Source organism: Bacillus rossius, chromosome 1 (assembly GCF_032445375.1).
Source record: "Bacillus rossius redtenbacheri isolate Brsri chromosome 1, Brsri_v3, whole genome shotgun sequence".
Lineage (NCBI taxonomy): Eukaryota > Metazoa > Arthropoda > Insecta > Phasmatodea > Bacillidae > Bacillus > Bacillus rossius.
This window is the reverse complement of record NC_086330.1, coordinates 334,133,054-334,421,411: the sequence shown is the minus strand read 5'-3', so window position 1 is coordinate 334,421,411 and position 288,358 is coordinate 334,133,054. Positions and strand designations below refer to the sequence as shown.

At 37.0% G+C, this 288,358-nt stretch overlaps 5 protein-coding genes across 17 annotated transcripts; 1 reads left to right on the top strand and 4 right to left on the bottom strand.

Moving 5' to 3' along the window:
- Positions 1-4,816: 4,816 nt before the first annotated feature.
- LOC134528070 (uncharacterized) lies at positions 4,817-32,845 on the bottom strand. 2 transcript variants are annotated; one of them, XM_063361289.1, is made up of 3 exons: positions 32,739-32,845; positions 11,414-11,650; positions 4,817-8,608 (listed from the first exon to the last, which is right to left on the bottom strand). In XM_063361289.1, exons 1-3 carry the CDS (start codon positions 32,782-32,784, stop codon positions 8,331-8,333), a joined length of 561 nt encoding a protein of 186 aa, XP_063217359.1. In that variant the 5' UTR covers positions 32,785-32,845; the 3' UTR covers positions 4,817-8,330. The 2 variants fall into 2 exon arrangements, with proteins under 2 accessions (XP_063217359.1, XP_063217360.1); XM_063361290.1 differs by lacking the exon at positions 32,739-32,845 and adding an exon at positions 15,903-16,133.
- Positions 32,846-38,335: 5,490 nt separating this feature from the next.
- On the bottom strand, positions 38,336-55,876 carry LOC134528068 (calsequestrin-1-like). 3 transcript variants are annotated; one of them, XM_063361287.1, is made up of 6 exons: positions 55,682-55,876; positions 55,476-55,572; positions 54,005-54,091; positions 51,269-51,606; positions 45,008-45,048; positions 38,336-43,807 (listed from the first exon to the last, which is right to left on the bottom strand). In XM_063361287.1, exons 2-6 carry the CDS (start codon positions 55,476-55,478, stop codon positions 40,362-40,364), a joined length of 3,915 nt encoding a protein of 1,304 aa, XP_063217357.1. In that variant the 5' UTR covers positions 55,479-55,572; positions 55,682-55,876; the 3' UTR covers positions 38,336-40,361. The 3 variants fall into 3 exon arrangements, with proteins under 3 accessions (XP_063217357.1, XP_063217356.1, XP_063217358.1); XM_063361286.1 differs by having other exon boundaries at positions 55,476-55,536; XM_063361288.1 differs by lacking the exon at positions 38,336-43,807 and having other exon boundaries at positions 43,816-45,048; positions 55,476-55,876.
- A 23,777-nt stretch (positions 55,877-79,653) lies between these two features.
- LOC134528067 (origin recognition complex subunit 6) lies at positions 79,654-101,301 on the bottom strand. Its single transcript, XM_063361285.1, has 6 exons — positions 101,124-101,301; positions 95,872-96,004; positions 92,965-93,128; positions 91,526-91,597; positions 83,477-83,658; positions 79,654-79,958 (listed from the first exon to the last, which is right to left on the bottom strand). Exons 1-6 carry the CDS (start codon positions 101,189-101,191, stop codon positions 79,831-79,833), a joined length of 747 nt encoding a protein of 248 aa, XP_063217355.1. The 5' UTR covers positions 101,192-101,301; the 3' UTR covers positions 79,654-79,830.
- Positions 101,302-116,712: 15,411 nt separating this feature from the next.
- On the top strand, positions 116,713-287,038 carry LOC134528074 (E3 ubiquitin-protein ligase TTC3-like). 10 transcript variants are annotated; one of them, XM_063361300.1, is made up of 39 exons: positions 116,713-116,858; positions 122,007-122,157; positions 126,114-126,244; positions 130,271-130,442; positions 131,334-131,365; positions 133,334-133,471; positions 136,719-136,811; positions 142,572-142,766; positions 144,788-144,901; positions 151,247-151,434; positions 155,988-156,117; positions 159,036-159,157; positions 161,143-161,263; positions 163,372-163,532; positions 189,609-189,645; positions 190,491-190,987; positions 191,646-191,712; positions 200,216-200,328; positions 203,513-203,631; positions 204,495-204,727; positions 208,217-208,471; positions 212,393-212,438; positions 215,563-215,822; positions 216,562-216,671; positions 216,996-217,161; positions 217,776-217,937; positions 220,648-221,139; positions 223,233-223,387; positions 224,803-224,928; positions 226,761-226,920; positions 230,087-230,312; positions 240,894-240,997; positions 247,301-247,459; positions 253,031-253,162; positions 254,936-255,300; positions 256,091-256,183; positions 258,421-258,551; positions 270,491-270,660; positions 285,637-287,038. In XM_063361300.1, the coding sequence occupies exons 2-39, from the start codon at positions 122,055-122,057 to the stop codon at positions 285,724-285,726; spliced, it is 6,168 nt and encodes a 2,055-aa protein (XP_063217370.1). In that variant the 5' UTR covers positions 116,713-116,858; positions 122,007-122,054; the 3' UTR covers positions 285,727-287,038. The 10 variants fall into 10 exon arrangements, with proteins under 10 accessions (XP_063217370.1, XP_063217372.1, XP_063217369.1 ...); XM_063361302.1 differs by having other exon boundaries at positions 116,713-116,988; XM_063361299.1 differs by having other exon boundaries at positions 116,713-116,988; positions 133,331-133,471.
- Positions 273,043-276,235, bottom strand: LOC134528077 (uncharacterized). The gene is made up of 3 exons (XM_063361325.1): positions 276,063-276,235; positions 275,480-275,724; positions 273,043-274,486 (listed from the first exon to the last, which is right to left on the bottom strand). The coding sequence occupies exons 1-3, from the start codon at positions 276,099-276,101 to the stop codon at positions 273,610-273,612; spliced, it is 1,161 nt and encodes a 386-aa protein (XP_063217395.1). The 5' UTR covers positions 276,102-276,235; the 3' UTR covers positions 273,043-273,609.
- Positions 287,039-288,358: the final 1,320 nt, after the last annotated feature.

The following is a 288,358-nucleotide window of genomic DNA, read 5'->3' as shown; positions in this document are numbered from 1 at the left end:
CAAAGTCTTCTTCGACGATAAACAAGAACGCGAGTTCATTGTAAGACGTGCTTTTCCCGAAGCCCCTCCGGTTCTGCCTCTTTGAGGAGTCCGCCCAGTCAGGTGTGTATCTGTGTTGGTGAGGCGGGTTGATTAGTGCGACGCTCGCTGGTGCTTCTGGCGTGTTGTCGCCTCTTAACTGGCGCGCAGTCTTCTCGTCGTGCACAGGACAGCTATGAGTAGAGACCACGGAAAATGGTGAAGCGCGAAATTCACGAAATAACGCGAAAATTTGATACTTTAAACGAATTTTGCGACTTTCCTTTGATTTCAACATAGTCGCGAAATTCACGAACTTTCGCGATTTTTCGCACAAAATGATGTCCTTATGTCGCAAGATATATTTATTTACGCCATCATAAACATAGGCGTGAAATAAACACAGACTGAAAGACTAGCACCGTGATATATCTTCGTTTTGACACGTTACTGAAATTCACGTAGGTATTTTTATTACTCTACAAGCAGTAAATATTGCCATCGCAAATGAAATAAAAATGTAACAAATGTCAACAATCGATATGTGCACACTACCAACATAACAATATTGACTGTCCACAGTTTTCGTGTTTATAAAAACGTAATTTCTGCCGCTAGGCGCACTGGTGTCGATTTTTCTAACCTTCTACTTTAATCGCATAAAGCTAACATGGCAGTCATATTTGCGTGCACAAATCTATGAGTGTTTACATATACCGTCGCCACATTTTGTGAGTTTTGTTATACAATTGTAGTTATGGCTAAGATGCCGAAAAATTTGACAATATTTGATCGCGAAAGAGAGATGAAATTGGATGGTTTTTATATTTTTGATCAGCGGGACAAAATTATGATGTGCAAGTTCTGCAACGTGCGGGTTGATTGGACACGCAAAGACACATGCAAAAAGCATGTGGCAAATGACACACACAAAAAAAAAAACAATTATTTTGTCAGGCAAATTCTACCGTGTCTAAACAAATTTCGATAAGCGACACCGTGAAAAAAGCAAACAAGCTGAAAGTGCAGAAACAAGAATTTGTTTCTGATTTTGTAAATATGATGCTGGAATCTAACATTCCTTTGGAAAAAGCTGATCATCCAGCTATGAGGGAATGGTTGAACACCCATGTTGAAGGTTAGCCTTATTTATTTACTTATTTATCAATTTATCTCTAATAAAAGTAAATAAGCATATGTAAGCCTACAATATTATTAACTTACCTCTAGGTGTAACTTACCTTTACTTCAATTAAATATACAAGCACCTCAGATTAACAAACACATAAATAGGATGGAATGCATTGTGAAATGGTGAGCACACCACAAGATATTTGTTGACTGATTGATTGATGGTTTGACTCTGCCATCAGCAGTAATCTTGAAAAGGTTAGGTTAGGTTTGGCTAAGAATTGTTTTGAGTAAATTAGCCCATTAATATTTTCAGTGCTAACCTGATAAATGCTACCTATTTATAAGTATATTGTAATTTATGTTTACATTTTAGGCGCAGGGGATTTGCCATCAGCCAACACGCTCAGAGAAACATATGTCCCAAAAATTGGCCAGTCAAATAAGGAAGCAGTAAGGCACGCTGTAGAAGACAAACAGATTGTATTCTTGTGTGATGAAACGACAGACAAAGTGGGCCGATGTATATTTGTGGTTTTGATTAGAGTGTTACGTTGTAGTTCGGTTCCTCTTATGTATGTGGGTGGTGTGAAAGAGTTGACAGCTGCAACTGGATCTGAGTGTTCGAGAGCTATTTTGTCAATTGTGGCAGAGCTTGGAATAAAATTTGAAAATGTTGTAGGTGTGATAACTGACTCGGCCAAGTACATGACAACTTGTGTGACTTCACTGAAGTGTGTCTTCAGTGATGGTATGGTGCATGTCCAATGTTGGGCCCACAAGCTCAACATTATTGCTAGTTTGTGGAGTGCCAACCTAACTGAACTGAACATGTGTGTTGCAAATGCAAAGCATGCATTTGTCAATGCAAGAAAAAGGAAGCACAGGTACATGTCTTTCTTGAAGGACAAGTACCCTGAGGATGAAACAAAACACGTCCTGTTTCCACTTCCAATAATGACGAGGTGGACTTCATGGTATAAATCTGCCAATTATGTAGGTGAACATGTGGATGATTTGGTGGAGTTTTTGTCTGCAGAAGAAGAAGGAAGTAGTGCTATTGTGCATTTCAAAAATCTCTCTCAAGATGATGTGGCTGTAATCAAGTGCTCATCAGTTTTTCTAATCGAACATTGCATTAAAATAATTGATTCAATAGTACTGTTAGAAGGTGCAAATTATGCCTTTTCACATCAAGTGTACCCCATACTAATGGACCTTAAAAATACATTCACTCTGATTAGCAGGGGAATCCTAGGGGAAGATACTTGCACAAGCATAGCAAAATTGTCAACTCAAGTGAAGCAGCATTCACTTCGTGAAAATCTTGTTAGTGTAGGACTGAAATGTGTCACCAAGCTTTCCGATTTGATGAATCGGGATTCAGGTAAAGACTTCATTCTGCACATCAGCAAACTTTTTCACCCCAGTAATGTTTCGAACAATGTTGTTGATGAAAAACTGTACAAGTCAAGTGCAAATAAGATTCCCATTCTTTGCCAACTTTCCCAGACAAAATTTTTGGAAGGCTACTTGGCTTACCAATATCAGGTTTCACAACTTTTGGCTGAAATGCAGCCTGTTGATGTTGTCAGTGTTTTGATGAACATGCAAGTCCAACATAGTGAATTTGTTCAGCACTGTGTTACTCCACTGTGGATCCCATCTTCAAATGCAGACAGTGAAAGGGCATTTTCAGCATACTCACACATTTTAGCAGACCGTAGAACAAATTTAAAGGCTGAAAATCTAGAAATTCTTTTCACTCGATTTTTTGGTAGTAAGGCAGAGTCTGCTACTTTGTAGTGCCTGTGACTATGGTAACTGTAGTGTTACACATTTGTGTACTAACAAAACTTGCCTGCAGAGGAGAATTTCTAATATGTACAGTGAGAGAGACTATAATTGAATTTTGATATTGAAATACTGTGTATTGTAACTTAGAATTTTTAATGGAATATCTTGAATGGTTTTACTTTGTTAAGACATGTTTAGTCTTTGTAAAGCCTGTGTTATTTAGTTTACAACTTTTTTTTTTTTTGCAAAATAAGACATAACTTAGATCTGTATAAAAAATACTGACATACAAAACAGGTCTTAAAACTGTACAAAAGTTCCATGTGAGAATAAGTATTTTCTTTAGATGAGTAGTACCATGGTATATGTAAAGTATTGTAATCAAAAAGTATAACAATGTTTAATCGAATGAATCACTTGATGTTTTTACTTTTTTTCTGTTTATGTTAAGCAGATTTTCACATACAAAATTTAACAGCTATTTATAATTGTATTTTTATCTACAATATTAAATATTCGTAAACACCGCTTTCCTCATTTATATGTACCGCTATGAGGGTTTTTTTTACACCGCCAATGGCATAATATTTTCACCATTTTTTGGGGTCTCTAGCTATGAGCTTTGAGCAGTAAACATAATTAAGATAAATGTGTAATTGCAAGGCCCTTTGGATGCTTTCAAGAATTTTTACGGGGCGTTTCATGTGTAAAAACATTACTCTGAAAACACTGGTTTTGGCAAATTTTCACCAACCTAAAATACAGTTTAGAAACGAAATACGAAAACAAAACCACCCATCCGCCGTCAGCGTATTCTTAAATGCTTGTCGCAAACAGACGCCACTCGGATGTCTCGAGAAGTTTTCAAATCACGTGGTTCCTTATGAAGCTATGCGCGCGTCACGTGTGCCCGGGTGGGCGGGGCCTCTCTTGTTCTCTAAAAGAAACAGCCGCTACACGAGACTTGACTAAATGGCGTGAACTGAAAAATTTAGCTGTGTCAGTAAATTATTTTTGAGTTAAATACTCTGCCAGTCAATTAATTTTAATTCAATAACATTTTTGGGAAGATTTTTAACTTTCCCTTCCCTCGTTCTTATGCCTGTGGACTAATCAAAGAGCGGATTGCAAGCTTTACAGATGACGAAAAAAAAAAGTACATACACGCATTCCTTACTCTGGAGTGAAAATGAAATGCGCTACGGATTTCGGCTTTAGCCGCTCCATTTAAATTGTGTCTACGAACTTCCTGAAAAAATAAATTTTCTTTTCAATACTAAACGTGAATTTTTTTCTTCAAGGGGAATGCTGTTATTCTAAAAATGTAATTAATCTACTGATAGTGAAATAAGTTTCACAACTAGCCAGTTATTAATAAATCCCTGGTAAATTTTTGTGACATGCAACTAAACGTAACGAAATTTTAAGTTTTGATGTAGTTAGTGAGTGTGTAAACACATTTTTTTTCAATTCCAAACTTTGAATTTTATTTGTTTCTTAAAAAAAAATTTCCTTGAGATGGTAACACACATTGAAATACACAAGGAACACTGGGTAATGAATTGGCCATGAATTGTAGAAAGTGACAATACAGCATTTGCCTGGAAGGATCTATGTTGCATTTTTCAGTATTATGTATCTCATGATAAAAAAAGTATTACCAGCACAGTTACTTGAATTTTCATCTCTACAATAATGCTATCACAGTTGTTTTAATCTGTTTGTAATTCTTTATACACACAAGTAAACAGTTTAAAATCAATTTTAAAACAGTAAAATATAATTCTTTACAAATTTTATCATTAAGGTAATTAGCTATTTTGTATTTTGGCAAACACGTTTAAATACAATGAAAATAAATTGTCTGCAATAGTAGTAAAACGCAGTTTATTTACATTTCAATTTGTTAATAAAAATAAAATAGATTTACAAAATATACACTTACACTTAAACACTATTTTTATAATAAAATTTTAGACACAAATAAGTTCCCCCAGAAGAACAAATGGTTGTTAAAATATATTCACCCCATATAAATTCAGTCTGTATTATACGTGGTAAATATTTGTACAAATATAAAGAATTCTTATGTGTAATTACAAATGTGTTCGCGAAAGGAAAATTGTTTTACAATATTAGTCCTGATACAGTCCTGAAAATATATTTTCAAACCCTATAAGTGTGTAAACGGACAGTGCGATGTCAAAAATAATGTCATCCAGACATTTAAAAAGAGTTCTATTTCCTTTGACAAACTTCAATAAAAATGCATTAATATTAAGATTTTATAAAATCAACAACAATTTTTTTAAGGACATCTTTGTATTATTGTTAATGTCGTTTAAGAAAACAGAAACAGAGAATTTTTGGTGCAGATATTATCTTCTTTGCAATTTGTGCTTTTTTTCTAAAAAAGAAAAAAAAACCTCCGGTCAAAGTTCGTTGTAACCGGGGGAAGGTTCAACATACGTGACGTCAGAGCTCACTACAGCGAGGTTATGTGGACGAAGAGCTGGGTGAATGACCTTCGTGTAGCGTGTCGAGTGTTAGCTTTAATTAATCCCGCTCAAGTCACGCGTAGCTGGTTGGACAGCTCATGAAATCACTCGGTTATTACACGTACGCCAAGCGCCAGTTATTACCTCCCTCCCTTCCTCAACCCCTCCCATCCAGGTTCTGTGCCTGTGCGCGCAAGCATGCCAACATTAAAATGCTCGATGGTAATCTAACATCGCCGCGTGTCGCACGCGACGTGACTGACATATCTCTGGCATTTTTTTGGCCCCCGCTTTACGACAGACGTCGCGTGGAATGTTTTCGAACGACAAAGAGCGCAGACTAAGAAGCTAATATTTACAATTGCTCGAAGGAAAAAAAAAGAGCTTTTTTTTTTTTTTTCAGAACTGAGAATGTATTTTAATAAAAAAAAAGACAGATTGGTCATCACTTTTCTGCCATAGTGAGCGTATTTAACGAATACTAATTGAAATGCAGAGAATATAATTGCTTAAAAACTGTAAAAAAAGAAATATATATTATGTAATTTTCTTTTCATAGTAATGTTGTCAAAATACATTACGTCATAAAATATTTTATAGTGAAAACATTGTGAATTTTTTGCTAGTGTCTCACAACTTCCGTTGCTCGCTGAGAATAAAGACATAACGGTGTCATGACGGCAGACATCGATTAGGGTTCATGTTAGTGGATCTCAGATGGGGAGGTAAAACACACTCCTTGAGTGACTTGGCCGAGAGTTTGCAGAGGCACCATGAACTTCGATGTTTGCATTTAACTCATCAGTACATCAGCACATCAGTACACGTAGTTTATAAGCTGGGGTTAACCTACAATCAAATGTCGTGTCACAAGGGAGAATAAATATTTATAGCCAACTACAGCGGCAGTAAAGAAACCTCACAGGTTGTGGGTGCTATAATGTTTAAAACCGTGCTTTATACCCAAACAGTTTTAATATTTCCACCAGTAAAAATTACGTCAAGGTTGCAGGGAACCATTTTACTTGTTTCGTTTCCTAATGCGACCCCTTGAACGTAAGCTACACGTTCATGTAAAGCAGCGATACTGGCTGCATATCGTACAGGCGCTACCACACGCATATTAAATTAAACGTACATACATATTTAATGTCAACGGTTAACTTTGAAGTATTACACAAAGCAAACTGTACAATTAGCCTTACATTTTTCAATTATAATCACTTATTTAAAGTGATAGAACTCAAGGGTAGCTACCTGTATTCGATAATGTTCTGAGTAACCCTAATTTGTTTCTGACGCAAAAAAAAAAATCCTATTACAGTAATATTATGTGATATTACCTTACAAAATATCACTTTCTAGATGTTATTGCTCTCATCTCATTAGTTTGTATTTTTAGTTTGTTTTTATATTTATTTTTAAGGGAGCATAGAAACTTTAATAATAATTACTTCAGCCAAAAGTCGTATTACATATTCTAGTTTTAGTGACATCAAGGGATCTGTAGTCACAATATGTATCACGAACTAAACGACAAGTTCTATACAAAACAATCCTACAGTGAATACTGATAAGCGTAAGCATAGTGTTTTCTTTATTTATAACCACATTTACAATAAGTTTAGTAACTGTATGAAACTGTTTTCCTATTGTTTTGCACTTTGAAATAAACGCAATTGCAATGCCGTGTTGCATATGAAGGGACAAAGAAAGCTTTAGTTAGTGTTTAGTCGTTACACTTCTCTTGTGATAGCACATTAAATTCAATATGTTCTTTACGATTGATATAATGAACAAAGGTAGCGTTAAGTTCCGAATTAAAAGACAAGTCATGTTGTTTGTCGAATCGTCTAATGAAATAATAAATCTGCTTTCGTCTACTGTATTCCTGAAAATCTGAGCACGAGTCAAATTTTAGTCAAAAGTTTTGGAATACGAAGCTACTTGTGACAATATGCTGTCAGTTCAAACAGATGCAAGAGAGGTTATGCTAGAAATATAATTTTATTTACTTTTGTACAGGAAGGACTGCCAGATATTAACTCCGAAACGATCAGCTTGGACTTGTATGTACTTTACAAAGTTGCTGCAAAAAAAAAAAAAAGACAAGTGATATGTTATGGCTCGATTCTTGTCTTCTACGCATGGCTCCAACTCTGGTTTACAATTCAACAGACCTGCCAAACTTAAAAAAGTTGTGAACATGCCATGCAAGTTTGTTTACAAATGATACTCCATCACATACACGCTTATGTTAATATTAATGAAAATTATTAAGCGGTAATTTCCCAATTGATTCATTTAAAAGCACAACGGCATCGGAACCAAGACATTCTAAGTGATGCGAGTTAAGTAACCTCAACAAAGTGGCCGGTTCCTTACATCGTATCACACGCGTTTTTTGACCGTTATAGTGGCAAAAAAAGCCGTTCAATACTGGGCAAAAAAAAAAAATTCTTCTGTGGGGACTGCGCGTGCGGTAAACGCCATATAATTTTATTTATGAATAATTCCTGTAATCGTGGCATTAATCGTGCATAGACTGAGTATGAATGAATAATGCGCGCACAAGCTGCGCAGTGAAAAACTTTGTGGTCCCAACATTCAACGGTTGGATTATTTTCTAATAGAATTGTAAAAAAAACTAGTGTTTCTTTGTTGACTCAGCTATGGTATGGTTTCGAGGTTATGGCATTTATCATTGCTTTGTATGACTGATTTTTAATGAAGTAAACGTTTAAGTTTTAATTTTTAGTGGATTTTTAAAAGGCTTGTTCTATTTATTTTAATATTAATATTATTGACAAAAACGTGTAAGTTCTAGTGGCAAATCGTAATCCAATTCTGGCTACGTGCGCAGGAGACAAGAATCATCCACGGCCATCACTGATCCATGACTGCAAACTGTGGATGACAGGCGGCCAACAGCGGCAGCAGCAGCAGCGGCAGCAATGACGCCGCCATGTTGTGAGGACCCGCCGCCGTGTTGCAGGCGTCCGTGGAGCAACGCGTGCAGTTGACGCGCACCTTGGCCTGGTGGCCGCCCAGAGCGTGCACGCGCATGCGCTCCGTCGCCAGCTGCATCAGCTCGCGGCAGCGCTCGCCGTCCCGCGGCACGCATGCGCGGTACGTGGCGTGCGTCGCGCCGCTCGGGTGCTCCGCTGCCCATAGAGAAACACAGCTGTAGAACTCACATGCCATAGAGAAACACTACTGCAGAATACACACATCATAGAGCAACACTACTGCAGAACACACATTCCATAGAGCAACAATACCGCATAACATTATTCCATAGAGCAACAATACTGTATAACACACGGGAAGCCTACAACTCACGTAGTTTCGGTTCCCTGCAAGAATTTCCGAAGATTTCCGAAGTTTTGCATTTTGGTATAAACGCCACTTCAGCCGCTAAATCAGAAGTTTCCAATGCAAACAAGCATGTTGTGACTGACCTAACCTAACCTAACCCTTCGATTTTTTTAATTTCAATTTTTGAGAGAAATCCGAAGTTACACGAACGTGGTAGGGAACCGAAACTACGTGAGTTGTAGGCTTCCCATAACACACACACGCCAAAGAGCAACACGCACATGCCATAAAGATATACCACTACAGTGTAAACAATAAAAATTTCAATTGTCATGCAGTAACACTACTACAGAGAACGGAATCTGAATTATGCAGTCTGAATATTTTAAACAAGATCTAGTTGCATAAAAGATTATCAAATTATTCTCTGACGCTTCGGTTGACTTTGCTTGCATTTGCCATCTTCAGAAAGCCATTCCCGTGTCTTTATGTGCCCCAAGAGGTGTATTTTTTTTATACCAGAATTATCAAATTTTACAACTCACTGGGTGTTATGGATATATTACTGATTCAAAATGATTTTTATTTTACAAGCCTGATTATTTCGGATTTCTAGTACGAGACCCTTCACAGATCTCTGGGCCCTCCGGCATGCATGTTAGCAGCTACGAACTTCTGGAAATAGATGCGTATAAATGCAAGCTCTATGCACACTAAATCTGAGTTTTAACTGTAAAAGGGTTGCATGCATCACGACTGTTAGTAGGGTTGTCTGTTGCCATGGACACAACCTGGAAGAATGGTCAGATTTGAACATGGAGGTTATTAGTCTATGGGATTGTTGTCTTTTCTAAAGTTTTAGCCACCCGTTTAACGATTGGTTACCAAAACAACCGAAGCTATATTAATGTTGATGTCAGTTTAATAACTTGAAAGTTACTTACTAGGAATTAATGTAAAAATGCCACCATGAAGTAACAAACATGATAATAACACACCAACAAGTAATGATGATTAAACTTCATTATAAAAAATATATCCAGATAGTTAAAGAGAGTGGTGGGTCGTTATAATTTTGAGTTCAATTTTTAACATTGCATAGATTACACACGCGCACTCTCTGACTTCTTACATCCATGAATTGGAATTACGCAGGAAAAACCAACGGATAAGAATACAGCGTTGTGAAAACCTGTGCGATGATCGCGAGTGGGGAAACTTAATATCATTGTTGGCGCGTGGTCAGGAAACAGAGTATGTTAGTAATAAGCTGTAACGACAGCTTTGTGAAACGAGTGAAGGGTGATATGATATCAGTTGGGTTGTAACAAGAGGTGAGGATAATTTGTTACTGCGTTGCCTGAGCGAGTTTGACAGTTACTCGTCGGCGGTGGAGGGGAGGAGACTAATAGGCTTGTGGGTATCGATTACAACCTCTTTTATTGTGTCTGAAACATTTGTGATCTATGGCGTACATCTGGTAACAGGACACACCGAAAAAGGACAGCGTTAATGGCAGAAATCGTGCATTGGAAAGAGGGAGTAAATGCCCATTTAAAAGCACACTGCAATCTAAGGCCCCCCCCCCCCCCCAGCTTTCAGATCGAACTGCTCAGCCGAACTGACAGTTTGGACCGAACTCAAGCCTTCCCCACTCACGATCAGTCTTGTGGTTGCTGTTGCTGTTGCATGTATCGTTTCATCGTAGAATATGGAAGAAACTTTGGAAGTTGCAGCTGCAGTTGCACTTTTAGTTATATAAAAAAAGAAGAAAATAGCAAAGCAACCAAAGAGTATAAACAAAGATGTCTTCCGCGACACTCAGCTGATGGACTGACGGTTTGGACTGGCGAGACGCTGTTCCCGCACACACGGCAGTTCGGACCGAGGGTTCACCCCCCCCCCCCCATAACCCAATTTTAAAGGGAAGCCATCAGTTCGTCAGTCCATCAGTTCCGGCTGATCAGTCCACCGTCCGTGCTCACACACATAGGCGTGCCTACAGGGGGGGCCAGGTGGGCCATGGTCCCCCCTAATGCAATCACTCAGATCGGCATTTTCTCTAATGCGTTCGTTAATATTTGTATGTATATTCATGGCACTGTGACACTCAAACTGTTTTTCAGTGTTGCAGCGTGCTAATTAACAATATTTTTAAACATTTTATCGTTCTGGAAATACAGCCGCCTTAGTTTATTTAAAACACGAGGTCCCTTAAAATGGCCAAGCAAAAACAAATATATTAAGAGGTTTGTTAAAGTTCTGTTGTCTGAATTGCTGTGTTTGCATTCACTAAAAAGAAGTTCATTTCAAGGTACATCTGGAACAAGCTATTGGAAAATTCGAGGGGGAAAAATGTGTAAGTACCCTTTAAACATTGTCCATGGGAAAAAAAACATATTTTCAAGATTGTTAAAATTATACGGATATAAATATTAACTAGTAAACATATCTCGTTGATACTGCACAAAAATATAAACACGGCAATGAGTGAATGTATTTAGGCTATTTAACATTCTAAATTCAGCTTCTGATTTAAAAATTTAGCAGGGCCCCCCCTAATGGAAATGTCTGGGCACGCCTATGCTCACACGCGGCAGTTCCGACTGGGGCGGAGGAGGGTTGGAGGAGGGAAGGAGGCGACCACGCACCGACGCCGACGACCGTGGCGCACCACATGCGGTCGGCGGTGACGACGGGGCCCTGCGACTGCGGCTCCTCGGCGGCGGCGCTGCGGGAAGGTTGGTACTCCTGCAGGTGGCGCAGCGTCTCCAGGTAGTTGGCGTAGTGGCAGTCGGCGAGGTGGTCCAGCCCGTCGTCCAGCCGGCAGTACTGCTCCTCCGAGGGCTCGCAGCGGGACTCGCGGCAGCGCACGGCTCCTGCGGCGCCTGCTCGCCGACCAGGACAACCAACACCTCAGCTTTCACTTTCCCCACGCTCTCGGTGGCAGCGATCTACTGACTGGAACGGGAATGTGGCGGATGACGCGAACCATATTCCATAAAGACAAAGGGAATCTTTAAAAGATTGACTTTTTAATGAAGTTTAATGAGGTGGACAGTGTTTTCTTAATCAGGTACAAAGCCGGGGTTTAGTATTTTTTTCAATTCTTTATAGCTTTTATCTCAGCCGTTTCATTATCGCTCTTCAAATCGAATGATTCAATTGTGGACTTAGCTGCTCCGGCAACAGTAGCGGATCTAGGAATTTGGTTTGGGAGGGGCTTGACCCAGCTGACGCTAGGCTTTATCAAGGCAAACACTAAAACAATAGTGGATCCAGATGCTTTTGGAGGGGGCTTGAGCCCCTTAGCCCCCCCTCTGGATCCGCTACTGTCCGGCAACGAATTCTAGCGGCGGGTGCGGAAACTACGTGTGATTCGCGCCAAGAAATGCAGTTGAAAACACAATTTGCGTGTTATATTTATTACACTTCGCATTTTTTTTTAAAAGTATTTTATTTTAAAATCTCGTGTCCGAGTTATAAGTGTAGGTATTTGCGACACGAGAACACGTTAATTTTGCTCGTTACCGAAATTAGTTGTTACACATCTCTGAAAGACTCGCTTACGTGTTTTTATCTTTATTCTATTAAATTTTAACAGTAGCAGTCTAGATTTAAAATTGTGACCAGATTCTGTCATTGTGTTGGCAGACTTCTTGAATTTAAGAGGGAATTGGTTTTTTTGTTGAGTAACTCGGCCATATTCCCCTTTTGCCAAAAATTATAATGAACTAAGTTGCAGTAAAACGAATTCATTCTCTACTATTTTAATCAGTACAGTTTTTACTCTTAGATGGAAATTTTTCGAATCAAACCTGACCAAATCGGCGAAGTATAATTATTGAATTTATATCGTTTATTGTTAAATTTAAGGGCATAAACGATAGTAAAAAAACCTGCAGTAAGTTAAATACTCAACAATTTTGGTTTTAACTTTTTTCCCTAAAGGTTATAACAATAAAAACTTGGAAGGGCTTTTTTGTAAATTCAGATTTTTTTTATATTTCAACTGGCCTACAAACACACTTCAGTCAACGGTTGATGACAATAGGTTACCATAAACTGGAAATCAGGAGAGGCTCAATTGCTCGGAGGAGTTCTTCCACAAAGAAGGATGATTTTTATTTACAAAATTTATGGTTTCAAATACTGAAAGTTAGTATTTAAATACAGCTTTTGACAGAAGGAAAGTTTTTCACTTGGCTTAAAGTGTTTAAGTAAACATAAACATTACCCTTCAAAAACATTTTGTAAAAGTTCCGTATCACATATCCAAGTTTATTTCTACATCCTGATGGCATGATCCTGTTTTAAATTAGTTCGGAGAAATATCATGACCATAACAAAGACTTGTGATGTAAGAATGAACTATGATCACAACATGTATACAAAAGAAAATATTTCCACAAGATCTGACTTTTATTTTTGTATTGTGATATTCGAGTTTTAGTTATATCCAGGATCTTTCGACGTACTTAATTAAAACCGCATCATATACCCATCAATGTATACAATATCATGCAATCAAGATCAAGGGGTAAAATTGGATACGTGATACTGAATAATTACCAAGAAATTTTAATTCAGGGTCGGTAGAGTAGTTATTACCCCTACAACCCCCTTTACAAAAATTCTTTGGAGTCTTTCTTGCTGAAAATATAACAACTTGTCCACACACCAGTTTCATCCAAATGTACTCTGTAACTCGTTTTTACTTCAAATAAAAAGTTACTTAGTTGAAATTGGTAAATGTTTGTTGTTTATTTTCAATCATATAACGCTTTGCCAGCTAAACTTTGTTTTTCATACAGATGCATCACAATACTGAATTATTTTGTACACATACCTTCAACAAACTCTGAAATTATTATAAGAACAAACCACTCTGAGCAGTTCGATATTGACCTCAGACGGCTGTGTTGGCACCATACATTTTATGTTTCCTATAATATTGAATATCAGGTCGAATACGCAACCATACATTTAAACTACTTGAGTTAAAAGCCTCTTTTTTTTGTATTGTACCCAAAGTAATTCAAACGATCAATTGCTAAAGGTTTGCCATCAGGTCTTCATCGTTTAGGGCACTTCAAATTAACGAAAAACCAACCATCAACAGTAAAAAAAAAACCACAGAGTTTTCGTAAGTCCGCCTAATGGTAAAATATAGGGCGTATCTTAAAAACACGTCGAAATTCAGAGTACATGTGCAGGGCAGGTAAAGAAAACAGTAATGTCAATGAACTTGCATAGGATCGAAAATCCTTCTGTTTGTCGCCAGAGCCGTTGCCGAGTATACGAAGAGAGACGCTGGATCTCTTTTGTGTGGAATGTCATGTCGACGATCGTATGCATTGTGTGAGTACATGCGAACGTTTGCTGTTGCTCTGGACGTATATTTGACGCGCAGTGACTGCCGCATGCGCCATCGTATACCGTACTATGACGTACTAGACGACAGATGCCTATTCTGTGCAGGGCACCATTCAGGATGTGAACAGGTTCATCTTGCATTATATTGCAGAATAGTGGTTAGTTGTGTCAAATGCACTAGACTAATACCGGACAGTGGTATGGGACTTACGAGGAGCCCGCTATGTACGCACTGCGTGGGGGAAGTAGATGATGCCCATCATACTTTCTTTCGTTGCGGACGTTGGACAGTGGAAAGGAACGAGACTTGGGAAGCCATTGGGATTGCGCCAAACCCCAGCAACATCATAACGCTTATGGCAAGTTCCGAGACCAATTGGAAGGCTGTAATGCGATTTGCGAAGGACGTCCTGAAGGCCAAAACGCTGAGGAATAAACAACGGCGGGCGCATCTAGGGTCAGACTGAAGTAATGCGAAAGCGGTTTCCGGTATGGCCTCTTTCCCACGGGAAGGGCAGCAAGAGGTTAATTTTTAGTGGGTAAAAATCCCACACTACCAACATCATATCTTCGTTGGTGTCTTTTTGTAGATTTTTCAACCTCTATAAGAAAAAATACCGGACAGCTCCAATATTTTTGTACGAAAACCTGGAGTTGTTTTTACGTCAGTCCAATAGATGGCAGACGGTATGCACAGTATGAACAATGCATAAATTTAATACATATAGTACCAACATTATGACAACGAAAATAATGTTATTTTCTCTTATACATATTTTTAACAAGAAGTTAACCATGTTTGACACCAAATAATATAACATTTAATCATTTATCGATAAGATATTTTTGTAGCTATGCCTCTTGCCGCTACGTTATTTTTCACACTCTCATATGTGTTTTTAGGACAGAGCAGTGCGGTATTTGTCTGCAGTGTACTTGGTTGTATACCTTGGCTATATGGCATTCCACATAACAGGGATCCATTGTGTACGGTACCAGGTCTAGAGACAGATACAAGCATTGGCAGGTTCGAAACCCGGACCGGTCATCCCCTGAGTTCCGATTTTTATTGTTTCCACGAAATCACTCCTGACAGCTGCTGGGGAAGTTGTTCCTTGCAACATATCTAGGTCGAGTCCTCTACCGACGTGACTGTTCTATGTCGTCGGGCGTTACCGTCTGTGATGACTTAGCTGCCAATGAGATGTTAAGTGTAAATAAAAAAATATATATCTAAAGGAGAGGTTGTATTGTGGGCTACTGAGGTTTCTGTGAAAACCTCTATCTTTGGCCAATACAGTAAGAACATACGTATATATTTTAACTATGGTAACATTAATAAGTTACATTAATTATTTAGGTACACAACACAAACTCATGTAACTCAGTACACATAACTCCTCCTACCTCTATCTCCTCCCCGATCAACACCGCTGACGCCATCGTCGGTCATACTAATCAGGGGCGCAAGAACAGGGGGGGGGGCAAGGGTATTTTGCCCCCTCCCCCTCTGAAACCTTGAAGTGTTGTGTAATCAATTTTTAGATAGTAAAACTGCTTAAATAGCACCGTTTTCCACCTTGAAATACAAATTTTCCCGGGGGAGGACCCCCGGACCCCCCGCTTCAATAGGGGGGATCGATGATTCTTTATAAAAAGGTATATTGCCCCCCCCCCCCTTTGGAAATTTAGTTGTTGCGCCCCTGATACAAATCTCAGTCCCCTCGTGACGTTTACTGGCTCTGCTTTATTTCCCGTATTTACCATTGGGTCCGGTTACTTCTACCTGCGATCCGCTCATTCTGCTTCCACTTACTTCTCACTGCGACTTTTTTTTTACTTAACAACGCTACAGTTTTATTTTTATTTAATTTAATAGTACATATCTCTAACTGACCGTAACAGATCCACAGTATTATATTATACACAAAATAATAATGATTTATTTCTCCCAAACCTCGCAATAAACTACGTCCGCTCTCCAAGGCCGCTCGGCGTGCACTGACTCGTCTTGTGTTGTGTGTTTCGTCACTTCCTCGCGTCGTGGGGCGGGTGGGGGAAGTTCCGGCTGGTTCGCTTCTCGCTGTCAACGCTGTCCTAGTTGTCATCTGTCACGCAGTCTTCGAGCACATGTCCCTTCAGACCGGACAGTTTTGGTGTCGCTCGTAGTTTCGGAACGACGCACGGCATTCGTGGGCCCGCCCAGTCAGGGATGAATCCGTGTTAGTGAGGCGGGATGGTGTGGTCGAAGCTCACTGGTGATTCAGGCGCGGTAGAATATTAAAGGTCAAGGCTCCCTGCACGTTCCTTTAATAATTATAAAGATGTGTGTAGAACTTTCTATACCTAAAAATGTCCGTGAAAATCCCGTCTTTTTTTCCTTCTAATTTTTTGTAACTGAATTTGCATAATATCGGATGTAATTAAATTATTTGAACATTGTGTTATTTAAAAAAGACTCGTAACTTTACATATACGATCTAAATAAATAATAAATGTGCAGAGAACTGGAAGGAATTCACTAAATAACAGTTTTGGAGTGAAAAAAAAAACGTTTTTTGTGGAGACAGCCGAAATACTCCAATTTTCAACTAGCACTTGAGCCCGAAAGGTTCGCTGGAGAAAAACAATTAGGGTAGGTAGCATCAGATACGCCACCGCAGTGATTTCCGTGAAACATCTTATGTGCGGCTGAATGAGATGCATGGTAGAGGGGTGCACAGGTAAGAAGTGGAATGAATGAAAGCAAATTACATACACATATTAAGTATATTTATTGTAGAAATATAGTATAACTTGGTTGACACTGAACAATGTAAGCTAGACAAGTGATTCTATCGGGCGGCACTGCAGTGACTAGAGTGGTGAAGGGGCGCGTATTTTCAAACTAACGCGACCACTTTCGTCTTAATCTGCACACGTACTGACGAGTTATAAGCAAACGAAAGCCTTGTAAACGTCAATTTTTAGTCCAAACTGCGACGTGTGTCACGCGGCACTGGCGCCATCTAGCTGCATGAGTCAGAGGCCGCGAGTAACGACTACTTTGCTCTACTCAACGATATATAAATGAATAGCGCTTGGCACGTAGCCACGTAGCTACAGTCATCACCGAGGCGACATGTTTTCGTTGCATGCGATTTTACTTACCGAACTGAAAGACGTTTCACGTCAAAAAAATCCTAAAACCTAACATTTGTAGGAAATTGTAGGGTATGTACTTTCATTTTGAATAGGGAGGTTATTTATGAAAAATTGATAGTTTTCGAATTATATGCAAAAAAACGGCGGAGAAATGAAATTTTTTAAAACATTTTTTTTTATTTCTTCAATAATGCGTCACGAAATGTTGTTAGTAAGGCTCAGATTCGGGATTCAGCATAAAAAAAAAAACCACATAGAATGGTATAAATCAAAACTACCCCACAACTTTCCCGCTAGGGCCCTTTTGAGCACAACTTGACTATTCGCAATGAGACACTTTTATTGAATCAGGGGCGGACCGTGGAAAGCGCAGCTCTGCACGCAGCGCAGAAAGAACGGCGCTGGCGGCCCAGCCGGGCGTCTTGCACGCGTGGCTCGGGAAGGCGACCAGAGGAGGGGCTTCCTCCTCAGCGCGCCTCACGTGGGACTCCAGGGAATTAGCTTAATTGCCGCATTAGCCTGGCGACCGCCCGTCGCACCGACGCGAGCGAACACTCCAGCGCTCGTCTTAGACCCATACCTTACACCAGCGCCATTCTTGGTTCACGCTGGTCGTCATAGAAACAAGCAAAGCCCGTATCCTTGCATTCGTGTTACTTCGAAATCATTTTTTTTTATGTGTAAACATTTTAGCTCTCGGTATACGGCATTTTGTGCCAGCAATTTCGTGAAAATGGAACGGAAAACGATGAACGGAAATGTGTCACAAATGTGGCGTACCCACGCGTAGAAACATAAACTCCTTGTAAAACATACCAAACGTATGAAACTACCTTGGAATATATTTGGTAGACTAAAATAGTCATAATACAAAGTAATCACAAGTTTATAAATACCCAAGAAAACTGGCATTGCAATGCTCACAATGTAATACATAATTCTCCTGTCAGACTGCCAGAGTTTCTTAGTAGCACAGCGATAGAGCGCGCGCTTGGTAACCTAAAGGGGCATGGATCATATCATGTCACAGGAATCTTTTTGTTAAATTTTTAATAATATTACTATATAATAATGATGTTGAATCAGCTGCCGTAGCTCTCACATTCGCTCTGCAATGGACAATTTTGGCTTTTTGGACTCCTTTCGACGCAAGCTTTCCTCTGACTTCCATTTTCTATAATTCCGAACGCACTCACGAGTCATATGAGACGACATCTTTAATTACTTTGTAATTTTCAGTTTAATACAGATTTTCACTTAAATTCCGGAGAATATTTTCACTGTCTCATTTTCAGTCCTAGTAATACTCCGAAAACACCTCAATATGACACCCGAATCAACGTCCTAGCTAAACCCGTTTCCACGCTACACCAATTTATAACTTTACACAAAGCTAATTCGTAACAATCTCGCGCATGCGCCTACGCTGGTACGTTGACGTCACAGGCAGAACAAATACTGCACGACAAACACGTACAGACGATCTGTCCGTTGTGGGCGCAGAAATTGTTGACGCATTATTAGTCTCGTAGTTAATAACGATTCAAATCTGGCGGTATTTTGTCACACGAGAAATTTCGACCGACTATCACTGTAACGAGAAAATAGACGTTTCAGTATATTAAAAAAAAGTAAAAAAAAAACCTTGCTTGGACAACGAAGTGACGCACAGACGAACGTCGCAATGAATCTAAACGGAAAATATAGACAACACAACGACGTCTGCACATATGAACACATAGTACAGGATTTCTACGATTAAACAATTGCGACGGTTCTGGAAATGACGTCCGCTCTCGCTATCTTGCACAAATACAACGGGTTACTAAGACAACCGGTTTAAACCAGCAGTGGCGAAATTCCATGAAATTATTTTAAATCGATCTTCCCCATTGCAAAAATCATTCAAAGAACGTTATTCTGCACTCGCAGGCCCGCCCTGTCGTATCTCGGAGCCTGGTCTAGCACATAAGGCCCCCACACACGGTCAGTCCACGTAACGGTCCGAACTGACAGTTGGGACTGAACTGAAGCCCCTCCACACACAATCATTCTTGTGGTTGCTGTTGCTGTTGGATGTATCGTTTCATCGTAGAATATGGAAGAAACTTTGGATGTTGCAGTTGCAGTTGCACTTTTAGTTAGAATAAAGAAAGAAAAAATCAACAAAGCAACCAAAAGAGTATAGACAAAGATGTCTTCAACGACACTCAGCTGATTTGACTGATTGTTTGGACTGACAGTTTGGTTCATCAGTTAATCAGATGCTTCTGGTCAGTCAACTGCCCTTGCATGCACATGGCAGTTCCAACTGTTAAATTCCGACTGATAATTCCAAACCGAAAGTTCGGGCTGATCGCGTGCTAGAAGCACCAGCGAGCATCGACCTTGTCTTTACAAAGCAAAAATTTGTAAATCTCATTTTTTTGTAAAGACAAGGACAGTATATACAATATAATTCGTAATTTTAACGACAAACTTTGGCTGCAGTTTCATCACTATGGTCTGTACCTATATTAATTCCATAGGCTGGTATTTGTAACTGAACAATTTTTTTGTTGAAGATTATCGAGAAAGTATTAAAAATGTATAGGGGCATGTAGTTTTTCGCGAAATAATCTTATCACTCATTAGACTGCAATAAGGTATGTCCGCGCAAGCGATTGTTCCCTTGTAATTAGCAAGAGAAGCCATTGCCCTATTTGGCCGGACCATTCAGAACGCTTTTGCTTCCTCACTGGATGGCTATGATTGGTGTGCTAACAGTATGCATGTACCTGAAATAAACCTAGCAGCCAACCACGAAATACAGACCATGCAACAAAGTTTTATCACACAGCTGAGATGGAAATATTTTTTTGCGAAAAATACATGGCAGTGACTGAAAAAATTCGCGGTTTCAATGACCTTTAGGATAGACTACACAGTCCTCTGTATATCTGGGCAAATAACACCAGTTAATTGGCTGCTGATTTGTGAGTCGCATCAACTGGTTTTCCGGTGACTCGATACTTCTTTGGACGAGGGTTTCTCATTATCCCAGAATCGTCCATATTAACAGTGAGCCAATAGCAAAAGCAGCTTAACGGTACATGTATTTGGAATCTAGCCTATTACGAAATGAATCCGCGAATTTTTCCTGTCTCTAATACGAGGGTTTTTTTCATAACAAATGTTTTTAACGAATTTTTCATAACGATCGAGGCATTTTTCATAATGTAACACAGGCTTATTGATGCCTTCTTCGAAGAAGTTAGCCGCCAGTGTATAGAGGTACAGGACCAGCGCCTGAAACTCCTTCTCCCTCACGACGCTGCTGTAAGGCAGGTGGACTAATTGCGCGGCGCACTGGCTCCCACGTCCAGACTTATCGCACGAGATGCGAATAGTTGGGAAGGGAGAGGGAGGGGGAGGGGGAGCTCCAGGCGCTGGCCCTTTATCTCTATTCAATGGCGGCTGACTTCTTCGGGGAAGGCATCGAGAAGCTTGTGTTAGGATGTGACAAATGCCTCGAACGTTTTGGCGATTATGCAGAAAAATATGTAAGACTCTGCTGATCTTTAGGTAGTAAAATTATATTGTTATGTACATTTTCCTTTTTTTATAGCAGATCGGAGGTTCACAAAAAAAGCCCTCGTACATGGCCCTAACAATGGAACACGAAAAAACGGGCACGTTAAAAAAAGCAAAAACTTTGCAGGTTAATCAAACAGAGTAATATTAGCATCCTTTACCCTAAGTCACGACTGTGAAATCGGCCCTAAATGTATGAATTATGTTTCATTGAACAACACGAAAAATACGGACTCAAATTATTACCCTTAACTATACTGTTTTTTGAGAAATGCTAGTTTAAAATTTAAAACAAGAAACTACAACATCTGGCGGGTGCGCAAATCACAGAATAACCAGTGTGCTAGAGCTGCTACAAATCGGGGACACTGATTGTTATACCAAGTACACGCCCATTAAGTTATTTTGAAGAAAACATTTAATTAATATTGAAAGTTAGTTTTGTCGTGCAGATTAAATATCCGCCTTTAAAAAAATACCCATTTTACTTCCACTTCGCAAAACAATTACGGGGAATAAAGTTGTTTCCCTTAATTATTCCAATGCAATAATTTTACGACAGCGACAAGTTTTGCAGTGGTTATTGAACTACGTATGTATAAAAAAAATCATCCAGATGCTCAGTGTACCATTTTTAACACTTTTTACAATTTTTCCAATAAACCAGTTGTTCAATTCGGAATTCCAAGGAGTACACCACACCAGCCTTGGGAAGCACTTTAGACCATAAGGTGGCAATGTCTGCCAGGTGACGCCATTTATTTTCCAGCTCATGGTCTAAGCCATATTGGTTAGACGCCAAAAATACTGGCTGAAGTGTTTTACCTGAATTGTGGAAACAGTTTTAAACAATGGATTCAATGAAGTCACAGTGTTTAACGACGGAGATACTGATTCATACTTACTAACCATCATCACATGTGGTGAAGCACCATTTCCGCGATGTTTTGGGCGTGACAATATGGCGAAGGCGAGGTAAAAAAAAAGTGACTTCATCTACGTCACAGTATGCCGTCTCGTGATAATTTCTAACTCCATGATTTAGACTATAAGTCGTACCTAAGTTTCAACTAACTTTTTTCGTGATGAATCTACAGCCGAAATTTGTCGGTTCTATTTCATACTTGCTCTGCAGAGTCTGCGTGGTCAACATATGCCGTGCCTACAAACACGTGAAGTGCTCCCTTGACCAATCAGCATTAAGGGCGTGTGCCAAAAAAAAAAAAATTACGGGAAGCAAACACTTTTTTTTTTTCGAATGAACACAACCTTAGCAATACGACAAAACTTGTACATTAAAACTACCATAAAACTCATTTTTTATTTATATATAATCATAAAGTCATAATCTTTTTACACATGTGAATGTTTACATTATGAAAATATCGGATCACATTAACATACGTTTATCAGTACGCGCATAAAAATAAACAGGCTAACCATATAGACGGCTAATTTTTTTCCTACCTCGAATGAATTTATCGTTCCGACCTTCTTCAACTAACTCGGGTTGTTGCATCCTCATTTCACCGGTGTTTCTGCGAGAGAGAGAGATATATAGAGAAGAAAAACATTCGAAACAAGTAGTGAAGGCTAATGACGGCTACCTCGAAGAAACGCGAGCGAGAAGTAGGTACCGCGCAAGTAATCGCGGGTTATCGGGAAGCATAGCGTGCAGCACGAAGAGGAGGTCGGATGTTGGTAATTGGTGGGAAGTCGCGCAACGAGGAAAGGGTTTGCGATGCTCCGTTTAAAGGAGAAGCTCTCCGTCCCAGCTGACCTCTGAGCCACGGGCCATCTGCCGTGACGTCACCGAGAGGCCGGATGTTTGCCACGGAGAAAAAGTCTCAGGAAATTCGCCAAGGACGTCAGCATCTCGAGTTAATTTCATTTGGACAATTAAAAATGACAGATGTAAGCATTACGACAAAAAAAAAACTGTCGAGGCAGTTACAAACTTTGAGGCTTTGTGTTCTCTAGTGGCACAATAAAGATAACCTATTTAATGGAACCACGTACTTAAATTAATGATATATTAAGTATTCAATTATTATTTTTAACATTATGAATATATTTAATCTATATAATTACTTAATTAAATAAAATTAAAGTCTTATTATATACGAGCAAATACATAATATATAGGCTAATTAAAATTATTTAATGTAATAGTACATTTAATTTTTTTATTAAAATTTATATTATATAAAATATAAAACAGAATATTTGTTAAAGATTGAATTTTTTATATAAAATAAATCTTACACTCCATCTTTTCATAAATTGCTAGGGCGCCCTTGGTATCTGAGATCGCTAAACTTGTGCGGGCAATATAAAGGAAGACGTTAGTGCATAACCAATAAGCGTATTTTGGCTGTGTTCTAAATTTACAAACTGAGGGTACTTGCGGGACCATGTCAGCTCGATAATTTCATAGATGCTGTGATTCGTACATTCAGTTTGGTAGCTATTTCTTCTTTGATGATTTATGTATGTGCATTATGCCACGCTTTTGACACAATGTCTCAGCAACTGTAAGTGAAGGACACTATCAAGGCCCGTCTACAATTGCAATGTCTCAAATTTTTGTCCGATAGACATTGATTGCTGATTGGTCCACGTGACAATCTGACGTCATGGCGATGGTCCGAATCTTCCTGGTCCGAATACATTGGTCAACTTGAACCTTTTGTCCCCATTTGTGTCCTTTGGTAGCATTGAAGAAAAATAATATTCGTGATATTTGCGGTTTACATTTCCCATTTCAAAAAGGTAAACAGAAAATAGCGAACGGTGTGGTAGGAACAGGAAGCCAAGAAGATCGAGGCAAAATATTGATCAGTGCTGTCTGTTTGCGACCGGTGTTTTTCAAAGGACGAACCCATGAATTCATATTCGCAGAGTGCTTAGAGTTCATTTATTAGCATTTAATTTTGCTTTAAAGAAAAAAGAAAAATATTTAATCCCACAACTTTCGCAAGTTAAATGAATATTCAATAACTTAGCTGCGAACTCATTTACAATGCATGAAAAAATAAACTAAAACAATCTAAAAAAAACAACAACATTTAAATTGGCAATATATATTTACTGTAATTAATAAAGTATCGCAATTGTAGACAGGGCAGTTTTCGTGAGACAATGTGACGTCATTACATGAGGATAAGGACAAGGACTGCTCACAGGTTCGGACTGAGTAGACACACGCCACGTTGATTTTTTAATTTTATATTAAAGTTTATTTTAGTAAATTTTAACACGATACCTCTCATGTATTGATTGTTCTATCACACATATTTTCCAACAGATAATTTCTAAATGTAATATAATGGTTGTAAAATGTCGCGCAAAATCATTAATTATAGTTGTAAGCGTATGATTGTTTCTACCACATACAAATAATATATATTTTTTTTAATTTTAGTTTTAGGTCAGTAAAGGATACAGTAAACTTCAACGACGCACGGAAGAAAGGCGAGTTCTTTAAAGACAAAATGAAAGAGAAATAAAGACTAAAGGCGTGTAGATGTCTCGAAGTAAATAAAGATCAAGGGCCCCGCCTATCTGAACACACATACGGTGCGCAGAGCTTCAGGAAAAACAACGCGATTTGAAAACCACTCTAGATATCCGAGTGGAGCCTTTTACGAAAAGCATTTAAGAATTCGCTGAGGGCCAAAAAGTACTTTTGATTACTGATTAAGTTTTTAAGATGTATTTTTAGAATAGTTAAAATGGCTAAAATGCGTGTTTTCAGAGTAATTTTTTAAGCGGAAACAACCGGTACAGATTCTTGAAAGCACTTAAGGGACATACATTACACCTTTTAATTCATTTCTATGCTATATATAATGTTACGGTCACCGCTTAAACTCCACAGTTGTCCTATGGACGACGAAAAGACAGCGCGCCAGTCACTTTCTTGTGCTTAGAGGCGATACCGCGCTAGAAGCACCAGCGAGCGTCGCGCTTATCATCCCACCTCACTAATGCACACACGCCCCGACTATACGAGCACCTTAGGTTAATAAAAGTAAACAAGGGCATGTTCGTTCTCACAAAGTGGCAGGGTTACACCACAACGGTAAAGGCTCGAAGGGACAGCATGAGAGCGCTGCGTTTCATTTGAACACGACCTTTCAACACGTAGGCCGGGATTATAATCTACGCAAGAGACGCAACGTGGTAAAAACGCAACTTGCAATACGAAAGTAAATCACGGTCGTTTATAATCACGAAAATCGCAAAAGTCACTTCACAAATTGAAATTGTAAAACGGCAGAAAACAAACTGCTTACTCGGGCTTCTTTTGATAACTTATTTTTATAATGAAACCTTTAAATGCAATAAATTGATTTAAAAGTGTTGTTTTATTTAACTACTCAAAAGTTTAACAAGTGAAAACGAAATGTATATGATAAAAACAACAGCGATGCCTTAAATGCATATAACATCTGCGCCTTACAAGGAAACGCAAGAAGTTGAAAATCGGTTGATGTTTGCGTTCCGTTTCTGCAACTTGCGTAATTTATATTCAGGTATTTGAAAAGATCGTTGTTGAGCTTTGTGCGTCTTGCTTTTCTTGCGTTTATTACGTACTTCATACACTGTTAGAAATTACAGTTAATTTAAGGACTTTTCAACGAAAATATTAACTCAAATAAACAGAGTTCTTCGTAATTTTATATAACTGTATCTTCCTAAAAAAATACGCCGTACTTCAAATCCGAGTTGTGTGTTTAGTTCTAAAAAAAATGTAAACACACACGTGGACAAAGAAAAGTGTTATTATAGCAGAATTAACCAGCTTTTGAATGTTTTGTTAATACGCCAATAATATTCTTTTGAAATCATGTTTGAAGAAAAGAAACCCAGTGTCCGTAAATTTACGACGATAGCAGTAAATTTACGAAGATAATCGCAAATTTACGAAGATCCCTGGGTAATTTGTAACCAGCGTTCTTCGTAAATTAAAGGTGAAAATTTTTAACAATGTAACCCGGTCCTTGAACATAATCAATACAAGAAAATCACGGTCGTTTATAAAGCACGAAAGTCGCAAGACGTACCAAACCCTTAACTTAAAATTGTAAAACAGTAAAAAAATCGATATTTCATTTATAATGTAAACATAAGATATTGTCAATAATTTTAATTGAAAAGAGTTGTCTACTTTCACTGGGTGTAAGTTAAACAAGAGAAAATGTAGACGAAATAGTTCAGTGTACATGACTTGTAATTAATTTTAAAAACTGGCGTTTAGCTATAAAGTTTAAATATAATTATGAACAAGTTTTCATGTAAATAAACTGTAATCAAATATATATCATCAATCATATGAATCAACATAATTTTTTAGTCAATTGTAACATAACCTATTATTACTGCACTCGCCGACAGATGCTACTTTTTTTAATACTAAAAGAATAAATACTTGAAATTATACTAGTAATCAGTTTTTTATAATGCAAGAATAATTAACCTTTATTTCCGAAATTGTTGTTGTAATAAGCAATGAAAACCACATTAACTTTTCACTTCACTTTATAAACAGTCGACGAAACAGTTCACGTGTAGATGTAAGTTGTGTGCTGCCGATGTCTTTCTTCTCCTCGAACAAATAGGCCAATCGAGTGGAAGAGAGATATATGCGGCGCAAGCGTACAATGAGCGTAACGGGACACAGTGTAACGGAACAATTTGCGCGACGGGACACAGCGTAACGGAACAATGTGCGTAATGGGACACTTTTTCGTGCGTGCAGCCGGCGTTCATCGATTTATTAAGACGTTGTCACGTCAAAAATAAATATATTTTTTAAATAAATTAAACTACAATTCATAGTAGCCAAAAAAAAATTACTTTTAAACACAAAAAAAGTTCTAGTTTCCATATTCCATTTAATTCTCCTTATCCACAACGCACAAAAACTCTAAAAATGCAACTTTGGCAGCTAATCATGCAAAAAGTAGGATGGGATGTGTACCTACATATTTTCAGTTTGTGAGCTGTCGGCCACTCGGCAAGTGGAACAGGACATGCGCCGTCTGCCCGCGGCTGGGTTCGCGCAGGTCGCGGAGCTAATGGGGCGATAAAGGTGAGGCTGGCCGGTTGCCCGCCGCCACCTGCGGGGCTCTGGGCTTGCGGCTGTCGCGGCGGCAAGCCCCTGCTCTCAGATGTGTGACCTCTTAGCTCTCGGTACTCGGCATTTGGTGGGAGTCATTTCGAGCAGCCGACGGAAGTCGCGTGGAACGGTAATGCGTGAACACGGTGCTGCCATCCGTGGCGGAAGGCGCGAACCAAAGTTCGCAAAGCCAACGTGATTAACCGCGTTTAATGAATTTTAACAAGATGGGCAATGTTTTCATAAAAAAATCCTAGTGTATAATCAAGTCCTCTCCCGGTTGCGTATACGGCGTATCCGCATCCATGCCCATGGGGGCCCCAGGGCGGTAGGGGCTATCGGCTAAGAGCGCTGGGTTAAGAAAGAAAAAAAAAAGGGGGGGGGGGGAACCCTTGCACGGCATAATCATCATAATCATGTATAATCAAGTCTAAAGCCGGGGTTTGGTGATTTTTTCAACTTTTTTTTCTCGCTTTTATCGGAGCCGTTCCATTATATAATTTAAATTCTCGGTCTGATAATCAAATGATTAAACAGTCGGCGTAAATGCTCTGGCAATGAATTTTAGAGGCGTGTTATTCACGTCAATAAATGTAGTTGAAAACGCAATCTGCGTGTATATTTATCACTATCGTCATTATTTTAAAATATTCTACGTTTAATTTTCATGTCCGAGTTTCGAATAATAACTGTAGTTGCAACATGAGAACACATGAATTTGCTCGTTACCGAGGTTAGATGTTGCACATCTCTGGCGAGTATTTTTTTTTGTTTGGCTCTTTGATAATCGTTTCACCAACAACGAGCCGACCGACAGTTCGTTGACTTTTCACGCATTTGGCACCAATTTCGGACGATAACAATTCAGACGCATGCCTTACCCGGGACTCGAACCCAGAACTACTCGCTTCGAAAGCCCGCCTGTGCACCAACTGCGCTACTGAAGTCGGCTACTCGCCTAGTATCGAGCTGAACCGGGTTTGTTTGATGAGAAGGGGAGATATACCATGTTGACTTCCTTTTCATAGATGGTAAGCGTGGCTGTCGTTTCCCCCACCAAGGGCCTAGTCATCTCAACGTGCAAAAGGTAGGCATGTAAAAGAGTTTATATGCAGACCCCTCGAGTAGTTTTATGGATATTACGTAGGAAGTTTTTAAAATATAGCAGTAGCTTTGTTTTTTTTCGGATTTGTTGAAGAGCTGCCATTCAAATTAGTACTTACCAGGCGCGAATTGTATTTAAAAAAAAAAACATCCTGGATAGTCTTAAGCTTTATACTTTTCAGGCGAAAATAGATCGCGAGTAAATTTTTAACGTGAAAACGGTTTTTTTTAATAATACATACTAAGCCTTTGTTGATGAAACACGATGAAACGCTTGTGTTTTCACCAAAAATTTTAATATATCTAGTGACTCAAGGGTTGTATCGCCAAGTGTTGTATATATTCTGAAAATATACCACTGGTCGTTGCCTGTTAGTCCATTTACGCCATCGTGCGCCTACGTTTTAAATGTAAAGTAAATATTTATTTACTCTTGATAAATGTAAAATATCATTTTAAGATTACCCGGAAAAATATAAATAAATACATTAATAAAAAGGTGAGTTTCAATTCTTTCCCTGTTAAATTATACTTTATAGTCCACGAGAGATGTTTACAAGCAAAAATAATTACAGTAGTGTAGCGATGCTACCCCACCCCGATTTTTTAGTTCCCTGTAAAGTGGTACACACACATAACTAAAGCTTATATCTGAAATAAACATTATAACCTACCTTCCTGTATAGATGCATGACATATAGAGGAGACAGAAATGCCAATGAACATCGGTAATGCTTATGTTTATTATTGGAGCTGTTACCGCAGACAAGTACATACACTGGATCTCTGTCGTGTGGAATGCCACATCGGAAAGATACACAACCAACTTAAATATTCGAGCAAGACTGGCCTTGGCAATTAGTGAACGCTGGTGAACACAACAACCCTACTCTTCTACAGCCACATTTAGCACTACAACCTTTTTTGCAATTGCAAAAAAATTGTATTTAAGAGTTTTTCTGGAGCAGGTGGGAGTATAGTTTGAATCGGTTCCAAAGTATTATCTGTTAATTTCCAACCTGTCTTCGGGGTTCAGTTGATTGCCTAGCCATGTCTGAACTTGATAGTATACTCGATACAAGTTTTGATGAGCAGAAGCCGATGTTGGAGGAAGACAAGATAGTTGCACTTGTTTCTTGTTCCGTGTATTTTTTACAAAAGTTAAATATCAATACATGTCGATACAATTAATTTTTTTTTTGGAGCTCCATAAACAGCAAGGAGAAAGCGAATTCCTTTTGTGATTATCGTTTGAGGAGGAGAGTCAATTTCTTCAAATACTTTAGCGCAATCAATTAAATCCTTTTTCTCAAATAATTTTAATACTGATGTTTTACCCCTTCTTAACATTTCTGATGTAGTATCACAACCGGTTATCGCATGTAAAAATAAAACATGGTTTTGGCATTTTGGATAAGCAGATAAACGTTTTGAAGAATATATTTCTGTTCGCTGTTGAGCCTTTCCAGGTTTTAAAAAATAAATAATTTTATAAATCGGAGTCCGTGCAGTAAGAAGTATTAACAAATCAACAACTTCACCAACCACAACAGTTGTATTTGTTGCATTGAATTGTTCAATTGCTGTTTCAATTATGACGACATCAGCGTCATTTTGAGCTTGTTTAATTGTAACTGCAATATTTTCAGTGGTCAGCTTGTCACTCAACATGGAAATGAAACGAGATTTATTATGAATGTTACCGAGAAATTGTTATTGGTTTGGTGGAACTGTTATAAATTGATGAAAGATAATGTCGGAATATGAAGATGTTTTCGTAGTCCGACGACGTGCAGCTTTAATGTTTTTTGTCGAGTCACTATAGCCATCAAATACTACCGTCACTCTATGACCATAGTGCCTGCGTAGATACTGAACGTATTTTGCGAAATTGACGTTGAAAGTTTCTTCTCGATTCCACACAACGTGATGTAACAAATATCCTCCACCGATAATGCAAGTAGCGTTTGTAGTATCAACTTCAGCATTGACTGATAGAAAGCAATCGCAAATGGCTGACTTTAGTGTTTTGCGCATTACAAGTGCATCGAAGAATGATAACGGGTAAGGGGTTAATTTACATACTCGAAAAATTTTTCAATTTCATTCTCGAACGTCTTAGTGATACTCATGCGTTGGGCTAAGGGACAGTTTCTATTGACTGTATATTCTCATAATTGTATATTTTATACATATGAGACACAAATAGGCATTTTTACTTATATTAAGTGCCTAACTACGTATTTACGTGGCATTTGTGTGCATATCGTGTAGAATCTAACTCCTTAAACTTTTAGAATTGCGATATCTTAGGAATAGTGATTCTGAGACAAAGAGTATTGGGACAATTTTTGTAGATAATTTTGTAATCTACAATTTTTGTCTGGGCTATATGTTTGATAAAACTTGCCGTTTTTGAGACAAATCAAAAAAACTGAAAAGTTTGACCTTTGACCTTTAATAACTTTTTTAGCACACAAGGGATCTATGGGGACTTTTGGCACTTTATTTCTACTGGTGTACCCAAGGTCTCTACCGAAATTCAGCTCTGTCGGAATTTTTTTTTATTTGATCACTATTTTTATGTCTATTTTGACCGGACTATGGGTTATTTTGCTTTCTTCGATACTATTATAAAAGAGTTATTTTGGAAATTTATAACGATAGCTCCTTGCATTATAATAGGTGGGAAAAAATCAAGCGTTTATAAATATGATTTATAGCTTGACAGTTTACAGCTAGTAAATAACATTTATAAAAGATCTTGTAACGTAATTTGCGACCCAACGATATAGTATACAAGAGCTGTCGCAATAGTTTAAAGCAACGGCCCTTAAATGAGTGTCAGTAAAGACAAAAAAAAACAATCAAATAACAAACATATTTAGCATGTATTTAACCAATTATTGATATAATTAATTTATGCTTAGAAATTATTACGCTGAGACCACAGAGAATAATCAACTTATTGGCGAAATATTGTCCACTGTTATCGCGTAGTGTGCATGAACAAGTTCCAACATGTAGGCTAACCGCCGCGTCGTGAGGAAAAAGTGATAACAATACGCTGGCGATGGCGACTGCGGTTGACGTAATAGCCACACCAAGCAGGAATGTAAACTAGAGCGAGTGGCCAAACCTAGGATCTGTAGTTTGCCGAGCCAAATTAAATAATCCATCTGTAACGCAAACCGTGGGGCATTAAGAAAACCACGATGCCGGAACTTGAGATTTCTCACTAGTAACTTAGTAGGTACCGTTATACTAATTTTTTTTCTACTGTGATTTCGTGTTTTTCCAATTGATTTTTACACATATTTTTAATGAAAATATCGTTATTTGTTTATAAAAGGTTTTATCTATTAAGTAAATAATTATTTAATGTTCGTTTCAAAAGTCATTATCAAAATTACGAAACTATCGAAACAAATTATTTACGATACTACCCCCCTTAGGCTGGGTTTATACTAAAATTCGCCAAAAAAAAAAAGTAATAAAACTACTTTACTTCACACAAAAGAAACACATCTCAAGTCTTCACCAACCTTAGAACTTGAAATCATAAAAATAAATAATTTTTTTTTTTTTGGAAAACGTACGAAATTACCATAAATTTGATTCAAAAACGTTATCATATTTCACTGCGCGATACTTTAGTAAGTGAAAACGTCATGCGCATGATAAACAGAAAATCGTAGTCTTCTTCATTACGTTTGCATCTTAAAATTTTTTTTTGAACTCTTCGCTTGAAATATAGCACGGGGAATCAAGAGGCTGAACGCTCATTTCTTGCGCAGTTTGTAACCCCGGTCATGATGCCCGTTCTACGATGATGCGGAAACGTTATCACGTGAACGGAGACGCGGATCTCAAGGAACGGAGTTTCTTCAATAGCGCGCAGACGGAGACGGACCCGGCAATGCTGAGAGAGCTAGGTACACTTCGTAACCTTGAAGTGCAAACTCGTAGGTTGCCGTTCGCATTGTTGGAAGCAGCAGGCGCGATGTTCAAACGTCCCGGGAGATCCCGTATCTATAGGTGTAAAAGTAACGAAAAAAAGCGTACCCGTATGTATTCGTTACTACAACAATTAGTACTCGTTACTATCGTATCGTTACGTTACTCGTTACTTCTGCTACCGCATAACATGCTGTTTTATGTTGCAGCAACGAATCGAGTCGTATTGCATACGCGTACAGTATGACGTCGCGTAAATAATAATAAAAATAATATAAACAATTAATAATAATTGATAATTAACAGTTTTTGTTAACCAAGAAACAATTAAATCTCATTAGAACGGCTTTATTATTTTATCTCTCTTAAGATAAGAAAACGTGAAAATACGCTATAATAAAAAACAAAAACATACGTATTTCTAATTTGTAAAAAATACTTTCTTACGTTATTTATGTTCCCATCTGAAACTTTGTCTACACACACAATAACTTTAATAAACAGTAAAAAAAACTTGCATGCGTAAAACATACGAAAAATGCGAGTAACCGGATGTGGCCGTGTGTAACGTTTCGTTACTCGTTACTAGATGGTGCACCCGTTACTCAGTAACGAATACATGCGGTTTGCTAGAGCTCTACCCGCCTCCGTCTCCGCGCCACTGCGGAACGCACGGGCTGGTCGGCGCAGGCACTCACCGATGCAGGCGACGGCCGCGAGCAGCGGGAGCAGCCAGCGCGCCATGGCTCGCAGCGGGACTCTGGAGGCGGGCGACACCTACTGCCGCGCTGCTCCTCGGGACGACAGTCCCCTCTACCAGGAGGAGGAGGGGGGAAGAGGGGAGCGAGGAACACGGGGGTCAAGAGGCTGCGAGCAGTCGTGCGTCAGCCCCCCCCCCCCCTCTCCCGCTATCACTCTCTTAGTGGCGAACCCAGACCTTGTGGGGCACTGATATCTTACCAGGAGGGGCCTCACCGACGGAACTGTGGTGGGGGTGGTGCCTCTACCCTGGAAAATTTGAAAATAAAACTCTCTGAAACAAATTTTTTTTAGCCAAGCTGGGACTTAAATTTTGATATTGTTCGCTAATTTGTCTTAAAAAGAAATTCAAATGTTCTTTCCGGGTTAGTTTTAAAAAATTCTACCGATTAAACTCTGTTGAAATCAGGTCAGTAATAATTATTGAGGCAATAAAATCTGTGAGTTTTTTTTTTTTAATAAACAATCATGAAAACCCAATTGAAACTGAAAGATATTGACCAGCACTTTAAAGTACATGCTAGTTACGATGTAATAGTTCCTTTTCTCATTAATCTTCACAGAAAACTTGACAAAAAATAAAAATAAAAAGTTTAACACGAGGCTCTGTGACTGCCCCTGGGAATAGCCCCCCGTGAAAAAGGAGAGAGGGGAGTTTGGAGACCCTCCTCAAGAAATTTTGCAAAATAAACTCTTTAAAAAAAGTTTTAAAGATAACCTGGAACTTGAAATTTGACTTAAGTTTGGTTAATTAATCATAAGAAATTTTGCTATCCTTATAATTACAAAAAAATAATTAAGGTAATAAAAGGGCTCGCACGAGGCCCTGCTAGGCGCAGGGCCCTGGGAAATTGCACGGCCCTGAAACTGTCCCTCTTAGTCTGATGTGCATGTGCTCGCGTTCACAGGGATCCTGGGTTCCAACCCCGTTCCAGCCATCCTGTTATTGGGTTTTTTCACGGTTTTGCGGGATCAGTCCCGGAAAAAAGGATGGGATGGTTCCTTAACACAGGATGTCCAACACTGGGATGAAGAGGGAAAAACTGAAATTGACAGGGGAATTCCAAACATCTACGAAATGTATGTTATGTCAGGGAATTTAAATGAAATGGTTAGACAAAGGCTCATATTCTGTATTCAGATTAAATATTTGTTTAGTTGACAAGAATTTTTTGAGCAGAGTGAGACTGAATTCCATTTGTGATGGTGGCTTTGAGTGGCATGCGAAAAGCATTACTTTGTGCATAGTTTAGTTTTTGCAGTGGACCCATAAACACATTGTGACTATAGCAGTTTTAAGAAAAATGCAAAAATTCATATCGGTAATTTTCCCAAGTAAATATTGCGGGTTTCTGACTGGTGAAAAATTATCAAAGACCTAGAGAAGTCAGGGAAAAGTCACGTGATCATGTTTGTTGATTTTGCTGGAAGGCCTTGTAAACCATCCAGGCCATGGATATTCCTTCCCTAATCTTTCAGTGATTGTCATGTGTGCAAGTGTCTGACGACCTCACAGTAGACAAGACGTAAAAAAAAAATATCAACATTTTTCTTTGCCTCTGACACGAAGAAACAAGTACATCACTTTGATTGTACAGACTGGTCATAAAGTTCTTTGAATTAAGCACACTCCTACTTCAATCAATTTGCCTGAGTTTTCCATGTTTTTCCACCACGTAGGTATTTTCTCCCCAACCCATAAGTCTATCTGGCAAGATAACAGATGTAATAAAATACACATAAGTTTTCCTGTGCAAAATACAGTCTGCACTGTTATCATTACCATAAAAACAACATACAACACTGCCAGCCTGAATAAAAAAAATTGATTTGACCAACCCTTAAAATGATGGTGATAAGATGAAAGACTACAGATATTTGATTGTGCTTCAAATTAATACACAATTGTTTGTACCTTTACATTTCATTAACGTTAGTAAGAATTAGACACTGGTTATTTATTAACGTCATACAATTTTATGAACAATTAATTACTTTTGGTTTTAAGACATTATCAAGAGAGTACATAGTATGAAAAATTACTGATACTGATTTGTAACTAAGAGACTGTCAATTTTCCTGTTTTTCCCAGGTTTTAGACATTTTTTCAATTTCCTTAACACTTCCTGATTTACAGATTTTCCGTCTGCATGAACCCTGGTACAGTCCACCCAGGATCATGTGAACAGTTATTTAGTCTATTGTTTGAATAAAGCACTACCTAGAATATGTGAATAAAAGAATGTGTTCACGCTCTTGTTATCCATGCAGACAGGTTAATTGCCTTAAGACTTGGTCTCTCTCTCCATGTTGATTATTTTTTAGTTTTTATGTAATTACTTTTTTTAAGGCCTAGTTCTAAAATTTTTACTTAATACCTCTCTTGCCACAAATATTATCAACAGTGTAATAAAGTGTAATAGCCTACTATGGGTGTAAAAAAATCATGCCAGTGCTGATAATATTACAAAGACTTGCACACTTTTTAACAACCATGATAATACACTAAGTGAATATCAGTTGAAAATATTTGTGGCAGAACAAGAAATGCAAGGGAGGTATCGAATTAAAATTTTAGAAACAGCCTTTAAATAATAGTAATGATTAAAAAAAAAAAAAAAAAAAAAATCAACATGGCTAGCAGAATGTTCTGTGTCTGAAACTGGCAGCTGCTAAAGTTGGTTTACTTTCTTTTAACAACATCAAAATAAGGTTTAGGGTGATAGCAGCATCTTTGCATTTCCAACCATGCAACAGTTCAGCCAGTGGCAGCCCAGAACTTTGCCGGGCCCTGAGCCACTTACTTTTGTGAGACCCTAGTATTTTGGATTTTGGATAGTGGCTTTACCGAGGAGGGGAGGGGGGACACTTTTGGGTTAGAATAGTTCCCTATAGAAAAAAAAAAGGGGGGGGGGGGGGTACTCTGAAAAGTTAAAAAAAAAAAACTCCTATAATTCAACGTTTCCAGACCAACCAGGAACTTAAATTTGGATGATGGTTTTGCAAATTGTTTTATATCTTAAACGTACAAAAATGAATAACAATAGAGATGAATTTAAACTTATTAAAGTACAAATAAGTTATGTTTTCGTAATATAATGAGTAAAGTTCTACAATTTAAGGACGATCATTTCACTTGACAGGTGCGTCTGTGTAGTAAAATAACTGGCGCAGGGTCCTGGGATGTTGCCCGCCTTGCCCGGCTCTGGAGCCACCCCTGAGTTCAGCCTTGCTCGACGCATGCCTAGGTCACCAGGCTTGCGACAAAGATATCCAGCCATGTGGCGGAATTATATGAATATAGATCTTAAACAGCAATCCCTGAAACGTTCATGTGTGGATGAACCATCAATATCAACATTCTTGCCAAATCTGCACCATCGTAAGAAAAGATTTTACCGAGAAAATAAGGTTGGATTATTGAACAAACATATTATTTTATAAGTATTTCTTGGTTTTGGAGTGTTGGATATTTACTAGCTGGAGCACAAGCTCATATGGCCTTTAAGGGTTCCCACACATTTACTCCAGACAGTTTCTGTGTTTTCCCTGTTCAACCGAAAAATTTTCTTTCCAGTCTCATCTATCAATCTTGCAAGACAACATACAGTTTGTTCCCTCTTGTGCAATTAAAAATTAAAAAATTTTGCTTTCACCACTATCAAGAGATAGAAAACTATTTGTAATATCACAAAATTCCTCAACAAAGTAAAAAATTTTAAACAGTAAAAAAAGAAAAAAATAATTTCATTGGATGGTTCAAATCCTACAGATAAGGTGGCTCCATTGTCCACCATTATATCTGGAACACCCATCTAACACAAGCATAGTGTCTGTCTAAAATTTGTAGCCGTAACATTTAATCTGATCACTAATTACATTTACTTTGAACTTTAAACCTTTTTAGTTTAAAGATGAGATACAAAATACGAAAAAGGAATTCAAAACATTTTATATACGTAAAATCTAATCATGTGGTCTGAAATTCGCCATTGTACTGCACATGCACAAAGCACAGTTTACTGCCAAGTCACAAACAAAACAATATTAAAATACCTGCATTTATCCATTACTTTCACGCTATCAATCTTTATTAAGAATTCTTAGTCAAATTTAAGAACTTCTAAAAGCCCTTATTCAATTGAAGACAAATTAAGGACTTTTTAGGGTATCAAGGTGTATAAACCCTGTAACATAAAAACATATAAAAATACAAATACTCATCAAAACACATTTCAACCACAGCTAACATGTCAAACTGATCGTAAATTCTTTTCCCACAAAACACACAGTTTGCACTTCATCACTTCCATTAATGCTGCGAAATCAATACTGCCAGTCTGTAATAAATAACCAACATATTTGATCAAACATTGAAATATAATTATAATCAGGTGAATGACTATTAGTTCTAGTCATTAAATCATTAAAATAGTTCATTCATTGTTTCACTTACGTTTGATCAATGACAAATCAAACGGATGGATTTTTAACTATGCACAAATTTGTGACTAAAAACAGATGGGTTTTAAGACATTGAAAATTACTAGTCCAGTTTGGTAACTAACATTTTGTAAATTTCCCTGTGTTTTCTAGGTATTATATACACCTTCCTGATTACCTGATTTTTCTATGTATTTATACAACTTTCCAATTCCCTGAGTGTACTAGGCATTTAATAAAAATTTACATTTCCCCGAGTTTTCTAGGTATTTTAAAAACATTTCAGATTACCTTAGTTCTCTAGGTGTTTTATACATAGTTCAGATTACCTGAGTTTTCCCTGTTCCAGATTTATCCTGTTTGCAGGAACCCTGTCTTTGGTCAGGGCCATTTTTGCGAATGATAGACTTGACCAATGGGATTCACACACATAGCTAATCTTGGATTAGGGTTTTACATCACACTCTCATGTGCGTACTCATGATCATTGACAAACATGCCCTTCGAGATCCTACGCTGCTGAGACTTCATGTTAAGGGCTCCGCCTATCCGGGCACACATATGGTGCGCAGAGCTTCCAGAAAAACAACACGATTTCAAAACTACTCAAGATATCCGAGTGGGGTCTGCTTACGAAAAGCATTTAAGAGTTCGCTGAGGACTGGAAAGTACTTTTGATTTTGGATTAAGTTTTTAAACTGTATTTTTAGAAGAGTTAAAATGGCTAAAACACATGATTCTTGAAAGCACTTAAGGGCCTTGCATTACACCTTTATCTTCATTTCTCCGCAATATAATGTTACGGTCACCGCTCAAATTTCTCAGTTATCATGTTGTGACAAAAAGCCTTGCGCTTAGAGGCTATACTGCGCTAGAAGCACCAGCGAGCGTCATGCTTATCATCCCGCCTCACTAACACACATACACCCTTAAGGCGGGCCCCTTAAGCAACCACCCTGTTTCACACCAAGTAAGAAAATAAAAAATTAATTAAAGAAAACAATATGGTATTATTTCAGTTACAATAAAAAAATTATGAAAACGTTAAGATGGTAAAGATTTTTTTTGGAAGGGGCAAGAAAAAAACCATATAAAGTCACAGCATACTTTGATTTAATTATATTATATATAAGTGCATTTTTATGATTTCAATATCAATTTACAAAGTTTTTACTTTGTCAAAACCCATTCTTACTATACAAAAATAGTTACTCTCACATTTTTTTAAAATGAAAAATGCATTCAAACAGACATATATACATACCTAAAAGCTACGTACAATCAAGCACAAAAATATTAGTCTCAACAAGGACAATACCAAACAAAACACAGAAAATATAAATAAATAAATATTATGTACACTACAAAAGATACACATAAGAAACACTAGAAAAGTCCTAATTAAAGTCAGTAATGTTTTACAACTTGAGTGCTGAATCAAGCATATTATTGCAAACAACAGTATGTCATGAACCAGGGGCGCAACAACAGGTGGATAATGGTGCTATTTAAGCAGTTTTACTATCTAAAAATTGATTACACAGCTTTTTCTTTGCCCCCGTTTACTCCTACTTCAAGGTTTCAGAAGGGGGTCAAAATACCCTTGCCCCCCCTGTTGTTGCACCCCTGTCATGAACATACGTAGGTACTTTTATTTTACAGGCACTAACTAGTTTTAATATACATACTTGTATACAACCACTTCAATGGACAATTATCTAAGTTACCTACAGCAATTTTGAAGCTTTAAAAAACAGAACATTTTTAATTAAGACACACTATCCTTAAATTCCTCTAAAATATTAAATATTGCAAATTTTACCAATATTTAAGTTTTCAAACATTTTTAGAAACAAAATTACAGTTCAATTTTAAAATACACAAACAAGTTCATTTTTTTTCCCTCGCAGAGACTAAAACACAAATTCACAAAATTTTTCCCCTCTACAGAATACTTAGTTATTTCAAGCTACAAAACCAGGCAATAGCCATAAATAAAATAATTAGGGAAAACACTGTAATGATATCATTTTGATTCTTCAAAAATTAAAGATAATGTACAGTAAATGAATTCAATCACTTATAATGAAAATGAACATAAATCTTCATTGTACTTTGTTAACTCAACACAACCCAATGACCAAAAATATGTAGGTAAGCAATGAGCGACTCTTACAAGGCATAATTTATGCTTTTTCTCTTCATGCAGTTTAATTGTTATTAATAAATAGAATTTTTTTTTGAAAACAAAAATTAATACTTATCCATATACGAGCAAAACAATAAAGGAACATTATTTCTACATACATCCTAGTAAGCTAGTGAACTTCTTGCATACTTCACTTCTGGATCATATAAAACTATATTCAAATGTTTGTTTTTTCTATTTAAAAATACTGCCATAACAAGCATTAACCCAAACATGGAAATGTTTTGACAAAAATTTACAGTTCAGAATGTAGTCGAAAGTAAATCCTACTACATGTAGTTTACATTCAATTGCATTAAATGTTTAAGAATTTGTAATATTGCACATTTCTGGGGTTTAACCAGCACTCACAGCTGGGACAGAAAATAAAGTTATTGTTCAAATAATGTGACTGTGAAATGAAGTATGTTTGCAGTACTACAACAAAAATTTAACACGTTCTTAGGAAGCAACTTTAATAGAACAAAAACAAAATGTTTGCAGTGATAAAAAAAGGTAATAAAAAATTATCAAGACAATTATTCATGATACAGAACAGGATAATTTATTTATGTGGCAATTTATTTCACTACTGTCAACTATGGTTGTAGTCTGAGTCGAGTAACTTTTCACAAAAAATACAGTTCTCATAAATAGAACCAGAAGTACCAATTTCTTAACTCGCTTGCATATCATTATATGATATTTGTTTGAAAACACTGTTGAAAGAACAACAATGGCAGAAAGACCAATGGCACCACTTAAGTGAACTGTTACATGACAAAGAACAAAAAGTAAGGTTCATTAGGTGACAGCGTACTTATCTTCTCCCTAACAGAATTAAATACCCATCTCTAGGTACCCAGGTGCAATGATTTGCTAACCCAATGGAAGGCTTGCACAGTGTTCGTTTACAGACTCAAGAAATCACTCACAATTTACCTGACTTACAAGACAGGTTGTGAATCCTATACGCAAAACGATCTGTGAATCCAGTACCACAGAACTTACACACTTCGTTGAAAACCACTCTTTGCATCATTTTTGTCTTTAGCGTGTGGAAGATTAATTCCCGCCCTCTATCTTGCATGATGTTCTTGGGATCATGTTTATTCTTCAGCTCATTGCCATTGAGTTCCTCCACTTTGATGATGTTTTCATGTGAACTGGGCTGAAGTCTCGACTTGCCTGGCTCCTTGCAAACTTTGATGAACACCTGGCATGAGGCATTTTTTTTACTTGGCGAGTCAGCTGCAGACATCAAACGAGCGTTCCTTTTGGGCGGTAGCGTTATTCCGGAGACAGGATGCTTAATAGGCGTACTTGAACTAACATCGCTTGCCGAGAGTGTTTTCGACACTGGAATGTACTTAACATTATTTAATGGTAATGCTTGAACTGGCAAACTCTGAAATTTTGTGCTTTCTGATGACAATAAATTAATTTTTGATGGGCTATGTGAAAGTAATGTTTTATCACCGACACTAACACACACTTTTGGTTTCTGAGGACTTGCCTGAACCTGTAAGTTAATTCCTGGTACACAACAAGACGCATTACCAGTAACATTTCCTGGCATCAGTATTTTATCACCAGGACAGAGATTAGGAATGCTATTCCTAGGCAATGTTATAGAAACATTAGTGTTTTGAGTGGATTGGGGATTTGCATCATTAACTGTCTGCACTACCGAAGAATTTGGCTGAAACTTAGCACTATCTTGCAATGTTGCAGGAAATGTAGTCAGGTTTCCTGGTTTGGGCTGATTGTTAGGAGTACTACCTGACAGTGACGCAAATGACTTTGGCCGAATGCTTGGAAAATGTTTGCTTCTTAATATTACAGGGCTTACAATAGGAAGTGTCTGTATAACCGGAGATGTAGACTGAGCTTTAGTTGGTGAAATTATGTACGTAGCCTTAGCTGACTGAGCGTTTTCATAGGTGATAATGTGATATACTGGGGAACTAGGCTGAATTTTGGATGGAGAGTTCTGTAGTGCTATACTGAAGCAATTATTAGAAGTACTTGGTTGTAGCTGTACGTTTGTAGTATTAATCATCGGCATTAACTTAGAAGGCATGATAGTGACAATTGTATTACCTGGGACAATTTCCAAACGCAAATTTTCTTCTGAACGAGTGGTGCTTGCAAACAAAGTAGAACTACTCACTGTGTTTGCTACAGTCGTTTTTGGTGAATTTTTAGAATAAACAACGTTACTGGTTGATTTTGAAGCAGAATCTGTATTGAAAACTGGCTGTGGTTTGTAGACACTAGTCTGAATTTGGAAAGAAGGGTTCATCAGAGATGATGTGGATATATTATCACTTTCATCATTTTCTGTCAAGTCTATAACATCACAATTATTTAGTGTCATGTTATTTTGAGCAATATTAGGTAACTTAAGAACACTTTTTTGGTCTGTATTGAGTTGTTCACAAGTTGTGCCCTCAAAAGAAATATTACAAATCTTTTTAGCAGGGCTCATTCCATCAGAATGTATAACCATGTCACAAATTCTCTTAGGTACAAGCAATGACTTATCTGAAAATGAACTACTATTTTGCTGTGAACCAGTATCAGAGTTTGGGTAGTTCTGTAAAGAAGACCCTAATGAATTCTGACGTTGGACTGATTGTTTTACTTGTACATTAGGTCGCAGAGTGTTCAAGGAGATGCCAGAGCGTGAAGGTGTTTGAGAAATTACATTTTGTGAAACACCATCTACATTACCAACCTTACTATCATCTGTCTCCATCTTTTCTTCTATACTTCCTGGAAGCTTGTCATTATCATTTTTATCACACATTTGTGAGCTTGGAGTACATACCTCCAGGTACTGAGATGGTTTAATGGTAGCCGTTCTAAAATGTGCAATTTTCTCGAGATGCAACTTTTGTGAATGAGCACTCACAGTCCTTATAAGAGGCTTAAGAGACTGCTTGTCTGTCACTTTAATTGTTGGTAACATTTTAGTATGAGAACCAGTAACATTAACGGATAGTGGGTGATAATCATTGGTCTGAATTTGTGATGCTGAGGAAAAAATACCCTTGTTATTTTCGGTTAAGTCTACAGGGCCAGAATCAATAGGTGGAGTGTTATTTCCCGATATGTTAGACAAATTTTGAAAAACCTTCTCAGCTGTCTTGATTTCCTTACCAGTTGTGCTCTGGGAGGAGATTTCCGAAATCTCTTCGGCAGGACCTACTTCGCAGGAATCACGTTCTACTTCACCATTGTTCTTGTCGGAAACAAGCGTTGAACTACGACCCGCAGAAGGAGCATCCTGCTGCAAAGAGGTGTCAGGTAACTCCCGCGAGGAAGTCGGTGATGGACTCTGATGGACCGCGTGTTGATCAGGCTCTCCTTGTACAGTTACCACGCGTTGAGGAACATCATCCTTGCGAGGAATGATTTCATCAGATGAACCTATTTCCTCAACCACTATGTTCCCTGCTTCCTTGGCCTTCTTGCTGCTGTTAGTCAGGGCAGCAGTCTTCACAGCGTGCAGCGAGCGCAAGTGAGACATGAAGGACGACTCCACAAAGAACTGCAAGTTGCACGGGGAGCAGCTGTACACCACCTTGCCCGTGCAGTACTTGTGGGCTGCCAGGCCGGTCGCAGAGAAGAACTTCATGTTGCAGCAATCGCAGTCCAGGAAGTTTGTAGACTTACCGCTGAGGTGCACCAGCCTGTGAACCACGAGGCCGTTGGCGCACGAGAACAGCTCTGGACACATCTCGCAGTAGTAGAACCGCGACTGAGAGTCCGTGCAGTGTCTCATGTGTTCGGCCATCATGGCGTGCGAGCAGAAACTCTCTTGGCACAAGCTGCACTTGAAAATGGAACTCGTTTTGGGAGCCCCGCAAACGTACTGATGCTCGATCAAAATCTGCTGAGTCCAAAACTGTCCCCCACATGAATTACACTTGAAAAGTTCCTCGGTGTGCAGGCGCTCATGTATTTGTAGAAGAGTTTTGCTAACAAACTTTCGTTTACACACCTGACAGCTCAATTTATTATTTTCATCCACTTTTTGATTTGTATGTGTTTTCTGGTGATCTTTGTAATCTTTTTCACAGTCAAAACTAGAGCTGCACACCGTACACACAATTCCCGCGGGTTTCAGTTTATCCGTGCACAAACTGCAGGTGACGTACCGATTCTTGTGGGACTTAAGATGTTCATAAAAAGTATCTTCATTTTTGTGCAAGGTCATGCAAATTGTACATAAGTAGTTCATTTCTTCAACCAAATGAGGCAAGTATAAACTGCACTGAGAAATGAAACATTTATTACATAGCCGGCATATGAAGGAGGGTCTGATAACATAGTTTTTATCACACTCTGCAGCTTCTATAGCCAAGTCACCTAAAAAAAAATCAAATAAGTTTTATTAAAGTAATTCATGAACACATTTAAATCAAAAAATTAAGTCAGATAAACTGAAAATATTCTATACGCCACATATTATTACCATTTGTGGACAATTCAAAAAACCACTGTGGAATAAAAATGATTTTCTTCTACTTTAGTGTAAAACATAACATGAATTTCATTTGATGAACCAAACATGCCTGGAATTTAGACTTCAAAATGACAGGGTAAACGTTCAGAATATATAGCTACAAAACAATTTCGGAATAATCTGGAAAAGACATGTATGGCTCTATACACCACAATAAAAGTTATAGTTATGTTTTAATTTACTCTAGAATATTCATCAGAAGTAACTGTAAAATTCACTGATATACTACATATAGCATTTTTAAACAAAATGTGTAATAACGAGACTTTTGAAAAACCAGTTTCACATCATTATTTATGTACCACAAAAAGTAGACTTGTATCATTCATTAACTGAATGCTGCCAAAAAAATTTTAATCTTTATATTATAATAACTAGAACCAAGACTTTTGGATTAAAGCCCCATTCACATGGAGGAGTCTGGTCCTATTTGGGAAATACACTGAGCAACAACCAAAAAAAAATTGATTTTCCCCCAATAATTATAATAAATACAATTTTTTTTTTAAATTTGTAGTATATATTAGTTTCTTTAAAGGTTATTTAAACAAAGTTTATCAGAAACAAATATTTTTTTTATTACTTCCTACTGTAAATTTAATGTTTCATGATTGCCAGCACTTAAAACACAGAAATTCAAGTTCTGATTAAATTTTAACATTTAAAACATTTTTTAAGGACATAAACAATTTCTTTTGTCAAAAATGTTTCCTGAAGTGAAAAACAACACTGTAGTTACTGGCAGATACAAACATTTATTTGATAGCTTCTGTAGATGACTAATTAATTTAGTTCATATCATCTAAACAAGTTAGTGTTTGAATTTCTGAATTTCCCTTTCTCAAATATTTTTTCTTTGAATTTTTATCCTTGAACATCAAAACCTTTAAAAAGATTTTATAGTAATTGAGGATTTGATTAGCCTGTGCCAATATTACTGAGCTTTGTTTAAAAAACACAAACACACACACACACATTCACACATTCTAACAAAAAGAACTATAGTAACTTATTAAAAAAAAAAAATTAAAAATGAAACATACTTTGTAAGTGCTTGGACGAAAGTTCCTTATTCCCACAGCTTCTGCAACATTCCATCACCACAAATCAATACAAAGAGTTCCAGTCGGCCACAATTTTTTAAATAATTGCACTACATTTAAGGGGGGAGAGACAGGAACCAAAGACACCATGTTGGTTCAAACAGTTTTAATGCCATAACAAATTTTATAGTTTCATACCGAAAATCTGCCTTCGTTAATGCAGTGATCCCACATTTCAAGGTTTAAAAACACCATAACATAGAGTCTAATGGCAGCATTCTTTCAGTTGGAAGTATTTTTAAAAATTAATTCAGTACTAAAAACCAATGACATCTCATGAGAAATCATTTGTAGCAGCTACTCACTATTAAGTTCACACATTCCATTTAATTACGTACCATGTTTTAATGAAGTCAAAATTTTAAAACTAAGTAGTATGAAATAGTTATGGCCTTAAAACTGTTGCAACCAAGATGAAATATTTCAGATGCTATCCATGCCACTTTTCAAAATGTCCAACCAAAAACAATAATTTCAAAATCTCATTGTTTTCCCATTCAAAACCATTCCATTACTGCCACCCCTTCCACCTAACAAATACAGGATATCCACAAAAAAATGTCACAGTTTCAATGGTAGATTATAACAATATAATTTACACTTTTATAAAAAATAATACATTAAACTGAAGGTAAACTAACATATTTTTTCTAAAAAATGTTCAATATGTGCAGCTTTAGTTATACGGCACACATCAAACCTAAGTCCAATTCTTCCCATCACTTGGTTAACAAGTCCAGAGTAATGGAAGCAAAACAGCCTCTTCAATTCTGTGTCTCAAATCTGGCAAATCATTAGGTAGCGGCAGAATGTAGACATAATCTTTTATAAAGCCCCAAAGGAAAAAATGGCATGGCTTTATGTCAGGTGAACGTGGAGGCCAGCAAAAAAAGAGCTCTCTGTTCTTCTTGAATTGCCTATACCATCGGCGGATTTTTTTACCACATGGGGGATCACAATTAAACTTTAAAAGAAATGCACGTTGAACTGAAATTACAGATTCACTGTTAGAAAATTGCAGAACACAAAACGCTTTACGCTCAGGAATCACCATTATGCATAGGTGGTGCTGCAAGCGAGAAAACAACAAAGCAGTACTCACAAATGCGCTTATATAAAACTGTTTGAGTTACTCTTTAATTGTTACCTTCAAACAACACTCTACAATGCTTACTGTTGATAATATTAAAATTTATAACTGGGATATTCTTTTATGGACATACTGTACATCAAGCCAGCTCCCGCGAGCATCAGCTATACCCCATCCATGCTGATCCTACTTCAAGCAGGGAACCTTACAAACTCTGTTAAGATATTTTAATGCTCCTTGTACAGCAATGTCTATCGCATTCACAAAACTATCTGGTCAGGTATTCTTTGGTAAACGTTAAAAATGATAAAATCACGACTTCCTACAAAAGTTTGATTAAAAAATCATGTTTCTACAATGGGACATTTAGCTTCTTCAGAAAAACAAACAAACAAAATACAGTAAGCAATATGATAGGTTCTGTTAAAAAATTATTTCTTTAGTGAATCTGATATTGATCCTGAATAAATATGTGGTTTATTGTTTTCGACCATCCATCATTTTTCTTTAAGTTCTGAATTAAAGCCATATTACCTGCCAGCAAGTCTGCTATATGGGCGGCTACAATGTTCTAGGTGTGACTGTACTGTCTGTAATGTCTTACCTCTTCCCCCCATAAACACACTCTCACCCAGGAGGACTACCTGCCAAATTTCCAGGAAATGAGGGCATATCATAACTTGCTTGACAAGGAGGCCTTAGCCTCGCATTCACGATTCCACTGCAAATTCCAGCTGAATCACAGCACCGCGCAGACCAGTCACCTTATATGTCGGCCATCAAATAACTACTGAACGAAATTCAAATGAACAACACTAAAATACATACATTTTCTAATTCTAAACGATAATTAATTATAAAGGTTAAATAGTACTTTATACCGAACAGGATCGTGGTCACAAGAAAAAGAGATACAACAAACATATGATACTTTGAGTTTGGCAGTCCCACAAGTAAGTATACTTTATCACTTTTCACTCATGAACTCGTGGCAAATTTTCACTAAATCTCATTCAGTATGCAAGGATTGAGCAGGTGCCTCTCTCTCTCTCTATATATATATATATATATATATATATATATATATATATATATATATATATATATATATATATATATATATATATATATATATATATATATATATATATATATATATAAAATAAAAAAGCAAAGTAAATTAATACCATAAAATTATGTGACCCTTGATAATGTGTTACAGCAAATATGAACACATATAAAGAAATTTATATTTAAAAAAATACTAAGGATGTTAGTGTGCAATCTAAACTGCCTTAGATGTGCTACATTTGAAAAATAAAATATTTATCTGAAAATTTTTGTACTACTATTTTGTAAAATCATTAGGAAAAAACACTTCGTAATAAAAAGCTTGACCGCAAGAAAGAGCGATGAAGAAGAAAGAGATATAATTTTTAATTTAGTCCAAGCATATTATTTCCGGTGCAGAAAACTGATTAACTGCAACGATGAATTAGACAACAGAATGATAGAGAAACATAAGCTGCTTGTAACAGTGTATATTAACCATTTTTTCAAGAAAATTGTCACATAGATATATTTATAAAATAAATCATGTCGTCTCCAATATTTTTAAATAGTGTAAAATGTCTTTATTACTGCAACCCAAAACAATACAAAAAATTGTTAAATTGCATCCATACCAATAAATACACACACATAACACACACACACATATATATATAAATATACACACAATTTTTGCCATTGCTCTCAGCACTTGTAACAAAACCGTTCTTTGCTCTAATAATTTATAAAAAATCTCAGGTAAACAGTAGTTGCCTGTAATTATTATTACTTTTCTTTGTTAAGTCCTAGGCCTAATATAGCATAAAAATTTTGTAGCAGTGCCTTACACTCACTTATTTACCTACAAATAATTTTTAATGTTATTTTATTTGCGATTCTTTTCTTTTGCTTCTAAAATATATTTTTGGTCTCTACCAAACTTTTTTTCATGCAACTATCTATTATTTCAGGCATAACGATTATAAGTAGAACGTGTCAGCTTTGGTAGCATCGTGTTCAGCCAAAACTGTTCATATATAAAAATTCTTTCAAAAAAACTTAATTACTGCTGTACGCCAAGAAATCGCAATATTGCTTGTTTGAAATGTTAAGTTGTCCCTAAATTTGGTAATAGAAACTGCGCTGTTTTACACCTCAATGTAAAATAGATTTTAATATTGACATCGTCCCGGGCTGCGCCCTTCTGAGCCCGATGTGCCACCACCTCTCCCCTCACACGCTGCAAGCCCCCACCTTCCACCACCACCCTCTACGACACGCCTGCCGAAGTGTGTGTGTGTGTGTGTTGGCCCGCGCCCGCCAATGTGACGTCAGTGCTCTGCTCCCGAGAGTTGCCCAGCGAGGACGAACAGGCAGTGAGTCGCGAGCGCTGCGAGAGGAAGGAGCTTCATGCACCCATCGTCGTATTTCGGAGGTTTTGAGTGATACAGGGGGAAATGGGCCTCGCCACTCACGGGCAACGTCACTGCCCTGAGAACAGATTAGCCGGGTCCACATGCCCATTATACATGTGGTGGCGCCCTAAACTTCGACGAACACTGCAACCCCCATTGCGGTAGCATTATTCATGTCAATAATTACAGTCTTTAATAAATATATATAAGTATAAAAAAATTTTAGTTTATAAAACACAATATGAACTGTCTTAGTGTTGTTAAAGGCTGGCTTAGTGTTATTTTTTTTAGAACAAAGACTGTTTAATATGTGTTACTTTTCAGAACAGAATGTATTACGTTGTTAAAATGTGTGTTGCAATTTTTTTGAAAAGCGTTAAAAAAAGTACTTGGTAATATTGCTTGTCCCGAAGAATGTATTCACAGCAGGAACATATAGTATTTTTATACTTCTAAATACAGTCTCAGTTTTGTAATTAATAATTATATGCACACTAAGATTCAGCGTAAAAATTAATTTAGCATTTACTCATTTATATTTACTGCTCAAAGGCTAGACTATTAAACAAATTACTGATAAATGCTTCTCTACATCTCTCAGCAAGAAAATGAATTTTGAGATAATCGGTGCGAACAGCTTACTGAGTTCGAGGGGACATCGTCATCAGAATAACAGCTACAATTACAGATGGTGGTATAGCACTAATATCATTTGTATCAACACGTTTTCAAAACACTGTAACGATCTGCTGCTTTTTTTCCGATTGGATTGATCACTTAGATACTTATGACATATATTAGATGGTTGAAGATTAATCACATACACCCACTGTAAGCATGGGCATAGCTAACTTAGTGTTAGAAAAGCTTGCAAAACATGTTTAGGAACATGTCACACGAAAAAAAAAAACTGAAAAAGGAGGAAAAACCTATATATGTGGGGTCCGACACCCATCTGCCTAACGAATTTCGTTGATATGCCTCAGCAACATTTGTGATCTCGAGATTCAACACACATAGGTTTGCTAAATTCATTTATGTTTTAATATACTTGACTATAATTTTCCTTTCTGCCTACTACTCCCTTTATTTCAAATGTCTCAGAATTCTTTTTGTCAATACAAATGGGAAAAAGCGTCGTACACAGTAAACAGCAAATAATGAAAGAATAAATTGGAAATTTGTTGATTCTATGTTAGAATCCAAAAAAAGTCAAGAAAATTTCCCGCGATACCTACTACCATTTATAGCCATGTTGTTTAAGCAGGAGTTAAATCAAGTTTCAGCGGACAATTAAGTTATCTAGCTCTATTGGGTTTATAAGTTGCATTGCTTATGAAAACTGCTTTTACGTTAACTAAAACCCATGAGCGCAAAATATAAAATGTGGCCGGTATTCGAACCCGCACCCTCTTGCACCATAAGCTGACGTTTTACTGAGTACACAGTAATAGCCATCTCCAATATGCTGATAAAATTGCATTATTAAAAGTAAAGCTGAACGTACATAACTACAACAAATAACAAAGTAAAATACTGACTGAAAATTAGAATGTAACATTTTGTTAAATCCGTATGTGGAAATAAGCTCTCACCCCTAAGTTTGTACCAACACATTGCAATACTCAAATATAAAAAAAAGTTTAATTTTACATTTTCAAATTCAATTCACGTTCAGGAAGATATTAACTTTAACATATTTCAAATTCTTACTTCCACGCAATTCAAACACATAAAATAGGAATGTATTACTAAAACATTAAACTGTGATGTTTCACGTAAAATTGATGTTATTTTATTTTGATCATGGACGAAAAGCCCGTGGTTTGCGCTGAATTCGTTTACCCATTAATACTTTGATTTTAAAAAAATTAACTCGAAGAGAAAATTTAATACAAAAAATAAAAATTGCATTTATTTCCACAAAGTTCACTTCACCTTACTTCTTCCTAGTAATGCTCACTCTGTCCCTTGAACTTTGGCAAGTGTTTATTTTTTGTGACTAATTTTCAAGGTCAGACAGCAGCCTACTGCTGCCCGAGGGGGTGCCAGTGGGGTGCGTACAACACAGGCACAACTACTGTACATTCCAAGAGAAGAGAAGACTGTTGTAGGCAACTGACAAATAACAAAAACAGTGTTGCAAAAGTGGATATTTTTTGAGTGTTGCAAATTACTTAAAACATCAAAATTGATTTAATTTTACAGATTAAGTTTCAAACTAGCAATTAGCAAAATCTTAAATTTTTCCATTGAGAGATTAATGGTGGTTTTCATCAAAATAATAAAGTCTAATTCAAGCGACACTAATGATTACAGAAAACATTTGATTGATTTATCTCTTCCATAATAAGTTATTTTGTTGGGAATTTTGTACAGATCACAAACAAATACAATTCTTTAGGGAAAAAATGGATAGTTAATCAAAAAAATAGTACCCAAAAAGCACTGAATTATCAACTTTGAAGTGAAATATTTTGAGAAATATGATTTTTAAACAAAAAATAACTGCAATATTAAAGTGTCCATGCACAACTATTTTACATGGAAAAATAAAAAAAATTTGTGAAATATGGTCTTAATGAAAACTGGAGAGGAAAAACATACTGTACTTAAGTTCACCTTGTTGTGAACAGAGGTACTCACCCTGTATTATCACCATCACCAACATCACCATCATCATCAACACTGCCATCATCAACACTGCCATCATCAATAGTGTCATCATCATCATCATCATCATCATCATCATCATCATCATCATCATCTTCGCCATTGCAATTGTCACCATCATTTTCTTCTTCGTCCAATGTAAGGTCAATTGTATCACACTGCTGCTGAACAGTGTCACTAACAGGCGTGCGCTCTCCATTACGCTCACTTTCCTCTTCATCACTATCGTCCAGAATAATTATGGGCTGTGGAGGATTCAGATTATTTACTTCATCATTACTAGGTGGTTGATCATTAACCCTTTTATCTTTCTGCAAACAAGAACACATTATTTTCACTGTGGTTAAATACTCAATAACATGTGTATTAAAAACATTCAACCAGAAGTTGGTAAGTTACACACATCTATAAGTCTTGATTTTTTTTTATTCCTAGAATAATCTTCCATAATACAATGCAATGTTTAGCTTTCTCTTAACCCCCAAAATTTAAAAATAATTGTAAAAATTTGAATAATATGAGAGGTGTTCCAAATAAGTAGGTCTACTAAATAATAAATTAGTGAAAGCATTTCGTTTTCATTATTCACACTACTGGGTAGCTGGATGTCTCCTGCAGCCAAGGAGGTTGAATAATCTTCATAATACAATATATGTTAGGAACAAATATGTACATTACTACAGCATCAGAACCAATATTACCAATATTACTCTAGACTAACCAACATAAATATATTTTGATGTTTTAAGAATAGTTGGGATGACACCATGTAATTCATTGGGGCCTACTCAATAGAGATAGTTTTTTTCAGTTTGATACCTTTGATACTTTCAACAAAAAAAAAACATTATAGTTCATTATTAATTATTCATGATTTAATAAAAAAAATTGTATGTCTCTCAAAAAAATAATATAAACAAAATATAAAATCAAAGTGATAAAGAATTAAGTAGGTATCGCTTACTTAAACAAATATAATGAGTACATTTCCAATAACAGTTGATAAAATAAACTGATACAAAAAAAGATTATTATTAATAGTGAACAATTGGGACCACGTCCCACACCTGCATCTACAGCCATGCCAGATTATCAAGCATCAAATCAATACAGTATGAGTCCGAATTCAACCAACAAACTTCGACTGCAGGTTCATCACGACAAAGTAAGTTGACTTATGGTCTAAAGTGCTGCCCAAGGCTGATGTACGTCTTTGAAGTTGGAGCTGAACAACAATTTTACTGTACATATATATTTAACAACAAATTATTTAATATAAAACACGGCGCGTCTGAGTTATGTTTAATTAAATTAAGTTCTACAACCAGCGCAAATTTTTTCATTGAAATTATTGGGGGTACCTAAATATCGCAAAAAAAAAAAAAAAAAAATATATATATATATATATATTAGCCCCATTTATTTCAATTAAATAATTTTGAGACAGCAACAGAATTCGCAGTGGTTGTAGAACCATTCAATTAAACATAATCCAGGCACTCAGTGTTCCAAATTAAATACTTTCTCTATTATTTACAATAGAAATGTCGTTTAGCTCCAAATTCAAAGATGATACCTACAAGCCTTGGGAAGTACTTTAGAATACAAGTTGTATTAATGTTTTTAACTTATATTGTCGTGAGGAACCTGCAGCCAAAGTTTATAGGTCGAATTCAGACTCATTCTGTATAGTTTTAATGGGAATACCAGATCAGAAACTGTGGCATATAACCCACTGTAAAACAAGAAACATTGTACTGAAATGTAACCAACACTAACAAACTGTGAGCGATCTGAAAATGCTGGCAGCAAAGTAATGGAACCTGGCTGCCCAGTTCAACACCCGGAATCCACCTGAAAAAATCTGAAAGCAAACAGCACAAATAGAGCCAGATTACAGACTGTGCCGAACCATAAACACCAGAATCGAGACCTTGCGCTGTAGTGCTATGTGTTCCCAAAATTTACAAGTTTTTACTGAGTATTTGTTTAGGACCAAGTATACTTAATGTATTGCAGACAACAAATCCAGCTAGTCTACACAGCTGGTGGAGTACAGGTATCTCCTTTCTCGTGGAGTAGGCAAAAAAAAAGTGAATGCAGATTCTTCCAGTACAACCTAAGCGTTGGAGGTTTTCATGGATACTTAATGTTATCGATTTGAAGTATTATCGAATGATATTGAAGTACTGCAGGTCCCAACTCTAGTTTTAAGCAATTCTCCACGCTTCTGGGAAATTTATCTGACGCAATGTATGAAGATGAGGACGAGTAAACCTCCACCAGTGTCGTAGACAGTGAGAAGTAAACATGAAGTGTGGGCTGATAATAGCTGATACTGCCTTTAGCAGATCACTCAAATTCAAACAAAAATAAAACCTTTATAAATGCCTTGTAATTACACCCATTTATCACTAGGAGCAAATATTTTGCTACCGATACAGCTTCAAAATTTTAATGATTTGTTTTAAGTTTTGTTATGTTATATTGTCTTTCCACACACGCTCTTACTATTATTTTAATTTAGAGTGTGCCATAGTTTTGACTATGTTATGACTTGCTGTATTTTTTAAAAATTGCTTTTAATGCTCTTAATTATTTTATAAATCTTGGTCATGATCTGATGTAGGGCCTACCTATGTCAAACATATCACATGGATCTATAAATAAATCAATACATACAAATTTGTTAATTTAACTATTCCTTACCGCAACGCCTATTTCTTCTTTAAGGACTGGAAAATAAATGGGCTGCGGATCTCCGCTCCACTTAGCAGGGAGCTCATCTTCACTGTCCTTCAAAATACAACAACAAAAAATTAGTAAATAATACTTTCATCAAGTTTTGATGTAAGTACTACTTACTTAATGATTTTAGCATACAACATTATGTCATACATTTTTTTAAAGAAATGTAATAATATACTTAAAATAAATATTGGAATGATTTTGAAACCACCATTGTGTGCTAATGTAGCTCGGGATTCTATGCTGTGCAAGTGTCGTCATAGTGCATTGCACATCTTATCATGAATGCAGCCCAGGCATAATATAATTTTTTTTTGGTAAATATGAATCTCGAGTAGGTATTTGAATACCTACTAAATGCTGAACAGCATTTAGGTATGTCTCATTATAAAATCAAAGGGTTCACCAAACAGCAATATTTATTATTTTCAAATAATAGGAGCATAGCATGATTAGTCTGGTAAGGTTGGTAACATTAATTCAGTCAAATTAAGATTATTAACATATTATGGCCTACAGGGTAAAAATTCCATATACCGTACACAAGTTTATGCCTTCATTCTGATAGCATGATCCTGTATATATTAATAAGTGGTAATGATGCTTGCAGTATTCCACAAGACCTGACATAACTTATTTGTATTGTCATATTGGATGCTCAATTACTGAAATAACCCAATCAAGCAGGTAATTTTGAACAGCCACTTTTTCCATAAAAATTCTAATTTCAATTTTTTTTTTACTTCCTGTCATATTATTTCAATTATTATCTAAGAAAGCTTAGTGATTCTTCACATAATTTACCAGTAATTGATCATTTCAAAGAGTTATTAAGTTACTTTAGGTTAGATAAAATGTAAAATTGTGAGATGGATGATTAGGTAAGGTTTGCAAGATTTAAAATACTTTAGAAATGTGTAAACAGTTGGTTAGCAAACACTAAAAATTCTATAAAATAGTAAAAACAGTTAAGTTGGTTTAAAATGGTTACATTTAAAAATGGTAGTTAGTATAAACAATAGTTCAAATGATTTTACAGCATTTTTAATGTAGCTAACCTAACCTAACCTAACCAACCATTTATACTATTTTAAAGTATTTTTTAAAATATTGCTAACTTAACCTAACTAACCGTCTACACTATTATAAAGTATTTGTAATGGAGTTTATCTAAACAACCATTCTCACAATATCACAGTATTTTCACAACTTTAGGGTATTTTAAATGTAGTTACTCTACTCTAACAGCCAAATAAAATGGTAAACTAGTTTACCTATCTGATGCCATTTTACAGAATGATCAGAAAAATTGGTCAGAAATTTAAAAAAAAATTCATATTTTTATTTTTTGGATGCGCTCCTCTCTTGAAAAAATTACCAGCCGCTCTTTTTAATAAACTCTACAAAAAAAATAGTGTTATAATATACGTACCATTACGTATCAACGTAGTCCCGATAGCTGCGGCCTCAACTTTGGAATTACTTCTGGGAACCTCCAAATACGCATACCCAACACAAAAATTATGCACCTATTATGAAATTTTATAGAACATATACATAAGCCGATAAAGCAGTCCAACAATCATCCAAATTTTGTTGAATTTTACATCAAATAAGAAATTAGTAGCTACACGTTACCTAAGTTTATCAAAGTCATTGTAAGCATTAATTTTTAGTTCTTCCACAAATTAAATTAAATTGAAAAATGTAAACCTATATTATGTCCACTGTTTATTTTAATACCCCAGGACAACTAATTCAAATTTTATTATTTTTTATAGAACGCCAACAAACAGCGTTCAAAATTAATAACATACAGCGTGATCTAATAATATTTTGAATAAACACAAACATCTCTATACCATAGAATCAAGTTTAGGTAGAGTTTTTTTTTAATTTATTGGCACACATAAGGTTTGTTTGACTCGGGGTCTCTTTTTGACATGTCAACTCTCGGGGCGCCTTTTTCCGGAAGCAGTTGGCGGATGGTCGTTTTACTCGTGGGGGCAAGTTGCTCTCAGGTCACTCAAGTCATGCTCTCGATGCTCCTCCTCTCGAGGAAGAGTTGCGAGAGCAAGTCGTCTGCTGGTTGTTTTGGCGCGACTTTGACAATGGAGTCAATATGTTATCAAGCTACATTTGGTGATGACGGTAATATTTTAATAGATGACGAAATTGATGTGGAAAAACATTTCAATATAACTTATTTGGCGTCCTTTATTTAACAATCACAAGATTTACAATCGTTTCCTAGTACAGGTTAGCTTATGCATACCACAGGCGGTTTAAAGTCAAAGAGCAATATTTATATTTTTTACCTTCATCAAGCTCTCTCATAATTTGTAGTTCAATATACGGTAAATCAATAGCAGCTTCATCTTCAGATGAATCTTCGTTTACAAACAAATTTATCACGATGTCTGCTATATTTTCCGCCATCATTATTTACAACAAATAGCGTTTTCTTCGTGTATTAAAAGTTACCGACTCTTTTTGCCCTCAGGTCAACTTGCTCCCAACTCTTTCAACTCCCGAGGAGCACGAGAGACCTCGAGTCAAACAAACCTAACTTTCGTTAAAGGGAAGCAATTGAGTGTTCCCGAGGGAAGAGTCTCTTTATGATATCGTTATCAATCAAATATCTGCATTCAAATTTTACATCCATGCTTTACCCGGGACTCAAACCCAGAACCTCTCACACTTTAAGCAGGTGTGCATCCGATTACGCTATGGAGGTAGGCTCAAAAATGAAAAACTGTGCAATATATTGACGTCGACCCAAGTGTCTCCTCGGATCCTTCAGACCGTTATGTCTCGTCAACATCCTCTCTTGCAATACCAGTGCAACCTAAGTGCAGTGCTTTGAGCAGGGACGCACCCATGTGTGCCCTGGTACGTCAGCAGACATCACAGTGTATTAATAGTTATGTTTTTATGGCTTTTCTTTAAGTGACCACGAGTCTCCACGAGTGTGTAAATGTTGTGTAAATACTTATTTTGTATTAATTCTTTAACTCATCCAAGTGCTGTGTCGTGTCATGTAGATCGGCAAGCCTGGCCCGCTGCGCGAGTCGCGTCTTCCCCACCGGCCCGTTTCCCCTTCCTCCCCTCCGCAGCCCGCGCGGGCGGGCGGCGGAGCGTCAGTCAGTTGCCACCTGGGAGTCGCACGGAGCGGACCTCCTTCGCTCCGCTCCGCGAGAGGTAGTACGGGGTCCGGGTCACAGCGTGGATGAAACGTTCGTCTACCGACGTGGTCGTCCAGGCTGTGACAGGATTCCTCGCGATAAGCCTCGTTAACAAGATCGCATCTTCGTAACTCCGCAACTCATTTCGCTCGAGACGCACGCAGTGCTCGTCTGACTTTTCTACTTCCTTAATCTGTATATACCTTCATAGAGTCGTCTACGCATACGTCACGAGTCGCGTACATGCTACGAAGCACCAGTGAACTTTTCGTAACCGGTACGATTCGCTACGGGACCGCATTCGTTTTTACTCCGGTTCTCATTTTGTCTCCAAGTGTTAGTTTCCGGGAGTCCCGGTCGTGGAGGAGGAGGATGCTCGTTCCGCGATGTGCCAGCCAGGCTGCGACAGGCTCTCTGTACGGAAATAAAAGGAGCTCGTGAAAACGGACATCATCGCATTATCCTTACTACCATCTACCATTCCTTCCACATACGCATAGTTCCCTCCTGGTCCCTTACTTTCCGGTCCCGGCCACGTTGGCCTGAACTCACTTCCTCACCGACGAGAGCTACATGGGCAAAACAGGATATTTTCGCAGACAGGAAATTAGGGACCATAGGCCGGGGGACGTCAATATAAACTAAAATAAAAAAATTCTCGACAGCTACACAATTGAAAAACTTTTGTTAAAAATAATGTTTGATTAGATTTTTTACTCATGCTATAGGGGTTTCACCAAGTGGCATGCAGTATTCCCCTTACTCTCACTCACAACACCCCACTACACTTCAAAAACCGCTCCACAGGTCCCGTAGCATCTCTCACCCCCAGCATTCTTTCCTTCAATCCATTCCACTCCTTTTCTGGCCAACCAAGTAAAGTATGCCTCCCTCTTTCCATTCCCTCCGTTCCAACTGGAGCTTCCAACTGTGATTTCTCCTCTCTTTATATTCAGCTCTGTGTACCCTAGTGCCCAGCTATCCCATCCATCACTTAAATATCCTGATAATCTAAACACACTAATCTTCCCCTAAAATGCTTCCCACCCCATCTCCTTAATTATTTCAGATCGACTTGCATTTTCCGCTTTTGACCTTCCCTTCTCCGCCACATACCCTGTCGTCGTCAAGGCTGAGCCCCTGTGGCGTACTAGGTGCTCCGGCTGCTCTGGGGTAGAGGGATTCAAACCATGTGGGTGTGTCCTCCCAACTCCACCTCGCACACTCGCACAACAACTCGCTCCGCTCGCTCACGGCCGACTGCTGCGCTGCGCGCCCGTTCCTTGCCTGCTCCCCACCTCCATGGCTACACTGCCCGGAAATAAGTAACTGGCAGGAGGGATGTCGGCGCGTCAAAATGGCCTGTAGGAAGCCAGGGGAGGACTTGGGTCGACATCAAATGCCTCCCTAATGCGAGGCCGCTATGCGCACCGACGTCTCTCAGTTAGGCACAACACGCCACACGCGGGTACTCGTCAAACAGTGTGGGAGTCGGATCTGGGGAGCCTACTTCACACTGCTCCTAGGAGAGTAGCAAGTTCATAACACTGTACCTGGGTCTCGTCTTGTCGTGGCATACTGGCATGGTTAAGGTGGGACACACATAATCGCTCAGGTAGTAGGGTATCCTACGTGACCTTAAGGGACGTCCTGAAGGGTCGCGTTCACTCCCCACTGACTTTGTAGGTGCTGCCTGCGAGTTGAGGACCATAAACAGTGGCCACGCCCTAGGAGTGGGCATCACCTGCAGATACAAGTCAAACAGTATGGGGGTCGGGTCGTCAGTGATGCACTCGCTTACGGCCTGCTCCCTTTCTGGTTTCGGGCAGTACTCCTCCTCGTCCCTTAGATTCGTCTCGCCATCCGACAGGTAGCATTCGGAGATGTCGACGGTATTCTCAGAGATTGGACGCGAGAGGCACTGTCCTTCCTCGGACTACTCCCCTTCGTCCTCCGATTACGACTCCATGACAGTCACCCAGGACTCATTCGTTCCTGTCCAGGGGTTCTGAAGGCGAAGAGGCGCTTCAGATACCCGCCCCTGACAATCACTGTCCCTGGGCTCCGCCATTGATGGCTCATTATACTCCCCCCGCCCCCTGTTGCTGGTGGCCACTCCTCTCCATCCCATCTCCAGGTAGTCCAGGGTCGCTTCCAGGCCCTGCCAAAAGTCCTGGGCATGAGGCCTCTGACATGCCCCCTCCCCTCTTACCCTACTGGGCATTTCCACTCCCGCAGCCGTGGGCGTCGAATCAGTTGTTGCGTCAGGTGGTGTCAAATCCAGTGTGGTGTCAACTGGGGCCAATTCCGACAAGTCCATGTGTTCCGCAATGTCTGTGCCAGTGAGTGACGGGTCCATTTGGGAGTACTAGCCTCCCTAGGGCCTGTGGACATCTCCCCCTATGCGATTTCGGAGCCCTGGTTTCTGCAGAATGAGATGTCGTTTGTACAGTTGGTAGCTTGTCCTCCCCTCTGGACAGCCCTGTCTCCACCTCTGTGTCTGTCATGCGTCGAAGGTCGTCCCTGTGTATCTTTGCCGGTCCACCGCTTGGCGTCTTTACAAGGTAGGACGTAGGTCCAGCCAGATGCAGAACCAGTCGGGGCCACACCCATTTTGGCGCCAACTCCCCGCAGAACTTATTGGTGCCTGATGACAGGGGATGTTGGCGCACATACACCTGCTCGCCGGGCATCAGCACAGGGGGGGGGGGGGGGGGGGGGCCTGCCATCTGTGGCGTGTGCTGGTGGAGGTAGGTCTCCTGCCGCAGTCTGGACTCCTCCCGCTTCCCAGCCAGCTCCGTCCACAGCGACTCGCCCCACCCGCTCTCGTAGCAGCCACCACCACGCGGCACTCGCCCAGCAGCGCCAAGATCTGCTCTTGGACTAGTTCTGCCAGCATGTACCCCGTGACCGTACTCGTCCTACGTCTCAAGCAGTACAGGAGGGCCGGAGTATATGCGTGTCCCACTTGCTGTGGTCCTCACCCAACCGGAGACGGAGCTGCGCCTTGATCTCCTGGTTCCATCTCTTGTTGGGTTGGCCCTCGGGTGGTATGTGGGGGTAGTGTAGTGGTATACCCCCACCTTCGACATGCCTGCTTCCACCTGGATCCTGTGAACTGGAAGCTGTTGTCGCTTAAGACCACTTCTGGGTAACCAAACCAGGGGCAGACCTCCTCTTCCAACAAGGCTATCAGCATGCCTGAATGGACATTGGAGATGGGGTAGGCCTCCACCCACCTGGTGAACCGGTCTGTGACAACCACAAGAAACCTATTCCCCTTGCTGCTCCAGAGATAAGGGCCCATAATTTCTAGTGCTATGGTGTGGAAAAGGTACTGGGGTTGTCTGGGATGCTGCTGCTCCTCACCATCCGACATCCTCGCCTTGCAGTGCTGACAGTGAAGACTCCTCCCCACATACTCCCTGACAACCCGGGTCACCCACGGCCAGTTGAATTTGGTGCGCAGCAAGCTCATCAGCGAGCTGGTTTGCCTTCCCAAGCACATGCTCAACTTGGAAGGTGTCATTCTGGAGGGTCATTACCCACCTAGTAAATTTGGACTTACGCCCCTGCATGGTATTCAGCCATCTGAGGCATTGGTTGTCCGTCCTCAGGGTGAACTCCTTGCCTTCGAGGTAGTGCCTGTAGCGGCTGACCGCCCACACTACCACCAAGAATTCCTGCTCGTTTATGTCATAAATCCTCGCAGCTGGCCCGAATTTGGAGCTGGCATACTCCAACACTCTCTGCTCCCCATCGGGGCCGACCTGGTATAGCACCGCCCCCATGCCCACCTAGCTAGCATCCATCTGCAGGTACCGGGGCTCCCCTGGTGCTATATGTGAGAGAACATGACTCTCCCAGAACAGGCGCTTGACGGCAGCGAGGGCGCGGTGTGCCTCGGCAATCCACCTGTACTTCGTCTTGGGCGAGAGTAGGTCTGTGATAGGGGCAGTCACCGTCGCGAAGTCCGGGATGAAGGAGCGCAGCCAATTCAAGAGGCCCATGAGGTCTGCAATTCCTTTCTCGTGTGTGGGGCGGGTTTAGTCTCTATCAGGTCCAAGTGCTCTGGCAGCAGCTGGCAGCCCAAGGTCCCAAGTATCGGAGCTCTGCCGCCCCGATGCGGCACTTATGGGGCACACATGTTAGGCCATGCTTGCCACCCACTCGAGGACCATAGTGAGGTATCATGCATGGTCCTACCACGACTTGGACCAGATGATCACGTCGTCCAGGTAGGCCATGACGAATTCGCCCACGAACCCATCCAGGATGCGGACCATCATGAACCGAAACGTCGTGGGGGCGTACATCAGCCCAAACAGCATGGCGCAGAACTGAAATCTACGGCCATCAGGGGCGGTGAAGGCTGTTATGGGGCGGTCCTCGGGTTTCACTGGGACCTGCCAGTAGCCACACTTTAGGTCCAATGATGTGAAAATGGTGGCGTCCCCCCGCCCTGCAAGGACATCTGCAATGTTTATGAGGGGTGGGATTGCAGGGATAGTTACCGAGTTTATGGGCTTAAATTTCCCACAGAAGGGAAGAGAACCGTCTTTCTTGGTGGCCATAACCACTCGGCTATTATAGGAGGATTCACTAGGCTCTATCACCCCATCCCTGAGCATCTCTGCAATCTGCTCCTGTATAGCTTTCCGCTCGAAAGGTCCAAAACTTTGGGGCTTCACGAAGACGGGTTGATGGGGCCGGGGCGGGAAAGAGTGCTCTGCCATTGTCGTTCGTCTCAGCATGTCCGTGGCAGTGAAAACTTGGGGATGCTGTGACAGCACGTCCTCGAACAGGCTGACGTACTCAGGAGGCACATCTTTGGCGATGTCTTCTAGTTGTTCCGCCGGGCTTCCGGTGGGCTGTCACCCCCTCGGGTGCTCGTGGTCGGCCCGCGCTTGCAGGCTCGCTAGAAGTTGTGTTCCATCTGGCGTGCTTCCTGCACGCATTCTGCTACACCGCCGGTGTGGCAGCGACGCAGAAAAGGCTGCAGCTCGTCCCTCACTAAGCCTGTGATGATGGGCAGTGCCCCGGACATGGGGGTGCGCGGAGCTGCCGGCCCTGGTAAGTGCTGGAAGGCGACTGTCTACTCTCCCTGGCAACCCGGCCAGGGAGGGCTCGACTCCCGCGGAAAGTTACGGAGCGCGGGAAGATGGTGACGGCCAGTTTTGTGACGTAAAAGCATATCAATCAACATGTAATAATTATTCATGAATATTAAATACCTACCTACATAAAAAGTTTTAGTTATTTCACTTAATGATAATTGCATGTACACTATGTTCAGATTGCGCATTGCCACACCCCGCTGGGCACTCGCACAACACAACCGGCCGTGACTATAGCGTCACGTCGTTTGGTGCACTGCCCTACCCTACTCTACTTGGCACACGCGGGCGTGTTCGTTACATTTGGTCTACTTCAGGTGTTGAGGACACATTACAGCCTGTGCTCTCAGAGGGAGCACCTCGGCGGCGTCACATGTAAATATGTATACCTACATGAGGATAGAGCTGAAGCGATTTTTGTTTGCTTTTTTAGCCGACATGCAGCTTGTGGCTTTCCATAACCTCTTCATTTTTATTTATCATCTATGATGTTTGAAATCTATGTTATTAGTTGCTCAATGTATCTGGCATTCGTCAAAATTTGTTCTTTTAAAAGTACGTAGTTAAAATTTACAAAATAAGCTATATTGTTAAGTTATTTATTATTGCAACATAAATATTGGCATAAGTATAATTTATGGCTGTCATGTCTGACAAAATGGAGAGCACGTTCATGCTATCCCTATGGGTGATGTCAACCATCACCGGTAATTCTCCTAGTAGGTATTTATGTACTGCAGGTCGGACAGGCACGAAATAACATATAGGTTGTAATTAATAATTAATATTTTGACGCCGACCGCTGGTGCTCCCTCTGGTTCGCACAGGCTGTTATGTCACAACAACACTTACTCTTTAGTGTATCAAACACGCTCGAGCGTGATGTCCTCTGAATGTGTAAAAGTGCGCCGCGACGAACACCAAACTGACGACAGCGCCTGGCCGGGTGTGGCAATGCGCCTAATTAAATATGTAATTATTCTGTTAAAATCAAAAACAACCAATTTAATAACAATTTAAAATATATTTAATTCAAGGGAAATTATGTCTAATTGTTTTATAATCATATATTGTGAAACATGTCTTTTAAGCCTAAAACTAGCTGGATCTGTTTTCCCGCGCTCCACGCGTTTTGGCGCGAGGCCGCAGAGCGGTCTCGTGCTCAGTTACCGTCGGGAGCTCGCAGGGGTCGGATGCTCTGCGAATGCAGAGCCATCAACTTTCGCGCTACATCCACAGATCAGCAATAGTGTAAGTTCTAAAAATCCTTTTACCAGCTCTGCGCCGACCCCACCCAGTCGCACGATATTTCGTGTGACTAAGAACTAATTAATTTTATCCCAAAAAGGAACTTTGCATTTTCTACGTAATTTCGTGTCCAAAGATTAAGGACAGCGTAATTGAGTTACGCAGTTTTGGCTTCACAGCCACTTAATTGTTATCATCGAAGACTCTTAGCAACGTGTGTCGAGTTCTTACTCGCTAACTTTTGCCTCTTAATTTTCATCGTCTATAAATGTGTAACTTGTAATGAGTAATCTAACAGAGTAATTTCCAATTAGTAAGTGACTGTAACGTGTATGCCTCCAGCTTACCGGGTGTACGTAGTTTTCGGGACTTTAATATTTCGCCACAGGTTAGAGTGCAAATAACTTTGGAACATATGTGTCATTCTCAATGTTAACGTAAATGTCTGCATAAGTTATTGCAGCACAGTAGCTCCGCGACTATCCGCCGCATCTTTCACGTTGACAGTCGGCCACTGTATCAGTCCGTATATACCCCTTTGCAACCTATCCTGGTCGCTCGCACCGTTCATGCGTAGAGATACACGTGCCGCAGTGGTCAGAAAACAGACACGGCCAGTACATGGACCAATAAGTGTAACGGTTCTGAATAAAATGCAGTGTTGTGTCAATTCGTTTACCAGTTATTTATAAGGCGTCCTGGGTGACCTGAACAGCCCGGGTAGGTTTCAAACTGCGACGCGCTCCTGCCTGCAGCCACGAGGCCGAACCCCCGTTAAAACCCCTGAGATCTTTTCCAACCTTAATAATTCCTTAAAAAACTTAGACAAGCAGCAGGAGTGGCGTCAATTTCTATAATTAAAATGTAACTCTGAAAGGGTCACAGACCATTACCACGAACCACCTTCACTACCCAGTAAGAAGTGTTGGCATGAAAATATGTAGGGAATAGGCTAATCGTCATAGGTAACAAAAGAACATTTCAGAGGTAGCTAGATAAAGTGATATGCGAAGAGTAGTGATTCCCCCCTTCACAAACCGCTAAAAAACAATCGACACGACACCACGTGCAAAACACTGCTTCAGATCTGGACCTGGATCATTTAAGTAGGAAAAAGGCGTGCATAAATTACGAACACTGATGTAATATACGGAAATCAACAAGAGTCTAAGTGATTAGTAGAGAGGAAAACTAGTACTATATATATGCCATGGACGTTGCCGTCGCCCGGGTTCTCGTGTTCGAGACTCGGCGGTGTTCCTAGCGGGAAGGCTGTTCTGTTGAGGGGAAACGTTTCCGGGAGGGCGCCAGGCTAACGCGGTGGTTAGCCACGAGGTGGGTCGTGAGGTTCGAAAGCCCCTGCGTGGCCCGCTAGGAACGGCGGCAGTGGTGATGATGCTAAGGATCCCTAATGCCTGTTGCCCCACTGGCCCTACACAGCATAGGACGCTGATCCCTAACTGGATTGGTGAGGTTTAGGAATAATGTACACGTTTTGCACTGTCGTTCACACGTCGCGCACGGAGTGTGCGGAGTGGATTTTTAATTATGTTGGCAAATTACACGGCACTTACAATCACACGAATTCCCTAACATAAAGTACATTGTCAATTACACACGAGGTGCTGTGACGCGCCGTCACTAACGTTATGCCCTCATGCCAGTTGCAGTTGAGGGAGAGTGTTTGATTAGAGTCGGCTAATCCCGTAATTGGTAAACTGCGATGCGCGGGCCCAGTGTGGACCGCGGCTCGCTATTAAATTAAGAACACGTCTACGATTGGAGGTAGCCTGTGCCTGTGCACTTGGCAATTAATTAAAGTTCTGTGGTGGCGGGAGTCGGCCCGTGCCGTATATTGCATGGCCCCACGTAATGCGTTGTGTGGGGCGTGTTAAATTGACGCGGCTGGGTTAGGCCCTACATGGGAAAAGGACCGGGCGCACACGGGGAGTATTTAAAAAAGGTTTCGGTTGTGACTATAATTACCAGATTGAAGTTCGATGAATACAAAGAGATGATGGCTCCCCGTGGGACGTGCGTCCGTCCCCGTCCGCGAGTCGCGCTGTACTGGCATCTGGCCTTGGCGCGAGGGGAGGGGTGAGCTCCCTGTCGCGCCAGAGTTTCTAAAGTTCCGGTATTCGTAAAAATTTACATTAATAATAAAAAGCAGGTGGCTCTAAATTCATACAATAAAACTTAATGATTAACTTAAATTCTATATATGTTTTAGAAATGACATTTAATAAGTTTGTCTAAAATAAGTTTGAATATTAGAGTCATACTGGAGACTACTCCAGTGGCGAATGATAATGCTAATTTGGGGCGGTTTAGTTACGTCACATATTTCACTATTGGATTTAGGCTGAAGGCAGCAAGGGTTGCACTCACAGCTGTTTTAGTAGAAAGCTACACGTGAGTGACCCGGGCACTCCTACGTCGCACTTGTGTTGCACGGTGTTATTAATTCAAAGTGGCGGGTTCATTAAAGTTTAGTGAGTTTACTGTGTACATGCCTTGGTTTGTCTTGCCAATTAATTAAGGGCGTTGAAATACCTAAGTTCCGCGGCGCTCGCTTGACTCGGGTGGGCCATGGCTAGGGGCGCGTTCCGTTAGCGGGGTTGAATACTGGCGGTTGCAGGTCGGGCTTTAAGGTGGCCTTCGGTCGGACGACGTCAAAGTAGTTCTATTTTATTTTATACTCACGTTTTAGAAAGTGTAATTGCTGCATGCCAAAAATTACATTTTAATATTGCATAATAAAGTAAAATTGAGAAACAGTAAAAATTAGAAAGCTTAGTATATAAGCCTAATTAAATGTATTCGGACAAATGGAAATAAAACAATTTGAGGACAAATTATTTATTTAATAACAATGCATTAAAAAATTTTGTATAAAAATAATTACACATTTTGCCGTCATATGGCCTCTGTAGAAGGCCCGGGAAGTACCTGACGGGCGCTACGAGCGTCACGGTGCTGCTGTTGTCAGGGGAGACGACACATTTATATTAAATTGGCTTTTAATCCACAGACTTCTCCGGTGGTACACATGGGTATGCTGTAATCCCTACACATAAACTACGGGGTGGCAGAACCGCTACAAAAGCTAGGATAATGCGTTATGCGGCATCTGAGCCGTTGTACTATTACACTAACACATGCTGATTACAAAACAAAATACGACACTAACATAACACTGTGAATTTGTCGCGGCAGTCTCGCGGGCACGCGATTACTAGTTCGCTGGAGGCGGCTAGCGTCGAAAGTTAATTATCTTAGGAGGGCTCAATGAGCGTGATCCTAAATTCTATTCTACACTTACGTGAGGTTGTATCCGACAGGCATATGCGCGGTGATCTTAACGAAAACGAGTTGGCTGGAGTCGGACAGTGCCGTAAATTGCGTGGTCCGCGACACGGTGCGGAATTACCAAGGAAACGGTCGAGATAAGCCCAGGTCTGCGAAATACACGCTGAGTCTACGTGAGCAGCAATGATTTTAAAATGTTTGCTTATTAAATCAAGTGCAGAGTGAACGATCGGTGGAACAAAATTGAAGGCTGCTCACGGACGCACGTCTTGACCCGGCGCGGAATGGTTGGAGACTGCCGAACATGGCCGCCTCGCAAGGGAGGGAAACTCTCACCTCCTTTGTGAGTCGGCGCCAAAAACTTAGATTAACTTAATTTACTCTATTATAAGCTAAAAACCGTTCCAGGTGCCCATTTAAAAGTTAGCACCTGGTATTTGGGTGCTTAAGGCTTAACAATTGTTTTAGATTATTTAATTATTTGAATTGTGGCATCAAGTTGGCGACTAAATTTATTAACATGCTGTCTCCCTGTGAACTGCATTAGTGGTATTTCTTCTAATCTGACTTGATCATTGTCACTGGCACTTTAATTAAGGCCAGTGGCCGCGGTGACTGCAAATGAGGTTCGTTGTCTGCTCCGTGCGTGCGGTGCTCGCACGGAGTGGCTACGACGCACTTGTTTAATACCTGTGAATTAATAATTATGTCCTAGTGTCTTGTCCCTTAATTGTTTTATGGGGTCGAGCCCCCTAGGGTTTCGTGCCCTTAATTTTATTTGAGACTAGTGGGGTCATGACCGAGGTGCTCGCCTGACTCATTCCCGCTGGGCTAGGGGTCCGAAAACGGGATCCGGTACTAGCGGTGCGGAGCACGGGCTTAGAGGCCATGGTCGGGAAAACGTCAATTCATTGCAAATTAATAAAAAATATTATAATTTTTCTTAGATATAGGTACAAGTATAATTACATTATATTTTCGGCAACTGGTACACATAATTATGCTATGGGCCCTGTCAATTATACATTTTCACTTTTTAATCAAGAATACATATGGGCATAAACATATGAGGGACAGAAAATAACAAATATTAATTGATTTACACTAAAATCTACCCTGTTTACATAGTATACAAACACCAATACAATACTAATTTGAAAAACGTTTTTGGAGGTAAACATAATTTTATTAAAATGACTGAAATTGAAGTAGGCTCTAATAGCATTACAACACGAGTACTAACTATAGTTTGGTTCCTCCGAGCCCAGGCTTCAGCCTGAGGATTGAGGATGGGGTCAATGACCGATTGCTCTGACGTCACGGCGGCCATTTTTTGTATAAAAATTCGTCAAAAAGAACACATAAATCCTATTTCGAGGGAAAAATTCCCGTTTGAGGGAAAATTTCCCGTTTTAGTTCTCCAAAATGTCAATGGCTTGAAAATTCCTAAAAGCTGCTTAAATTTCTTAGCGTCAAGCCGCTGAGGTCATGACCTTGACAATTAGAATGACATCACCGCCATTGTGAAATATGTCGTAACTGTTACAATTATTAGAACGCCTACCATCGTGAAAATTCGTATTTTTTATGCTAAAAAATCTGGAAAAGCTTTAAAAATTATAAAATAAATTAATTAACAAAGTTTAAATAAAAAATATTTAAAAACACTGTTGCACATATTGTTACGGCTACCATCTTGGATTCTAGAAATGTTGCATGTTTCGTTTCGCCCACCATATTGGATGTGTATGTCATCGTTGCACTTTTTGTTACGCCCACCAACTTGAATTATAGATCATTGCAATTTTTGTTAAGGCCGCCATCTTGAAAAAACGTAATTATTGTCCAAAAAATTCATGTTTTTTTAAATTTTTTTAAAAATAATAAAAATTTAAATAATATCACTTTGCCATCTTGGATTATGAGATTACTACCACCATATTGAAAATCCATTTTTATTTTCAGATTTTAATAAGAAAAAATTTTAAATTTAAAAAAAAATTAATCAAATTTTAATAAATTATTATTTTAAAAAAACCCACTTACATAATGAAGCTCGGAGTCCTGGGTTCGAACCCGCGGGTTATGTATATGAATTATTGCAAGCAGCACTCCACCAAATATTAATTTTTTATTATAAATGTCTATGTCCTTGTGCAGTGGTCATTAAAATCACATAGGCAACTAGGTCACAAGTAGATAGGCCTACTATACAACTAGGGATGCAAAATCGCTCTTAAAAACATCGATATCACGAACATCGATGTTCAAACGAAAAAGCATCGATGTCAAAAAACATCGTTCTGAAAACCGATACATCGATGTTTTAACCGATGTTTTAAATATCAGGAAAAACATGCCAAAATGATTTAAATTATAGTATGTAGCCACAATATCCACAACCCATTTACAGTCGTGTCTCATGCAGAACAAAAACATGCATTAAAAGCAATTAAAAAAAAGAAGGAAAAAGCATGAAGTGTATGTGCAGGTTTTAAATGTAACATTAATTTTCTCGATAGAGCTAGCGAGACCGTATCGGTACCAATCAAAAGCTTGTATGTACAACAAGCTATGAAATTGTCTATAAAGTCTCGCTGCTTTTTCCCTATATTTATCAAAATTAAAAATAAAATTCTTATGTAAACCAATTTTTTTAACGGTATTTATTTTTTCCAAATGATCAGGGCCGGCGCGTCCATATAGGCGAACTAGGCAACCGCCTAGGGCGCCAAGTAGCTGGGGGCGGCGCAGCACGACACATAACAACTGATATAATATGTTTAACGATTATTGAAACTAGATGAAAATGGATTTTTGTAACAGTTTGGAATATTTATATTGATATAAGTAATTATTTAAAGTCCACGGTGACCTGCTTATGATTTGTAATAAGTAATAAAGTAAAAAAAAAAACACAAGCCTGCTTACATTTGATTGTTGACAAAATCTTAGGCTTACGTGATGTATTTTGAGGCAAGGAAAAAATTTTTTGGGGTGATTGTCTTGGGGGGGGGGGGGGAATTAAGGTTTTTCGCCTAGGGCGCTAATTTACCTTGCACCAGCCCTGCAAATGATTTTACACATCTTATAAAGTACTGTAAAAAAAATTGATACTGAAATCAACCAAATAGTTCAGTATTTACAGCATTTTTGATACCTACTTAAAAATGTAGGTTTTTATAGTAAGTATAGACAGTTAAAAAAATTGTATCTTAAAAACTAAATATCGTATCGTAATGTTTTCTATATATTCAATAAATATTCATGAAATGATAGCCAAAATATTAATAAAAACTAGGATAATTTTAATGATGAACGATGTCGATGTTTTTGGACTTTTTCATCGATGCATCGGCGATGTATCGCTCTTCAAAACATCGATGCTGACATCGATGTTTCATGAACGATACATCGATGTTTTGAAAACATCGATGTATCGTTTGCATCCCTATATACAACTGCCGTCATCCGCGGTCTCGTAATCAAGACCCGGGGCGATCCTAGTGGTTTTCAGTGGCTCTAAAGGAAATCTCCGGCGGGCGCCAGGTTAATTCGAGGATTAAAAGGGGTGGTCGTGGGTTTTTGCCCCTGCGTGTTCCACTAGAATCGGCGGCCATTGATGGTGGGCGGGAGTCCCTGTTTCTAATACGCACTGGCCCTGAACAGTATACAGGACTGTTTCCTAATTGTTCAGGAGGCGTTTACGGAATAAATAAACGGTATTTAGGTGCTGGTTTTTTAATCCCGCATCTCACATAGTGTGGATGGGACACAAGTTACACAATTACACTTGACAAAAATACGTTGGCACTACACACACTCGCACTGATAATTAATTACGTGTTACGTTGCGGCACTTGCAAACAAGATCCCTACATTGGTTTGTGTGTCGACGAAGAGTTTGGGTGGATTAACCGCCACTCCCGTGATGAACTGGAGATAGCATGGTGCCCGGGCTCACCTGTGTGTTGCGGGCCCACGAAGATAATATTAAGGGGCAAAATCTTTAAGTTTGCAGTCGACAGTCGTATGCTCGACGAATTACATTAATTTCTGTTCGCAGGAGTCGGCCCGGACCGTAAAGTGACTCCGTCGCGAACCGTTGTTCCGCGACGAGCAAAAATTAAAGCGGCCGGGTAAAGCCCTGCATCGTAAAAAGGCACGGGGGCACGGGGGCACGCGGGGAGAGGAAAAGAGGTTTTAGTGAATTATGACAGTTACCAGTATGAAGAATCAGGAGTACAAAAGTTGAAGTCTCCCCGCGGGATCACACGTCTGCCCCGGCCCGTAAGTAAAACTCTACTGCCGCTTTGTGCCGGCTTGGGAGGGGAGGAAGCGTCATGACGCGCCGAACTTTCTAATGTGCCGTTATTCCAATTTTATAATTATAATTAGTCATTATTAGTTCTAGAACCCTCGTATCTTAATGACATCTGTCTGAATTAGTTGGCGGAAGGCCTATAATAATAATACATAGTAAAATTTAGATTAATAATATTTGAAAATAAAAAGTCAAGCTGGAGACTGTCTGTCACTTGTTGACTACTCCAGTGGCTATTTGCAAGTAAACACAGGGAGGTGAATTAGGTTGATTAACACTGTGGTTAATTATTGGCGGAAGGCCGCAAGGGATGTTCCGGACGTTTATTAATTGTGGTTTCCCACGGGGAAAACGGTTGCACCCCTACAACACACTTTCACTATTAAGGGTTGTTCTGTTAATTCAAAATCACTTAATTACTCACGGCAATTAATGATGCACGAAAACTGTTTGGTGGTGTTTGCATATGGACGTAATCTGTGAAACACTCACCGGCGTCGACAGCTCGCTTGACTCACGTGACATGGGCTAAGGGTGTGTTCCGTTAGCGGGGTTTAATACTGGCGGGTGGAGGCCGTGCTTTATAACCTTCAGAGGGACGACGACACAACTTGCATGTACCGCAATTGACATGGTTGGCAAAGTAGGACATGAAAGAGTGGCAGCTCACACCAAGTGGCAGCACTTCAACAAAGAGCATGACAGTCTTGGGCTATGTCATGTTGGTCTTATGTGACTTAGGCATACCCTTATGTTACCAACGTACACTTAAGACTGACAGGCTCACTCAGAGGGTTCTCAAGGCATGGGACCTAATTACAGATATAATTCTCACATATTCTCAAGTCGTTCACTCATAGTACTTGGGAATCCACGAGTCTCTGCTCTACTAGCAAGTTTATAGACCAGATCATTGGTTTGTTTAAAATAGTTTGTACTTGGCTTGGCTCTTCTCTGGGAGGGCCTGTAAGCTGATGTACACAAAAGACAAGTTGTTTTTCACAGAGTGTTGTCCTGTTGTGGCCTGGTAGTGATACATAAGAAAATCTGGTCTGATCAGGCTGCTCGTTGAGGTTAGTTTTAAGTTGGCGTGACGCAACCGCCAAACTTCGCCAATTCAGTTTGGGTGCTGACACCACGGTTAGCTTCAACTTTTATGTGACTCTCTATAAATATACTAACCTCTCCACCCTCCAGTATGTTAACTGAATGTAATTTCACTTCTTTTGGTCAGGTGTATTTAAAACTTTTATTAACTCTTACAATACATTTGAGTTACAGTCTTTATGTCAAGGTTTTGACTACCAAGGCTAAACCACAAGAGCTGGCATGAACCTGGCAATAAAAAAAATTGATGATGATTGATGACATCAGGTCTCCAACTGCCTGTAAGTACTCTGATTAGGCAAGAGGAGAGTCAAAAATGTGTCCATATGTCGAACTGGTGTTAACAATTGTACATACTGTATGTACCCAGTGCCGTGCTTAGTGGGGGGGTTGGGGGGTGTTTTCTCCCCCCACACAAATCGACAGAGGGGGCGAAATTTTCTACAGGAGGCGAAAAATCGAGGAGGTATGTACATATGGCTATCTTTTTTATTTCTTTTCTTAATGAATTTGATAATTAATTAGTTTTGTACAACTGTTTCATTTAGTAATGTAATAATTGATAAAGTAATCATTGTAAGCACTAAAAGTCAACAACCACCTCATCTTAACAGAACAAATACTAATATTAATTACGTCTCTCTACGTCAACGTCACATACATAAGTCACCATACTGGCAACTCTCACTTCCAACACAGAGCGCAGCATCGGTACTGTTCATTGCACTTTTACATAAGTGCTCCTTTCTTTTAGTATAAAATCAATGTCATTTACTTGTTAATAGTGTGTGTTGTTGTGTAAGATGTATGAATGGGTGTATTTCTATTTCTAATGAGAGATTTATATTTCTGTTTTACTTCTATGCATCATGCCCAGTAAGTACCTCTATACAATGTCCTTTTGTATTGTGTTTTATTGCTGTTAATTGCATGACATCTTCGGTCAAACTGCATAATGGAATATTGAAACATAATTTGTTATTGTAGTTACTTCGTTACTTGTATTATAATTAACTGTTCCGAGTGCTGATTTTCATATCTTAAAAACAGATGCATTAAAATTGAACAATATTTTCTTAATGGCATCAAGATTACATGAAACATTAAAAAACGTTGGCTACTAATTCACAAAAATATATTTTTGAGATAGGTACATAACATTATGTAAATGCGAAATCAACGTACCAAAAATAAAAGCTTAGGCCATCAGAGTTGAAGTATTTGTGGCTCAATTATAAAATTCAATAATAAATAAATCACAACATAAACCTGACTCATCTCAATATCTCAATCAAACAATCATGATTATACTATTTGATATTAAAATAAAAATTGATGAGTTTATATTTTTATATTAATAAATCTATGTTGCCTAAACATTTTAGAAAGTAACTTGTTTTTATTGGCTCGGAAAGTATGTATATGTAATCTATGTGTTACACAGCGATTGCGTCAGTATAGTAAATTAGGTACCTAATTTTACAGATATGGACTCACACACTCTTGCAAAGCGGAAATATGCTAAACTTTCTGGAGCTCAGCGAAAGCGGCAAAAGCGACTGCACGACCAAGAAGATAAAATACGAGCTTCTTTGCTAAAATTTTTAAATCCAGGCACAGGCCCTGCTCTATCTACATCTACATCTGTGGAAACTTCAGGTTCAATTGTAAGTGAAAAGTTGTTACAAAGTCATGTAAGAAGTTCTGAGAATTTATCTGAAGAAATATCTCCAACTTCAATACCGAAACAAACAAGCAGATCAAATACTGGGCAATCTGGGCTCATTTCTGTGTAAGTATTGTTTCAGGATTTTTGTTTATACGAAGCATGTTCATTGTTAATTGTTCAATTTTTATCAATTTGATTTTATTTCAGGGAAACAACTTACCTTGAAAAAAATCTAGATAACTCATTAAGGAATTGTGCAGTTCAAGATGATACTCCGTTGACCTCTCTGTTGAATTTGGATTCATCTCCAAAAGTACTAATAGACTTTCTACCGAACCAAACTAATGAGATAGGCAATGACACAGAACTTGAAAATCTGCTCAGTCAAAAGTGGCCAAATGATCCAATATATTATGGTGGCAGATCTGGCAGTGAACTTAATTTTGAGACCAAGAAATATCTACTCAAAGTAGGGCCTTGTCAGCCAACAAAGGACCAATGTCAGTTTCCCAAAAATAAGTATGGAGGCCATTTTACCCCTGCTATTTACCAACAAAGGCATCCAAAAACTGGCAAAGGAATAGCTCGTAGCTGGATCCATTACTCAGTGAAACATGACAGACTTTATTGTTTCTGTTGCTGGCTGTTCTCTAAAACTAGTGATCCTAACTACGATCCAGCATTTAGCAGAGTAGGTGTTTGTAACTGACGTAAGATACATGGCAAGGTGGCAAAACATAAAAAATCATCTTTGCATAGAAATGCTCTGATTTCTTGGAAAATGGTCGGTAGCAATACCTTAATTGATCGTGATCTACAGTAACAATATGAACACGATGTTGCTAATTGGAAGATATTTTAAAACGAATCATTGATGTAATTCTGCTTCTTTCTGCACAGAATATGGCATTTCGTGGGTCAGTTGAACAAATTGGCCATAGACACAGTGGGAATTTCCTGGCTCTAGTGTACTTGCTATCTAAATATGATCCAGTTTTACATAACCACATAAACAAGAAGGAAGGAGTAAAATATCTCAGCAACAGATTTCATAATGAGTTAATTGTTCTTCTTGGCAAACAAGTTCAACAGGCCATCATTGATGCTATCAAAAATGCAAGATATTACTCTGTTATGGTAGATACAACCACTGACACTTCCCACACTGATCAGTTATCCTTCATAATTCGTTATGTCCAAATTGATGACCAAGTTAAAGTCACCGAGTCATTCATTGGATTCATCTGTATACCAGGAGATGAAGCAAGAGCCACTGATTTCGTGGTTAAAATGCTCTCTTTCTTGGAAAATCTGGGACTGGATATTGCTAACTGTAGAGGGCAAAGCTATGATGGTGCATCAGTAATGAAGGGCTATTCTTCTGGAGTACAAGCACGTATCAAAGAACAAAATCCGTTGGCTTTTTATGTTCACTGTGCACCCCACACTCTTAATCTCGTCATAGCAGATTCGGCTAAAGTTGATCCTGAGATATTAACTTTCTTTGGAGTAGTACAGAAGTTGTACACATTCTTCTCTTCAAGTAACCGTCGGTGGGAAATGCTCATAAAAGCTTCAGACCCAGCTATGGCTTCTGAAAGAATTCATGAATGTGACCCAACTGAAGATATACTGCAAAACACAAATGATGAAATACCTGAAAATCAACAAGACAATAGCCTGCCAAAAAGGTCAGTCATAGTTAATCAAGTCTGCACCACACGTTGGGAAGGCCGACTTGCTCCAATTCGCAATCTCCGAAAAGCCCTGCCAAAAATCATTGATGTTCTCAAGTGCATCAAGTCAGAAAGTAAAGATGGCAGTGAGAAATGTGACTGTGATGGTCTTTTGAGTCATGTATCAAAATTTTATTTCATTGTAATACTTGTTATATGGGAAAACATCCTAACGTTGCTGAATATAACAAGCAAATACTTGCAAAAGACAGATTGTGATATTTTGACTGCAGCTGATCTTCTCCAGTCTTCGACCAAGAATATACAGAATATGAGAGCAAATGAGTTCAGCAGTTTCATGGATGAAGCCATACAACTTGCAAGTAAATTGGGAGTTTCCGTGCAACTCACCGAAAAATGAGAAAGAAGAAAGGTATCATTTTCGGATGAGTTAACTAAAGATGAGCCAATTACAGACAGAAATAAAGCTTTCGAAGTTAATATCTACAACAGAATGTTGGACAGGATCATTGCAAGCCTTTCCGAAAGATTTGAAGGCCTTAGAGACGTAGCAACATGTTTTCATTGATGTATCCCTGCCGACTCATGAAACTAAGTAGCAATGATTTACAGAAATCCTGTGAACAGCTGATGAGACATTACGAGCGGAACTTGGACAGTGGCCTCTATTCCGAGCTTCTTTCTTTCTTTAAGAAACATCCTGGCTGACAAACTTCCACCAAAATCTAAACCCAAAGATGTAATTCAAATAATTGTAAACAATGACTTGCAGAAAGCTTTCACAGAATCCTTTACGGCATATAAATTGTTATTCACTATTCCAGTTTCAATAGCCTCATGCGAAAGAAGTTTCAGCAAGCTGAAACTCATCAAAAACTACTTGCGATCCACCATTGCCCAAGAACGGTTATCTGGACTGGCAATACTCTCAATAGAAAGTGACATTGCTCGCAACCTATCTTTTGATACAGTTATAGAGCAATTTGCCGCTATTAAGGCACGTCGCCTGCACTGAAAAAATTTCTCAGTTTATGTATACAGTTCTTCTGCAAAAAGAAATTTTTATTTATATCTTATTTTGTGGTATGATCCATAAAATATTTTCATTGTAAGATTTAAAAATAAGTACAGTGAAGATTGTTAAGTTGGATTTGTTTAAAATAAATTCATTTTTTTAAAGAATATTATTATATGCTAAATGTATACTATTTCTGCTTTTGGGACTATTAGCACTATTGAAAAAGGGTTAAACGTTGTAAAAAATATGTAAAACTTACTTTTTTCAATTGGAGAAATTGGAAAATTGTCAACACGTGTATGTTTAAAATTTACACCAAACAACATGGTCAAATTACTGAAGTATTGATATTAATAATAAAACTTTTTGTCTATTATTGATTTTATTCTTCAATCGCCTAATAATGACGTGGTTGGGGGGGGGGGGGAGGGGCCAAATTTTATAACCTCACCCCCCACTTTTTAAGGCTGTGCACGGCACTGTATGTACCGTATTTACTCGCGTAAAGGCCCCCCTTTTCCCCCCAAATTTTTGACTCCAAAAAAAAAGGAGGGGGCCTATACGCGAATTTGGAGGAAAAAATAGACTTTTCTTTTCAAGTCGTGCGTCTTTGTTCGAATGTGGTTGGCGGGGGAGGCAGCGACGCGGCAGGAGGGAGAGAGAGGCAACGACTCCGCAGGGCGAAGAGGCAGCGCTAAGACAGGGGGGGAGAGAGGCAGAGGCAGCGCTGTGACAGGAGGGGAGAGAGGCAGAGGCGTGGCTTAACCTCCCTCCTGCCAGCTAGCCAGCCAACCAGACAAAGGAGTGTTAGAATCCTTGACCCACTTCCCTTCCTCCTTCACTTCCCCTCTTCTTCTCCGACAACACTCCACATCAACACAGCGGCAGCGCACGAGTCCAGCTTTCTTTATATTTATGTCGTTTGAGATAGGACTAACTGCTTACGTCTGGCATGCCTCACGACGGTCCTACTGAGAACGGACAAACTATAATACCAGTCTCTGTATCACCAAACTATAATACCAGTCTCTGTATCACTGCCGCTTACAAAATCACCTCCCGCCGCTCACAATACATGGCTTGTTGTTTAATGCATGCCAAGCTGCCCTGCCCTCAGATAAACCCAGAAAAACACGTTTTTAAATTTATTCTCAAAAATGTTTACAAAACAAGGAGGGGGGCTTATACGCGGGCGGGGCCTTTACGCGAGTAAATACAGTATACTATTCAGAGAGCAGAAGGCAAGAGCAAATGAGGGACATCTGCGGAAGCAATCAATCATTAGAGAAAATATTATATGGTGAATTGCAATAAAACCAAAGTAACACCGAAAAGCATTTCAATGCACCTTGTAACACCAAAATTCAAGTTAATACACCATATAGCACCAAAACATATAATAGTAGTATTTAACCAAAACTTAATTCATATCACAAAAAAGTAATCTTTTAATGTTTGAAATTCAAGGAATGTCAATATTTCAGATGAAGATTGTACCAAATTTAATAAGTAGGATTCTGCATCTCTTATTAAATTACTTTCAAACTACAAATTCTTATCATTTTATTTGTAATGTTGAGAAGAAATCTATTTTAAAAAACAAATTACAAATTATTTTAGGTATTGTAAAACTGCAGCATGACAACATTACCCTATTTTGGTGGAGTATGTATAATGAAACAAAAATTAAAATATAAAAACTATAACACTAAAATTAAAAAAAAAAATTGGAATTGAAAGACAATTTAAGATTACATGATTTATTTCGTATTTCGTCCGTGAAGGCGTCGGAGTTGTAAAATTGTTGACGCAGCTCCCAGGTAGCTGTCCAACTCCCTCTCCATCCTTCCCCCACAGATACAGCCACCTGACATTTAAATTGTTCATCTCGTCCCGTGTTGCGTGTGAGCATCATTGGTGATGAGTAGTTTTGGTGCAGCGGAGTTCAGGTCAGTTCAAAGCATGTCTTCAGCCAGCTCCATGAGTTGTTGTTGTTACAGGCCTGATGTTAGGCCAGCAGTTAGTAGTCATGCAGAGATAATGTTTTGTTACTATAAGAGACTAGCAGGAGAGGAGTCCAACACGCCAAGAGTCACACCCAGATACGTGTCCGGCAGCACGTACTTGTGATCGAGGTCCTAGGTTCGAATCCCTGCTAGAATAACAGCTCCCAGTGACCTGCCTGGGTACAGGACAGAACAGAGATATAAAATAAACGGCATAACTGAAATGTCAAGTGCAAGAATCTTGAACTCACAGACCACTCCAATATCGAACCCCTCACCTACCAAATCCAAACTCCTACCCCATCCTTTCCCTTCCAGTGGAAACACTGGTGGTGTCAGAACCTGAAGTTAAGCCAATACAAATGGTACTGTTACAAATGACACCATTAAAACTAACACCATTACAATTGGTGCCAGAAGCTCAGCCATTACAAAATGAAAATAAAACCATAAATTCTTGTCTCTAGCAATAAGGGCATCCGCCTACTCCAAGAATCCTAACTATCATTGAAGAGACAGTGATGGAATATGTCAATAGGTACACCTTAAACTCACACGAAGTTCACCGCTGAGTCTATCAAAGAGGTGATGGCAGAGACTTTGAAATATACGTCGAAATGGACTGAATGAATTACATCTTGCAATAACTCTAAAGGTATTTTTCATGAAGAGGTTTTTTAAAAAAAAGTGGTTGAAAGCTAGGAATTTTCACTCACATTAAGCTTTGTTTAAGGAAACACATGAGGTGACAGGGGAAACAATTTTTTGAAATGCATTATTCTAGGCTTTCATTCTTTTGTAAATATTTACCAAGCTTGTACGAGAAAATATAGTTATGTATTTTTCAAATTCAGGTTTTCAGTACTATAGATAATGTCTAGCTACGCCCAAACATAACCACAGACCATAGTGTATTCTCAACCTCACATACTAGAATCAATCATATATTTATTTACAACAAAAGTCAAAAATATTCACACACTGAAGATATAATTGAACAAAAATCACAAACAGGTACGAATAAAGTTCAGGCTTCCCCATTGTTCAAACCAAAACTAACATTTCAAAAACAAAACTGACATCACTGTCAATAATAAAAAATCAAGATCACAATGGTTGATGGCCAGATGATGCTTGAAGAAGGATTCTCTTCTTCCAGTCATTATAATCTTCTGGTGGCTCTAGTCCGGATTCAGACTCGTCCTGTTTTTCTGCTGCCATTGTTTTCTGTGAGGCTAGGTGTGAAAAAAGAAAACAGTTTTTAAAATCAATAACTCATAAAGGAAGTTTTTAAAATAGTAAGTTTAAAGTACGAGTAAATTAATTCACAAGCTGATACCTAATGTCTAGCCGATAAATGGGTCATTGGAAACTTTCATATGAGTTCAAATAGTTTTATGACATAACTTTTAATACTGCCAATTTGCCTTCATTAAATCATAACTCACACATTTAGTTTTTTAAAAGAACCATAGCAAGATGTCTATTGAGAGGATTATATTATAACTGTTGAGATCATTCCCACAAATAAATTTAACACTAAACCCAATGACTAGACTAGTAAAATGGCGGGTACCTAAGCTCTATCAAATGAATTTAATGAGAATTTAATGAGAGTAAAACACGCTTAAGATGTTCCCGCATAATACGTTTTCCCACTTACTAAGTTCACAAAATTATTCCCTTGATCACTTCCATATATCCCTATGTTAATTTTTCCCATTCATAACATTTGTGTTAATATGTGCTTCACGCATATAACGTTCAGAATTTGTGAAAAAATAAAATAATAATGTTTATCTTTAAACTCCATTTATCGTTAATTTTTAAAAATTAACTTATTTCAGAACGATAACTAAATAATTTGAACTTTCACAATACCGTCGAAACCTTTGCCAGACACCACACACTGTTACAAGTGTATGTTTCGACCAATCATCTGCATAGACAGAGGATATTCCATGTGCATGCCATTTCCCCTATTCGAGGCAGAACATCTTGACGAATGAGAAACACGCAATACCGTCGAAACCTGTGCCACACGCAGCACACTGTTACAATTTTTATTTTCAACCAATCATCTACTTGCATTCCTATAGACTGAGAGGCTACTTTTTTCCTATTAGGTTATAACACGTGATGAACACGCAAAAAACCTATTTACCACCAGCTATTACTAGTTTTTAGATTTTCAATATTTTTAGGTGAGATTTTAAGGTTATCAAGCATAATAAATGTTTATTTTTGTGGTAAACAGTGCATAATGGCATCTATAAGTAGTGGAGGACCCATTAAATGTTTGAAGAAAAACTGAAAATATCAGAAGTTGATGCGAATCCTTTGATATCAAGAGTGAGTATGGCAAAAAAACTAGAGATGCCGCCGTCTACTTTGAACGGAATCATGATGAAGCGAGACCAACTTTTGGCTACTAATGTTTCGTCAAAGTATAAAAAAATAAAGATTTGTAAATACGAAGAAGATTAAATTTAACTCTTAGTGTGATTTAAAGAACATGTGAGCCATAAACCATCAAAGTTTTATGTACACAACACAAGTATTTAGCTCAAGATGAGACTGGCGATGGTGACAGCAATAAAGGTGATTCCAGTCCCATGCAACTTACTCCGAAGCACTTGACCACCTGGACAAGCTGAGGTTATTTGTTCATGGAACACAAAATGTTCCACATAGAGTGAGGAAGAGTTTATGATAACTGGACAACTTTGTGATGCATCATGTTGAAACAAACAACTCTGATGCAGTATTTTTCAAAACAGTGAATGTTAGTTTTTTGCTAGTGTTTTGATAATTCTTTTATTGTACTTATTAAAAAATTCATTTGAAATAATTGACTTTACTGATACAATTACATATATAGTTTTTCCAGAGTGCCGACAATAATTGGTAAATGTAATTTTGAGTTAAGCAGTATGTCATTTGAGTAAAGATGTTTTTATGAAGCAAATGTATTTCCCTTTTAAGACGTTTTTAGCATCCAGTCCCTTGGAAAACTTATTAACAGGGTTTTACTGTATTTTAGTCACCAAAAGTTATTAAACATTTCAGACGTACGTAGTGTATTTCCATTTTCAAAAGAAATTTTTGATGTTAAGTTTGATAATGTTTATGCATTACCATTCATTAAGTCGGGACATTTGTTTCTAACCGAAATGGCAGAAGAAAAGAAAACTAATACAGAGTCAATTTTCTGTTTGTTTACAGTTTTCATTTCGGTCAGGTTATACTTATTTACATGATTTTCACATGCCCATTTAATGACATTAAAAAAAAAAAACCTTGAGAAGACAGTGGTTAATGTGGACAATTATATTTTTAAAAAATGTATATTTGAGTGCAAATGCTGCTACATTATGCTGCAAATGGCTTTTTTTTTTTTTTTTTAAATCAACTGGTTTCTAAAAAAACTTAATACTCAGGGGGGGGGGGGGGGGGCTATGAAGTAAGAACATAATTCTGAAGAAAAGCCATTATAAATTGAAAAACATTATTATTTACTTTATTGCATGTTTTTGACTCCTTTATGATGGTGCTGTGATAATTTAATTAGATTATCAGTAGTTCGCCATTTTAATGAGTGGTTGGGTTAGATACATGAAAAATAGTGTGAAAAAAATGTGAAAATGTAAGAACAATCAGTTAGGTTGGGATGGCTATATTATGATTACTGTGGTATATGAATAAGGCAGCTATTATTATATCAACAAATATTAATTTATGTAATTTTAATGCATCTAACCATCCAAACAATTTTCCAATATTTTTATGTAGCTATACTGACCTAACGAACCATTCAAACAATTTTTAAAGTATTTTTTATGTAGCTAACCCAGACAACCAATCTCACCATTTGTTAACCTAACCACTCTTTAAAAACATGAATAACTGGTAAACTACCAACTTCATGTATCACACAACTATTTTAGAAAACATGTTAGGAAGTTTCAAAAAACAATTTTGAATTTTTTCTAGAAAAAGACACTCTCCTTCAGTAGGTAGGTAAATTATATGGTTAAAATCATTTCAAATAAGATAAACATTGACTAGGCTATATTCAATACTTTATTATATTTAATTCACTTTAAAACACAATTTCTCTTAACTTAAAAAGGCTAAGTTTTCCAAAATACAATGGGAATAAATTACTCAATTTTAAAAGAAATTATAAACAGGTATGATTGATGGTTATACTTTACTTATTTATTTGACACAAATGACTCACTCGACTCATTTGTATGAACTTTAATATAATGTAAATGGTAAATTAACATAAAAACCAGCGAACATAAAATGTATCTCTAAAATTTCTGCAATTACTTGATCTTAACTCGATTTTTAAAAAATCTACTTGACCAGACTAAAAAATTATCAAGTGTGGACATGACGCCACTCAAAGCAAAAATTTGCAGACTCATCCATCTCCAAGTTATTTTGGAACCTAATAGGTATTCTGTTTACATTTCTTCCCCTCTTGTTGACAATTTTAATTTTCTGCAATATCATTATGCAGTTCAAAATGTGGTGCAGGTATAAACACTTGCACTGCATTTGTAATGTTTATGATCAGTCACTGATAACATTGTTTACTCCATTAAATTTCTAATTTTTCTAATATTTTATCTCACATAGCATTAAAACAAATTTAGGTGTGAATTTCGAATTTCTAGTAAGTTATTTTGTTTCAGCAAAATGTGCATGTCCCTACCTATCAAAAGACAAAAATATACTATACCTTTTATAGAATTCTGTATGACATCAGCGAGGACATGAGTTCGCTTCTTTGCCATTCTGTTACCCGGAGGCGCTACCCGCTCCAGTATTTTGCCAAACTCCGCAAAGAGGGAGTCAAACGCCGACCTCTTCAGGCCACTCATCTCCACCAGGTTACGCTTATCAACTCTCAGCTTCAGGTGCCTGCACATTAAATTTGCGTATTAATGGTCATTGATAGGCAAAAGATTTTATGGTAAATTGTGATTATACAGAAATAACACTAAAAAGCATGTCAGTACACAATAGGCGTACCCAGGGGAGGTGTTTTGGGGGTCAAGTCAAGAAAATTGTAAATGTTTATTTGTCATTCGAGCTTATTGTCTGAAGTTTCGCACCAAGCAACGAACGAGATAACGTCACCGAGCAGCCCAATAGGTAAGCAAATGTAAACAAAGTCGAATCACAGTGGTTGCTTCGTGATTAGTCAGTCTTAATTCTCGAATCATGGTCATTGGCCTATGGACTAATCAGTACAACTCAATTTGATTATGTTTTAATTTTGCTTACCAGAATTGGGCATTAGGTAGTAGTAGAGATTGCAACACTGCGACTTAATTTTGTACAAAACTACACAAAAGTTTTAAAACACAGTCAAAACCTTTTTGGTCATTACGTATATGAAGTCAGGTGCAGTCATTTAAATATTGTATGTATAACATGAAGAAGATTGATAGATTATGGTGAATGCGTTATTTTAAATGACGGTTACAAACATTGGAAAACTGAAATTTGAGTTTACCGCCTTAGACGAAACGGAACACATTGAGAGTGATGCGGTGTGAAGTTTTGTTTGTGTCAGTAGCTCAGTGGCCTCAGCTAAATGCAAAAAGTGTTTATATTCTATATATCAGTCATCGCTAGGTCGTGAAGTGGAGTACACTCAGTTTTTAACTTCAATGAGCGACAGGTAAAATTTTTCGCCCTGACATCGTAAGTACATATATCAACACACATACCGTATTTACTCGGGTAAAGGCCCCCCTTTTTCCCCCAAATTTTCGACTCCAAAAAAAGGGGAGGGGGCCTATACGTGAATTTGGAGGAAAAAATAGATTTTTCTTTTCAAGTCGTGCGTCTTTGTTCGAAGAAGGAAGTGCGGGGGAGGCAGCGACGCGGCAGGAGGGAGAGAGAGGCAACGACTCCGCAAGGGGGAGAGGCAGCGCTATGACGGGGGGAGAGAGGCAGAGGCAGCGCTGTGACAGGAGGGGAGAGAGGCAGAGGCGTGGCTTAACCTCCCTCCTGCCAGCTAGCCAGCCAACCAGACAAAGGAGTGTTAGAATCCTTGACCCACTTCTCTTCCTCCTTCACTTCCTCTTCTTCTCCGACAACACTCCACATCCAGCTTTTTTTATATTTATGTCGTTTGAGATAGGACTAACTGCTTACGTCTGGCATGCCTCACGACGGTCCTACTGAGAACGGACAAACTATAATACCAGTCTCTGTATCACTGCCGCTTACAAAATCACCTCCCGCCAGTCACAATACATGGCTTGTTGTTTGATGCATGCCAAGCTGCCCTGCCCTCGGATAAACCCAGAAAAACATGTTTTTAAATTTTTTCTCAAAAATGTTTACAAAACAAGGAGGGGGGCTTATACGCAGGCGGGGCCTTTACGCGAGTAAATACGGTATTTAACATATGAATACATATTTATATGTATTAATATATATATAATATATATACTATATAATTATAACATATATTATGTATAATATATATTATATATATAATATTAATAATAATTTTAATATATTAATATATATGCCTATCTTTAGCTCACATCCGCTAAAAATATTTCTAAATCTCAGTGCATGAATAGAGATTAGGTTCAAAACTAAATTTTTTTTAAAATTCTGTTTTATTGAAGTTCAAATGTTAGTTGTTAAAACCCTTACAATCAAATTATACATCAATTGTATTTGCTTGCCAACACAAACTTATTAGGGATAAGTTTGTAAAGTGGCTATTAGGTCCATTAGGTTAATCAATTATTTAGTTTAACAAGAAATAGAACTGTAATTTTTTGATGTAATTTTTTAAAGGATGAAAAGATTTATCTACTAAGTTAAGTTTTATTCCAGTTTGATGTCAACCGGGCCTGCGCCCCAGAAGCCTGGTCAGCCTCCGCCACCTTTCCCCTCGCCCCTCGTCCCACCTTCCGTACTGGCAGCCGCTCTGTCTTGAGTACGTAGTCGTGTGTTTGTGTTTGAATAGCGCGCCATGAACTACCTCAAGAGGGTGCTGTAGCGGCAGTGCGACGTCCCCCTATATTTATAATAATTATATTGTATAGCTTTTTATTTTTTCCCCATTCATTGATGGGCGGGAGGGTTTTTGTTTTGTTTAGTATATAAGTTTTAGTATGTAAGTTAAAGATGTTGCCGGGCGGACCCGAGCAGACCCGAACACGAACGAAGTTGAAATGTATATATATTTTAACTAATTAATAACTCTAGGTTAAATAGTAATAGAGTCGTGGGAGAACATGTGTTAATTTTAGGAGTGTTTTTGTATTTCTTTATATAAGATTACAAGGCACTTAATCGGTAAGGCGTAACGGTAAACTGGCAAGGCGGGAAGGCGCCATGTTGCTTCGAGGGCGCCCGGCGCTCGTTCAGTTTCACGCGGCCAACGACCGAGATAAGAAGCTGCCTTCCGCACCCGGGGACTTCACTCTTTGTTCGCTGACTAATTAATTCCGTTTCTGCTTAATTCTTTCAAATCGCTTTCACGTATCCCCGGGGCCTGCCTCGGTTGGGGGAATGTTTAACATAATCATTTTTCAACTCTTGATTCTTTTCACGTCTAAGTAATCGCTTGTGCGGGCCACGTGCGTGGGCCTTATCCCTGCGATCCGATTAGGTGCCTGGGATCTTCGAGACGCACCTCGTGAGACAGTGTATGGGAGTACGTGCACGTATTAAACGTATTAATTCTAATTGTCTCCTTGTATTATTTTGCACCGACCATGTGGCGACCTATACCTCGTGAGCAGGCGTGTGGGATGCCTGGAGAGCCCACTATTACGTGTTATACCATAAGCGTGCCCGACGCTGAGAGCGGGTCAGGTCAGAGTGCACTACGGGAGTTAACCGTGGGTCCAGTCTTGCCTCACACGGGCGACGTCACACCCTGAGACGGATGATAGCCGGGTCCACGTGCCCTTTCACGTGGTGGCGCCCATTACCAAACAACACCACAGTGACCTTCTTGAAACCAGAACCCCGACAAGTTAATGTTTTTTATTCAGCTTAGTGTTTTTTCCAGCTATGTCAAACAAGGACCACTTTGCCTATATAAACTAACCTAACTAAAATATCACAAGTATTCCCCAAGTTCTTGGTTATCAGAATTTTTAATATTTAGATTCGGAATTTTTTAAAAATTTTTAAGTTATAAGTAACATTTGTTGTTATTATAGGTCACCTTGTAGAACAAAAAATGGGGGAAAAAAAGTTACCAATGAAAAGTCTACAGTCTTTTATATATTATAGTAAAAAAATCATTTTAGCCATCTATGAAATTATTCTTCAAAATCTTGACTGCCAACCATCGAAAAACAAATCCTGGGTACGCCTATGCAGTACACCACATAACATCGAAATACATACAAGTAAATCACTATATAGCACCCAAAAGCAACTAAGATTATGAATATAATCACCATTTGAACAAAGGTTAACTCAAAACACAAAAATGTAATCTTTTACTGTATTTATTTTAATTGATATACTAATTCACTTACCATGATGCTTGTATTAAAATGTATAAACCAAATGGACAAATTATTTTTTGTTTTGTTCATTAGTTTGCAGCTTTTACTAACTCACATTTACATTGCTGACAGTAGCACTTTTTTTTAAACATACTTTTGCTTTCTAAAATATTTTAATTGCTGCAAGTAAATCTGTCCTTGATTTGTTATTACAAACTTTTTATTATGAAAAATGTAATATACAACACAGGCATACATTATTATGGTGAAATAAGTATGAAGAAACATTTCAATGTTATTTATAGAAACATATATGTACATTGAAATTTATAAAGAAACAGAATTTTTAAAAATAAAAAATAAAAATCTCCTGTTTGAATTGGCCTGATAATAATACTCTAGCCATTGATTACATGCTTGGCACGAAAACACTCCAGCAACTAGAATCTGGCAAATCATTTGATTACGTTGTAGCATTGCAGATTCCCCCATTTTTTCATGACATTTTTAAAAGAGGTAATGTTTTTCTAAAGTAATAAGTATATCAGCTGGTTATGTAAGTTCAAGGTCATGATAACCTAGTTTTGTATATGCATTTTACTGACATTAATATTTTAATAATATTCTCTGATATTTAATTATTGTTACCTATATAGAATAAACTTTGAACTTTGTTTTAACTGGTTTTCACTTTGTTTGCTAGGTTATTATTTGTGTAAATGCATTCTTCAGTATTTTATTTACTTTCAATAGTAAATTTATGCCTATTATGATGTTCGAATTTACTTGGAAACAATCATTATGGTTTTAGAACATTGTGTATTGTTTTGGGAGAAGAAAGGATGAGAGACAAGTGTGCGACACAGAGAGCGCCAAGTTTCTGGACAATGGTTCAGCTACAGAGACAGTCTGGTACGTCATTTGTTATAACAAACTTCTGTATGTATTTCTTATGATGGGAAAATAAACAGGTGTTCAGTCTCTCAGGAAGCTGTAAATTGATCACGTTTTTGCACCAGTCGATCAAAGAAGACTGTTTTTTTTTTTTTGCAGAAGACTTGATGCTAGGGCAAGGAAATTTCTACACTGTTGTGTCCTTGTACAGAGTTATCTTGTGATTGGTCTGAGAGATTACGCACCTGCCTGTTCCCTGCGTGGTGGATGCAGTTGCGTGAACCCTTGTCAGTCTGTCACTGTTCGAGTGCTGCGCTGTTCAGCGGCTCATCAAAAAACAATTTGTGTGATTAGAGGCAGACAATATCATGTCTGGGTACCGGGGCCATGCTGCATTAAGTTTTAACCTTTACTTTTCTTCATCTTTCAAACTATTTTAACTAGAATATTTAGGCCCCGGCATAAGCCCGGGTGATCCATTCGTCCACCGGTATGGTAGTTCCAGTTTATTCAGTACCTAGCAGACAACAGATCATTAAGGCACAGGACTAAGTAGCAATCTGCAAAGTAAATGTTTTCTTTTCGAAAAATTGTGTGACAGAGGAGAATTATGATCAATATTCATTTCAAACTCATTTATTTAAACTCATCCAGCAACAGTTTTGAAAAAATTAATTAGTCAACAAGATGATTTGTAATTGTTCTGCAAGTAACAGTCATAGTCTTAGCCGGGCACAATTTTGACTTGTTGCAACGTTAAAGTCACACAATATGCTAGGTCTAGGAATTTAAATCACAGGAGAATATTCAAAAATATTTGAACTAAACTAAATGCAAAGTAACCGATAGGTTATAATAGTAAACAAACTGAAAACTGTGAGTGACTCAGAAATACTCGCAAGACAAGATAAACAAATACAGTAAAACCCACTTAGAAAAATAATGAATACAAAAAAAAATATGTGCTTCTTGCAGAAAAACTTATTAAAAGGGTACATAAACAATAAGTGTGATTATCATGGGCTAATTCATTATGATGTTCTGCAAATTTACAGTACCTAGTAAATTCTATAGAGAATTCAGTTTCCTTATGAATTTTTATTGGGACAGGAAATTATAGCGAGCCACAAAATTATGCAAAATCGAATCCATTCTACAAAAATTGTGAATTAATTAAATACATAACAGTTTTATATGCAAAATATTGCCAAAAAGGCCTCATATTTAAATTTTAAAAACTAATTATTCTTCTGTGTTTGTTATTAACAGTATTTTAGTTCAGCAATATAACTATATATTTACTGAATATATTATTTATTTATTTTGGAGTAACAACATCTGTTTTATCATGTATAAATCTGTCATATAGGCTGCTACTGTGCGCATGGTGGTAGATTGATCATGACTATCGATTTATACCCCGTAGCCACTACCGTGTTCACTTCTTTTAATGTAAGTGGCAAAAGTGTGCCCTTGTTATTTATTGTAGTCCATGATCATAGTTTTTTTTTTCACAGTTACAAATGCTTAATGACTATTTCCATTCCAAAAAATTGTTTCCTTTCAAGTAAAATGTCAATAAATGTCAGTATTTTAGCCATCCACGTGTTATTTTTCTGTTTCTGTTTAATAAGATGGCTTTTGATTACTTGTATGTTTATGTTTCTGAAAGCGTTAATGAGTGCTTTTAAACCATCGTTATTTGTTTTAAGTTTATAAAGTGGAGTCATTGGTTCATTTTTACTGTGTACATAATTTTCAGCTGTTCAGAGTATTGTTATGCTATTATATTTTACAGTAAGACAGTTCATCAGCTGATTATATGATTTATGGTCATAGTGATCTAATTACTATACTTGTATTTTATCATTCTTAATATTCTTGTAAGTAGCTGTGAAATTTAAATATTTTTTTTTTCAGAAGAAGCCATTAAACAATGTTTTTAGTTTTTCTCACGTTGTTCGCAAGTTATTATTGATGTAGGTGCTTTTTGTCAGTATTTTCATAAATTTTTAATATAGTTTTTAGGGAGGTTTTTAACATTTATTTTTATTTGAAAGTTATAAGTATGTATATGGAACATTGTGTATTGTGTTGGTGAAAGAAAGGACAAGAGACAGTTGTGGTAAACGGGGAGCGCCAATTTTTTTTTAAACTTTTCTTTAAGTACTTAGACATTCTGATGTGTTCTTTATGTAATTCTTATGATGGGAAAAATCTGCGGATATCCTTTCTTGAGTGAGATGCTAATTGTATCATGTTTTCACGGCAGCCAATCAGAAAATATTGTAATTTATCATGTTTTATTTCTTGCAGGAAAAGCCCCGTTTTAAGGGTTATGCTGTCATGTTTTTATACTGTGTTGTGCTGTGATTGGTTGTTGAAGTCACGTGACTGCCTTTTCTCTTCATGGTGGCAGGTGGTCACGTAGCCTCGTTGTCTTTGGATGTTGTTCAAGTACTGTGCTGAAAGGACATATTATGAGTGCTTAGAGGCAAAAAATTTCATGTCGAGGTGTTGGGACCATGCCACATAAAGGTTTAACCTGTTTTTCATTATTTGTCAGACTTTAAATTAGAATTCATAGGCTCCAGACATAGCGTAGGCCCGGGTAGTCCGTTGGTCCGCTAGGCCATCGATTCCCACGTTTTATTTGTACCTAGATGACAGTCACTGGGGACATTATTTAGTGTATGAGTATTGAGTAGTGATTGGCGGAAGTGAACGAGTGTTTTCGTGGGGAGCTATCATATAAAGGACATGTAAGTATTTTTCTCGCAAGAAAAATACAAGGCAAAATTCATTGTTACTATTTTATTTGAGAATCACCATTAATAGTTTTAATCAATTTAACAGTAATATATAGAACCAGACTACCTGCAACTTCTGATGACTTTTTTTTTTTCATGTGTTTATGTATGTGCATTTCAGGACATAGGTAGTCGGTGAGGTATGGATTAGCACAAAAAAGACCACCGAAAATTGTGTTACGTTAAAGATCATAGTTCAAGAAATTAAAGATGGTGCTGATGTGTTAGGGATTTTTGAAAAACACATGATCTCACGATGGTTAGGATGTGTCTTGGAAAGAATTAAGAAAGAACTTTTTTTTAATGAAATTGAAATATTGAGTAGTGTTTATTAAACAGAAAAATCAAATAAACCAAAACACATTCAAAGAGGGATGTTAATTTTAATGGTATGGAAAACTTTTGGTGCTAAATTATTCTGAATTTTTGGGTAGAAAACATCTTAAGCACAGTCATTTTAAACAGGTTTTACTGTAATGGGTAAAGCGGCTTCGCTTGCTTCGCCGTCACTATAAAATAATTTACGGTACATATAACTACAGTTTCATGAAAGTTACATATAACATAGGTTTTCAATGTTTGTACCTGCACGCCGCTAACACGGCAACTGTTGGATACATGGGATGGTGTGAGTCTGATGGCTTCTCTGCCAAGAAGCTGCAACAAAAAAAGTTCAAACACTGTCAAAAATGTTCTTTTGATACGACACACTAAAAGTGTTCTTGTTCACCCTTAACAGTCCCCATCCACTCCACTCTTGTTGCCTGATAAAGCTAAAATGAAACAGACATGTTAGTGTCATTCATGTAGTACTCAATGGCAAAAAAACTTCACCACAAACACCAAAATGTGTATATATTTTTAAAATTTTCTCAAATTAAGATGTAAAATTAGTGTATTTCAAAAGCTACTTTTAGATGTACACAGGTCATCATGCTACCTATATCCGATTTATATATTTTTCAATAATTATAATCCAGTAATACTTGAACATAACCTCTTAGGTATTAATGTTACTCCTGATCCTATTGATATCCCAATCTAAAATTGTCATGATTCCTTTTATATACATATCTCAAAAAACATATAAATTTCTCAAAATTCTTAAAAAACTTTATTTCAAAAAATTTCTTTAAAAATATATTTTTGATATTTAAATACAATTGTTTCACCCAACATAGGCAAGTACATAGCATATCAAATTAAACCCTGTAAGTTGCTCTTTAAAATGAGGGAACTAACAGCACTTTAAGTCATATAATAAGTCATAGTAATATACACAACTTGATATATTTGAGATTGAAAATGAATAGACAAGCCACAAAATGATGTTTTTTTCAAAACTTTGAAATTTAATAACACAAAAATGCAATGTGAGAAAAAGTTTTAAAAATATTTTCTTATTTGTATAATTATGGAGGATAATTACTGTAAGTTTCATAAAAATCTAAAATAGTAGTGACTGGTTGGTTTGATATGGAATGACCCTACTTCTTTACTACTAAATTATGCAAGCATTTAATTTTTCTTTATTAATGTTAACAGCAGCAGAGTCCCACTAATCCGAACTAGATGGAACCAGACACTGTCTGGACACTGCAAGTCCGAATTAAAAAGGCACATACTAATGCAAGTTTTAGAACCATATAACTGTGTTTCCCCCCCCCCCCACCCCCCTCATACATAAAACTTTTCCTACTGCTTGATTATAGTTTTAATACTACTGGATACATGGACCTAAGTTTTTAAATTACTAAAATTAGTAAAAGCTATTTTTTTTTTAAATCCTGTCCAAATTAACAAGGTGTCCGGACAAGCGTGAACCAGATAAACCGGACTGTACTGGCGTGTGTGAATTTATTGTCACTGCCATTTCGCTACATCACACCACACCACACTATAACACACTACACTACACTCTACACCACACTACACCACACCACACCACACCACACATGTATACTTTACTCTGGGGGGGAAAGGACACCGGACCAGGCACACCGAGTCACGTGCACACCCCTCACCTGTCCACGAGTTGCGAGGCCAGCGAGGCGGCCTCCTCGACGTCCAGCCTCACGCAGAGATCCTTGACGTGTAGCTGCTCGTTCAAGCCCAGCAGCTTCTTCACCACGTGATAGCTACACAGGTAGACCGGTTTCTTGACGCCCGACAGCTTTATGGCGCCGGCCTGCGACACGTCCAACACTTAACGTCTAGCATTGTTTATTTAAATTTTATTATTATATTTCCTATGTAAGATCATAAGTGCTTTAATGTGGTCGTGGTGCTGCGTAAACATGGTCGCAGCAACCAACGTTAAATCATACAAGTGAGTGCACGTCTTTAGATTGACAGTGCTGAAATAAAACAGAATACACCTATCCCTCACTAAGCACGACTAATGCGTTCCTAAAAATGCTCGTGTTATTCAAAATTGCGTATTCTGAATCATTAGTTTCCATAAATAGCAAGGCTAATTTATTTAATGTGTTCCAAAATTGTGTAGGAAAATATACTTTACATTACGTAATATAAATGTGTAGATTAACACTCAACGATAAATATGTCACAACATTAATCTTTTATGTACCTTCCATTGCACTTTGTATGACAAATACGACACCGCCTAACGGCAGATATATGGTTATGTACTTTATCGTCAGTTGGCTGGCTGACTTGCCCACCTGGGCGTGACCTTCAACTCACATCGCGTACCTTTCCAAACCATCCTTTACTGACAGTGAAACCGATATTACTGTCCAGATAATTACATATCAATTTTTCAAAAATTAAAATGCTTAATCACATATCACCACCTGGTTAACACCAATCCTATCAGGCCAATGGTTATTTTTTTTATTGCAACATTCATTTAACAACCTTTTCCATGTGAATCATCTGTTCATTTCTGTTCCGGTATCTAATGACAAATATATTCCCGCTATTACAACCAACAGGATCAGACATATAAACTTTTGATAGAGTCCTTATTTTGTACGATTGTGCGCACAGTTGACTTGCTTGAAACTAAAGTGTGACCAACATAAGTGTGGCCTTAATGACAATCTGCGTGCCGTAATACTTCTAGTTTTGTCTCAAATACTTGAACATGATGCATTATGAGTGCTCAAGCACATACAGTTACCGGCAGCTGAATGGGCAGACGGTGCTTTTGTTTGTGTGACTTCCCTGCCACTGGCTAGAATGATTTCACGGCCTTGTTTGTGGCCAGGCAACAACGGTACGGCACAGCGGCATACGCGTGGACGTAAAAACATTTGGTCCTATACACTACATAGCCGCAATTTAACCTACCATAGCTGATGTTTGTCCAACAGCCGATAGCGTATACAGACCTGCACGCGCATCTTTTACCCCCTTGTTTGGCTAACTGTATCCCACAGCACTTCTGTTGTTTAAAGAAGTTGAAACAGACCTTGTGGCATCATGCTCAACTCTTTTTTTTTTGCCTGCCGAGATTTCGTGCTAACTGAAATTCACAAACATACCATTCAAGACTGGGGCAGTAAAACTAACATCCCGCTCAATGAATTCGTGCAATCTGAAGATGTGCTAAGTGAGGGATAGGTCTGATAAGACTGAAAACACCTAATGCATGGCTCGTACCTTTATACAAACATAGAAATTAAGGAGTTGCATAAAGAGTATTTTAAAAACTACAGGCACAAAGAGTATCATAGAAAACACAGGTACAAAGAGTATTTGACGTGCTACACACAAAACTTTCTGAAATTTCCCAAATACGTACATTGCTTGCAGTTGAGTTATTATTTGATTGGATTATTAAAATGTTTATTAAGAAGTTCGGCATGACCCAGAGAATATTTAGGTATATTTAAGAGCCCATCAGCAATAAAAATCAGATTAATGACTTTTTAAATATATTAAGGAGGCGTACACACAATGTAATGGGCTTAGTGTCTTGTCGACAGTGAGATTAGAGAAGGTTACTCACGACACAAACTAGAATTTTTGGAACAAGAATTGCTCACTGCCTACAACAGGAAACCATTCCTGCATCAGTCTGAAGGGATATGTTCTATTAACTTATTACAATCCATGAAATATAATATTAAAATTCTTCACGAATTATCATGGAATTCTTCAGTAGTCTTGTAGAGCACGCATTTCATAGTTCACTCATCCTTCAATACCTTTTATCACAATTAATTACAATCGTCGAAATATACTTCTGATCTACAGGATGATTTCTTATAGACTGATTTAGTTCTGGAACCTTTCTTGTTGATTTCACATCAAATATAAGTTATCAAAAAATTTGTACCTTGCACAAACTGTTTTCTTTACAATAAAAGATAAATATAAACAATTTTTGCACCACTTCGTAATTAATCATAGATTTAGAAAACCACATATTTAACTATCCGAAAACAAAACTAAACACTTGAAAGTATACAAACATTTAACACAATTTTTCATACATCATATAGAACACATGAATAGATAGTAATTATTACAAATATTTAACAATATTTAACAATATGGTACAGGATGCTTGCTTTTTTAATGTAATATGTCAACAGATCCTGGCCAAACAAGAATTCTATTATCACAATACAAATAAATAATGCCAGGTATTATTGACATTTTTTTCATTTGTATTCAACTTACAATCATAAAACATTGTTATATCACAAGTTTTTGTTATGCCCAGGAACTTTTGACGTATTAAATTGAAACAGCAAGCATCACATACCACATGATCAAAGTATACAGCATCACGACATCAGAATCAAGGGATAAACTTGGATACATGACATGGAACTTTGATCAACGCACACAAAAGCCAGTTACGTGGCTCAACCACGAAAGCCATCCGATACTGTGAAACTGTCACAAGTCTACCAGGTGAGGACCGGGTAAAGCCCGCGATCAGCCCCGAGCCCAACCTTTTCGCAGCGGACTCCCAGCGAAGCCGCAGCCAAGTCGAGGCAGATGACGGCTCGGCACGCCTCGCTGATCGCCAGCGAGCAGCCCGAGGCGGTCTTCAGCTCCAGCAAACGCAGCAACTCTTCTGCTTTCCTGTGCGTGCAAACACACCTCACCGCTTAAGAACTGGCACACTTTGATTCCATTCACCAGGCCTGTGTGAATACTAGTTTTCTGATGCGAGGCAAATATCAAATTAAAAAATTTAAAATATTCACTATGTCGAATCAAATTACTACTATCGTTCTTGGCAAAGCTGTACAACACTTATTTTAAAAAATAAATAATTAAAGTAAAAAAAAAACAGTTCAAGTTTGTAATGTTTGAACTGATTAAAGGATGAACCAAAAGGCCCTATATATAACATCATTCATCAAAAATTATAAAATAACTATGCATATTATAAATATTGAACATTCATAAAAGCCAACAGTGTGCCATCCTTTTTTTTTAAGTAACCCTCTTTGTTCAAGCAACATATACAACACAAAAAAAATTTTTGTGAGCGAAACTTAATCTTCCAATGTTTTAAAATTTTGCAATAAACGAGAAGCTTCACATCAGATGCAAAGCTTTGCATCAAAACCGAAGCTTCAAATAAAATGAATAGCAAATTTCCTAGTAAATTTCAAATTGAATATTGAAAAGAGCTTTGACTGTTTACTTAGTCTAAGCTTCGCACAGGCCTACAAATCACTAATAACAAGGACCCTACAAAATATCTGACAGTTTAAGAGCCAAGCACAAAATTTAGCAGCCAGAAAAAAAAAAGCTTTATTATGCAGTTCTTATTTTATATATATTTTAACATTTAAGCACTAAACAGGAACCATATAGCAACTAGGTACAATATAAGTAATTACAGTAAGCTTATTGCAATTTAAACACCGCAACAGTTTCTTGGACCCAGCCATTTCATTACAAGATTTTGTAACAGCTACAATGACTGATGTTTTCAAAACGACTGTATAGTTATTCTTGTAGCAGGTTGGCAAAATTTAGTCGCCAGCAAGAAAAAGTTGTGCATCACAGCTAATATCATAAACATGCACATAGTAACAAGGCTTCACAAACTATCCACCTGTTGGTTCAGTGATCAGAGTTCCTAACTGCTGAGCTTAAGGTACCGAGTAAACATTCCTAGCCGGGTCAGGGACTTCAATTGCGTGAAAAATTTCCCTTCCGGCTTTTAGGGCTTGGCGTTGTGTTGTCCCTTCACCTCCATACTGCGAATGGCAACGGTAAACCACTGCAGTTACACAACTTGTTCCCCCCAGTCACTCCACGGTCACATCACAGCCTTTACTCGAGGTGAAGGTTGAGGGGTTAAAGTTCCGTATCACGTAACACGTATCCAGGATTATTCCTTGATCATGATGGCATGATCCTGAATACATTGATCTTGTGGTACACAATACTTATATTTGATTAAGCACGTTGAAAGATTCTGGACATAACAAAAACTTGTGATAATTAATTATGATCATAAGTTGAATACGCATATCATATACCTAATATATACATATTTAAGTTTTTTACGTGATAACGTCTAATAAATCGATGAACGCCGGCTGCACGCACGAAAAAGTGTCCTGCTACGGATGTGTCCTGTTTGCTCATTGTACGCATGCGTGGCATATCTCTCTTCCACTCGATTGGAACAACCATCGATTTGACGTTTCAATCATATTTTCGTCTTTTGAATTATTAATATTATGTAATTTAACGATTGTCCACCAATTTTCAGCACAATCAGTACGGTTATTTAAAAGTAATGTTGAATATTCAAATACGTTTTGAACCAACAATGGTGTTTTACAGTTACACATAATAATTCAAATTACACCTGGGATCTTTCGCACAATGTTTTAAAAAAATATTGTAACACATTATAAATAAGTCTGATGTATTTGGGATGCGTATTTGTTATAAAATCGTGTCATAAAAACGAAATAATATTATTCCCCTACCGTGAACAAAATTTTTATAAATGTGTATATAACATCTGAAACTATTATTTTTCAAGAATGGCCTTGTGGCCATGCGGTCAACATTGCTAACTTCCAAATCGAAGGTTGTTGATTCGAATCCAGGCAGCTGTGAAAATTTTTTTTTGTACTTGTAAAAATAAATACGGCGCACGCAACATTTTAAAAGTAATAAATATATTTGAATTAATGAATGCAAATAAAAATAATTTTATTAATTAAATTGTACATTTCATTTCACTCCTTTGTATACATACAAAATACTTAGTGATGATTCAATAAAAATGATTCAAATTTATTCATAAAAGTATGCAGAAGTAGATTTTATCATACAAAAGATAGAAAAATTAAAAAAAAAATTCTTTCTCAAAGAATATAATATTTTTAATGCCTAAGTGGTTTGGTTGCAAAAACCTATTACGGCTCAGGCTCAGGCCGAATATGATATTTCCTTTTCTTCTGGATCAATCATTTCATCAATGTTTTGTTATGACGTTGTCACGTTAAACTATCGTCCGTAAACCGAGGTTACAGACAACCAATTTTTTCATGTATATTTAAATTATGATAGTAAATAATTGTGTTATCATAGGTTTTTGTTACATTGATGTACTAGATTGAATTGCAAGTATGTACCATGTACCACAGGATCAATACATGCAAGATCATGCCATCAGGATCAAGGAATAAACTTTGATACTTTGTACCACCCCAGACCTCACCAGCTAGCTATGGCCTGAATTGCACTTACAATAATTACACTTGGCAACAAATGAATCTGAAGTTGCAGGTAGTGGGTGTAAAGTTCTGTCTCTGATTGTTAAATGAATCAAAACTGCTGATGGGAATTCTCAAATAAAAGAGTTGAAATGAAGTTAGCTTATTTATTCTCCTCATGTATGTCATCAAAACTTACCTGTCCTTTATAAAGTATGTCCGAAAGAAACTACTTACTCACTCACTCACATCGATCGCTACTCATAGTTCTGTGCCTTCAAGAAATACTGTCCCTAGCGACTCCATCACCTAGGTTCGATAATATACGGGAAATAAATCCCAGTAGACCAACAGGACCAACCGGGCCTAAGCCGCACGTCTGGGGCCAACTAATTCTAGTAAAAAAATCTTTAATATTTTTAAACGAAAGTTCATACTTAATCGCGTCATGGCCCCAGCACCCAGGTGTAAAACTATCCACCTTGAAGATTTTTGTAGGAACTCCCCCCCCCCAACCACCTTTCGGAACAGTACTTGAACAACGACTAATGAGGCTAAGTGCAACTGCATACCATACAACCAGGGGGAAGTAGCGAGTGTACGACCTCACCAACCAATCACTGCATAGCACTCGCAAAAACATAGCGGTATACAAATTTCTAAAACCCCTGCAACAAAGCTTCAGCGGCATAATTAAATCACAAAATATATCAGTCTGGCAACATCATTTTTAACCAGTCACATAAACACCTGAAAAAAAATATCAGCCAATCATAGCCCAGTGGCAACAGCACTTTAACTAACAGAGTCCTTTCTCACGGGTACCCAACTCTGTGTCTCTCTCTATTACGCCCTTGGCAAACCTTGGCAAACTTGCTTGTTCAAACAAAGAACCATGGAAAAAAAAATGCAAAAGAAATTAGGTAAATACAAATTTACAAATGTAGAAAAGATAATCAACTCAAAAAAAAAAAGTCACATTAAAACCTAAATACAAAAACAGGTAAAAATAATGCCTACAGGCTTATTCAAGCAAATAATCAGAATAATTTTAAAAACATGAAATAATGTAAATTAGTTATAAAACATATGGCTAACAAAGAAATACTTTTTAAAAGGAATAAAAAGATGTTCTATTTCAATATCAGAAAACCTAACCATAAGTACTTAGTTCTGAATATGATATAGGTAACATAACAAATTGATAAATAAACTGTGAAACAAGTGGGAAGGGCATTACAAATTAATACGGAACTTTAACCAAATTTAGATTTTAGTCCTATTTTTAGGAGCAAGATGAACTTAGTAAACATAAAATTTTGTTCCAAGTAAAATGCTACTTGCACACCACAATCAAAATTACACCATTTTGTTGAAAAAAGTCAGTTTTTGTCCACTCAAGATTATTGTTTCAATTGTGATGGTAACTTAGTGGTAAAATGAAACATGAAACTTGTGACCATTCCTAAGACTGGTGGTGGCAGATTCAACAGGTTCGGAGAACCTTTATCCAGTAGTCGAAACTATAATGCTTCTGAAGTCACATAGGAAATGCTAATGGATCATTAATGGAGCAAATATGTGGATGAAACGGGAGCACCCCGTAAAAATCCAGGGTGTAATACAACGTCCGCCTCTATTCCAGATAGTGAAAAATCCTTGTAGGACCCCGCCAAGAACGAACCCGGATTGCCTTCATCAATGGCGAGTGGCCGTAACCCCCAAAAGGTAAAGCTGATAGTGGTGAATCCTAGAGAAGGAAGATATATAGAGGAATTTTGCAAAGGCTGTGGAAAGAAGAATGGGAAAACACTCATTTCTAAGGTCCACTCCAATCCAAGATGGATCACGTAAACAAAGACGGATCTCCCGTAACATTTCACTATCGCAACTGCTGCTTCCACAATGCTCGGAAACGTAACAAATGGCAACCAATGAGATTGCATTTTGTTAATAGTTACAAAATATTAATTTAATTACAAAAAATATGTTTCAAAACCATTGCAGCAAGAATTTACATAAATAATAAAAATAAATTACAATAGAACATTAGATATTCTTGTATTTCACACAATTTTCAATGTATTTAGAAAACAACCAAACATGGATACCACTGCAGGCAAATACTCTACTTCTACTGTTCGCCCGGAGCGTGGTAAACAGAGCTCAGCATAGCCCAGCTAATCCGTACGGGTCCGTCTCCGTCTGCGTGATACTATAGAAACTGTGATCCGCTTATTTACCATGATCCGTTTTTGTGTCGTTATAAAACGGGCCTAATGACAGGGCGGAATAGGATATTTGAGGTTAAGAACATTTATGACGATATCCCGAAAGTTGAATAAATTTAAGGGGACATGGGAGGAATATGAAATGGAACACTCCTTGCCATCCGTCATTAGCTCATTTGCAAGATAAATATAATTTAAGAGTCAAAAATCCTGGAATATCAACTAATCTACATTTTACGTAGCCGTATAAATACATTAATCGAAGCAAGTACATACTTCAATACACCAGGCGTTAAACATAACTTTACAGCGTAGATGTTTAAAATATTTCCAGTCGAACACATAGCGCACAATTTGCGTCGAAAAACAAATTACAAAGTAAATATTACTCCATCAAAATTGTAACTACTAAAAAATTGGCGCGCTAAACCAAGTTCGAAAACCATAGAGCAATGACGAAACAGACCGATCATAACTTCTTTTCAAATATTCTTTATTAGCTAATAATTATTAGACAAGGTTATGGCTAAATAGCTTAACAAATACCGGGACCTTCATCATAAGGTTTGTTTGACTAGAGGTCTCTCGTGCTCCTCGGGGTCCCTGCCTCTCTTTTTTATGTCCTCGGGCTTGGTCCTCGGGAGTTGAAAGAGTTGGGAGCAAGTTGACCTGAGGGCAAAAAGAGTCGGTAAATTTTAATACACGAAGAAAACGCTATTTGTTGTTAAACAATGATGGCGGAAAATATAGCAGACATCGTGAGAAATTTGTTTGGAAATGAAGATTCATATGAAGATGATGCTGTTATTGATTTACCATATAGTGCACTACAAATTATGAGAGAGCTTGATGAAGGTAAAAAATATAAATATTGCTTTTAGACTTTAAACCGCCTGTGGTATGCATAAGCTAACCTGTACTAGGAAACGATTGCAAATCTTGTGATTGTTAAATAAAGGATGCCAAATAAGTTATATTGAAATGTTTTTCCTCTTCTGTGTCGTCATCTATTAAAATATTACCGTCATCACCAAATGTAGCTTGATAACATATTGACTCCATCATCAAAATCACGCCAAACAACCAGCAGACGACTTGCCCTCGCAACTCTTCCTCGAGAGGAGGACCATCGAGAGCATGACCTGAGTGACCTGAGAGCAACTTGCCCCCACGAGTAAAACGACCTTCCGCCAAATTGCTTCCAGAAAAGGGCGCCCCGAGAGTTGACAGGTCAAAAAGAGACCTCGAGTCAAACAAACCTAGTATCTTGTCCCTACTGCTGCCCAGATGCACTAGTTTGTTACTACTTCCCAGCCATTTAAGACAATGAATGGTTTGACCTAGATTGTTTATGGTTAGTGGTTTAGTTGCAGAGGACTATGGAAACCAGGTATGTTTTTGTGTAAACTCTGTCTCAAGTCTGTGTAGCTAGCACGGGGTATGTTATTTGCAGGTTGATGTCTTGGTTGTAGGCACACTGGTGCGTGGCTTGGACCTGGAGTACAATATTACGCCCCTGATTGCTTGAATTATGATTCGGGGTAGGGACAGTATTTCACACACAAGCTGGGAAGTGTTTGGTTATGTCCCTGCACCATTTGGGTAGGTATGCATAATTTCTTTAGTGGAAATTTTGTAGAAGCATTTTGAGAACAGCCCATTAGTTTTTTGGTGTCACACTGGGTGTGGTTTTAAATTATCCATGTCACAGTTTGCCATCAAATCATAGATCTGGTACTTGGTGAGTCGATGTGTACACCATCACATCATTTCTTCCACTGATTTGACAGAAACTGACTCCAGTTATTGGACACTATAAACTATAGTTAAACCAAAGAGAGCAATAATTTTCTCACGAGATTGTCTTAATAAACCTTAGTCCAAAACTTTTTACCACAGGTAGAAATCATTCCCTATGAGTATTCTGGGATAAAGAATTTGGTAGTGTCTTAGTCTATTTAGAGGAATTTGTCCCTTGATCCGATAGTCCTAATTTTATTTTTCTAGTTACATTTTTTATTACATCAAAATAATCTTTTTAACATGCATTCGAATATAAGGCCCCAACACATGTAGTGCAATGGTATGGAAAGTTATGGCAGAGTATTGTAGCTGTTGATGTTCCTCTGCATCCATAGGACCTTCCACAATTGACATATCTCACATTCGCAGAAGTACGAACTCTCATCCTGAGCTAGCCTTTGCCAGTAGTAGTGTGTAAGGTCGAATATATGTTACAATTGTTCATCAGATATGCTGCCTTCTGGACTGTTCGGTGATTGAAGTAAACTGATGGTTGTGCCTGGTGAACACTCAATGGTGGTTCATTGCCATGTGGCTGGAGAGATCAGTGGTTCGTAGTTAATGAAAGAAAGTAACTCCGAAGGAATGTTGATTTATTACAAAAGTGGTAACACTTTACATGGTGCTACTACAGTACTCAGCCCATATAGAATTGGTGCTAGAGCACATCTTTGCGTACTGTTACGATTTACTGCGGGTTCGTAAAAGATAGCCCAATTAAAGATTTTTATCACACACAGTTTTATTTATTGCCACCATTTACATCACTAGCTAATAATCTAAAAATGCCAATTAATCAATTGCACTAACAAAAATGTTTCCTCCTCCAATCACTTGCTTCTCACAATCCACATGCCTCGCTGGGCCGCGCCTCTGGCACAACTCTTGCCACAGCACCCCTCGTGGTCCTCCGTCGCAGGAATCCATCGCTGCACTCCGCCGCCGCTGTCGCACTTCCCTTTCACCGAGATCCCACTCGACGCCTCGCTCGGAACTTCGCTCGGAACTGAACTTTTCGCCCTGGAACCTTCGTCCAGGGACTTCGCCACTCTATCGCCCAGAAACTCCGCCGCTGGAAAACTCCCGACTTAACTCTGAACTCTACTGATTGCCCTGGCGTCCTCGGGCATATGTATAGGCCCCGGCGCAATTCCAGAACTCACGAGAGCGGCCGGGGCGAGTCGCGTCACACCGAGCCGTCCCGACGGCAGAAATCTCTCGAAAACACGTGTCGGCGGCTCGCAGCTGGCAGGTTTCGGATGTCAAACTAACAGTGCCGCGCGGAGGAGCGGAGGGCTGGAGGGAGATAAAGCGGCGACCCCGATGTGCACGGCACATCTCAAGTTATGGCATGCACCTGCGCGTGACGTGGCCTTGCTAACGTTCGTAACATTGCCCTCTCCTTAAACCTGTTCGTCCCGAACAGGTAATGCATCCCTTCGTGCATATTCCCTCAAGCAGTCCAAATGTACCAATTTCATACGTCCCCTCTTTTCTCTCTGGATCCTGTAAACCACATTATTTAGGTGCTTTAAGACCTCATAGGGGCCTTCCCATGATGCTTGAAATTTAGGGCACCTTCCATTTCTTCGTTGCGGGTTATACAACCACACTAAATCACCCTTCTGGAATCATGATGAATTGGCTTTCAAGTCATACCAAGTATTCATTCGATTCGTCGATAATCGAAGATTCCTGTGGGCCTCCTCGTGTACAAGTGACATTCGCTCCTCTAGATGATTTACATATTCAGTGGTGCTGGTCGGCTCCTTGCGCGGACGACCGAACTTGACATCACAGGGCAGCCTCAACTCCTGTCCAAACACAATACTCGCAGGGGTCTACACAGTGGAGTAATGGATGGAAGATCTATATGCCATTAGGAACAACTGGATGTGTTGATCCCAATCCTGTTGATGCTCGGCCACAACTTTGGCAAAGTGTTCCTCCCCAGATTTCTGTTGAACCTCTCCACCATGCTATCGGACTGAGGATGTAGGGCTGTAGTCCTGGTGTTATTTATTCCCAGTAACCGACATACCTCCTGAAATATTGTCGACTCGAAATAGCGGCCTTGGTCTGAGTTGAGCTCAATTTGTACCCCAAATCTGCAAATGAAGTTGTTGACTATTGCATCTGCAACAGTGGAGGCTTCTTGATTAGGAAGTGCATAAGCCTCTAGCCACTTGCTGAAGTAATCCATTGCTACCAGAATATATTGGTTACCCTCTTTAGTCTTGGGAAATGGTCCAGCGATGTCAAAGGCTATACTCTCAAAGGGGGCCCCTACATTTATGCCCTCATTTTCCCATGACTCCGGTGTTGTGGCACCTTTTTAGCCGAGCATGCTTCGCATTGTCTACACCAAGTCTCCACATCCTGGCGACACCTCAACCAATAGAAGCGTTGACGGGTCTTGGCTAGAGTTTTGTTCACCCCTAGATGACCACCAGAGGTACCATCATGAATTTTCTTCAACACCTCTGCCACTAGACTCTTTGGAAGGAGTAGTTGCATGGTAACTACTTTCCCATTCGGACTCTCCCATGCTCTCATTAGTAGCCCATCCACAATTCTTAAGGGTCATTTTGGACGTCCAGCACCACTCTAACCAGCTTATGATAGGTGCCTGTTCAGGATCCTGCCGCTGTGCTGCCTTCAAGCTGGCACTATCCCATTTTTCTTCCCTGTTAATTATCGTTGTTCGCCGAATATCTTCGATCCCCTCATTTTTCTCTGCCCTGTTGCAATGGTTACAGTCTACCTTGCAAGGCCTTCGGGAGAGGGCATCAGCATTGCTGTGAATTCGGCTTTTCCTGTGTTCTTTCCGACAATCATATTGCTGTATCTGTTCAATCCACCTAGCAAGTTGTCCCTCTGGATTCTTGAACTGTAGTAGCCACTTAAGTGCGGCATGGTCAGAGCGTAAAAGACATTTTCTCCCTTATAAATATTTGTGGAAATGTTGCAAAGACTTTACTACAGCCAAGAGTTCTCGTCTTGTGACACAATAGTTGCGTTCAGGCTTAGACAAAACTTTGCTGTAGTATGCTATTACTCGTTCATTTCCACCCTGAACCTGGGACAGGACAGCGCCCAAACCAACTCCGCTTGCATCTGTGTCGAGGATATACCTACTCTCCATGTAGATGGAGGTAGGCAAGTTTGGCACTAGAACACAGGGATTTCTTGAGGTCTTGAAATGCAGTCTCGCTGGCTGAGGTCCAAATAAATTGTCTCTTGTCCTCAGTCAGCTGATGCAGTGGTTTTGCGATTTTCGAGAATCCGGGCACAAACCATTTGTAGTAAGTACAAAGTCCCAGAAAACTTCTTACTTCATGCTTGTTTTTAGGTTGAGGCCACTCCATAACAGAACGGATCTTCTCAGGATCTGTTTGCACTCCATCCTGCGATACTATATGCCCAAGGAATGTTACCTCATGCTGGAACAAGACGCACTTCTTAGGACTTAACTTAAGCTGGGCATGGCGAAGCCTGTCGAATACATCCTGGAGGTTTTGCAAATGTTCCTTCACTGTATTACCTACTACAATAATGTCGTACAGATGTACTAGGCATGTTTTCCAAGTCAAGCCATGCAGGACAAGCTCCATCAATCTCTCAAAAGTTGCAGGAGCATTACATAACCCGAATGGTAACACAGTGAACTGGAACATACCACTACCTGTCGTAAAATCATTCTTCTCCTTATCCTCTGGGTGTAGCTCCATTTGCCAGTAACCACTCTTCAGGTCCAATGTAGAGAACCATTTGGTGCCAGAGAGTGTATCAAGTGTGTCATCGATACGTGAGAGGGGGTAGCTGTCCTTTTTGGTGATGTCATTCAGCTTCCTGTAGTCCACATAAAACCTCAGTTGGCCATCCTTCTTCGCCACTAAAACAACTGGGGAAACCCAAGGACTTGCTGATGGTTCTATTACACCATCTTCCATCATACCCACGATCAACTTCTCAGCCTCTTCCTGTTTTGCTAGAGGCAACCGTCGTGGTGCCTGTCGGATCGGCTCTGCATCACATGTGTTGATGCTATGATAGACCAGGCTTGTTCTCCCAAGGTCAGTATCCCCTGAGGAAAATACATCCTGGTTGTTTACCAGAAAAGCTGCTACGTCTTCTATTTCCCCATCTGTCAGATTATTTTGGCATCGCCTTAGTAGTTGCTCTAGATTCGGGTTCAGTGTTTGCGCATCATGTCTAACAGGTGAGGAAGATTCGCATTGGCCTACCCAAGAGACTGGTTCACAACTAGCTATTGGGTCCCCCCTGGTTTAAGGACCTTTGTTGGAGAGTCGAGGTTGGCCAGCCTGACTGGTACAACTTCGCTGCATCTTGCAATGCTTCGAGCGACCAGGAGTGTCTTCAATCTTAACTTCATATCTGGCTCTATCAGGTAGCTCATGTTGCCCCTAGGGTCTCCTGTAATCCTAGCTGCTATTATCTTCTCATGATTTGCTGGAATTGAAACAGTTTCGCTAACTACAACTTACATTACAAGAACTTCTTGTTGGTCGGGAGTAAAAAAAAGCCACCTTTTCATCTTTAATACGCAGTACCTGTCCTTCCATGTCAATAACGAATCCGTATCGATTCATGATGTCTACTCCTAATATTACCTCATCGGTGATATCAGCAACAAGAAAGGTCTGTGATAATGTCCAAGTTCCAATCCTTAACTCCAGATCCAACTGTCCATGCACAGGTGAGATGTCGCCGGTTGCTGTTTTGAGTCTGTATGGAATGGGTATTCTCTTTAGTTTTTCTCTATTTACAATATCTGTGCGAATAAGAGATGCCGATGCTCCTGTGTCAACAGTGAGTAAACACTGTCTGCCATTGATCCATCCATTGAGCAACAAACTGTCATGGCCTCTATGAAATACGGATACAGGAAAAATCCTAGGGGCTACCATTTCCTGTAGAGCTGGCATGTGCCCCTTCATACCAGCTTTTGCTCGTTTCCCTTTTGATCTTCTTGTTTTTCTTCCTGTTGTGTTGTTTTCATGCATGTCGGACAGTACTACTTAATGTGTCCTAGTTCATTGCAGATGAAGCACCGCGGGCGTCCTCCTGCTCTTTTGATCTGGTTACCTGGAGTATCATTCAGCAGCTTCTTCAATACCCTTAGAATATCTACTTCATTAGTGGTGTTTCTATCATTTGCTGCATTGTAGGGCTCCAGTCCATCTCTGTGGCGATCGTGGCACTCAAATGCTACAGAGCAGGCGCCGATGTGGCATAAAGGTCTGTGCGACTAAGGAGCCCCGACAGTTGGCGTCAAAGTGTTGGTATTATCTTTGAAAGATTTGTGAAATGGGAGTGCATTACTTAATGTAGGCTTTTGGACATACGCCATTGCTTAGCACATTGACACCGTTCCGGCTGCCTCCCCGTCAAAGCTATCAAGTTTTGCGGGATGGGTCTCGGGGTTTGGGTTCGGCCAAGTGGCGGGAGGCAGGTACGTGTCCATAGAGGTGATCCTTGGGCTGTTTAGGCCACCCAAGACGCCTTATACTACAAATGATGCACTCCGCTACGTGAAGTGTGGTTTTTATTACACATCAACCTCTACATGGTGCTATCCATCCCCTGGCCGCGACTGTTCGGGTTAAGAGAGCTCTGCGCGTGTACGGCTGTTCGGCGATGACCCCGCTTACTATGGAGAGGGGGGAGTTTTGAGCGAACAGTACGTGGCGGACGTTGCTGCTAAGACCTGCGCGGTGATGCGCGGTGATGCACGGCCAGTGGTGTTGTAACTCACGATCTAGATGCGGTTGCGGAATTGGCGCGAAGGTGGCCTCTCAACGTTGCGCGAAGACGACCAGCCTCTTCGAGCTCCCGGTGGGTACTGACTCACTCGTGTAGCACAGCGCTACAGCAGGCCTGCCAATTGCGCGCCAGAAGCGCAGCGCGCGGGAAACAGACGCGGCCAGGGTTTAGGACCTATTCGCACGTTGAACAATGGAATTAACAAATAAAAACATTTGATGAAATATACATTACATAGTTTATGTCTGTGAGAGAAAACATGTGCCCTTGATGCTATATTACGGCGGAAGCACATTGCTACACCCGGCGGAGTGCTTCCGCCGAGGTGGCCGGTAGTGGTGCTAGCTGTGGGTCGTTTGGTGCACTCACACTCGTTGCACCATGTTGCACGCGCGGGCGTGTTCGTGGCACACGGCTTTGAGAGGCGTCGGAGAGGCATCGCGGCCTGTGCGACTAAGAGGCGCACTATCGGCTGGTGTCCATTAGTCCATTAGTCCATTATTCCATTATTCTTTGTTTTTTCCTTGTTTGTTGACCATATTCCTGTTGTGGAATATTGTGTGGCGTTAAATCCTGACAACAGCAATTTTTGCTTAATTTGTGTTTTTTGTCATTTGTGATTTTTGTAGTTTTCTTCTGCAGACATACATGTGCTAAGCAATGGCGTATGTCCAATAGCCTACATTAAGTCAAAGTGTTGGTAGCTTATTGAGACTATTATATAATTTTTCTGGTGGGTTCGTGTTTGGTTTGTATCAAGAGTTACAAAGTTCGTCTTTCACTCTGTTGGATTAAAAGTAGCGCAAGTTACATCACTAATTTAAATCTGATTAGCTGTTATTCTGCATCAAGATATAAAAAGACTTGAATTATAAATGCAGTCTGTCAAAATGAACTGATTAAGGTAGAACGTATGATGAAAAAGGTAACTAGAGAGGATGTCGAGACACTGCAATCCATATGATTAATCTGTCTCACCTTCAAAGGTCAGCTTCTACCTGACTCTGTGATCATGTACAAATAAATTATCCCAGTAAAACCCAAAACACAATCAGTTACGCAATGTCACAACTGTTTTCGATTCGGCTACCCCGGTAAACACTGTAGATCAACAAAGCCAAGATGCTCGAATTGTGGCTCCGATCATCAACAAGCAGTCTGTACATCTACCACCCTATGCTGCCCAAATTGTGGTGGTGCACACACAGCCACAGACAAAGGTCGATGCCCTCAATGGGACTGTGAAATCAAAATTAAATCTGTTATGGCATCTCTCAATATCTCCTATAAGTCGGCCAGGCAAAAAGTTCTAGATGAAACTGACAACCATACATCTTCCAAGCGAACTGGCTACCATTCTGTGATTGCCGGGACTAAACACTACCAAATGGAATTCCCTGCACGTGTCCGAAATTCACAGCTCGGTGAAAGGCAATACTCCACATCTGCATGTGTCGCTCCCACTCCCCCACCTTGTATACCAGCATCTTGACGTGTCCAGGCAGCAGCGTCGGGTGATGGAGTGGCATGAGGTGGGGCGACAGGCCCCAATGGTAGGTTGGCAGCTGCTCCTTGACGCACAGATATTGGTCTACCTGAGAGAGAGAGAGAGAGAGAGAGAGAGCAGTAAATAAACACCAATTCAATAATACTGCTATATTTCCCCAGATTTCTCTGGGGTAAGGATCTCTGGCTAGGCACATTTCGACCTAGCTTAAATACAGCTCCTTCAGACATTGGTCACTGACAAAGCGACAATCTTTCCCCAATACATCCTGTGCCCTCCCCAGTAATTCACACACTAGGATATTATTTACTTATAACATATATAGCACTGACACACATTTTATATTATGCAGTCATTAATAAATCCATATGCACTGCTATAACCGTTCAAAAGATGCGTGCTGCCATCTATGATATGTAAACGGCACCACTCGTAGCCTATATCCCACGGCTGGTGTAGAGAAGCCTGTTGGGATACGGCTTTCTTGGCGAAGCGGCCATGTTGGTTGCAGAGAGAGGCCGAGGACAAATATAGGACACAACAATCTTTTGCTTCGGCTGCAGCTACACCTCAGAAACGTTCGCTCTCACAGCGTCAACATTCTAAATCTGGAGTCTACAAAAAGGGGAAAAAGGCCATCGATTACTCTACCCACACATTCAACGACCAGAAGTCGCGACGTATTTCCCCAACAGCTCTTTATTACTCCCAATTCCTTCCCGACGAAGACACTAGCCGCAGTGGCCTTTTATTGCAACCGCAACAACATAGTTCTACCAGTGGCCATGGTGCCCCTTTTTTATTTGTGGATGATAGTAATTGCAAGGCTACTGATACTGCCATATCTCCGCACCCGGTACTTCATCAGCTTAGTCTGATCTTGGAACAGGCAACCGTACAAACAAACCCACGGCTCAGGGAAACCATTCAATATGTGTGTTCCAACCTTCATATTTTTCCTACTACCACCACTCAGCGCTCACCTTCTCCGCATAACTGCCAGGGTGATCACCAATTCTCCGCACATTAATTCTTAAATGAGAATCAATCAGTGGAACTGTAGATCCCTCCCGCTTCAACTAGGACTGCACCAAAAATATGTACAACAAAATCCTACAGATGTTATTTTACAGCAAGAAACCCACTGGAAGTATCTTCACCACAAGCAATATTTATCTGGTTTCAAGGTTTTCTTTACTGCACCTCCGTATACACACGGTGTTGCTATCCTAGTTAACAACGACATTGCCACCACTGAACAACAGATTGATAATATTCCAGCAAATCTAGAAATTGTGGCATGCAACATCTGGCATAATGATCGTGCAATAACGTTTGTTTCCTTTTATGCCTTCCCACGACATTCCATTTCACAAGAGGAATGGACTATGGTGTTCACTTTGGCGAAGGACAATCTTTTTATTGGCGGTGACGTTAATGCGCACCATCCCTTCTGGGGGGATCCCATGCAAGACACAGCGGGGAAAAACTTAGCTGACTACATAAAAAACTCCTCGTTCGTTCTATTGAACACGGCAAACCTCACATACATGGGCAAAACTGACCGCCGGGCCTCTGCTATAGACTTAACTTTCTGCTATTAAAGTATTTCACACGATTTCTTATAGACCACTTTGCCGGAAGCTATGGGGAGCGATCACTATCCTATAGTGATTACCACACCAGCTGAAAGGTGGCAACATTCCTCTTTCTGGGACACTACTGCACCGCTTTGGTATTATTCCTTCGACTTCTACCGCACTTCATGGGATGTTTACAAAACTCAGATAGAAGAAACTCTCACTACTGGTATGGTGGCTGCGCACTCCACACAGGATCTTTATGATCTATGGCAACACTCCATCACGTCTGCTATAAGACTCAGCTCCCCACCAAAAAAACTTTCTATTAGGTCATGCAAACCATATTGTGGTTGGTGGACTCCGGAATGTGCCAGACTTAATGCAAATCGCTTACAAGCCTACAATGCCTATAAGCATGAAAGCAATCGAGATAATTTTCTATTGTATCTCTCCCATCAAGCCCGTTTCAAAAGGGAAGTGAAATCCAGTAAACGACAACATTGGAGGCTCTTCTGTCAAAAAATGTCTGCACATAACTCTAATAAAGAGATTTGGAAAGTATTACGGGTACTACAAAATAAACCACCTCAGCCTTCTACAGACACCATTGGTCCCAAGTTACTGAAGCCTTTCACCGAAATATTGCACCTGTCTATGTGCCTTCTTGGCAGGAATTGCACTATGAATATCAAGCCCCTCCATCCCTTCCACAAACTGGTGGCACAGAGGTTCTCACATCCACAATCCAGTATCAGGAATATCAAGCCGTCTTACGTCGTTCCCGAAAATCCCCAGGTATTGATGGTATCACGTACCAACACATCCAAGAAATGCCACCAATAGGACACAGCGTCCTTCTCTCCATCATGAAAAGAATTCTTCAGGAAGGGACAATACTATATCAATGGAGACAAGCCCTCGTCATTCCGCTTCTTAAAGAACGGAAAAATCCTGCTCTTGCTACTTCCTACCGCCCCATTGCATTGACCTCGTGTGTAGCCAAAACTTTTGAACATATACTGAAATTGAGACTGGATTGGTGGCTAGAACACAACCGCTTAATAATAAATGAGCAGTTTGGCTTTCGTAAATACAGTTCTACAATTGACCCACTTGTTGTCTTGGTGCAGAAAGCGAAGGAAGCTTTAGCTAAGAAGAACATTCTGACGGCTTGCTATATAGACCTTGTCTCCGCTTTTGACACGGTTCATGTTCCTACTCTTTTGAACAAGCTTACCAAACTTGGAATTCCACGGTCTATACTCAATCTTCTACATTCCCTGTTGGCAAATCGTTCTCTTCACTTAAAAATTGGCAAAACTTATAGCTCCGCCAGAGACGTGTACTGTGGCACCCCGCAAGGGGGGGTTCTCAGACCTTTACTTTTTATTTTGTATGTACAGGACTTGATTTTTCACATTGGATCCCATGTAAGGTCTCTAGCCTATGCAGATGACATTGTGCTTTATCATCTAGCACCACATCAGCTTGATGCCGAGGAGAAGATGAATGATGCTCTAAACAATGCCATCACCCGGGTTTTTGTGGTCGCAAACCGGGGAGGACCTAGTGTGTAGTGAGTTGTTTCTATGCCGAATTTACCAGGTGGGCGCCAGGCTAGCCTGTGTGTCTAGCCGTTGTTGAAGACACGGGGTGGTAGAGCAGGGTGTGGTTCGTTAGCCCCAGCGTGTTAACTAGGTCCGTAGGCTGTGAGTTGGTTTGCAACACACCATATGCGGAGGGTCGGTTGAGGTTATTACTGGTTTGAGTTAAATAATGGTCGGCAAGATCCGGTTGGTGGATTTTATTATGCTCTGTGCGTGTCACTTAATTTTGCGATGCCGCAAACACTGTTTACAAAGTACACAATTATATTCGACACATTGCACTAACACTTTACACTGACACATTAATTAAAATAAAGTATAAGGCAGAGTGCCTACTCTGCTTACGCTAATTTTCCACGTCCCCTAGCGGCAGTTATGTTGTGTCTCGGCTGGAGTCGGCCAGCCCCGTAAATTATAATTAAATTGACACTTCACTTGTTCGCTAATTACTAAAGTTTGTGGCCAGCAGGCGTTTGCGATGTTGTATTAGCAAAAGTTCTGTGGTTTGGAGTCGGCCAGGTCCGTTATGCTGTTACTCGCGTGGCGACATGAACGCGTCACGGGAGTGAAATGTAAAGCGGCCGGGTTAAGCCCTGCACCGTAAATGGTCTAGGGACTCGCGGAGGGTGACTGAAAAGGGGTTTGAAGACTTAAATAATTACCAGTATGACGATCAGTGAGACAGAGGTGATGACACTCCGCGGGACGAACACGTCCGCCCTAGACCGCGAGCCGCGAAGAACTGCCGGGGGAACATGGCGCCAGGGAGGGAGTCATTGTTCCCTCAAGCCAAAATCTCGAATTTACAGTTATACAATATAAACTGGAAAACTATCATGCTTATTACATGTCACTCTTATTTTAATTAGATTTAAGGCTACTCTCAACTGGTTCTGTGTCTATTGAATTTGTGGCCACACAATTAGCCAATAAAACATTCAAAAGTGAGGTTCAAGTTCGCGACTGTTCGCTTATTATTAAAACACTCCCCTCGCTGCACATTTTGTAATTAATTATGACTATGATGCACTCACGTGGTTTTCCGCTATAATTAAGGCCCCAGGCCGCACGGGAAAGAATTTTCGTTAGCGAATTGGGATGCTGCCCTTAGGGGGCCAACACACACACACACACTAAGACGCACCATTCCCGGCACTTAACTTTAGGTAATTATACCTAATGAGTTTAATGGGGCTTAATTTTCTAGCGTCCTTGCTAGGTGAGTATGTTTAAGTTACAGGGCGCTAGGGCTACTTGCGGGAGGGTGCTTCCTTTGACTCGTGTCGGTTAGGCGAGGGTGCGTTCCACCAGCGGGTGACAATACTGGCGGGTGGAGGCCGGGCTTTGTGGCCTTCGGCAGTACGACGTCAACAAACTGGAGGTCTGGCTAGACAACAACAGGTTTGTTATATCACTAGAAAAAACCTGTATTATGTTCTTCACCCGCAAACGCTTTGACCGCTCTACTGGCAACATAAGTATTTATCGTGAGAATCTTCTTATTGAATTATCACACTGTTATCTAGGTGTAGAACTGAATGGTCATTTAACATGGCACCGCCAGGTGCAACATATGGCCACTAAAGTGTACCAAGCTGTTAATATGATTAAGGTTTTGAGTCATGCTGTCTGGGGTGGAGACCCAGCTACGCTTCTGTTATTTTATAAAGCTTACATTCTCTCGAAACTGGAGTACGGCTGCATTCTTACGGTCCACATATGCGCTACACGCCTAACTACTGTACATAAGATACAAAATCGTTGCCTACGACTTTGTTTGGGTGCTATGAAATCAACACCTATTGCAGCACTTCATGTGGAAGCCAACATATTTCCCTTCCATCTACAACAAAAATGTCTGCAAAACCGTTATTGGATCCGTACTTCCACATACAGATTACATCCACTCTGCAATACTGTTAAAAAATTGACATTCTACATCACACCATGCCTTCAGAAATATACCAATATTTTACCACTGGATGACCGCCCAGCACATTTACTATGGACTATCAAGTGCTGTTTTATGTTAGTGAGGTGCATAACCAATTTCCTGTCAATAAACAACTGCTTGTTCCGCGCGAAGTGCAATACATGCACAAGGATGTTTTGAGAACCCATCCAGGAATCCTTCGCATATATACTGATGGATCTAAATTTGTCAATGTTACTGGCTCTGCTTACTATGTTTCTCAACTCAAGAAATCTGGTTTATTTAAACTACCCACTGAGGCAACGATCTTCTATGCAGAAGCTTATGCCATCTGTAAAGCCCTAGAATTTTGTGAAACTGGAAAACATGAAAGTATTATGATATTCTCAGATTCCTAGTGTTCTCTCTGCCTTACAGACCAATAACCTGTCGCATAAATATCCAGATAAAATAAATAATAAATATTGTCTGTATTCGATGTCACGACAGGGTATACATCTATCATTTACATGGATACCGAGCCACATGGGGATTGCACATAACGACATGGTTGATAACATGGCCAAAATGGCCGCCACAAGGGGAATTCCCATCACTACCCCTATTGTGGAAGTCATGTTTCGGGAACTTTACCAGGAAATGCGGACGCTCTTGTCACTGGAGTGGAAAAGAATCGAAATTTCAAGGTCATACAAAATATTCCAACCCTCCTTACAAACAAGCCCATGGTTCTCTAACCACCACGGACGATCGTTTTGCACGACACTTATACGCCTACGATCGAATCATGGCTGCCTTAAGAGTCACTTATATAAGTTACATATTGTCAGGGCCGGTGCAAGGTAAATTGGCGCCCTAGGCGAAAAACCATAATGCCCCACCCCATCCCCCCCGCACGACACCTAAAAATTTTTTTTCCTTGCCTCAAAATACATCACGTAAGCCTAAGATTTTGTCAACAATCAAATGTAAGAAGGCTTGTTTTTTTTTTCTTTACTTTTTTACTAATTAGAAATCATAAACAGTTCACCGTGGATTTTAAATAATTACTTATATCAATATAAACATTCCAAAATGTTAGAAAAAACCATTTTCATCTAATTTCAATAATCGTTAATCATATTATATCAGCTGTTATGTGTCATGCTGCGCCGCCCCCAGCTACTTGGAGCCCTAGGCGGTTGCCTAATTCGCCTATATGGACGCACCGACCCTGAATATTGTTGCTTCTCCAGATTGTGAATGTGGGACAGCTACTCATGAAATCAGCCACATCTTATTTCAATGTCCGCTGATGAAAAATCGCGACGAATTCTTTTAAAACCTTGTCAGATTAGGTAAATTTCCGCCGTACAATCGTGAGTATGTATTATGTCAACCCATTGTAAATGTGTATCACGCTGTATTTCAATTTCTGTTCTCAAATGGTGTCAAGGTCTAACATCAACATGGCGTCGTAAAAACGCCAGTATCGCAAACGTCACGCACAGTGGACGCAAGGTATTTGCAGACACTGAGAGAATGGCTGTGTGCCAACTTTTCCCATACGGCCTTGTTTTGTGCAATTCCTGTGTGAAGTGCATCATTTTCCCCTCAGTTTTGTTTATTTCTGGCTGAACCTGTACACCGCAAGGCCAAAACACAGAAGAGTGAAGTGAAGAGTAGTTTTCAGTTAACTGGGTGGTAGTAATGCTTTTATTTTTTCCCTCGTTTAGGTAGCTCAAAGATATTTGACGGCCACTGTTGCAGGAAAACACAAAGAAAATGTGTTACAGTTTGCAAGTGCAGTTGGTATGCATATGTGATTCCCTGTATTTTGACGTTTTGTGCGGTTGCTCGAAGAGTGTACAAATATTGGAATTTAAGTTTTGTTTAAAAATAATTATGATGTTAAATAATTGAAAGTGCCCATTCCTTGCATGTACGTATAATTTTCCAATTAGTAGTAAATCAATATTTTGTGTACGTGTTTTTATTGTGAGAATTTTAAATCTGAAACTGTTTTAGTACACTAGGTAATTGTAATATCTAAAAGTATTTTACTTGTCGTTTTTTATAAACTTATATGGTACTGGTGATGCTTCCTTTGTATATGATTTGAACGCCGTTTCTCTGAATCGTCGACACATAGGATCCAGATGCATAATTTTATATTTTGTCATTAATTACTTACCAAATAAAAAAAAAATTGAATATATAAAATTTTTTGGAAACACTTAAAAAATAAAATTTGCGATTATTGCAATTAAAGTGGTTTTGGGTGCACTGCAACAGAGGCATCTTAAGGAATAGTGGAGGTTAGTGGCTTAGAAAATGTAGGTAGGTAATTGTAGAGTTTAATACATTATTAGTGATGTTAGTGGTTCATTAATTTCAGGGCTAGCAAATATTTGTACCACTTCATTTCCTCAATTGTGAGTGCAGAAATTCATTTCTGAATGAAATAAGTTACTTAGAGAAATTTGATAATATACTGCAGGTAGATGGGTGCACCCTCTATTGTGGCTTTGCTCAAGCATATTAGATATATTTTTTGATACAATGCATCACTGATATATTTTTTTTATGTTGGGAGAAATAATGTAAGAAAATATATGACATGAAAATTGGCCTAGGAAAAGTAAGAGTTTCAAAAAAAAAATTAAACTGAGTGTTCAATTAGTACATGGAATTGTGGGAATATAAATAGTCATATGTATTAGGTTTTGTTACTTTCAGAGCAGCAACAAGCATGTTTAAGAGGTGAAGTTAAAAGCATCTGCTATTATGTTGTTTGATGATGTTAGATGCTGTGTTTAAATTATGCAATAATTTAGGAATGGCATAAATGAAAGTACGAGTTATATGTGGCATGAAAGGAAAGTTCTAGGAACCATCAATTGAAAGCAACTAATATAATTTAAGGGGCCCGCCTCGTCAGGGGTGTATCTGTGTTAGTGAGGTGCGTTGATAAGCGTGACGCCCGCTGGTGCTTCTAGCGCGGTGTAGCCTCTAAGCGCAAGGCTCTGAACTGGCGCGCAGTCTTCTTGTTGTCACAGGATAACTGTGAAATTTGAGCGGTGACCGTAACGTTATGTGGTATAAAAATGAAGATACAGGTGTAACGCAAGTCCCTTAAGTTCTTTTAAGAATCTGTACCGGATGTTTTACGCCTAAAAATTACTCTGAAAACATGCGTTTTAGCAATTTTAACTCTTCTAAAAATATAGTTTAAAAACTTAATCCGCAATCGAAAGTAGTTTTCAGTCCTCAGCGAATTCTTAAATGCTTTTCGTAAGCAGACTCCACTCGGATATCTTGATTAGTTTTCAAATCGTGTTGTTTTTCCTGAAGCTCTGCGCACCGTGTGTGTGCCCGGGTAGGCGGAGCCCTTAAGGTGACTGGTAAATTGCTAGAATTTTTTGAGGCAAGCAAAATCAGTAAATAGAAGCATTACAGTGTTTCAGTACCTAACTTGTTTTAAGGCAAATTGTTTTGTATTTTTTTTATCTGTACATCAGTAGTGGTAAATTTTTCAACATCATGGCTTTTTCGAAAAAGAAAAAAAAACAAACTAAAATTCCCAATATTTTTTGAACACTACAAATTTTTCAATATTAACTATGAAAAGAACTTTTAAAATTCATACTGGTTTCTGAGAAATTATTGTCTATATGTTACTTTAGGTAACCTGTGCAATGACGTGGCTGTCATCATGATGTGCTTTATTTTTTGTGTAGCAGAGACTGTTTTCAATGAGATATTGGCCTGATTGTGTGTGCTTTTTATAGTGATGTAAATTTATTTTGTTCTATTTTACCGTAGCCAAGACTGTTTTCCATGAGATATTGGTCTGATTGTTGTCGCCGTCCTCCTGTTTGCTTGACACTAGCTGCAAACTGATCTAGTGGTTCTATAGAGATCCTTAGGAATACAGTGTAACTGAGACTGTTTTCTAAAAGACAGGGATGTTTAATGCCAGTATGTTACGCCTAGAGGCAAGACTGTTTTTGCACCCTAATTGGTTTTCCACCTTAATTCGGCACAATGCCCCCAGAGAAAAGGCAGAAAATTTGAAAAAATAAACTCTAGTTAGCAATGTATTTAAGTCAACCAGGACCTCAAATTTTCACAATGGTTTTGCCAAATTATTTGTAAGTTTATAATATAAAAAAATAATAATGATCAGGTTAGCATTTACAAATCCTAATAAATTATGTTTATATTATTATGTAACTAATAGTATCCTACAGTGTAATGACAAACATTTTATATATTACTAGTGTGTTAGTAATAGAGGGGCTGTGTGGGGCAGTGTTAGACGTGAGGCCCTGGGTGATTGCTCGGCTTGCCCAGCCCTGGAGCTGCCCTTGGTTTTGCATCTTTCAGACAGTGAAGCCATTAGAGATGGACACGTACAATGACCACAATGCAGGGAAGGAATTGGGCATGGCCTATGGATAGGAACCGTCCCAGCCTCCCAGCATTATTTGCCTGGAGAAATTTCCAGGGTTTCTGTGGACAGGAAAAATTGGTAAAAATAAGGAAAACCCAGGAAATTGAAAAAAAAAAGTGTCTACAAAATCTGGAAAATACAGAAAATTGTCAATATCTAGAAGTACATAATAGCAGCAGTAATATTTGATTCTACCAAGTATCTTAATGTCTTAAAACCCAATGTATTTTAATCATAAATTTGTTTACTGTTATTTAGTTATCCGCATCCAATTTTCACTTACATTTCTTACGTGTATGAGATACAAACCACTTACTAGGTATTAGTTTAAAGCAGAGGCAAATATCTATAGGTATATTATTTTTTAGTTTATTCATAATCAAGAATGTTTAGTTTCAGACTGGCAGCTTTGTTGATAAAAATCATAACAGGGCAAACTGTATATTGTTCAGGAAAACATTTTTCAAATTTTTAATATGTATGTTTATTGAAATATGTTTTGATAGTAATTTTTGTGTTTTAGTACATGTATTATTTTGCCAGATAGACTGATAAGAGAGGGAAAACTCAGGGAAATTAGGTGAATGGGAGTTGGAGAGTGGGAACCTCGATTTGGAGAAACTGTGGAAAACTGAAATCAGGTTGTTGGGATCACAATTGACCGGCGTCCTGTGTTACATCACACAATCACAATCGTGTATTCGTGCATTGGCTTTCACTCCAGATGGTAATATTCTTACAGAACTGCTTTTAAATAAAGTAAAATAAAAATTTGAAATTGCCTTTTTCAAACACTAGAGACATTCCTATGTTAACCTGAAAACAGTGTTTCTATATTCCTTGTGGTTTCTGAGAAATAACCGTTAATAGGTTATATTACAATACCTGCATATTGAAGCTGCTGCCACTGCCTTTTTTTGCTTTCCCATATGATGTGGAGAAATTGAGTTAATTTGTGAAAATTGTTGATTATGTTAGGTTATAGCTACATAGCCTTCAAAACAATGTGGACAGTTGGTTGGGTTAATGTAACTACATTAAAAATACTTTGAAATCATGTGGATGGTTGTTTAGGTCAGGATCATTACATATTAAATTAGTAATTCTTAAGCAAATATTATAAATATATTTTACTGTATTTTTAATGTAGCTATTCCAACCCAACCGACCGTACACAATCTTTTGAAGTATTTTTAATGCAGCTAACCTTATGTAATTGACTATACTCACAATTTTAAATTTAAAGCTCCCATTTGAATCGTTTGTGACTACATGACTCAAAATACTTCTTTAAATGCAAATGTAAGAAAATAAAGATTCCGTAATGAAAATAGTTATGTATTTACAAATACAACAAACAGAAAATAGAAACATAATAATTTCCCTTATAAATACAATACAGTTGTCATATTAACTCCTTTAAATATCAAAACAACATCTCTGTTTACTAAATTCTCCAAAACAAGCAAACAGACCCACACGGAAAAAAGAAAATAGCAGCGGCCGCGTCAATGCACATGCATTGTAATGTAAGCTATAAACAGTGATATCTCAGAAACCAGTAGGAATTTAGAAATTCTTTTTTCAGGGTAACTACAGGTATATCCCTAGTGTTCAATAAAAGTATATTCAGAATTTTATTTTTACTTTATGCAAAAGCTCCTCTGTAAGAATATTACCATTACTCTTTACTTCACCACAGTGCTCATCTTTCACCATACTTTGCTGAATATAAAAAATTGGGCAGATTGGAAAGTAATCTCTGGAGCATTTTTAATTTGCATTTTTTTTTTAAATATAGGGTGTCTACATGTATTGAAAGTTACAAAATGTTCTGAAATAAAACAATGATAGTACCTGTAGAATACTTACATTTGGTTTTTTCTGACTCCCATAAGTTTATAATCGTAGATTGAATATAAATATTGGAAGACCACTTAAATCGTGTGAAAATTATCTCTGAAAGATTCCAGCTTTCTGATATAAAAATTAGCACGTTACTGCAAATTGATCTGTTCTGAATTAGGTTTGATTTGCTTACTATATCTGTACGCTAAATTGTTACTTTTCAGCAGAGCTGGTTTTTGATTTGTTTCAACTAAATTTATTTTCAGTTTTCTCTGCTAGTAGTAGGAAGGGCTTAATGAAACTTTAACACATATTTTTAAACTACCTTAGTGGACAAAATTAAAGTTTTCTCGATAATAAATTGTGTGTTTTTTTTTTAAATGGTGTTGTAGGCCTTTGCATATATAAGAATTGCACCTACAAATGCTCAAATACCAATACTTATAGCCAAAAAATGTACATCATGGACATTGTGCAAACTATATTTTAAAAAAATCAACATGGTTAACTTTAACCAAGGTACAGATATATATATATATATATATATATATATATATATATAAAGACTATTATAAAAAAGGGTTGAGAATTTTTCTTAAGAGAACCTGATAATGTTTTGAGTAAGAGACTTTATTATAGAATATATTGTTTTACAGCTTCTTAGACAGCAGAGACAGTTACACCCAGATGCTACTTTTTGGTGAATGAAGATGGATGGTGAAGGTGCTGTAGAGAGGGCCCGAAAGGAGGGTAATTATTTTTTCAAGCAGAAACAGTATGAAGCAGCCATCACTTCATACAAGAAAGGTAATTGCAGCTTTAAATCTTATTATTCTGTGGAGTTTTAGGTTTGTTGGAGACCATGAAATGTATTTGCAACCATACAAATATATCAGCAAGGAAATTATACAACAAGTTGCCTTAATATTTACAAGAAACATGCATCTGAGACAGACAGACAGACTCTGCTGTGAAGAACAGATAAAAAATTTTTAATAGCAAGTTATTTCTGTTCTGTCAAAGATTATTTTTCTCATTATAAAATATACACATATATTTTAAAATTGTTGTTCAGTACATTGTTTCTCCTCTTTGTTTATTTGAGGAAGTTGTTGACTGGCTACACTTACTACAGAGCCATTGGGGAGAGAGTAAAAAATATTAAATTTGAGAAAATATTTATTTCTGTAGTATGTGGTCACTACCATTGTAATTTTTAGAAAAAGATTTGAACTTTTTCATGTCTTTTTTTAAATACTAAACACTTAAATGTAGCCTTTTTGAATGGCTTAACTTTCACAAAATTAATATATATATTTTTTATTTGGAACTTTTTGACAACTTCAATGTCATGTAAAATGTACTAAGTACAATAGTGGAATAAACTTGTGGAAATATTAATAAATTATCATAGATTAAAACATTTGGACTTTCCTTTAAACCCAATATTGCCCGCCCATTATAATAAATATATATATAAAAAAAAAAAGCAATACCAGAAACCTACAAACCGTAGGTTCACAGAGTACTTGAGAAGCCCGCCTAGTCAGGTATGTACTTGTGTTGAGGCGAGATGATAAGTGTGATGCTCGCTGAAGCTCTAGTGCGTTGTTGCCTCTAAGCGCAAGGAACTGAACTGCTGAGCAGTCTTCTTGATGTGAATAGGGCAGCTATGAAATTTGAGTCGTAACCATAAAATTATGTGGTGGAGAAATGAAAATAATGGTGTAATGCACATTCCTTGAGTGCTTTAAAGAATTTGTACAGGTTGTTTCATGTCTAAAAATTATTCTGAGATCATGTGTTTTTGCCATTTTGACTTTTCTAAAAAAACGGTTAAACAAAATATGGAAACAGAACTACTAATCTGCCCTCAGCATTTTCTTAAGTGCTTTTCATAAAAAAAACCCACCCTGATATCTTGGGTGATTTTCAGATTTCCTGATTTTTTTCTGAAGCTCTACCTAAAGTATGTGTGCCCAGATAGCTGGGGCCCTTAAGTCTGTATAATTGCAAATACACACACCAATCCCTCACTTAGCATGACTAATGCATTCCTAAAAAGTTCGTGTTATTCAAGATAGCGTATTCTGAAGCATTAGTCGCCATAAATAGCTAGGCTAATTTACTTAATGTGTTCCAAAATATGTAGGGAAATGTTCTTTACGTAATATAAATGCGTAGATTAACACTCAATGATAAATATGCCACACCATTTATCTAGTAAGCCTACCATTGAATTCTTTGTATGACAAATATGACACAGCGTAACAGGAGATACATGGTTATGTACTTATCGTCGGTTGGCTGGTTGGCTCGCCTGCTCGGGCATGACATTTAACTCATGTCGTGTACCTTTTCCACGAACTTTCCAAACCATCCTTTATTGACAGTGAAACTGATATTACTATCCGAAAAATATTACATATAAAATTGTCAAAAATTAAAGTGCTTATTCAAGTATCACTGTTAGATTCGCGCAAATCCTGCCAGGCCTGTGATTTTTTTTAAATTTATGTTCCAGTATCTAATGTCAAATATATTCCTGGTAGTACAACCAACAGCATCAGGCTTAAATAAATATTTTATAAAGTCCTTATTTCGTACGAATGTGTGACTTGCTAATAACTAAAGTGTGACTGACATAAGTGTGGCCCTCGTGACATTCTGCATGTTATAATACTTCTAGTTTTGTCTCAAATACTTGAACACTATGCATTATGCTCTCACTTAGATGCCATGATTCCAATATGATTCCAACTGCAGGTGCTTGCACACGTACAGTTACAGATAGACAAATGGGCAGACATTGCTTTGTGTTTGTGCATGCAACTTCACTGCCACTGACTAGACTGAATTTCATCACGGCCTGGTCTGCGGCCGGGCGACAACGGTATGGACTGGCGGCATATACGTGGACGTAAAAACATTTGGTCCTTTACACGTCATAGCCGCAACTGAACTTTCTGTAGCTGATGTTTGTACAACAGCCGCTAGCGTAGTGAAACCTGCGCACACATCTCTTCCCCCCTAGTGTAGCTAACTGTATGCCATGGTACATCTGGTTTTTACTGAGTTGAAACAGACTTTGTGGTGTCATGCTCTGACTTTTTTTTTGCCTGTGGTAATTTCGTGTTAACTGAAATTTACAGACGTGCTGTTCAAGACAGGCAGTAAAGTTAACATCACGCTAAATGAAATCACACAATTTTAAGATGTGCTAAGTGAGGGATTGGTGTACTCTTTAAAACTTTTTACCATTTGTTTTGCTAAAGTAGATTATAGTTCCAGATCTGTTTACAGTAGAACTTCGTAAGTCCATGCTTTTAACTCTGATCTCTTGATAATTCGTTCTGATTTAGAGTTCCAAAAAAAAAAAAAATGAACATTCATGTAGCAGAAGCTTTGAAGTTCCTCTTTTAAGGAGTACTTTTTGCTGTAAAAGTATTAAGTATGTTCGTAAGTTGAGTGTTGGTTTCAGAGGCTCGTCAGATTCAGAAAGTGATGTTTCTTCCACTTTTCCCCATAAAACTTCATTTTACACAATGTTAGTTAAATTGCTCTAAAGTTGCCGTAAACCGTACATTTATTTCAAATATGTGATGTTTAATATAAAAGAATATTTTCTGTAGTTACATTTGCCTGTGTAGATTTTTTCTCACATTTGTGCTATTTTGAATCGGCTCTTTTTCCAATTGACCCGACGTGAGGCTCTACTGTAATTTGTTTTGTGTCGTGCAGTACCAGGTGTCTACTGGTCATGAAATTCCCGAAAGTTAGGAAAAAGTAGGGAAACTGAAGGACTGGCCACAGTAGTAATGGAAAAATCCCTAAATAAGCAGCAATGGTGCAGGAAGTAATGAAAATTTTTATTTTCCGGCAGCCATTTGCTAACTTAAATTTTATTTTTTTGACTACGTCATTTCAGTTTATGTTTAGCTTTTTTAACTTTAAAATCTGTATGTTCTTGCAAACTTTAGAAAATTTTGTATTGCTTATGTTAAATATGGTTATGTATGTAGATTTAGAAATCACCCTTTGATGAAAAAAAAACCCTTGTAAAAATTTTTGTTAAACATTTTTGAAAAAATATTGAAGTTGGTTCACTATTTGTTTGTAGATATCCAGTAGTATGTTTAAAGGATAATTTATTATTAGTTTTTTTTGGCGTTACAGTAAAATCTCATTTATCCGTTCTTCATTGATCCGAATCTCCGGATAATCTGGATCATATTTGATGGTCACATAAAAATTACAATTTTATTGTCTATGTAAATAAAGATGGTTATCACACAATAAAGTACTTGACAGTGCTTCATTCAAATGCCTTGCATTTTTGAAATGAAGAAAGTTGATGAATTCTTTGTTAAGTAAAGTTGCCGTAAATTCACTGCCTTTTCCACCCCTTTTGGGCATTATGAACTCAACAGAATCCCCATGGGAGTTAATTTCGGGAGTCAGGCCCTGAGCAGTGTCTTGAACCATGTGCTCAGTGATTTTTAATTTAAATTTGTTTTCAATTACATTGTAAATAATATTGAGCATATATATAATGTAATTTTGTTACAAAACATAGTTTATTATTGTTGTATTTTGTAAATCTGCTTATTTAATGATTTTGTTTGGCTTTATTTACCATATTACCAGGATTATCTGAATTTTTGACTGCCTGGATTGCCTTTAGCTCCAGTTAGTCTGGATAAACAAGGTTTAAATGTATTTATTTTGAAACATACAGTAACTTAGATTTTTGCTTTTGCCAGGTCTTGTCGTGGAAAAGGACAATGTTTTGCTGTTGTCAAACCTCGCACAAGTCTATTTGGTCATGGGGCAGTACACTGAAGCAGAAGTTATGGCTGCACGAGCGATAACTCTCGACCCCGCGTGGTATAAGGTACTAACAATAATTAATTTGGTTATGTTATTTCCTGTGTGTCTGTTGGTGTATGTGTTAACTCGCATACCATTGATCTTTCTTCATTCTAGGTCATTTGTTCTTTTGTTATAAGTACATAAGGTCAACATTTGCTCAATAATTTTTATTTTATGTGTTTGAGCTTTAGGGTCTGCTAAAAGCTGAATGCCAACTGTGGCAGCATCATGAAACATAGGGTATGTGGAAGAAATACGTCAAGGGACAGCACCGGTATTCACATTCACATTTGCTTTGAGTGGAGATGGGAAAAAACCCTTATCTTTAGAACAACTACAACATGATATAGTTCTACCTAAAAGTATGTGGTTAGATACAGCTAATTAATGTGGATTGTGATAGGTCCTCAAAAATCCGTAATATTTTTGTTACGAAGGTCCTGAATGCGAAAAATTTTAAATGTTTTCATTTCTTCAGTAAAATAATAAAAAAAAAACATGTTAAGGAGGAAATAACTGCTCGATTTGTTGGGAGATATCTTATTCAAAAGTGAGTGATAAGGAGATAAGAACTATCTTGTGGTATTATCAATATCTGGAATCAGCAGTTGTGGAGATGTGGTGACTTTGGTGTCACCTTGTGTTTGATGGCGTCATTGTAGATTTTGTTGGACAGATGCAGGAGTATAAATCAATGCTCCCAGGGCCAAAACTGAAATTAGCGCACCTAGGCTATTCACACAAACTGAAGAACTTCTTAGCTATTACTTCCTAGATGAAATGATGGCTTCAGTCGTTGCGTGCCACAACCACATATCATGACCAACTGATGAATCTCAGCTCCTATTGTCCCAAGAAAATTTTCCTTTCTCAGAGAGAGTGATTACCATTGAGAAAATGAAAATAAATACCAATAGCAATGCAGGATAACATTTTGTTTTGTGCGGAATTGCTCAGATATTAAGCTAGAAATGAAGAATCAAATATGTAGAAAATACATGTAATGGCAATATAAACATATAGATACTTGAAGATCCTAATTTCCAGCAAACGATAAGTCAAAGAAAACTTATGTTTCCCTAGGATCTTAATATAACAGAAACATGTAATTTATGAACTGCAAGATTGATAAAATAAAATATACAAATATATATATAACACAAACGTGAATACCTTGTAGTGCGGCTGTTTAAGCTAATTGAATATAATAAAATAAAGAAATAAACTCTGGTAGTACTCTAAGCCCCTGGATTAGTATATTTGAAAAGCTGCAATTAAAAAATTATTGCATTCAAAGTAATGTATTCACTATACATAAACCAAATCAAATAATTCAGTAATTTTATTCAGTATATTACATTCAAACATTGTGGTAGCATAGCACTCCTGTCAGTATTGGCTAATATTGATTACAAGTCCCTAAATTACAAGTCTGCTGTTTTTGTGTGAGAATGTACAGAATTTCTAATTTGTGAAGTGAGTACTTTTGTTAATTTAAACTATAACCTTTTTTTAATGCAAGTTACTAGAGCCCAAGTACAGGAGCAATTAAATCTTCTGACAAGAACATGAGTGTTCCTGATGGGGCCTGTTGTCACATCGCGACACTTCCACTTCTCGTTGAAGTTGGCGGTGTTTGAATTCAGATATTTTATGCCTTGCACTTATGTATAGCGAAGAGTCTTTAAACGGGCTGTCTCTGGTTCAGTATATTCTGTAGTGCAGCACCAATCAAACAGCTCCTTAGCTGCCAGGTCGCACGCCTGCGTTTCTAGTTTTTTTAGATTTTATTGTTACTGTTTGTTTTGATTTCAGTACAGTATTTCCTGTTTGCATTTTACAGGTACATTTCCGTAATTATTTACGAAGAAGAACAACACTCATCTGTATTTTTTTCCTCTGTAGAATAGCTTATTAGTACTGTCTAGTACGAAAAAGAATTATCAGTTTTAAAAAGTGTTAGTTTCTTATTTTTATCCTTTATAATAAATTTGTACAGTATTATTAATAGAAATTATTTGTTTATGGTAGACTTTGTTTAAATAACTTAGAAAGAAACTAATTTTTAAAACAAACTAAAAAAAAATTATATTTACTAGCCTGCTTTGTTTCTTTTACTGCTGAGTGTATTGATACTGGTTTCTGACGACTAGCATTTGAAAAATTATACATTTAACTTAGAAAAACATTATAATTATTAAAATCTGTTATATGTCACAAGACATTTTTAAAGCTTATAAAAATGAACTCAAGTCCTTGTGTAAGGCAAAAGCTGCCTTCAAGCAGAAAGAAAATATAACCAAGTATCTCGCAGGCACCCTCCTCTTTTTCCACTTGCACAAAAACAAAAACTTCCTTTGTTCTGTCACTTGCCTTCCCTCTAAGGGGCTACAGATATGCCATCTCTTATTCCTCCAGCGCTGGCTGGCCAAGATTTTTTATCACTCCCACCCTCTTCTTCAATAGGTTGTATGTCCCTTCATATGCCCTTCTGATGCCTGGTCATGCTAGCCTCAGAACTTTCACCCGATAGCTGCATTTTTCCGAGCCACAGATTTTCAAGCTAAACAACCCACTAACAATAATAATTCCATTATTCAGTGGGGTTGGGTTTTCCAAGACAAAGTGTTCTTTCAATATTTCAGGGTTATAAATATCTACTTACTTTTTTAAAATAAGTGTTAAAATTAGCTTCTCTGAAAATATTTTGTTGTAAATAGAATATAAATGAGATTAATTTTTTTATATAATTTATTACATTATATTTCTATAAATTAACATTTCACTTGGTTTTTTTTATGTCTTTTTTATTACATAAATTTATTTTCTACTCAAAAATTTCTCCAATTTTACCCAGGAATTTTGGTGTCTTGAAAACCAAAAATTTTAATACTTGTTACTCATGAAATTTCTGGGTCTCTACTAATACTTCTAATTGAACCAAAATATCATGTATTATTCAATATATTTTTTTAACACACCTTTGTTTAGTTGGGTGTTCCATCCTGTACCCATTATAATACTTACATAACTGTTAATTGCTTTAGCATGTGGCTATTGCAGTTTTAGTTTTTATTATTTATTTATTATAATTTACTTAATTTCTTGTGAACAAATATTTATATTTTTCCCAAGCAATTTCGAAGTGAAACTTCTTTGCTTAGAGGTCTACAATTTTCGAGCGTTACGAAAATACCGATTGCATGAGGGGAATAGTTAGGTATATGTGGTGGGGGAACTGGTAGAGGAGGAGAGTGTGTCAGCGGTGACACCACTCCAACGCATGCACTAGTGGTACAATGGGAAGAGGGCAAGGAGGGGGGAGGATAGGTATATAGTGTAGCATGCTATATGCTAGTTGTAACGACTGGAAGGGGAGGTGGCAGGGGAGAGGTAGAAATGACGCGGCAGTGATGCTACAGAATTCTCGTAATGCTGCTTGTTTGTCTACTCCTCAGTTTTTGAAACGGCTAACTATTGATGCTACCATATTTATTTTATTTTTTCCATTGGAAATCATACCTGCATACTTACTATTCTCAATTATTATCTCTTGTTCAATAAAAAAATATTAATAATTTATCTCTATCTAAACCTAATAAGAAATAAGCTTTACTTCTGTTGCGTGTGGACTCCACACACACCCTTTTTTAATTGGTGTGTATAAATTAAATACTGACCTAGCAAAAAAAAAGTGGTTTGTATGTATTTCTAGATATTGCTACACCACAGGATGTCGTCACAGTGCTGCTCTAGCATCTAGTGACACGAAAAGCTACTCTGCTTCCTAGGGGCTAGGTGACTTGTTTGTGGTATAATTAGTTATGGTAACGTTAGGTGCTGATAAGTCATGTTAAACAAACACCGTTTATTAGGGTCTACTGTATTATTGGTGTGACTTGAAATCATGTGGAGCTTAACCTAAAACTGTGAATGGAGAAACGGGAACCGATTTTTAAAATCCGGAACTGAACCGAGAAGCAGGAAAAAATTAAAAATGACACATCACTAATTTTATATGAAATTCTAATTTGTTCTTTTTTTTTAGTGCTATAACCGTGCAGCAATCTCAGCTGAGAACACTGGCCATATTGATAAAGCATGTGACTATTTGAAGAAAGGTATAGAAGTAATGGAAAGATTTGACGCATCAAAAAAACGTGAAACATCGGCAGAGTTGGACCATTTCAAGAAAGAGCTTGCAAGAATGGAGGAGAAAAGTAAGTTAAGTGTTTGTTTGGCAAACATTCGACAGTACTTAAAGATTATTATTTTTGAGTACGATAGCTGAAACATGTCTTTGCAATCAGTTTTCAGATATGTGTTAGTTCTACTTCAGTAGATGTGTGCTTAACATTTTTGCATATAATTAATGGCTTTCAATAATATTTTTAATTTTTTTAATATATTTTAATTTTAATATATATATTTTTTTTTTGGACATACCCTGTTGCTGGTTATACTGTATATCATAAGAAACCTCAATTAACAATGGCTTTGCTTGTGTGTGAGTCTGTGTTATCTACTTTATCTGTTTAGTATCAGCATTGGGTTCATCTGTTGCTGTTTTGTCCAAGGTTATTTTTGTCTTTATTTACTGTTCTTGTTGCAATAGCCTATTAGCTTTCTGTGCTGTAATATATTTCTGGCAAATTCCTTCCATCAAATTTTCTGTGCTGTCTATGTTTTTTTTAACTTTTTTTACATAGGCTGATTTTAGCTTTTGTTTGCACATTCACTTTTTCTAAATCAATTTTGCCCATTGCAAGAACCGTTAAAAGTATGTATGTATAGATCTACTTATAGAAGAAAAACTATTTCTTTCAATTGTATATGATTTCAGACTTACTATAATTAACCATAGATGTTTTTTTGCTCTACAAATGGTAATAGGTTATTAGTAGTTTTTAATAATGTAGCACAACATTAAGTGCTCATAACTTAGCTTTATGTTATGTTAAAATTTGTCATCAAGCAGATAATTCTAAAAGATTTACAGGAATATCTGGACAGGTTAAAGGAATAAGTTTTCTGCCCTGTTTTATAAATTTAGGTGCCAACTTAGATTTGGTGGTAAATGAAGTCAACAAGAAGTCTCTTTTTTGTTTCAGGGTTCCGGATTAAAGGGATGTCGTCAGCGCAGGTAATTTCAAATATTTTTTAATCTATTACCTTCATGTAAGTTTTTTTTAACACTTACACAAAGATCTTGATGCTAGTTCACTTATGCAAAATGAGATCTCAGAGTTCATTGGCAAGAAATGAATTTTTTTTTAAAATTTATCTTTATTGTTATCATGTAAACTAAACATATTCATAACAATATAATTTTCTTGTAGAACATTTCAAAATTATGTACTGTAATCCAAGCTGTAAAGAATATTTTGAAATACTGGTAGTTTAATTATTTTTAAACCATATAAATTTGAGATTGTAAACACTCAACTGGAATTATTAAGAATATTTCAATTTTTGTTAACATATTTTTGGCTTATCATCATACCTGGCAACACAATAGTGGTTTTTTTATTTTCCCACGAAAGTAACTATTCTAATAAAAGACAAGAGCTCTGTACATTGTGTCTGGAGAATCCTCACTGTGTCTGAAACTATGTACTATTCTCTTACTCTTATTTTATTAGTTTCATTAATTTGTAGTGCGGGCTAAATGACTAAAAAAATTTACTCTTTCTTGTTTCGGATACTACCTATTTGCTATTTGAACTTCTTTCAAGTACACTTTGTATTATTATAAATTAATGCAACACAGCAGAGACATACATCTTGGTATTTATATACATTTATTTAAGCAATAGGCACAGCTTTTACTAGTACTGCCAACACTGTAATTTGAGGTGTAGATTGAACAGTTGAGTGTGTTAGCTGTAAAAATTATTTTCTCAATTTGGGTAAATATTGAGTTTCATGTTGCTGAAATGGTTTAGCAGTTAAAGAAATACAAATTGTTCTTGACGACAATTTATACATTTCAGAGTAATGTAAACATTGAAAAGATTAATAATTGGACTTTTCTTAAAATAATTCACAGTGGTCTTGTGCCTATTCATGTAAAAAAAAATTTGATGAAAAAATATTGTCGTTTCACTGAGAAGACTACACACTTTTTTCATTGTAGCTAAATATTTACGTGTTTTATGGGCAAAGTGTTAAACATGTAAAAGACAAAGATTAGGGAAATATACAGATGGAGCATAAGGTCCGATTCTAGTCGAGGGGGACGAAGCCAAAAGGGGAGGGGGATTTCAGTGTACAAATATGGTGGCTGTTTGTTTATAAATGTATCAGCTGTTACTGTATTGGAGGTTAAATTGGAGATAAATGTCAACTTATTTCATTACTTTTGGATTATGAAGACACTTTTGGACATATTAACCAGTAATATTTTGATCTAATTTTCTTCTAAACAGCTTAATTACAGTCGTAAATATAAACAGGCTAGAACAGCTGTTACAAATGTAAACAAACGTCCACCATATTGATATGTGAAAATCGGAAAAAAAAAATTGTAGGAAAAAAAAGGCTTATTGTCTGAAGATATTTTCCGATACAAGAAAAAGTAAGTTTTTAGTTATATAGCCCACACTACAAATTAATGAAATTAATGAAATAAGAGTAAGAGAATAGTACATAGTTTCAGGCACAGAAAGGATTCTCCCGACAGAATGTACAGAGCTCTTGTCATTTATCAGAATAGTTACTTTCATGGGAAAATAAAACCACCACTACAACTGCGACAGTTCTGATGGCTAATGCTCCAACTGTATCCTTTCCTAATCTCTGGTAAAATACAGTAAAAGACAGGTTAGCTTCAAGTTTGTGTGCCCATGCAGTCTTCTTACCTTCATGGTTTTATTTTAATGTTTTCACCAAATAACTTCCACTTGGTACATGGTTATTCCTTCTTTTTTTTTCTTCTAAGAAACGTTTATTCCAATAAGATTTTTTCTATATCTTCTGTAATGTAACTTATACTTAATATATTTAAATATTTTTTAAGTAAAATCGGTTGGTCATGTGTTTGTCATTGATTCTGTTAGTTCATTCCATGTGTATATTAATGGATTATATTTTTGATTCCATGTGGTAGCAGCAGCCATGTGGACTGGTGGTTGACTCAGATGAGGACAGTGAAGATTATGATGTAGACTCAGACACACACTCTGTTTCTTCTGTGAGTGCTCGTCCCTTTGGAAAGGATACATTGACTCGCGCAGATTCATTGGGAAAGGTTAGTTTGTGGATATAAATAATAGTAGGTATTTTGAACTGGCTCATAATATGGAATATACTCAGTTTTATTAGCTTTTAATTATTATATTAATAGTAGGTATTTTGAACTGGCTCATAATATGGAATATACTCAGTTTTATTAGCTTTTAATTATTTCTTGTGCATGTGTGTATCTCATTGTCATTGTAACATGTAAACATTTATTACATCTTGTAAGAAACTTATGCTTTCTCGCAGTATGTTGTACAAGTTATAAGGTAATTCTATGATTCTGAAAGAGAGCCACTTTTCCTTCAGTGGGGAAGGAAAATGAAAAAAAAAGGGCTTGTTTTTACTTGAATTTTTTTGTCATTCTCTAAGAGGGCATTTTGATACCTTAAGTGTAGTTTACCATGTTGAGTGGTTTGATTAGTTTTATGCATTAAAAATCTATGGGTTATTGGGATAAAGGTCAGTTGAGTTAAGCTATCTACATTTAAAATAGTTAAAAATAGTATAGATGATTGGCTACATTAAAATATTGTAAAATCATTTCAGCTGTTGGTTAAGGACTACCAATTGAAAATGTAGCTAACTCATCATAACCAATTTATAACCAGAAATTCTTTTGATAATTGATAGTGTGTTTCATGGCAAGATAAAAAAAAAAACTTTGTGTATCATCTGAAAATGTGAAGGTATGTATATGGCTTGGTGACCAACACAGCAGTTGCAATGATTACTGTATTTACTCACGTAAAGGCCCCCCTTTTTTTCCCAAATTTTGACTCCAAAAAAGGGGAGGGGCATATATGCGAATTTGGAGGAAAAAATAGATTTTTCTTTTCAAGTCCTGCGTCTTTGTTCGAAGAAGGAAGGGCGGGGGAGGCAGCGACGCGGCAGGAGGGAGAGAGAGGCAACGACTCCGCAGGGCGAAGAGGCAGTGCTAAGACAGGGGGGGGGGAGAGAGGCAGAGGCAGCGCTGTGGCAGGAGGGGAGAGAGGCAGAGGCGTGGCTTAACCTCCCTCCTGCCAGCTAGCCAGCCAACCAGACAAAAGGAGTGTTAGAATCCTTGACCCACTTCCCTTCCTCCTTCACTTCCCCTCTTCTTCTCCGACAACACTCCACATCAACACAGCGGCAGCGCATCCAGCTTAGAGGTGGGTTGTTACAGCAATTTTCGGTATAAGTACCAACATGATACTGATACAGTAATGTACTAGTTAAAAGTATCTGATACTTTTGTATCAGATAGAGCAGTAACGGTCCCAGGAAGCAACGAGGTATCAGCATTCTCGTTACAGGTTACACATCCTCCGTGCCGTCATCACCAGCGTAAAAAGGTATTGGGATGTCTCTGATACATTATTTATCACGCCCGGTAATTCTCTACCTCTGTTACTCTCATACCCGCCTGATACAGCCAGTATCAATCAGTTCAACATTCACTGTAGTTCGTCCTGGCCGTGTATTACCATGTACATTGTTGCGGGCTGTCATGCTTTGTAGTTAGTATCTTTATAGTGAAATAAGGAATGGATAAGTGGAAGAAAAAGACTTCATTTGTGTGGAATTTTTTCACGGAAAATAATGAGTTTGCTAAGTGTAATTTGTGTAAACAAAAACTGAGTTATAATGCAATACTATTTGTTAAATAGTGACTGAACTTGCAAAGTGTTTGTTTTTTTATTGATATTGGCACTGCTATCTGCCTGATGTGCGTAACTCAAATGTCTATTGATATAGTATGCTCACTAATGTACCTATCTGTTTTTTTTTATTTTTAATTTTTGATAAAATCGTAATCTTTTAATGTATGAAAACACTAGTTACTAATTGTTTTCGAAAAAAGAAAGTCCGTATGTTGATTACATCTGTTATTAGTGTCAACAGAGAATTTATTTGCATTTTCATAGCTGTTAGGTGCACAAATATAAATATTATATCTTGTATTAATGTACTTTTTAATATTAAAATTTCATTAGTTTTATTATTGAACGAGACGGTGCACGCACTGCGCACTGAGCATACTTTTATGTGGGACAATAAACAAAACGACTCGTAACAATTTCTCTCTGCGCCTCTCCTTCAACACCTTCCACTGCGCTTCCTCTCCTACATTCTTTCCCTTTATCCCTTATTCGTCGTGCCGCTCCCTCCCCTTTCACAAGCTCCGCCCAAGTGACCGTTATCTGCGATCGGGTTCTGCGCACGCGCACATTGGCCGTGGTGTTGTTCCAGGTGAATTCAAAAACTGATACTAAAGGACTTGATACTTTTCAAGTGTACTCGTTTGCAGTACCTTATACAGGCATGTATCAGTTATAAAATATCAGGTTGATACTTTTCGTCCCACCACTAGTCCAGCTTTCTTTATCTTTATGTCGTTTGAGATAGGACTAACTGCTTACGTCTGGCATGCCTCACGACGGTCCTACTGAGAACGGACAAACTATAATACCAGTCTCTGTATCACTGCCGCTTACAAAATCACCTCCCGCTGGTCACAATACATGGCTTGTTGTTTGATGCATGCCAAGCTGCCCTGCCCTCAGGTAAACCCAGAAAAACACGTTTTTAAATTTTTTCTCAAAAATGTTTACAAAACAAGGAGGGGGGCTTATACGCAGGCGGGGCCTTTACGCGAGTAAATACGGTATTTTTGTACCATTGAAAACCAGGTTTTGTGTCCTATGGAGAAAATGACTGAACCAGGGTATTTTGATTGATTTTCTGTAGGTTTAATTTTTTTCTGAATGATTAAAGATTAAAGCAATTTAGAATGTCTAAATGTGTTTGAAACTCTGCAAGTCTATCAAATTTGTTCACATTTTGTTTTTTTAAGTTGCAGTTATAGCTACAGTTTTATTTAGTGATCTTTTTTAGTATGTATGTCTTTTGAAGAAAATATATACATAACTATATTTGAATTGTGTCTGATTAAATGGGGTTATTCCCAATGTTAAAGAATTTTTTTTATTATATTGTTATAATATGAACAATAAACCAATCATAACATACACTTGGATTCGTAAACAAAGTTCGAAACAGTTGTACCTTTTGTAATGGTAATGTGTTTTCCAAAAATGTTTTTAAGGTTGAAATAACATCTTTTGAACCAGATGCTTCTCATGTGAAATATTTCAAGTTTGCATTATTTTTATTTGTCTTGTTGAAAGAATACGATGTTTTGACATATGAACATTTTGTTTTGTGTGATAAGAGTTGTGTGTACATTTAATGTTGTAATGTTGCAATCTCTAAAGGTGAACATGGCATACGCTGGAAACAGTGTGGATCGAAGTCGTTCCGCATCTGTTCCCCCTGCACCTCTTGCCCCGGCTGTATCCAGCAAAAAGGTACAAGTGCTTGGAGGTTTTCCACTTGTTTGATGTTTCGGGAATGTGTTAAAATTAGACACGGACAAGTGCTTTCCAGGTGTAGAGCATTCCACAACTCATGAACATCTACTTTCGACAGTTCTTTTTTTAAAAAACTGCACAAAACTCATTCGTTCCCTCCTAGTTGGGCTTAATGTCTAAAGCTTGTCTCATTCATAGTTTGCGTGCATTTTATTGGGCATTTACTCTGTCTCTTACCAATGCAATATTTCTGCCATTAGCACTGTCTTTGTTTTGGTGTGCACTGTTGTCAGATATAATCCACAGTGCACAAAAGTTCTACAAACATCTTTATAATGTAAAGAAAAAATTTCAAAATATGTATATCTGAAACTGATTTTGTAAAAAATTTTTTGAGGTTTTTGAAAATACATTTTCTTGTTATATTACATCAAGATCATCTGATAATGTTCAATTTCTATTTTTAAGGAGATGTAACTGAAAGATGCCATCTTGGTTTAAACTATTTTTTGTCACAAATTTCTATTCATAATTTAATGTTAGAAATTTTGGTTCTGTTTAAGCATAGTACTTAATTTAATAGAATACCTTGTTATTAATAGTGACCGACATACAAATAGTTTCTCCTGTAAAATAATAATTATTGCTTACATTGATTATTTTTATTTTAATTTTAGAATGACTATAGCTGTAATATCGCCAATAGACATGATATCATGTTCTTAGAAAAATCAACAAATATAAAAATAAAAATATGTATATTAAAACTTATTATAGTTATTGGTGGTATCAGTGGCATAGCCAGAATTTATGTATGGGGGGTGTTATGAAGCATGGCCCCCCCCCCCCCCCCCGTATTAAAGCGGGGGGTCCGGGGGTCATCCCCCGGGAAAATTTGAATTTTAAGGTGTAAAATAGTGCTATTTTAGCAGTTTTCGGGACTTAAATTTAAATATTGTAATGGTAAAAGTTTTATTAATTTTAATATGAAATTTGTTTAAGTGATGAATAAGAAATTAATTAAAGATTTGGTGCTAAGGTGCTAAGGGGGGGGGGGGGGTGTTTGAACCCCTAACCACCCCCCCCCCCCGGCTACACCCCTGGGTGGTACCATATAGATGAATTTTTTTAACGATAAGAAGTGGGGTAATATCAATCTGGAAACAGTGACATAATTTACTCTGTGCTGCCATCTAATTGTGAGATACATTATGTTTGACAGTAAAATCATTAGCGATGGTAGCACACAACTACACAGAGCAAGGATACTGGGTGAGTAATGGGTAGGTTCAAAATTATATGGTGAATTACAATAAAACCGAAATAACACTGCAAAGCATGCCAATACAATATAATATAACAACCTTAATCTAAGAATCCTCTTTTGAGAATTATTTGCAAATAATCATGATGATATTCTTATAACCGGACACTTTAATATTCTCGGTGTCGACTAGGTGAACAAGCTTGCTTTTAATATTCCTCATAGAAATATAAAAACCAAATCACAAGCCTTAATTAATTTTACTTATAGTACAGGTCTTTTTCAATAAAACTTTGTTCAACCCTCAAATAATCTTTTAGACCTATGCTTCATCATTTTGCAATTTTGCTCTGTTAATAAAGCCACCGATTCCCTAGTGAAAGAAGATGTGTTTAATCCATCTTTACTTATCAACATCAAACTTGATATTGTTAGCAATGCTAATTCATCTAACTCTTCCTTGAGAAATGATAAAAAGGGGGACTATTTAGGTCTTTATAATGCCATCAAGGATCACGACTGGTCTGATTTTTATAATCTCAAAAATATAGATCTAATGATTGATTACGTAACCGATCTAATTAATCACTACATAAATTATTATATACCTATATCCATCAAAAATTCTCCAGACAAATACCCACACTGGTATTCAAACGAACCAATTACTACTTTAAAATCTAAAAAAAACCACTTTGTGTTTTTTGTCTTTTTCTTTGTCTATTTTTTTTTGTTTTTCATTCTTTGTGAAGTTATTTTTAGATTATTTTAGTATGTATTTGTCATTAATGTTACTTGTATCTATGTAAATTTTTGGTTTGTATATATGTATGGTTTCTACCACTTAGACTCTTCGCTGTATGTAGACATTAAACGATTTAAATTTAAAAAAAAGTAACTAAAATTACGAAATCAATTAGCAATTTGACAAAACTTTATCAATGATAAATAATATTTTTTTTATGGTTAATTAGTTGAATGTAATTTAATTAACATGAATTTTTTTACCAGAATGTATGACCTAAATTGATTGGAAAGAAATTAAAATTGTTTGATCTTGCATCTCTTACATTAGAAACAGGTTTTTGCATTAATGATGGCATGTGTTTCAAACACACAGAAATTTTCAGATTAATTTTTATTTTTCTTAAAATTTCTGTTCTAGACACACTTATTATTATTAATGAAAATGATTTTATTGTATAACTGCAACAGGTGTCAATCAAAATTAGACTATTTTGCTGAAATAAGTAGTATTAAGAAATATTTTAGTTTCGTATTTGTTGATTAATACACTTTTTTTTTAATGAATAAAGACAATATGTAAAAATAAAAACAACATAGAAATATCCTGTTTTAAAAATGAAATCCTAAAAAATAAAAGTATAAAATCTTGTCCCTAGGGATGGGCCATTGCCTGTAGTTAGGTACTATCCTAGCAATTGCCTGGAGTGATGCAAGGAAACCACGGGAAAACAAATACCAAGGAATGGTCAGAATGGGATTAGAACCTGGGTCCCCTGGGGTGCGAGTCCAGTGTCTTGTCTTGCCACTACGCCACATCGCTCCATAGAGATTTCAACTTTAACATGGCCTGTCTCGCACCTGTTCTGTTCACATACGCGTTGCTCGTGGTTGGCATTTTGGAAAATATTTTTTTTTTTTTTAGGCCTGTGGGAATACTGGTTTTTTATGCGATACGAATATCAAAATGAATGTTTGAAATATCCTCCAAGTCGAATCAAATTGCGAATATTGTTCTCAGCGAAGCTGTATTATAGATTGAAGTAAAAAAAAAAAATGTTTAACGTTCGTACGATTGAACTGATTAAGTGATTAACCAATTGGGATCTTTATATAACATTATTAAAAAAATTAAAATAACAAACATAACCATGCATAATATTAATATAGCGCATTCATAAAAGCAGAGTGCCTTCTTTTTTTTATTAAGTAACCAACTTTAGTCAAGCAAAATACATACAACAAAAAAAAAAGCACTAAATATTTTCATGGCCGTATCTTAGGAATACAATGCTTTAAAGCTTAGCAGCAAATGAGAAGCTTTACATCAGATGTGAAGCATTGCATCACAAACGAAGCTTAAAATAAAAAGAGTAGCAAATTTTCTGGCGAAGTCAAATCAGATATTGAAAAGAGATTTGATTGATTTGATGAGTAAAAGCTTCGCATAGGCCTATTGTGTTGACACACCACCTTGTTATGTATAGCATCTTAGGGGATATGGAGTGAGTGAGAGAGTGAGTGAGTGCGTGAGTGAGTGCGTGTGTGTATGCATGCATGCCAACTAGAGCTGGGCCGATGCCTATCCCCGATCGTAATAATCTGCCGATTTTGTTAATTTTGCCGATCATAATGATTGGCAAAACGTAGCTGATTATTTGAGCCGATCATTGGTATCCTACTGCAAACTTATAACATTGTATAATTACAATTACCTATACCTAACAACTTTCCATGTTTGTTTACGGTACTTTTCGGGAAGAAAATTCAATTATTCATCGAAAAATAATAGGATTCTATAATTTAAAACTATCCACACACAAAAAAATATACCAATAAAGTAAACAAATAGCGTAAGTTTTATAAACATTGAACAGTTACATACCTAAGTATCAATTACCACGGTACTTTCGGTAAAATAATTTTCCATTACACTATTTGCAAAGTTATTTCTTATCATTTACGAACCGAAAACTATGTATTTGTTTACCATTTACGGTTAATGTTACTGCAATGGCGAATGGCGACTGTTGTTTAGGTTAGTTATGTGACGCGCGTCGCGCTACGGAATTCGTACGGATTAATGGCGCTAGTAGTCTCGTGGTTAGTAAACAACTACCTCATCGGGAATTCATCTATTTAGTTTTTTCTCACTAAATGTGGCCTACTGAAAGTTTTGTTTAGCGAAATTAATATTCTTATCCTGTTTAGCGGGAAATAGAGCTTATTTTTCTTTTGTGTAAAAACCTGGTTGATAAAAGAGTTTTGTTCCCCTTTTAATGGTATTTCGTATTCACAAATTAACTTACAATCGGGAATTATTTAAAGTTTGTTGGCGGCACTGGGGGGAAGGAAGGGCAATAAAATTATCATCGCTGACGTCTACCGGCACACACAGATCAGGGATCACAGAATGACGGAGTTGTGATTAGGTGAAGATTTGGTTTGACCTTATTACATGTTAACGCAGTTAAGTGTGTGTGCTTGTCTGTGGTGATTTATAAGTAATCATGTCAAAGAAAAGTAGTTTTGTCTGGGAATATTTCATCGTTTATAGCGATCCGTCAAAAGCAACGTGTAATTTTTGTAATGCTATAATTTCACGTGGCGGTAACAGTGTACGAGGATTCATGACAACAAATTTATCTATACATTTACTGACGTTTCATAGCAAAGCAATGGAAATACAGGTGCATGAAGATCTGACCCAGAAATCACAAGTATCTGATCTTACAGCAACAGCATTGGTTGTAATTGTAATTAGTATTGAAAATTTAAATTTGAAATTCTCTCCTTAAGTAATTCACACTTACATTAAAAAACTGTCAATTTTAAATCCTGTGATGTTGCTTGGATAGGCCACACATTTCCATTTTTTTTTTCCAGGTTGTTTAAAATTTTGTTTATTACAAATTCAAAGGTTCTTGAATGGCTCTAATCGGCTCAGAAGATCGGCAAGGTCGGCAGCAGATAATCGGCATCGGCATGATCGGCAAAATAGGTGATCGGCCCAGCTCTAATGCCAACATCATTGGGAGCTTGTCTGTGTGTGTTTCGGTGGGAAAACTAATCTCTGGCAGGAGAATAGTTATTTAAAGAGTACCACCACACATCCGATGATGGCAGCTGACTCTATGCAACTGGCCATGCATTCAGCGGCTGCTAGGCACGCTTAAGTTGCGACACCAAGTTCAAAATGCCCGTACTTGCAGATCACATAGCATTACATATTTACAATCAACAGTGTCATTTTGGAGAAATTATAAAGTGGATTTTTTAAAGAATGTAAAATGCAGAATGCAGGAATAAGTAATGCTGTGTTTTTTTGTTTAAATGTGAAAATTTTCATGAAAAAAAAAAAATAATAACTGCATTGCAGTTTGAACATAAGGATCATTCATAAATTGTTGCATTAACAACTTTCCTAAGCGGGAAGTCAGTAAGGATATTTAATAGTGTTCTGATTCCAAAGGAATCATCAGTATTTTCTTGTTACTGACAAAGGAAACCAAGTAAATCAGTGGTGATATTTAACTTTTGTATAGTTTAGTGAATTAAATACTTTTTTTTTTGTTACAAATATGTGGAGAGTATAATTTTTTTGGTAGTCTTGTGTTGGGTGGATACTTACACTATAATGAATGTACTATGTGTGTGTGTAACTTGTAAAATCTGTGTTTCATTTAAGCTAGTATTCCGACATTTGGTTGAATAATATCAATATTTTATTTTTCTTCGTATCTCTATAGAAGACTGAGGTGCAGGCTCCCAGAGGTAAATCTGCCATCTTAAATACAAAAGAAAAGAAGAGAAATAAAAAGAAATCAGGTCCTATCACAATGGAAGACCTTGAAGCAGATCCTTTTATCTCCTTTTTGTCTACTGCATCTTTGGTTCCAGATGACAAAGTAGAGAGAGAAAAGTTTTTCCACATGAAGAAAAAGGTAAAAATTATTTAAGGATGTTTTATGGCTTTACTGATAAGTTGTTTAATGTATTAAAACACAATGGAAATGGAGGTTTAATGTTCGTATATTAATGTGTTATATTATTTTTCAAGGGGGCATAAGGAAGAAACATTATAAGCAGGAAATATAAATTTTGCACTTGTCAGTGTTTGAACTTTTTACCAATGGTCTCATCAAGCTATGTAAACAAATTTAATGTTGAAACCACTGACTGATAGGTTCACTTGATGCTTGAATTTGCTTAACCAAGCGAACAATTTTTCAACTTCATTGTGCTTCCAGCATTTGACAATTAAGCAACAACTGCCTTGCACCATGACCTTCCTTTACAAAGTTAGAAACAAAGGGAGGAACTCCGTGGGCAACTGACCAATCACAGGACAGTATTCAGTACCTGACCATATAGGGAAATTGGGTTGCTGAAAATAATTCTCTGAAAGTCTGGAAATTCACGTCATCCCACATCATGGTTCCTCCTGATTGGCTGGCTGAAAAAGCACTCAGGAAACATTCTGTGCTATTGCTCTTTCTGTGCTATTGCTGCGCAGTCATGTGCCCACATAATGGGTTTCCCAGCGACGAATTTCTGAGATACAAAAAAAAATTACTTCAGGGCACCAGTGTGCCCCATTACCGTCTTCCTTTCTTTCAAACCTTCTAGAATGTTAGTCTTACTGTTCTGAGTGTACTTTATAATTGTAAAAATGTAAATAATAGACATATTAATTTTAACTGACTAAACAAATTAGAATGAAAGAATAATAAAAAATATTACATTTAGCTTTATGCAAAACCTAACCTGAATTAATAATATATTTATTTTAGCACAATCAAAATACTTGAAATGCCTATGCATAGTAAAAGAAACATGAGTATAAATTAATTATGCACAAAAAGTATTATGCAAATTATTAAAAATATTATTATCATAAGGGCAGGAGTAAGCAATGTCACAAAATAAACACAAATAGTTATTATGAGGAAAATGCTGGGACTTACAAAATATGATGTTATAAGAAGGGACATTATAACAGAGTTCTACTGTAGTTTAATGTTCACATAACTGATTGCAATGGATTATTTCCACCAATCATCCAGCAGCCTTTTGCTAGCTTTATTTATTTATTTTCTATAAATGGACATTAAATAAAAATAGTTGCAGACTGTCCACTTAAATCATGTGGAAATCATCTCCAAAAAACGGTTTTAGCTTTCTAACAAAAATCGACATGTTAATGCAAATAGTATATTTTTTTCGTATTTTGTTTAACTTTGCTGTGATATAAAAAATGACCCTGTGATATAGAGAGAGTTGTAAGAATTTTCTTCTTCTTCAGGTTATTAAAAAGTCTTGGAATTGGTTTGTTAGCTGTGTGTTCACATCCTGAAAATGACAGAATGTGTAAAAAATAATGTGTTGTGAAACTTTAAAAAGTTACGTATGAAATAATACTAACACAATATATTAATTTTAAATTCTTATTTCAGTACTTATTTTATTGGCACAGAGTAAAAGTTCAGAATTGTGTTTTATCAGCTAACCTTGCAGAAACAAACTAAGTATTGACTGATTAGTTATTTAATTCTTCTGATTTACTTAATGATGTAGCCATGGTATATAATATTGTAGGAATTGTGAAAACACTTTGTTTTGATAAGAGTTTTAACAGGTTTTTTATTAATGAAGATTTAATGTATTATTATTAATTATTTTCATATTAAGGGCCATGGTAGTTGAATACGTAATCATATTGCTTGCCTTGCAATTGGGTTTGATTCCTGGTGGAAACAAAATTTTTCACAAGTGGTAAACATGATGGACGTTCCAGTGAGCAAGTGGGTTTTGTCGGAGTACTCCTTGTTTTCTCCACCAATTTGTTTCATTGCTTCTCTGTTTTCATCTCTTATAACCTTAATGTGGAGTCATTAAGTCACCATTTATCCATATTTCTGTGGGATACTTGGTTAACTGTCTAATGAAACTGTTGTTTTTCCAGGAGATGAAAACATTACTACTGGAAGGTTCTCAGGCTCTTGAGGCTGATGTTTTCATGGTCGCTGTAGAGAAGTTTCATACTGTGTATGACAATTTAATGGAGTTTTCATACCAGGTAAGTTTGCTATAAGACCAGTTTTTGTTGTTCAAAAATTTTTTTAATACCCATATGTTCAGTGAACAGTCTTTAATTCTGCATTCTATGGTTCGGTACAGGGTCTCTACTTCCAGTACATTCGTACAAAATCTAGTACGTTTTTAGTATGTCTACCTACAGATCTAGTGTTGGCTTCTACTCCACTTGGGATGCCAAATCTGTACTTCACTCATAAATCATGTTGGTTTTGAGCAAAGGATTTATTACACATTAAACACTTGAATACACAAAAACATTATACAAAAAATACCTCTTCAGGGGTACAGGTGAGGTATCACACAAAATACAAATGAATTTGGTCTCTGTGATACACAAATCTCTGCATAAAATGTACTATACATTATATGTGCCTTGTAATAACTTTATTTCTATGAAAATACTCTGTTAAAAATATTTATTTACACTTAACTTAATAAACAGCAAGGGCTAGTTAATGCTCAGAATCGTTAGCTAGATTTATGAGATTATGGTTTGCTGGACCACCAAGTTTCCACCAAAATCTAATCCATCATAGTACCGTTGTTTGCAACAAAATAAAATAATAGCGTAATAATCTTCTATTCTCATATAATATTTCACTGAATGTGGCAGATAAGTTTAAAAAAAAATTTTAAGAGTCTTGTGCAATGTCATCTTACAAAACAAAGGTCTGTGTGAATATCAGTTTTTTTTTTCAAATACGAATATGAATTTCAAATTATTTGCAATTATGGATAGGTATCAAATTATAATAGTGAGAATAACAATTATAATCCACTAAAATATGTTTTTTACATAATGTAACAACTTCTGGAAAATTAGACAAATAATGCTAAAATGGAAGATTGGTTAAGATAAGTCAGATACAATAATCATAAGGAAAATGTTTGTTAAAATATTTAAATTATGAAATAATTGTTTTTAAAATTATGCAGCTAACCTAACCCAACTTAATTTAACCTAACCAACCAATCTTTCGTTTCAGTTTCTATTCACCTTATTTTCCACAATCTGCTTCTCTACACATTGATCAGAAAATTTTCGTGAACTGCGAAATACAGTGAATCCATTGCAATCTATTTAAAAAAAAAAAAGTGAATCCTTTTTTAAAATTCTGTATTCCTAAATTAGTGGATTAAATGAGCTAATATTTACATATTTAAACCTTAGTTATTCACAAGTTTTCAACAGCAGCCAAATAAATTATATTTTAGTTTAGCAATGTTATAAACAAATTTTTTTTTTATAATTTAATCTGGAGTCTTAAATTATTTACATTTTTTTTATATATATTTTTAGTTGCAATGTCTGTTTTGTCATTGATATTATGCAGCAAGTAATCTGCTATGGTATCTAATGGTGTTAGATGATGATTACTTCTTTTAATGCCCATCTCAACGGAGTGTCCAGCGTGTTTTGTGGTGTTGTAGTCCATAGTAGTTGTTGTTTATTTTTTCCCACTTTTGATACAAATAATATTTAGTTTTCTAGTATGAAATGGCAAATATGCTGTTTTTTGAATTGTTTACTCTATTTTTTCAGTTACTGTTTAGTGAGAGAATAAAAAAAAATTTAATATTTGTTGCATGGTTAAAACATCTCTTATTGTTAATGTTTGTGGTTTCGAAGTCCCATTAAATATCAAAAAAGGGTATTTACATCACACAAATGACTTAATCTCAGCAGTGAATGTTGGTATATGACAAACTGGTCAAAAATTATTAAATTATTCAAAACACATGAAACTGTAGATAAATAATAAAATATAACTTAGAAATAGTAGGATTGCAATTTTAAAATTTTAAATATTTGGGTATTAAACAGTAAACAGAATAAAGCCATAGGGATGATATACTTGTAGATGGTGTTTTCCTATATCATAAAGTTTTCGGTGGTTTGTGTTCTTAAATTTACAATCATTTTTCACAAATTAACCATATATAATTAAAAAAAATACAGTATCATTCAGTAATGCTATAGTATTATACTAGTGCATTTTTTAAATTCAAAATGCTGTAGGAGAGCCAATATTTTCTCTTCAGCAACGTTAGTCAAAGCTGTTTTGCGTCTTCTTTTTTCTAAAGCAGCAACCAAAGGATTATTTTCAGCAGTGACGTTAAACAAAAGTAAATTAAGAAATAATTTACAAATTCCTTTGATTAAATGGACCACTTTAAACAAAAAAAAATTAAATATTCATAAGTTTCAGATTTTATTGTTTCAGAAGAACACATTAATATCTGGCACTAATCGAGCCGCTTGTGTTCAGATATTCCGGCTGCTGAACTTCACTGCCAGGTTGCATTGCTGCGCTGCGGCGTTGTATGTTCGCTGAGAGTTTATCTTTACTGTCAATTTTCATTTCAGTACAGTGTTCCCTTTTTTCTAGTAGGTTACATTTCCATTATGGTTTTTTTAAAGAAGTTAATCTGTATTTTTTCGTTTCTCTAGAGCTGCTTATTACAAATTGGTTTTAAATACAGTTGTGTTGTTTATTATTTTTCTTTGGTATTCCTGTTAAAACAATACTTATGATTGATAATCTGGCAGAATTTTTAGTCCTGAATTTACTGAATTATTGCCTTTTCACCATACTACGTGTGTATTGAGTTTAGAACCTGATATTATTGTTTCAGAAAGGGATTTTTTTATAGATATAAGTTAAAAAAATAATTCCCGCCAAACCACTGTTTACTTCTAGTCGCAAAGAGGCGTTCCATGTAAATAAAGGTTCTTGAGAAACCTGGAAGTAAGTGCAGTCAAGATTGATGCTTTGCTAACGAGAGCCTCCATTTGGTTTAGTGTGTCTCTTCAACTTTGAATTAGAAAATATTTATTTTGGAATTATTTGGCCAATTAAAAAATATTTGTAAGTTCTAACTGGCTTCGTTAGGTAGTCCAAAACAAATAATTTTGCTTCTTACAATAAATGTTTTGTTTCTAGACCAATAATATTTCACGGAGTGTTATTTATTAGCGCTGTAGCTTGTGAAAGATCAAGTGTGATATTGCAATTTTTTTTAATGATTAAATTAATATTGTTGTTTTGTGTATTTTGTAATATTACTTATTTTTGATGTTCTCTGTGAAATCATTAACCTCCCCGAAGCAGCAAAGTTAAAAATTTTCACTAACTCTTCTCACTACCAATGTGGGCTCTATCCAAGCAGTCACAAGAGAGCTTAGCAGGAAAAGGATATACATGTGTATTAGCTTTAAACAATATTCATGAATCAACAATTAAAGACTTGTATGATTATTGTGTTGTTTTTGATTTTTACACTCATTCTTATTCTTAGTTGAAAGTTAGCTTCTGATTAGGAGGGGTTTATTTCATACCATTGTATACAACAGCAAACTCATGTTAAATATCTGTAAAAGGCCTAAAATTTTTAAAATAAACAAGTAATAAATTTAGGATATTTTATTAACTATAGGGGGAAAAGTTAAATCTGAACCGTCTCTCTTATCGCTGTGCACATGGGCTGCCTTCCCCTTTACCGCCCCTTAGCGCAACGACAGTGTCTGGAGGGGAAGGCGTGGCAACCCCTCCAAATCAAGGCGATGGAGTGTCAGCCCGTCTTACACGAACGCGACACAAGGGTTATAACACATGAACTGCATGATGTAATCACAACTGGAAAATACACTACATTGTTAACCCATGTCCAAATCATTCAAACACATACATATTTACAAAAAAAAATCTAGTTAACAGAACATCAGCATGCTAAAAGTCACGCTATTTGTTTGCAGTCATAAAAATCCTCTCTGTGAAAAAAACTATATTATTATAAACAAAAATGCTGCATGTGTTAAAATTACTCTTTCTTTGAAGGCTTGGTTATCAAATTATCATTTGGTTAAGGGTTCTGTAAAAATAGCATTTTCTTAAAGGTAAAATACAGAACATTTGCGTTTTGTCACTACTTTTTCCGTCACTAATGTTCGACGCAAAAACGCGTGTTGATTATAGATACATGATTTTAAGATGCCAACGTAATATTTTAATAGTTGGATAGTCATTATATGATGTTATTTACCTAATCTGAGTCTGATGTGAAGCTGGCATTTTCCGTTTCACTAGAGGAATCTTCGTCTGTAGATTCTTCAAGATTAACAATAATCTTATCTACCTATTTCAGTATCTAATAACCTATCACTGTTCCAGTATTCATCCTCGATTTTTTCCACATGCCGGCAGCATTCTTTCCATTGCTCTTTAGAGTAGCTACTAAACAACTGTTCACATAATTTCTTCTTGTCTTCGAGTGAGGATGATATTTCTTCGCACACTTGTCCTTTAATATATCCCCACACTAACTCAATCGGATTGAGGTCAGGATGATAGGGTGGAAGCCTGATTACTTCGTGGGAGTTCATTTTAATGATTTCATCAATTTTGTAAGTTTTGTTAGGTCAGAGGCGAAAGTTACGTTGTTTGTTTTTAGCCACTCTTGAATCACTTGTTTGGTTTTAGCGGAAGTCGGCTTCTTATTTGTCTGTACATTGTGATAACTTGCATTGTTGAGAACAATGACGGAGTTATCAGGCAAATTTGGAAGCAGTTTATGTGTAACCCATTTCGAAAAGTTTTCGAAATTTTTGTCATAATGATAATCTCCCGTTGTTTGTTTTGACCGGAATATCAACAATGCATTCTGTACAAATCCCTCCTCTCCTCCTGCATTCACAATTATTAAATGCTGGCCTTTCCCGATTGGCTCTTTAACACCCAGCTCATTGTCCGATTGCCAACAAGAACTAATGCTGTGGGTAGCATGGATGTACGTTTCATCTACATAAACGATTGAACGTCCATCGTTTCGAAACTTGCGCATTTCTTGTAGGAAACACCCCCTCCATGCTGCTATATCAGGCTTCTCAATCAAAATCCTTCTCCTTGACTGACACTTCGTCCAACGGAATCCCAGTCTCTAACAGTTTTCTCAAAAATTCTTTACTGCTGTCCAAAACACCATCATCTCGCAAAGCCATCTTTAATTTATTTAAAGTTGGAACAGTTTTCCTGACAGTGTAAAATTAATGCACTTTTCTTCTCACAGCACCACACGTAAAATCGTCGACTTCTAACCGTTTTTTTGCGTTCTTTTTTTTGCCAGTAGGTGTTGAAAAGTTCAGACCAATTTTACTTTTTACTTTCCCCTCAGCCAAAATACTTTTTACCGTTGATTCAGACACACCCGTCGCAGCACTTGTCGCTTCAGTAACATTGTATTTTAAATCGTACAGCAACTTCTTTTCTTTCAGATGCGTCACAACGTTGTATACAATTTCACGCGCCTGTCCTTGCAAGGGACGTCCTGGAATAAGGTTTGACTTAATTCCCGAGGTTGATGGGATAGGCTCGCTTGTTGTACCGTGTAACCCAGGTCCCGGCATGACGCGCTGACGCAATCCTCACGCAGCCGAGAGAAGCGCGTAACTGATCCCCTCCACTTCCCCTGGCGGCTATCACGTGACGGTAGTGTGCGTCACGCCACGAATTGGGGTCTGCGCAGGTTCACAAGTATCTTGCCGGGCTATAGTTACATGATTGGTACAGCCTGGTAATTAAAGACAAAAAATGCAAAAAAAAAAACCAATACATATTCCTGTTTGGGTGAGTATCCTTTGAACCGCTGTCCTTAGATTGCACAGTGCACAGTGCATGTCTCTCAAAAATGCACAAAGTAATTTTATCAAACCTGAACATGTAAAGAAGAAATAACAGAGTACAAACTGGCTATCGCTTCGTTCAATTGCATAGTGTGACAATGGCCTTATAGTACGTTGTTGCTAGATGTGTCTGTAGTAGTTATAATTATTATTTTATTTTAATTGTTATATTGTCTTACTAGCCATGTGCCTAATGGGATTTCCCATTGGCAACATCTCAGGAATCATTTTTGGGTAACCTGCTCTGCCCATGTATTTTTTCACCCTTGGTCACGGCGAATTAGTTCCGCGTAGACAAATAAAGACTAAAGAGACTTTAACAAGCTATTCATGTAACCCTGCAAAGAAAAATTAGACTGCACACATCAAAGAATCACCTATAGGATTTCATGATATACCACATTTTGAGCCTAAACACTATTTTTCATATTTCTAACTTCATAAATAACAAACTTCCATACAAAATTTAATCCCCTATTTAACGCTCTTAGTGGATGAATTTTCAAAAGTCATTTCGTAGTGCTCAATACAAGTGCTTATACAAGGAACTTCTAAGCAAAGTTTCATGCTTCAAGACCCACTGGTTTAATTGTGTGTTGTCAGTCAGTGTTAATAATGTTATTAAGTAGATGTTTAATGCTGCAGGATCTTGGCTTGAAAGAGATGGAAGTGATAGTGGTCAAGTACTTGCTGTGTTTCTCGTGGGTGTCCTTGACTATCTACGAAGACATTATTCAAGCCATCAAGATGCTGCAGGAGCTGGAGAATTCGCACAGCTCCAAGTTCCCTGCCATCTACTACATTCTAGGACTGGCATTTTACAGGTTGAACAGGTGAGGTTCGGTTCCAGCTGTGGTTATCGTGTGTGAAGCATGTAATAGTGTTCCTTATTTGGAACACGGAATTCAGTAGTGTGTCGACTAACCGAGTTAATGTGGACCAGGGCAACCTTGGATGGCACATATATAATACAAAAAGCGAGATTCTGACCCTCTAAATTTCGCACACCAATTGCCAAGACCTTACCCGCTCTCAGCATCGGGCAGGCTTTAAGGATCAACCTAGTGGGCTCTCAGGGCGTTCCACACGCCGTCATGCAGTAGATGTTATACATTTGGGCACAAGAAGAAAGGAACACCATTTAAATCACACAACTAGGTTTATTAAAAAGTTACACGCTCCCGTATACATAGTCCTTTAAACAGTTTATAAAAGCCTGTGGCACGAATCAGTTTAGGTTGCGGTGTGGTCCACACACGTGGCCTCACAAGGATCACGGAAGGGTGATTACATGTAATTATTGGGCACTTTCTCGCGGCTAGAATGATTACACTGCCCGCAGGATAACTTGATGCTTGGGTGATGTCACTAACGTTCATAAAGCTTGCAGGGGAAAGGGGAACAAGCTGGCTTAGTATACACAAACCAAAAACATCAAGTATAGACTAGAAATTAATAAATTCACCTATTACAAAAAAAAAAAACTGAGAAATTCCAAGTTCTTCAATTAAAAAAAAGAGTAGTATACACAACCTAAAAACATTAACTTACAGTCTATTATTGATTAATAACAACAAATTCACCAATTTACTGGCTCTCCTCAAGAATTCCAATTCCTTCCATTTCATCTTCGGTAGAGTTCGAATCTTCACTTCCACTGTCGTCACTGCCAAGTGTAATAATTATTTTCTCGATTTCAATGTCGAAACGAACATCCCGGCTGTAATACTTCTGCTCTACTTTTGCAACATGATTTCAAAATGGAATCCAGTCTTCTTTTCCCATGCTGTTAAGTTGTTCTTCACAAAGTCTTTTCACGTCATCTATTTTGAAGGACACATTTTATGGTGCAACAATACCCTTAATTTTACCCCAAATACCTGCAATGGGATTTAAGTCGGGATGGTAGGGTGGAAGTCGGAGCCGTGTGTGACAAAAACTTTCAAGAATCTGGACGACGGAATACACTGTGTGTCGTGGCTTATTTATCTTAATAAGTTCGTACAATGTTGGCTGCAGCATGTCTTCAGTTAATGAAATTGTGTTTTCTCGTAGCCATTTTTTCATGTCACTTTTTGTTGACGAAAATGTTGGCGGTTTGTTTACACGGACTTTGTGAAAGGGTGCATTATCCAGTACCACGACGCTGTTTGTTGGCATGTTTGGTATGAGTTTTTCCCTAATCCACTTCTCGTAATTGGTCTGGTTCATTTGGTGGTGGTAGTCACCAGTAACTTGATGTGATTTCCACATAACGAAGGCATTTGGCACAAATCCATCTTTACCACCAGCATGTATTATAATTAGGAGTTGCCCTTTCGCTACTGGCCAAAGGACATCATTTAATGTTTCATCTGCCCAGCTTTTTTTTGCTCATGCGAGGATAACACATACGATTCATCTAGATAGATTATATTCCTGTTTTCATTTCTGAAACGCATAAAGCTCTGTATATAGTTAATTCTTTTCTGCTTGATATCATTCTTTTCTATAAGAACGAGGTGGTGAGATTTAGTTTTACGCCACTGAAAGCCTAACTTTTTCAGAATTTTAGGAAGGGTGCTATTGCAGCCTTGAAATCCTATCTCCATATTCAATTTCTCCCTAAGCTTTGGCACTGTTGGTGCACATTTTTCTATGATATACAAGTTCTAAATTATCCTTCGAACTACTCCTTCGTCAAACCCATCCAGTTCGATTTTGAAGACTTTTTTCTTTTCTTGTGAGGCGCCTCAAACGATCCTTCATCATCTTCGTTAATGTCTTGACCATCTTTCTTAATACGTTGTACAGTAGCACGAGAAACTCCCTTTGCTTACACCATTCGCAGTTGCACTTGTTCGAGAGGAATAGATAACGACATCACGCCATTCCAAGCTTCATTTTCCATCAAATTTAACACATTAAACACTACCTCTCACGCCTGCGAATGAAGTTTTTTCTGTTTAATTTGAGATAACGTAGGCGGCATTTTTATATTTGACACGTGGGGAAAAAAACGTCGCAAGAGAACACGTTACAATTAATAACTAGTATTTTATAAATCGGAAGAAGGAACCACTACTGCAAACTTGTTGAGAGCTTATGTTTAATACGTATTCAGTAAACATGAAACACGTCATGGTAGCACGTAGTAGACTGGTCAATGTTTTCAGTCAGGGTGGTATGCAAAGTGAAAGTCTTGGAATACTCTCTCTGCGCATGCGCGTTGGGCCTCCCTCTCCTCCCCTGCCCAGTCAAGGCTACCGTAACAGTCACTCAAACATCATCTTATACTGCGGGCGGTGTAAAACATGTAGTAATTTAAAATTTAATATTCAAACAAAGTCTAGCTTTGGCCAGACTCTGGTCTGCCTTGGGAGTGTCTGGTGCTGTCTTTATTTTATGCAAAATTAAATATAAGATTTATTAAACAAAACCCTCTTGGCTGATCTGCCATGCCACAAAATGCTTATGATAAAAAAATAAAGGTTCACAATTTAATTTGTAATAACTAATAATGTAAGGGGACGGAGCACTGAAGCTACGGCGCCCTCTTGTGGGAGTCTGTGGCGTGCAATTCAAACACATGTCACGCAGCACACGCATGTGTATGTGTTGTAAAACATAAAAATATCATCTACAACTTTTGTCCAAAATTATTTTTTTAAATGACCAACCATTACTGCAAGGGGTGGAAAATAACAGGGTTTGATAGAGAGAAAATTTTATAACTCCCTTAATATACACACTATTAAATCAGTTGGAATTGTTTGTAAACCGTATAAATATTATCTAAAAATATCTGAAAAATTTGTCTGAAAATTTTTTTATACGATCAACCACAACTGCAAGGAGTGAAAAAAAAAGGGTTGGAAAACCAAAAAAATTCATTATACACATAGTAAGGATACAATTGAATCCATTCAAATTATTTGTAAATCTTATAATTTTTATCTAATATTTTGTCTGAAACAACTTTAAATAATACAAACCATTATTTCAAGGGGTTGAAAAAACTTAGGGTTGGAATAAGAAAATATTAAAAACTTCCTTACTATGTACACTATCGAATCCATTCTTATTTGTTGTTTAACTTTCTAAATATTGTCTTAAACTATTGTTAAAATAAATTTTTATCCAACTAACCATTGCGGCAAAGGGGTGGAAATAACAAGTTTTGAAAGTAAAAAAAATATCATTACTTTTTTTTAATAGACATATCAAATACGTTATAATTTATTGTATGAATTCTAAACTTTATCTAAAACTTTGGCTGAAACAATTTTTGATGAACTGAATTATTACCGTAAAAACAGGGCTTGAAATTAATTTTTTTTTTTAACTTTCTTAGTATCAAATTTGTTGGAATTTTTTAAAACCTTTTTATTATCATCTTAAACCTTGGTGCAAAGCAAATTTTTATATGACCTCAGTTATTAGTGCAAGGGATTAAATATAGAGTTTAAAAGTCAAAAAATTTAAATTATTTCCTTAGTTAGCATATAATATGAAATTCATTCTAAGCTTTCAATGCTGGATACATTGAATTAAAAATATTAGTAATATGTTTGGGGCATGGAAAATGAGCAAAAATTTAATTGATCATTTTGTATTATCGGAGAACATAACTATGTTATGTACATTAAGTTCTTAAAATGTTCCAAATGATTATAGAAGTTTCAAAAATATTTTCATAATAAATAAGTACCACAAAATCTATCTACGCCTATAGGCTGTGCCGAAAGGGATTTTTTATTTTTTATTTTGTTTATAATCGCATGCTAAATACAAATTGTTGGGAGACTGCTTGCATATGGAGATTATCTCAGAAAAGGTTTATAGCTTTCTAGCCTAGAAATTGGTACATGCCTGCAAACTGTATAACGTTTTATTACAGTTTCTTATGTTTAGTTTTGGTTAGTATCCTTTGATACATAAATTGCACTTAAAGGTCCTGAAAAAAGTCCTGAAATTGGTTCACCAGGTATTTGCGGACACCCTTTGGTCAGAAGTATCACACTAAACAGAGGTTCAGTAGAGAATGTGGAGATTTGCCAATAAAATTAAAACTGGTATACATATGAAACATTTAGTACAGACAGTTTTTGTTCATAATTTAATTTGCAAGTTTTATTCTAGACATTTTTTTCTGTATGATGGACAGTTGTCAAGATATTTTTGAGAGAAAGTAGTGAAAATGTAAAGTGAGAGCTTATTTGTGTAGAGATTTAATGTGGAAGTTGGAAAAAAGTCAAATTAAATTCAAGGCATTGCAAGTTGCATTATTTTTTGAGTTATTGCAATCACAAATTTTTCAGGTGTCTATTTGTATCTAATAATTTATTTGGCATCACTCGTCATCTCTTTGGTAATCTCATATGCATTACAACAAATTCCCCTGCAGGTTCAAGTCTGCTGCGATGTATGTGGAAAAAGGTTTGGAATTCATCACAAAGAATCTGCGACTGTGTGCTTATCCTTACCCTGGCACGGTTTCCAAACCAATCAAAGAGACAACGCCCAAAGGTTTTGAGGTATGCTAATGTTTAATATTTTAGTTATTTATTAACTAATGAGAAATATGTTGCTGCAAAAACTGGAATGTTAATCAATACACAGGCAGAACTTTTAAACCTTACGTCATATGAAATCATTCATAATTGTAGGAAATAATTTTTTTGCTTTGAAAAATACATGTAAAGGAATAAGTTTACATTTATTTATTAAATGAAGATGTAACTGCATGCAAAGCAGAACAAAGCAGTCGTTTCATATCTCGTAAGTAGACACAAGATTGTATAGTTTTTATTTTTAGATGAATTTTATTTTGAAGTGAAACTTTTTTGGGCGTAATGAGAGTAAAATTTCAAGGCCGAATTTTTGGGAAACGTTTCTAACACGAAAAAGACTTTGCCAAAGATATATAAAGAGAGCACAATGGTATATACGTTGCTGGGCTTGTTTTTGTTCTCTTTGTGCATTGATTTGATCCCCGCCCAAAAAAAATAGAACCAAGCAAGGTAGACGAACGAAAGAATAAGACAGAGTCCGCATTGGCTTGTTTCAGAAAATAGATACAGGTATCCTATACAGTCAGCTGAGAATGCCTTGATTTTTATATTTGCTACCAGCATGCTTGCATTGTTTGCTCCTTGTTCAACCAGCAGCGTAGAGAGCACTGTTTTGAGACAGTCCCTGCATTTCCTGCATAGGTAGCACTACCTGTTATGAATTTTATATTTCATTCAGAGATTTGGCATGTTCCAAATGCCAGAATTGCTTGAAGAAACGGTATACAGTTTTTTTATGGTGTATTTCAACAGTAATATTTATTGTTAATTAATCATAATTGGTTAGTCAATAATTTTTGATATCCTGAGCAGTTATTTTGAAGTGAGTAACAATTTTGTTTATTCATGTTTATTTAGAAAATTGTCTCTCTTTCTTTTTCTGTTGTTTTACCCCTTAGGATATAGTTAGAGTTGAGGTTAGAATTGCTAAAGAAGTTTCACTTCTGTCAAGTGTACTGAGTTACATGCACTCTTTTTTCATTTCTGTACATTTTTTTTTATAAAGCTACTGCTTTTATTATACAAATATGGTACCAAAATGTTCGTTAATTCTTTCTTCTGTCTAAATAGTATAATTATGAAAGTGTTTCATGAAATGTTTTTACAACAAAATAATTTGTAATTGTAATTATTAATTCAAGGAAAGTATTACTTAGAACAATAAAAATAATTTTACTATCATTTGGGGGACTTCAGAACAGAATAGTGTAAGTTAAATTTTTTGCATCTCTGATGAGACTACATATTTTACTTCTGAAATCTTCCAATTATTGTCTGGTATGAAAAACTTAAATCTGCAAAATTTGTCACTACCACTATGTTTTAGTTCCTCTCATTTATGTTGCTGCTAGTAACATCAACATTAGTTGGTAAGAGATTCAGGATCAAAGTAAAATAATTTTTTTTTTACCTTTACATTTGTCTAGACATTTAGGTATAATCTTAATGCTGAATAAACAACATTCATTGAATTTCATAGAGTGAAGATTACATTTTTTGCAATTTATACTTTGTTAAAATGCTGATTATTTTCATGATTTTTAGTTGCATTTCAGTGCTGTGCGTATCAAATTACACATTGGTGGTACTATCACATTCTATTCGGTTTTATCGCAACTCGCAATATACCTTACTCATAAAAAATAAATTTGCAGAGAGAGAATACAAAACCTTTTGGCATGACTTCTGAAACGTAACACTACAAAACTCCTCCCTTTTAGCAATGGCAGGGAAAATTTTATCTTCATCGGAAAAATAAAATATAGGAAGCCTGCAAAATAATGTGTAAATAATAATAAAAGAATGGATTTAAAAAACAGGGTGTGTGTTGGGAAACAAAAAAAAAAGGTTATGTTGTTACAGAAATATGTAGCTAAAGGGATTTTATTTTTTTCTTGGCAGTGCAGTATTAATTGTACTTTTGTATGTAATTTCTATCAAAAAGATGTTTTAATCTTGTGTACCTGCTACCTTTTGGCTTACAAGTAAATTTTTTTTGTATGGTTTCATGCTGCTTGCATTTTTGTTCAGGAGAATTTTTTTGGAAATATTGAAGGTTTGTCACCACTCACCACCTCCGGCTAGCTCAAAATTAGGTGATGAGTGGAGAACATACAGGTTGGTAGCAGGTCACGAAGAAATTTATATGCAACAATTGATGTAATTATCTTTATTTTTTTAAATTTAAATCAAAATATATTCAGAACAAAAGAACAAAAAAAAAAATTAAACTGTATATTCAGAAAGAAGAAAAATATGGAGCCATCGCCCGGCCACGGCCTGCTCGGCCCGCCGCCCGAACAACGACCGTCCGGCCCGGTGCTCGGACAATGAATAAATTACAGCTTTCCTTCCCTTTGTGCGGGCAGTAACCTGGGCTCGCTGACGTAATTTTCAGCCAATCGCGGCGCATAGCAACAGAAACTTTCACGAAATGCTTGCTTCTGTTCCCACAACGCAGCAATTTTCTCTCTCTCTCTCGCACTCCCGTGGCTGTGACTCAAACGTCTAGCGTGTGAAACAAAGCCTCGGTCGTGGAAAAAAAACGGAGAATTACATCAGCATGCCTTCCCACACAGAGAAACCAGCAAAAAAAAAAAAACTTCAAAAACGAACTTATGCATTTTATAAATAAAAACAATAAACCCGGGGAAACACTTTACGTTTAACCTGAAATATGACAAAAATTTATAACAAATGATTATTACTGGATTGCATGAGGAAGGCTGTAATCTGGGTTGTTACAGGTTATCTTCCTTCAAAATACATTTGGAAATAATGGTTTTTGTGAAAATTTTTTTGTTTGGTCTTAGTACACTATTTTATTTTAATTTTTGGTTTCTCGTTACATGGATATTTGATACTAAACTTTTTATGTGTAGACTGCTCTAACTGAACTGTTGAAGAATTGCCGGACTCATCATCAGCCAAATGCTGTGTGTCGATATGAAGATTGCCGCAAACTGAGCCAGCACATTGAACCTTCAGAACTGATATTTTACAAGTAAGTTAACTTATAAACCTGAATAGAGCAGAGTGTTTTTATTCATATAAACTGCTCATGAAAACATAGGTCAGCCTGGGTTCATGCACCAAGAAAAATTCAAGTAGAATTTAACTTAAAAAAAATTAAAATCATGTAAATATACTTAACTGTCCATTAAACAGTGTTAATTTAATTTATTACGTTAAGTTACATGTATCTTATTAGGTACCTTTAATATTTTTCAGTAAAATCAATTTCTGTATGAGGGTTTTTTTTCGTTATAAAAAAAACAGGAGAATAAATGTAAACAGAATATTTGGTTGCAGGATAACTAATCTAAATAGAAAATAATATGGCTACGGAATTAGTGTGTGTTCCGTTTTTCCAACTGCCTACAGTCTTAAAAAAAAATCCCTGGATAAATATTTATTTTTTTGTTGGTATGCTGGTTTACGCTTCAAAATATTTTTCTTCTTAAATGTAATGTTAACCTCATTTGCATGTTATATGTTGTACTAAATGGAATTTAACCTTATAGTTTTTCTTAATATTTACAATTATCTACTTGTTGGTAATTGTGTCAAGAAATTTGGCACATCTGCATCTCAGGTTCCAAGTAAATAATTTTCTGATAGTAATTACAACCTCAAAGTTGATTACTTTGCCAAACAGACGCAGACTGTGTAACATTTCAAACCTCTGGCTAGCTCTAATTGAACAAACTGTTACATACATATAAACACTTGAAAAAGATTTTTTTTAGTGCTAATAATACTGTTTTAAGTGTCATGAAATGTTACTACCAATAATTTATGATGGAAATAAAGTCTCTCTAACCATTTATTGATTTCAACTTGTTATATTATCTTTGATCAAAAATTCACAGAGTACAATGGTGGCCATTGCGACCAAGATACAAAATAGCCACAAAAAAATCATGAAACACAGTTCACTACTTATAGAACATTTTACTTTCAATAGGTACTGAAATTTTAGACAAAGCAAACTTTATTTTTAACTGATATTAAATCCAGAGATCTTTTACAATACACGGTATAACCAAAGGAAACTCCAGCCTAAAAATGATGAGAAAACATTGTGTTTGCTTGGTCGTGGACTCATACCGACAACTGTGGCCAATGAATTCTAAATAGTTTCAAAAAGTTTCCCGAGATTGGTATGTATAACCTGGATCACAACCATGAAATTTAATAAAACTCCTTCTCCTCTTCACCTTCTTCTTATTATTACTGTCTTGTTTCAATTATGATACATCATTTGTCCTTGAGTTCCCAGACTTGGCAGGGAACTATCATTTCTCTCTTTCTTGTATGTACTTCAGGGTGTCATCTGTTTCTCTCACAGAAACTCTTTAGCAAATAGGAATTGTGATACACAAAGTATTAAATAAAATACTATAAAAAATAATAGAAAATTATGTTCAATACCTCATAACCTAACTTATATGCTGAAATGGGTAAAAATAACTTTAAGAAGTTTTTATCAATATATGTAAACAAATTATTTTCTATTCCTCTAGATATCAATAAAAATAACATAACGTTAGTATATTTGTCTAGTGACTTAACACATTTACATACAAAATTTAGCTTTAATATATCAAACCTCAAAAACAGTGAATAAAATGTATTAACTCCAATAAAATATATTACATAAATGTATATGTGAAAGGTTGGAAGGTGTGGCCCTTAGCAATAACAACTGTACAGCAGCACGCTGACATATGTTCTTCGAAAATAATGTGTAGTCGTGAAAGATGTATAAAAATGAGTTGTGATTATGATGTAGAATAAAAATAAACTTATGTGTTATTTTTTGAAAGGGGACAGCCAAATTTAGGGGTCGCCCTGCGATCAAGGTTGGCTTCTATTCAGGTAAAACAGGATTATAGTTTTTTTTTGGGGGGGGGGGGGATACTGATAACCGAAACTGTTTTTAACAAAATAATTATACTAGCGCATAATTTTATTTTTTTGTTTCAGTGACCCTGACTTTAATGGTTTTATTGTAGTTATTTGTGAAGAAAAATGCAGGATTGAGTACCACGTGCACTGTTGGAAAGATTTTAAAGAGTCCAAAAGCTTTCAAAAAGTAACAGACAAGGTAATTCCATTTCAGTGTTTTTTTTGTTTTTTTTAATAGTATATATGCAGTGATTTTGCATAAGTCTGATTGAGCTATGTTGCATCCCAGAATTTGTAGCTGTGACCATGCAAGTTGTTTCTGTAGGAGTTAAAACGTTATCTAATTTAACATTCATAAAACAGTATTTGTTAATTTGAAACATGAGTGGCCTTACCATTTAAGTATGTAAACCATGTATGTAAACATTTATGCATTTATGCACTGATCTACAAAACATGTGACCTAACAATAAACCGTAGCTATGAAAATTCTAATTGGGCGTGCAGATGCTCCGCCTACCTGAGTGCACATAAGGTGTGCAGAGCTTCAGAAGAACCCACGTGATTTAAAAACTGCTCAAGATAACCCAGTGGTTCTGTTCACTGTAAACATGAAAGAATATGGTAAGGGCGGATGTGTAGTTCTGTTTCCGTATTTTGTTTTTAAACTGTCTTTTCAGAAAAGTAAAAAATGGCTAAAACATTTTTTTTTTTTCAGAATAATTTTTTTAAGCTACAGATACTTAAAAGCATTCAAGTTATTTGCCTCACACCTTGATCTTCATTTCTCCGCCATATGATGTTATGGTCACCATCATGTCTCATAGTTGCCGTATGCACGATGAGAAGACTGCGCGCCAGGAGACACGCTTGGAGACGATACCATGCTAGAAGCACCAGCAAGTATCACACTTATCATCTCGTCTCCCTAACACAAATACACTGTGTGTGCATGTTCAATTGTTCTGCAGCTGTGTACAGGTGTCCACTTTTTTTTTTAATTTGTGCAGCAGTGCACAGTGTCACTCGTATGCTATTGCTTATCATGTTGTCATGTATTGATTTATTGCAAACAAGACAATTTAAAAATGTTAATTACTCAAAAATTAATTTGTATAGTTTTACTCAGAGTTTGGTCCCTTCTAGTCCGGATTAGTGGGACTGTGCTGTATTTATAAATAAATTTAAAAAATTACTCTTTGGGTTACCGTACATAATAGTTTGGTCCGTGACACTTTTATCTAGTGAAGTTTATTCCCTTTAGTTGTGAAAGATTGGGCATAGTTTGAATTGTGTCATAATTTATTTTATTTTTCTCCAATTTAATTTACAACGCAGAAAGCTGCTCAGACAGAATTGAGCTTGGTGTAATCTAGCAAAGGCATTCAGACCCAGTTAGAATAGCCTTTTTCTCATAAAAAGTCACTGACAAGTAAATTGATATTTCAATGAATTTTGAAAGTTTTAAGGTGCACCATGTGTAGAAACAGGATCATGTTCGTTATGTCAGGTATGTAACATTGCTTGAATTCAACCCTTTTATGTAACTTTTTTTGTTTTCAAAAACTATACACATTGCAGCTGATCAGTCACTGCAAGAAATGTAAATGAAGCTAATGTAGTTTTTTTGGGAATTGTGTGTAATAAATGAAATAGGTCTACACAGCTTAGTCAGAGCTAATCAGGGGTATATTTATGTCTGTGAGGCTGGATGATCTGTGAGATGCTCCTTAGTGTTTCTAGCATGGTATCGCCTCTTAATCACGAGGCTTGGAACTGGCAAGCAGTCTTCTTGTTGTGCATGAGGGGGCAAATATGAAATTTGAGTGGTAACATTAAAATTAAGTTGGAGGTGTGAGTGCTTTCAAGAATCTGCACCGAGTGTTTGATGCCAAAAAATTGTTCAGAAAACACACATTTTATCCATTTTCACTCTTCTAAAAATACATTTAAAAAAAAAAAAAACACGGAAACTACTCATTTGCCCTCAGTGTATTCTTAAATACTTCTCGTAAAGACACCATTAGGATATCTTGAGCAGTTTAAGAATTGCGTGTTTTTTTTTCTGCAGCTCTGCACACCATGAGTGTGCCCAGGTATGCTAGACCCTTAAGATGGGTGCTTAGCAATAATTCAGTTTATGTAGTGTTGTGTAATTATTGTATTAATTTATGTGTGAGAGCTAAACATCATTGTATCATCACAAAATAAATCCATTCCTTATAGTTCTTTAACAAAAGCATTTGATATTGTGATACTACAATTTGTCATTGCATTTTTTAAGAAAAGGAGTTTTTTTTCTTCTAGGACATGCTTGGTCAGAATTGTCCCACAAAAGATTGTGTGACAAAGAAAAATGAACATTCTTTAATAGTGCGAATTGAAGTTATGGGTGAAAATGCTGTCATAAAAACTTCTCTTGACTGGCAACGAAGCGGAGATACAATTAGAGATGGCCGGACAAACAAGTATGTTGCAATTGTTTAAGTAAATAGCTTAAGAGCATTATTTTTTAGTTCAGTAGTTTTATTAATTTTATCATTCATTTCTAGCTACCAATAGAGAGATCATACACACAGACACACAGACACACACACACACACACACACACACACACACACAGACACACACACACAGGCAGATATACATACAGTAAACTCCCTATTATCCGCGGTGCGGATTATCCGCGCTTGCTACGAAAAATACAGCACCTATGTAAATCTGTATTTTATTACAAGTGAGCAAATTTTAACTCTACTGACGAGTATATTGAGTGCAGTGTACAGTAAAACACCACAGGCCTTCTCGGAACTCACGCAGTAGGCTGGCATGCGTTGCTATTTTTGTCTCTGTCGCACTTTGTTTCTAGTCGTATGGTTGAGCACTTTTATGTTTGCATTACTGAAATGTATTGTATGTTAATTATTCTGTAAAATACTAAAATTTTAGCATCATTTAAAAATTTGTATTTTAATTGTAACTTTTACTGGACATAAATATTTAGATTTTTAAGTTAAAATTAATGTTTCCTTTTTTGTTTCCCATTTTCGGCTCTTTTGCGGGTTATCCGCGATTTTCACTATCCACGTTGGCCCTGCCACTTAATTTCGCGAATAATCGGGAGAGAGTGTGTGTGTGTGTGTGTGTGTGTGTGTGTGTGTGTGTGTGTGTGTGTATATATATATATATATATATATATATATACACACACACACACATACACTCACACACACATTTGGTATGAGTAATTATTAGCATGAATAAAATATTTTTTTTTAATTGTGCCTTTGTTTATTGAAGAAACTGTTCAACCAAGATAGGCTCCCTCAGGCTAATATATATATATATATATATATATATATATATATATATATATATATATATATATATATATATATATTACTGTACTGTTGTAATATCATTTTCTATTACAACTTTAAATTTAAGTTGCAACATGAAATGAGCTCAGTGGGTCAAGCCTGTGATGTTTGAGGATAGTTTTTTATAATTGTAACTATTTATTTTATTTATACATTATTTTCATGTTGCCTTAGTTACATTTCAAGTGTAACATGAATACTAGCAGGAGTGATGCATCTATGTTGTGACAGAATTTTTTTGTGATTTATTTTTCCTTTTTGCATATTATTATTATTATTATTATTATTATTATTATTATTATTATTATTATTATTATTATTATTTTAGCATTTGATGTACAGCACAGTGTTAATTTTTTTTTTCAAATTATAAAAATTGTTTATGATCAACTTTAAAATTTACTGAGTTTTAAGTGTTCGTATTACATTCCAATAAGTTGCTTGAATGATTGAAATTTTTTAATTAGCTAAAATTCTTGGTAAAGATACATACAGAAGTATAAAAAAAAGCTTTAATACTATAAAGTGCATAATTGTACAAGTGCAATGCTTTTTTTCTGTTAATGGCTGCTGCTGCTGCTAATTTATGCTTTGACGTCATGTATTAAGCTGCCAGACTTATGAACTGTCATTCTTCTCCAACCTCCATCTCCCTTTTATCTTATTCTTTCACTGTAGAACTAGATGCTAGTTGGTTTTAAAGTGCGCAGACTTATTATTTCACAGAATATCTGATATTTTATAAGGTTTACACTATTGGGGTAGGCAAACAGTGTAAACACCAAACCAACATTTATTCAGCCACCCAAGAAACGTTCTTTGTTGACTGTATAGATACACACATTTAGTTCTTACCGCTATGTGAAATATGATTTTAAGAACGTGTTACTGTTCTGACATTCTTGCATCAGGCATTACTGCAACTTGCAAGTTTAATTCAGCTTGTATGCTATATTTTGTAATCATAGAAGAGAAAGGCTTTGTCATATCTAAACCTACATATGTAACGAGGGCCATATGCAGAAAGAGGGACGGGGGATTCCTCCCTCCCCAGTAATTCTAATAATTCTCTTACTCCCACAAACAAAAGGAAAGAATTCGAAAGCAAACAGCAGGCAAAGTGGTTCTATCCCCCCTCCCTCAACCTGAAATGAAATTTGGCATATGCTCCTGCTTGCAACATTCTTACAGTAAAGTGTTGTATGAAAGAAGTAAAAATAGGACTGAAAAAAAATTTGTATTTTCTGAGGATTTTGGGATTTCATAACATTTCAAGAACGCAGGTAACATTTTGAACCCTGAATTCAATTGGGAAACATTAGGAAAAAAAAAACTGAGAGAATCAGAAGATCCAGGAATATACGAGTGTTTAGTGAAATGGTTAAAGCAAGTGTGGTGCAAAAATCCCAAACAATGAAACTTAAATGAAATGTGTCTAGGATGCTAAAACACAGAGAGCAAGATAAGAGTGGTTAAAATATTTGACATAACATTATGATGGTATGTACATAAGAAACATATAGTTGTAAAGAATAAAAAAAAACCTTTCCTTGAAGTTAAATTATGTGATGCTCTGATCTTTTGGGAACATTTGTTGGCTCAATTGAGAGACAATTTTTTATCACCATGTTAACACGATTGGTAACGGAATGCGACTATTTGATTGGCTTGACAGAAAGTAGACGAGAGTCACATGGATATAAGTTAGATAATTTTAATATATGTTCCTGGATTGATTTTGTTACTCATCCTTCAATTTATTATGCAGTGGTGTGACTGTCAGTGAAGTGTTATGTTTTCTGTCATTTGTCCTATCGCGTTCATGTTCTATTCTTTGGCTCGAACAAAATAGTAAATATTTAGAAATGAAAATTAGTTGTATTGTTTCATTTGCTATTTTATTGGCAAGGATTTATCATACTATCCATCTATTTTTATCAGGAATGCACCATGATTTTTTTGTTTGTTTCTGCCATTTTTTGACGGTTTTTCAGTTGCTGGGAACTCTGTTGGGTCAAGTCTTGTTTATGATACCGGATTTCTGATTGGTTGAAGAAAAAGAAAACATAGGGTAAATTAATGACGTCATATTTGTAGGGCATTGAGGTAGGAAAAAAGAGTTTGGAAGTAATAAAAAAAATTGGTTGTCTGTAAAGTCGGTTTATGGACGATAGTTTAACGTCACAAGGTCATAACAAAACATTGATGAAATGATTGCATACTTTTATGAATAAAATAAAATTATTTTTATTGAATTATCACTATTTTGTATGGATACAAATGAAATCTACAATTTAATTGATAAATGTACGTTTATTTGCACTCATTAATTCAAATATGTTTATTACTTTAACGAAGAGATTGTTTTAACTATAACTTTTATACATGTTTGCTATCTAACTTCTTCCAATATGTGTTATTCTGTTAAGGATAGGACGATGATAGGAAAAGTAGGAAACGAATGGGAGTGTTTCAAGTTTAAGGCTGTTAGGCCCAAATTTATTTATAGCATATTATTTTGTGTTTATGTTGGCCTTATACATACAAGATTCTGTGCAAAACCGATTTGCGCTATAACTTATAGTTTTCTCATAACTGGCACTCAAAGTTAAAAAATATGGCATTTCTTGTAGAGATTATTTCAGTAGCCGTTCAATGTAATTTATGAAATTTTGGTAATTTGCGAGTTCATTATGCATACTATTGAGTGGTGTATTTTAAATTTTTTTTAAAAAATAATTTATTAGTGTACTTGAGCCAGAAAATGAGAAAATTTAAGTTGTTTCTAGATCCAAAAATATTTGTTTAAAATATATAAAAATACCATTACGAAATACTAATCTCAATATACTTTCATCTAAAATAACAAAAATGTGACTTTCACTATATGAAAGCTGTGAGCCTCTACGAAAGAAATGTAACCCCTGGAATTCCAAAATATATTGAATGCAACCCGCAACACTAGTGGTGCCGCGTTGTCTCGCTCGTCTTTTCCCTCTTCTCGGAAAGAGCACGCTGACTTGGCCCGGTGTTGCCAGGTACCTGTCCCATCTCTGAGTATCCTCTCTACCTGCTGCTAGACCGGCTGGCTTTCTTCCTTCCCCACGGCAGTGTTAAACGAGTTTACAGGTGTAGTGGTCAGTGGTTTATAGCTTGCGGTTTAATATGTCAAATGTATTAGTGTAGTTAAAATAATTGAACTGCTATACAATAGTGATTTATGCTGGTGCGATGGCACCGCAAAAATTAAGAAACGGCAGTCAGAGATCCGCCTTGCGTAGAAGATAACCTACCGAAAAAGAATAAACGGAAGCTGTCAGCATAACAACTGTATTCAGTATGCCACTAGAGGCCGCAATTTGTGTAAAGGCCAGAGCGCTAGCCTCCTGAACTAATTATTATTGACTATCACCTTTCATAAACGTGTTCTCTATTCGTCTATTGGCACTCACAATTTCCTTTGCAATGACCAACGAATACGCCTGGTACTATACAAATGTTTTTAGATAATATTTCTAAATTTGTATACAACTTGAATTTTTAATCGTTGCCTAATAATAGTTACTTTTTTTCTCCTTAACCCCCGTTTTTGTTTGAAATTTTGGGGGATAATCGATTTTATAAATTATTTCAGACGAAAGTTATAAATAGTAATTAAAAGTTAAACAATAAAAAAGTTATTTAATAGTGTACATAGTACAGATTTTTTAAAAAAGTATACCCCTGTTTTTGCTACAACCCCTTTTAGCAATATTTGATTTTATCAAAAAATGTTTCAGGCAAATTTTTGGATAATAATTATAATTTTTGCAAACAATTTTATTGGTTTTCATAGTGTATCTACTAATGAAGTTATGAATATTTTTTCCTATAACCCTAATTCTTTTTCACGCCTTGCAGTTATGGTTGTATTAGAAATGTATATAGTAAAAAAAATATTTTTGTTATTACTGCTACGTGTTATCATATGTTAAAACAGATGCGTTATTTATTATATTATGCGAGTAACTGCGATTTTTTTTTCAAAAAATATTCCCCATTTCTAACCAGTTAGTCAAATTTTGCCCGTAACTAACTCGACTGAGATTTTCCATTACTATATTTTATATATGTTAGGAAGTAATTTGTGCAAATATACGGTAGTTATCGTTTGTGTATGTGTATATATATGTGTATATATACATGTATACACATTTTTACTTGATGATGGTTATGTTATTTTTGGGATCATAAAACGATTAAAAAAATTTCCGAAAGCCGCTCCAGGGGAACGGCTGCAATAAGTAGGTAGCTATTTTTTAAATGTAGGCTCTACCCAAAACTGGCAATTATTACAAATGTGTAGGTGTGATAATGTAAAATGTTATAAATAACGATATGGGTTCTTAAAATGATTCTTGTTTAATCAGAATTCCAATGAAAAATAATATATCCTGAAATTCGTAATGTGTTGAGAGATTTGGCAACAGCGCGCTCCATGTAAGTCGTGTACTGCAATCTAAGAGTGGGACGGAATTAAGTATGTGAGTATACTGAAGCCTTTGCCAGTTTTTCATTTACTGCATCAGCGTTTTCCATTTTCACACAATAATGTACGTAGTTTTCTAGGTTATTGAGTGAAAAATGTGTTATTAGCTTATAGGTGTTCGGGGTGTGTCCAGATTACTGCGAAACAATAGCATATGTAACTTAAATGTAGGCGTGTTTAAGGTGTAACGACCTAAAATAAATTCGCAACATTTTTTTGTCTCCCAATTCATTACAGACGTAGCCTATGCTTTCCATAGGAGTCACACACAATGTTGGTTATTTGTAAATGTTGTGAATCAGTTGCATATGTGTCGGGCATTAACAATTTCCAACCGAAATAACTTAGTATAATTTGAATTTAATTAATGAATTTCTACACAGCATGCCAAATTCATAAAAATCCTTTATTTTCTATTCATGTTTGCTCAATTTACAGCAGCTAAATTTATATTTAAAATTTAAATTTATCGTAGGACTTACTATTATATAAAAAATTACAGTTAGTATGTCTTTTTGATTATTCAATCGAATAATAGGCTATTGTGTGAATTGTTCCTGTGTTTATGAAATTGTATCTAAAAGGATGAATGTACATAAATATGTGTACATGTGTATACATGTTAAGGCGCACTTAATTACATTTGCCAATTTAGCATTATCAACAATTCTATGATAATAATGTGTTTTAATAATTAGATACATTATATTAAAAAAGGTGTTTTTAATATTACATAAAAAGGTATTTTTGCCTCAGCATATTTATATCATTTGTTTGTTTCCATGAGTTTTTTCATTGTAACCATGATTTTTTTTTAATTTAACTGGAAAATAGGCAAAAACCTCGAATGGGATATGCCTCTAAGACACTGCATTGTCTATTAATTCACTTTTTTTATTACTTTTAGCATGCCATATGAATTCAGAAGCGAAAGATAACCTGTGCTAAATTTTAATACAATGAAATAATGCAATAAAACTATTTTTATTTGATATATTTTATTAGTAGTTATGGATTGCAGAGAATAATTAAATCAATTTTGAAGATGTATAATTATTTAATTTAGGTACCAATCGTTTCTCAAGGTGCTAATGCATTTTTGCCATATATGTATATTTATAATCTAAACGCTTCATACAATTTGAAAGTATTCATATAATTTCAGATGAACATTACATTCTGCATTGTTGAAGCGTCAAACAACTACAGCTTGATATTGATTGTTAATGCATGGTAACCTCTTTTATAAAAAACGTTGTACATGGTCGTCAGACTGCTAAATAATTTGCAAAACTTATTTATGATAGTATTGTATTAAAAAACGATTTAACTTTATCTGCTTCCTAATGTATAAAAGATATATTCGTGAAGATCTAAACTTGTATTCTCAATGCTGCAGACATACTGAATAAATCAATTTTATGTGTACAATGCTTAGTATGATTTTTTTTTATAGATACAATGATACGGGAAAATTGCAAAAGGTTAATGTTAATACAAAACTTATTTCACGAAGCGATTAAAAGACTTGTTTAAAAACACATTTAAAACTATATATATATTTCCGTGCCATGTTTTACCCTAGAGTCAGTTACGAATACCTGGCGTTTTTAATTTCTGACTTCGTTTATTCATAAAGAAAATGGCAGTTATTTACGTAACCATTAAATAACCATACATATGTAGTAGTAAACATTATCTGGGGGATACATTTACATTACATTTTTAGACAATAACCGTAGCTTAGGCTGGTATTTATAGTTGTCCCTTGAGCAATGTCTTGAGACCATCTTGGCAAAGACAGTCTTGTTTCTCAAGATGGTGATTTCCACCTCCGTGTTTCATAGTCCCTGAATAAGATGAGCTTCATGAAGACTGCATGCTCAAGCAAACGCTTGTTTCACATACTTCCTGCTTGACGAAGAAATATCTTAAGACAGCCGAAAACACACGAGCATACACGAATCTTGCCAACTGGACTCGTTTGTCAAAAATTCTGCTACTTATCTCACAGAGAACTGAAATCTTAGAATCCGATGTTTTGAGATAAGATACCGCATATATTAGATTGATAAAATATCAGATTTAAATACACAGTAAAATGAAATATTAAAATTAAGGTAGAAAAATTTTATGCTTAGAAAGTTAACATTAAGTTTGAATGAATCTGATATTGTAAGCTACGTGTACATAGTAAGAAATCTAGAATCTTTTAAAACCCTTTTTATTATTTGAATCTTTAGCAGTAATTGTCCTTAACATTAAAATTGCTTTCAAACAAATATTTAGGACAGTGTTCAGTGTTTTTGCAATAAAATGTAATGTATTTGACTATAATGAGTTAATTTTGTGTTTTTAACACTTATTTTCACCTCTTGCAGTGAAGACTGGACGTATAAGATAAATTATTTTCAACAAAAGTTTAATTTCTTAAACGCTTATTTCCACCTCTTGCAGTGAAGATTGGGCATATATTTTCTGTTCCAGCCCTACTTGGTTATTCTTGCAGTAATGTTTCGTCTTAACAGAAATTATTTCAGAAGAACTTTTTATATATTGTTTGAAGATTTACAATAACTTGACAGAAATTTAATAGTAAATACGTTATGAATTCTTTTGTCTTTTAATAGCTGTTTTCCACCTCTTGCAGTTAATATTAGAAATATAGATTATGAAAATTTATTTGGTATTACTCTTACGAAATCTAACATCACACAGATGCAATACTGGTTTTATTAAGGGAGTTATAGAAAAATCTGAATTTTCAAAAACCTTTCCTCCGATGTATCACCTCTGTAACAGCTAAAATAGACAGTTTTTCCCCCTTATTTAAAATAGGTAATTTATTATCTCCCACTCAACCCTCGACAATTGTTTTCATGCAAATGCACATGCCATTAAAAACTTAAATCTAAAGTGGAAGAAAACCATCTAATTTTTTTATTTAGGCAAACAGGCATGTAGTTAGTCCGTATGGAGTGTTCGTTAATTTATCAGTAATATATAACATTCATTTCCTTATATATTATAATTAATTTTTATAGTTCAAGTTACTTGGCATAGTATAATTTATTCTTGTTATAAGTACAACATTTGTCACAAAGCTAAACAGACCATTTTACTGAGATATTATTTAAATATATTATAATAATTGGATACAAAAAAGAATTTTTTTATCTGTTTCTTAAAACTGTGTATTATTCACTAATATTTATTTTAATTTTTTTTGATAGTGTCGAGATTTGAACCATCTCAACCAGCTCAGCAAATAACTGCTCTATCAATCGAGCTACCGATGCTGTCATAAATTTTTGATAGAGATAATAATAATATCAGTATGTGCCATGATATTTTCTTATTGTTTTTAATTGATTTTAGTCGTAATGAATATAGATTACATATTTCTGACGGTGATTTATACATCAACATCATTAAATGCATCGTCTTCCACATTCATAATAGGTACTCGTTCTGCTATCAGTATGTAAATAAACAGGTCTGTTTAGAACTAGAATATGTAATCAACATTCACAAACAAACCCTAGAATTATTTAAAACACATATCAAATTAATACGGCACTTCATACAGTATTTATATAAGTTTAAAAATACGAGGTTTACAAGAAGCAGCCATTTTCTTCACTGCACTCTGAACAAGCAATTGCTTGAGATATGTCTGCAGTGGTCTTGGCCAAGACTGTCTTATTTGTGTTCATAAGCAATGTCTCAGTGACTATGAAACATGCTCCTGCGATGGTGTTCTCAAGCAACAACTATGAGACAGGAAAATGCTCTCTCAGAAACAAGAAATATGGAACAACCATAAGATCGTCTTCATCAAGACTGTCTTGTTTTTGATCACTTGAGACAATCTCAAGAAACATCTATAGCACACAAACATTTAAAAACGAATGCATATAAGAATTTCTTGACGAAGGAATTGCTCAAGACATAAATATGAATACCACCCTTAGACACTCAGTACGTAAGTGGTGGTGAACCACATTAAAAAATTATTAAAAGGATTGGATATCACACATAAAGATCAAGTCATTATAGATTATTTATGGCGTATGTGAAAGCACACTATAACCTCTAGGGCTTTTGATAAAATTACAGCGTATTTTAATAAGCCTCTGAGGCTACCTTGTTTAAGAAATTTATTTTTTTGAAATTCAAACGACAGTTTCTAAACAAATGGAAGATGTTGTCTTTTTCAGGATATTATTTTACCCTCTTTGCGCTCTAAATAACCTATCAGCTATTAAACCTACCTTTTACCCTAAAATTATATTATTCAGTATTCAGATATTCCTAGTAGTCAAATATAAGAACAGACATTCCTCTTTCGAGGCACCTCAAAGAATAAGCATGACTTGTTCTTACAAAAACTACTCATTACAAACTGCAAATGTAGTGAGATGTCATAAGTTTTGGTTTTGATATTTTTCTTGGTTGTTTTAACAATGGATTTGGCCCCCAGCATTAGTAACATAAATGTGTAGATTGGACAAAACTTTAACTGTCAAAATATTTGAAAATAGTTTCTTTACTAAAAAGTAGGAAAATAGTAGTAGGCCTACACATGTAGAATATCCATAAGTTAGTTTGGGTTCAATAATGCAATGTAGCCTAACAGGAGTAATTTTGTGACCTCAAAATATTTGTGCAGTTTCTCATTCTGTGTATTTTGAGGTGCTTACTTATAAATAAATTTTAAAATTGTGTGTTAAGGCTTAGCTGAACATATTTGAAATCCCTGCTTACTATCTGATCTTGTTTTAAATCATTCTGCTCAACGGCGAAACTTACGTACTGAGACATGTCCATACACTATTGCGGAGAAATGTTAAAATATTGCAAACTTTAAAATGTTTCTGACATATTAATTATTATTACTCTTGTTCACATAGAGCAAATATACCGATTACAGGAGCAAGCAATTTAAATATTATACTTTATATAAGACGATATGACGTTATTGCACTAAACTATACTACTCCGCTCTCATTGCCAACTTGACCGGATATTTACTAAATAAGTTTACGTTATATGCATTTATGGGCAGGAGTTATTTAAAGGGTGAATTTCAAAAATGTTAATTAATGGTCTGCCATCACAAAAACATTACTTGCTTATAACTGTGTAGCTTAAAATTTATTTTAAACCAATATTTTTAGCATGTGCATATCATTTATCGATAGGCCTGTAAGTATATTAATCAAATTATATAACCACTTTCTGCTGTATAATTATTTACAGAAACCTCTAAAATATATTTTATTTAAAAAATACTGCTGTGTGTCTTGATTGTAACTCAAACCACTTTCAAGAGCCATGTCACCAAAAATAAATTAAAAACTTATTTGATTGAAATACTAACTAAATGCGTGGCTAAAGTATTTTGTTAGATAACATTCATTCATTATCTTTAAAAGTGAGATTTGAATCGTTGGCCAATAAAATATCTTACCGAAGGCCATTTATTAAATTAACGAATCTTGACGATTTGCTCCTAATTTGCGTTCTTTAATTATTCACTTTAGCAAATTATTGCGTTTAATTATACTAAAGAGTAAAACCATTTTCTTATTGCTTAGGTACATGTTTATCACTCTTCCACAAGCTGTTGCGCTTCACACTGAAAGCCACTGTCTGGCTTGTCTAGCAGCAAAAGGAAACGCAGGTAGCTGAAGTCTTCGAACAGAAGGCAGGGATGATTGACCGCATTTCCAAGAATGCCCCTCCTGCTAGGTTTACGTTTGGCAACATGGCATCCCGCCCCTTTCATGCTACAGGACTCCGGAGATTATCTTCCACGGGAATGCCCGAGCCTAATAGAAAGAGAGGTCCCACACAGGACAGAGACGGAGATAAGACCGACCTTTTCTACCTGAACAATACCACTAGCGCAGACACTCGGAATTCTCCAACAGTGGAGCGGGTCGGGTGCCATTAATGTGCCTCGAAAAAGTCATATCGATGGTGGTTCCAATCGAGTGGAAGAGAATAGATGCGGCTCAAGCGTACAATGAGCGTAACGGGACACACCGTAACGGGACACAGCGTAATGGGAAAATATGTGATACGGGACACTTTTTCGTGCGTGCAGCCGGCGTTCATAGATTTATTAGACGTCACGTCAAAAACAGCACGTAGTCCAGCTTTCATTCTGACCAGGATACCGCGTGGTCCGGCCCCGAAAGTGCAAGTTCGCCGAATAATACAAAACGCTCCGGGGGAGCTTTAATTAATTAAGTTACACAGTCTGCCGCCGGGGTTGGCCTCGAAGGTTAATTAAAAAGGTTTAAAAATAGTTATGAGGTAGTTGAGAGCAATAGTTGAAGTCGACGAAATGCTGAGTTGCATCCTACATCGCTTAGCGAACGGAAATGACTGCTCCGGGCCCTGGGCGTCATGGCCGCAGCAAGTGCTGCATTTACCGTTAATAGAATGATATACAGACAATTAAACATAGATATTTAAACCCTTTAAAAATTACAAGTTAATTTAGATTTAAGTATTAGGTATTACAGTTTTTAAGTATTAACTACATTATTTAAAAAGATGATTTCTCCACTAATCAAGTTAGGGTGGGCGCCGTAAGGGTTCGCGCAGGGAGACCGAACACACAAGCACACACCACTGGTTGACGGGAGGGTTTTTAATAGAGGGTGTCGGCAGGGGGAGAGAGGGTCGGCATCGGCGTGATGCACATCGTGCTTAGGGAGGGCGTAGCCCTGGTCGACGTCAGTTTTGATTGAAGTGTGTAGGTAATGGAAGTATTGAGTTGGTATAACTGGAGGTTGTTTTTTTTTTAATAGCAGGATCATTTTTTTATGACGTTAGTGGTGGTTTAAACGTGTGAGATTGTGAGGTGAGTAAAAATCTTTGTTTGATTAATGTAAGATTCCGAAATACATAAGAAAAGTCGACAAAAGGTGATTGTAAAATATTAATAAACAATGTTGGAATTCGTTTCAAGAGATAAAAGTGGAGACTAAAATATGCCCTAAAAGAGATAAATCTGATGGCAGAACAATGTTACATGTGATAGAAGTCGGTTACGCTTTTGGTATGTTACGTTCTAACGGGATGAGCGAGGGAAAATGTAGGTCACTGTGAAAGAACTGTTGGTGCAATATTTTTTGCATATTTTATTAGATTTGAAATAGAGAAATTTCGAGATAAATATTTCTTGGTATCGAGAAGTAGACCACATCCCACCCGGTCTCGTGGTATTTTGTGATACCAGTAATTTAGACCTCGAAATGTACTACTTTTCAAAACTTTTATTTTTCAAAATCATAAACTTTGTTAATAAATAGAGTACTGTGTTATATTTCACTTAGTTTCAAGTTGAAACGTTTACAGACATTTTTGTTGATAATAAAATATCGGCATTGCAAAATGGACTATAACGGGAGGGGTTATAGTCTAGTTTACGAAACCAAAAAGCACATTGAAATTCAAACATTGAAATACGTATAAAAATTGTGTGTTCATTGTTCCCCGCTCAAAACCCCCATATTCCATAACTTCTCTCGTAAGCATGTAGGGGTGGTAATGTAAGCGACTCAATCTTGGAGACGTCATCAATATTGTTATGAAACATTAACAAGACTATTCCCTCTCTGTTTAACTTCATATAGGTTTATCTTTTTTTTTGTCGCGGGGATTTAATTAATTTTAGCTTGTCATTTATTATTTTTGTTGATTCATACTAAGCAATGGACAACAAAGCTGTAATACATCATTGCCATTAAAATTTAAAATATAAAATAAAAATTGTCTTGTAAATCTTGCTACTTAATAATGTAGACTTGGTGATTTCCTTAAATGTTTCTCCTGATTACCAAATAATTTCATTTACATTTTGAATTTGTATTTGAAAAATTATAATTGTAGTTATGCGTTTGTTAAAAAGGTTTTCCTCCCCCCTCCGCATAATTAAATACAGAAATCAAATACAATGGAAATGCCAGTTAATAAATCTCGTAATTATATTCGGAAAGCATCCTGAACTCACTCACTCCCTGCCCTGGAACCTTCGTCCAAGGACTTCGCCACTCTGCCGCACCCGCGGCACTATCGCCCGGAAACTCCGCCGCGGGAGGACTCCCGACTGAACACTTCGAACTGACTCTCTCTCAGACTGACTCGAAGGTCGGCCCAACCTCCTTATATAGCACTTGGGTTCCCGTCCAGAACAATCGGGCATGTCTCCGAGAAATCGCGCGACTATCGCCGTCGAAATGACCAGAAACGCGTCGTGAGTCCTGTCGAAGGACACGGCGGCTGCTCAAAGAACGCCGATAAACGCAACAAGCTTCAGATTCCCACAAAACGCGCCGATAAACATGTCTGAGTCCTTTTATTCCGCAGTGCGGCCCTCTTTTACGTAACTCAATCTGAGGCAGGTGCGCACTGCGAAGGTTAGGATGTCGCGAGATAGTATGACACGAGATACCAGGGAGAGGATGCGGGTGGAAGGGGGCGCAGACAGGTCGAACGAGCGCGGCGACGCCAAGCATTGCAGCCAAGCGCGATCGTAACAATATATATATATATATATTTGACACTTGTGTTCTGATTTTAAATACATTAGGTGCTATAGATTATGTTATATGAAGGATTTTGATAAATAGGTATACCAGATGGCAATACAGATTCCTCAATATACAATGAATACTTTTCTAAGTTATGAGCCATCAAACTAATAATTGTGTATTATAACACAATGATTATGTTAAAAAATTAATATGTATTTGAAAATCATTTATATTAGAACTCTGTTGTATTGTTCCTGCTTTTAATTTTGTTCTTGTAACGTGACATCTTTAAGGACTGAAATTATCCACATTAAGATAGTTATTGCCATCAGCCGGGGTTTCGGGTGCGATTCCCGCGGCGAGTCTAAGGAGCTGTACGTGAAAATTGGGGTGTTTTCCGGGAGGGCGCCAGGCTAGCTCTGTTGTCTAACCGTGAGTGGGTCGATCGGCCCCAGCGTGTCCCCTAGACTCGGTGGCTTGACTTGGAAAGTAGCGATGGCCGGGTTAATCCCTGCACCGTAGAAAAAAAAACCGACCCGGAGTAGCGTGGGGAGTTGCGTTAAAAAAGTTATTTGGTGATGACTATAGTTACCAGTCGTGAGGAATCAGAGAGACAAAACTTGAAGGCTCCCCATGGTACGCGCACGTCCGCTCCGGGCCGCGAGCTGATCAGAACTGCCGCAGGGGTTGGCGTGCGGAGGGGGGGGACACTCCCTCCATGCGCCAAGGTTATGCCGCTCGTCTCATCTGGGTGGAGACTTGGCGAGGGGTGCGTTCCGCCAGCAGGAGCCAGTTCTGCGGGCTGAGGCCGGGCTTATGGCCTTCGGTCGGCATTCATTCTCCTTACCTGCTAAATTTATATCTTTTGCTTATAACATTTTCCTATAAACGTTATGCCAGGGCTCTGCTGTATTAAAATTTGAAATGGAACTAAGGAATGGAAAAGGATTAAGTAAGTGGTGAGGCCATTAGGTGTTCCATGTGCCTGGGTACTTTCAGTGTTGTTGTAGTGGAATGTAACAACCTGTTGGTTAGATTAGGTTCTACGTGGTTATGTGTAAATGGAATACATTGCAAAGTTCAAGCAATGGAACTTAAGCATGAAGGTTTGTATTTCATGATAATTGTATTTGAAAGGTGACTATGTAAAAAATGTGTTGTGATTGAATCATTACATTCATGCAAATAGAAATTGATCTTACAAATAAATTTCCAGAAAGAAATGCACATTGCGGTTTCTCATGAACTATCTTTGTATAAAATAAAAACATCCTACATGTTGACCTCAGTTACACTTTTTTTATAGACACTTATTTCCTATTTTGTTATTGTCTCAGTATTTGTATTTTTAAACATATAAGCTTGAGCCCAAGTATATGAAATAAAAAATAAATTTAATCCACAAGGAGATAACATTGATATTTTTACTACCATGCACAATATATATTATATATTGTGCATTGTAGTAAAAATATCAATGTTATATAAATAAATTAAAAAATAAGAAATCCCATACTTGATTCCTATGAATCAGCACTAACATTCTGAATGGTCAAAGTGTGTAAAAAAAATCAATGTTTGAGATAGATACCTTGAATACCACACATTGGACGCCCTCAGAGGCCCTTGTGCAACCCATACGGGAGTCGCCCTTCCAAATTATTTTTTTTATTGCTAGCAGATACTTGTAGGAAGGCCCCTGTGTATCAGCTGTATCGTTACAAACGGCCAAAGTGGGTCAAAAATAATAATATTTGAGATAGATACCTTGCATACCGCACATTGGAGGCCCTCAGAGGCCCTTGTGCATCTCGTACGGTATATTTACTTCTAAATATATTTCTAATTGATAGCTTAGAAATGTAGGAAGGTTTATATGTACCATCCCTGTTGTTACCAACGGCTAAAGTGGGGAAAAAACTTCAGAAATATAATGTAGTTCGTATTTGCGTGTAATGACGTAGGCCGTTGTTGTCCCAAGCGCGCTGCAGTATGGCGCACCTAGACGGCTGGATAGAGCCAGCGGAGAGGGCAAACTTCAGCGCAGAAACAACACATTGAAGGCCTGCAGGGCTCCTGGGACAACCTGTACGATAGTTTGCCCACTAATTAATTTTTTGACGTGACAACGTCTAATAAATCGATGAACGCCGGCTGCACGCACGAAAAAGTGTCCCACTACGGATGTCCCACTACGGATGTGTTCTGTTCGCTCATTGTACGCATGCGTGGCATCTCTCTTCATGCTTATTGTACGCATGCGTGGCATCTCTCTTCCACTCGATTGGAACAACCATCGATTTGACTTTTCAATCATATTTTCGTCGTTTGAATTATTATTATTATGTAATTTAACGATCGTCCACCGATTTTCAGCACAATCGGTACGGTTATTTAAAATTAATGTTGAAAATTCAAATAGGTTTTGAACCAACAATGGTGTTTTACAGTTACACATAATAATTCAAATTAAACCCGGGATCTTTTGCACAATGTTTAAAAAATATTGTAACACATAAATAAGTTTGGTGTATTTGGGATGCGTATTCGTTATAAAATCGTATTAATATTATACCTCTACCGTAAACAAAGTTTATATATATAATATATATAATATATATATTATATATATATATGATATATATAATATAACATTAGAAACTACATAACAGTTAGAGGTGGGTTGTTACAGCAATTTTCGGTATCTGTTCCAACCTGATACTGATACAGTAATGTACCTAGTTACAAGTCTCTGATACTTCTGTATCAGACGGTCCCAGGAAGCAACAAAGCTCCGCGTACGCAGACCGTGCGACCGGAAGGAGAATCTGATACATTATTTATCACGCCCGGTAATTCTCTACCTCTGTTACTCTCATGCCCGCCTGATACAGCCAGTATCAATCAGTTCAACATTCACTGCAGTTCGTCTTGGCCGTGTATTAATTACCATCATGTACATTGTTGCGGGCTGTCATGCTTTGTAGTTAGTATCTTTATAGTGAAATAAGGAATGGATAAGTGCACTGAAAAGACTTAATTTGTGTGGAAATTTTTTACGAAAAATAATGAGTTTGCTAATTGTAATTTGTGTAAACAAAAACTGAGTTATAAATCATCATCGACTAATCTGAAGAAACATTTGAAACGTAAATATTTATATAGTATGCTCACTAATGTACGTATCTGTTTTTTTTTTTAATTTTTAATTTTTTATAAAATCATAATCTTTTAATGTATGAAAACACTAGTTACTTATTGTTTTCGGAAAAAAATGTCCTAATGTTGATTACATCTGTTATTAGTGTCAACTGAGAATTTATTTGCATTTTCATAGCTGTTAGGTGCACAAATATAAATATTATATCTTGTATTAATGTACTTTTTAATATTAAAATTTCATTAGTTTTATTATTAAACGAGTCTGTGCACGCACTGCGCTCTGAGTGTACTTTGATGTGGGACAATAACCAAACGACTCGTAACAATTTCGCTTTGCGCCTCTCCTTCAACGCCTTCCCCTGCGCTTCCTCCCCTACATTATTTCCCTTATTTATCCCTTATTCGTCGTTCCTGCTCTCTCCCCTTTCACAAGCTCCGCCCAAGTGACCGTCATCTGCGATCGGGTTCTGCGCACATTGGCCGTGGTGGTGTTCCAGGCGAATTCTGAACTGATACTAAAGTACCTGATACTTTTCAAGTGTACTCGTTTGCCGTCCCTGATACAGGCGCGTATCAGTGGCAAAGTATCAGGTTTATACTTTTCGACCCACCTCTAATAACAGTATGGCCTCGTGGGCGTGTGGTTAGCGTACCTAACTCTTAAACTAAAGGTTGTCGGTAGAGGTGGGTCGAAAAGTATCAACCTGATACTTTGTCACTGATACGCTCCTGTATAAGGAACGGCAAACGAGTACACTTGAAAAGTATCAAGTACTTTAGTATCAGCAAATATGGTATCAAATATTTGGTATCAGTTCAGAATTTGCCTGGAACAACACCACGGCCAATGTGCGCAGAACCTGATCGCAGATGACGGTCACTTGGGCGGAGCTTGTGAAAGGGGAGGGAGCAGGAACGACGAATAAGGGATAAAGAAGGGAAATAATGTAGGGGAGGAAGCGCAGGGGAAAGCCTTGAAAGAGAGGCGCAAAGCGAAATTGTTACGAGTCGTTTGGTTATTTTCCCACATCAAAGTACGCTCAGTGCGCAGTGCGTGCACAGTCTCGTTCAATAATAAAACTAATGAAATTCTAATATTAAAAAGTACATTAATACAAGATATAATATTTATATTTGTGCACCTAACAGCTATGAAAATGCAAATAAATTCACAGTTGACACTAATAACAGATGTAATCAACATATGGACTTTTTTTTCCGAAAACAATTAGTAACTAGTGTTTTCATACATTAAAAGATTACGATTTTATCAAAATTTAAAAAAAAAAAACAGATACGTACATTAGTGAGCATACTATATCAATGTTTACGTTTCAAATGTTTCTTCAGATTAGTCGATGATGATTTATAACTCAGTTTTTGTTTACACAAATTACAATTAGCAAACTCATTATTTTCCGTAAAAAAATTCCACACAAATGAAGTCTTTTTCCTGCACTTATCCATTCCTTATTTCACTATAAAGATACTAACTACAAAGCATGACAGCCCGCAACAATGTACAAGGTGGTAATTAATAACGGCCAGGACGAACTGCAGTGAATGTTGAACTAATTGATACTGGCTGTATCAATTGGGCATGAGAGTAACAGAGGTAGAGAATTACCGGGCGTGATAAATAATGTATCAGAGACACCGATACTTTTTTACGCTGGTGATGACGGCACGGAGGATTTGTACCCTGTAACGAGAATGCTGATACCTTGTCGCTTCCTGGGACCACTACTGCTCTGATACAAAAGTATCAGAAACTTGTAACTAGGTACATTACTGTATCAGTATCAGGTTGGAACAGATACCGAAAATTGCTGTAACAACCCACCTCTAGTTGTCGGTTCGAAACCCAGCAGCTGCGAAATTTTTTTTTGTACTTGTAAAAATAAATATGGCGCACGCAACATTTCAAAAGTAATAAATATATTTGAATTAAAGAATGCAAATAAAAGTAAATTTATTAATTCAATTGCACATTTCATTTCACTCCTTTGTATCCATACAAAATAGTGATAATTCAATTAAAATGATTCAATCTTATTCATAAAAGTATGCAGAGGTAGATTTTATCATGCAAAAAATTAAAAAATTAAAAAAAAAATTCTTCCCCAAAGAATATAACATTTTTAATGCCTAAATGGTTTGGTTGCAAAAACCTATTACGGCTCAGTCTCAGGCCGAATATGATATTTCCTTTTCTTCTGGATCAATAATTTCATCAATGTTTTGTTATGACGTCACTTTAAACTATCGTCCGTAAACTGACTTTACAGACAACCAATTTTTTTATTTGAAAGTGTATACCTGTAGGAAGGTACCTATGTACCAGCTCTATCGGTACCAGTGGCCAAAGTGGGGAGAAAAATTGTTGTTTAGAGACACCGTGAAAACCATACATTGGCCTTCAACGGCCCTGGTGTAACCTGTACGATGGTTCTCACTCTAAATTTAATTTTTATTGATAGTACACACATGTATGAAGGTCGCCATGTAACCGCTCTATCGTTAAGTTTGCACATTTTGGTTATAAAAATATAAAAACTGGTTTGGAAATTGCCGTAGTTGCGTGGAATGACTTAGGCTGTTCTTTTCCCAAGCTCTCTGTCCCGGGCGGCAGGATAGAGCCGACGGATAGAGCTAACTTCAGCTGTTCAGCTCATTAAACATTAGATCTGTCCAAAGGAACTGTTAACATTGTGTTATTTAACGTTTTGCAACGGTTATGGTTAATTTAATTTTTCTCAGGCTTCGTGTATCAAGTACTTTATATTTAATTTGACTCACTTGACGAGAGAGGTTAGGAATATGTACTCAAGCACCCGTGCACGAGAAATATAAAGAGTCAGCAATAATTACCCCGGTCTATGCCTTCATGAAGTGTTGCTTACTTTGATTGCAAGGTACGTCAAAGATAATAGCTTTGACGTTTCGATATCGGGAGTTCATCTGTGTAATATTAATGTGATTAGTAAATACATTTGAAGTGATATGTTGGTGCACGTGCTTTTGCTGTGTTTGTTGATTTTAAGTCGGAGGCGTGCGTGTTTATTTTGTTCAGCATATTATCTTTATTAGTTATATTGTAAGTAGTCGTGCCCTTTAATATAAGACCAGCCGATTTTAATTAAATTTAGACAACTTACATTTTTGTTTACAAACATATAATTGTTTGTGATACAATTCACACATGTTAAGACGGTTTTGAGTGCTGCTGCTACGCCGGCCGCCTCCACCATACTGGTTCCAACGTGTATCACAACGAAATATTTGTTTGCACGGTTAATGTACAAAGTCCCGTCATAATGAGAATGGCGGATCCAAAAAAACAAGCAAGTAAAATGCTACAGTAGCGGCTTTTTCCTAATACATAAATTCAAATTCCACCAATGGACTCACAGATTTTCAGCAACAGGAAAAAATCAGGAAATTTCCTAGGTAGTCAGGCACTGTTTTTAATGACAAGGTTAATGAAAAACTCAAGTTTCAGCAGAGATGTATTATGATTTGTACCAGTTCCATGTACACATTCTTTTTCTCCCTCCCCCCCCCCCCCCTACCAAAATGTATCTAAAGGCACATTTCCACTGAGGCAACATTGTGACATGTAGAATGCGACATTGTTGCAGAGCCCTGAGTGTTTACACTGGTTCAACAGAGGTTGCACGATGCAAGTGACAGTTGTGAGTGCGTTATTTTTCCAAGATCCTGTTGCCTGCCATGTGTCGTCAGCTATCGCTGAGCTTCCCATCCTGGCTGGGACGTGGAGTAATACAAGGAAAAGACAGTAGCTTTTATTGAGAGAAATACAAACAGTTACCAATAATTTAGAATGTTATGCTCCCATAATACAAGGTAATAATTTAAGTTCAACACAATTAAAGGAATGGCGACTTAGTTTAGGCTTAATGATTTGGGAATTAATAAATTTGTGATACAATGGGAAAAGAAATTCTTAGGAAACATTAACTGCTGCATTAAAAAAAACACTTTGGTGGTACTGGAAACTACCGATTGGTCTCATTTCAATATTTTTTGCTCTCATTTTTCTTAAACAGTGGTCAGCAACCTGCGGCCGGCCAGATGGGTTTTTGGGGCCCGCAAAATTTTTTATTTTCCTTCCTAAAATGAATTGTAATGTAAGATGTAAAATTTAATATTTTTATTCATTAGTTGAGATGTATATTTTTACCACAATTTCTGTTTCACTTTGAAAAATACTGGTTGATAAACGTAAAGTATATTTTTATATAAAACATGTTTTAGTTAAATGTAAGCAATTAGATTTCAGTTACTTTTTCATCTTTCAAAATAACGACAAAGCAATTAAAATAAAATAAAAATTGTCATCGTAACAAATATGGTGTATTTAAATTGTGTATAGTACAGTGGGGCCTGACACTTAAGCTAAGGAAACAATTGACCCTAGACTAATAAAAATTAAAAAAAAAAAAATAAAAATAATAGACCACTGTTGTTGAATATATTCAAAATTTTCTTTCACATTCTAGTTAATTTTTTGGAGAGGACTTAATTGTTTGCCATTAGCTTCATCACAAAATAATCTTGAAATGGCACACTATCTCTAAGAATATCTCTCTTCTTCACCAACATTATTTCCTCTTTCGCTGAATAGCAGCAGCATTCAAGACAAAAAAATGCAGCAGCTGCTGTTGTTCTTTTAATTTTAATGAACGACTATGTGTATTTGTAGACATGTAACAGGCAACCTATTGCCTGCTGCAAGCGACAGCAGTGGAAACTATTCTTTTAGAAACGACAGGATACATGTTGCCTTTTCAACTATAGCATTTGTAATGGCGACAAAATGTCGCCAGTTGCTGTTGGGTCAGTGGAAACGTGCTTTAAGTGTTACAAAAAGTTTTCCTTCCATTAGTTTTTGCTCATAAGTACCTATATCAGCACATTGACCATATACATTGACTTAAGTAGTATTGACAGTAGTGTGATGAAATAATTTATAGTTGCCTGCTGCAATAATGTCTATGAGTCACAATTTTGATTTAGGATATTTGATGGTTATTGATGACTAAATATCAGTGATTAGGGAAATATTTTTTTTCCAAACCTGGAAAAGTCAGTGAATGTTTAATCATAGGTTTGCTACCCAACCTTAAACACTACAGTCCTTTCTCTATTCACCCTGAAAACAGCGTTTGAAAATTCCTATTGGATTCTAAGAAAAACGTTCATAACTGAAGAAATGTATTTACATCAGTATACCATTACAACCATGTTAACTATGAGTGTGAATCCATTTATGATATGTATTTTTTTTTTTTTTTTAGTTTTACTTTCTTTTGTACGGATTATTTTGAGTCTGGAGATCAAGTTTGTTACATTTGAATTATTTGGAAAATGTTTAGTTCAGCATGAAGTTGTGTTTTTAGTCAGTATATCATTTCTGCCATGTTAACTATGTGTGGGTAATTATTGTGTATCATGTATCAAAGTTCCTTCTTAGATACGGATAGCATGATCCTGTGGTACATGATGATAGCTGTTATAATTTTGTACATAGAAAGATCCTGTTATATCACAAAAACTTGTGATATAACAATGAATCATCATAAGTCGAATACTTAAGAAAATTTTTTCTCAAGACTTGACATATTTCTTTGATGTTGAACACCACACCACATATAAACGTTATCCACATAATTGTAATTTAACAAACTTTGCCTCTTGCCCGAAAATAATCACCACAAAGGTAAGTAAAAAAAATGGTCTTGAAGTTTTCTGTTTGTATTTTCTGCTGAAGCATTGACTAGGCTTTTAGCAAGCAGGAATTACAATAGTTCCTTTCCTCCGTCAGTCCGTCATCGTCCGTAAATCATGTGACCTGCAGCCAATAAGATGACCTGAAAAATTTTGTCCATCCAAAAAAAAGTTTGGTTACTTCATACTTTTGATGGACAAACTGCTGAAATTGAAACCTCTAAATGTCTGCAAGGTCTTTGCACATCAAATCTTATTATATTAGAAGGGTTTGAAGTTTGTTTAATTGTTAAATTTTTAAGTTTGTTTGGAAAAAAATATATATACATATATATTATCCGAGTCACGGAAGTGCAATTAATTACACATGGTAACTGTGAACATGTTTAAATAAATACTAGAACGAAATGTATTGGGTTATAAGTGCATGACTTACACGATTAGATATCAAACTAATCTAATTGGGAAATACAGGTCTGGAAAGGTGTAATGTTGCAAGACCCTGCCTTCCCCAGTTTTAACAAACAAAAAAATTGAAATAAAGATTACAATTATGTTTTCTCAGTTATGCAATATATCAGCCTTCAAGGTCATAGTGATCTAATTTGTCATACTTCTATTTTATTCTTGTTTATATTGTAATTAAATACAATGTTTAAGTATTCCAAAATATAATTTTATTGGTTTTCACTTTGCTGTTTTGATTATTATTTATGTAAGAGAATTTCGGTATTTTGTTGCATTTAAATGTCCTTTTTATAATAATAGTTTTATAGTGGTTTTAAGACAGTGAATATTGTGGGTAGAAAAAAAGAAAGACATGCAGCGGCACAGCGGTGCTGAAAGACGATAATTTATTGCATTTGGTGTAAGAGACAGACGTTAGCCCAGATCGTAAGAATATCTGATGGGAATCCCCAAATTCTATGTGAAATTATAAAGCGAGGGAAGGTGTGGGAGAAGGATAGAGAGACATGTGACCGAGCGAGGGGAAGCCCTCAGAGGGAATCACTAAATACTAATAAATGTAGCCAATAATAAGGCAGTATTTTGGGTGAGTCCCCCAGCTAACTGAAATTTTCGTAGTGCTTTGTGATGTGCTGTGTTTCGTCAGTCGTTGTTCAAGTACTGTGCCGACAGGACGTGCGATTGTGGCGGCTCGTAAAGTCATTCATTTTGAGATTATAAGAACTGGCATTTTCACGTCTGGTGGCCGGATCCGTCACACGGATCAGCTAAGCTGGAAAAAAATACCAGACGGCCATGCAACCTAACAGAAAATTTAGAATGTATCGGGTTTGCAGCTTGATGTAGTAACTTATTTTTTTTCTAATTTGTCACGTGCACACCAATGGCTGAGGGCTTAAGCAGTGGGTACAACACATACAGGCAAGGACAAAAAATGGTCGCTGCAAGTATACAAGAGGAACTTGCTGCAGATGTTTGTTTTTCAGGATATCTCTGATGACACACAAGTTCTGTGAGATATCCAATGAAATACTCCCACTAGCACACACTATTCATACAATAAAATGTTGAACCATTAAAGACTTGGTCTCACCAGGGGAGTTGATTATTTTCTTTTCTTTTATTTTCTTTACTTTAATTAAGAGATTCTCCAATAACTTTCATCCTTAACATATCTTGCATTTTGTGTTTCATCACAAGTTTTCTCTACAGATATTTTCCTAATACTATCTGATAGCTGTAAAATGTCATCAACTTAAAAATTAACATAACATTTTCAAGCGAATAAACCACACAGTTAAGAGAGAAATGAAACTAAATATGTTTCCTTGTTATAAACAGATGTCTGTGAAAGGTCTTAAAATTAAGGATTTTATGGTTCAACACTTTCTGTGATCCAGTACCAATAGAGCCACTCATGTCCAGATTTTTTTTTCTGGGAGGATTCCAGCTCTTGACTTTAGCTGCCAGGTTGCATTATTGCACTACCGGCATATTTAGTTTGTTCAGTGTTTGTCTTTGCTGTTGGTTTTAATTTCAGTACAGTGTTTCCTGTTTTCTTTCAGGTTATGTTTCACATTTTCAAATGGTATTCTAGTTAACACTATGTTCACAGTTTTTTAATCTGGCAAAACTTGCTAATCCAGCTTGGCCAGTGTCCTGAACGTGCCAGGTCACAGACCTTACAGTCATTTGTCTTAAATTGAACTTGTAGAATATATGTTTATATGTTGCTTATTAACAGTGTGACATGTAATATATAGATTGTTTCTGAATAGCTCCTTAAAGGACTTTTTACTCTTAAAGGGACCCGCCTAGTCAAGGGTGTGTGTGTATTAATGAGGTGGGATGATAAGTGTAACATTTGCTGGTGCTTCTAGTATGGTATCACCTCTAAGTGCAAGGCTCTGAACAGGCATGCAGTCTTCTCGTCATGCATAGGACCATTATGAAATTTGAATGGTGACTGTAACATTAAGCTTCTTTCAAGAATCTGTACTGGTTGTTTTATGCCTAAAAATTACTCTGGATACATCCCTTTTAGCCATTTTAACTCTTCTAAAAATATAGTTTAAAAACTTAATTTGGAAGCAAAACTGTTTATTAGTCATCAGTAAATTCATAAATGCTTTTTGTAAACAGACTCCACTCTGATAGCTTGAGTAGTTTTAAAATTACGTTGTTTTACCTGTACACTGATATGTGCCCAGGTAGATGGGGCCCTTAGGGATGTAAGTCGTTCATGTTGAACTTGTGAATAGCTCTAAGGAGCCTTATAGAATTGCTAATGCAGTCTCTCATGAAAGGTTGAGACACTCATCTATTTACATGCATCCTTGTGGCCTTTGAGGGGTTGGTAGCGCTGTCTTTTAGTGTAGTTGTTACGATAGTCTGTTTCTTAGCTAGTCAACTGCTGTTCACACCCTTAAAAGTGTATCTATGATTGTCTATTATTACTTAAATGTGTCAAAATGGGAATTTTCCTGAAATTGAGTGTGAAAAATTTGCAAAAGCCAACAACAGATGACACAGACTGCCAAAAAAGTATTTCTTTGCTGATGTACCAGGTTTTGGTTAAGGCTGCATGGGTAAGGACACATCCTTACTGTTCTGAAACAGTAATGTTTCTCAGGAATATTAATTGTTGATAAACAAATTACATGTATGTTTTGCTAGACTCACAGTTTTTGGTTCTTGTTTCAGGAGAAAACATTTAAATTCAGAATCTCTTTGGGAAAAGGTAAGCACATCAGCATACTTAGTAGGAATAGAAGAAATAACTGGATAGTTGAAGTAATATTGGCATTTAAAACAATTGGCAATTAAAACATACCTCAAAACACTAAAACAGCAATGCTTGCGCAATCATCGCAGTGTCTTTTCAGCATGTCTTTTATATTAAGGTCAGCATGGTTTTTTTGCCACTAGCAGATACTTCAGTCCTCAGCTCTTTTAATTTAGTATACTTTCTTCCACAATATTTAATTGAGACAATTTTTAAATGCAATATCAGTGGTAGAAATCAGTGTTCACATCTAAAAATATTGATATAAATGTAAAGATTTTACACAGTTGGAAAGTATTTTGGTAAACCACATGTCAGTGAGCCCGAGAATCATCTTCAGTTTTTCATTCTGAAGTTGATGTGAATTTATTTAGTTTATGCATAAAAATTTAACTGTACTTTTTTTTTTTTAAATAGTGACATTGGTACTAGTAGTTCCAAATAATATTAGTTATTTCTTTTGTCATCTTAAATAAGAATAACAGTATTATCACTTAATTTTTGCTTCATATAATGGAATACTTAAATAAGTTGTTAGTTAAAAAAATTAGGACATAGGTTTTTGTTTGTTTTGAAATATCTTTGTTCAAGTTTAGTAATTTACATTTTTTGTGCACTACAAACTTCAACATTTGTTGCTTAAGGTATGATGACAGTTTGAAAACTGTTAATGCTCAAACTGTGCTGTAACTAGCTAAGTTTTATTAATTCACATACAGATATGTATTTCAAAGTTTAAATTCCTAAGAGATGGAATTTTTTTTCCGTTAACTCATTTTTCTGATGTAATATTGTTACAGCAAAAGCAGCGTTCATGTCAAGAAAAATCAAAAGAAAGGGAACATGAGTCGCTGAGAGAGCAACGTAGACAAGAAAGATATCGCAAGTCAGATCTGGAACTTGATCAGGAAAATAATCAGAATAACCTCAAACAGGAAAATCAAACAGAAAATCTCAAGTTAACAAATAAAAATGAAGCGGTAGAAAAGCATAACATGCCAAAAAGTCGAAAAGATCAACAAGTTGATGAGTTTTTAAAAGACACTTATAAACCCAAGTCGTTGGTATGTAAAGGTGTGAAAATCATCACTGTTAAGAACGCTGAGGATAAGATAGTTCTTTCAGACCAGAAGACTCAGACCGAACACTCTGTAATGATGTGTAAAGATGAAGTCGGGATATCACAAGAGAGTCTCTATGACATTGAGAGTGAGTACATCGAAAATGAAGACTATGAGGTTGATGTTGGCATTCAGATGAACCTGCATGATGAAGACTGTGGTTCCGACTTAACTGAGTAAGTATTTAAGATTTGTTTGATTTGTGTATATTTTTGTAAAATACGTGTATTGTATTTGCCACCTTTTCAGTTTATAAATTGGGTATTATTTTTTAATTACTGTTCTGCAGGGTTTATTTTATTTATTTTTATTCGTTACATGCCCACCGACAGTTGACTATACTGGTAGATAAATAGAATCAATTACAAAAAAAAAATAAACGCTTTAATTCTCTTTAAAAAAAAGGAACATCTTTTAATAAAAGTAGTTTTCATTTGCCAACAACTTGAGGATTTTGCACCCTAGTCTAAATCCACTCAACAAAACAATAAAATTATTTGTTATTCCATCTAAATATTGTATGTTCAGTACAGAGCAAATATATGCATAAAAATTTTTCAACATATTTTAGAACTTTACTTTTTGTAAGCCATGTGATTGATTGCTCATAATTATATTTTCAGTCACTGCTATTTAAAACCCCATTCTACAAGGTTTTCAAGTGGTTGTCAGATTTTCATTTTAATCAGCGCTGATAAGTACTCTTTTAAGAAAATAGGGCTTTTTTTTGTCTGTTAACTGTTTATTTGCATGATACACTGTCTTGTTCAGAACAGCTGAGATGGCATGGGTACAGTTTTAATTTGTTTTTATTTAGAGTTGTTATATTTGCAGGGAAGCACTGTTAAGCATGTATGATGCTGAACGAAGTGAGCCGGATAGAACTAAAGAGTTATTTATGGTGAGTAATTGCTGTAATTTTCTTGCTAACCGTTAGTGTTTTGGAGCGTGTTTTTGTTTGTATTATTTTGTTATTGTAGAGATTTTCTATTTTTATTTCCAGTTATGTAATTACAGATGTGGTTTATTTATTATGGAAACAGAGGGAGTTAATGACATGTCTAATATATTGTATCTCTTAGCAGTTTGTATGATGAAGTGTATTCATGTAGCTGTTTTCTCGGGCTGCTCCTGTTTCTCGTACTCATTCATTCTGTTTGTATTTGAAAGCTACAGGCACAATCCTTACTTAATTTTACTACTGGTTTGGGATTACAACAATACTCAGTCTACCAAAAATTGGTTAGATCTTGGCTTTGCAAATCTGCCACATCGTGAAGTGACGAAAGCAGTTTGAGCACTTGTTATAAAATAGTTGCAGCATCCTGCTGTAGATATTCATTTAATGAAAATGATTTCGGCATAATGAAACTACAAAATTTATGACTGCAGTAGACTCCAGATTATCTGGGATGATGACTGGAAAGGGATCCATGGATAACAGAAAAACATTTAAATAATGTAAAAAAAAAATTTTTTTTATCCCGACTATCTAGACTAACACTATAACAAACACCCTTCCCTTAAAGTGATGCCCTAATTAGTTTCAATAAAAGAATGCTAATCAAAACAGTGCTAGTCACATATATTTTTTTTACATAAGATATTTTTTTTATATAAAAAATTCATTTTCCTATTAGGTAAGTGTGATTGCTGATTACCATTTTAATCAAAACATTACTCCAGTTTAAATTAATTTATAGTACTAATTTGTATCTAAATACATTTGAAGTACATTTAAATAAATGTTGAATAACATTTAGAGATTAAACAACTTAAAATTAAATTTAAAAATTCATGTACTGCATTGTTTACATATTAGGGCTTGGGCATAACATTATGCATCCTAGTGGCGCAAAGTAAATTAGCCTTGAAAGCTTCTGGCTTTTCTCTCAATAGCTGCTGTTGACATGCAGGATGGCGGAATATAAATGTTTGCTGAACACTTGGGCTTTGTCGGAAATAATTATGCAATGAAGGAAGCAAATAGCTATTGAGGAAAAGCAAAATATAGTTTGTTGATTCATCGCATTATTTCATTGCATTACTAATTCGTTGCATTGCAAATTCATTGCATTGTATTTAATGTTACACAACTGCCGTTGCCATTGTGCGGACACTGAAATAAAAAGTCAAATTATTTTGGCTTTTATGGTTTATGAAAGTGAAAAATTTACTTTATTCATAAATCTTCAGAGTGTCTCAAAATACCACCATTGGTTTAAACCTTCAATACTATACGTATCCTTGAGATTTGTTAAATAGAGGTTTCACTGTATACAGTAGAACCCGTTTATAGTGAACCCGTCTATAATGAATTCCCGTTTGTTGTGAATTTCCGTCTCAGTCCCGGCAAAATGATGTGAGGTTATGTATTAATTTATTGGATATAGCGCACAACTTTTGTCAATGTTGATACGTTTTCCCGTGTACCACGAACAAATTTTGCTGACATAATGCACATTTATCTCAAATATTTTCATCTAATTACAAGTTTTTACACAAAACGTCTATTCTGGATCACATTGAAGTTTTTCTCCGCAATACGCTACTCGATTGTCCACTGTTCATATTATAAACAAGTCGTATTCAAGTGGCCTCGGTAGGCTACGTGTAGCCAAAAATGGCTTCAGAGTGTCTCAAAATACCACCATTGGTTTAAACCTTCAATACTATACGTATTATTTGCGCCATCATAAAACAGTAATGAAAATTATAAAACGGGATAAAATATACTTGACTCAAAAAGTAAACAACATTAAGAAAAACCCTAAAAAATTCTGGAGCTATGTTGAAGTCATGAAAGACAGTTATCAATAGTTATCTTTCGATGTTAATGGGGTTGCTTCTAGGGACCCTATGACATAATATCTAATTATTTTGCTCAATATTTTACAAGTGTTTATGTTCCATCAAACAAATATCACCAACCTCAATTGTCAAATACTATCTCTGATTAAATCTCTTTTCCCACTATCTCGAAGAGCCTGGTACCTGTGGACATTAAATCTAAAATTTACCATGTCAGCTGGACCAGATGTAATATCAAACTTTTATTTTGAAAGGTTGCTATCAATTACTCATGCCCCTGTTACAATATATATTCAATAATAGTATTAAAACCCAAGTTTTTTCATTAAATAAAAAAAATTTCCAAGATTATTTCTGTCCACAAAAATGGTTACTTATTAAATGGCACGAAATATAGACTCATGTCTTTACTAAATAGATTTGCAAGAAAGTATTTGAATATATATCCTTTCTTAAGTCTATTTATAATGTAACAAACAGGGATCAGGTAGATGTTTACTATTTCAATCTAGCTAAAGCATTTCATAATGTAAATCACTATATATTATTGGAAAAGCTGTCAAATTTAGGTATATGCAATAAATATATAAATTGGTTCTCCAGTTATCAAAGAAAAAGATTTTTTTTGTATCAATAAACAATACTAACTCTTTAAATATGCAAATCGGGCATTCAACTAGGAGGTACATTATCTACACTGTTTAACATATTTATTAATGATATTACTCAGGTGTAAAATAAACCTTGTTTCACTTAACAAAGGAAAAACTAAAATAACATTTACAAGAAAACTACACCCTGTTAGGTATAATTACAAGTTAGACAACACACAAATTTTGAACACTGCTTTTTAATAAAGATCTTGTATCATATTAGATTCTAGTTTTTACTATCATCAACATAGCAACTCTTTAGTTTCCAGTTACCATAGAACCCTAGTATTAATTAAATACATCACCTTTTATGCTACTAATACAAAAATTATTTTATTTGTACATTTTATGTAGCCTTAGTAAGATCAAGATTAGAATATGGTTCAGTAATTTGGAATTACATTATCAAATCTAACAGTGAAAAAATTAAAAATATCCAAGTTAAATTTCTTAAAGTTATAAGGAAAAAAAACTATCCTTGACTTACCTTAGCTTCCTTGTCCGAACACAAAGTACATATACTTAGATACGTTTTAGGTAGATTTCTAAGAAATACTATCTATTCTAGACACCGTGGTGCGATGTCTGGAAAATTTTTATATAGTTTTTTGTTTCATGGTCCATAGATCCCAAAATCATGGTCAACTCAAGAGTTTATATACATATATATATGTATATATATATATATAAATACACAGATATATATATATAATTAATTAATTAATTAAACATTTTCTCATATTTCATGCAGCAAAAATATTCTGAATGTTTTTAACTCAATTAATCCAGCATTGAATGTCTTAACAAATTCCATATTATGCTTACGGTAGTAGTAAAACAATTATTTTTGACCTTCAAAAACTATTTTTCATCCCTTTCATTAAAACGTGGCCGTATAAAAAATTTTTTTGGACAGAGGTTTAAGGTAACATTAAGTTATTTAAAAATAAATTCCAATTTGTGAAAAATTTCGGAAGGTTTATATATATATATATATATATATATATATATATATATATATATATATATATATATATATATATATATATATATAAAAACCTGCTGAAATTTTTCTCAAATCACTTTCAAACCGATACATAAAATCTATTAGTGGAAAATCTCGGTTGAGTTCGTTAATGTTTCACAATATCACAATATCAGTCCAAAGGGGATGGTTTTTTGAAAAACAGAAAAATTGCTGTAACTTCCATAATATGGAAAATATCACATCCGTTTGAACTTATTATATCTCGTAGGAGTAATACCAAAATCGCTTGAATAAATTTTTGATACGGTTAACCATAACTGCAAGGGGTTGAGACAATAAGGGTTGGAGGGGGAAAATACTTACTCCCTTCGTAGGCACAAAATTGAATTCAATAAAATTGTTTGTTAATCTTATAATTTTTATTAAAAAATTTGTCTGAAACAATTTTTTTTAGATGAACCATTGCTGCAAGGGGTTGAAAAATCGTGGGGTTGAAATAAGAAAATAAATACAACTTCCCTACTATGTATTATATTGAATTAATGTTTATTTTTGTTTAACTTTGTAAATATTGTTGAAAATGTTTGTCTAAAGTAAATTTTATGTAACAAACCGTTACTGCAAGGCAGTGCCGGTCCTATCAAAATTTTTAGGTGGTGCGAGATCTAAAAATGGCGCCCCTCTAAATAAAAAAAATATTGTTAAACTGGTTGCTTAATTTTCCACCAAAAAAAGCAGCCGCCTCAGATTATTAAGCCGAATTACTGCTGTCTAAAATGTCAAATCTTAGAAATGTTCATTTGACCAGTTTGTGCGATTACCTATATGTGATAGATGTAGTGGACAAATGACAAATAATAATAATAAATATAATGATTGTCAACTTTAATTTATTCTATGTTCCATGCAAACATTAATCAAAAAGTATGTAGACATGTAGTAAAAATATTTAAAAAATACCTAGATAATCACTTTTCTAGCTTCAGCACTTGCAAATTTTTTTATCAAGTCAGAATAATTCAACTTTTGGGCAATAGCATTTTCTATAGACAAAATTCTTTCCTGGCACATAGTAGACCGTAGGTAGGTTTTTATAAGTTTTAATTTACTGAAACTTCGTCTCCTTTGGCAACAGTTATAGGCACAGTTAGCAAGATACGAAGCACTGTCCATACATTCGGGAAAATATCTTGCCAATCATTTTTTTTATAAGTCGAAGTACTTTTATTGGCTCTCCTGACTGAAGATCTCTTAGTAATGGGTTCAGGCTCACAAGTTCTTCAACCAATTCATGACCAGATATGTCACATTTTTCTCCATCGGTTAAAGTGATTTGCAATTCAGCACAGGCTTTTTCCAACATGGATTTTTCTGGAATTATTTTAATGTCGTACAAAAGTGACCATGTATCATTGAATTTTGACAGTTGTTGAAAACGTGTAACCAATGTATTCTCAATTGTGTCTATCATCGGGTAAAAAACGTTCATTTTATATAATTTCTCCCAATCAGTTGGTGTTTCATCTAAGGCTTTGTATTCAAATAACAGTTTTTTTCTTCGCGATCGGACTGCCTTAAAAACTTGGTTTATTTCGGCTAGAGACGCTATTTCTTTAGCTGTAATTAGAGTTGAGGAAAAGCTACGGTACTCTTTCACGAATTCCGAACAGTTTTTCAGTCATTGCGATGCATTTGGTAAGTCCATAGTTTCAGAGTGCATAGCTTTACTTACAATGTTTACTTGAAACAATATATCATACCAAGCCACCATTGTAATAATGAACTCAAATTGCTCCATATTCTGAATAAGCGACAATGCCTCTGATGCTGCAACTGAGTCATTAGTTTCTTCATGAAGATTTTGAAGGGCTTCACGAACTGAAGTGTAGTTAAAGCGAACAGCAGCAAGACTAGAAACTCTACTCTCCCAGCGAGTTTCGCAAACTTTTTTTTAATGATAATCTGTCTATGTGCTTGGATATCACTTCCCATCGTTTGGTTGATCCAGAGAAGAAAACAAATAGTCTTTGGAGAAATCCAAATAAAGAAATAGATTTAACGGAACTTTTGGCTGCATCTGCTATCACCAAATTCAAGCTGGGGCAGCCACATGGATTAAAAAATGCCCGAGGATATAGGTTTAAAATTCTGGTTTGTACACCTTTGTTCACTCCTATCATATTCGCTCCATTATCGTAGCCTTGACCTCTACAATCGTTTATGTCTAAATCAAATTCTTGTACAATCTAATCAAGAAAGAGGCCAGTGAGTTCTGCTCCCGAAGAGTCACTTACTGGCTTGTAAGCAACAAACACTCTCGCACTTCCACTTCTTCTTCATTAACGTCAACGAACCGGAATGTTAGTGACATTTGTTCAATGTGGCTTACATCAGGAGTGCAGTCCATAATGATGGAGAAGTATTTAGCTGACTTTACCATATTCACTATATTATTTCGAACTTCACTTCCAAGTAAGCCAATTAATTCGTTTTGAATGCATTTGCTGAAATAGTGGACATTAGTCTCTTTGTTTACAACATGGCGGAGGTGCTCCATAATCACATTGTCAAATTTTCCTAATAATTGCACCAAACCCAAGAAGTTGCCATTATTAGGGGTGTATAATGTTTCAGAGCTCCCTCTAAACGCCAAATTATTGCCTGCCAAGAAGAACACTATCAACATCATTCTTTCGAGGATAGCAACCCATCTCGATTTCTCATCTTCAATCTGTTTTGTAATTGTTTGTCTATCCCGCTACAGTTCTTCAACCTAATAGATGCTTGTATCCAACTGTTCAAAGCACGTCGGTGATCTGAGGATGTTTCGTGTGTTTTGAGACGCGTTGATAAGTGCCGCCAGTCGTCAAATCCTTCTTTTCCCAAATTAGAGCTGGGGTTTGTGTTGAGTAAACGACAGCAAAAACCATATACTTTATCTGCAGATTTAGAGTACACGAGCCATTTTCTTTTAAAAATCTCCCCATTTGGCATTACTTTTTCAAAATGCGAATTTGAAAAATGACGCCTGTCACAATTCTTTGGGTAATTTTCGTTGTTCATTTCATTACAAACAGGGCCTCGAAGAAGGATTTAATCTTTTGTTGCAGAGTCAATAATAAGCGGCCATTTTGAAATATCATCTAGTTTTCTCTCTTTAAAAGATGATGATAACGATTCATCTGTTACAACTTCTTCTGTAATATTTTGAGATGCAGAAGAGGTTCCAGGAACAGCTAAATCTTCTTGAAAATGGTGCTGTGTATCTTCAAGATCAGAACTTTTTTCAAGCGGGTCTTCTTCTATTGCTTGTTGATATTGAAGTTCTGGTGATGAAGGGTCAGATAACTTTTCGACTCTCAAAAATTTTGATAGCAAATTTGCAGATTTTTCAGTTTCGGCTTGCTTTATCCGTTTCCTTTTTAAGTTTTGTGCACCAGACAATTTTTTTGAAGACTGTGACATGTTTTTTAATCTGTAAAAGACACATTTAACCATCACTCGTTACATACATGATATCAGGAAATCAGTGACATAGAATAGGATATACTTGAGTTAAAGATTCATATGTTAACATTTAAATAAGTTAAGATTATTATCGGAAAATAACTGTACTAAAATAACGGAGATAATTTCAGAACGATTGTGAACGTTTAGAACAAGTAAACGTTAATAACATTTCAATGCAATGTATATGTATGGAAATTAAGTGTCGCCAACGTCTTGTCGCAATATGTATTTCTTATTCGTTAAAACAAACATCGCCGAACATGCACGAAGACGCCATATTTACAAAACTTTGGATACGTTGCTGTTAATATGCGATTAATCGGTATCCGCATCTGCGCTCCACTACTAGAAAGGAACTTATATAAACAATACTTACCTACTTCTGTTTTCTATTAAGAATTCTTCTGTAATAATCTAACGACACACGCACTGTACAACACAGATATACACTCGCGCATGTTTGAATGACTTGGCAATTCAATAGACAATGCTTGCCTAGCGAAACAAGTGACGGACGAAATTTAACCCCGCGCCCCATTTGCCCCTAATGAACGACTGGAAATTGGAAGACTCAGGCGCCAAGCAGTTCAAGTAACGGGCGGATGAAGCGCCACTGTAAACTGTGGGACACAGGATGTAAATAAACAATTGCTAGTAATGTAATACGAATGAGCCACGTTAAAAGAGCTGGCGTACACATAATCATTATTAATTTGGATTCATTCAATTTGGAGATCTGACACCGTGACTTAGGAGGGCGGGTACCTCAATTCGTCCATTTTCCCGTGAGACCGATCGTCACCGTCGTTCGTCTCATGTGTCGGTTGATTTTGGCGCCCCTCCCTTGATGGCGCCCGGTGCGGTCGCACCGCTCGCACCGCCCTAGGACCGGCCCTGCTGCAAGGGGTGGAAATTAAGTAAGAAATAAAAATCATAACTTTTTTAAATAGATATGCTATTAAACGCATTATAATTTATTGTAAAACTCTTAAACTTTATCTAAAACTTTTGACTAAAACATTTTCGATAAAACTAACTATTACCTTAAAAACAAGGGTTGAAATTAAAAAAAAAAGTTAATACTTCCTTAGTATCAAAGGCATTGGAATTTATTTTTAAATATCTTAATATTACCTTAAACCTCTGTCCATGCTGTTTATTTGTATGTCTATTGTCCAGTGTATTTGGTTTTGCTTGTTTTTGTGTGATTGTATGTGTCCTGCTTATTGGATAATGTTTTATAACTGTTGATTGGCATGTTACAAAAATGTATAAATCAGTAAATGAATTTGCATATCACCTCCCTTGAAGACCTTGATGTCAGTGACATATTAAGCTTGATCCATTCCATTTATCATGTTTTTTTTATTGTATGCCTAAATGTGATTACTGATGGATGTACATGGAAGTTGGCAGAACTTTACCTATGTTTTTGTTTTCAGTGGGATCCTTCCAAGCCGTTCTGTGGTTTTGAAGAAGTCAGGAGACCTAACAGATTTCTACCAGAGAGTGTAATAGAATGCCCTGAAGATGAAGTAAAGGAATTTATTTGCTCGTGAGTACCTCACCATATTTTTTTAGAATGGAGCAGCAGCAGTATTACAGAATTTAGTTTTGTCTATTGGTTTTGTCATATGTCTGTGGTCCTCTAGTTGTCTGTTTGGTTGTTAATGTTCAAAATTCCATCTCAATATCTTTTTTTTTTTGCTTGTAATGCAAATAGCTCATCTGATTATTGCTAAATAAATGAGATAGCGCTTGCATAATACGTGTCTTTACAGTGTTTAAATTACATAGTTAATAAATCACAAAACTTCCACATGAGAAAAACAAAAATTTATTTAGCTTTTAGATACTGAAACATGTTTTATAATTATATATTCGTCAGTGTTTAGATTATACAGATATAGTTTATGTATCACTTTATTTGAAAATAGGTTTCTGAATGAAACAAGTTATTTCTAGATGGAATAGATACAAAACTAGATTTCAATATACGCTGCAATTGGGCTTTTGCCTTGGTTAATGTTGTGTTATGAAAAAAAAGTGCATGGGTGAAGTAAATGAAGATATTTTTATTTTAGAAATCTTGTAAACATATTGTATTTGGAATAGTCTTTCTGTACTCAAGCAACTTAGAGGTCCATGGGAAGGAACGGGGGGGCAGCCCTAGGTAAGTTGTTTATGTCGACTGATTGGTGCTGACTGCTTTCTGGCACCTTTTTTCCTCTGATTTGCATTCCCTCCCATCAAGTTGTTGACTGATAAGTGTAAATTTCAGCAACGTAGTTAAGAGCAAGGATATTCTTCCAGTATATGTGATAGCATAAGAGTTGTATATTATGTACCATGTTTTCTCGCATAATCGTCGCACATTTTATACTAAAATCAAGTTTGAAAAGTAGGGGTGCGATGATTATGCAGAAAAAAATTTTTTTGTTAGGTAAAGTTAATCATAAAAACAAAACCCGTTCATTGAAAGTACATTTATTTTAAAAAAAGGTGGCGGATACAAGAGCACGCCAAACAATTTATATTAATAATTCATGCAACAAAAACCTTTTTTCAACTTTAAATAGAAAAAACAAAATCTGTGACCCGAACGCAAGCCACTTGAATATGTGACGTGAACTAGCGCGTAACTATCGTCGTAGTACACACTTACCATGAAAGAGTGTGGGCAATCAAATGTAGTTAACTCAGCACTCGACAGATAGCGTGCGTTGTATGCACTCGACGAGATATTGATATTCGACTACGTGTGTGCGCTCTATACGGGAAGCAACATAACCAAACATGAAAGATGCCAACTAGCGCTGGCTACATTTTTATAAGCAGTACACCGCGGCAATGCAGATGAACAGATAGGTTATAACGTTTAAAAAGTCTTTAAAAGAAAATTTACACATCAGACAGCTTCGTATTTCCGTTAATTAAATAAGTAAAATTGTTAATTTCCGAATAAACATTAGATTTCTACTTTAAAATACACCGTTTTATACGGAAAAGATACCTACACAAAGCGCTCTGAATCTAATGTCGTGACCAAAAACATCATGCAATGTTTACGTGAGAAGTTTTTTTATTCAAATTTTGACTCCCAAAAATATGGGTGCGACGATTATGCGAGTGCGACAATTATGCTTTAAAAGAGGGTAATAACAAACATTTGTACTAAGATTATTTCATTTTGACTGCTGAGAAAAAGCTTTTGAAAATTAGCTATGAATAAGTATTGCGTATTATGTATAACTAGAGACCTGAAAAATTATGAGGTTATTTTTCCTTAAAAGTGGTATTTTTTATCAAATTTTGCTAACAAAAAGCAAGGTCATTTAATATTGCTTGTTTTTGTTTAAGACTCTGCATAAAAAAAACTGTATTTGCTTTGAATAGTGATGGGCAATATGGATAAAAACAGGCACCAATCCAATAACCAATACTTTTTGACAAAAAATATTTTACTGCATACAATTTGTGCATAACTCAGTGCACATTATGCCTTTTGACTAATAATTAACAAGCACATCATTCAAGAATAATTTTAAATTACAGAAAAATTAGAGTAAAGGTTGCCTGCAGAACTAGTAACATGTAAATTTAAAATGGGTATTACACCTGAATAGACAAACTTATTTTACTTTTTCCATGGCTATCGGTTGAAACATTTGTATTGAAAATTGGATATTTTGGTCAATACTGATATTTATTAAAATAATTACATGGTAGTATTACTAGCTCATAAACAACTTTATGAAAATTCTATTTTTAAAAGGTCTTATCTGACTGCATGTAATAATAAAGTTGCAGAAAAATCATGTCACTGTGAAATTAAGTCATCAAAAGACAGCATAAAAAACACTTCAACATTATTTATGGCGCCACTTTCGTCAGTACGAGTGTTTTACATGGCATCTTTTAAAACTTTAAGCAGATATCAATTTAAAAATTTGGTTTTGCCACTGTAGTGGAATAGTAGGTGATAGTTGCCTTAGCTGGTAGCTGCAGTGAAGAGGAGAGGACGGAAGTGGGAGGATTTTCCAGACACACCCAGGCCAGCTCGGGAGGCAGGGATAAGTGACACATTTTAGAGGCAGCTGAACTCTTCCTTTAGCCGACAGCACAGTTAAGAGTCCAAAGTGCTGGGATCTAGAGCACAAAAAAGTACAAAATGGCTGCACAGCAGGAAATGTGGAGAGTTGTCAATAAAATGAAAACAGTTGAAGATGAGAAAAATTTAGTATAGACCTTTATTGTTTGTAATTAGATTTGATTTTCTCTATGGTGTACCATTTTGATGATACCTTTGACAAATAAGTTGTGAAAATGTATTATTCATAAAATAAGAGCTTATTTGTGGAGCAATTCTTGTAAAAGAGTGAACTAAATATATAAAATCCCATTTTAACTTCAAAGCATCTTAAATTTTTTAAAATTTTTTTTTTAGCTTATGATCACAAATTTCTCAGGTCTCTACATATAAAATATATTATAAATTATATTTTTCAATGTACTTTTCTTAATAATGAGAAGGCCCATTAAAACCATTAAACAATTTTTGAACACTATTTTGTACTCTTCTAGAGCCAGTGTACCATAGGTGGCTGCCTGGGTCTTTCAGCCCTTGCTGCTCTACCGATGGTTTAGCAGAGTAGAACATTCAGACACAGAGAGGTATTTTGTTTTTTTGTAATTGTATTTGTGTTCTTTTGGTCATTAATGCTGGTATGTGTTTACAGGTACATATTTGAATACCTACGAAGTGCAGATTCTCAAACTGTTCAAGATGTAGATGAGAAATGGATAGAAGATTCAGAGGAGCTGAAAATGGATTTAAGTAGAGTTATAGATTATCAGCGTGAGTATAAATTTCATGTTAAAGATATTTATTATCGTTTTAAAGCCATCAGTGTTGTCAATGTTTGTCTTGAATTTAATACAGTCATCACAGTCGTAGGTTCTTTACTGGTACTGAATTCAGCAAATTTGTTCTAAAAGTTTTAACATTAGAGAAGCCAGGGTAATTAAACTGTCAGACCACTTGCCTCCCACCAGGGAGATCAGGTTTCAACTTCCCAGTGGGTCAGACAAAACCCTGATCCTCCGCAAGTGGGAAACATGGCTGACAGTGATGAGAGCTGGTGGGTTACTCCTGTTTCTCCCACCAGAACATTCGGACAACACTCTTTAATCACTTGGTAACCTCATCATCTTTAATGATCCCAGTGTCATTCATTTAAACAATTTGTTCTATATCTTTTTGAAAAAGTCTATGATCATGTTGCGGCGGCCCACGTAATCCCCAAGGTCGCTCGGCGATAGATAAGAGCGCCGAGGCGGGACGATGCGCGGGGAGCGGAGGGGGAAGGGCGGTAGCGACGACCCTTGTAATCTGACCAGGCATACGTGGAATGTCTTACGTCAGTGGATGGCACGTGGCCCGGCGCATGACGCCAGTGGTTGTACAGGACTGCCAGCCGGCTCCGAACCTGGCATCGTGGTCTGGTCTCTCGCGTTCGTAACATTATTTTACATTAAATTCTTAAATTATACATGCCTTTGAGATGAATTACTACCAAATCTTTATTTGCGAAAATTTTCGCTTTTATTAATTCTACTTAGTTTTATCAGTTTTGTTGTGTGGATCATATATTTTATAAAATTAAGATTGAATTAAACATTTAATTTTTGTCACTAAACAAACTTGTACCTATTTTTCAGCCCATATTAGTGAACTTTTATTGATTTCAAAGTCTTTCGTTCAACTGGAAAACCATTTTGGGCTGGCGGAATTTGTTCCTGTCATGTATGATATGCTGAAAGAAGAATTGCATGAAAGTTTTTCTTTCATATTTTCTCATAGCGAAGAAAATCAAGATAATATTGACATTTACAACTCTCAAGAAGATCTTAGCTATGATGAACCAGAGAGCAATAATTGCAATGAAATTAAGGTACTGTTATTTGTATTTATAATTTCACCTGATGTGTGTTTGGGAGTTGATTGTTTATCACATTTTGTATAAAGTTGACTTGTTTATTTTGGTGGCTTCTAGAACTATATGTAAATTCATTTATTTGTTTATTTTTCAAGTTCTTGATTATGAGTTCAATTGGTTGATATACATCTGGATTGAAATGATATTTTTTTGTCTATCTGTCTTTGAAGTAATTGATGTGCACTTGTTAAAAGTTTTGTAGATGTGGTCTAACTGGGAAGCCAAGAGGTAGTTGGACATTCTATGATTGAAAGTCTTTGATCTGAAAATTATTGGGCTGTTAATTTCTTTAGCTTTGTAGAATTTGCAAACACCTCTAGAACAGTAAAATTACTAAAGTGTTTTTCCTTCCAAATATTGTCTGGTAGTAATAAATGATTATTTTAAGAACTGTTGCTAGCACTTGAGAAATATGTAGATGTTATGAAAAAAAAATATTACATGGAAAAAAGTTTAAGTTTTTAATTTTTCAAATAAATCATATTATGTCTTTTATTTTGTATCTTTTAACTAGCTAAAACTTAATAGTTGTCTGCAAAAATATACTTATTATTGTTAATTTGTTCAAGAGTTTTATATATAAACAACCCCCCCCAACTCGAAGTAATGTTCTAATTCGTTCCAGGAAAACATAGTGCTAATAAAAACAGCGATAATCAAGTACATTTTCACCATAAGAGTGCATGTTAATCAAAATTAATTGGTTTTCCAATCAGGTAAGTGTGCCTGCTGACTACCATTTTAATCAGGACACTTCTCCCTTTAAAATTAATTTAAAGTTCAAATACATGTCTAAATAAATATAAAGTACATTTTAAATAAATGTTGAATAACAGTTTGCGACTAAACAATCTTAAATTAAATTTAAAAATTTCATGTACCACATTGTTTACCTAATATGGTGTGGGCATAGTATTCCTAAGTAGGTGCTAACAACATTTATGAGTTAAAAGCTGTTAATATTATTAATATAAGATATATATTTCAGTTCTATAAGAATTGAAAAATTAAAAATTCTATTGTTTGAAAGATTATTTAACCTGTCAACATAATTCCTGACTCTTGTTTACTTAATGTGTGTCTGCCATTATTTGCTTCTAGCATATCCTAGTAGGTGCAAGATAAACTAACCCTGAAAGCTTCTAACTTTACTCTCCAGAGCTGCTGCAGACATGCGGGTTGGGGTAAAATAAACCGCTGAACACACGGGTGTCGTCGGATATCAATATGCAAAGAAGGAAGCCAATAAGCTATTAAGGAACTAGCTAAATGTTGGTTTTTTCATCACATTACTAATTTGTTGCTTTTTAATCAGTGCAACACAAGTGCTATTGCTATTGTGTGTGCACAGAAATGAAAATTCATGTAAGAAAACAGCGCTCATTTAACTCTATTACCGTGCTACTTCAAATCATGTTGTAATTTATTGGCATGTAACTTCGAAACAGCACTAATCAAACAGCATTACTTAGAGGGGTGGGTTTACTTGTATATATTTATCACAATGGTCTTGTGTGAAACTATACCACATAAACTAGTATTAAATATAACAAGAGTTTTACTTAGTTTTTGCTAAACAAAATAATCTCTTAAAACAATCAGATGTGGCCAAGGTTTAAAATGGTACGTACTAATTGTTAGGCTATGTCATTGACCAGTACAGAACCTAAAACACTTGCTTTCCCATTATGATGTAATTTTTTGTTGATGAGACTATCAACTCTAAAACATTACCATGGCAATATTTGGAGGATTTGTAAAATCTCCTTCATTTGATACATAATTTTAACAATTCACTTTGTTACATTTCACTGTTAATTTTATTTTATTTTCCAAAATTTGGGTTTTTTAAATTTACTTAAATTATAAAAAAAACACTAATGTGGTTCCATCCCCCCCCCCCCCCCCCCGCCCTCCTACTCTATAATGAGAAATGCATCCAAATCTAAGTACTAATACTATTTTTATTCAAGCTTGTGTTCAACCATATTGTTATGTATTTATTGGGGCTTTCTTGGCTGGGCAGAAAATTACGTATTTGGCAGGCCACAGTTTTTTTCATGGTATTTTTTGATATCATTTCTTTATCTACTCTTTCATCCTCGCTTGTTCATATGTTTAACTGTGGTGTTGGTATTGATAGGATATTTATGTACAGTAGCTTTTAATTCAAATCGATATTTTGGACATACACCATTGCTAGTTTGAACTGTATGTCATAGAGAAAACCCAAAGAACGGACACAGGAATATGAAAACACAAATACCCTGGAAACAAGCCAGAATCAGTCTATGTCAAGAGTTAAAAGTAAAGATAAAACACAGAATTCCATGGAATGAATTAGTAAGAACAATATCACAGCACCGATGAACACGGTGGACTTACAATGAAGAGAGAGTGGCAATAAAAAACAGTAAATACAGATAAACAACAACTTGGACAACACAGTGACAGCAAAGGTACCAACCATGATAGATAATAAACAGATAATCTGGTCAAAACACACACAATACAAGGACCCACATGCGTACTGTGTTTGTGCTTCATAGTGTTGTCAGTATACCTGTTTAATTTCATTGTTGTGTTTGCATTTGTGTCACTGTGTTTTTGGTTTTGTCTAGATTATTATCTGTTTATCATCATTGGGTTCCTCTGCTGTTGCTGTGTTGTCCAAAATTGTTCTTTGTATTTACTGTTTTTTGCTGCAACTCTCTTCATTGTCAGTTTACTCTTGACATAGGCATATTTTGGCTTGTTTCCAGAGTGTGTGTGTTTTCATCTTTCTGTGTCCATTCTTAAGGTTTTTGTCTGTGACATACAGTTCAAACTAGGAATTGTGTATGTCCAAATTAATGATTAAATCAATCTGCCCCATTGCAAGAATCATGCAAATTAAGATAAGATGCTTTTAAGTAGGGAACATTTCAATTTATTGCTGAGATGGTTGTAACTAGCAATTAGCTTTTCATTTATTGATGTGGTAACTGTAGCCCAAACTTGTTATTTAGCCTCGCCAACGTGTCGCCAACCGGCTGTTCCCTGGACCTTCCTCTATCACATCATCCTTGTATTTTCAGGAGCTTTCCCCGCTGTCTCCTTGCTAGCTATCCGCCCTCTGGCAAACCTTCCCTCACCTCTTTAGCAAGGAGTTCCTCTCCTATTCTAACTTGTCCAGCTCTACCCTGTCTTGCGAATCGAACCTCTGCCGTGGCTTTAGGGTAAGCAGCTATTACCTAGAAAAGTATTTTGTCATTCTAGGTTATCTACTTACCGCTACCTTTCAAAGCACGCAAAGCACTTATAAACTGCTTCATTGGCTTGTCATTTTTGTCCAACAGCTTTTGTGCTTTGGGTTTGCTGAAAATTGTGCTTTTTTTCCCCTTTGTTCTTACTGGAACTGTGTGTGGTGTGCGTTTAGTGAAAGTTCTTTGTTTGTTTTGTCAGAGTGAAGTAGACTGTAATGAGACTGAAAATATTAAGGATGAGACTATAAAAATGGGAACCAAAAAAAATTTTGACAGCGATAATTTGAGAGCAGAAGTAGAAGATTGTAACCAGGTATTAGTGGACGAAATAGATGTTGTAGAAGAATCAGAAATGTTCGCGACAGACGAACCTCAAAAAAACAGAAACAGCTTGAATCCGGATGCCACTGAGTTTTGCTTATCAGCAGATAGCAGTCTGGAAGTTTTCAAAATGGTGAGAGACTGTGTGTGAAGTTTTTGCATTGGTGCTATTTTCAAATAATGTAGTATGGTACTAATATTTTTAATGTTTTCCATTTTTGCATTGAGAAATTTTATTTTTATTTTTATTTTTTTATATAAATGTTAAAACCTCATTTACGATCCTTCACTTCTTAAGAAATAAAATTTCAGAAAGTAGTAAAAAAGAGATAGTAGATTTTGATTGTTTATAAGTAATATTGCTTAACTTACTTCCCTCTTAATTATCTTCAGAGATATGACTTTTATAATAATAAATTAATTGACTCTATATGCAAGCTGTTCTTTCTTAGTTTATTACCTCGTGTTATAATTGAATCAGAAGTGTTAGTTTTTTTTTTTTTAACTATATATTCTCTTTTTACATTCCTTGTGGTTTGAATTCACAAAATGGTAAAATTATGGTTGGTTGTTTTAGTGCATTTATTTATTTGTACCCAATATATTTTCTTTTGCAAGGCTAGCTTTAGAGATGTAATTAATTATCTTAAAACTTTTTTCACCCCTGTAGGGGTGGATGTCTTTAATTAAATATAGCCTAGTGTTTAAGTTAGCCAAAGACTGTACTAATAAAAAAATTCATCAACGTTTAAGTAGTTTTCAAGTGATGCCTTAACGAACAGACAAAGAAACAAACACACGCGCAGACAAAAATTCTATAAACTATATTTTTGAGTTTTAAATAAAGTTAGTAGCCATTTACATTTTTTTTTTTCTTCTCAAAATTTCATCCAATGTACAGACTTTTTACCTTATGGATATTTAGATATATGTAGTTAAAGGATTTTCCCAAAACTGTGTATTGTGCACCTGATGTTTAGAACTATTCTGAAAAATATATGGGCAAAAGAAACGAATAAAATAATACTTCTTTGAACAAAAACAAATTTCAACAAAAGTAAAACTGTTACAATGTATTGAAAGAAATCAAAACTGTTCAACGACAGTAATTTAGCTGACAATACTGGTACTTATTTTGTGTGCAAAGTTGTTTTCACATTATAAACTTCCAGATAACTCTTTATTTCTTTCACATAGCATACCTCACTTTTTTTAATTTTGTCTTTGGGGGTGGTGGGGTGTGTGTAAGATATTTGTCCTAAAAATTTGGTTTCTATCTACATATTTAACCGTAACCTACAAGTGTAAAATAAACATTGTTTAATATGGTGAGTTGCTCTCTATTTGGAATGCTTGTGTTCTTGCTTTACTTGATTTTTTAAGTTTTCCTGGCTTTTGTTTTTAAAGAGTGTCTGTAACTCCAGCTACACACCTGCCTCTGTCTCTCTCATGCACATGCACATGCACATGGGTGGTTTTTCAATGGTCATTTAGCTGTAGGCAATGCTTAGTAGGTTTTCTGAAATAGTGTACCTCGTACACTGATTTATTGGCAGTCGGACATCGAGCCAAGCAGGGTAACGTCCTGTCGTAGGCTCCCACCTAGAGCACCTTTTGGGTTGCAGTTGGCTGACACCAGTGTCTGAGAGAAGTCTGTGACAGTCTTCTGTTCTCTCCACACTATAGCCAGCATCGAGACAAGTGTATTTCAGCAGGCACGTAACATTAAGTAGTTACATGTTATGGGGCTAGACTGCTGAGTCTTCCAGTCTCAACTTAACGAGGCCTTTCTCCCAGCCACTTTGCAGCTGATGCTGCTACTGTTTCAAACGTGTGCGCGTTTGCCGACCTCCCGTCAGTCATAGGTCCCCTTCCCTTTTCCTCCCTTCCTTCCTGATGTGCCCTTTCTTCCCCTACCTCGCCGGGGTGCTTGTGCAGTGGCGTAGGCAGGAGGCTATATAGTGTTGGTCCGCCGTCGGACGGGGGTCTTCTTCGTCCTCAGTCCGTCGCAGCATTAGGGCTTTGTGATTCAGCTACTGCTGATGAATATTTTATCTGCGATGTGATAGGTTTGCCGTAATTAATCGCACGAGATCACGAACCGTCATGGTTTTGCAACGGCTGCGGTGTTAGAATAGTCTATGTAGTGCAAGGGTAGTCGTGTTTTTAACGTAGTTTATAAATTCTTCGTGCACCTTCCTTTCTTCCTTTTTTTTTATTCAAATTCCTGTGTTCAGCTACCTTTAATTGGTTCGATATTAGTGCGTGAAGGGCGCGGTGCTTCCACATCGAGCGTTTCAAAGCCATGTCTGGTAAGTGTGTATCTCAAGTGCCTTCTCTCTTTTTTTTGTGTTACAATTCCGTAATTAAATTTTTGCAGTGATCAGTACATTCTTAAATTATCTGTTATGTCTTCTGCTCTGTGTTGAGTCTCGCCCCTTCTGGGCTATGAAATAAATTTATCTTTATATAGCTTGTTCTCGCGTCTACAAAGTTGCTTGTTCGTACGTTCACCCCGTTATATTTCATAAATGCGGACGTTTCCATGTTTGTGAAATATGCCTTCTCACGTGGGTTATTAGTCTTTTGCTTGCCCATGTCATTTGCTGTAACATGTCACTAAAATGTTTTTTAATGTGTAATTGTATTTGCATATTACGCGTTTCTGCGCAATATATCCAATTGTATATCCATGTATATGCATTTGTTCAGCGTGCTGCGGCATTAATCTTTGTATTTCGTTAAAGTCATGTTATTTATCGTACATTATTGTGCTGTTTTCATATTTAATAACATATTTGCATTTTGAGGTATGTCTTAAGATAAAAGTTTTGTCACCTAATTTGGAAAATAAATAAGATTAATGTCTAGTTAATACAATTATGCTTGTTCTCTTGTTTAAGATCACTCAGCTATTATGTTCAGAACACCCGACTTTGGCTGCCTAAACCAGGAGGCTGCAACTGCGCTACTCTGCTAGACAGCAGCCTCCTGGGATCCCTAGGTCCCAGTAGCCTACACTTCCACGCTGAAAGACACACAAATACAATGCCCAATATGGACACAGGAATTTGAATAAAAAAAAGGAAGGAAGGTGCACGAAAAATTTATAAACTACGTTAAAAACGCGGCTACCATTGCGCTACATGGACCATTCTAACACCGCAGCCGTTGCAAAACCATGACGGTTCGTGATCTCGTGTGATTAATTACGGCAAACCTATCACATCGCAGATAAAATATTCATCAGCAGTAGCTGAATCACAAAACCCTAATGCTGTGAGGGACTGAGGACGAAGAAGACCCACGTCCGACGGCGGACCAACACTATATAGCCTCCTGCCTATGCCACTGCGCAAGCGCCCCGACGAGGTAGGGGAAGAAAGGGCACATCAGGAAGGAGGGGAGGAAAAGGGAACATCAGGATGGAGGGGAGGAAAAGGGAAGGGGACCTATGACTTGACGGGAGGTCGGCAAACGCGCGCACGTTTGAAACAGTAGCAGCATCTGCTGCAACTTTAGAGTCACTTTCACATTGTCCCATGTCACTTACAAACTCCTTTTGTAGTACGTAACTGTACACTTTGTGGTGTAAACATTACATATTGGGTTTTTGATGTAAAACACACTTAGCTTTCTAACCAATGATCACACAATGATAATACACTTTTTCCTAAAACTACCATGCCAAGAAATGATGCGGTCCAGGTTTGGTTCCTGGCGAGACCAAATCTGGGTGTTTTCCAAGCGGGAAACTTGGTGTGTGTTGCATTCAACTGTTGCTGTTATTATTTTACTGATCTGTAATGACCTTGATGTTGATGAGACATTAAACCCCAAGTCATTGAATTCCTAGAAGTACACAAGATGATTAGAAATATTTATAAATACCTCTTTCATGTTGCTACATTCCTGTGTGGTAACTAGTGTATTGTGCCAGTTTGTACTCTGCTGTCACTGTTTTCAAAAGTGCATATATGAACTAGCACGTTGTTAATGTGTATAGCTATGTTCGTAGTGCATCCTGTGATTAATGCACATTTTATGGTTTTAGGTGGCTGCAGAGGAAACCAACCTAGAACTTTGTAACAATTCTCAAGGTAATTTGTTTTTGTTAATTTATATTAAATATTGCTGCACATAGTTCCTGTCTTTAGAGCAGGTGTTTAATAACTTTTAACACAATAGTCAACAGTACATAGAACTTATTACTACAAGCCAAGATTTTATGGTATTATACGAAATCACAAATTTTTACACGAAATCTTAAGGGTATTATAAAACAGTTTTTTGTACAAAATATAGGTTATAGTGACACTACAGGTGATTCAAAACTACACCATTAATGCTTAGGATGTTGTGCAGGACAAAAAAACTTATTTTTCAAGATGGAATCCAAGTCTGTAAAAAGTGTGGTTTGAGAGCTGTGGGGAGTTGAAGTTTTGGATTGTTTTTGTGTCTTAGTTAGTTGTAAGACATGTGGTGCTAGTATGGGCTCGTCAGTTAATTTGGATGTAACATGTGCTGCAAATTTGGGATTATATGCGCCAATTAATTTTTGACATAAAATTTAATTTCACATTTTAATTTTAAATTGGTTGTCTTATTGTTCTCTCCCATTAAATATTTTTCCACTGGGTTCCTCAAGTGGTTCCCAGTGACTAAATTGAGAGTTTGCAAACCCTTCGCGGCGCAAGCAGCTAGACTCATTTTCTTTCAATATCGGGGCACGACCACATCTTGTAACTTTGTCTTATTTCGTGCTCCTTAGTGCCTTCCTCAGCGTGCCCCTTTCCGAGAGCTGGCCTGAGGTGAGCAACTCTTGTCATTGTCCTTTCTAGGGTTTCCGACCTGCTAGGCACGATCTGGGCTCCGGACAAGTCCACTTCCCATCAGGACAGCAGATTCCTCCCCTCTGCCCCCTCCTGCCTTTTCATGAACTTCACCGAGAGCACTGACCGGACCTTAAACTCGGCTCTCGGTGGGCCGAAATCAGGGATATCTCTGGCCGGTAAAAGGTCTGCCTTCACCATCTTGTGGCGAAGATACCACTACTATACTTAAGTTCGGCCAGTAGCGAGGCCTCTAGCGGCCGCTGCCACACCTCTCTGTCTTTCCCTTTCAGCCCGACAAAGCGCAGCCCAGTTGGATCCATAAGCGCCAGGCTTATGGGAGTCAGCTACACCCTCCCTCCTCGACTTTTGAGAACTAACCCTGAGTCTGTTTCGTCTGTGTCCCAACAGAGCACACTGCTTTTGGAGTGCAACAAGTTACCTCAGATGCCTCTTAAGCGAGGCTTCCACCCACCTTTGTTTTTTTTTCTTTTGGTCGGCGGAGTGATCTCTCAACCGCAACCTCCAGTCAATCAAAGGCCAGTTCCCCCACTTCCTATGCCTCCGGGATCCTAGCGCGAGTTTTAACTACGTGCAGCCCAAGGGATGATTGATTCATCCTTCTGCAGTTACTGTGGTTGTTTCTTTCCTGTGCTTCTTGCCTGCGAACCCTTTCGCGAATCAGTCTCACGGCAACTAGTCGACTCACTTAAGGGATGTGGTCCCATGGAGTCCAGGAGTGATCCCTAGCTTATTTATTTCTTGGTTTATATTCGTGTTATTTTTTTTACTAGGTAATCTTTTAGTATGACTCATGCATAGCTCCTGCGAGGGTTAATGCTTCTCCAGAGGAAGTGATTTTCATCATTATACCCCAGAATGTGGGGTTCAAGTGATGGTCCAAGTGTTCAGGTCTTTCTCCAACTCAAGTCCATCGCTAAATTCAGCCACTAGTTTACATCATCTTCCTGATATGAATTCCACACGTCTCTCCAGCTAGCTAACATTCGAGCCGTTACCTCCCGCTACCTCTTCTCGCTTCTAGTCAGTGCCAGTAAACAGTCAACATTATTTGATATTGTTAAATCAGAAATATTTACCTAAATTATACATAGTCCCACACTGGTTGAACTAACAAATGTTTTAAGGCAGTGTTTTAACCATGAACTACCCTAGTTAAATTTTAACATTAATTTTTTTGTGAAAGCTTGATTACAATATGTTTTAGTTGGTCAAAGGAAAATGTTAAATTTGTATTCCAGGTACAATTAATAATCTATTTGTAATCGATAGTTTGATGGCCAGGGCCATCTTTATTCTTTGCTCTGTGTAATTTTTTAACTCTTGGAGCTAATGAGGTTTAGTTTATTATTTAATCAGTTATTGGTTCTCTAATACTGTTTATATATAAAGTTCTGTCTGCAATCTTATGTAACTAACACTGTTAAGCAAAAAAAAAAGGAACATGTACCAAACCACACAATGAAGAATATAATGCCAAATAAACAGGGTAAACTTTGAAAGAAACCACCTTTTATTTATTTAACTGAATCACCACTCCATCAACTTTATTCGCCTTCTTTTGAGAGTAATAAAATTTGTTTAATGTTCGCCCTCATGTTTGCCTCGGGTTTAATTATACTCACCTTGTCTTTGCCCAAGCAGCTTCCTGGGCTTTTCATGAACTATTTAATGATGTACTCGAGAGAACCCGATGGGCGTAATTGAGTTCCAGCGAACTTTGATGCAATGTGTGGTGGCACCACCTGGATTTCACCTGACAACATCGTAGAATTGGTTTAGGGTAACCAGTCACCAGATTTTACTGTTTACTGTGGGGTTCCATGAATATTGTGTGTGTTCTACTGTGTAACAACATTGGAGGACCTTATTGCTCAAATCTATGCAGCGACTGTAATTCTGGGCACACAAGCACATACATGTGCTTCAATTTCTGAACTGCAGATGTTGTCGGTGTATTCAAGTAGTCAAAATTATGAAACCATTTTGTAATTTACTGTGATGTGATTGCTTGTTGGTTTTCGTGATGTTAGAACGTGCTCACCCAATATCACATCCAAACTTTTCTCAACCTTTGACTCCCCACAGTGTCCAAACCATGCTTTTCCAGGGATGGGTCTCCTCACGAGAAATGATCAAATCCTGTCTGGAACAATACTTTAATACTCTTCTAAAAGAATTTACATTAGATGAAGTGCAGAAATTATAAAAAAAAAGGCTTATAAATGATTTTTTTTACTGTATAAGTACATAATTTTAATACTTGCATGCTAGTATTAGTACTTGCATTTTTTTTTTACAGAATTGAGTGACTTATTTTTTATCTTTCAAAATAACATTTTTGCTTCGTTCTGTTTCATTCTTCCCTTAGAGTCAGATATTCAAAGCAGTGGAGAGGATTTGCTTTTGAGTGGTAATCTCCCCAAGAAATGGAGTACTGAAGATGGAATGTCAAAGATGCAGGCAGAATGGGATCCAAACACAATTGTGAAAAAATGGAGCACCAGTGATGAAGAATTAATACTAACTGGCAGCGTACAAACTACCAGCGTTCCACAAATTGATAATAAGTTTGCTTTGCCTGACGCAGCTTTTACTGCATTGGCTGATTTGCTAACACCATTCAGTGAGGTAAAAATGTTTAAACCTGAAAATAGAATAGTTTTATTGTGCGATTGTAAATAGATAACTTTTTTCAGTTTCCTGTTTAAGTAAGTAAAGGTATTTTTCTTAAGTTGCATAATTATGCACAGAGGCTAAGACAACTGGACCTGTGGATAATGAATCGGTGCTCATATATTTAAGTCATGCTGGAGTGTTATTTTCATATCTGCCATGCAATCATTAGTAATCACTTATCATAGTCACCCTTTTGATTCCTTGTGGCTATTACCTATCAAGCACCACAACCCGTATAAGTAATGTGCAGAGATGTATGGAGTTATTACCTTGGTTAATAAAAAATTATTCAAGGCTTTTAATCATTAATTTCAAGTGTTAATATAGGCACAAATGAACTAATTGTAGTGTTACAATGCTAGATTGTGACCTTATGGCCTTTTTAAATTGACTTTGTGCTCATTAGATAATCAGCTGGCATGAATATTTTTTTTTTCTTTCAATTATGTGCTCTACGTGAATTTTCTTTTTCTCTCAATTTACGTATTATGTGCTCGACATGAATTTTTTTCTTTCTATTCATTATGTGCTCCAATTGTTAGGGTGGATTTGTTTAATTTTTTTTTCTGAATACTTGTGTGTTGTATTTTAATTAAAGAAGATAGTAATGTTCATACTTATAAGAGATCTGCATGTCTTGTTTCGCACAAAACCGTTTTGTGAATTGTCAGAATTTTTTTTTTTCTCCAAGGATCGACAGGCCATATGGACTGGTGTGCTGCAGTGGACAGCTTCAGACAGTCTCTCTTGTGCTGTTACGTGCTCTGTGTTGTGTGGCAGCAAAGTCAAGCACATCAAACAGTAAGTTGACCAGCTAAATTCGTAATTAAGTATTACCAATAATAGTTTCAAGGGAAATAAATTTTCTAACACCTACACCTCAATGCTAATGGATATTTTGGTTTGTTTTACTTTCTTTTCTAACCTGCGGTGTCACTTACTTTTTACTTCTGTGGATCTTAATCATTTACAATTATTATCCTTAATTTTTAGTTGATATATAATCAAATTTTCGTGAATTTTTATATTGTTTAGTTCTTGTTAATAGTTTGTCATTATTATCTAATAATATTGTAAGCATGTCCACACGTGTGGAATTTACGTTGCTTCTGATGGGTTTTCCAGCCATGCTGCTTTATGGCCTCGGGAAATGATAATGCAGCTTGTGTCGCATGACTTCGTTGAGACCGTTGGATTTGAATTGCTTTGCAAGCTTTCAGAAATTGTCATTTTTGAGCCAGCAGTTGGTGAAGATACAAATTCGCTGGCACAAGACTTAGGTTCTAACTTTGTAAGTATTCGTGATGTGTGTAATTTTTCAAAATGTGTAATATTTGAATTTGCATAAAATTTTTGTTAGTTGATGACAAGTTTGTTTAGGTAATGCTGCAATCATGTTTTAAGATTCTAATTTTTTCCCTTGTCTTATCTTGCTCATCGTTTGCAAACTTGCAAAAAGGCATGTGAACTCTTGTCACTAATGTGCACTCATAAGGGAAGTGTGACAATGTCCACATTATGGAAAAGAATGTAAAGTTCATATTCACCAGGGTTACAACTTGGATAGTATGTTAAATACAGTTGTTCATATGTTATAGTATGTTGTGACAAACCTGTAAAATAACTTTTACAATATACTGGGATGTTCAAAGAGTTTAATAAAGACATCAGTCATTAATGTTTATTTTTTATTTTTTGGTAAATATTCTTTTGTGTTTTGGCTCGCCAGAAATTATAGAAAAAAATTTATAATGAATTATAAAAATAATTTTCTTTGAATTTTTACCTGTAGTAATCACACAACTATTTTTTAACTGCTGCCAATATGTTTAGAATTTGTTGGTGTTTGAATATCATTGATAGATATATTTTTGAATTGATAATCAATATATTTATTATTTACAGGCTGGAATAATTATAAATGGAACATCTCCTGACGTTACCTTCATTGTGATAATTTATTTCCACAACACCCATACATTCGTTGGGATTGCACTACACCAGTGTTTCAGCATACTGTCTGGTTTGCTTGCCAACATGTGCGTGCAAAATAGATTAGAAGTTGAGGTAAGTTTTTTTGTGAGCATTTGTGTGTCAATTTTTTTTTTGTGAGATCTTGCCTACATAGGATAGTTGAACATGTATCACAAAAAATGTACTTGCAATTAGCTCTCATCTTGAAAGAGTTTTTTTTTTTTGTGCAATGCGTTAACCATTTTTTGTTGTAAGTCGAAGGACAAAATTTAAAATTTTGAAATTGGACTCTTAAAGATGCAATATAATTATAATCTATACTAATATTATAAAGCTGAAGAGTTTGTTTGTTTGTTTGTTTGAATGCGCTAATCTCAGGAACCACTGATCCGATTTGAAAAATTCTTTCATTGTTGGATAGTACATTTATCGAGGAAGGCTATAGGCTATATTATATTATCAATAACATTAGGGATCCTTACTAAAAGTCCAATTTAGAATCAAATGCGTTGGAGGGGGTTAGATACAACATGTAGTACACGTACGAAGTGTGTGTTGACAATGCCGCAGGCGCTAGAAGTTTATTTCCTATTGCCTATTAACATTGTTGCCACTCACTAGATGCCTTATCATTCTTAATTTTCCCATACAAGTAAAAAACACCTGTGTGATATTAACAACGAAGCAATCAGTACCCTAATATAGAATACATAGAGATAGTGTGAGGTATATATGTAGATATAAAGAGATAAATACAGATAGAGAGATACATAGATGTATAGGACTATAGATGTAGATAGAGATAAATACAGTAAAACCTTTTTGTTGCGACCCTATTTATTACGACCACCTCTCTATTACAACCCAATTTCGAGGAACCGTGAAAAAATTGCCGAAAATCCAAAGAAAATCGGACAGAAAATAAGTTTCTTGTGGTGAGTAGCGTGTTACTGCGTTTCTCTTGCCGAGTCCTGTACTGCCGTAGGCAGCTCATATCTAAAAATAGATACCACTTCCTGTCGACTGCTGTCAGCGCTTAACAACCCCCATTCCACGTCCCTTTGCCGGCAGGGTGCAGATAAAGGTTTTTGTGGCAACGTGTTTACGTTTAGCTTTTTGCGAGTACCTGCTGGATTTATCTTGATTTTGATTACTATCGGTTGACAATACACAGCGACCGACTGGATGCACGCCCGCCTCGACTTGTTTTAACTGCCGCAGGGATGTTTATTTTGACAGCTCAAGCAATTATCTTTTCCCTTGGGTTGATAGAAAAAGGTCGCGTCACCCAGCATAAAAAAAAAGCTACGTCACTTGTTCCCCACGCAAGAAACACACTGGCCGCCGTCTGTCTCCCCCGCATTTATCTTTCTTCTAACATTCCACGTGATCTTTCATATTTTTTTTTCTGATTTTCACATTTTGGTCAAAATTTCCAATTGTTTGATGGTTCCTGGGAATGTATTCGTAAAATCACTGCTTCGTTAAATCCGGGGTTCGTGACATCGGAGTTCTAGTGTATTTAACTACGGCAAGCAGAAAACGTACATGTAAACTCACCAGTAAAAATAAACTGTCTTTTGACATATTTTCTTTAGAGGTGGCCTGTAGGGTGACGGACTTGTCATGAAGGTTGAAGTGGGTTTAAAGCAAAGCCGTCTAGCATTGTGAGTGACAGCATCCTGCCATTGTACGGCTGGTTTCAATGAGCGAGTAGCGGTTTGGGAAGGGGGGGGGGGGTGTTGAAATGAACTGAAAATTTCGTAAAACATCTATTACGACCCCCCCTCTATTACGACCCTATTCCTGGGAACCGTGAGGGGTAGTTTCAGAGAGGTTTGACTGTATATATTTAAAGACATGGATAGATTTTTTGTATATGTGTAACTACTTCAAACATATTACAAAACAAAACTGAATGAGGCATTGCAATGCATGCCGAGCATTAGCTAGATAATGGAATCTTTTCAACATTAGTAATCCCTTATTTTTTAGTTTTTTTTTTTCTATATTGCTTTATAGAGTCTAGATTACATACAGACCAAGTAAATAACTATAAACTGGCAGAACGTCTGTCGGGATCTGAAAGTGATATAAATTATTTTGCACACTTGACATTCAAATTAAGAAGACAATTACTAACTACATCTGATCTCTAAACAGTTCCCCTTCACCCTGTGTTCAGCCCGGGCAACGCTGGGTACTGCAGCTAGTATTAAGATATAGTGCTTATTTTGCAAAAGTATGTCACTGTGCAGACATTAACAAAATTTTTGAATACCCTTTCATCTATAGCTTGGAAGGTTAGTTTTTTTGCTAGACCTAAGTTTTATTTTAGTTAGCTGTAATTTGTAGCTTCAGTATTAGATATTTCTGCATGTGGTGCTGTTGTAAGTAAATACTACTATTCAGCTGGCATGTCTTCTATTTGAATGGGTTTGCTAGGGTAATCTACATAAGCCTTTACTTCCTTAAATCCAAACATTAAGTTATAAAGTTTAGAAACATTTTGTACAATATGTTGGACTTTAAATGAAACACCTTACCGTGTTCACTGCTAATTTGAAGTATGTAATAATTTAACTTTCCAAACCTTAAGTTTACTATGAAAAAGTTGAGCGTCGTCCAAACAGCTTAATGAATTTCACTTTGTCGGGCATGGGAACAGAGAATTTACTTTTTTGATTAGTATATCTCTTTGTGTACCGGGTGTGGATGTGAGTTAATATGTTTCTTTTTTTTGCTTGGACTTACACAGGCAACTGTTATTGTCATTAACACACAAACTTACTGTTTGTTACAGACAAAGACAATAGAAGTTGGGGTGCAGGCGGATGATGCGGATTACGAGATGAAACTGCAAAACTTTGAAGAGGTTACTAAAGAGTTGAGAATGAAATGCGATGGCCAGGAGGGAAGGTTGACGAGTTTAAGCTCCACAGTGGAGGCGCTGCAGTCGGAAAGCAGCTCGCTCAGTTCACAGCTGACTGCGAAGGAGGACATGTGTGCGGAACTGATGGGGAAATGCTCGCAGCGGGAGGGAGAGAACGCGAAGCTGCAGGAGACGGTGCGCAACCTGGTGAATCAAGTGCAGGGTCTGGAAAGCAAGCTTCACCAGCAGGGAGAGACCAACAAAGACTTGGAGTCTAAGCTGAAGCAGCAGAGAGCTGAGAAGCAAGATCTAGAGAGGAGACTCGCCGAAATGGAGAAAAAATTGGCGGAAGACAAGAACGAGATAAATCTGATAGTAAAAAGGAAAGAACTCTCAGAGAAATTCCTATGTAAAAAAGTTGAAGTACGTATGCTTTGTTATTTGTGTAGACTTACTAAAATAATATTCTGTTGATGGTTTGTACATATATATTTAATTCATAAAATTTTATAACTTGGTTTTAAAACCTCTTCCACCAGTAAACTTTTTCTGTATGGATTGTTTACATATTATGGATATTTTTTTGATTACTATATTCCTATTATAAATGTGAGGTAGAGTTGGTTTGCTATATATTAGTGTACTTGTTTGAAATACTACTTGTCCAGGAGATAATGAATTAAAGCCCCAGTTAAACTTTCTAGTCCTTCAAAAATAAGTTGTACAGTAATGTACTTACAATAAATAGTAAGTGGACTTTGCACATGGAATTAGTAATAGACAGAGTTGATTAAAGATTGTTAATGCTATGATCCTTCAGAATTAATTAATAATTTTTATATTCATATAGAGTTAATTATCCATATGGTTATGAAAATTTAGTGAAATCACAACATTGCAAAATAAAAAATTAGCCTCATTAGTCATTACTGAAAAAATGTTGAAATTCACTGTTTTACTGTATATTATAACTGACTTATCAGAGAAAACAAATGAAGATGTACCCATGTTGTAACAGTTTTCATTTTGAGCAGTTAACGTCTAACTGTTAATTAGTTTTTAAGATTGAATCATTTTGGGAACTCTCTGTAAGTCATACTTGTGGAAATGGGCAAATACCTGCTTGCTATGTCAGCTCTCAAAATGTGTCAGCGTGTTCCGTCAGCCAGTGATTCCGTTGTTTACAGGTGCATTTATCGGTATCTATACCTGCACAGTTTAGTTTCGCCACCCATAACGTACACACTTTAAATGTTCATGAGTTACAGACCCTATGGCGACTACATGTTTCTGCTTGTGCTTTTACTTTCACATGCTGTAGCCCAATCAGAAATCCCAGTCTCCATAGAACAATATGGCTGGGCACATGCAAGTGGTGTCTATACTGCATGATGCGTGAGACAACGCATGTGAAATATGCACCACTATTTAAAGTTGATTGAGATCCCTACTCTTCAGTAATGAATGGTGACATTCTTTCTCTAGTTGCTAGTTGCTAGTTGCTGGGTAAGCAGTATTGATTGGGTGATTTTGCAAGAAGCCCTGCGGTTAGCAAGAGGGCACCAGCTGCCTTCCTGTCACATGTCACGGCCTTGCATTTGCTTCCCTCGTAACTGCTAATACTATTTTACGCTCTGTTGTCGGTATGTAAGGCAGTGAAGACTGGGTTGGAGATTTAAAATAAAATGCTAACACTTCAATAATGAATCGTTTGTTTTTACAGCAAGACACTGCTGAAAAGTACGCAGCCAGTCATGTTCAGGGTTGTTTTGTGGTCAATGGATTCGTTGATTCACTTGTAGGTTATTATTTTTTCTCGTAACTCTCTTGTCTATTAAAATTAATTAATATTTCAACAAAAAGTGAGATTTTTTTTTTTGCCAGCTAAGGTTGAACAATGAACTGATTTGAAAAATGATTTTTCCTGATTTGGAGTGTGTAGATGTGTCAAAATCAGTCAAATTTCAACAACAACAACCCCTTCAAAAAAAAAAATATTTTCCTAGAGACTGAAGAGTTAACCAGTTTGCCTTTGCAATATTAGTCAACTGATCAATTCATAAAATGGGTTGTGGAATAATTGTAGCTGATGGAAAACAGGTGTGATGACTAAAGTTTTCTTAGAATAGCCAACACTAGAGGATTTTGTGCTGATACAACAGTAGACTTGGCACGAATATTCGTAAAGGTTTTTGGTTTGTAAAGTAGCACATAGTCTAGTGCTTCAGCTAACATAATAGTCTTCTAGTTAGCCAAAAAAAAATTTCCTTTGTTTTCTTCTGTTTTGTTTTGCAAGCAGCAGGAAGTCATTTGCCTCCTTACCCTCATATATTTGGGTAGGAGAAACCAAACTCGCGCAGTAACTATAATTTTTGTTTGAAGTAGTAAAAGCTTAGTAAGTTGTATCTCACAGGTAGCACATCTTAGTTTGAAAAACTTGACATGTCTTCGGTGATTCTTATGATTTTTCTTTGAAACTTATACTCGTGTGTGTGTACTCTATAATAATATTTTAGGCTGTGGAAGAAACAAACCAAACTCTTCGTAGTGAATTAAATGCTAAAGAAATTGAAATGAAGCAGCTTTTGAACACAATAACAGAGGAAAAAAAGGTACAGAGTGAAGAATTGACAGCGCTACAACAAAAATTGGCAGAAATGGAACAGCACCGGTGAGTGAATACATAGGTAAAAAATTGGGTTGTCAGTTTTCAATTTAAGTGGTTATTAACTAAGAAATGGGTCCTTCAATATAATTTAAAATTCTTCTGTTATTATATAAGTTAACATGCAAGGAAACACGTAACCTATTTAGAATTAATTTGTCGTTAAAACAGCCTCTGTTTTTGTGAAGCAATATTAGGCTTTTGATTGCTTTACGGAGAATATAAACACCTCTTTTTCTATTTTTTCATAATTTTGACTGTTAAAAGAGAGTAGTAACTCCCAGAAATTACCATGACAGTATCTCGAGGACTTGAAAATGAAGCTCAGACAAACAAATTTTGCTATCACTTAAGTTTGAAGAAAATAAAGGCATCAATTTTACTTTTAGCTGCTTTCACAAAACTGACTACCACAAAACTAATAATGAAATGAGTTGAACTAAATGGCAATGGGCATCCCAACTGGCAGCCAAAACTGCTCATGCTCCGTCAACAACACAATACCACCTGTTTATGAGGTCTTTTAATTTTTATATAGACTAACGATGATGATAGATATGGACAAATTCTCGTCTTCTCTGCCACAAGGCTCACATTGTTTAACAACAGTTAACTTTGACTGATGTGGTTTTGTTTACTAAGAATACTCCATAGTCAAGTTTTTGTCAAAATTATTAATTGTAATACAGTAATTTGATGCAGAAAATATTTCAGTAAACACGCTATCTGTAAATATGTACTGTATCTTTGGTGTTACTGCTGTAAATTGTTTTTTAAGGTTAACCTAGAACTGAGAACCAATTTATAGAACCTGAACCAAACCAATAACTGGATAACTGGGGGGGGGGGGAAACGTGAAATATACAGTTTCTATAGATTTTTGACTGCAAAATTGCGGCGGGGGGGGGGGGGGGGTGGAATTTATGGTGGAAGCCCATATTGCTTTAATAAATAGGGATATTTACAATTACTTTTTTATTTTAGCAATTCATTATCTGAATAATTTTTGATTGATATCTAATAGTTTACAGTTTGTGTAGTTTTTCAATTAAAGCCTTTTAATATTTTCCTATATTTTTGAAGGTGTATTAACTAACACTCTTAAACTAACTGTTGACTAAATAAATCATATATTTAAAGGAAATCTTTCAAATGTTGCAATAGAGATGTGGTGTGGTAGCCTTGAACTAGTTTCTAGTTTGTCTCTCAACCTGCAATGTCTGTATTTGACTGTTATATGGATATTAGATGACACTGATGGTTGGAAAAACACAACATTTAGCAAGCTTCAGATGATTTGGAGATGACAATGAATTAATCAAATGCCTTTCCCACTTAAATATGTGCCTGAGTGTCCTTGCATCTGCTTTTTTTGTGATCAAAAAATTAAGTTTGTGTTTTGTTTTCGTACTTTTTCACAGGCAGGAGTTGATTACTTCAAAGGATCAATTGAAGGCACAAGAAGAAAAATTTAAACAGCAACATTTAAACCACGTGCAGGAGTTGTGGAACTACAGATTTGACACTGTGAATCGTGCTGCTATAATGTGAGTGGATAGGTGAAAAAAATTTTCATTTTAAAGTTTTTTTTTTTCCTTTTACTTAGGTTTAATGTCTCATGAACAAGGAAATTATCAATAAGAGAAAAATTTACCACATACCAATCACAAACTACAAATCTTTTCAAATTGTTTAAAATTGTGTAACCATATTTGCATCATTCCATAATAAACATTGCTAACTTGTGCCCTTTTGCATAATGTTTTGGTTATTACAATAGTATTGTAGATATTTTAAGTAATAATCAAAATCAACTTTGCATAACAACAAAAAAGACAAACTAATTACACTTAAATTGGCAATATCAATACTCTTTTTTACATAATGGACAAGTACACATTTTTAACTTGTTAGAAAATATTGTTACCTTGTTTACTTGCCAGAGTTCATGAGAATATATCCTGAAAGAAATGTTCATCTCAAATGTATATTATTGGATTTTAAATCATTGCATCTAAATGCATACATGAATTCCTTAGACACAGGAGTTGCTTGGTTAACAGCACAAACGTTAACATTAACACACCTGATGCTGCAGTACTGAGAGTGAGAGTGCCAAAAATTTGAATACATATTAACATTAAACCTCCTTGCCTCCCAGGGACCTCTACAGCCAATTATAAAAAAAAAACTGCTAATTAGCAAGACATGCCCGTAGTCAACACATACACATTTAGAATAACACCTGCAAACATTTCAAAACCAAAATACGTTTAATTTTAAAAAAAAGTTCTGAAAACATGGCTCACACTGATAGCAAGATGATGGTATGATAACTCTTGTTCTTTTGTAAATATAAAATTCATGTGGAAAAATTATGTAATGATCACATTTATTACTGGTTTTAAAGCCATCTCATTTCATCGTAATTATAATCATACCAAATGTATGCTTTAAAATTTCTTTAAAAATACTGCACAGCATTGTTACAAAAAAAAAATTATTTAACTTGTCAAAATAACCTTACCTTAGTTTCAAAACTAATCAGTCATGTTCCTCAATTAAACCCTTTGTATGATTATGTTTAAATTTATCATTCTTATTTTTATATTTAAGGTATATGTAATAAGTAAAAACTTAATCTATGTTACCTAAGCTTTGTATACCCCACACCAACATGTATTCCTTACATGCACTCAATTCAGAATCAAATTCATTAAACTATAAAAATTGCAAACTGAAAAATCAATTCACTTGTAAGTATTTCATTGTTATAACCAGCTGGGCTATAGAAGAGATATTGGTGTGCACCCCAACAGCTCAACAGCTCATCCCAAACCCCCCCCTCCCCCTCCTTCACTCAACCCAAGCCAACACATGAAACAAGCCACCACTGTAAACAACACAAAAAAAATGTAATTGAGAATATTAATTTTAAAAATTTATTCATAGGCTTCAAAATATTTAACTTCTCCAATGTAGCTATCATAAAAAAAACTGAAGTACTTAAATGTTCACACCAATTTAAACTAGTTGTCAAAACAAAAAAATTTCATAAAAGATACTTGTAACAGTGTGATACAAACACAACTCTTGTGGGGAAAATAATTGGAAACATGTGCAAAACATTAAAAAATTACTCAAACTTGACATTGTTTACTTTACATTTATGGCCACTGCCATGAAGTCTTAAATCAATTTGAATATTGAAGAGAGTTTCGATTGATTCGATTAGTTGAAGCTTTGCACGGGTCTAGTCAGTACTTAACCTGTACTAAAAATGGAACATTTTGAGGTCTCATTTCGGGGCGAACTACTAGTTATTTGTGAATCCCTTTCTTTTAGCCTGTGCAACCTTGCAAATAATAATTTTTTACAGGATTATAGAGTGCTGTAAAGGACGATTGGATGAGCTGTCACAGTTGTCGGCTGCCCTGGTGGCCTGTGGGAACAGTGCCTTGCTCGCTGAAGTCAATGGCTGGCTCAGCATCTGGCAGACATGTTCAGATGAAGCCAAGCGACAGCTTGAGCATTTGAAAGTAAGCTTCATTGAAAAAGGTCCTTTTTTTGTGATAAATAATTTACTTATTGCATAAAAATATCAAATGTTTAGTTTTACTTTTTATTCTAGTTTATTGGTAATTTTCTTGTGAACTAAGGAATGTTACCAAATGTTTTAGTTGTAGTGTCTTTTTTGTTTATTCTTATCAACATAGTATTGGTTTATGTACTTATTTTGAGTGTCTTTTCACAAATTGTTGAATCACTTGAAGTAGTATGTATGTGTGTTTTAATTTTGAATGGCAATAAAGAAAAAATCGGCTATCTTTAATGGTGAAATGAGCATTTGTATAATACAAACCATAAACTCTAGACTATATTAATTTTTAATGACTTATACTTTGAATATACAAAATTAAAAGTGCATAATGAGGTATATTTGTGTTGGTTGAGCTCGGTATGGGGTCACAGAAAGTACAGTAATATGTAGGAAAGAGTAAGGTCGGGCAGTGTAAAATGGTGTCCAATTTTTTAAAGGCTGTGTTCAAAATATGTGCAGTGTTTGTAAATAAAAATTAACATTTAAATGTTATTCATGACTAGTAATGATTTTGAATCTGTCGTACTAGGGACTTAAGGGAACGTAACGAATGGAATGTCGGAGTGGACACCACCACGTGATATGGGCACGTGGACCCGGCGGAGACTCCCTTCAGGACGTGACGTGACCCGTGTAAGGCTAGGCCCGGTTCCCTTAGCACGCGATACCGCGCCAGTGGGCTCTTAAAGCGTCCCACACACCTCGTGGTTCAGGAGCAGGAACACGTGGTCACTTGACTAAATACTCACAAGCTCGTCGCACTCCTTTCATTGCGGTAACATTACAAACAAGTCACCAGTTGCGCTACATCTACATTACCACATTAAAACTGTTAAAAACGCCAACGGCGGGAAAGAATCTGTTTACAGGCTGACCAGGTCACCTCGTGGCCTGGCCTCGTGAGTATAAGACGCGGTTCATGTTTAAACGTTCAAAATGAACTTAAATATTTATTGAAACGAGTCGGCCACCCGGAGTAGGCCTCGCAGATATAAAAAGGTTTTAGAAATTATAAAAATTCCGGCAGATGCTAAGAGATCAGTTGAATATAAAAAGCGAAGTTGCGAGGTGCTCACCAAGCGTCCTACCCCGGGTGATGAACGGAAGCGACTGAAGAGGCCAGGGTAGCATGGCTGCCGGAATGCGCTGGATTTACCGTTAGTCTCGCCTGTTGTTCATTACTACATATTAAACTAAAACAAACCCACTAAAATGTTTATAATAAAATTATACCAAGGCTTCCTTTAATTATTATGTTAAGTGGTATTAATTATTTTTATTAGGATTATGGTTCAAACTGGGTTGCGGGTAGTTCCATTGCCTGCCGCGTGGGGCGCTGCGCCATCCTTACCAACTAACACTGCCAACATTATCCTTGGGGAATATATTTAAAGAAAAGACAGGTAGCAATTACGTAAACATTAAAATTGAATGATAAAATAAAAAAGGTCATGGCACAGACTCTAATCTTGCCTCTTGTTGGCAGCCTCACACGTACACACACACACTTGTTGGCGGGAGGTTTGAAATAGAGGGTGGAGGTGGGAGGAGAGGGGTGGTCACGGCGTGAGGCACATCGGGCTTAGGGAGGGCGTAGCCCCGGTCGACGTCAAATCTAAGGAAAGTGCTCTTATATGTAACTGTAGTTTTGTCAGTTTTGATACAGTTGGGCATGAACTGCATTTTTATACCGGCATTTTCAAGGTTGTTTTTAATCTTTTGCTTAAAGGAGAAGTTGTTAAGTTTGCAAGGAATGTTTTTGTTTGAATTGAATGACTAGAATTGATTGATGTTCAAAGCAGGGGACATAGTGGTTTACCATTTCACTGTAATTATAATGGATCTAAAAAGTAAAATTGAATGTTAAAAATTTGTGTGTGTATTCCTCCAGTCAACTTACATTGTTGATAAGATGAAATAAATTATTGGAACCCTTTTTTTTTTATCTGCTTTCTGTTTTTTTTTTTGTTGTTGTTGTTGATACTATCCAAATTAAAGTAGGATGGATAGAGAGAGAGAGAGAGAGAGAGAGAGTGAGTGAGTAAAAAAAATACGGTTAAACTTTGTTCATCTGAACTAACTGGAACCAAAGGCTATCAAAATAATTGAAAATTGGGATAATATGGTGGGTAATAAGCCAAACAAATTCCTTAAGTAAGCAGACACATTTTTTAACGAAACATGCCCTAAATTGTGTACAAGAAAATAAAAAAAAGTATAAAAATAACTTTTCACATTATTTCTTAACAAAGAATTTGTCCACTCTCTTATGTTTCTGTATGGCATTTTAATGAAGTACGGTGGCAAAGGCTTTATTATTAATAGTTCAGATGGAGTGGTGTCAGTTTGACGCTCCCACCATGATGTTTGTTAACTGGTGCACTTTCATAAACTCAACTAACAGCATTTTTTTTCACCTAATTTTATAATCTATTCAAGAACTGTACATTGAATCAAACCAAATAAGTGAATATTTGCCGTACTTATAGTTAAGTTCTTGCTAACGTAGTTGAAAAATGTCTACAAATCTGATCCGGATCATCCGGAGGTCAGGGATCATCAAGGGCCAGATAGACGAGGTTTTACTGTACTAGGTACTGGGCAACCAGAGTTGTGAAAAATTTTAATAACAGGATGTCTAGGTCACAAAAGTCTGGAAAAAGTAGTGAAACTGGATAGGTAACAATGTCCTTAAGTAAACGTAATGATGCTGGAAGACACAAAACTTGAGTTTACTAATCTTCAGTTTATATTCTCACATTAAACTTAAATAGTGGGAGTTCATCCATTTAAAACACGTGGAAATTATCTCTAAAAATGTTTATGCTTTCTAACAAAAAAATCCTCATCTTCCTGCAAATAATAGATCACTTTGTTTTGTGTGTATTTGGGCTTAGATGTGAAAAGGATGCTGTAATATGTAATATTTTGTATGCAAATAATATTAAAAGGTCCTAAAAAAGTTATAATTAGGTTCTCAAGGTATTTGTAAACATCTTCAATAAGTTTTGGATTATATTGTGATTGGGGAATAATAAGTGTGCCGATGGTGAAAAAATTGAAATTTTAAACATGTTTGTGCCTTTTCATTTCTTGAATTTCAGCAAACTTACCCAGGATTGCTTGAGAGAGCCAAGTCAGGGGAAGTAGTGAAATTTCCAGAGTTTGATGTCAAGTTTCCAAGCCAGCCAAAAAATTTGGTGGAAGTGGCCATCAGAATGAATAAAAAGCTACCATTATTAGCAACGCCCCTGCCTCTGCTGTCACAGAATGCATCACAATTCACAGGGAATCCTGTTTACTATCCTCCGTTTCAAAACCATCAGATGTGTGAGTGTCTAAACTTTTCAAATTGCTCATGCTTGCTTTATAGTGTACATACATAAGTGTGAACATTTAATGAATTTAATCAATTAATTTTTTTTAATGTTTAGATTTCTTTATCTAGGCAATTTTCATTTGATACAGGTGTCAACAGAGGGTGCATATGCAAAACATGTAGAGGAGGCATTGTAAATCGCTTAAGTACCATGTACAATTATATACACTGGATCCCTGTGGAAAGCCATATCGGTAAGGTACACAACTACCACCGTTCGGTAACCTAGTCTGTAATGAACATCACACATTGTGCACTAGTTGTATATAGCTCTGCACAGATGTGTCGTGTATGGTCTGAGATGCCTACTTGTGCAGTACGATGGGGAATGCCCTAGTGAACTGCTTCTAAGTTACTGCATTTTTGTTGGCCTTTTCAAGCCAAAAGTTGTCATCTTTGGATCAGTCCGGTTAGTGTCCCCGCAAGGTCATCTACGAGGCGAGCCGGATGGAACACGAAGGCAGAGCTATCCAAGAGGATGACCACAGATGGGCATGTGACTGGTCCAGAAATAGGTGGAACTTGGAAAATCTTGCACCTGGAGCTTTGAACCGCACTGCCAAACAAAGGGTAACACACTGATAAAAAAAAAAGTACAATGGACATAGCAAGAACAGCTATAGAAATATTTAAAAAATATAAAGGGGTAAAAAAAAATTTATAAGTTTCACTTACCACTGTGCGAGGAAAAAACCTGTAACTACGTCATTGGAGCACTGAACCAGTCAGACAAAATAAGGATAATGGTCTCAAAATCAACCAGGAAAAAAAAAGAGTGCTGCTTTCAGTACTCAGCAGTGATCTGTAACATCTAACCTCAGTAACAACAAAATTCTGGTTATGTTGAGTAGAGTTACAAACAACATTTTTTGGCCCTACTCCTCCAGTTTGCAATGTTTCCTCACGCTTATGCTACCTGTATTCTTGCACATTCTCTTGATTTACCCATCCCTGTAAATTAAAAAATCAACAATATGTTATTGATTCAGGAAATAATTATTATTAAGGAAATTATTTGTGTTATAATTAATTAATTTATTTAATATGTTCTAATTTTAAAAGGGTTAATTAAGATTGCATTAAAAGTAATTTATGTAAAAAATTTAAAATTAATTTGTAATATCAATTACAGAACTTATTTATTAATAGGTACTCACTTGATATAAATAATTTCCAGGAATGATGTTGCATCACAAACTATGTATAAACACAACACATAATTTAATACAACAGTTATAAAATTATTGAATTTATATTATATATTTGACGTCGTTCCAAGTGCTCCCTTCGCTCGCACAGGTCGTTATGTTCCCTCGTCGCCTCACTAGGGTGGGGGGGGGTAGTTCGCGGCTTGAGGAGTCCTGCTGCGCTTGGGACGTTTTTGCGGGAAGCGGGCTCCGGGTGACGCGCAGCGATGCGGAATGCAGGCAGTCGAGCTTCAGACCTGGACCAGGCAAGTTGTGTGTCGCTCCCGCAAGTGAACAGTTCCGCCGGGAACTGAGCAGCTCCACCCTCACCGGACCACCACCTCTACCGATCCAGCTCCCTGCCAGCCACGTGGCAACGTCACGACCCCGAGGATCTCCGCTCTACCTGTGAACTGGCCCACAGGGTCTAAACTTAGGCTAGTTGGCGCCCTCAGCAACGGCAACATCGTAGCAGGGACCGGTAGGGCGACAAATGGCGCCCAGCTAGTGTGGCTACCAAATTTTAGGCAAATCAGAAAAAAAAAAAATTCAGCTTGCTAGAGACGTACAGCGCAAACCAGTGAAAAACGCAGGCGAAAACGGCATAACTCGCAGGGTAGGGACAAAGGACTTCAGGCGCGCATCACTAGACAGACAGGCGCCGGGAAACGGGACCCGCTGGAGAAATAAGGTCACAGCACCCCCCACCCCAGCAGCGCGCAGCCTCCAGGACACCACCCCTCCACCCGCGCGTCGAGCGCGCGCGAGAACGCCCGAGGATCACCGAGGTAACACATTTCACCACCGACCGCGACCGCGCAAACATCCGCGGGGCGAGGACGTGCGGACAAGACCGCTCGGACGATAGCGAAGGGAGCGCCCTCCCGGATCTGTCCGCGCCCGCCACCGACGCCGCGACCCGTCGTCCGGGTCTGACAGCCGCGAACCACGCCATGTACGCGGGAGCTGACGTAACCATCGCCATGGAGGAGCCCTGCGACCGCTGCGGAAAACCATACACCAACAACAGCTGCGCTGGTGAGTACCCTCATAAGTGCTGCACATGTCAGTTTCCGCACTTAAGGGCAGAGAGCAATCTCCGAGCCCCGACAGGCCCTCTGTGCGCCGCGAACAGGTGTCCGGGCCGCCATGACGAAGTAGCACATTGTCAACAGTGTGGGACTATCAGGCACCGCGCATGCGCTGACGCACTCGAGTTTGTAAACTTCCGCGACGGACTTTACCTATGTGTCGAGTGCGAAGGACGCGCACGTAGGCGACAGAGTGGCTCCCTGGCCTTAGTGCACCGCCCCCCTAGCGGACCTGTCACTCTCCCAGAATTCACGGGCCACGCCCACGACGACCCGCGTTTATTCCTAAGTGCCTGTGAAGAGAAACTAACCCGGCACAACACAGCGCCCGAAGACTGGACGGAGCGGGTCAGCGGACAGCTGCGAGGGGAAGCGCGCACTTGGTGGTCTCAGGCGGGGGGATACGATGTGGGCTGGGATGACTTCTCACGCCGGTTGGAGGCTCGGTTCAACGACGCGCGCACCCAGAACAAATGCCGCAGTGAACTGTTCAGCCGCGCGCAAGAGAGTGGGGAGAGCGTGGAGGCGTTTGTTTATGGCAAACTCCGGCTTTACCGCCGCCTTTCACTCGGGGGCCGCGCCGACGACGTGCTCCCTTTCATCGTAGAGTTGGTGTCTCCCGAACTACGCCCATTCTTGCGCGGGGTAGTTTCGCACGGACTAGAAAACTTCCTCGCCCGAGCCAGGGACATAGAATACGATCTGATGGCGCACCGACGTACCAAAAACATCGCGACGCCGCGCCCAACTCCGCAAACTCAGGAGGCGGTGCAACCAGAGGACGCGCAAGCAGTCGTTCCGTACGTAGAACAGCCGCCTCCGAGAGATAACTACCGGCCTTACTCTCCGCCCCGGGGGAGGGGGGGAGCGTCACAAACCAGCCCGCCCAGCCGGGCCGCGCAACAACCGCGCCGCGAGGAGCGCCGCGGCGGACCACAGGGTGCCCAAGACAGTCGCCCGCCTCGCTGTCGCTACTGCCCCACGGCGGAAAACCACTGGCACAATGTGTGTCCGACACGCGAGGCCATCTGGCAGGCGCGAGGGGGGCAGGCCGTACCTCCGGGAAACTCCGTCTAGGGAGCAGTGACATCGCTGGCCACCGCCCCCCTACCCTTCGTCCAGCCCCGCACACGAGTGCGCCACCACGGCCACCAGGTCGCGATGACGCCCCACCCAAGCGCACCATGTTCCAGGACATCAGGGAGCAACGGCTCCCTCCAAGAAGCGACGCCGCTAATCCGGCGTCGGCGTCACCCCCGCCCGCGTCTGCAGCAGTCGTCCAGCCGCCGTCTCATCCCCCTAGCACTAGTGGGGTCGGCCCGCCTTATCCGTTCGGGGCCCGCCCCAGGTCGTCGGCGAGAAACGCCGCCCACCAGGCATCGGCGCCGCCCCCGCCCGCAGCTGCAGGGCCCGACGAAGCACCGCCCTGTCCATCAGGGACCACTGGGGACGGCCCGCCTCATCCGTTCGGGGCCCGCCCCAGGTCGTCGGCGAGAAACGCCGCCCACCAGGCATCGGCGCCGCCCCCGCCCGCAGCTGCAGGGCCCGACGAAGCACCGCCCTGTCCATCAGGGACCACTGGGGACGGCCCGCCTCATCCGTTCGGGGCCCGCCCCAGGTCGCCGGCGAGCGACGCCGCCCACCAGGCATCGGCGCCGCCCCCGCCCGCAGCTGCAGGGCCCGACGAAGCACCGCCCTGTCCATCAGGGACCACTGGGGACGGCCCGCCTCATCCGTTCGGGGCCCGCCCCAGGTCGCCGGCGAGCGACGCCGCCCACCAGGCATCGGCGCCGCCCCCGCCCGCAGCTGCAGGGCCCGACGAAGCACCGCCCTGTCCATCAGGGACCACTGGGGACGGCCCGCCTCATCCGTTCGGGGCCCGCCCCAGGTCGCCGGCGAGCGACGCCGCCCACCAGGCATCGGCGCCGCCCCCGCCCGCAGCTGCAGGGCCGAGTCGGTCCAAAACCCGCCTGGGCCGAATGGGGCCAGATGCCGCGGAGCTGATCCGGATCCCAGTGGAGCTGAATGGGCAGTCCATAGCCGCGCTAGTGGACACCGCAGCCACACACACTTATGTCGCGGCCCACCTCATTATTGAGGGGGACCTTGTGCCGGAGGTCAACACCATCCAGCTGGCCACTACTGGGACTAGCACGCTAACGACTGGGCGTGCCCAGGTAAGGATTGGCATTAGAGACATTGTGAGCTGCACCAGTGCCCTGGTTGTACAGGACCTTCACGATAATCTCATCCTGGGGCTACCCTGGCTGGTGCAAGAGGACGCCACTGTTGAGGTCCGCGCAGGGAGGATACATGTGGGGACCAGGGGCCGCCGAACTGTATATGGGCTGAGGCACACCCCACCCCCTTCCCGGGCCGAACCCCCCCGCCTAGCTGATCTCCGCCACAATGTTCCCCCTGAGTACCACAGATTGTTAGAGACAGTCCTGGAGCAGCAGCCCCAGGTGTTCTCCGCAGCAGACCAACTACGCCGAACCAATGTCACAGAGCATTGCATCCCCACCATCCCTCACATTCCGCCTTACGAGAAACCATTCGGGTTTGGGCCCCGCGAACTACTTGCCATCAGGGAGCAAATAGCAGAGATGTTGTGCGATGGCGTCATAGAGCCTAGTAAGTCCCCATACAACTGTAGGATCGTAATGGCAGACAAAAAAGACGGCTCACTTAGATTCTGTGTTAATTTCAAGCCAATCAATAACCTCACCATCCCCGCACCACCACCCCTCATCAACATCTCAGAGGCCCTCACGAGGTTAGGAGACGCCCGCATCTTTTCGACACTTGACCTGAAGTCGGGGTACTGGCAAGTCCCAGTAAGCCCCAAGGATCGCCCCAAGACCGCGTTCACGGCGCCCGATGGGCGGCGCTTTCAGTTCTGCGCGATGCCGTTCGGGCTGCAGGACGCCCCCGCGACATTCCAGACCATGATGGTCCGCGTCCTGGACGGGTACATTGGCGAGTTTGCCACCGCGTACCTGGATGACGTGATCATCTGGTCACGGACGTGGGAGGACCATGCCCACCATCTCTCGCTGGTCCTCGAACGGCTCGCCACACACGGACTCACATGCGCGCCACACAAGTGTTACATCGGCGCCCGTGAGCTAGAGTTCTTGGGGCACATCGTCAGCGCCGAGGGCTACCGCCCCATCCCCGAACAGCTAAGCCTCATTGACAGTAAACAGGCGCCCCGCACCAGGAAGCAGCTCCAGAAGCTAATGGGGCTGTTAAACTGGTTACGTTCATTCATTCCCAATTTTGCCACAATCACCGCACCCATGACGGACCTTCTCTCCCCGAAAACAAAGTTCCGGTGGACAGAAGCAGCGGACCAATCACTCATCCTAGTGAAGCAACAGTTCCGCGAGTGCCACAACCTGTCACGTCTGGCCCCAGACAAGCCCATCTTTGTCCAGACGGATGCCAGCCAGGACGGTATGGGCGCGGTTCTCTACCAGGTGGGTGATGATGGGGAGCGGCTGGTAGCAGAGTATGCAAGTGCCAAGTTCGGCCCCGCAGAACGACGCTATCACGTGAATGAGCAGGAGTGTCTCGCGGTGGTGTGGGCCCTCAAACGCTACCGGCACCACCTTGAGGGGAGACCATTCACCCTGCGCACGGATAGTCAGTGTCTGCGGTGGCTGGACTCCGCCCAGGGACGAAAATCAAAGTTCATCCGCTGGGCACTCATGCTCCAGGGCTTCACATTTCATGTCGAACACATCCCTGGGCGAGAGAACCAGCTGGCAGATGAGCTGTCCCGTCACCCAGACCCCAATACCATCTTCCAAGACACTCAAGGGTGGGATGACCTGATGCCACCGTCCCACCAGCCAGCTACCGGTCTAGCAGCATCACCTCCAGCGGCACTCTACGTCATCGGACGAGCGGATCCCACGGTCCAAGCAGAGGCATCGCCCACCCTGGCCACTCTGGTAGATCACGTTAAACTGGCCCAGCAGGATGACCCAGACACGCAGCGCAACCTGGCAGCATGCGGTGAACGCGCCCTCCCACACCAGCGCAACCTGGACGGGGTCCTGCAGAGCAGGGTGCCGGGTGACATGGACACCTGGCAGACCCATGTACCCCCCACTGCACGACAGCTGGTGCTGCAGTATTTCCACAACCATGACCTAGCAGGCCACCCGGGAGCAGATCAGACCCAACGGGAGATCAGGAAGCTGTTCCATTGGCCGGGCATAGCACGGGATGTCCGGGAATACGTGCGCAACTGCCAGCTCTGCCAGCAGCGCAAGCCCCCCCGGGCCGATGGGATTGAGCAACAGCGCCCCAGGCGACCGGAGGAACCATTCCACACAGTAGCCCTCGATGTCATGGGCCCCTACCCTCGCACGTCGCGGGGCAAGCGGTTCCTCGTCGTGGTCACGGATGTGTTCACACGTTGGTCGGAGGCATTCGCCGTATCCAACGTACGAGCAGGGACAGTAGCAGCCCTAATGGACAATGAGGTCTTCCCCCGTTATGGGTTTCCGAGAGTGTTACTAACGGACAACGGGACACAGTTCGCAGGACGGCGGTGGAAGGCCGACTGCCGCAGATGGGACGTAGAGCATCACACTACCCCGACTTACCACCCCAGGGCGAACCCGACGGAACGTCGCAACCAGGACATAAAAATCCAGTTGCGCCTCCGTCTGGGGGAAGACCATTCCAAATGGGACCTCCAACTTCCCAAGCTGCTCTATTGCCTGCGGCGGCGGACCAATGTGGTCATGGGCCACACCCCTGCTGAACTGCTTCATGGGCAGAATCTCGCCCTACCAGGGGAGCTCCGGGTCGCAGAAGCAGCAGGAGTTGTCACCCGTCCCCCTGTCACTGACTTTAGAGAAGAGGCACGGCAACACCAGGCTCGATTCCTAGCCACGCGCACTCCACAATCACCAAATCCACCGACGCCATTGGAGCCCGGGCAAATGGTGTATGCCCGGTGTCACCACTTGTCGTCTAGCAGCAAGCGCTACTGCACAGGTCTGAGCCCCAAATGGGCCGCCCCCCGGGAGGTACTGCGACGTCTAGGGCCCACTTCTTACTTGATCCGACTCCCGAACGGTAGGTCGACAAAGATCCACCGGGATGATTTGCGTCTCGTCCCACCCACAGGCGCCCCAACTGTCCCAGCGGGGGACAGGGACAGTGGAAATGACCAGCATACATCCACTGCTCACCCCACGTCCCCAGCTGCTCAACACCCAAGCACTTCTTGTCCCACATCCCCATCAGACCAACACCCAACAACCATTCGTCCCACATCACCATCAGATCAACACTTAACTACTCCTTGTCCCACGTCCCCATCAGCTCAACACCTAAGCACCATTCGTACCGCGTCCCCATCAGACCAACACCCATCTACTGCTCACCCCGTGCTCCGTTCGAGCGGCGCAACTTTACGCGAGCTCGAGAGCCTGATGGATCGGCTGGACCCAGAGGGATTGTCCGTAGAACTTTACGATGGGGACGACCCAACCCTGCTCAACCTCGTGTCGCACCCGCAGATCACATTCCCTGATGGAATAGACGACGACTCCCGATCCAGTTCACCAGGATGGCCCGGATGGGATCAACCACGCTGGCCATTGGACGCGAGCCATGGCAGTTCAATGTTCAGGATGAACATGGAGGAGCCAGAGCAATCCGAAACCGGACCATCTCAGGAAGGACGTTCATGCAACACGCGGCAAGTATTGGTGGAACAGGGCTGCGAGAACAGCCCCAGGACAACGGCAGTTACACCCAGCGGCCTAACGGGAGACAGGGATAAAGTCGAACCGCAACGGGAGAGTCAAGGGGAGTCCAGCATCCCAGGGGAAGCCAGACACGAGGGACTGAGGCGCTCTACCCGAGTCCGTGTAGCCCCACGACACCTGGTGGACTACGAATGGGAAAACCCACATGAGAAGATCAACCGAGCGCCACACCCCGATGCACCACGCCTTCATGTAATGACCCTCCTCCCTTTGGATGCCCGGTCCATTCTCCCCATCATTGACAGCCAAACCCCGAGCAGAGAACCCTCCAGATACATTCCGAACATTGGAGGGGAACAGGCCCCAAGGCAATGCGTGTGACATGGGGCTTCGAGGGGCATAACGGCCTCAGTGAAGGGGGGGCATTTGACGTCGTTCCAAGTGCTCCCTTCGCTCGCACAGGTCGTTATGTTCCCTCGTCGCCTCACTAGGGTGGGGGGGGGAGGTTCGCGGCTTGAGGAGTCCTGCTGCGCTTGGGACGTTTTTGCGGGAAGCGGGCTCCGGGTGACGCGCAGCGATGCGGAATGCAGGCAGTCGAGCTTCAGACCTGGACCAGGCAAGTTGTGTGTCGCTCCCGCAAGTGAACAGTTCCGCCGGGAACTGAGCAGCTCCACCCTCACCGGACCACCACCTCTACCGATCCAGCTCCCTGCCAGCCACGTGGCAACGTCACGACCCCGAGGATCTCCGCTCTACCTGTGAACTGGCCCACAGGGTCTAAACTTAGGCTAGTTGGCGCCCTCAGCAACGGCAACATCGTAGCAGGGACCGGTAGGGCGACATATTATACATTATTTTGAAATGTAAATGCATAGTGTTCCCCCAAGACTACTGTTAGCATAATGATCTGTAAACAGCTGTATTTTCTTTCTCTTTTCATACGCTATGGAAATATTTCTGCTCGCTGACATGATGCAGCACAAAAGCCAAATGTAGGCAGCATCAAAAAATTCAATGGTGTGCGCGTGTCCCTACTTCCTGTTACACATTTCCATTGCATTCATGAAATTACTCCCACTAAATGATGTATACAGAGAGATAAGATGTTACACATTAAAAAAAAAGTAGCACTTTTTACAAGATGTGAAGAACTTAAAAAGTTAAAGGGAAAAACTCTTTTGTGTGCCGGGATTACATCCTGTAAATAATTTGGCTTTTCGATTCTAAAATAGCTCTTGCAAACGGCTTGTGCGGGACGCGACAGAGATAGCACACTCTGAAGAAGAACGAAATTCTGGCCTGGTTGCCTAGAAAGTGCGTGTAGAAAGTCCGCACTCAAGGACGGGAAAGGCAAAAAAAAAAAAAAAAATAACATCTGTATGCTGGTTCTAATTTTGTACAGAGATGTGTTGTGGTGAGCATGAAAGCGGGAAGCACAGGTGGCATGAGTAATTCAGGACTTGGTTGTGACATGGTGTCGAGAGGCCGTGTGGTGGGCGTATGCCAAGGGGGAAGGGGGGGGGGGAACTTAGACGTGGACTCGAAACTGGATCAGAAGGCAGCGCCTGAAGTGGCCAAGGGATGAACTACCAGGGGCCTAAGTTAGTTGACCAAGTGTTCAACAGGTAGCGCACAGAGGTTGCAGTACGAGTGACAGTGTGCCGAGAGGGCTGATGAGGAAGGTGCGGGAGAACTCGAGCAACAAGATGGCTGGCTACTCCATGGACTGCAGGCATCGCGTGAGCAGTGCTGCCATCAGCAGGACACGGCGCTGGACTGTTCTGAAATGCAGCACCGTTATCGGTCGCGCGTGCTCAGAGGAGCGGGAAACGGGAGACGGTAACTTGACGAAAGATGCGCGGCACAGCTGTGGCACAGTGCTTGTCCACGAAAAGCACTGGATGCGATGCTTAGGAGTGCGGAGAGTGGCCTGTTGGTTGACAGCAGTAAGGAAAGAAACTCTCAGGCCCGAGGCCCAGATAAATTAAAGTGAAAGTTCTACAAAATATTAAAATGCTCAGAAAAATTATATGTAGCAAAAAAATTAACTTCATAAACTATTAACTCATTAAAAAAATTATGAAATGACATGTGCCATGATATCCAACCCAAGAGTGGCACAATTTTTTACAACTTTTCTGTTTGAATTTTTTTACACAAAGGGCTTAATTTTTTTTGGTTACGCATAACAGTTTAATAGTAATAACTTTTTTAAGCATGCCGAAAACCCATACATACATATAGGTTGTGCACATTATATATATTAAGGTGTACTCAAGTCAACATGTACATTTATGTTAAGCTGCATCATCTTTATCAGCTTGCTTTATTACTTGAACCTCGTAAATATGTACAATGCTTTCTCTTAGTTTAGCTGGACCTGCTATTATGTCACTAAGGTACTTAACTGTAATGATGCCAACTAAACATTGCAGGTACTGAATGTTACAAAAAAAAGTAATTGGAAATTTTTTTTTGTATGTTGGAATAGTGTTAACACGGTAGTGCTTCTGTTGTAGATGTGCCTCAATTATCTGGCTTTGCACAAATGCCGGGCCTGAACATAAATCCTTCTCAACGCCAAGTGCCAGTATTTTCAGGGAACACCGTAAAACAGCCAGAGGTAAGAGTTAATGCTTCTCTTTCTGGTGTTCAAGGATGACAGTCCAAGTTTTAGTGTTGTGCTTTGGTTTTTGTATGTTTGGAATTATTGAGTCAGTCGTCGCACTCATTCATTGAGAATAAAGAAGAGGTTATAGTGTCAAGACTTAAGAGTTATTAGCAAATGTGTTCATTGTTAGGCATTTATTTATATGTTGTAACTGTTGTAATAGCACATTTATTCATTCAGATGGTGACATAATTTTTATATTTATATATTTATTGATGAGTGCTATTATGGTTGTCCAACCTTTTGGCTTAGTGGTTAGCACTTCTGGCTGGTGATCCAAAGGTCCTGGGTTTGATTCACAACCAGGATTAGGATTTTTCAGTTTCCTTCCTTTGTTCAGGATTGGATAATTCGATACCGCAGAAAGTAATGCATATGTTAGCAGACCCTGCTTCCCATGAAAACTCCAGAAGCACTGTGGTTGTGTGTATCACCATGCTCGGACACGAGCATCAAGGAATTATGTTCTTTACTATTATGAGTACTGTTTAAAATTGGCAACATATGTCGAGGTTTTATCTGCTATTACTATTTTTAGCGCTTCAGTTTTCAAAGAAGGAAAAAAGTATCAATATGATACAAGCACATCTGCCCCTCAAATTAACACCCTAATTTGTTGCAGGAAAACAGAGCTTTAATTAAAACAGTTCTTATCAAATACAGTTTGTTTTTTTTTCCCATAAGAGTACATTAAACCAAATTAAATAATTTTTCAACTGTTAAAATTTGTTTTGTTGACTACCATTTTAACCAAGTGTTAAATATTACATTTAAATAACATTTAAATACATGCTTGAATTACATTTTAATAAAAAAAATTAAAATTAAATAATTTTAAACAATTCTTTGGTCGTATTCGTTGACGTAATATATCTTGTGAATGACATTTTCTTACTAAGTAAACATTTATGAGTTACAATATAATTATATTATTCATATAGAAGCTCTGTTTCAGTGTCTAATGAGATTAAAGAAGCTTAAATGCAACATTTATGTTAACATCTGTGGCTGGTGGAAATGTGCATTAGTGCTCCACGTAACTTTGCATTATCCGTGTGTAAATCGCATGTTTGTTCTATTTGTATCAAATATCAGTCATTAATAAATTATTAATTGTTGATCAGCCAGATTTTCAAGGCTTTTTTCACTTTATGATGCTGAAATTACTCTTGAATTAACACAAGTTGGCAGACGGCTCCATAATGCGTTTAAATTATCGCCTAAAAAGAAGTTGACTGGTAAAGAACTGGGGAAAATTAAGGGGATCACCAGGTTACCTTTAAATTGGATGAACCATTTACATTTGTTCAAATCTTGTGCATTAAAGTTGATGAACTCAAAAGTTAGAATTTTATCCTCATTTCTGTTAGTTGATTCTAGTTACAAAACAACTGAAGTAAAACGTGAACTATATCAATTAAAGCAGGACCTCCACGAGAAAAATGATTCAGAAAAAACCTTTAATCAAGTGCTCGAAATGACTGCAGGCATTAAGAGAGTTGAATGGTGAGAGTCCAGGCCACTCTTCAGATGACAAAGGATCAACCGGTGACCCCACTTCCGAAGCAGAGTGAATTGCCCGACGTCAACAGTACTCAATAAAGCAGCCTGTCAACGGGCAAGGTTTTACATTGGTACAATACTCTCATAAACCTAATAACAACATAGATAGTAAATCGTATCCCAACGAACATAAGAAAACTCAGATGCAATTTGTTGTCGGAAACATTTTCACATTGAAGACAGTCACTAAACCAGTTCATAAGAAAACAAAAACACTCTTCATAAATCGATTTGATCGGTCTGTTAAAGAACATGAGGTTATCAACTATATTAACAAATAACTTTCTCCCAAGTACATCTGTCAAACTACATATGAAATACAATACAAATTCATTTCATATCTCAGTTCTTGAAAATTACTTAAACAGGATTAATAACTCTGTTTGCTGGCCTAATAAGTGCCTTATAGACACTTTCTTCAGCAAATTGCATCCTAAGCAAATCATCTCTAATTCGTCCAATGCTGAACCTGTAAATTCAAGCCCTATCAGTAAGCCCTCTCCGTCTAAAATCACAGACTCTTTGCTTACCAAGGTGCCAGAAGAAGTTCTGTAATTTCACTTATGTCTAATGCTCAACTCGTTGGGAGTGGGAAATTTATTACCAAAATGTTAGAGGTTCTGAAAACTAAAACTAATGAATTTCTGGAAAGTTAAATTTACACCCAATATAATATTATTTGTCTTACCGAAACCTGGTTTAACAATAGTATCAACTCTCACAGTTTAAAAACCAATATATAATTTTCAGAATCGACCGAAATCGAGTCCTTACCTCTAGGGAAAGAGCTGGTAGTTATGTCAATTCATCCTATTCAAACATATGACCACCCAGAAGTTTATGCGGTTTACATCAAAATTAAAACCTCACCAACCAAATCTCTAATACCTACACCAATCCCTCACTTAGCACAACTAATGCTTTCCTAAAAAGTTTGTGTTATTATAAATCACGTATTTTCAAGCATTAGTCTTAATAAATAGCAAGGCTAATTTACTTAATGTGTTCCAAAATTTGTAAAGAAATATTCTTTACGTAATATAAATGCATATAATTACACTCAACAATAAATGTCACACCATTTATTTTTATAAGCCTACCATTGAATACTTTGTATGACAAATATGACACCATGTAACGGGAGAGTGGTGGTTATGTAGGTCTACTTATCATCAGTTAGCTGATTGGCTTGCCCACCTGGACGTGACCTTCAACTCACGTCGCGTACCTTTCCAAGAACATTCAAAACCATCCTTTACTGGCAGTGAAACTGATGTTACTGTCCGGATATTTACATTTTGAATTTTTCAAAGATTAAAGTGCTTATTCGCATATCAAAGCTTGGTTCACACTAATCCTGTGAGGCGGGTGATTTTTTTTCTTTCTTTATTTCATCATTTATATAAAAACCTTTTCCACGTGAATCATCTGTTCACTTCTGTTCCGGTATCTAATGTCAACTATATTCCCGCTAGTACAACCAACATCATCAGACTTCTATGAATTTTTGATAAGAGTCCTTATTTCGTATGATTGTGTTCAGTTGACTTGCTTAAAACTAAAGTGCAATCAACATAAGTGTTACCTTCATGACATTCTGCACGCCGTAATACTTCTAGTTTTGTCTCGAACACGATGCATTACGCTCTCTTGGATGCCATGATTCCAATATGATTCCAACTGCAGGTGCTTGCGCATGTACAGGTACCGATAGACGAATGGGCAGATGTTGCTTTGTGTTTGTGTATGCAAGTTCTCTGCCACTGGCTAGACTGAAATTCACCATGGCCCAGTCTGTGGCCTGGCGTCAATAGTGCGGCCTGGCGGCATACACGCGGACGTAAAAAATTTTATCTTTTACACTCAATAGCCGCAACTGAACTTGCCATAGCTGATATTATTACAACAGCTGATAGCGTAGTCAAACCTGCGTGTCTCTCTCTTCCCCCCTCGCATAGCTAACTGTATGCCACAGCACATCTGTTGTTTACCGAGTTGAAGCGGACTTCGTGGCATCATGACCGTCATTTTTTTTTTTGCCTGTGGCTATTTCGTGCTAACTGAAATTTACAGATCTGTTATTCAAGACTGTGGCAGTAAAATTAACATCGTGCTAAATGAATTTGTGCAATTTTAAGATTAGCTAAGTGAGAAATTGGTGTACTTCATAATATTTATATTCCCCTGAAAATAACTTTGACCACATATGCCATTAATTTGAAAATTTGTAAGATACCTTTAGTAACTCTAAAGATGATTTTTTATACTTGGTCATTTCAATGTTCCTGGTGTTTATTGGTACAACAAACATACTCTTAAATATATTTCATTATATAAAATCCGAGGCTCAATCATTATTAAACTTTTCTACTATCTTTAGGCTTATTTCATTGCAAGAATAATCACTCTTCCATTAAACTCTTAAGATCTCTACTGTTGTTCCCCCCCCCCCCCCCCCCCTCAATTTTATTGAATGTTGATCCCGTAGTTAAAGAAAATTTCCTCATCCTGCCTGCACTTTAATTTATAATATTACCATGGACATTTATCCTATAAATTCCAAGACTCTGCCTGCATTAGAATCTACAAAAAATAGTGACTGTCTTGGCTTATGTTACTCAATTAAAGAATATAATTGGTCAGATTTTTTTATGACCTCTGATGTGAATGAATTTAGTAGAGAATTAAACTTTGTGTTTTTGTGAGAAACTCTGTACTATGTACTTTAATTCTAATGTATACTAAAATTAAAACACTTTCTAAACATCCTCATTGGTTTTCTAAAGAATTTTTTTTTTGCCTTAAAATAAAATGAAAAAATTTCATAAACTTTGTAACATTCCAGACCTCTGGCTAGCTCAACATTGGTCTAGAGTGCACTTAATACTGGAAAATTTTTGTTGAATGTTGAAAAATATATTAGTTCCTCAATAACTTTTACTTTTGATGATTGATTTGCTGAAATAATGTCTTTTGTATACAAACTGATTTTAATGGTTTTTAATGAATCCTCTAAGAAAATTCAAAATTCACCATGGCCGCCATCTTCCGACCACGAAAACAAGTACGTCGAAAATTCAAACTTTTCGCACATAAACAACTTGCTGACTCAAAGCACTAATTTCCAGTTTGTAGATACTGAAAAACTAATATTGAATACTCTTTGCAAGTAAATCCCGTGGTTGCTTGCAACTCATGGTACAAGCTGAAGAATTCTGTTCTTAGCAACAATGATGAAATTACTGTATCATTGTTGTAGGCTGTTACCGACGACTATGGTCTAACGAATTCTGGCATTAGCATATTACTTGCCCATCGCCTGACACGTGACCTATCTGTATGTCGTACAGACGCTAACTACAAGGCCACTCTTTGTCCTCCAAGAGAAAAAGGGTGTTCACATGATGTAATCTTCTACTAATCACAAAATACACATAATAAAATACTACCCTCTTTGCTGATGTCGCACTTCCCTTTGCTCGGAATCCGCTTGGAACTGTCGCGGGACTTGCATGTCACTTGTTGGGGGACTCCGTCGCAGAACTCCGTGCGGAACTTGTGGCACTCATGGCACTCCCGCAGAGGTCAGCGTCGCTGCTTAAGTACTTGAGGGCCCTTCTCGAACCGACGAGAGAGTGCTGTGACGAGTCGCGTCATCCTGGGCCGACCTGACGCTTGAAACCTCGAGAAAGGTGTCACTTGTTCACGCCACTTCACGCGGGTTGCCTGCAGAATTCCCGAGACCTCTCAGCGATAGATATCAGCGCCGGATAACGATGCAGGGTGAGGAGAGGGGGGTAATGACAACTGTTGTAATCCAGCCAGGCGTGCGTGGCATGCCTTACGTCTGTACGGTGCGTGAAGCCAGTTGCCGTGCAGAGTCGCCAGCCAGCCGCCCTCGCGTTTGTAACAATATTTTAGTTTGCCAACTGTTTCGTATAGGCAAAAAAGTGTTTTCTATTGCTGATAATGTGTTTAATTTATTTAATTCGTAGGTAGGAATCCCAAAATTACACATTTTCAAGTGGCGAAGGAATTGTATTTGCACTTGAAACGTTATCACAGATTGTGAGACAATTTTACAGAAATGTGGTGGTGTGTCTTTAAAGACATATAAAATAGAAGCTTGATGTATGATGAAGTTGAAAAATTTTTGGCTTAGTTAAGCAAATTCGAACATCAAGTGTACCCATTAGTGGTTTTAACATTAAATTTGTTTACATAGCTTAATGAGTCAAATGGTTAAAAGTTAAAACACTGACATGTGCTAAATTGATATTTCCTACTTATAATGTTTTTTTCCTTATGCACCCTTGAAAATCATTAGGCAGAGTTCTACTATATTACACATTGTAGTTTACTTTGTTTTACAGAGAAGAAAAATAATTCTTGCAACAACATAAATCATAGTTTTGAACAATAATTTACTACAACCCTAATAATAATAATAATAATAATAATAAATTTAACCTTTTGCCGTAACTCAACTTCAGCATTGCTTAGCTTTAAATTTGCTTCTTATGGAGGGCCGTGTTTTTTTCAGCATGTATTTTAATACAGCACATTTTTTCAGTTATTCAGTTTGTGTGTTTTAGTTTGGAAGTTACTGAAATTAAAACAGAACATAGTTACATTTTTCTGTTATTTACAACAACTTTGTGCATTTAGTGTTTGGTTTATTTTTATTTCTAGTCTGTTTCAAAACATTTGTCATCTCATCAAATGCCCAAGGCACCTGCTACAGTAATACAGAACACAGTAGTACCCAAGTTAAGAATCATTGACCCAAAAACAGGAAAAGGAGGTTTTTTGTATGAAAAGGAAGCTGACTCACCTAAGTCCCAGGATAAGGTTAGATGTTGAATGTGTCACATGATTAATAATAATTTTTATAGTTTGTTTTGGTCTTCCAGAAATTGTGTTAGACAATTGTGGAAATATAGTGAATAGTAAAGGTAACAAACAAAAATATACTGTAATGTATTGTAGAGTGTTAACAGGATTTTATTGGGTTAAGTAGCTGCTGTCCCTAGAGAATAGAATATTTACCACTTAGTTTAATTGGACATGTTGGTGTAGCTAACTAGAAATGTTGTGGTTTCCTATTAGCGGAGGTACATGTAAAGAGCAGTTTGAAATTAATTTTATAGCATTTTGATTTTTAAATTCAGCATTTTACATTTTAAAAATGGTATTCCACATTACATTTGAGCACATTAGATTCAGTTGCATTGTGTCTTATAGTTTTTGGTGTCTACCCATCTTGATCCAGAACTTTTCCAAATAGTGAATATGAGTTCTTTGGTGAAACTTGATATGAAACACATGATGCTACCAATGTTGCGAATGCTTTGAAATGCATACTGCATCAAAATATCTGTGGTTTAGTTTTTGCTGTAATTCTAAACAACCCTGGGGAAGCAGTGTGCAGTACTAAAAAAACAGCTGTGCGAAGTAAAAGCTTTAATAAAAAGAAACATAAAAGTGCTATCTTGAATAGTGTGGTCATTCAATACGTTGTCGTCAATTATAGAATAATGACTTTCATCGGTGTATGTATTTTTTACTCATATTTTGTTTTCTTTTTTGTTTGATGATCTGAAGCATATTGTGGCAGTTAACAGACAAATCAGAATCTACAGCAATTGGCCATTTTCACTTATCTATACCTTTAAGTAGGGTTAATATTTTGTGGTAGATAGGGATAAAATTGAAATACCACTGAAGAAATGTCAGTAAATGCCAGTTAATACAACTTATAGCACAGAAATGCAACTAAAATCATTACATTGATCAGATTTTTAACCAAAATATTTATAATTTTTAAAGAACAATCTTGAAATATATTAATATACTTTAATTTTTTCTTTCTTTTTAACTCATATATACATAATATGTACATTTTTCAAACATACAAATGCTTTCCAGTTTAATTTTATGGTTTTTCAAATGTATTGTATATCACAGTAATATTTCACTATTTTAATGAAAGAAATGTTAAGAAATGTTTTAGTGTCATATGTATTTAAAAGCAAAATTTACCCAAAAGTAAAACCATAATATCTTGCCTCTACTTTCTAAAGTATTGAGTTTTGATGAACATTGGAGTTTATTGACTGTGGAAAATTTCTGTTATCATAAAGTTTCTGTCTAATAGAAACTCAACCAAAAAATTAATGAATCACTTCATGAACAAATTGTGATTGTGACAATAAGTGTACTGTAAGTGTTACAGTATTGTTTTTGGTGATCAGGTAAAGTAAAGCACAGTTTGTAGGTTAAAGTAGTGAGGAAGAAGTTGAATTGGAGAGCATGGAGTATTGTGTGGGAAAAAAAAAAGATTTTGGTACTCATATCTCAAACAACTCGTATGTTTTGCGGTTCAGTTTCATTTACGAAGCTATTATTATAACTAGCCATTGGTTTTTCTTACATTATTATTTTTATGGAGACGGATTTTTAGTCCATTATATTAGACTTGTAATTGGTATATTAAAGTAAGCTCAGTTTGTTGGCATTTAAATGTGAGCTTTACAACATTTCCTCATTGTGTGATAAAAATATTGTTTTGTTTTGTTTCACTTGCTTCTTGTAATGAAGTTAGAGAAATTAAAATAAGCAAACTAATCATCCTAGTAAAACTACTAGGTATTTAAGCTGTGTTTTTATGACAGTTAAAAAAGCTGCAGAGATAAGTTTTGAGCTATTGAAAAACAGTTTAATCATCATTCGAAAATACAACATAACTTTGTGTCATATTTTCTGAGGCAAGAGAATAAAATGTTATTAGCAAGACTACTTTAAAATCATTATATTATATTAAAAAAATTTGTTTAATTTTAGTTATACAGTCAAGCTCAGGACTCCAGAAACACGGCTGAGTGGTCAGAACACTCGTCTCCCTCTAACGTGTTCTGGGTTTGATTCCTGGGAAACATTATGGATTTTATGTTAGCCTTCAGGTTTTTTTGGGGCTCTCCCGTTTCCTATATTAACGCCTCATTGTTTCTCTGATGACTAATATCAACCTACAACTTCAGGCTCAGTGTCACATGCCATATCCATTTTTAAGTCTTTTCATCATCATTATTATTATTTAAGTGCTATTTCTAAAATTTTAATTTGATATCTTGCTTGCATTTGTTGTTCTGCCATAAATGTTTCAACAGAAATTCACTTAGTGCAATATTATGAATGTAAAAATTTGTGCATGAGAAATGTGTTTCTTTTGCCAGTGAGACCTAAGCTGTAAGATTCACGTTATTCTTAGGAGCCTGTATTGTGGCAGAAAAATAAATGCAAGGGAGATAATTGAGTTAAAATTTTAGAAATAGACCTTAAATAAAAGTAAAGATGTAAAAATGAAAATAAACATGTCATGTGAGATACAAGAAGTTTCAGAATTAATGGTACATATTTTAGGAGGAAATCGAACACAGCTAGATTAACACAAGTCACAATACAGTATATACTCAGAACTCAACCAGTGAAGCGCTACAGGGCCGTACATGCTGTGTTATGAAATTACGAGAAACAAGACAGACGGGTTGACAGGACACTCTCTTTTCATGCCTGCCATTCTTCATGCAATTAGCAAACAAGCCCCATTTCGCAGAGACGTTGCCATGCTTTCGCATATTTTCGCATCTGGCATGCATCTTGTTGGGAAACGTTCTCTGCACAATCTCTGTGCTTTATTTTGTTTACTGCCTTTGCTTTATATTAATTTTGTTATAAAAGCCCTGGAGGCTGCTTTAAGTGGGTAAAAGACACTACAGTATCCTCAGAGGTAAACAAGGGAGAAACATTAAAAAAAGGAAACTCACTTCTCGCAATAGGAAGTAGAAAATGGATTGTATTAGAAGTAATATCTAAAAAAAATAAAAAGAAGTTTGCTTAAAGCTGAACCTTTTTATTGTTATAGTTTTCATTGTTTTCTTTTGATAGTTTCAAGAACTACAAGAATACACAGATAAAATTTAATTGGTGCCCTGGCCGTCAAAACTTAACAATTACAATTGCAAACAGATTATTAATTTTACTTGGAATATAATTTTAACATTCTCCTTTGACATAGTCAAGTTTTCACAAAAACTAACATACTTTAAGGTTAAGCATTTGTTAGCCCAACCAGTGTGGTACTATGTATATTCTGATTTAACAATATCTGATCGGTGATTGTTCACTAGCAGTGACTTGAAGCAGAAGAGACACGTAGAATTCATGTCCTTTCCACAGTAAAGGGAGTAAATTTAGTTGAATTTCATGATGGGCTTGAGTCTGAGAAAAACCTGAACTCTTGCACCATCTCTTGTACCCTATTGGAACCAAAAAAAAAAAGGAATCCAGTGGTCAAGAATAGAAATTAAATTGACAAGCAACATGAATCGAGAAGTCAGGGCAAAAGTTAAGTATATGCAAAAGGGCGTAGAATTTTTCAATAACCATTCTGGGGGTGGAATGATGATAATCACTCCCTTGGAAGGAGCTCTAGCGCTGGTGGTAGCCACGCGCGAGTCATGCTACAAGATTACCTAGTAATCCGAACTAAAGCGACTAGCAATCTAGAAAGAAAAAAAACTAGGGATCACTCCCATTAAGTTAATCGCTGTGACAGCTTCATGAATGGAGTCGTGGGCGAGAAGCACCGGAGAGAAGCGACCATGGTGACGACAGAAGGACGAATCAATCAATCCATAGGGTTACATATAGTTAAAAACTTGTGTTAGGGGCCCGGGAGAGAATTGGCCTCTGATGAATGGAGGAGGCGCACAGAGGGCTCGCTCCGCCGACCAAAAGAAAAAATAACAAAAGTGGTTGGTAGTCTAACTTAAGGGGCATCGGAGGTAACTTGTGGTGCTAAAGAAGTGTGCTCCGTCGGGGCACAAGCGAAACGTATTCGGGGTTAGTTCACAAAAGTCCTGCAAGAGGGACTTGCGTAAGCCTGGAACTTATGGGACCAACTGGATTGCCCTCTATTGGGCTAAAAGGTAAATTAGAGAGAGGTGTGGTGGCGATCGCTAGAGTTCGTGAAACTAAAGTTAAGTGGTTGTCCTTTTTGCCGCGAGATGGCGAAGGCAGACCTTTCGCCGGCCAGCAAGAAGACCTTGATTTAGGCTCACCGGGAGTGTAGGTTAAAGACCAGTCAGTGCCCTGGCTGAGGTTTGTGGAAAGTATGGAGGGGGGGAATCTGCTGGCTCGTCAGAAAAGTGTTAGGGCGAGCGCCTATACGTGCCCGATAGCCCTGGAACATTAGAATGGGTCATGAATGAAGCTGCTAACCTAAGCTTAGCTCTGGGAAGAGGACTGCCCTGGGAGGCAACTCAGAAAAGCACTCTCGGTCACAAAGTTGGACACTGTTACTGGTCGCGTTCGTGGCCCGAGGCAGGAAGAAAAATGATGTCTATAACTTGCCTGGTAAAATCACACCGGGCTATTGGTTGCAGTGCTGGGAAAGCTTAGCGAGACTCTAGTAGGAAAGATTTGATCAGGATAAACAATGGGCAAATCAAGTTTATATTAGGAAATTTAGGTGAAAAAATTAATTCTTGTAATTATTTCCAATTTGCGGCACACTTTGCATCGCCATTCACAAGCCTGTCGGTCTTCTCTTGATACACATGCGCATCCATTTTGCTGGAGATCCACAGCACAAATATGACGGTTGCTGTGAACTGCATGTTAATGTATTGTTTGCTGGAAAGCACTCTGTTTTACTTCACCTGTTAAGTTCCGAGCATACATTGTACATGATATGGTGACTTGTGCTTGTCTAGTTATGTTCCATCACTCCTTAACGTATGTACCATTAATTTCGAAAGAACCTCTGTTTTTCCATGTAGGTAAATGAAATGTTTTTGTTGGATTGCTGAATTTTTTTTATCCAGCTTGAAACAATTTAAAGATTTATTAAGTTATGCTTATTAGTCTACTTGAGGTTACAAAAACTAAATGGCTACAGCCCCTTCCCCCATCCTTTTTCTAATGGAAAACATGTAGGCATGCCAGTAAATCACAGTATGGAATGTTACACCCAATAAATTTATTCCCATCTCTTGTTATGGTGGGATTGCAAAATAATAAAGCAGCGCAGTCACAAACTAAAATCTCATAACAGGGATATGCCATATCTGTACAGTCAGGTGTTTGCAGAGGTTTTCTGCTATTAATGATTCTTGCTGAGAGAATGAATTAACCAAAATCCTAAATGCCATAGTTACATAAGTAATTTCATTTTACTACTCTTTTAAGTACCATTTTCTGGCAATTCCTTGTAATTTTTAAATTCATTAATGTTTAATGCCCTTAAAATTGTATTTATATCCTGTGAAAAAGGTGTTTCAGTGTTTGAGAATATCCATTTGGTATGACTGGGTGCATACAGTATGGACAATTATCACTTAACTTGATGTGAAACTGCAGGTAGAGGCTGAGGCCAACTCTGTGGATCATCCAAAGAAAAAGCCAAACGCAGCTTCTCGCCTCATGAAGTCAGTTGTGCGGCAGCCATTGGCTGCTGGTAAAGAGTCATCGATGCCCACAACTGCAGACGTTGTGAGTTTTACAGAGTCTGCTAAGCTTGCTAGCACCGGCCTGCCATGCTTGCTGTTGAGAAAGATTTGATTTTTTTTTTCACTGCACAGTAGCAGAGTTATGCTCAAACTCTAAAAGCTTAATTTATCTATGTGGAGTAGAAGTAACTTCTTGATTGACTGTGGAATTGGGACATTACTCCTTTTCTCTGTTTATCAGCAGGTTATTTATAAAGAAAATAGATATGGTTTAATGATTTTATTGGGCCTAATATACTAAGTAAAATGTGTTAGTAGGTATGTTTAGTTATGCTCATCCCTACTTAGTTATAGTTTTCCAGAGCTTTAATTTTAAATTAAAATTTTGGAATTGGGCTATTGGTCGAAAACTGTGGAGGAAGATGTGAATTTGGGGGCATGTAGATTTGTCTCAAGGTTTCTGGTAAACCATTTATCAATTAAGCATTTTTCTTCTGTCTTTTTTTTTCTCTGCTGCATGCTGCTGTGTGTTCGTTTTACCCATGATTTCCTTAGATGTCCTGTTTGCTGTAACATTTGAGGTACGTCACCCATTCTTACTGTCAAAGTAGACTATATTGTCACCTGTTCTCTAATGGCATTATTTATTTCAGGTTTTGTGCTGTTACTGCATAGTTTTAATTATTCATGAAATGTTTGCAGCTGCTTATTATTTTATCATAATCAATATAATAATGTGCCTTTAATAATAGTTTGCATATTTTTCAATTAAATAATGCCAGATGTAATAAAGTTGACGTAAGTGATGTGGGTGCTTGGAAAGGGGGGGGGGGGGGGGGAGAGAGAGAGAAAACCATTGTATTGTTTTCAGCTGCTAGCTGCATTTATGTATCAGTTCTGTAGAAAGTATATTTAATAGCATAGGTTCAGACTTATCCTGTATAATATCAAATTCTCCTGTTCAACAAGCTGCGAAAAAAAAAATTTTTTTGTGTACTTAAGCTGAACAGTTTTATCAACTAACTGATTCTCATTTTTAAGTATCATATCATTGCATATCAACTGTAACTGAATACAGTCTATAAATGGAGTTAAGCTGAATTATAAGATGAATGTTAAAAAGGTTTTCAAATGTTTGTGATTATTATCACTTGTACAACTTTTTACACCCATTATATTACACTTAGGGAATATATGTTGAAAACGTTTGTGGAAGAACAAGCGCATGGGAAGTATCGTGTTAAAATTTCAGAATTAGCCCTTCAAGAATAGAGAATTATAAATAAATGAACAGTCAACATGGCATGTGTTTACGACTCCAGGTAAAAGTTAGGCAAGAGGCCCCTATTATGTTGCAAGTTCATTGATGTCGGTGATCACAGAGAAGTCATGCTCTTGTTGGCAAGGGTCAGTGATTTGAATCCCACCCTCCCAGAATGACTGTCTTGTGAGTAGAGGCCAAACTCAGGTTGTTTGGCACCCACTTTGTTCTTGGAAATGCTGTCGCCTTGAGTCCGCTTAGTTCAGGGGTGTGCTTGTGTTAGTGAGGCGGGATGATAAGTGGGATGCTCACTAAACTAACTGAATGATTATTATGCAATAAAAACTGCACAAAACTAAAAATTTGAAGTAATTATTTAGTTCAGGTTAAATACATGCTGCAAAATGTTGCATAGCAAAAAAAACTAGTTTTTAGTAGTGGGAAATTACATGAATTTCATTTCGTAACTATGGTACGAATCTTATACACACACACAATTGTTGTTTGGCAACAAAAAAATAGTAGTTTTAAATATGAATGGCTTGTTTATTTTAGGTGATTAACAACTCATTAGTTGAGTTACAAGGCCTGGTGAACGAGAAGGCTAGCTCAACGATAGCCTCGGTAGAACCAAAGCCCGCACCCGCAGAACAGAAGCCGGCGATCACGTCCAAGCCACCAGCCGCATCGGAGCTGCTTGCCGCCGGTGACTCGGCCACGACTGTTCCCGAGCAAGCCAAGCCTGTGGTCCACGCGGTCCCTCATGCTGGAACCATGGTGCCGCCCGCCCCGGTGGCACCCAGACCCACCAGAGCACCCATTAAAACTGTGACGCGTCGACCATCGAGTTCGGCAAGTCCCAGCCCTGTCAACAAGCCCCCGTCGTTGCTGGATCTGAAAACACGGATGCCAGCGACTCAGTACGTACTGTTATGCAGTTCCTAGTATCATCCCCCATGAGGTCTTTGCATCGTCACTATATTCTGATAAGTCATTCAGTGTGAGGTGCTTGATTTGAATTCCAGGAGACCTGTGTTCAAGTCCCAGTACAGCCATCCTGATTTGGATTTCCCAAATCACTAATGACAAATTTTATGATGCTCCTTACTATAAGCAATAGCAAATTTCTGTGGCAATGTCATTATATGTGTTGTGTGTTGCCATCTTTAGTGAAACACTTCACTAAGATTTTAAAAAATTAATAAATAAGCCTTAAATTTTTAGAATTTTTTTCCCAGGATTTTGTTTTGATGTGTCATTTAATTTAGTGGTGTGTGTTTAATTTTGTAGCGTGGTTCAGAATGCAATAAAATTTGTCTAATTTTTTTTGCTGGTGAAAATAATTCAACATTAATTCAACTAAAAGTTTTTAATGTAGTGGAATACTTATCATAAATTATTAAAAAGATTTTTTTTAATGATGACACCATTATAAAATTTTTCTCTTAATGTGTTACTTATTAATTACAATATTGTTTGTCAATATTAATCTTTTTAAAGAATAGTATTTAATCACTTATGTTGCTCTGTGAACTGCTGTAATTGGTGTCAAACTCTATTCTAATTCAAGAAAGTTTTACGTTATTATATTATTGCAATAATATTAGTTATCATAAAATTAAAACAAATTATCTAGAGGGCATCACATCTTGTAAATTTGAAATCATTTCATCTGATGCTGATGGTGTGCTTTGTGTGTGTGCTTTTAAGGACTGGCAAAGTGCAACAGAATCAAAAACCAAAGAGTGCAAATTTCCAGAAGTTGCTTACAGAATTGCGGAAGAAGTACTCTAATAAGTCAGAGTAAGTATACATTTTGATGTTATTATAGACAGTACATTTTCAGAACCTTCATGCCATAACACACCCTCTAAATTAACAAAGCAGAAACAAGAAGTTATTATGAGATTCAGCCTGAAATTACTCTGCCTTTTGGTGTCTATACTCTGTACAATAATTTTTTCAAGTGAACTATAAGTTTGTTTTATTTTCTGCAGAGAAAAAAAAAAGGGAATAGGTATTGTACTCAAATAGTAGAACCTGGTTTTAACATATTTCAAGGAACCAGGAAAAAATATGCAAAAACTAGGAAAAAAAGGGGAAGTGTTTAAAAAAAATTATTCTCACTATGATGGAAACAATAAGCAAATATACACCATACTAAATAAAATGTCAGAGTTGCTTACGTTTTGATATATTAACTAGAACTTCATTATCTCACCTGGAGAAAACAATAAACCATCCAATCTTGCAGTAATTCTAAATAATTGTTTTAAGTTGAACATGAAAATTTCTGTTTTTGAATAAGAGGTGTGAATGTTGGAGTATTTAAAATGTCCTGTTTTAATGGTGAGATTTTATTACACAATTGACATTTGGACTATGTGTATAATTGTGTGTTAACATTTAATTAATTTCAAATTTTTATCAGAAATAATTATATTAAATGAACAAAACTACATTCAAAAAGATTGTTTACAGTTACGAACAGAAAAAGTTATAAAGGTTTATGATGCCATTATTGGGTATTCGGTGCAGCCAAAAATTTTCTGATCTGGTAAACCAATTATCGCCAAACATGCACAAAGATACCATATTTACAAGATTATGGTACATTGCTTTGAAACTTATTTTAATAATGGCACAGTAATCCACTGTTTGTTTATGTAAAAAAATTGCATTATACAAATTAATTTTTATGCATTACTCATTAAAGTGATAGCAAAATGAACTTAATTTTCACATCATCAAAATTTTGATTCAGGGTTCACCGTGGCATGTGGCACAAAAAATAGTAAGTTGTTGAAAATGGAAATCTAAGCTGCCATGATTACAAATATATGGAGTAACTAACGTATAATAAATAAACTTCACACTATTCGCTTTCAACTTCTATTGTTCTGTCTAAACTTTTGTGATGATTTGTATTAAATGCAACGCTGTAATTGCGAGAAATGGTTTCTAATAAAGCTGGAAAGTAATTCATTAATGCGATAAGGAAAATTTTGGTGCAAATAAAAAAAATGTTTATCACTGGAATTTGTAAATCTCAGGTATGTAAAAATGAAGTTCTACTGTGTAGGGTTTAATAGCTAGATAAATCTCAGTTCTGCCATGTAATGCGGTGTTCAGTGCACATAAAGAATATTGTATTGTGAGTTGCTAGAATACTCTCGCATCAACAAGTGCTGCTTCCAGTCTGACCAGGTTAGCAAAGTAAAATGCCTATATCTTTCTCTGTCATTCCATCATTCCAGTCTTCTTTCTCCTGCACTCATTTAACTATCTGCTCTTCCCATCTCCTCCTTGGACTTCCTTGGGGTCTCCTTCCAGTGTTCTTCAGCTTACCATTTTCCTAGGAAGCCTCTCTCTTCCCATTCTCTTCACATGACCATACCATCTCATTCCTGATCCTGTCTCGCTTCGTAACTGCCAACATACTCCTCATAAACTTAATTTCTATTGCTCTCATCTTCTCAGCATCTCTCGTATCTGCAGTCCAAGTCTCTGCTCCGTAAGTGGGCTCATAGTGGGTATTGTCAAGACTTTAAATATAACTTAAAATAGTTTTTTATCGTCTGATGATGGGGGCAGACGCCAGATTTCGAAACTTTGCAACTGTTTTTATCATAGAAAGCCTACCATGTTCATCTGTGCTGTAATTTCATCGGACTAATTCCTGATATGGAATTCTCTGTGTTACCCAAGCATGTAACTTTTCTATTAATTTGATTTTCACTTGTACTCAGTGTGTTTTATATCCTTCTTTGTTAACTATTCATTAAGTTTTTCTACAAACACCAGCATTAATCTGCAGTGGTATATGCAAGAATGATTCAAAGAAAGTAATAATACTGTTTAAATTCTTCAGGTTTGTGTGTATAAAAAATAAATAAATAAATAAAATAGAGCAGAGGTCTTCAATACATAATTTTGGCTTATAATATTTTTTTACTTCATTTTTGTGTGCACTGTATGGTTAATCTTACTAAATGTATTTTCACTTATGATTAACTTTGAAAACAATTTTTCTTTTCTAGTGAGGATCTTGAAGCATGTATCCTGGTAGTTCGAGAGCGCAATAACAACAGACTTACTGGCTTGCCCCTGCCCACAATCGTGACCATGGTGGGCAAGGTTCTGCAAGAACAGTCACGAAAAAAAGATGGTGGTAATGAAGCTTTTTTTAAATTTTTTAATTATAGTTTTGATGGGGGGGGGGGGGGGAGTTTTTTTTTTTTTTTTTCATTTTTCATTTTTTGTTATAGGCTCATGTAAAAGGTTTTTCATTAAGAGTGGTATATACCCCTTTTTAAAACCAGTTATACATGCGTCCACTACTAGCCTATTTTCTCGAGAATTATGATAGCTACAGCTTCCAGATTATTAATCTGACGAGAAAAGTAATGCAGTTTTTCCAATATAGTTTTATATTTTGGAAATCGTGACGCAAAATATATTTAAAAAAATGGTAAAAAACAAGCAATTCGTTGACGAATTTCTAGTTATTCGATGAGAAAAATTAAAATTTGAATCTATATTGGAAAAGATTATATTTTTCTGAACAAAATGGTATATTAAAAGTATAAGGTCACCGCATTAAATATCAGTTTATTTGGTTAGGAAAACTGGCTAATTTGGCATTTTCAGTGTCTGCCTTGTGCTGCTCGACGTGAAGGTTGACGCCAAGCTCCGGGAAGACGAGCAGGGTGGGGATGACACTGACACGCCTCAACGTCGCCCGCTGTAGGGGAAGTGCTGATCTGTAACGGTGATAAACCTCCCTCCTCCCTTCAACCTCCTCCCGCTACACAGCAACACCGTTTCTCTGAAGGATTCATAGTCCAGGCATTTTATGAGAAAAAGGGGTCGATTTACGGACAAATTGCAAGAAAAGGTTTTATTATATCAAAATTTGCAGAAAAATTTGTAGAATAACATATCCAAAATCCACCGAAATCCACTTTATTTTGGTAACGTTTTTTCCGGGATTTGTCCCGGAAAAATGCGGAATAAATTAATAACTGGAAAACGGTGCGTTCTACGAAGAAAGGTAGAGACACTAAAATTAAAGAGAGCCAAATTTACCATAACATACAAAAAATTTACAAAAATACACTAATAACTACTATTTTGTTTTCTGGAATTCGTCACGGAAAAACCTAAAATATTGAAATAAATTGAAAATAGCGCATTTTACAGCAAAATGTTTCAGGACAAAGTTAAAGTACACAACGATTTTCATAATATATTACAAATTAACAAAAATCAACACAAAATAGGTTTTTGGTTTTCCAGAAAATTTCCTGGAAAAAAAAGGACAAATCGAAAACGTATCGTACGTCAAAGAAAGTCGTGACTAAAATTAAAGACTTTTTTTGTATTAAATATAATTTAATTTCACCAAAATCTGCTCATATATATAAATGTATATATTTTTATATGTATAGTTTTTTTTGTGACTCGTCCTGGAAAATCTTTAAAAATTCAATAAAACGAAAACGGAACATCGTATTGAAAAAGTTTCGGTGGGACAAACAGAAGCACACAAGATTTCCTTTACCAGATCCTAAATTCACTGAAATCTGGTAAATAGATTTTATTTTGTGATCGGCCACGGAAAAAGTATTGAATATTTAGGCAAAATAACAGAAAGCATTGTATCCCATGTCAAATTGTCAGATCCGAACTATATTCATTTTCCATAATATATATTTAAAGTCACTTAAATTATATTCCTTTTTTCAGTTAGTGATGTGTTAAAACGTTTTTGAAATCTACCAAAATTATATTCCAGAAAACAAAATCAGACTCATTTCAACTGCTTATCGTTTGAAAGAAAAATTCGACACGTCCATTCTCACAAAACATACCATACAATTAAATTTACACAAGATTTCCAGTGACCTGTATCGAGAAGAAATAGAAAAATATACACACATTGGGATGCACTCTAACACACAATACTGAATAAACATGCATTAGGTAACATACATAAGTACTTTAATTTAAAATATAGGTTACCTAAACAAACATTAACGTGATTTTATATTTCTATTAATGTTAACAAACTGATCCAACAATTCGGAAAATTACCTACATATAAGCTCGAAATGTTATTTAACAGAATCATCCTGTTTAAGAGTGGTATATACCCCTTTTTAAAACCAGTTATACATGCGTCCACTACTAGCCTATTTTCTTGAGAATTATGATAGCTACAGCTTCCAGAGTATTAATCTGACGAGAAAAGTAATGCAGTTTTTCCAATATAGTTTTATATTTTGGAAATCGTGACGCAAAATGTATTTAAAAAAATGGTAAAAACAAGCAATTCATTGACGAATTTCTAGTTATTCGATGAGAAAAATGAAAATTTGTAACTATATTGGAAAAGATTATATTTTTCTGAACAAAATGGTATATTAAAAGGTCACAGCATTAAATATCTGTGTATTTGGTTAGGAAAACTGGCTAATTTGCATGGATATGTAGGAACACCCTACCTTAAAAGCCGTCACAGTAATTGCAGTCCTCGGGAGGTAATTCACGGTTTTTACAGGTTGATCCATGACAGTTTCCACAAGCCGAAGAACATGAGATGCCGTGTTTCCTAGAACTGCAGTTGGATGCACCGCAACCATCTTCCTTGCAAGTGCACCTGATTACCTTAAAAAGGCATTCCGGAACTGTTGGCTTGTCTGTCGAAATTGGCAAGAGAAGTTAGCCACATTTTCTCCATCCCCATTCTTCTGGATTCATCTTAATTCCCTTCCATTCTTGTATCTGATAGAAAACCCTTAAGAAATGGAAACGAGCTGAAGCACTAGTTGGAGGTAATTGTTCTGGTTGTACACATTTGGAACTAGTAGCTGCATTCTCACTAAACACTTTACAACGCAAAGTGTCGAGTGTGTCACTTCTTGACCCATTGTACAGGCGTACTACAGCTGTTCTGCCGATTTTACAGTGTCTTCTTTTGACACACTGGGAATACTATCTGAAATACTTTCGCAAGTTGCCTGAAGGCACTGTCATTCTGGAGCAGATCCAATGTTTTCCCCTTTCCTATACCATAGATGTGTGATGTGTCACATCCCATGAATGCATGACAGAAAAGAATATTACTACAAATTTCATCACCGAGCTTCAGCTTTAGCTCCTTAATGTGATATGTTTTCTTCTGCCTTTGTTCACTTTTTAAACACAAACAGTTATGTGTTTGTGAGCCAAAGTAGTAGAGTAAAAGGACAAGTAAATCTGTGTCTGTTCCTATAACTATTGTCAACTGTTATTTTGCACATTTTAAAGCTTCTTGGACAATGTAAATATCTGCATCACCTGGTGCTTCAACAACAGGACATTCTGCTTCGCGTAAATGTATTGCTAATAACCTTACAAATTGTCCTTTATTTCGCTCGTTCAAAAGAAACATATCTTTACGGAGTGATAGATGCATTTCTCCTGTGAATTCAACTACGGGTGATGCATTACCTCTTGTTCTTCTCATATGTGCTGTGTCTTTAGTACTGTGAGTTTTCCCATATCCATCAAATACAGTAGTTGCTAATCCATAATTTTTTAAGATGAAACTCACGTACAGCTGAGCGATCTCGTTGTATGTTGCAGTATGGGGCCAAGGTAACTGATGAAGTAAATATCCTCCGTCAATGACATATTTAATTTAATTTTATATATTTTATCGTTTGCAGAGTTATAACACATGGATACATAAAATCACTCAGTACAAGGGAATGGGAATTCAATCGTATAAATAGTAACTACATATACCAGCCAGGACAATAGTACACAAATTTTAAGCACAATTTGATAAAGGTCAATTATATAATGCAATTTTTTTGCCCATAATTTAATTCACGATTTATTTTGAAGTACAGTGCACGATTTCCGTTTTTTTTTGCTTTCGATAACTTTTTACCGGGACATTTCCTGAAAAACAAAAAAAAATTAAATGTTGATCTGTGTTAAATTCTCATATATTATGATAAACATTGTTTACTTTATCTTTTTCCTAAACCATTATGCTGTAAAGTGCACAATTTGCGATTTATTTCATTTTTAATATTTTTTCCGGGACTAATCCCGGAAAACGAAGCAGAATTTATAAGCTGATTTTCTTGAACTTTGGATATGTTATGGAAAAGTTAATCTTCTTTAATTTTTGCCTCTACAGGTTTTGTCATCACATGCACCGTTTTTGAGTTATTATTTTATTTCGTGTTTTTTCCGGGACAAAACCCGGAAAAAAGTTACCAAAAGAAAGTGGATTTCGGTGGATTTTGGATATGTTATTCTATGAATTTTTCTGCGAATTTTGATGTAAAAAAAACCTTTTCTTGCAATTTGTCCATGTTTTTTTCATATCTTTCCTGGACTATCATGGGACAGACGATTTCCTTGGCGAGTAGCTTGAAAAGAATCTTCACTCGGTAGCAAACTACATTGTAAAAGATTTTTAAGTCTGCTGATTCGATCAATGGTTCGTTAATGCTGTTTGTGAGCTTTCGCATAATATAAAAAAGACGCAATTATCTGTTAGTCGGTACGCATGGAAAAAAAGCAAGACAAATTAATCGGTAAGTTAGGGCGACTTTATTTAAGTGCGAAACGGAAGAAAAGAAGACCAACGGATCTGATTGAGTACCAGAAACAAAGGTAAGATATAGCGATACCGATATTAATTTTTCTTTTATCAATGTAAAAGAACACCGGAGAATTCCAAAACCGGCTAAAAACTATTTTAAGAAACATATTTTACAACTTAGTTTGTACAATGCATTTAATTTTTTAGAAAAATCCGAAGAGTTGAAGAATATGGTGCAGTTCAAGAGGAAGTCAACAGCACAATAACTGATCCCCAAACAGCTAACTTGACGGCTCATTTTTCTTTACCAGGATCAAGCAACGCAGGGAATGAAAATATGGTTCTGAATCCTGATGAGGAGTAAGTAGCCAGTGTTTTATACTACACAAACTGCGAACTGTATTTAACGATAACATTTATAATTAGCATTTTATTACGTTCAGAGTCTAATGAAAGGCTTAAATTTTTCATATAAATAATTTTCAGTTCAGTAATTGAACTTCTATGGATTTGTTCTTGGAAAAAAATATATATAGGCCTAGTGTTACGGACAGATTAAAGAAAAGTTAGATACTCGGTATTACTGTTGTATGCAAGTCATAGGAAGTTATTATGGCTTGACGACCATACATACGTCATCGATTATCAATTTCAATTAGTAATTTTAAAAAGTGAACTAATAGGGCATTTATTCAATCCAAGAAAAGTTCATGTGACGTGAAAAATACTAGTGCTATTATAAAACAAGCCGAAAGATAATTAAATTAATCAGTATGGGTGAAGTTATGAGGGTGGGGGAATAATTGCGAGAATGGAAGGCAAGCTATTGATAACTCACTGTGTTCGGTTCCAAAAGACAGTTTCTTCATCCCCCACCTCATTTCCCTTGTTTGAGCGTGTCTCAGTTTACAAATGCGTTCGACTATCAACAAATTATTGTGTTACTTGTGGTAGCCGCTAGCTGGAAAAACGCCAGGAATCCTTACTGCTGTATGTTGCAATATTCAAGTGCGTCATTGGGTGATTGTCCATGTTTCCTTATAAAAAATATTGAGTGCGAAAAATTTTCGCCTCGTAGGCTTTCTAGTAAAGGACGATATACAATATGGCTCTCCTGCAAACAAAAAACATTCAGTAAATATATGACATAAATTATTATTGTTCCACGTAGCCTTTCCTTTTTTTTGAATGTTACTTCTTTGTATGCAAGTTTGTACGTGCATGCATGTGTATGCCCGTATCTCGTGCTGTACCTACATTCTGGAATTAGACTTGTCATATTAGTGTACAATAAAACTCTCTTACATCATATCCCACATTTACTGATTAGTTTGCGAACAGTGGTAGAGTTTATAGGCAGGATTATAGAATTAACTGAATATTTCACTACCTTTAAAGAGTAATTCATCAACATTTTGAGCGGAACACACAACTATAAAATTGTACTCAAATATGAGAGCCAAAATAGGAAATTTCGTTACTTTTGGAATTTTGATACTCAACATGTCACAAATATATTTTGTTTTAATCTTTGCAGGACAGTCACCAAATCGTACGCCAAACTTCAGCCACCAATCCAACTGCTGGAAACGGAAGCCGGTGTTTTTCATTGGTCCACGGAAGTGTCTGACACCATCATCATAGAAAACATCAACATCGTTGAAAACTTAATAAAATGGCGTATGAAATGAGCAGTGTTCAACAGGAAAGAAAGGTATTTAGAACAAACATTTATTGCTGATTTAGAATTTTTGTAATAAAACGTTTGAACCTATTTGAAGCCAACAACAACCTGCTAGAACCTAGTAAGAGCCATAATATACTCTCATGACATACTTAATGTTCCAGCAGTACAACATGGCAGGCAGTCCGAAGAAATAGTCATCAAATAGCTAGAAGACCAGGAAAAAATTAATATAAGTAAAGCTGGTCTTTTTATTGACCAAGAACACCCATTTCTTGCCGCAACACCCGATGGCCTTGTTGGCGAAGGTCGTCTCGTAGAAATAGTGTCCTGCTTCGGCATATGGAATGGACATAAATGAAGCCATGCGAGAAGGCAAAATAAAGTATTTGAAATATTCTGAAGAAAGTCCTACTGTCATTTCATTTAAAAAAGATCCTGAATATTTCTACCAAGTCCAGGGTCAACTTCACATAACCAGAAGGGATATTTGCTTGTTTGGCATCTGGACTTCGAGCCAAAATAAATTAAAAGTACCTATTGGAAATTTTCAGAGACGACACATTCTGGAAAGAAAAAAATGGAACCAAAACTCGTTTTATTTTACACACAATGCGTTCTTCCGGAATTAGTTGATCCTAGACACACAAGAAATATGGAAATTCGGGATCCGCCGCACATAACAGAGGCTATCAGAAGTCATAAGATAAAATGCATGGGAAAACGAAGATCGTCCAAAACAAAACCGAATATTACACCCTGATTACACTAAACGTGAACATTTTTCAAGCTTTTGCAGAACTTTCAAGAAAATGTTGGTCTTGGATAATCATTCAAACTAATTTTTATAGTGACCTGTTTGATTTATCAATCTAAGTCGCCTGCTCACTTTGCTTCATAAACTATCACCTTTCATACTGGAAATTATTCTTGCTCATTGTTTCTAGAACGTTTAACCATGCCAAGCATTTTCATGAACCTTCATTTTTAGTATGCCAGCACCTACGAGTGCATAAGAAAGTATAGCCCGTGTGGTCACGTTCAGTGGCTACCTAGAGAATCATTACCGTAATTATTTTGGATATGTAAAAAAATAAAATGTCTTACCTATAATGTAAATTTTAAAGCTGAGTTAAGTTTTCCAGAATGGTTAAATGCTCAAGTGAGCAATGGTGTTTAAAATTATAGAAGACATTGCTTGTTTAGGTGAATAAATACTGAGGTGTTCGTAACTGTTACTTTTGAAGGAAATTAATTCATTTGGCAGCCAATTGAGAAATTTTGTAAAATTTTTAAATGAGAAACAAGAGAATTTCATAAAAAGAGTGTTCGGTATGCATAAACTTCTTGTCTGGTAAGTCCTAACAAAAAGGAGAAACGAAATAAATGTATAATAGCGACCATAAAAATATTTTGCTTCAGTGGTAAGCTGAATTAAATTCTGTGTTTTGTTGTTTTAAAAGTGTGTGTGCATTAAATCGAATAGTATAAATGCCTGTCTAGTTAAAAATATAAAGCTTATGTACATTTTTTGTGCGTCACAGGTAAAAACCAATTTGTGTGTAATTCTACTAAACTTGTTTAAATAATCTGTTGTCGTTTACTGTATCGGATTTGTAAAATTATTTCTATTTAAGCATTTGTTTCTCTTAAATACCTCTCTAAAGGCCATCTACATACTTTTAAGATTGTTGGACTTTTCTGCAAACTGTTTTGAAAAAGGTTTTTGTGATGTAAAAATATTTGTGTTTAAAATGTCTATTATACCGTACAGTTTTTTTTTTTTAAATTTGTCTTTCTTGGAAGTAACTCGTGCCCACGTTGGTTTAATTTATAGTGCTCTTTTTAAATTTATTTGTCTTTTATAACATAATGAACATTGTATATTGGTGTGAAACAAAATGTATGAATTACGTGTGAAATAAATACATGTTTTATAATGTGGAATTATGTAACGATTTTCTGTATAGTGCCTTTTTATACCACGTCCAAATAAAATATATGCTACCTGCATGATAACTCATTGCCATGACACAAGTGAAACAATTACAAATGAGATTATTCCATGTTATAAAAACACGAACACTTTTTTTAAAAAAATAGTACATAATATGTATGTATTTCGAAAAGCTTTTACAACTATCATTGACAGATGCGAGTTATAAAAAATACATAACATCGATTCGGAAAATATATTTAACTTCGGCAAGATTTGTTTGCAGAATAAGGTAATTTCATGTTCCTTGGAGGATATGTAACGTTTAATATCCACGTGACTTCGAAAATTACGATGTAATATCACTTTTCCCACTTCATGTAAAAGTTTGTGTTTTTAGCAAAAACATAGTAATCCATTTTATCTTTTTTTTTTTACTTATGAACTACTAAACACGCGTAAAAAAATGCTACCATTACGACAAACATACTTTTCGCGTTATTTGACATTTGAGTTGAATGAAACGTTGTGTGTAGCCACTGTTAGCTCGCGCGGCGCTCCGCTCGTACGGGGAAGGAAGGCAGGCAGGCAGGTAGCAATGCTGTCGAGACATCCCGACCCGTACCGCGCCGTCATGAGGAGGGAATGACCATGGAGTGAGGGAGGGTAAACCGAGTCTATCCCCTCCACCGACATCATTTCGCCAGGACGCGCTCCTAGTAGGCCACTCCTCCAAGGCTAAACTCCGCCCAGGCTAGAAGTATTTTGTGCTGCTCGCGCCGGATTCTGAGTAGCCGCTTCTCTATATACCACTCTTAAATATTATTACTTTGAAAAAAAAATCTATGAATTATTTCAAATTTCGTTGCAGTTTGCTACAACTAAAAAAATTTCAAAATTTTGTAAGCTTACTTATATTACTGTTGTGACTTATTAAAACTAAAATGTGAATGTGTATTGGCATCACACATAAGCATGCATGTGTAGTTGTTAAAATATTTTTAACACATCAAAATATTTTAAAAAATAGATTCCAACCCTTGCTATTCCAATTTTATATTATTCAAAACCTTTTTGATGAATGTGTTATAATTCAGTTCAAACTGAAGAACCAATATTATTAGCACAGGCCCAATTATTAGAAGTATGAGAGTATTAAAAAATATTATATATTCATGAATAATTTGGTGTTTGAGTCAACATTTTGTCATTAAGAATTTTATTTAAAAATTTGTAACTAATAAATACAGCAAGTAGTAGTTCACAAAAATTTTTCATGGAAATAGTGTGAGATGAACAAAGTCAAAAAGTTTTATTTATAAATTTGGATTTGTTTTCTGCAACATAGTTCATACATGCATTTTCTATGTAACAAATAATATGAGATTAATAATTTTTAAATATAATACTCTATTTTTATGTTTGTAATCTGTTGGATCAACCAAGCTATTTTCAAACTTAAAAAAATGTTTATATATTCAACATTTAAATTTAATATTTATTTAAAAATAATTCTCAGATGCATACTAATAAGACATCATCATCCTCAACTGCTTCTAGCCTGCATCCAGGTCAGCAAAGTAAATTGCCTCTTATCTTCCTCTGTCACTCCACCATTCCTTGTCCTTCACTGTGTTCCATTATTCTCTATCTGTAATCCTTTAACTTCTTTCGCTTCAGAAAAAGAAAATACAATTTTTACCCAGAAAGTGTAAACATATCAGCGGTTGCTGGCAAGAATAACACAGAAAAGATACCGCACAAAATGTAAATACAAGTTTCTATGAAGAAAAAAAGACATGCCACTTCAAGGTACAGGTTTTACAGATGACAACACCACATCGCAGCGTAGGAAAACACCCCATTTGACAAAAGATACATGCCACAACTAAATTATATTTATTGCATTTGAGATAAATTGAATGACAGTTAAAAAATTATCTTCTTTTCTTACCTTCTCCTTGGTCTTCCTTGGAGCCTTCTTCTTGTGTACTTCAACTCTATCATTTTCTTCTATCTTCTACCATTCTCTTCACATAACCATTCATACTCATTCTTGCTTTTCCCATGATCTCATTCAAGTCCTGTACTCCTCATTCCTGATACTGTATTATCTCTAATTTTGTTAATATGAAGCTCATTGAAGACAGGTACAACTGGTGTATTGGATTTTCATGTATTTTGCCATTACTTTCAGTATAGCTTCTGTATTGTTTTATGACTTTGGACTCTTGTATTGTAGAAGTCAACATTTATGAACTGGAGTAATGGTTTTGGCAGTTTAAATCATTCGCATCCTTCCAGCTCTTGTAGACTGGACACCTGTTAGTAATAGGTACCAATAAAATTTGTATGTGGAAGGTGGAGCACTTTTCGAAATTCAACTTCTTTCATGGTTGTAGTTCTCAAAAATTGTGTGTAACAGTAAGAGTTATGTGTATCATAAACTATTATTATGAGATGATGTGGTAATGGGATTGGAATCTGATGTTTATGCATACTAATAGGTGCCACCGTGTCTAGAGGGCACAGACCCGGCAGAGACTCTTAATCCCTGGGAGTAACATTATCCATGTGGAAGCTTGACTCGTATCCCTCTTAACGCAGTTACCATTAACCTTGGAATCTGGGACGCTTTCAGCTATAGTTGTTGACAGTTGCCTCTTAAGGTGTCCCACACACCAGTCTGCCATAACTGGTACACACATGGATAGGCACAGATAAAAACACAATAATTATGGTGCTGAGGTTAAATACATGCCACAGCATCACATGCCTCTCATACATAATTACAATTAAAGGTAAAACTGAAAAAACGCCTAACAATACGACTAGTTCATGTGAAGTCCAGAGTCACCTCGTGGTTATGGATTAAGTTTTTGTTAGTTTCCGAACCCCGACTAGCAGATTATTACTTAATTAATAAAACAGTTGAGTCCTCGAGGCAAGGTACGAGAAAGGCGAAAGTAATTAGAAAATATTAAGCGACAGGATGAATAGTTCAGTTAAAATATACTATGAAGTTCTCAGAGTGCTGGACGCAGCTTACCTCGGGTAGCGATGAGAAGTAACTGGGGCGTAATATGGCCGCAGAGGTTGCTGGACAGCACATTTGATGCCACGTTGGAAAACCTGTTAGGTCTTAAAAATTTTTGCCGTTAACGGATTTATATTAGGATAAAATATTACTCTTATAAATTATAACTTAGTTATTCCAGGCTCTAAAATATGTAAATTATGTATTAAGGTTATAACTTCCAAATTATTAATTATATAAATGGCCTTCTGCATGTTCAGGTCCGTTGCTGCAGAGTTGTAACTTAAAAATAATAAACTTAATGTTTTTGGGATCCTGAAATACAGGAATAAAAGAGGGTTACAATATTTACTTTTTATTAAGGAAACGAGGCACTGGCTCTACTGCGCCTCTTGCGGTAGTTTGTGGTATCTGTGGCACACTATGCAAACACATCGCTAGCAGAGGTTTGAATGCTGTTGTGGCAATAGAGGGTGTTGGTGGGGGGAGAAGGGGTCTGAAGTGGGGTAAGGCGTAGCCCCGGTTGACGTCAGAGAAATCTTGAGGTGGTTGTTCGTATGATCTCTTGCAGTTAATGCAGTTTGTGTATTTAATAATAAGTGTCTTTCAAAGTGTTAAAATACGAACAAACAACTTGTTCATAGATTTTCAGAGAACTTTGTTCTTTATATATGTTTTCTGTTACTTTTTTTTTCTTCTTGCCTCACCCCGTCTCCCTCCTCCCAGAAAATGCCAGTGACTTCAATAGAACAATAGTTGGATGGAAAAAAAAAAGTTTTTAAAATACGTTGAGTTAAAATGTATGTGCTCTGAGGTTGGTGGAAAAGAATTTTTTTTTTTCTTTGTAGGCTCAATGGGTTTAGACAAGTTTGGGAAAACGGCATGGCACTTGAAGTCTGCTGAAACTGTTCAGTGGTCCAAGCCGAAAGACACAAGCGATGAAGAGTGCACCATCTGCATTGAACCATTGGGAACCGAGACCACGATCCTGTTCTGCAAGCACTCGTTCCATACTTCTGTAAGTAGCACTGACTCAGTCGATCATTGTCACAGTCACCTAATACACTAAGAGTAGGGATAAGAAAGATTTTATGGTTTTGTAGGTAGGTCAATTTCATTTCTAAAACGGGAGATTTTGGTGTTATTGTTTTTATTTTCTTACATTGTGTTAATTCATAAAATTGGTGTATTACTTATCAAATATGAAACTAAAATATTTCTTTATACTTATTTCACAATTTTGACTGACACCAGATGCACTTATACAATCAAATAATTTGTAAAAAGCATGTCTCAAAAATAACTACAGTAGAACCCCGATTATCCGCGACTCGATCATCCGATTCGCGGATTAACCGCGATTTATGTCCATCAAGTCCAATTTTTTAGTTATATATAACCAATGATTCAAAATGTATGTAAATGTTAAAATACTTTGCAAAATGTATGTTGGTCAAAGTACTTTGACTCAGTTATGTTTATATACACAGAAAGTTTTAAAAAAAATACTAGTACATACATACGTATGTACATAATATTTTTGTGTTCCATGTTACGTGAATAGATTATACACTGGTGCGCGATTCCACGTTCGCATGACCGGACTGTACACTTCCGCGCGCAGCACGGCGCCGTGCCACAGAGATTACCCGGCGCATGGAGACAGTCCATTCCATTAGTGTACGTTGTTGAAGCGTGAAGGTGGTGATAATTTTATGTATTGTAACAGTGATCTGCATTCCGACGGATTATACCGTAGTGTTGTGCGGAAGTGTTGAGCGCAACATTTCATCATGTCATCAAATGAACAGAAAAGAAAGCGAGTAGTACTGTCCATCGACAGCAAAACAAAAATTATAGAAAGATTTCAGAGTGGAGAAACGATTGCAAACTTGCGAATGAGTTTAATGACGGTAACACAACAGTGCGCGACATCATAAAAAATCACGAAAAAATCCTTCAGTTTGCTTCACAGGCTGACACTTCAAGTGGATTAAATAAACGCAAGACGATGATAGAATCCACATTTAGCAGCTTGGACACTTGTTTGTTTGAATGGTTTCAACAGAAAAGGTCGGAGGGTGTACCATTAAGTGGCGTAATTTTATCACAGCAGACGTAAATTTTTTTAAAAAAAACTAGGCTTGACAGAAGAACCATTTTCCTGTTATATTACTTCTCCGTTATTTTATGAGCACCGACTGTACGGAAGTGTGTGTGTTGCAACTAGTGCTTGGCACGCAAGATAAAATCAGCCTATCACTTGCTGACGCGGCGCTGTGATACGACGGTGTTTGTTTATTTAAAAACTCAGCTAAGAGTGAACGGAGAATAGATATAACGACCCCTCACGGTTCCCGAGATTAGGGTCGTTATAAGATTTCCGACCCATCTGCAACACTAAGTCATAGTAGGCCGTTTTTGCACTAATTCCACGTTCAACAAGCTAAAAATAAAAAATCTAACATTTAAAATTCATATAAATAAAGGGGGATAAAATCACCGTGAATTATACGAGACAGAGACACCGTTTCAAAACCATCAAATCAAGTCTCAATGCACTGGTATGAAAAATCTTATCTCGAAAAGAATTTTGAAGGCAGTCGTTTTGTAAAACAATAACCAGCCCGATGGTGTTACTGACAACAGAGCAATGAGCTAAGTGTGGCAGCGTCGCTTATGGGCGATGAAAAGAATGCGTGACCTTGGCAGCTATCAGCTGTCTTGGGCCCTCGGACTGGCGGGCGGCTAGTCACACATAGGGATGGGTAAATGTCTAAAATTTTATCTATCGGAAATTTTCCTGGAAATTTTCATGGAAACTTTCCAAAAACCGAAAAACATAGGAAATGTTAGGAAACTTTGATGTTGGTTTATAAATAACCATTTCAGAGAATTAGACATGTGACTGTCTCTACTGTATGAAATTTTCATATATTAAAATACAATATTCATAGTTGCAGTATTAAGAGGACATTAAAATATCTTTCGTTAGCGATGTAGAATTTACTGTGGGTGCTGTTCTAAATTAATTTCAACATTTAGGTCGAATTATTCTTTTTACAAATACAGTTCACAAATTCATTGCAAGTAGGCCTAATCAGTTTTTTAATCTGAAAATTATTTAATCAGCTGCTTTCGACATTACAAAAAGCTAATGTAGTGGAAGAAAAGTTAAGGTAAAGAATAATACTTAACTGCAGATTTAACAGAAATGATTCCTTCTGAAAAAACAATTACCTGGTCAATCACAGTTAAAATATTTGACTACATAGATTTGAAAATATTAACACTATATTATTACAATTTATCAACTGATTGGAAATAAAGACAAATAAGTTGTAACAAATAGAACACTAAAAAAAATATTGATCAACAATTAGTTGCATTCATAATAAGAAATCATACATGTTACAGTTTTAACTGAATTGGAAACAAACATGTCTTTATTTAAGTCATATTGGGTCTTAGAAACCAATGAAATCATCATTGTCCTCATAACTGAAATCACGGTTTTCTTCCTCTTCTGTTTCATTGTTAGAACAAGATGCACTGTCTTCTTTTAAAACACACTGTGGTAGTTTTTTCTTCTGCTGTACTTTCTCACATTTGTCTTCCACAATGACAGTAATAGAATCTTTCCTTTCCAATTTTTCAATGTCCTCCAGGATGTGGTGGCACAATTTCCAGTTGTGGGCAATGAATGATATTTTACCTGCTCTTTCAGTGGTCAAGCAGTTTCTTAGTTTTGTATGTATACTACCATGTGTACTGAAAGACCTCTCTGTAGCAGCAGAGGTTACTGGCATACCTAAGATTCTGTTTGCTACTTTTGACAGCTGTGTATGACCACACAGACCTTTCCACCAAGTACAGGGTTCGATTTTACCTTTTTCAAGCGCCATCCAAAGAAATTCTTTGGCCCACATACCTTCTCTACTTCGGTACTGAGCTAACTCTGTTAAAACTATACCTTCTTCAATGTGTTCCATATCGGTTGAAATTGTTCATCAGGTTTAAGTGTATGGCCTTGTGAAGAGGGGTGTAACATGCATGCAGCCAGATGGATAGGTTTCAAAGCAAATTCTTTCCTGGTTTCCATTTTCATTAGTACAATTTTCTCGTCGCTCTTTGAAAGTGGGGATTCTGGAAGTGACACTTTTAAAGCATCTTCAATTTCAGCTAAAGCTCCATGTGTGTTATGAATATTGAGTTTATCTGATTCTAACCTTGAAATCCAGGAAACAACTGGCCGTAACAGGTTAGCCAATTTTTCAATTCTTATCCAAAACACATCATCATCCAAAATGTTGGTTTTAATGTCTTTTGAAATTGCATTACCAACTTTTTCGCTTACTGCTAAGGTCTGTAAACTTACTCTGTTGTTCATCATACTGTCTAAGCAATGTAAGAAACTTCCCCAACGGGTTACAACAGGCAAGTGAAGGGTAGTTTTGTTACCTTTTGTCTCATTAATTTCAGAAAGTACTGAAGTTAAAATATGAGACTGTTTGATTGTTTTAATGATGTCAACTACTCTTTTGAAACAATTAGAAACTGACTCACACTTCACAATATCATTGCATAAAAGATGTAGTGTATGTGCTATACATCCAATAGACACAATATGTGGAAATTCATTTTCTACCAGTTCACCTGCTTTCTTCATGTTGGAAGCATTATCACCAATAACCACTAAGAACTTTCTTGGATCATATTTCATCAAAATTGTTTTCATTTCACCAGCGATGTATTCTCCAGTATGACAGTTGTCTTTGGTATTAATAGAGTCTACAAACACTGGCTGTGGTGTGTTGATGATGAAATTCAAAATGCTTTCATTCCTGAAAATAAATAAAATTGAATTAGTGTTAAAATTATTGTAATTCAAAAGCAGTTAATATTAAGGCAATATATTCCTCCTTAACACATTCACATTATTACAGTATGTCTGTTGTAATGTTCCCAGTTTTAGGCAGATTGTGTCAATATATAGCCACTATAAACAAGTGTTTTGCAGTTGACTGTCAAGACAAGCTAAAAAAAAAAAAAAGCAGTAATCTTATTACAAATGTGTTAATTACTTTAAATACATCATTGATGGTGTATTGGCGTGCGGTGTAACTGCCAAAAACCTCAAACTTTACTCTAGACAGACAGCCATACAACCTGCATGAACAATAACAGCACGCTTTTCCTGCAAACTCACACCATTTTTTTTTCGTTACCAAATACAATGTTAGATTTAAAAGAGTTTTGTGTTATTTGTGTAATAATTTTTTAATTATGTTATTTATAATATCATTAACCTCTCTATATTTTCATTTTCTTTAACATATTTTTTGTCCCTAATTCAATTTTTGCAAGAGGTTTTTTTTACTATAAAACAGTTTTATTGTGAGGTTTGGTTATTTGTGGCATGGTTTGATACACTACTGCAACACCTTTTTATAAAATTCATAACATGCTACAATAATGTACTTTGTGTGTGGCATGGCACACTGATTTGGACATATTGTAAGAAGACTTATAAAAGTGAATATCTTATGTAACCAAAATTTTAAAATTCTCAATTTTGAATCTTTACTGCCTTAGACAAAAACAGAAAGTGCAGATTTATAAAAACAAGTTGGTGCCTTTTATAAAACAAAGTTAAATGTGTTAATAGTTGGTTAAAAAATTGATTAAAGACTGAAAGTGACTATTAGCTTTGTAATATACACAGATTTCTCTGATTAAGTAGACATTGAGTCAAGGAAAATATGTTAATTCTCAAGATCATGGTTACATGAATTTTTCTTTAGATATGTTTTTTGGTTCTGTGAATTCTGCCTTACCTCAGATTGCTCCAGCCATCGCACTGCAGAGCAAGGTTTCTTGCATCAGCTATTATTCCTTTAATTCTATTTTGAGTTTTTGCAAACTCTGCATCAAGAAGGGTTGTTGAAACTGATTTTCGTGTTGGCAGACTGTACGCGGGGCGAATTAACTTAAAGAATTCTTGCCACAGTGGATGCTCAACCATTGATAAAGGTGCTCCACTAACATAGATAGCTTTAGCCAGCAACTCATTGGCTTTGTCCTGCAAAACAAAAGATTCCATTACTTGAATTAGTTGTACTATTTAAAAAATTTTAAGGTTTATATGGAAGACATGTTACAGTTTCCTTTACTTTTAAAGGAATTTTTCAGTCACTTATATACCTATCACTGATTTAATTTTTAATTTATATTTACAAAACATGTTATACCTCACTGGTTCACAAGCTAAAACAAACATAAAATACTAATTTTTTAAAATTAGTTCTGCATTACTAATGATGCATCTTAAACATATCAAGTTAAGATTATGTTAAAAACATTAGTAAATCAAGCATAACGACTAGGTACAAGACAAGCCTGTATCAAAGTGACACTTACCTTAGCTGTTGGAGTCATATGGTCGAGAAAAGAAAACATTGTTGAATTTACTCTGTGTGAGTTAGACCATATTGGCCTAGTTGTATTAGTGCTGGCACTAGTTCCTGCACATTCTGAAGCACTTGAGACTGCTGCAAGTTGTAAAGATGGTGAATTTTGTGTTTCACTGTAAATCTGAGCCATATTTTCACTTAAGTTTGCTGATGAACTTGGACCAGCAGTATTGCACACTTCAGGACATGTAGTTCCATTTGAAAGTTCTTTTTCTTGTTTTTCACTTCCCAGAAACTTGGATTTGATAGTCAATGGACATTTTGGACACTTTTTAATGTGCCTTACCATTCTTGTACTGTTTCTGAAGTATGACACATCACAAAATACACAGAACACTTTGATTTTTCCTTGAACTGATTTTTCGGAAAAATAACTCCAAATATCACCTTTAATCTTGCCCATTTTTCATTAACCAGATAACACTTATAAAATTCAGCCTCAAAACCAGCTATACTAGCATAATGCGTCTCATGTAGCAAGCACAACAGGACTGACTGTCTAGCAGTAATATGTACAAAATGGGTTAAGTTGGGAGAAGACTAGAAGTGTGAGAACAGAAACAATATACCATATATGGCAAATGCTCAAAGCACTTTATCTTATCTTCCTGGAAGAAGAGTGGAAACATGAGAACTAGTGTGTGATTTGAAATTGATATAAAGTTTGAAGTACCCAAAAGTGAAATTCAATCCCACATTTGACTCGCACAAAATTACAAAGTAAACACACAAGAAAATTTTAACAGAAATTTTACCAGCATGGTTTCCCATAATAAAAGCATTGAGGGAGAATATTATACTCTTTACTGATATGGTCGATATGGATAAATTAATATGCTAACTAAGCTCTTATTAAATCTGCAATGATTGCATAACAAATGTAAGAATATTGAATTACAGCTAAAAAAAATTCAATGTTTCCCAATGTTTCCACTTTTTTTCAAAGTTTCCATGAGGTCTGTAAATTTTCCATTTTTGAAAGTTTTCGGCAGGAAATTTCCGACTGGAAACTTTCCACTACCCATCACTAGACACACCTCGGTGCAACAACGACTCGCGTGCCCACGTCTCCGCACACAAAAAAAAACCACTGCTGCCCAGCACTATGTCAACAACGCACACGCACACAAAGCATGTGTATATTTATATGTAATCTCCGAATGTCCACAGATGGCCGTCTGTGGGCTAATGACCTTTGAGGCAAGCATGACTCGGCTAACCGCGATTTTCGATTATCCGACTCACTCGTCCCCTTCATTAACACGGATAATCGGGGTTCTACTGTACTTAGAAAAAGATGTTACGTTGTATGTGTGGCCCCGCTAAGCACACAGAGAAACGTAACAAAAACAAAGACAAACCATGTTCTTTAGGAATTTTTCATTACTATGGTTGCTTCCGACGTTATTTGGAAATAAAAGAGTTTATTAAATTACCTTTGTTTATTTCTTTTCAAAAAAAATGTTTTTCTCATCATTACATGGCATCAGTACACAATTTTACACATGAATTTAGTTCGTAGGCATTGTTACTTGCACATTTTTTTGTTTTTTTCTTATACAAATTTTTACGAGGTCTTTGAATTTTGATAGGATGAGGTCCAATTACATACCACAGCACCATACATCTTGCCCTTGATGGTCCAGGAGTCTTGTCACTCGCCAAAAAAAAATAATATTTTAGTAATGTCCCTTGGTTAACTACATAACTCAAGGTACCGTTGATCACGGATCGGAATCACACGAAGTCGGGCCGATGCCGACGCCTAGGGCCTAAATTTCTAATTAACTATTCCGAAAAATGACGAATTTAGGTTACAAAAATACGGCCTGGCCCCAGCCCCTAGGCGTTAAATTGTCCCTTAGTGACTTTCCATTGTGTGTCGTGACTTGCCGACGACGCGACCGGGTTCGGCAACGATCGAGCAACAAGTGACTTGGTCGACGAGACCACCTTCGCTTATAAAGGTGAAGACAAAGGGAGGCAACCCCGTGGGCCAACTGACCAATCAGAGTACAGAATTCAGAAACATGACTATATAAGGAAATTCGGACGGGCGCTTCATTCCATGCCAGGGCTCGCCCTGATTGGCTGGCTAGTGGTAGCCTCCAGAGAACCTACCAGACGGTCGCTACAGCTGTGCGTCCACGTGACGCGTAAATCCCAAACACGCATTTACAAGGTGAAAAATAACTTTCTGGCGCCAGGGTGTCGCGCCTGTCCGCTCTTCCTTCTGTACCTTCCAGACTATTCTCGAAATATTATACTAGCAATATCCAATAAAATTTAAAATTACCCAACAAATTTAAATTTAATGTTCAAAATTTAGTAATCAAAGTTAAAATTCATACTGTATTACAAATTTTAGTTTAAAAATGATGTCCTGTAAAATTATAGTCTACACTGCTTTAAACAAAACAATTACTGAAATTAATTATCAAATATCAAAATTAATTATTATGGACTGGAATTAACCCTCAAATTAATAATTAAGTATCTCAAGGAAATAAGTATTTTAAGGCTTTCCATGAAATTTAAGCAAAGTAATTAATAACAATTCTTAATAGCTCTGAACCATTATCCTTATCTACATATAAAAAAAATTATTATACTTTATATCAAAGTTATTCTTGCTCAATACTCTTATGACCCAAAATATATATATATATATATATCAAATCCTCATTGTGCAATGCTACAAATAAAAAAAAACCGTGTATTTTTGAGTGTTTGAAATATGTGCCAATGAGATTAATGTAAAATATGTAATTAATAAGAGATGCAAGTTCAGACAACATGAAATTAATTTTTTCCAAATATTTTTTTTATACATTTTGGTACAAAAGTAAATGGTAAATAATTACTTTCAATGAACTTGCAATAATAAAATACTGTATAAACCCACGTACCACCCGCACCTTTTTTAAAAAAATCAGGTTCGAAAAAGTAGGGTGCGGGTGTTACACGGGTCTTGGGCTTAGCGTGGTGACGAAATAACGCCGGCGCGACTGGAGGTTGCTGCGATCTACAAGAGGGGTAGGGGAAAAGGAGGGGAAGGAAGCGGCAGACAGTCAAGGTCACATTCCTCACAGCGTTATCACACTGCTGCTCCGCCGGTTACAAACGCGCGCGCCACGCACTGTCCTATCCTCATTTGCAAAGTACCCAGTGGTTTTACACGTGTGTTGGCTGCAAGTATTGTAATGAATCGTAAAAAGTTGCATTCTTTCACAGTTGTGGAAAAATTAAAAATAATCAGTGAAGCGGAAGAATTCGGTAACCGTGCTGCTGGGCGAAAATATGTCGACGAATCATGTGTGAGGGATTGGAGGAAAAGTAAAGACAAACTTTTCGGCCAGTGGCGATAGACGTGCGTGCCGTGGTGCGGTAGCAAAGTTTCCGGAGATAGAGGAAAAACTCCACGACTACATACAGGACAGACTGCAATTCGGGTACGCTGTAAGCACGGAAATGTGTTCGCTAAAGGCGCTGCAAATTGCTCGTGAACTTGGCGTGGGTGAAGGCTTTAAAGCAAGTAGGAACTGGATGCGCAGGTTCATGGTAAGAAAGGGTTTGTCCATGAGGCGGCGTACTACAATCTGCCAGCATTTTCCGACAAGCTACGATGAGAAATTAATAGCATTTCAGAGGCATGTGTTAAAGCTGTGGAAGCTGTAGAATATATGCCAAATTTAGGCACAAGGTTTTTTAATATGCATGTAATAAAAATAGTTTTTATTATGCATGGCAAGGACTCGCGTGCGTTATCGTTTATTTGTTTGAACGTGGTCATTGCCCAGCGCACGATAATGGACGCGGAAGATTGTAACTGTAAACAGCTGGGAGCTGGGCAAGATCACGCGCACACACGGCGTGTGGTTCTCGTTCGCGCGCGCCGTCACCACGTTTTACTCGCGCGATGTTGCCACATTGCAGTTGCCTGCCTTCTGTACACTTTTAACACAAATGCCGAGGCTGTAATAAGTAGCATAGTACTTTTTTTTGTAATTCTTTACGATTTGTTACTGTTTGAAAGGAAAATAAATCACGACTATATTATTTTTTTTTCCATGCAGATTTGCAATAAAAACATTTTTTCCCACCATGGCATTCTAAAAATAAGGGTGCGGGTCTTACCCGGGGGCGGGTGGTACGTGGGTTTATACGGTATATAGAGGTGGACGAGAATGGCATTTTTACTTCAGGATGGGATTCAGTCGGGAAAGATATTGGATGATATGGATCGGGATCAGGAGAAAAAGCATTGAAATTATGTCACTTACTTGGTATACAGAAGAGAAAAAAATCAACCATCAAAAACATATCCATCCCATAAACCATTTGTAGCCCAAATGATTTCAAGTTCACAAATAATATTAATACAGGACAAATAATAAGTAAGACATTATGTAAATAAAAACAAACATCATCTTATTCTGTACTCATTTCCCGTAATTTGCTTTTGATGATACTTTATGACTAACTGCAAACATTTAATACTGCTCTGATGTTTCTGAAAGAAACGGAAATTTATGACTTAAATATTTTAAACAAAGATGGCTTATTTCAGTTTCTTTGTTAAAACCAGAGTTTTGAGTCGTTTCAAATGTGGCGCATTTGGCAACATTGTTCATTGCTGCTTTCATGAAGTTCATTTTCAAATATAACCTAAATATTTTAAAGATGTTATTGTTCATCAAAAGTAAAAATATATTATTTATGTTTGATCATATTGAGTACTTTATTTAGTCTATGAGTTTTTATTTTTAATAGAATTTATGAACGAGTATTGAAATACATTTCATATATGTGTTTTTGTGATATATCTGTGCTTTGTCTGGTCCATACATGTGCAAAGTTGTGGTGTGTTACGTGACATAGATTGTGATGAAAACATAAGCATATAATGTTTTTATAATATCATAATTAGTGTGCTGGAACATTTTACTATTAAAAAAAATTGGTTTTCCTGAAGTATTATCCTGAGGAGAAAAATTATTTTCCCGAAGTTTGGGGATGGTCTCTTTCCTGACTTTATCCCGAGTTTCGGTATCCCGTCCACCTCTATAAATACCTATAACAGATTTGTGGTTTGTTATGTTTTGACAAATTGCTGATTGATTTAATTTTTCTGTTACATTTCAGTGCTTAATGGTGTATTAACTTGCATTTTGGTATTAGTATGTGTTGTATTGACATGTTTGCTGTGTTATTTCAGTTTTATCGCAGTTCAAAGTATAATCATGTCCCTAACTTTAAGTCAATACCAGAGAGCTTTATGCTATCAACACAATCTAGTGGCATGGTGTGACACTACAATAATGTTTTATTAATTAATAGTTAATTAAAGTTTTTCATTATCAACAAACATTTTCATATTTTTTTTGGAAGTTTTCAAGCACCGGAGTTCAATTATATAAGTAAATTTTGTAACAATAAAAAAATGGTGTGCTAAAAGAAAAAAATTATATTTTTGTTATAAACAGGGTGGCCACAGACCTGGAAAAGTTGGGGAATTTAAAACGGGCCGGGGGGAATTATTTTTATATAAGCTTGTTTCTGCATCATAATGGTTTCTTCAATGGCCATCCATTATAAAAACATGAGTTAGCTGTATCATTTTCAAAACTGTGTCTGCATATTACCATATTTACTTGAATTGAATAACCCACACACAATTTTTCTTAAAATGTGTGTTGAAAAAGGACGCTGCGCAGCTTATTCAAAACTTGACAATGCTGCAAGGTTGGTTAACCTGCTAATGCTTAATGAACATGGACAAGAGACATTTTACATCTTGCATGTAGTTTGAAAGTGCATATTTTTGTGAAAAAGATGTTGCAGTGCTTCCTGAAGGTTTGCGATTGTGATTATATACAGTGGCTGTAAAACGCTAAAATGATTACAATTAATTAGGAAATGGGAAATCATGCTATGGGAAGAAAGTCGTATATGTGACAGGAGGGGAAAATATGATTGTGGCCAAAATGTTAATGACGCTTCACTGCTGGAAACAAAACAGCTTCGGTCATTCTGGTAGTTATTTTTCATTCATGACAATTTTCTCGTTTCAGGGTAAACATTTTATTCATAGTTAATCTATAAATAAAATATTTACTGTCTAATATCTGTAGAGACGTGCATTTACAATTTACATGAAGCATTTTAATGGAAATATTGAATTTTTAATGTCTTCTTATGGCAAGAATATAGTTCTGAAGAAAAAAAACTTGTAGCTGTTGACAATAGTATTGAGAAAGTTATATTATTTTTACAGAAAACTTTTTAAAAGGGTCATTTATAATTTGGAATGGTTATGTAAGTCAGAAATAATAATTTAATAGAAAGATGAAATATTGTTCTAAGGTTTGTTTTTAAGTTTGATGTGAGGCTTATTCTAATCAAATATTTTTGGTTGTGGTCTATCAGTGGTGTGAGCTACTTTTCTGTAAAAATAAAAATGGGTGCGTGTACTTATATACGTGCGTGAGAAGTTATACTTCTTTTGCATCATTAAAAAATAGTTTTTAATTGCATGCAAATAATTAATTACAATAAAATAATAAAAGGGCTGGAAAAAGATAGTCAACACAGTCAATAAAGTTCAGTTTAAATTAGAAAAATTTAATAAATAAAATTTAGAGAATAATAAATATATATGACATAATTTGTACTTAATATTATGAGATTCTTAATTTTAAATATTTATTATTGATTATTTAATATTTTAAAAGAAAATAAATAAATTTAATAATAAAATAAAAAATTTAATTTAAGTTTATTAATTTTTAAATATTTATTATTTTCTTAATTTAATATTCACTTTTCAATTTTATCAAAAAGTTTTCATTAAATTTGTTCATTTATTTTTATAAATATTTATTATTTATTCAATTTAATAATAAATATTAAAAATTAATATTTTAATTTGATGTTCGATTTTAATTTTTATCACAAATTTTTTATAAAATGTTTTATTAAATTTATTATTTTTATTTTGTAAATATTAAATAACCAATAATAAATATTTAACATTAATATTTAATAATATTTAGTTTTAATTATATTAAATAATAATATTTTAATTTATGTCAATAAATAATACATACGGATAGTTAACCTCAATTATATTGGAGCTCTTGAAAAAGTATATAAGCACAATTTTTTTTACTAATATTTACGAATAGTAAATAATAATAATCAAAATATTCAATTTAAATCACTACTGAATATAATTTATTAGCACATATATAATTCGCACTTGTATGAAACTAAAACACGTGTTGTGAATGTAGGAACTAGAATCATGTGGATAAATATTTTAAATATGAAAACAGTGATCAGAGGCGACGAGCGTGCCAACATGCGCGACTAATAGAGGTTCTATTTCTATTTGGTTGGTAGCTTTTTTTCGAGATTTAATGAGCGGTTTAGCGGGTAGCTTCAACCTGTTAATTTTGTGTTAACAGTGATGCTCGCGCATCTTAAAATTTCACTCTCAAAATTTTTTCATAACGTGCCTAAAGAAGTATAACTTCAACAAAATTCATTAAAAACAGTTGTAGACTTGTGCAAATATAATTTTTTTAGTTTGAATTGAATACGAATATCAAATTATTCTCGAATAAGAATATATAATTAGAATAATAACTAGAATCCTACGAAAACATATATTAACATTTATGGATTATATTTTTTGGTCTTTTAAACAAGATTAGGAACGCAGTAGCTGATTAGAATTGTTCTCTTTTTGTTTTATGTCCAGTGTCTGTGTGCTTAGTAAAAGAGACAAAGTTTTTTCCCCCTCCTAGTGTAACCTTTTGTTTTTGGGCCATGAGGGAGAAGAATTGCCTAAGCTGTCACTGCGCTAGGAGTTGTGTGTGTAGATCTGTATCCGGTGGGTCGGTCGGTCGTTCACTTTGTATTTATTATCCACCAGAAAAAAAAAACATTGTCGTAGGTGTTTAGGCTTCAGGAGTCTTTGCTGTGAGTATGTAACCAGATGTTTACCACAAAATCTATAAAAGTTCAGAAAATTGTCACCTTTAACACCTGCACTGTGTTTTGATTATTACAGATATGTATTTATTCTTATCGGTATGCTGTCAGTTCTATTCTATTTTAACAACCTGCCTGGACTCTTTTCTCCATGAAATACTTAAGCTGATAACGTGGGCATTAGTAATGATTCCGAATTAGTGTGTTAAATCCCCCGCTTTATTATATTAGTCTTGTCAAAATTTACATTGTCAGATGTAGCAAAAAAACTCCACATAAATAACACAGAAACATCACTTAAATCTTGTGAAAATTTTGTCCCAGCCTGACAAGAAAATCTTCTGTTATTCTGAAATTTTTCCAGACTTGAGATCCCGCACAGCCGTATTCTTAAACAATTGAATATTCATTTTTTCGAATTGTTAGTATTCAAAATTGAATCGAATACAAATAATAAACTATTCGTTTTGATATTCGAAAATTGAAATATTTGCACAGGCTTACTCATTCACCTTTTTTTACGTCCTGACATGTAATGCAATCATTTTTAAGGTGATGTGATAAAAGTGGTGAGGTTAGGTTACATATTTCAAATACTGTGATATTGTGAGAATAGTCATCAGTTAAGTTAGGTTAGCTACATTAAAAATCACATTTTGTTTGAACAATTGATTAGGAATTACCAATTTAATGTAGCTAACTGACTAACAAAACAGCCTTAATTTTTTATATTGTTTTATGAAACTAACCAACTGTTAACACAATTTTAAAGTATAGATAATGTAGGTAACCCAACATAAATAACCACCCAACACTGTTAAGTATTTTTAATGCAACTAACCTCACCTAACCATCACCACAATTTTACTCTTGTTTAATGTACCTAACATTACATAACCACTTTTTAAAATGAATAAATACTGGTAAAACTACTTGTATTACAATGCATTCTTAGATAAATTTGTAAAACAATCAGAAACAAAAGTAGTAATTTTCTTATAATTTTTATGGGAAAGTGGCTCTCCTTTAGAATTACTGCGGCCTATTTTAGTAACTTAATTGTCTTGCTACAATTCAGTTAGGTTACATACATAATCTCATAATGTTTTTAATCTCATTGATTTTTGTATATGGATAATAAACAATTATCATATTTATATTGCCCTATCATGAATAAAATTAAGTTCAATCTTCAAACCGTAGAATATTCGCAGTTAAAAAAAATAACTATTAATTTTGAAAGTGAAGTAGCAAAACTGAAAGATCATGGACGAGTCAGGGAATTTCATTTGAGATTTTGTTGGGCCATCGTGTATAAAGTTGATATTGTGTATTTAAAACAAATACAAAATTAATACTGCACACATATGCTGCCATCTTCTGGACTGATGTGACAACAATGGCAGATTTGTCGCACAAAAATCATGAAGCTGCTCTGTATTGGTTTATAGTGTATTTGCATTCACCAATCGTGGTCAGGTCCACACGTTTTGTTTACTTGTTTCTTTTTTTGTCTGTTGCAGTGTATTCGAACGTGGCTTCGCAACGAGAGTGTGTGTCCAATATGTCGAGTTTATACCCGCATGGTAGATGAATTTCCTCCTCTTACTTGATTGTTCCCTTCTTTAGGAGAGGAAAGACTAATTACAATATATGTTTTAAAATGTATTTTGTTACCAGATTTCACATTTTGTGTGTTAGCTGTCATTAGTGACTATAATAATTCTTTATTGTTATTTTTTAAAAGTTCTTTCATTTATTCGTACATCAGTAGTTAATTTCATGTTGTAAATATGAAAGAAAGAATGCACAGATGCTGATTAGTGTCATTGATTTGTCAGTATTGAGAATTATTTGTGTTCAATACAATTTTTAAATGTAAATTTTGTATATTAAAAAATCCTCAAAAGATATATACACAGTATTTATGTGTGAAAATCACATTGCCAGTAAAATAAATGCTGAATAACACAAAATTAAACTTTTTTTTATCTTTAAAATGGAAAGCAAATAATAGTGAATTGATTTCTTGCAATAATAGTCGTTTATGAATCTTAGTTGGACACTGAGGAAAAATTGCAAATCTGGTGTCCATTCCCAGGACAAGTGGTAGGAGGACTAGCAAGTTCAGAGATCCAGTGCCCAAAGGTCGCAACTGCCGTGACCTGCGAGGAGATAATGGAGCAATGACAGCATGAAAGGGGCGAGGGAAATGGGAGTACTTTAGGCCTGTGTGAATATCAGTTTCTTAGTTCGAATTGAATACGAATACGAAAATCAAATTATTCGTGAATACGAATATTAAATTTGAATAGTAAGATTGAGAATCAGAATCCCACAAAAAAAAAATGTCTTGTGATTCGTTTTTATGATTGGAATTAAGATTTGGTTAAATACTAATTAATTCCATGATATCATTTACATTTCAGTGCTATGCTGTGTCTTGACACGCTTTTCGGTGTTATTTTGGTTTTTATCACCATTCACCATATAACCTTTTCTCTAGTGATTGAATGAGCTCATATGTACATATTTAAACACTAGTTATCTTGTTTTATTGCACAATTGTCATATGCGCATAATCATAACATCGTTATTTTAAGGTGTCAAAATTAGAAGAGAGAGAAATTTGTCGCATAAATGTAGTATGATGTTCTTGGTCCCACTGTAATATTCCGAGCACTTTGTGTGGGTAGTAAACATGACAAGATAAAGCACAGTGCACTAGCAATCTGTTTTCAAGTTGCTGTGAGGCAGTTTGGTAGTTATAATGGTAAAATATAGTAGTTGCAATACTTGTTTGGAATGTACCTGCACAATACGATTGATTTCCTGTCCAATATGGTAAAAAATTTTGGTCCCGCCATTTTCTCAAGATTTTTTTTTTTTTTCAATGCAAGATGTTGCAAATAAACTTTTCCCATACAAAACAATATTTTTAAATTGATTTTTCATCTGCCCAGCAGGCACCTAGCGATTGACATGTCTGGCTGACATGCCGCTGGATTAAGAAACATGGGGTAAAACCAGCCAGAATTTGTGTGTGCACAGTCAGCAGTGTAGAGTTAACTTTTCCTCTTCCAAATGACCGTGAACTATCAACTTATGTGCAGGCAATCTTAAAATGTATATCACGTCAGTTTTCTCTTGATTTTTATTTACCACGTTTGTAACGGCAACATTTCTTGGCGAACACTGCAGCCATAGCTCCGCTAGTGGCAAGTGCACGCATATTTCTGCATCTGTCTTTGATTTATGGAAACTTTCCAGTATTAGGTCCAAGAAAAGCATGCCTCGGAGAGTTGGAAATGGAAGGAATAACTTGCCACTGAGGGGTAGAAAAAATAAATAAATACAAGAAGTGAGGAGGGGGAGAGGCGTGGGTGACTGCCATCCTCTCCAGCAAAGCCGCTTGGCGACACAGTGCTCTGTTGTTTACGTTCCAATAAGCTGAGACTCCATTCACAAAGACTTCACACTTGTGCTCATCATTCTACTGAAGACAAAAAATGGTGCGGCCCAAATTCGAGGGTGGCTCTTACCATCAGATGGATTATCCTTGGTTTTATTTTGAAAACAGGATTTCAATTATCCAGGCATCAATAGGTCCCAATTAACACAGATAAACGTGAGTTTACTGTAGTTGCAAGAGTCGTTCCTGGATTCTCGTGCTCTAGAGAAGAGGGATTTGGGTGCTAGATTTCAATAAAAATGTACCAATAGTGTTTCTTAGCCAGCCAACTAATGTCTACATTCTTTTATGTGAAAGCAGAATAAATTGTATTACTGCCAATAAAGTATTTATGATACACCAGGTTATTAAGGAATCTGCCTACCCGGGCACACATAGTGTGCAGAGCTTCAGGAATAACAACGCGATTTCAAAACTACTCAAGATATCCGAGTGGGGTCTGTTTACGAAAAGCATTTAAGAAGGCCGAAAAGAACTTTTAATTTCGGATTAAGTTTTTAAACTGTATTTTTAGAAGAGTTAAAATGCATGTTTTCAGAGTAATTTTTAGGCGTAAAACAACCAGTACAGATTCTTGAAAGCACTTAAGGGACTTGCATTACACCTTTATATTCATTTCTTGGCCATATAATGTTATGGTCACCGATCAAATTTCACAGTTATCCTGTAACAACGAGAAGACTGCGCGCCAGTTCAGAGCCTTGCGCTTAGAGGCTATACCGCGCTATAAATACCAGCGAGTGTCACGCTTATCATCCCGCCTCACTAACACA

Excerpts from the sequence above, each read along its gene's own strand:
- LOC134528070 (XM_063361289.1), bottom strand. The coding sequence starts at position 32,784 with ATGGCGCGCTGGCTGCTCCCGCTGCTCGCGGCCGTCGCCTGCATCG. Across the intron at positions 11,651-32,738 it reads CGCGGCCGTCGCCTGCATCG|GCGCCGCAGGAGCCGTGCGC; the intron begins GTGAGTGCCTGC and ends GTCGGCGAGCAG. Across the intron at positions 8,609-11,413 it reads CGCCACGGTCGTCGGCGTCG|CGGAGCACCCGAGCGGCGCG; the intron begins GTGCGTGGTCGC and ends CTCTATGGGCAG.
- LOC134528068 (XM_063361287.1), bottom strand. Across the intron at positions 51,607-54,004 it reads AAGAAGAAATAGGCGTTGCG|AAAGATAAAAGGGTTAATGA; the intron begins GTAAGGAATAGT and ends TCTTGTTTGCAG. Across the intron at positions 43,808-45,007 it reads TTCGTCCAAGCACTTACAAA|GTGACTTGGCTATAGAAGCT; the intron begins GTATGTTTCATT and ends ATTTTTTTTTAG.
- LOC134528067 (XM_063361285.1), bottom strand. The coding sequence starts at position 101,191 with ATGTGTTCGACTGGAAATATTTTAAACATCTACGCTGTAAAGTTATGT. Across the intron at positions 93,129-95,871 it reads TGGGAGTCCGCTGCGAAAAG|GCCGGCGCCATAAAGCTGTC; the intron begins GTTGGGCTCGGG and ends GACGTGTCGCAG. Across the intron at positions 91,598-92,964 it reads GCCTCGCAACTCGTGGACAG|CTTCTTGGCAGAGAAGCCAT; the intron begins GTGAGGGGTGTG and ends TTTTTGTTGCAG.
- LOC134528074 (XM_063361299.1), top strand. The coding sequence starts at position 122,055 with ATGAAGATGGATGGTGAAGGTGCTGTAGAGAGGGCCCGAAAGGAGGGT. Across the intron at positions 163,533-189,608 it reads AGAGATGGCCGGACAAACAA|GAGAAAACATTTAAATTCAG; the intron begins GTATGTTGCAAT and ends TTCTTGTTTCAG. Across the intron at positions 191,713-200,215 it reads GAACTAAAGAGTTATTTATG|TGGGATCCTTCCAAGCCGTT; the intron begins GTGAGTAATTGC and ends TTTTGTTTTCAG.
- LOC134528077 (XM_063361325.1), bottom strand. The coding sequence starts at position 276,101 with ATGTTTTCTTTTCTCGACCATATGACTCCAACAGCTAAG. Across the intron at positions 275,725-276,062 it reads ATATGACTCCAACAGCTAAG|GACAAAGCCAATGAGTTGCT; the intron begins GTAAGTGTCACT and ends TTTGTTTTGCAG. Across the intron at positions 274,487-275,479 it reads GATGGCTGGAGCAATCTGAG|GAATGAAAGCATTTTGAATT; the intron begins GTAAGGCAGAAT and ends ATTTATTTTCAG.